The sequence below is a fragment of the Pithys albifrons genome, chromosome 2, assembly GCF_047495875.1.
Source record: "Pithys albifrons albifrons isolate INPA30051 chromosome 2, PitAlb_v1, whole genome shotgun sequence".
Lineage (NCBI taxonomy): Eukaryota > Metazoa > Chordata > Aves > Passeriformes > Thamnophilidae > Pithys > Pithys albifrons.
Genome location: NC_092459.1, coordinates 94,715,629 through 95,003,986, shown reverse-complemented (window position 1 = coordinate 95,003,986; position 288,358 = coordinate 94,715,629). Strand labels below are relative to the sequence as shown.

Here is a 288,358-nt window from a genome sequence, read left to right as displayed (position 1 = left end):
CTGCACTCAATATATTTGACACCAAAGTAATGCATGTGATGAAAGTTTTATTTAGAAGATAAATGTTTGGGTTCTATGCAGCATCTATTAAAAAAGTGTAACTTATAGGCATAAACCATTCTGGGTCACACAAACTGTTTATAAAGGAGTCTCCCTTACTTTGTATAAAAGATGATGGCAGGCTATGATAGTGCAGGTTTGAAATGTCAGGGAAGACAGACTCCAGGTAAGTAATGAATTGCTGTATATATTGCCTTAGGAGCAGGTTAGAAATTTCCCTTGTTCATTGGCATTTATGACCTCCCCAGAGGACAACCCTTCCAAAAGCACAAAGTTTAACACAGTAATTAAAAAACATCTTAAAAACGCAAACTCCTGTGTTCCAGTGCTTAAAAAGGTGGCAGCTTGACAGACCTGGAGACTGACAGCAGCAGTGTCAGTTTTCCTCACACTTCTCTGCCAAAGCACCTCAACCTTGACCTGAGGAGAAAACCACGAAGGGTTTGAGTGGGATTTCATGCCCATTCGCTCTGGCATCTCTGCTGAGATTGCCAACAAGGGGGCCAATTAGTGCCTACTTAGGAGAATCGGGTTTTTTCACTGAGTGGAAATGACACCTGTCCACTGAAACTGGGCAGAAACCCACCAATTCCCCAGAGCCAGCAATTGTGCAGCCACTGCAAGGGTTACTGCTCCTGGTTACTCCCCTCACACCAGGCATGCAGAAACTCCACATTTTTGTCCAAGTGAGACCAAATGCATTTTCCTTTCCCAACAAGTAGTCCTTTCTCATTTAAAATAGCAGTCTTGTGTTATAGATTTCATTTTTTAAAAGTAATTCTTACTATTGAGGATTCTGAGGCCTGACTGAGGATCAAAAGGCCAGTTTTGCCGTGCAACAAAATCAAATCCTATCAAGAACTTGTACCAGGGCAGAAGGAGATAAAAAAAGAAAGCTTCAGCCCTTTTTATTTAACAGAGGGAAAATGAAACTTCCCTGCTGGGCTCTTGGCCTCCTTAAAACACCTGCCAAATTTCTTGTGTCCTTCCTCGGTTTTCACTACCACAGCAGCTGCCTTACTCGTTAGTAAAAGAACAAGTCCCAGGAGATAGTCAGGCTTGAGGCTTGATCAAGCTGGTACAAAACATGGGATCGTATCATAAAATGATCAGTTGATTTAGTGGCCAAGAATAGAGTAGCTGCCACTGAAGTATGGGTAGACATATGTCTCTTTAACTTAGACACCATAGAAGTCATCACATTTTAATTAATGACTTAGCAGTGCAGTTTGAATAGCAGCCCATTTGCAGTGTAAACTTTGAAATATTACTTAATGGAATGGGAAGCTGTATTACAGATTAAAATTACTTTATAAGTATTATCTTTCATAAATTCCAGACCATCCAGTTTCATGTTGTGAGATAAAAAATGTAAAAGTCACCCTCTTTGAAATCAGACGTCACCCTCCAGTTCATCTGTCACCAAGTCAAGCTTACTAACCTCTCTAAGGATGTCATCTGACTAGAGTTTTCTGTCATTCTTTGTCATTCCAGGTGCACTACTTGACAATTTTTTTAGATCCCTGTCCAGAGTCTCCTCCAGAAATCTAGAAGGACCATGAAGATTGCGTCAAGGACTTGAATAAACAACAGATAACATGCATATCCAACACACTAACCTCATTTGCAAGCTCTCACAATAAGTGATTGACAGCTGATGCCCTAAGCAAAAACTGCTGTTTATAAAGTCCTTTTCAGTCCAGCTGCATTAGTCTCTCCACATAGCAGAAGTCAGTACCCTGCTATCAAAACCAAGTCTGTGACTGATAATATTGAACTCTTCATTACCCCAAGTGTTGCTGCTAGTAATGCCACGAGTTTGGACACCACCGTTCAATAAAGGCTTATTATTATAAATATTCAGCTTATGTTCTGACGAGAACAAACAGCTTTGCAGCCAAGGTGAAAGGGGAGAATAGCAAATAGTTCTAGGTTATGATAGAGACAGTGCCCTATTTTAATGAATTGACCTTGTATGCTGGCACTGAACACAAAGTCAGTGGAATAAACTGGATCCTGCGTATTCAAACAAAACTGGACGGTTATTAGAAAATTTAGTATTTAGAAAACTAAAACATAGACGGAAGAAGTTCTGTCAAATGATGCAGAGAAGGCTTCTTCTGTTGTTTTAGTCTGATGTTTCCAATACTTTTATTAAGGTTCAAATCTTAGCAAAGGTTTATTGTTTAGTTTTTTTTTTTAATATAGTTTCTTGAATTAGATAGGGCACCACAGAAAGATAGTGTCTGGTGCTACAGCTCATGTGACTTACAAGAACAGAAATTTGTACTTGCCACCTCTCCTAAATTACTTTCTCTCCACTCCAGAGGTGCCTGCATGCACTACTGGCTGTTGAGAGCAGGTTGTGCACCAGAATCTCTCAGGAAGGGAGCTTCTAATCTTTCCCTGGGAACAACACCCACATTGCTCTGCCTAAAGCCACAACACACCTTTCTTCCTTTGTCCACTCTGTATTTCACCCTAATTAACCAGCAGTTTCTAATGATAAAATTAATTTTAAAATGACATTTCTTCCCAGAACTATGAATACTCTGATTCACATGTGCTGGGCAGTTGCTCTGTCAGCCTTGTTGCAAGAGGAAAAAGGATTAATGAAAAAGACTTTCATTTGACTGAGTTCCTTATTGCACTTGTGTGCTGTGTGAGTTGAATTAATCAAAAACATCACTGAATCTGTTGATGGGTTGTTCCCTGAAAATTTGGAGCCAATAAGAGTACTTGATCATGTAAGATGAACTACACAATGGTCCATATTTACAAAACATGCTCAAATCCTGCAGAACCACACAGAATGAAGCAAAGAGCTCCAAGAACACACACATCATGACAGAAGCCCTTTCAGATTATGTACTGTACATTCATTACCTATGAAGGCACCCATTTTAACCTTTCCCAGGCACAGCCAAGATCCCTCTTACCTCAGCACCTAAAAATTATCACTACTGAATGAAACATGTACCATCCCAAGAAAATACTGTCTTAGTTTGAGGGAAAAACCAAAATGTTTACCAAAAAGCAGAGGAGAGGATTCCTCCACAATAATCACGTCACTCTTTATTAAATTTAAGAAGAGAAATTTTAATTAGAAAATGGATGTAAGAAGGATACTGTTAACTACTATATATCCACATATATATGTAGATATAGATACAACTGTAAACAGACCAGAGCAAACTACTTCCCCAGCACCAGAGGTAAAAAACAAAAGAGAACAACCCCCAAAACGGTAGATTCCTCCTGGAGCAGTTCTATTTATTGACAGTGTCAGTGTCCCACCTCAGCTGGCTGCAAGATGAATTCTCAGTCTTTTCCCAGCGAGGCAGTGATGAGTGGGGAGCACTCATATGAACTCTCTCTCTCTTTGTCCTTTGTCCCAAACGAAGAAGGAAAAGCTGGGAGTGGAGGGATGATGATAGTTCCCAGGAAAGCAGATGTGACTCCTCTCTCCCTCTCTTCTCTCGGGTTGCTGCCATGGTGGGGCAGGCGGCTGCGACACTGCAGGCGACAGTGAAGGCGGGGTGGCGACTGGGCTCACAATGCCGAACCAGAGATGGAGGGGGAAAAGCAAAGAGCAGAGCCAGAAAAACAGTTCTCACCAGCAAGCAGTGGCTCCTTTTCTGCAGCTGCCCAAACAAAACCCCCAAAAAGTCAAACCAGCACACATGGAACAAAAAAAAGAAAAACCTCGCCCCACCCCCAGGTGCTGGGGTTCTGTTTTCTCACGACCTCCCAAACATTAAGCTTGAATCTGAAAGTCATCAACTATCTTTTGTCCTCACTCCTGGGAGTCCAAGCCTAAACCTTTTGTGTTGGTATGGTGAGAAAAATTCTCTGATGGGGCTTCTCCCAACACCACCTTCCTGTGTTTGAACCTTTAACAAGTACAAACACACTAAGAGTTCAGTGGGGACGCCAAGGCAACACCAAAACATTATGGTCAAACAGGGAACTGAACCATGACACCAATGGTACAACTTTGCAGAGATTTAAGGAATAGGTCATACATAGCTGAAATACTGATGACCAGCAGAGAGCAAAACTAATAGAGAAGTCAGAGCCAGAAACAATTGTAAAGGCCAGACCATCTCTCATTCATTCATAAAAGGAGAGAAAAATTTCCTAGAGGCAAGAAAGCAGGAGAAGAAATCACTTTTTTTCAGGGAACAATAAACTCTTGCATAAGAATGCAACAAATACCTAGACAGAGTGTAAGGAATTCAGTACTCCAGCAAGAAAGTTCCTCTGATAGCATACATATGTCCAAGAAAAACATTTAAACATGAAACTTAAAACTTAACTTTTAGAGATCTTTTTCTAAGAAGCTTAAGCATCTTCCTGCTTAAGAAAAAAATGTGTGCCTGGGGTCTTTCAATAATCTTTTTTAAGATTAAGTTCCTAGAATATTTTCCTTTCTACCACATCAATAATTCTCCTCTTACAGAACTGCAAAAAATGTCCTTCTTCCTGACTGACTTCCCCTACCAAAGTTACTGATGTCACAGGAGACATTCAGAACAAGATGAGTACCACCCCTTAGCTGCTGGAATTTGGTGTGCTACATGTAGTGGAAACAGGTGCTAATCCACTCAGTATAGCAGATGAAGGATGGAGATACGTTTCGGTGAGTTATGAGACACTCCTGAAACGTCCACTACTCATTCATGTACAAAGCTCACTTTCTTGTCAGCACAGGAATATAAAGTAAGGTATCTGCTCAGTCACAGCACAGGCCATTCATGCAATTCAAGACAGATCTCCTCAACAGCTTTCCTACTGAATTAGTGCCAGTTAATGTGTCTGAAAGGGAAATCATATTCAGCAGCAACATCCAGAGAGTGACTCAGAAGAAACTATTGTTGGTCCAGCAGGATGGTTTTGTTACCTATGATGTTACTCTCAACTCAGTATTTAATATTTCCAAACAGGCCCATGCATGCCCAGCATAAATAACTGCTGCTACTGGGAGGGACTTAACACATCCATTCAGCAACAAGCAGAGCAAGTCTTGAATTGCATTTGCTGGCACTGTCTGCTGGGACAGTCCACTGATTCCTGCCCTAGAACACTTGCCTGACACCTTTATCCCAGAATTACCCAGTCTATGTCTGAGAATAAGAATCTCAGAGCAGAGAAGAACCAGCTCTTGAATTGCTGCAATTTACAGGTCAATATATGAAAGAAAACAGGAGCCAATGTCAGTTTACTGTAGTATAATGGGTGATAAATCGTAACAGTTCAAGAGCTGCCGGGCCATCCCTGTTCAGGAGCCACCAGTCGCAGAAGAAGAAGGGAAGATAACAACAGGTGGTTGGGCAGCAACACTTCAGCCATACCAGTTTCATCTGAAGCCACAAGTGAGTCAATACCTTCTCTAAAGTGATGTGTCTCACCAAAGATTGCAGAAAGCCTTATCCCCAAAGAGGTCACTAGAGAAAAAATGAAGATAAACCCCATAGACCACAGGCATTTGAAATACCAGTCTCACAGTCCTTATTCACACAAGCCATACCCTGAGAAACAGAATACCACCTGAGCGAGGACATGCATAAGAGAGTTGAAGTTATTTTAAGGCTCTGTATTCATTTTGATGAACACATAAACACTCAGGCAGTTCACAGAACTACATAACGCAACATCGCCCAAGGCCTCACATCAGTTTTGCAGTCAGTAGAACAGGGACACTATTACACTGAGATGCAGTTTGGAATCCCTTGACGGCATTTGGTGAAGATTTTGAGAAGCTAAAATGCCAGGTGCCTTTCAGCTGCAAAATATTATTTAATATGACACAACTATCAAGCAGCAAAAAAACAGAGGATCTCATGAAGTTGCCAGAGAGGTTTCTGTTCAAAGACAGTGCAAGTAATTGCCTGTGGCAAAAAACTTCTTGGGTCAGAGAAACAGGCAAACAAGAACTTAGCTACATCAATTGTCCAGAAAGCCAGACCAGCTTTTTGTGTCTCCAAGATCAGTACCTCCATGCCACTTTCCACTGCTGAGCAGAGGAGAGTTCTCTCCTCAGGAAGAGCCACCACTTCTCCCAAATCCTCTGTGGAGGGTCCTATCACTGCAATCAACCCTGGATGGCCATTTCTCCTGCCTCTTTCCATGTGGGGGCAGAGGTGGCCTCTCCTGATTGTCACACTATAGGCATTCAAATTTAGTGGTGCCTACTCTGCTGAGAAATCTTGAACCAAACTTGCATGTAATAATTTCCTGGGTGAACAAAGTTATTCACATGAGCCCAACCATGACAATAAATACTGTGACTCATGTAACAAAGATCTACTACCTGGACTAAGCCTTTATGGATCATCTATGACAGCCTAAACAGTGTTTACACTGTACTAGAAACAGGCATGTGAAGAGTTTGCAGTTTAGGGCCTCTATCCAGCAATCCATGCTGGCAGACCTGTGAAGGGGTTTGGACGTAGTACAAGGAACGATAACAGTAAACAATGGGAGAGAAGAGAGTGAGGGTCATAACTGCAAGACCATCTGGTTGTTTCCATTTGCTGTGTACACATCTTGCTAGTCCTGCCGCTAGAAAGACAGAGAGGGTTGTTGGAGTACAGAGTTACTAACGAATAGTTGCATTTATGTCTTATACACCATTATTGATATCAATAGTTGTGGCAGCATTTTGAATACTGTTTCTGAGGAAGGCCAAAACATGAACATTTCTGACTGGAAATATGTCAATGCAAAGTAATTTGGTACATGTGACAGTATTGTTACAAGAAATTTTAAGCATTGTTTAATGGGTGGGTGTTTTTCTTTTTCCTCTGAAATTGCCTTTAAGAGTTCTTAATTCCCTTGCTGGGATCATCAGCACTTGTATGATCAAGCCCATAACCGGCATTCTAGGTACTAAGACAAAAGAATAAATAACAATAAAATGAGGAATTCTGTCTGTTCTTTGGTAGGATACATGAAGGAAACTCAATTATTTGCAATTAGTCAATATTGGATCAATATTTGATTTATCCGTAATGAATCTCTACTAAGCTTCCAAATCAATGAAAAGAACACAGATCAGGCAGATGTATCTTGCTCTGTGCTCTACCTGCAACCAGATGTGGGCTTTACTAAACCACATGTGGGAGTGAAAACAGAGCCAAGGGCCCTTCTCAGAGAATCACCTGCAACTTGACCATATGGTTTCAACCTTGGAGTCAGGTAGCAAGGGCATTCCAGCCTTTTGCAATCTGCAAGTTGACCGAGTGGGAGACATGCTCATAGACACTCTGAACTGGAGGGGCAGAACCAGGGCTGAAAGAAGAGAATGGCACCTCTCTCTACTGAAGAGGAAATCTGAGATTTGAGTATCTCCGCACTTAAATTAGTGTATTTTGACAATAACTCCATAAAGGTTAAGATTGTAAAACTACAGAAAATAAAAGATTCAAGGCTGAAGTTTGTTTTAGCATCCTTCACCTGAATTCTGACAAAGCTCCCCAGATTAGGTACCCATAAAACTTTTTCTAATCCATAAAAAGAAGTGAGGGGAAACTGAGTTGCCTAGAAGATATATCCCACTAACCATACCACTATTTTAGCAGGCAAGAGGATGTAAACCAGACTGCCAGAGAGCTCAAGAGGCTTTATTTCCTGACGTTCATTTTTCATCACCAATCCTGAACAGACCCCAAAACTCAGACTAATTAAAGACAAATAATTAAGCACATTCATATTGTGAAGGTTGGCAGACTCCCACTGTATTGTGAGACCACCTTGGCATTTAAATGGTTAGGGACTATATCCCACAACATCATGCTCATCTCATTGTGGTAGAGAGCTCTTGAGAATGTTATTAGCTGGGTGTTCGCCTTGCCGTTTTTCCACATGAGGCAGATGGGTAATTACGAAGCTAATAGTCTGATTGAGAGAAATCAGATGCAGTGGTTTGCCCAATTAGATGATACATTAGCTTCCTTCTTTGTAAGCAGCTAATGTGTGAAGCAAAGTGGTATTTTTGAGGGTCAGAATCCTTAAACAAGTGCCGAGTTGCAGATTATTGTGTCTCTCTTTTTTTTTCTAATGGAGGAAAAGTGCTAAGTCTTCATTACTAAAAGCATAGAAAATGCAAATCAGACTCTGAAACAAAAGAGTGAAGGGACAGGCGAGAATATTTGGTGTCCAATGTGTCAACCTACAACATCAATTACATTGAAATGCAATGCATGGGAGCCTAATCAAGGATAGTATAATTGTAATAATTGCATGCTTTTGTTGGAGAGCTGCTGCCATTGTTATTGTCAACCATTTGTTTTTCTCCATTGTTTAAGGGGAGAGTATTTAAAATATATATATGTGTGTGCATATATAGCCTTGCATAAATGTCTGAAGAACAGTACATAGGTAGAAGGCTGTGTTACTACACACAAAATGCATTGGGTCCTTCTTATTCCTGTTCTTTGGATGGTGGAAACCCAAGAGTCTGAACTCAGGGAAGGCAGGTAATGCTGAAAACTGAGAAATGGACATTGACCTACAATCTGTGCAAAACAAGGAGAATTACTTTTCCTTTTGCTGACACATCTCCTGGTCCAGGGAGGTGAGTTACTCACAGTGACTGGCAAGCCATGAAGTGAGCCAGTAGTAAATAATATAAACCACCTCCGAGACTCTCTGGTCTGCCTCTTTTCTTCAGAATAAAAAAGGAAGAGGTCAAAATAAACAGTTTGTCTTGTTCTATTTCCTCCAGAGCTGCAATCAGTTTCTGACATTTAGAAGGATTTTTAAAAATCTACAATCTTGACAGTGGCATTCAAGATAAATGAACATAAGGGAGAGGATTGCATGAGAAAAGAATGACAGCATGAGTTTAATCAAGATATTGTTAAGAGAGAAAAACAGAGTAATAGCACCCTGTAAATAAACCAAGGATATTTTCGGCATCCTGAAGTTAGGCTAGAAATTCTTCTTGTAGCAGAGTGCTCAACATTCAGATCAAATGAGAGGTTTATTTTCTCGAATCACTTGGGCTTGCCAATAGGTTGAAACAGAGGCACAATAGAAACAGGCTAAAACATTTAACATAGCTGTTAAATCTCATTCTCCACAGCTAAAAAAGAACAATGCCATACCGTCTTTACTGAGAATACACTCTCCTGCCATAGGAGGCTTTTCATGTATCTCTAACAATCCTGTACATACTCCAAAACTCACACTAATTAAAAGCAAATAATCAAATACATTCAATTTGAAAAGTTGGCAAACTCGCTTGTATTATTGTGTTAGCACCTTGGCACCAAAATGATCACATCGTGCTAATCTCATTGTGCAGGAGAGCTCTTGAGCATGTTATTCAGTAGGCTCCCTGCTCCCCACCTCCCAGACCCATCCCATCCTTCTCCACCACCAACTCTCTCTTTCTTTAACTAGATAAAGAAATGAAAACATAAGCAAAGATAAGCAAAAGCAGGACAGTATTTGCATCATATTTCACTCAGAGGCAACCATAACTTGTGTTACCTTTTACAGTGATTTTGTTTCATCCTGGTTTTGTTTCATGGCCACAGATACAGCAGGTAAACCTGAGAGATGCTTTAAAATAAACTAAGCAGACTGCAGGTGTTCCTCACCAGCTCTCATATAACATTATTATATTATTGCACAGAGTAGTTGGTTACCACAGAAATGTGAAAAGTATAAATGCGATAAAAAAAAGACTACAAAAGTTAGCAGCTTGTGTCTGACTTGGTAATGTAACCCAGAAAGAAGCATTTTAGGATTTCTTCTCTTTGAAATTTCCATTTTACAGGTACAACTGCTTTTCATTGGCAGCAACATAATTTTTTAAAAAATTTCTCATATGCTGTGTAGAAGAAGGCTTTGTTTTCTTGACAGTCTTAATTTATACAGAGATAAACCTCTCTGTAGTGACACTTGTAAAACATGCCTGCCCTCTTGGTAACAGGCCATCACATTCTCAAGGACACGATATATTGTAAACTTAGAATGGGTGATATTATAGAAAGGCCACTAATTTAATGGCTAAAAAAATGTCGCACAGGACAACTTACACATATGGTAATATTGAAGCATTTGGTCTCTCTGGGGACTATTTTTAAGGTGATGAAGTCTTTTCTGTACAGGCCTGTGAGCTAACTGAAGTTAATACCTATAGATGCCCATTTGTGCCCTATGAAGTATCAGTTTAGTTTTCTAAAACTTACAGTAGCATAATGCACTTTTGCAACCAAAACTGAGGAATGATTCAGAGAAATTGGTTATTTGACTAAGTAAGTTTTACTTTGAGTTGCTTTCAGATATCTGTCTATCATCAAGAAAAGTTGATAAACCAACACAAGAAGTACCAAGTGTACTTCCCAAGTTTGGAAAACCCTGAGTCTCCAAAGGGAGAGCATCCATTGATACTACCAGGAGAAAATGCCTGTAGACATCAGGATACCATATGGCCTCTGAAATCAATATTGGTTTGCAGCTTGACATATGGATGGATAGATACCACAGAGAGATTGAAATAAATATGACAAGATAAGTCATACAAAGAAAAACATGTATTCACAATCACACTTGAGCAGATGCTGTGGCTGAAATAGGTGATTCAGAGGAACACATTGTAGATCTGAGATATGAAAAAATTAATCTAAAACTTAGAGTAGCATAATGCACTTCTGCAAGCAAAGCTGAGGGACGATTCAGAGAAACTCCTCAGGGACAATACTAAGAGAAGATACTGGCAGCAAAGTTGTTGATGAGCCTGCTGTAGATTTAACAGCAATTCTATCAGAGTATTTCCTTCCCCAGCTCCCATATCAATTGAAACAGAGAGGTTTCAGCAAAATAGCCCCATAGCATAATAGAGAAGGAGAAGGTGAATTACTCCTAGGCGTTAAAACAGGCTGGTGCAAACACTTCAGTCTTGTTTGTAGTTAAATGCGTTACCCCAGAGATCTGAATGTGAAATCTGGATTTAAGGAAGAAGATATTCATCTAGAAAAGAAAGCACTGCAATAGTTATGTGTGAAAGTTCTTCCAACACTTTTTTCTGCTTGCCAGATGGCCAGTTTCACCCACATTAGTACCAACTACTGAGCAAAGCATTTTGAAAGAGAGAGAGAGAGAGAGAGATAAATGCAGAAGTGTCATCAGCAAGCATGGCCTAAGAAACACTTCATTGTCTACTTACACTGTTACTTTATCTTTGCCTGATGCCAATGAAATAAAAACATCAGGAAGTATCAATCCCAGAAAATTTGGAATCATTTACATATTCGAGTGGTTTTGTAGACATGTTTTTAGTTTCAAAGCATTTAAACTATTCCACTGTCTAGTGTTGCAGATCTAGGCACTGACAGGAGGTGTCCTAAGGACTTCTATAGACGCTTGGAAGCTAGCAGAAATGCCCTGTTTCTGTTACATCCATACAAAGACATACCCCTATAGGGAAGAAAATTCCTCCCAGCCTTCCATCCCACAAAACCCATTCCTCACCCGTGTTTAGCCCTGATATGTGTTTCTGGTTTTCAGGGGAAATAAGCAGGCACCATTCACTCAGACTCAGAATGCCATGGTTTTACTACAATGGGAAAGAATTTTTTTGCCTCCCTTTTGACTGAAGTACCCAAACCTGCTGGCATCATCTGCTAAGCAGCATCTGAGAATAGCCAGCCTCCTATGTCCTGTTTATCGTACACACCATCTTTTAGCTGGAAGACTCCTGGGCCAGGAGACTCAACGTTCACATTGCAACAAGTCCTGAAACAGAGAGAGCTCTGAAACAAAAGACCTCACATATGGTATGAAACATTGTTTTATATTGCTTTCTCTTTACTGTTTGCTAATTGTTGATGTAGCTAACACCTGAGTATGTTCTCTCTTCCCTTCAGCCTCCCACTCCCTCATTTACATCTCTCAGTGAAAGCCAGAGTTCTGCCCGTGTCACAGCACAGTCTGTTGTCAAAGAGACATCTGAAACATCACAGCCAGGTAGCACAGCAAGTTCACTGACACATCAATAAGGAGAGGGAGCCGGCATCAGTTAATAAACAGCTTTATACTGTTTATAGATTAATGCTGTGATGAATTTCTAGATGAATTCATATAGACGAATACTTAAATGCTCTCAGACAAAAGAAAATTAAAATCTGATTTATCCAGAGGGTAGATAACCCAGAAACAAAACAGTGATGTCTGAAATTTCCCTGCAGAAACACACCTTGGTCCTGAGCTACAGGAACCAACTTTAATGCCTCCATATCACTAAGATTTTCCTAAAAATTTCCCGTTATTGTCACTGCTGATGGAAACTCTAGTGTAGACAAGACATTCATCGCTGCCAACAGTTTTAAGTCTTCTGGTGTTATGGGTTTAGGCAGATGGGCCTAAACTTAGGTTTTAAAGTTCAGCTAGGCCTAGGATTGTCAGCTGATTTAAGCTGGACAGAGCTAGCTAACAGCTGACTTCTCCCAGCCAATAATATTGTATTCCATACCATACTGCATCATCTCAAAGGGTGTAAAATCCAGTGTGTTGGAGTGGCTTAGTCAGTTCTGCTATGGCCGAGGTACAAGCCAGACGTGATCCAGCTTTTGTCTTGGAGCAGGCCGTGCTCCTGCCCCTGCTGCCTCTGCTTGCATTTTGTTTGCATTTGGGGAAGTAGAAACATTTTTGTTGTTACTCTTTCTGTTTCTTGCTATGTGTCTCTTAGAGTACTTACAGATCTAGTGTAATAGACTTTGCTTTGTATTAATTGGGGAGTGGGAAGTTATTCCTTGTTATATATATGTAACTTGTGTAAGTGTGTGCTATATTGTGGTTTTCTCTTATTTTTCTCTTTTCTGTATAAATACATGTAGTTAGTTTCAGCATAAACCTGGTTTGAGGGTTTTTTTCCCTCTCCCTCTTCTTTTTCCCTTAGCTGGTTGGGGGGAGGAGGAACCCTTTTCACTCTGTCCTGTACAGTTGGCGTTTTGCCAGCTCAACCCAGGACATCTGGTCTTTCTGTTTTACAGGTTGGATGACATTGCTTTGCTAATTCATCACTTTTATTTCTGGGAGGTGTACTTGGACCTATTTAGTAACAGTAGAAAATTTTAATGTAGAAAAGTTCTACTCTGCTGTAATACCTGCTTAGCCCTGGCCTCTCTGCTCAGAACATCATCAGAGACAGCAGCTAAAGTAATGTGCAGATTAAAAATTGAATGGAGACTGCCTATTCATTCATCTGCTTCAACTACTAGCCTTCATACAGCATAACAAATTTCAGGCTCACAAGAAGGCTAAATCAGCTATGATTCCATAATCCATCCCTAACTATCCAGGTCCTGAGAAAATTCTTTGCATAGGTGTGAATATTCCCCTTTAGAATTAAGCCAAAATGATAATTTTTTGCATGAAAATCAACAAAAACTAACATTGGTGCCATTCAGTAGTTATATTTTATGCAGTATTCAGAGAATTTTTCAGTTTTAAGCTCTGTAAATGAAAAAATTACCAAGGTAAAGAACAGATATGTTCAGAGCACTGAAGCCTGGTAAATATTCAGTTTTTAATGGCATCCACTTCTATTTTGCTCACTGAATTATTGGGCTGACCTTAAATTAGAGATCTGGATGGATTTGAATTGAGTGTTGTGAAGATGAGTGTAATTACCTTGCTTCTCTTTATTCGAATTCATTTTATTTTTTTAATTCTTTATCTGCATGACAAACAATGTCAGAGTGTTTGTGGATTTATACTCATAGTAACAGAGATAAGAACTGATAGAGCAGATAGTGGCAGAAGAAAGATATATCTGCATTGTGGTCAGAGGTGTGACTGCAGAACCTTCCTGCCTTCCTCTTTGTGAAAGAGCTGTAGTTGTATATACTGTCCAGGTGTCAGCATAGGCCAAATAAAACTCCGAGTTCTGGCACCTGCAAATGAGGCCCCTGCCATCCCACTACTTTCATCCAAACCACCTACACCTAGAGGCCACTATACCAATGCAAGTGTACCTGCCCACCTCAATACACAGCACAGGCATGGCCTTAGGATGGTTTTGGTCCAAGGTCCTGTGGAGGTAACCCTTGAAAGCAGACAAGTGTACTGTGTCATCCACTGCTCCATAGAGCCAACCTGGCCAACACCAACACCAGGTGTGAGATGAAACCACCTGGGCCAGCATCGCAGGCATCATACCACAGGCCACCTTTACCACCAGTGTGGTAGGCATGTCTCATGGCTGACTCATGGATCTGGAGATCTGGACAAATAGATATGTGTCAGACCTAAGTGTTTCTATCCCCCCTCTCCTTAAGTCCCAGTTTTACCACTTAACAGTCAATATCCCTTTATACCTTCTAATTTACTTCAAAAACTTTCTAATACCTTTTTTTCAGGCGTATATTTAAACCTTCAAATATCTTCTGAGCTCCCCTTACAATTAGTGTTATCTGGCCTCTACATATTTGATTGCTGACATCTTCTCTCACATTTACTTCTCTTGATCTGCTTCATTTTGTGGAAATAGGACTCAATATTCTTTGATAAGACATCAAGTAACAACAGCCTTCTCTAGTCAGTCATGGAAACTCGGAGTCACCAGTACATATGCAGACACTTAGCAGAAGCAGATGTAGAAATAGAAAGACTCCAACTGGTTAATGAAAATCTAACAGCAGGCAAAAAAAGAAGAAGGCCAAAGGAGCTCTTGATAGCCCTAAGAAAATGCACAATGGCCCTAACTGTGTTTGATGGAAAATGTCACATCTCATGTCAAAGCCTGCCTGGAAATTACCCCTAAAGACCATACTGCCTCAGAAGTTAAGTATTAGCAGCTGCATGCATGTCATTAACCCCTCACCTGCCATGCAACTTTTTACTTGCCCATGGCCAAATACCTCAAAGGAGGGTTGACTGACTTTCTTGCTGGGGGTAAGAAAGCTGCAGGAAATACAATGTACAGTAAAGAGCACCCACGTACATGTGCCCCTTTGTAGGACATTTATGATGAGAGCACTGAGTATTTCAGCAGTTTCAGCTGATTTGAAGGATAATACTCCTGTACAGCTGAACAGCTGAATAACAGACAATATTCTTTGTTCTTCCAAATATTTTATAGTTATATTTAAATATATTGCTTTATCATAATACGAAAGGTATGTGAAGACGTTTATACATTGACTTCATTGCTTCTTGGCTATGTACATTTTTTTAATTAAGTTAACTTTAGAAGCATATCCTGACCCATAGTGACTGATAAGTATAGAGACAGTGCCAGTAAGAAGACTCAATTACAATACAAAGGGTAAATCTGCAAAACAGTTGTACTGTCCACAAAGAGCCATTTTGAAAACAAAGGACTTCATCATCCTCACCCTCAACCTGAACCCAGATTTAGTCCCCAGACAGCAAATTCAATAGTGAGAGCAGCCTAGAGAAGAGCATTGGGCTCATAATATCCGATATAAAAATGTACAACTATCCCTATGAACTCCAACCTGAGAAAATGGTCTCATAATTTGATGGCAGCCTAATAAACTGTATCCAGGATTTTCTATTTTACCCTTCCCATGACTGTATTTCTAAAAGTACAATATCCTCTCTTTTGCCTGCAATTCTACAGAAACTTTTTTTAAGGTTGTCTAACTAAGGACCATGGTCATAAACTTTAATTCATAAATGAATTCATCATAAAGGTGAAAGAGCATATGAGGAATTTACATTGTCTAACTGAAAAGTCTAACCTCAGGTGCTCACTTATATAAGACCCTATATAATCAATAGAGGTGAAACAGGCTCTTCCACAAGGCCATTCAAAGAAGTGAACTCCAGTGTTCCACAATTGCCTCGATTTTTTTCTAAGATTTTGATTCTGCTTTTCTTTCACCCCATTTTAAACTGTATTTTAAAATTAAAAAAAAAGAAAAAAGAAGCAAAGAGAAATAAAGAAAATCACAAATTATGAAAAATGTACCTTTTAAATTGAAATTAAAATTTCAATTCCAATGAAGGCAAAGGAAAATAATTATTAAAACTGACTAGTAATTAATTACTGGTGTTTTCCTATGACAAATATTGGTCTTCATTAAATATATAAATACATATATATACATCTCTCTCTTTCTCTCTCTCTATATATAGGGCTGGAACTTTGTATTATAGCTTCAAGAAACACAGAAGACTATCAAGAAATTAACTGAAATATAATTATGTCCCATCACATGAAACAATTAGAACAACTGATCTTACACCCAAAATTCTGGAATTGTCAATAAAAACCAGTGAAATAAGGCTGAATTTTCATCTGCATTAAACAGAAAAAGTATAATGGAAAATCACAAATGCTGTAGTCATGGAACATTAAAAAGGAAGAAAAAAATCTTTGTTATAATTCTGCAACAAATCAAGTCAGATAACAGTAATGACGTTGGTACCTGGTTTCTGAAAACTTACAAAAGCCACTCCTTCCACAAATCTTATAAGTTGTCTATACTTGAAAGAATGGCCTCAGTACATGCTCTGCAATATGTAACATTTAATAACTGTCAGCCCAGGTAAGACTGATACTTGAGAGTTCATGTTTTCAGAATAGTATTTTGGGTTTACTGATTCACACCTGTATTTTCCTCTCCTATTATCTTATAAAAAGTCCTTGTGATGTCTCTCATGCTAAATGACCTAGCATGGAACTATTTGGTGTAGTGTAATGCATCATTAGATAAGGATGACTTCAATGCCTTAACTTGTTTTATATCTTCATAGTACTATATTTAAATAAAACCACAGCCAGACCTGAACAGGGGAATATAAGTCACTAGAGGCAGAATAAATTCTATTGTCAGAGAAGAAAGAGGAAATAAGTAGACCTTCATTGACCTCAGAATACTCAAGACAACAAGTGAGCTTGAGGACATTGCTGCAGACAGAAGGTGGATGAACTGTCTGCTAAGCTCTAAGTACACTGTTAGGCCCCACTGCTACAGTGAAACACGAATCACCAAAACACACTCTGCCATTGCCCAAGATAGAAATAAACCTGTTAGCATAATGTCTAGAGAACATAATGTGTAAAACAATGCAGACAGTACACACAGAGCTGTGGAGAGAGAGCAAAGAAATGAAGAAAGAACTGGCAAATTTGTATTTTATCTAAGCCAAACTTTTTTGAAAAGCCATTCTATGCACAGCCCACAAAAACTTTATTAACCAAACCAGAGAGCTGTATTCAGCCTGCAGATTTTACCTCTCTCTGGTGATGCCAAAGGGGTTTTTGATTTTTGATTTTCACATTTTGTAGATTTTAGGAGCACAGTAACTGTAGCAAATGTAGATGTAATGTGCTAATATTCTGGCAGCCTAAGTTCATTGTTTATACATCCTAACCCTTAGCATTTATCAGTAGCTCAAATTCTCTTAGTTGCTTAGACTCTTTCTCAAGGTACAAGATTGGAGGATATCAGAAAGGCCTACAGAACAAGACATAAACACAGGTCAGAGTGACCCAGAACTCAGAACATTGGAAGAACTCCAAGAAACCTTTATGTGCTGAAGAAGAGAAGGTGGATGAAGACAGAGGATCTTGACAACCCCAGCCCCAGTTCCAGGGGGTGGAACAGGGGTGGGACTGGGGCTGAACTGAGAAATGTGTAAAGCAATGATTGGAGGGATCTTATTATAAAATCCATGGGAACTAGAACTGGAGAACACATGCATGTCATCATGTATTCCTGTGGGCCGTAGGCCTGTGATATTACAGAACCTTTACTTTTTATCTTGCCCTACACTAACGTGGCTCAGAGTCCTGCTTGGAGGGGGCTCTCATGGCATCACTGGGGATGCAATAACATGGACCTGCTGAAGCACAGGCAGACGTTGGTCCCAGTGAGCCTGCTGGGAGGGTTAGTGGTGTACACCCACACAGGCTACACACACTGCTTCTCTATGCATGGAAACCAGGGCAGGGAGGGAGATGAGATGTCCCAAAGTCTGGCCCTAATGTGGAGCCTGGAGGTAGTCAAAACTTCACATCATGAGGAAAGTAGACCCTGGCCCAGTAAGAGAAAGCTTGGCTACCATACTATTTCCTACAATACAGTATCACAGGTCATTCCTCAATTAACTCTCTCCTTTACTTCAGTGTGGTCAACTTTGGAAGAATACATCAGTGACAAGACACTTTGTTGTAGCTGTAACTTGCCCAGGTATGACATGCCAGCAGAGTCTGACTGAAGATTGTGACTCCCATTCTCAGTATTCTTCCACTTCATAGGTCAGCACAGAAAGAGGCACAAAGATTCCATTTCAGAGTAATGGCCAGGACCTGCAAAGCCTTCTTGCTCTGCTGCTTGGATCTTGCAGAGGGTTCATGGAAGAGAAGAATCAAAGTGGATCTAAGTGATGCAGTAGTAAGTGCTCAAAACTGGTGTGAAAGTGCCAGAAGCAAGTGAAACTCAAAGAACATGCATGGAAATTATCCATGTTATTTTGCACCATTAATTTCCACAAAATACACTACAAGCTTTCAAAACACAAGATTACTCCATTTAATATAATAAAACTGCTCCATACTCAAAGTTACTATTATTATTATTAATGGATCTGAACATGTTCAGCTATGTCAGATCACTAAGCACTCAGTGCAGAAATACCCATTTCCAGCAAGCCCCACAAACAAGAAAAGAGTGTCAGATTTAATTCCTTCAACTCAAAGAAGCAATTGCATGGTTTACCATGTTTTCTAATTCCCATTCAGAAATCAATGGAGTGGCTTTTAATAGATCCTTTTGGCTTCTTCTAGAGCAAAACAGGAAATGACTAATAAACTGGTATATATTAAAAAAAACATACAGGATAATGTTTGAAAAGCTGTATTTCATGTTCTTCATTCTGCTTAATGGCTGACTCAAGCATGAATAGCAGAACATCTTCTCTCCAGATTAACAGTATTCACCAAAACAAAAAGAAAGTTATTATCTACTGCTTGCCCACAAAATGAGCTGCAAGTTTGCAGACATGGTGTTCAGACACTCAAACTCAGGGATCTACCGTAAGCATTTGAACCAAAATGTATACCCCATACTGCCAGATCCTATTTGAAGAGAGGACCTAGGTTTTACAGCAAAACATCATTGGCTGACTTATGTACAGGGCTGCAGATACAATCCAGGCTAAAAAGTCTTTCTTTTGAATCCAAGACATAGCAGTTCAATCCAAGACACTGTGCCCTCCCTGCTTAGTCAGTACGTCTGGCCCATCAGCGTGTTTAACTAAAGCTTTGTGGGAGCAGCTTTCTGTGGCCTTGAGATTAAATTGAAAAATCTGGATTCTCAATCAACAGATCAGATTTGTAAGCAAATGTTAAGCACCAAATTGTAATGCAGTTTGCTCTGTAAGTCCCTGTGAAAAAGCAGTCACAAATTCATATTGTTACTCCCACAGTTCTCTTCTGTGTTGCTAGTAAAGTCAGAAAAAGAGAAGATGATTTTTGAAACGATTTCTGGCTTATTTCTACACAGCTAAGTCATTAGTTTGTCCTACTAGTTTCAGAATTCCCCTCTGAGTATCAGTAAGGTTTTATTACCAAGCAGTAACCTTTAAAAAATAGGTGTTAGTAACTATTTTGCTAATTGCAATGGCTAAAAGACAGTGGGCTGCTAAGCAAACTGGCCAACTCAGAATGTATTTCTAATATTCCAGTACATGTAGCCATTCAGACCTCCATGAAGAAGGCTGAAGCTTGGGTTGGAGCCATCCAAGATAGGTACTCTGTGGCCCCAGGAACATCCCAAGAGTACACATAGTTCCATAACAAGACCACACTGACAGTCGTACTATCAAATTCGGGCATTTTCAAAGCTGGCTACAACCTTTGTTTCCTCATCTGCTATTCCAAGACACACTGACCATGCAGGAAGTCAAATATTTGTAGGGGAAACTCCAGTTTTTCACTAAGACAGCTTTGTGTCACAGCTAAAGAATAAGGGACATTTTTTGACTTCTTAAAATACAAGCATGATAGACTGAAATGCCTGTGAAGAACCTGCTGTGATCTAGTAGATTCATGCAGTGACCTGAATTTTCTGCATTAACATGTGTTATCACAGTGGAATTATTGGGGTGACAGTGGGTTCACACTTCTTTTTGCCTTTGTTTCCAATGGTCATTGATATCAAAACCCATCCTGCATCTGCTGTGAAAGTAGATAGTGACATCATTATATTAGGCATCATTAAGGTGGATCTAAATAGGTATTTTCCCTAATAAGTGGAATCAAACCTGAGTTCTAGACAACCCATTTCACTGATTTGGTAAAATGGCAAGTTTGATGTGTCTAAAACCCTTATTATTTTCTATTATATCAGATTTCTATTACAACTGATTATGATATTATTTTATATATAATTATTTATGTAACTGTTATAATACTATTTTATATTTATATAATATTGTCTATTATAACTTATTTTCAATTTTTTCAGCTCACCTCATAAAGGTAGGTCCTGTGTCTTTAAATCTGGTGCTTCTCTCTGTTATCCTCAGACTATCACAGCTATAATTCTATACTTCATGTCTTTTTAACTAATATACTCCTCCCATTTCAAATAAAACCTGAATAAGTAATAGCAAATAAGCTACTATTGTTGTGCTAATAGACCACATTCTGAGCTTGTTAACAATTTGGTACAAATTGAATTGCAGAAAAGTTATGACAGAGTAAAAGAGAGCAATCTAGTGTCCACAATCAAGCGTGAGCCAGCAAAGCCAGTAAATGCTGAAAATCTTATAAATAGAAAGGGTGGGTGAAAGGGTCAGCTTTAACTTTCTGATGTTAATTGGGAGATGTCTTTAATATTAGCAATGGTGACTCACACCATTAAAATGGTGGGTAGAGATACAATGTATTAGATACCTTCCAGAGTCCATCCCTTTAGAGGATAAAAAGAGTGAGAGAGACAAGGAAAATGTGCTTTGTAAAAGCCATATATTTCCGTTAATGAGTTTGCACTACCATAGATTTTCGATTTTGGGAATCTTTGTTCTTGTAAATATTCATCTGGCTTTAAATGTAACCAGGCATATTCTGCTTCTCTGATTTCCCAATCTGCATGCAGTCATAGGAACTGCAGCAAAACCTGGATGTAACTAGAGATATTGAAGAAATCGTTGCATCTCTACCTCTGCTTAAAAGACTTACTGTATCTTAAGGTACTGGTTTCAGCAATGAGGGGACAGGGTTACACAAGGCAGAACTCCAAGGTTCTCTGAATCACGTCCATCTCCTTGTACATCACATTATTTCTGCCAAGCTGGTTATATTTTTTTCCAGGCAAACTGTAACTATCAGGGAGGTCTAACACACTGTTCCCTTACCATCAGTTTTGTTTTCAAACACACAATGGTTTGGCATGACTCCAGTCACCACCAGGTGATTTTTGGCCCTTGCCCTTTTTATTATCTAGTATCTCTTAGGGAACCACAGATTAAACCAATAGAAAAGGAGAGAAAAAGAAAAAGCAGGAAAAAAGAAAGACCTTCTCCTTTGCTTTCCTGGTAATGTGACATCTTGCCCTCTTCCACTGTATATTTTTGTCCAGCTGATGCTTTGTCCTAGTGGAATCGTGGTTCTAGTATTAGCTCCAAATGGTAGGCAGGCATTTTCATTAAAAACAATTACTATTTCCAAACAGGAGCTGGTTCCTCAGTTCCAGCCATTCTTGCTGTAAAACGTTCAGCTGAGAGGAGCAGATTGTTCCTGCTGAAAATGAATGGAATCTGGCAGGAAAACCTCATGTTTTTCCAATCCTGGTTTTTTACAAAGAAAACACTGGGATCTTGTTGAAAAATTACAATTGTTTTGGTGGGCACATTCTTTTTCTCAGTTGAACTCTTTCCAGTTCAGGAGACAAGTTTTGTCCATATATATTCCTGTGTGTATGTGAACATATATATTTATCTATCTGAACATACACACAAGTTTTGTATCTAATTGCTATGCAAAAAAAGATTAATAAGTCAAGGAAGAGTAAACACTTTTTTTGTTATTAAAAAGCATTTATGCAAATTGATTTTTTTAAACAGCTTCCACATTATGAACCTTCAAAAGAAAGTCAATGAGTAAAATACTATATCATAATAACAGCTAGCCTCACTATTAATACTAGGAGAAAAAAAGAGGCCAAGGTGACTGAACTGTTTATCCCTTGGTTGTTCTCACTACCCCAAAAACATTGTCAGACTGAATTATTCTGATGAAAATATCAAAGGAAGAAAACAGAAGAGACTATTACATTCACAAAATGAACAAGCGGCAGAGGTCCTTATATTGATCACCTGTATGGATGCTGCCTTTTGGTAATAATTGTTTATGTTCACCTCAGAGACAGATAATAGGTCAGGCTGACCTTGTGCCCACATAAGCATGGAAACACCTTCTTCTAATAGTAGGTTTTTTCCCTTCTGCATGATCCATTTGTCCTAGACAGGTGGGGTGCTGGTGTGTCTTGTGCCTTGAGAGCACCTTGAGAGCTAAAGGGCACTCCCTAGACAAAGTTCAGCCCATCATATTATCAACAAGGTGTTGCAGCCTTCTCCATCAGGTTTTGACCTGACCCTCTTCCTTCTCCATCCATCTCTCCATCAGGTTTTGACCCTCTGCACCAACAGGCAGGATGCTGACATTTCAGCTGTAGCATCACCACCCACAACCTTTAATACAATTCAACTACCTTGACCTGTACCCGACAATCAAACCCAGAACTGAGCAGGAAAGGGATAACAACAAAACTTTCCCTATTAAAACTGTGCAACAACTTAGTACAATAAACTAGAACAGCCCAAACCATCACTTCAAGGATGTGCAGCCAAGCCCTCTGATGCAGTTTGATCACAAGTCATAAGGCCCTTTGAATTTTCTAAGGCTGGGAAGTTGAGTTCCCAGTGAAACCAACCATAAATCATTGATTTTCACTAGCCTTTTGGGTCACCTTTCGACTCAACACCTATAAGTCACAAAGGAAATTATGATGGACAGGATATTAGTATTAGATTAACCACTCATTCTCAGAGTGACCACCTGACAGAAAATGGAAAAATGTGACTGTTTCCCGTTTCTGTTATTGCCCAGCTGGTAGAATTTCTTGTCTTCCTTTCAGTCATTCTTGCCCCACATTTCATCAATACAACAATAAAATCAGATAAGTTTACTGGCAAAAAGAACCTCAAGAGATCTGCTGGCCCAGCTTCTTGCAGTCAGGCAAGATAAGCTACACCTAGACCTTGTCTGATGGATAGCTGTTGAATTTGGACTTAAAAACCTTCACTGAAGAGTCCAAAACCTCCCTTGTGAGTTTGCTGTTTCAATCATTTGTCCTGAAAATAAGCCTGCATGATCTACCCATTCAACACAAAAGCTACAACGAAATCAAGCATAGCATTGCTTCTGCATTCTCTGCCATCTCATGGTCTCAGTACACTGCTCCATCAAAGTCCGAAGACCTCCCTGGGTGAACAGGGGTCAGCAGCTTCACACTGAAAGTTGGGGGCACACTTGCTACAATCCCAGCCTTAAGATCCCAGCTGCTTTGCAATGCACAAGGTCCACAGTTTCATTGCTCTGAGAGGATATGGCATTTCAGAGTCAGAATTTGAATGGCACAAAGTACATTGTACAAGTTCACTCTTCTCATAATTTAAAATCACACACTAAATAAGGTGTCAGCAGGCTTCCCACAAGGATTCAGCTGTTAAGTCTTTACTATTGTGTTTGCTTTGAAGTCAAGAGGAAAAAATTCTTGTTTGCCAACTTATAATTCAAAATATGCCAGAAGAATCTTCGTTCAAATAAACAAGATGCAAAAGAAATGCTGGCACCAAAGTGGTGCAGTCCTGTGAATTATGGAGTTATGGAATCATTTTGAAAGTAAATTGCATGATACATAAATGTTCATGTAAATAAGATTAGATTTCTTTCACAGAGGAGGAGATGCAAGTCAGAGGTACCAAATGCTGTTTATGGTCAGGCATTAGGACTGTTTACTTTGTACAGAGGTATGCAGGACCTTCTAGTGTTGAAGAATTAAATAATAAAAATTAGGGAAACCCTTCTCTTTTTATATAATACAGCTAAGCCCAAAGTCCTGCAACACATACTGCATAACAAAACTATTTCCATCACTTGCAAATTTAGACACTTGCCTTTGTCAGCCATTTGCACATGTAAGAGATCAGAGAAGGTATTGCTCAAATTAGTCAGTCACTTTCTTGTGAAATGAATTAAAGCTCTGATCCCTGCTGAAGGAGTCCTTTTGTATTGTTCCAGCAATTTCTTTGTATTTTCTATTTGTTTTGGCTTGGTCTGATTTATGCCATTCTCCTCTGATTTAGCCCAGCATCATCCATTTCAGAGATAAACAAAACACTGCAGCAGCATTAAAATGTCAGACAGCACATACCAACCTATCAGTTTGGTTCCATGCACCAGAGCATCACCAGTACCTGAACAGAGGTGCGCCCACCAAGGCCTTGCACTTACATATGGAAAACACCTCATTGTAAGCAGTGATTTTGTTTTCATTGTGTGTGCTTAACCACACACTTTTCTGTGAGCACTTACTGGGCCTAAGGGTGGCTCTTAAATTTTAAGTGCAGAAATGCTGTATCAAAATTTGGGAAGTTTGCTGTTTGAAATGTCATTCTGCAGCACTACCAAAACCAAGAAGATGAAAAAAGCTACACTAAGATAGAAAAAAGACACATGTGGCTGTTGCAACAAAGCTGTTGTGAGGTACCTCCCACCCTCTAAGGGTCCACTGAGCAAAGAAACCCTGTGCCCTGTCCTGCCTGACAACCCATCCCACCAGCAGACTCAGCCTGTGGCAGCAACTCTATGGGAATGCCAGGACCAACAGAGAAGGAGCACAAGGAAAGGCTTTTCCAATATGAGTGTAAGATCCCAAGGTCAAAGTTCTCACTTACACTTCATAAAAAGATTTGGTTCAGGCTTTGCCAAGGTTCTTCCTGAGAGTAATTCGACCATAGTGCCTCCCTCTGCACCACGGCTCTGCCAAGCAGTGACCTTCAGCACACCAAGGAGCCACAAGGTAGTGGCACCATTCCAATGACCTGAACTATAGGCACATGTCCGTTTCCTGACCCAGAGTTTAACACTCACAACCAACTCTGTACATCCTGGTTTTTCACTTTGTCTTGATCTGTGGGCTATGCAGCAGGTGTGAGCACTCCCCAGTTCACTCCAGGTCAAATATCCCAGCTGAAATCACAATTTTCAGTTGTGTAAACTAACCTGGCTAATTTTCCCTTAAACAATTTAAAGAGTGAGGAAGCAGTAACCTCTGAAAAGGAGGGTGGTAATATCTTTTATGGGCACATCTAGATTGAGAACGATAAACTCTCTTTGGATGTAAAGGTGAAAAATCTGCAAATCCTTGGAGCCATTTCATCCCCTGAGCAGAAGACTGAGTTGTTTTCCTGCAAGATATCTCCAACCCTAAACTCAAATGGAAATCAGACATCCTCAGTCCTGACCCCATTGAAGTCAAAGGCAGTTTTGTCATTGACTTTAACAAAACTAGGATTCACCCTAGGGTAAGGGGCATTGTGTTTTTCAGCAGCCACTCATGTGGAAATTTTGCTTAGATGACTGACTGCCTGGAAGGTAGCAGTGCTAGGCCACAAAATACCAGAAATGTTTCTGTTAACCCACATACTCCAGCACTTGAAACTGCAGATATTGTAGTACACTCTCGTCCTCTAGAAAGAGTATGTTTCTATACCCTTGGCTTCTTTACTCTACCTGAAGCTGATTATGCACCTCATGTACCTAACCTGTTGCTCATCGGTGCTACTGGGTCTGACTGTTTATCAGGAAACATCAGTGAGTTTTTATGTTCTCACATTGTAAATAATGTGACAGACCTTGAAAATATAATGTGTCCTTTTATAGCTACCGTACGCATTGTGAATTATAATAACTCCTGAAAATAGAGTTGAAAATAGGCTATTACATTCCAGCTTCATGTTCACTCAAATTCTGATAAAGAAATCCACTTAGAATGTGAACTTAGGGAAATGGATAAAAATATAGGAAGCTGGAATCTAAAAATTAATCCAAAAGCATGCCTAGAAAATTCCTAAACTAATTTCAGGAATTCATCGGGTATTTAGGCTCTAGGCTGAATAATTGTCTGAGCTCAAAAGAGCTAACATATATATGCAAGAGTATTTCAAAAATTTCTCTGAGCTGTGAGTCTGAACAAAAATTCTTGTTATTTGTGATGATTTAACCCCACTCAGCAACAGAAATGTGACAAAAATCCTTGACAAAATTGCTTGCTTGTGCATTGACTTTTCAGTATAAAAAGTCCCACACTTGGTAATATGAATATAAATTTGTACCTGTGCAAATGTGGTTTGGTATTAAAAATCCCATGAAAATCCATACTGTGTAAAGGTAAAAACCATATTGCAGTACAATAAATCTTATGCTTAGCTGAGCTGATTTTACCTGCTCCAAGAGAGAGACACACCAAAATCAAAAATAAAAGTCAGAGATGAAAGATAAGTATCAAAATTCAGCAGATTTATAAAAAACAGAAGACCAAGAGAGATCCAAATTTCAGGCTTTGCATCCAGCACTTCTTTCTAGTTCAGAAGTATCCACAAAAGGTTCCACAAACTTCTATTTTTTCAGTTGAAAAATTAGAGCAGGTTTCTATCCACAGGAGAAAGGGTGCCTCACAAAATTTGCACCATTTCTTGCTTCTCCCTTCTGCAATGGGCTCCTTCAAAGCACTTCTGTGCTGTCACTTTTGGGCCAAACCACAATAAGGTGGTTCAGCCATCCAAAAATATAAGTTCTAATCTAGTAGATAGAGGTGAGCAGCCTGCTCCATGCAAGATGTAGTGGATGTTACATTTTATGGTTCTGAAGTGAACCGAAAAGGAGTTTGTGGACAGAAAATGAGTTGACCTCCTTTGCTGCAGCTGCCTACAGGCACTGCCCTGAAGAACAGAATTTATGGACATGACTGTCCCTGTGGAATGGGAAACTTTCCATAGTTAAGCACTGACCAGTCAGAGTCTTTCCCCGCGGAGCTACCATTGGCATCAACTATACCAGCATCTTGCACTCCTTCAGCATCATCCATCAGTGGGTCTCAGAGAGCATTAAAATCCCCAGAGAATGAAGGGATGGAGAATGAGTCAATGCCTTTTCAAATGACAAAGTATTATTTTAATTTTACCAATGTGAGTCTGAGGCTAAAGCAACCTGAGTGATTTTGGTCCACACAACAGGGCCAGAAAGAACCTCAAATTTCCTGAATACTATTCCTAAAGCACAGGAAGGGACACTTGTCTCCTTCATATTCCTGCCCCATCAAAGAATTTTTCTATCACTATGAAAATCAGGGAAGATACTCTCATACATTCCTATCCCCACTTGCAAACCGCCTCTCTTTGAGGTATGTTTTATTTCACCCTCCCTCTTTAGCAGCCAGAGAGCTTTCTACCTCAGTAGTTGTGCCTTACAGAGCAACCACAAAATCCTGCAGCACATCAGAGCAGAGGTTATATGGCCAAGACAACTGCTATTTTCATCAATACTTCAGCAAACCAGCTGATCATAAAAGCTATTCTTGACTAGCCCGCCTTTGTAACACCAGTCACCAGGAGAACACAGCACATGCTATTGGCTGTGGCCCTCACTAAAAATACACTGCATTCTCACACAACAACAAAAACTCCCACCAGGGCCAATGGACAGCAGAGTAAAAACAGTAACCAAAGGCTTTAAATTGCACAAATTACAAAGGTAGAAGAACTGAAAGCAGCATGCCACTAAAAGCCATCTGCCATCTTGGCCCGCCCATGTGTCCCTTCTCCCCAGCAGTGTTTTATATTAGTAATGATGTCTCTGTATTATGTATGACATTGTCTCTGCTGCTTTGAGCAAGCAGTAATATAGATGGTCCTTCAGTCTGGTGCTTTGCATATACACATTAGCTGTGGGAGCAGAAGATCAGCCTTCCAGTCTCTCTCTCTGGATATAGTTCAATTGGAAGGTAATATTTACATGCATATATTCTCCAAATCACATGTACATGCTGTATTATCAGGACTCCAATGTACATTAATAATACACAAAAATACAGAGAAATAAGCACGAATTCAGCCGTGATGTAGATTAGATGAGACAAGAATGGACAACATAGAAATACAGCAAGAAAATCAGCAAATGGCTAGTCAGATTATGGGCCTGTTTCCAGAATACAAAACATGTTTTGTTTTTTTATGAATTACTTTTATTAGTAGGTTAATTACTTTACCTGTCATTGAAGCTGTCATTTATAAGGGTTTTTGAAGTGAATTCTCAGAAGAGCTTTGAAGGAAGAGAAATAGGAAGCCAGCTATCAGAAGAGTCTGAAAGAAGTTTCAGAGATGGATGTGGAGACAAGGATAGGGCACAGAAGTTCTGTAAAGAGAAATACCCAAGATAACTCTCAGTGAACAAGTACAGGGACAAGCAATAGTATTCCAGGTTAATGTACCCCATGAAGGAAAAAAAAGGAGAGAGAGAGAGAGAATTTGTTATCCCAGGAAAGGTAACATAGTGATCTGAAAAAGCTGCTTTCACCACCTGGGCTAACAGGTTAACTCAGGTGTTTTCATGCAGCCCTGCAAAAAACATGTGAGCCAACAGCCTGTACTGAGAAAAGACAATGACCAGGGACCAGAGAAAACACAGAGGAAAGGTGAGAACAACACAAGTGAGGAGACAGACCATATTATTAATCAGAGAAAAGAGCTCATCAGAAGCTGGTTCAAGTGAAATGACTACGTTTGCAGCTGACCTCAGAAACCACTGTAAGGAAATGAAGTGGGTTATTGGAAAGTGGGTGGATAAGTTTGTTTGTTAATGATACAAGTTCATTTATTCAGAGCATTTTGCAAAATATTCTGTGCAACCCACTTTTTCAGCTACTGCACATTGGAAGTATGTAAATATAGAACAGTTCAGCTGGGGTTCAGTGAGGGTTCCCACAAGATATAATGATGTCTTATCACATGAATACAGATGTTAGTTAGTTGACTTCCAGCTATGCTCATAGAGATCTCCCCTTCTCCAGTAACTTCCTCAGCTTTCCCAGGGGCACTTGCAGAGACTTTGACAGACATTTGAGTAACTATGAGGTGCTGTAAGGGATACCCCATCACCACAATTCAGCACTCCTTGGGAGACAGGTTGAAGGCACAGGATGTCCAGGACATATCCAGGGTGAAGGCAGGGAGAACTGAAGAGGTGCACAGCACACAGTAGAGGTAGAAAGACACAAAAACAAAGGGAGGAAGAGGCAAAGCAACTGTTTAGAGAGAAAGAGGGAGGGAGAAGAATTATCAGAGAAGAAGGAAAACAGAAAACCAAAGCCTGATAGGTAAATCAGGTGTAACTGTGGGTAAGCAGCTGAGGAAAGCACAAAGTCTACAAATAACAGGTGGCCCCAAGGAATAGTTGAGCCCATGAGGAACTGAAGACTAGAATAAGCTGCCAAGGTTCAGAAGTTCAATAGCAAAGAATATGTAATAAGTGTATTTTTCTTTCTCCTTGTTAGAGAATTTATCACTGGTGGAGCAGACAGGTGATAGCACACAAGAATTGTTCCATATGTGAGTAGGGGATCCCAAGCCAGTGTAGTCTGTATTTGAGTTCAGGATGTTATGTATTAGCAGAAGTTCTGATTTTCAGGGATCCTGAGCTCCTAATCATAAGTCTCACACCTATCAAAGACAGCTGCTTTCCCCTGAAAAGCTGTCCTGCAACAATGAATGTTATTTTACTGAACTTTACTCATGATTTGGATGCATCAGGCCCCAGCTCAGTGTACTGCTGGACAAGAACAGCTATTTGGCTAGCACACAGTATGGGAATAAGGAGAGGTAAATCTCTTCACAGAGGTAACATTTTTAGGTATTCTCCTAGGTAAGCTGCTCAACTGCATGTTGCTTCATACATTTGAGATGAGAACATCTAATTCTATAATTCCCAGGAGTATTGACCTAGGTGTATAAAGTGAAATGCGATCCTCAGAAGAAAGGACTAATTTTAAGTCCAAAGAGTTGACATTTACTTGTTTTTTCCAATCTGCTGTTTCTTAGAACTCCAAATCTGAAGGGATGGGATGGTGCAGGCAACTGGCGATATCATTGTCACAATAGCGACATCATGGCACAGACAGCCCCAGCTCATAAGGCAGTAGGAAGCACACGAGCTGCTATATAAAAAAGGACTGGCAGCATAACGCAGTGTGTGGATGCCAGATTCATTGCTGCATTTTCAAATCCAGCATTCGCCTCATGTCTGAGTTTAAGCTGACTGTAACAGGGGGGAAAAAATTATTAAAAATATTCTAAGCCTGAGACTTTGTGTTGCTCTTGATTCTTGCAGCACAAGGAAGAAAGCAGGATTTCTGCACTGAAATACCTCTGAAGAGTTGGTCTGAACTGAGCTTTCTCTTGGCATTCTGGATGCTCCTGCTATTGTAAAACCTATCAGGCAAGGGTTTGTTTCTTTGAGAGAGATTAGCAAAGCTGCAGACATCCATTTTAGCCAAAGTGACTTCATCTGTTTTTCCTCCAAGGCTGCCCAGCTGAAGAGTTATCATTAGAATTTTTCTCATCACAATTCCCAGTCACTGGTTGGTAACAACCTACTATTCACTTCTTCCAGTCCCTCTCCAGACTTGCAAACATCAAACAGTTCAGACGTTGATCAGAAAAAAATAGTATAAATAAAAACTAATAGAGAAAGTAAAAAGTCAAGCTACTCCTCAAAGATCTGTACACTGAAGGTACACACCTATTTTTCTTTGCAATGAAGGTATTTAAGATAGAACCTACAGGCTACTTCCTGACTCCTAGGGATGCTGAATTCAGACTCATGGTTTGACCTCATTTCTAGCCATGATAGCACAACTACAGGACAGAAGAAGAATTGCTTAAGGATCCAATTACAGGACTGAAAGCCAGGAAACTATGAATATCAACATTATCACCAGAATTTTCCCTTGTAAATCACTTAATTTCAGTGGCTCCTCATTCCTATGTCTGTATGAAGACAGACAGACTCGCCTACTCTCAAATGAGTCTCACTTACCAGCAGAGAATCCCTTAGGCCACAGTGAAAATTTGATTCTTGACCACTTGTCAGGAGTTCAATATGTAAAGTACTGAGATTAAAAAGATGATTTTCAGGCAAAAGGGGACCTCTTCTTGGGCTCTGAAGAAGCTTCATGGAAGCCTGACCAAGTTCAAACATTATCTTGTAGGCCGAGAATTCCTTCTTTTAACAGCTTGAGATTTGTATTCTTCATATATCAATTGATCAAATCTGGAAGCATTTCCTCTCTGCCATTTGAGAAGGTAAAAAAAAAAGTTTGGTGGAAAATGTTCCGTCAAAACATTTTTTTTGGCACTGAGAAACATAAGAAACATTTAGTAAAGGCGTCCTAAGAAACATAACTATTTCACTTATTTACATAGAGCTTTATTACTGACCAGAGAAACTAAATGAGACTCAATATTGGACAACACATTCTTAGTCTTTAACTCTCATGAGATATTACAAAGTGCTAATGCGTGGGCTGTGATATTACAAGCTGTGCAAGCTTAATTTGAGATCAAAAATTTGCAGAATTAAAAAAGGCAAAAAAAAGCAAATAATAATTTAAAAAATACACAAGTTTTTCAACCACCTTCTGTTTTAATCAAGTGAAAGACTGGCCCAAAAGATGTGATGACACACCTGATGTGCTCAGTACAGAATGTCACAACTGGTAGTAAAAAGTAATGAAAATCTTTAGAAATTCTTAATAACATAAAATTACTTGACAAGATTCATCATTTTTAAGGGTATATTAAAAAGTGACTTTGTGTGATGTAAAGTGCAGATATTTGAACATGTAAAAACCAGCATCAGAGACACTCTGATTTATGTAGATCAGTTGCACTGCCAAAAGATCTGTCTTCAGGATGATTAGGTCCTGTCCACGTGCAAGAGGAGCAGCCAACTGCCTTTCCATTAACATCCCTAAATGAAGCGGGAAGATCAGGATGATGATGCTGGAAATTGTATACAGCTGATTTAAGTCCTAGCAGCATTTGCTTAGGAGTGAAAATAACTGCAGAAGCCAATTTGAAGCTAACTGAGAGTTTGTTTCACAAGTTTACTTTTCATCACATAATGTTATATTTGCAAAGGTGCAGTTCAAGTGTGGCATCCCAGTGGGGTGTAAAAATCCCCTTGCACGTTTGGAAAGAGATCTATCTTACATCAGTACAATATAAACAAATGTAAAACACATAGCAGTGCAGATCTCTTCCTTATTTAAATGAGCTGTATTCCAAACCACAGAGAGATAGTTAATTCTATAAAGACATCCCAAAGATGCAACAGGTACACTCATCACTTATTGGAGAAGTGTTTGCTGAAAACAAAAGACTGGTTCTTCCAAGAGTGTTGCAAAAACTTATAGGCATTAAAATAAAAACCAACATTCAACATGATGAAAAGCATAAGCAAAAAGCAAGAGATTATGTTCTAGCCTGAGATGAAATGTTTAGACAACAGACAAAATAATGCTTTGTGATACATGTAATTGCTCCAGAAAAGCATAAGTAGAATATGAGGTCATGAAATTCCTCCAGAAATACAGAGAGGCTAACAGAAGGCACTAATAACCATGTTAAAGTATTTGCAGTAATCACTACTCTTAAAAGCATAGAGGTCCAGAAAGAGTCCAAATAATTCACTCTTTTTGGGGGACAACACCTCTTCTTTTCTGGACTACCTCAACCAAACTCATATAAAATTATTAAGGAAACTGAAAAAAAGACTAAACTGAAAATGAAAGATGAGTTGAAGAGTTCTTACAGTAAATCATTAAATCAATAGTAACCAGTCACTTGGATTAAAAAGTAAATATTCAAAAGCTCTTAATCAAAGATGTTACTAAGTTAGTGATGGAGACCTCAATTCTGCCTCAGTATCTAGAGAAAGAAAAGGTGAAAAATGTAAAAACATTGCCGTGTTTCCTAAGGGCTCTATAAAAGATTGAGGGAAAAACAGATGAGCAAATATGAACTGCAGTGGATATATTGATAGAAACCAAAATAAAGAATAAAATCAGTTTACACATATAAATATGATTTTCTGAGTAAGGATCCAACAGTTTCTGCAAAAAGGACAGACACCTCACGAATTTATTAAACTATTCAATGAACATATGGCCCAGACACTACTGGGTCAATACAGAGTGAACATCTCCAATAAACCTAAGAATTCCTAGAATAAGCAAATAATCGCAGGAATAAAATCAGACAATTAGTTTTGCAGATGCAAAAATGTTTCAAATATGTTGTTCATTATATTAATAAGCAACCTGGGAAAGCAGTACAAGTGAGGTGACAAAGTTTGCTGATGATGCAGCATAGCTCAGAACAGTCAAAGCTGAAGCTAATTCTGGAGAGCTTCAGAAGAATGTCATGAACTAAGATAAAACTCAGTAGTGGTGAGTGCCAACTAATGCATGTGGGGGGAAATAATACTAGTTATAGGTCCAAAATGATCAGTACTGCTCAGAAGAGAAATCTTGGAGTCACTTTGAATAATTAGAAAAGGTCACCTCAGTGTTCAACTGCTGTCACAAATGCCCAGAGGGGCTTTCTTGGAATTGCTAGGAAAGAAGCTGAGACAAAAACAGAAGGAGAAAAAAAAATACTGTCTTACTGGATAAATCCACAGAGCACCTGCATCTTGAATGTGCTCTATCTCAGAGCACAAAATGTATAGCAATGTTATAAAGAGGCATAGAATAGCTGACCATAGGCACAGGAGAGCTTTTTTGCAGTGAGGAACAAGACTACAGCTCATTAGTCTGGAAAAAAGACAGCAAAATTGGGATGTGATAGAGTTTACAAAAGCATGAATGGTATTAAGAAGGTGAAGAGGGAAAGATTATGTTAATTCACAGCGTTAGAGGCACTCTATGAAATTATCAAGTAGAAAAAGTGAAAAAAAATTTCTTCATATAACACAAATTGTGATATTTACTGTCACGAGATGTTGTGAAATCCAGAAGTATAAATAGGTTTGAAAAAAGACTAGAAAAATTAATGGAGAAATAAATCTGTCAGATACTATTAAATACAATGCAGAAAGTTTTCTAAAGTCCTGATTGCTGAAAGCTTAGAGGGCAAATCTTAAGGGTGCCTCTGAGTTTTCAGAAGGTGATGCTGTTATTGCTTTATATTATGGCTGCTTCTCAAAGGTCACAAGTAAATGTGGGGTATCTCTTATGCTAAGCATGTACTCACATAACAAAGAGATGTTCTCTGTCTTCAAAAATATGTGCTGTGCTGTGACAAAAGCTCTAAAAGTCAGGATACTCAGCTCCAATTTGCTGCTGAATCAGAGAAAACACAACTCTGAATTTACACTTTGCACCCTGATTTTTTTCATTTACACTGTGAGAGTTACAGCAACTGAACACAAACTCCAAATTAGCTGAAAGGTTTAAGTGAGCACAGACTAAAAAGGGAAGGGGCTTTTATTTTGGCAGCATTTTGTAAGGTCTGCCTTTAAAATATAAGAAGGCACCACTCATTGGAAACTTCCCTTGCTTACTGAGACAGTTTATCTTCATTAGCCCTGACTCCAAACTGCAACTTTCATTACAGAATTGCTATATTATATAGGCTAATAATTTTCATTGTGGTTCCTTGTACCAGGTAATCAGAAATTGTGGGGCTGGATAAAGCATGTCAAGATCTTGCAAAGGGGATGACTCCCAAGTCTCAATAAGAAGCATTTAGCTTGGACATATTTTAAGACATAAGAGAAAAGATCAACCAATAAGAATACTTCACACCACAATAAATTCTGAAGCAGCAAATTTGTAGTTCAGCTGTGTGAGTGAAAAAAGCAGCTCAGGTCAGGACTGCTTGATGCTGAGTGACCTGTGGTTTAGTAAACAGTGCACAAAGTGGACTCAGCTGTGGCTAATACACCAGTAAGGACACTATGAAGTGACTTAAATGCTACTTCTGTTATGCACAGGAAAACCATATAAAGCCATAGGCTCCCAGTTCAGAGAGCAGGATATGAGCACAGCAGCTTCCAACAGGGACACTTTCACCCACCATCAGCTGACACTCAGCAGGCTTCACTGAGCATAGGGATTTTCTGTCAGTGATCACACACTCGAGTGAAAGCAGTGTTGCTAAGAACAGGAGCAGGCACTCTTTTCCCAGGCAGATGTTGGAGCCAAGGTTGAGTGTATCCCCAGGCTGTAGGACCACAGGTACCTGATGACACAGGGCTGCAGGCATGGCTCGACACCATGTGAATGGGAAGCAGCTTGGCATTAGGACCTCTCTCATGGGCAGCTTGCTATAGCAGATAGGACAGCCACAGAAGTTAAAGTGAACATGAGTGACTGTTTCACTCATCATTCACAGACACAGCTGCTGTCCATCCAGAGGAATGCTCTGTTTCCTGATTCCAGGAAGGATTTTCTGGTTTTGTAGCCAGGAGTAAGACCATCAGCAAGTTTCAAGCAGACCACAGGTGATGCATGGAGATATAAGCAACTTAGGAACTGATCTGAAAGGAATAAAAACGTGTAAGCTGTCTAGTGACAAATGTGAAAGTTAAAGGAGGAGTCTTTTGCTTTATGTCACATCTTGTGTCACCTCTTGCCCTCCTCAATTAATAATTTCCCATACACATCATTCTCTTCTTCCTTGTTCAATGTCTGATATTCTTACTAACAGGTAAATACCCACCACCTTAGATTCCTCAGGGTGGATTCCAACTAATGACCTGAAGAAAAAGGTTTCCAAGACTGTTAAAAATGCTCTAAGGTGTTTTGCCCTTCCTCTGTTTACTTTGTCTGCATTGCAAGGCAATACTTATTCTATTTCCAAAGATGGAAATCATTAAATGCAGCAAACAAATAAATTGTGATAGAAGATAACGGCAAAATCAAAATCTTTCTTCGGTCTCAGGACCATTTACATTTTCAAGAGGAACTTGAGTTCACATGGATAAAAGCAATATATTGAGAGAAATTCCATCTGAAACAGAGCATGAGCAATGAGTAGAACTTGTAGTGTCATGCTGCTTTTCATCTCCTGTCAGCACAGAGTGTCTCATAAGGGAAAAAAATCATTTTCCCTTTCACTGCTTCTGGGGTGGAGCACATGGTGGCCTCACAGTTCTCTTCAACAGCATTAGAGAAGGGGTTTGGTACAAAATGTGAGGAACATCCATTCAGCTCAAATCTCAATTATCCTTCATTGACTTGAACAAAAACACACCTGTCATCTGTCAAAAATGCCACACGGTCTGAAATAACTAGCAACAGCACTTTGAGTCTTCCTGAATGAAAAGTCTAAGGTGTGCTGTGAGAAGGGAAAACAAAAAGTTTCCTCCATGGGAAGAAGCTGTGTCCTGCAGTCCTGCAGTAACTCCCACTCTACGATTCAGCCAGCATCCTGGACATCCTCTCTAGCTGCAGCTCCCTCTTTCACTCTGCTTCCTCATTTACTCTAATACCATTTCCATATGAAGTTTAACAAAGGCAAGTGCTGGATTCTGCACTTTGGACAGGAAAATCGTGAATGTACATACAGACTGGGAAATTAGACACTGGAAAGCAGTGGTGTGGAAAAGGACTTGGGGATCCTGGTTGGTGGCAAGTCAGGACTGTGCTCTGACAGCCAGGAGGGCCAACCATGTCCTGGCATGCACCAGGCACAGCATCACCAGCTAGTCGAGGGACAGGATTGTCCTGCTCTGCAGTGGTGTGGCCTCACCTCGAGTTCTTATATGCAGTTTTGGGCATCACACTGTAAGAAGAATATAAATAGGGTCATGAAGATGGTGAAGGATCTTGAGGGAACGCTATATGAGGAGTGGCTGAGGGCACTTGGTGTGATCAGCCTGGAGAAGAGGACACTGAGGGAAGACCTCATTTCAGTTACAACTTCCTTGTGAGGGAAAGTGAAGGGGCATGCACTGATCACTTCATTCTTGTGACCAGTGACGGGATCTAAAGGATTGGCCTTAAGCTGTGTCAGGGGATGTTTAGGTTGAATATTAGAAAAGGTTCTTCACCCAGAGAGTGGTTGGGCACTACAACAGGCTCCCCAGGGAAGTGGTCACAGCACCAAGCCTGTCCAAGAAGCCTTTGAACAGTACTCTTAGGTACATGGTGGGATTCTTGGGGCTGTCCTGTGTAGGGCCAAGAGTTGGAATTTGATAATTCTTGTGGGTCCCTTCCAACTCAGAACATTCCAGGATTCTGTGATCCCAGAGACCCTTTTTCTAACTCTCTCAAATATGGGTGAATGGGAAGAATGTGTACATCTGTCTTGGGCAAAAACACATCATTTAAAAGTATTCATGCAGGACCAATCTGGGAATATTCACAATATAGATTTGAAGTATGGATATAGGTATTGTCATGCATTTTTCAAGTTTCATCTGGACAATCACTGCAAGCACTTGAAGGTTTTGATCAGCAATGTCAGAGTTGTATATTAGTATTTTGGAAGCATACACCCAAATCACAGGCACAGCAGAGCTCAGAGCAGGTTGGAGAGTCCCAGATGCAGCAGGAGAGCAGATAGAGATGGATTAGAGAATACTTCTTCCTGTACACAAGAAAGGAGCTCCCAAGGGAGTTTCCATAAATATTTTCACCTTAAAATTTTGACCCTTGTATTTTTACACCTTCAGCATCCCCACAAAACACACTGAAAAAAAATTGCATTTTGGCAAAAAAAAACAAAAAAACCAAAACCACAGGAAAGTCAGATTTAGAGTGACCGCATTTCATATTGGGAGAAGTCTATCCTCATTAGGGAAATGGAACCCATTTTACAGAAGAAAGATCACAAGCCGTGCCAATGTGTGTGGTAGAGAAAAAGAAAGAGGCCCATTTTCAAGTTCAAAATGTCATACAAAAGCAAGGTCATGTTTGCAGCAGTTTTGTTGGGGTTAGGTTACATCCAGTTCCAACAGTGCTATACATATCAAACATTAAAATAATACCTCACTTGATCTTACTCAATAGAAAAGACAAACCACATAAAACAGGTGCTAGACAGCAATGCAGCCTCCCAGTAGTTATCTGGTTTACAAACAGCAAACTCTTTAGCCCTATTATTGTTCTCTCATTTGCCACATTCTAGCTCCAAAAGGCACTCTAGTTCTCTAAATTGTTAGCAGCTTTTATAGCCAAAGATAAGTATCCATCACTTTTAATTTTCATCATTGCATCTGTTTTGTCATTTAGCTGCAGCAGGTTGTATTACAATGATTAATGAGGAAATGGATACAAACATTTTTATTTCAAATAGCAGCTCTCGGACAAGATCTGGAAAACAGAACCAAGCCATATGATTGTAAAAAAATAAATAAACACACACACACACACACACACACACACACACACACACACACAAACCTAAACAAGTGGGCATTGTGCCATCATCTGTGAACATCGTAGAAAAACAAGTATCTCTAACAAGAAAGTAAAAGGTATATGTTCACATTTGCCTGTGTGATGGCTTGTTTGCCTGTTTGGGGTGGGGAGGAATTTGTTTTGCAATTAATTTGGCCCTTTTTATTTCACATAAATGTCCAGCTCAAGTGTGGCACATCAACAAATAGGTTCATTTATCTTTCAGGGAAAAGCTAAACACTGCATTTCTATTCAGGAAGGGCAGCATATATGAAATGTACTGCTAATAGCTGAGGCCTTTAGCATGAAAAATAATAATTTTTATTGCTCTCTCTAGTACATTTGCTGTAAACATAGTTCATCTGTAATTATATTCAAAAAGAAATATTATGAATTTTATAGTTACCTACAAACCTAGAAGTCCCCAAAATATTTTACGGTTCCTGTTAGATGGGGAAAAGAATGTGAGTGCTTTTTCAGAAAGCTGAAAAGTCTTTCAGACTAAACCCCCTTTAGAAAAATCCTTCAATTCAGAAGAATTAATTTCATTTCCTTAATACTGGTATTACATTCATTTATTTGTAAGATTTTTCTAGGAAAACAAGAAAATTTATAAAAATATAGTCACATGAAACAACTGTTCATCTAACAAACAAAATGTGAAAAACACAGATGAAGACTATAATATTAGACTGAGATAAATAATCTAGTTGGAGACCTATTAGATTCTACACTTTCATGTCAATGAAACATTTGGCCAACCAATGTATTTTTGCCTGCTCTGCCAGGCAGAGCTCAGGCTCTGCAGGAGAATACAGCCATGGATCTCTGCAGGAAGAGAAGACCTTTTTTTCCAAGTAAAATGTTCCCTAACTCTGCAAGGGAGGTTGGCAGTAGATCTCAAACTCTGGCCTGTCTTTTTAATACCCCTACAATAGCTCAGTTGGATTGAGACCAGCTGTTGGTGCATTACCATTTGTAAATGCTTAAAGCAACTACTCCTTGTTTTCTTGGCAACATGTACTGTGAAGGGGGAGGAAAAAAAAGCACTTTCATTCAGACATTAAGAATTGCTAGATGCTAGCTTTGGCTTACACAAGCTATTGTTTGTACAGCTCCCTTCAACAAGTTTTCAAAAAAAAAATCAAAAATCCTGTAGAGATAAATTGAGCCCCTAAAATTCTGATTTACACCATCCACTCAGTCTTCATTGGAAACAAGATTCCTTTTTTAATCCAACCATTTAAGGTCACAGGTCTTTCTGGGTTTCAATTTCCACAATAACCCCACAAAATCACCCAGAGTGTCTTAGTAATGAAAATTATAACTTTCTTACTCACTGTTTAACAGTGGTTTTTTTTTTAACTTTGCCTGCTAATATAAGCATAAGAAAGAGATCTAAAATTAGAGTTTCACCACAGAAACCTTGGTGGGGCAGGGGGGCACAGAGGGGAGAAAACAAACATTACGTTGGGGTTATACTTCAGCATATGAGAAATACTGAGAGTCTCAAAATACCAGAAAGATTCTTGACTAGGTTGCCATAGTAAAATGAGCCCAGTCACAGTAGAGAATGTACACAAACATTATTATTATTATTATTATTATTATTATTATTATTATTATTAATTATTTTTTATTTTTATTATTATTATTACTACTCAGATGAAAACAGCTCCAGTGACCTTTCATTGCCTCATCCTTTCCAACCACCCCTACTAGAGCTTGGTGTACTAGAAGTATCTAAGCATGAATGCTAGCATCTTGGTGGTTGCAGCTGCTAGTACAATAGGATTAATTTGCCATCTACCAACTCTAATGCCCTTCTGTTTCATCTTCTTTCCCCACCAGGGGCAGTGGTGACAGCATCTGTTCCACTGTTATTTTAGTGGCGCCTTTCATGCTGTTATAGTTAAGGGTCTGTCAGCATTTCCATTACACACACACACACACACACACACACACACACACACACACACACACATTTCTTAAGGAAAGGGACAGCTCAAATCAACCTTGAAAATGGTTGAAAATGGTATCAGTGACTTAGAAGAAAGCATTTATGTGTCTGATTCTATGGTATTTTTGAGAAAAATAAATGGAGATACAAGAGGTTCCAAGCAGCCTATTTTGCTTTTATTAGTGGGAAATACTGGTAAAAGTTGATTTGGACTGTTTCATGGTCTCAGAGAAAGCAACCATGCCAAAAAGAACGCAAAGGGAAAAAACCTAAACCAAATAATGGTTCCTTGCTGAACACCTTCTTTTAGGTAACTAATTTAGATGATAGGACCTTAATAGCAGCCCAGACAAGATTTAATGAGCAGATCATTGATTATGGGTGTTCACCTACAAAAAGATAATGGAAGCCTCAAATCTCTAAGTTGAGAGTGGTAATCATAGAATTGATGCAGTTGGAAGGGACTGTAAAGATCATCCAGTTCCAACTCCACTGCCATGGACAGAGACATCTCTCACTAGACCAGGTTGCTCAGAGCTCCATTCAGCCTGGCCTTGAACACTTCCAGTGCTGGGGCACCCAAAATTTCTCTGGGCAACCTGTTCCAGTGCCTCACCACACTCCCAGTAAAGAACTTCTTCCTAAAATCTAATCTAACCCTACTCTCTTTTTGAATCCATTCCCACTTGTCCTGTCACCATCTGCCTTTGTAAGGAGCCTCTCTATCTTTCTTGTTTCCCTTCAGGTATCAAAAGGCCACAGTGAGGTCACCCCTAAGCTATCTCTTTTCTATCCAATTCTCTCATCCTTTCTTTGTAGGAGAGGTGCTCCATGCTTCCAATAATCTTGGTGACCTTCTCTGGACTCTCTTCATAGGTCCATGTCTTTCTTGTGCTGAGGATCCCAGAGCTGGACTCCAAGTGGGGTCTCACCAGAGCAGAGTAGACAGGGAGAATGAGGTGAGAAACATGCATTTCTGCAGGCAGTCAGGAACACCAGCAGGTAAAGAACATCTTATGCTACCAGAAGTGGTTTGAGAACCATGGGTGTTCCCAGCCCCTCTGATATGTGTGGGATATAAAGGGTAATGCTTCCTGTAGTCTTCAGGACCCAGGCTCATCCCACTGTTGCTTTGTGGGAGCTGTTGCTCACGTGCACATCTAACTCATGAGCAATGCTTTCAATCCTCAAAAGTCAATTAAAAAAAACAACCAAGTGTTGGGGCAATTAGAGAGCAGGTCAGCTTATTTCAGCAAACTAAAACCTCTGGAAAATTATAGATACCAGTTTAAGCAACTCAGGGCTGCTTCACAGACCCCATAGGTGTTTTCTCTTCTCAAGCTATGCCAGAATTTTCTCATGAGATTATTGTGTCTGTGCAGGTTTCCACCTAGTCCAAGAGAACTTTGAACTAGCATATCTCATCTTAATTCCCAAAATAAACACCCTCCTCATTGGCATGCTTCACTATTGCAGATAGGTACAACTCCTGCAACAGAAGGCAGGAATTACATTTTTCCAGATATCTCTTCTTAGAGAGAGAAATTCACAGAAAATTCAAAGGGTCAGCACAAGTCTTTACTAACACTAGAGTACTCGCCATAGGATTGATAAAATCTATAGTGCCAGATGTGAGTTTTCTATGGGTGAACTAAAATTTGCCCCCAGTCCCACCAACATGCTACCAATTACAGCACTTTCTGTAAATCTCTTCATCATTTTGATGTAATAGTTATGATTTGTCTGCTTGCAAAATACACAAACAAGGGAGATTCGGATCTAATCATGAATTTTCAAACTCGTAACACACTAGGGGAAAAATAAAAACACTTAAGCAATAAATTTGGAGGCAAGGCTCTGAAGTCATGCAAATTTCTTTAGTTACATGGTAAGCACAGTCCAGTCACTGTGATGCAAAATGGATTAATAACATGCTGTTCCTTTTTCAAGTTACATTATCAAATACCTAGGTGTCCTTTGTCACATCACTTAACTGCTCTGCATTTCAGCATCCTCATCTGTGAAATGGAATAGGTAATTAAACACTCATGAATGCTTTGGGACTCTTTGGTGGAAAGAATTATTATGGTGTCTTATTACTGTGAGACAACACACAATTGTCTCAGGTCTCTGTAACAGCTGAGCCTAAACGGAAAAGGAAAAAAATCTAAAAGCTCAACTGAGGTCTTCTGCTTTATCCTCTGGAAGATGCAACTACTACTTTAGTCCATTTTCCATGTTGGAGAAATTGTTCTGAGGTTGATCACACTACATAAATATTATCATGTTGCAGTACTTTCAAAACCAGTCTGAGAAAGGATAAAAGAATAGCTTATCTATGAGAAACATCACATTGATGAATGATCAGAATTATTTAAGAGATGACTGAAAAGAGAAAACTCAGAAGAAGACCACAAAATATAAAGCCTTCCCCTGAGAAGAAAAACCACCCTAAAAAGAGCAGAAACCCACCCCCCATAGTATAGACAATTTCCCAAAAGCTCACAGCAATGAAAAACATTTTATATTGCCCCAAAACTTGCCAGCAGAGAGATCTAGGTTGCTACTGCCCACCTCACAGCACTGAAAAAGCAAGTGCCCAGCAGGTATCATTCTCCATTATCTCTCAAACCTTTGCCACCAGCATACAGATAGAAGCAACAGAAAAATGAAAAGTGTGTATATTGTAAGCGTTGGTTAAACAACCCCACAGTAATTCTTGTTTGCTGGAGGTTTTAGAGAGCAGATGTAGGATTGGCAGGGGCTGGAAGCTGGCTATATTGTTCTAGCACATTTAGAGCCAACATGGAAAGAACACGGAAAGCTGCATTTTTGTGTGTGTGTGTGCATGTGAATGTGTGTGTGTACGTGCATGTGTGTATGTTTGCCTTTTGCCATCAGCTCCTCTAAGGCTTCTTGGATACACGCTGACATAATAAAAAAAAAAAAATAAAAAAAAAAAAGCTTAGTTGGTTCTCTTCCAAAAGAAATATGACTTATATCAGCTGCTGCATGAGAGTCTCTCAATTGCCACTACTAAGCTGCCTATTTTGCAGTAGCAAGTGGCCATGTGCTGTAACACACTGATTGCCTGCTTTGGTGGTATCGGTTGCTAGAATAAGGGCAAACAAATGGGGAACCAAATATAAAAAGCAGCCAGCAGCACTGAAGAAGCATTACAGCTGCCAGGCAATAACTTAGATAGTTACAGCTGCCATCACCTAGTTCACGCAAGCTTTTTAATATCTTTTGGCAGCGCTTGGTGTCACAGCACAAAAGGAAAGTTGGCACTTCCTAGCATACTTTGTTTGACATAACTGTAGGCAGAACCCAGCTGATACCTTCATCAATGTGTATGTGTTTGCTCTTAAGGTACGTTTTAGCAGATCAAACATTGTTTTTCTCTTTCTGTTTCACACACCGCTGTTAAATCATAGGTTGGGAACCGCACCAGATAAATGGGAAAGAGCTCACTAAGCTGGAGCACACGGCCAGTCCCAGCAGCACCTCAGATAAGGAACACAAAAAAAAAAAAACTGAAAAAAAAGAAAAATATAGTACAGCAGGAGGGGCTGTGGAGGGAGGCTTAAAAAAATAAATATACTGCTTTGCCAAAATGTTCTCCTGCCTCGCCAGTAGCAGCAGCAGCCTCAGAGCCAGGCCAGATTCTCTTCTCCATTTACCGTACTTATAAAAAACCCACAAGCACAAACACATAGACCATCACATACACATAATTAAAGCATCAACATCCCTTACTGTGATTTACAATCCACACCACCAGAAGTACACAGACGCTCCCAGGATTTCATCAATGTCTCATCTGGTGCTCTTGGCAAACCCAACCTCTTCCTTAGACACAGCGCATGCTGCACCTCGTTCTCTCAGAAATGGGGATGCAGAGCTCTTCCCCTTATGTGAACTAGGGAAGACGAGCACTAAATGTGTCAGCACTGGGTGATTTGCTGCTGTGGGACCTCATTTTGGAGGAGATTAATAAAAGACTAGCCTGCAGCACCGACTCTTGAGACCACTTTCTATCATGACGAGCTTTCTATGTGGCCCACAAATTTGGGTTACAATATTGTACAAGGAACTGGACAGACTCTGCATAATGATATTATTTTACAGCTCTTAAAAGCAATTATACAGAGAGAGAAGACTCTGGCCCCAGGTGCTTCCATTGTCCATGAACAAAACAAGCACAGAAGTCTCTACCTGAAGTCAGCCCAGGGTTCTAATAATGTATTGTGTTAGTTTATTTGTAATTCACCCTGTAAAACTGGGTGAATTACAAATACTTATCTTTTAGGCCTCTGGCACTTTAATGGCATCAAAAAGCTACAGTATTGAAACAAACAGCTTTACAAGATTTTTCAGGTGTGACACCACCAGGAAGAGTAGCAATTAATCTGACAGGAGGGAAAAAGGAGAGAGTAAATATCAAATACCAATATCTTCATTTGAAAAATAGGAAACTCGGGCACATGGATGTGAGATGATTGCTTCAAAACTGACAGAGACAACAAGGACAGGGACAGGAAGTGAGTGTCAGTCATCCTGGGCTCACACTCAGCACCTCACCACACAGGCCAGTTGCACCACTGAACCGCAGGGTGAAGAAGGATTCCCTTCTGGGAGAAGAAATGGCTTTCTGTCCCAACCTGCATGCAGCTCCACGGAAGCTGAGGGCTTGAGCTGAATGTGGTTGGCTGAATCCAATTCCAGAAGTACCAAAAGGGTATTAGGGGGCATATTTTCCTAAAACACAGTATCTATAGTTTACATTCTTTAGGTAAGTCTGATATTGACAACTAAATATAAAGGCATGTTAAGAACTGCACCAATCTGAATTATTTATTGAAGCTGATCTAGGAATAAACAGTTTTAATAGCAACATGTGAACTGAATGTGTCTAGGAATTGGTAAAATGCATATACTGGGCCTAGATAAAAGATGCCCTGTGGGAAGGACAAGAACTTTTTCTTTGGGACCCCAGGTGATCCTTTTGCAGTAGCAGAAAAAGAAAGCTGATCCATAAAACATGCATGTGTACCCCCAGAATGGTCCAAGCTATGAATACATTTTGGAAGCTCCTAATACACTGCATAAAGAAACAATCATTCATGTACATGCACAGGAAAGGACAGTCCCAGATTTACAGCCACCCACCAAGGTAGAACAGGTGGCTGTAATGTAGTAAAAATGCATTGCAAGGAACTTGTCATGAATTTTAAAAACAAAGATGCCTACAGACATAATAAAATTGATGTGACACTCAGTTAAAACTAAAGCTTTCACCTATCTTAATAAAATGACAATGCAGGGAAACTCAAGGAAAGGGACCATTCCCATCAGCCCTCACAGAACAAAGTGTTGCACTCAGTTTTTTGTGAGTAATGTCATTTATCTCATCGGTGGCATGGCTTGCACCTGCCACACGGGTAGGAAATCAGGACCAAAGATGCCAAATAAAATCACCCCAGACAATTGCTGTAGAAAAGATATGCTTCAAGGTCCTGGCAAAGAAAGACAAGTCCTTTCCTTCCTCTATCACAGGATATGACATCCTCTTTTCCTTGATTATTTTAAACATTTCAGGGGAGCTAATTTCAACTGTTAGCCAAGATTTGCTTCCTGTTTCCTTCATTATGTTTTTAGTGACACAAATTTGGAAATACTAGAAAATCCAACTTACTTGTCAATAGCATGGGCACAATAAACTGATAGATTACCCTGACAGCCCCAAAAACTAAAGTGGGAAAAGAAAGAAAACCTAGATTTAAATTTTGCAGGCAAGGTATATCTATCTCTATTAAGATGTGGATCAACAAGTTAGCCACTCTGTCAGCCATTTATCATATCTTTGAACTGGAAAAAAAAAAGCTCAGGTGCAGTGGGACAGAGAACAGAAAGAAACCGGGATAAAGAATGAAACAAGGATAGTCAATTATGATAAACTGGTTTCCTTGGTAACTATATTTATAACTCTAATGACGTTGCTATTCTTTTAATAATGAACAAAAATGTTTGATACAAAGTTATATAATTCAGGCATACAAACCAGCATCTGTTCCATTGTTAAAGCTGAATCCATGTCTTAATGGAAAATGACAAACATCAAAAGATGTTTAAATGCTTTTAAACAGTTTCTAAATGTTTATAAACTTCCTCCTAAGGACAGGTGAGCTCATAGTGATGAATTTCTATCCCCGCATTGAGGCTTGGCTGTATCTAATTACCTCATAATCTCTGTGCCTGGAACAACACTCAGGCTCAAGAGACAGTGGGCACAGGGGTAAAGAAGAGGGGGAAGGAAAAAAAATGACAAATAAGAAGACCTTGGGAATGATATTTGGGCACATAAGTGCATGTGACCTTTGTCAAATGCATGGGCACATTTGCGGCAATTGTGGCATACAGACTGCTTCCAAACATTATGTTGAATTTCTGCTACTGACACCTGACAATGAGGTCTACTGATACCTCTTGCTGCCATTTTAACCATTTTTGGGAGTCCATTGAAATTCCTGTCTAAGTCACACTCCACCCTATAAAGGGTGCCCACAAGGAGTAACTTTGAAGAAGTAAGGGAGGGCAGCACCCAAATGAAGGGTGTGGCACCCTGTCATTACAAATCTGATCCTGAGAGCAGGTTGCATACAGAAACTGGCTTCCTCCCTCCACATATTCCCAGATTTTCTCCCAGTGAATACCAGGACTTGAGGATGAGCATAAATGATGCTTAGTTTGCATTTGGAAGGAAATAATCCTGATGAACCACACTCTGAGATGGGAGCTGCCTGTTTGCCTGAGTATGTGAAATGCAAGCCTTCCTTGCCCGACTGAGGCAGGCTTTTCAGTTGGTGCTCAGTGCTCACTAATGGAAGCACTACAGTTATAGCACTATAATGCTCACAAATTTTACCCTCTGCTGTCTCTTTAGGCCATTGCCCCAAAGGCTTTCATGTTCCTAAAGCTGTCATTTAAAACATTTGTGAATCAGGATGTGTGGACAATAGAAGAAGCTGGTAGAGCCAGGGAGTGCAGATGTGAAATAATTTAATCAACAGCAATTTTTCCATTTACTTCAATGGGCTTTGGATCACCCGCCTCATGAGTGGAACATGTATTGAGGAGGAAGCAACCCGAGCCAGATAAAGAGCCAAGATACCAAAGTAACAGAGTTCCACCAAACAAGAGAGTCCACTGCAGCTGCAGCTTGAGATGCATGATGTAAAAACAGATCTAGACTCAGCTAGCAGACTGGAAAAAGGATGCAAGAGAAAATGGAAAATAAGCAAGGATTTAGCCATCAAAGGACAGAGCCATATGAGTTACTACTAAGAAATTTTTTGTGGGAGGAAACCTGTTATATAAAGTGCTATTAATATTCAAAGAGCTTTGCAAAATCTATCTGAGAAGGAAATGAAGGCACAAAGAAACAAAGTGAAAATCTCAGAACACAGATTTTTTTGACAAATCAGACAAAAAGGCTTGAAGCTTTTTATTCCCTATAGGATATAAGTATCAGGCTATGATACTCATTGTAATAGTTATATCGCACTGTGGTGCTGAGATCATTGTATGCTAGTTGACAATGCTTGCCCTAATTGGTGCCATTAAGTAATAAAATAATAATTGTACCTCAGATCATTGGCACTTCAGAAATGGCCATTTCCAAGCACAAATAGTGGTGTATCCCTATGCACAATTCAGTGTTGAAATGGTTAACACCATGTATTATGTGTCAGTAATGAAAACTAGCACTCAAGCAAGGAAATTCAAAGCTAAGGCTGACACATCATCGTTAACGCAGCCCTTTGTGCTTAGATACCACAGGAGTCTTGGAGCAGCACATGGTGTTGTACCCCACACAATATGTGCTACTACAATACCGCATTCACAACACAATGAATAGAGGTCAAGTGAGTGACCTTAAAAAGAGCTTTCTTTTAATTCTTTAAAGAAACACCCCATGATATGTAGGAGCCCATTAAACAAAGCTGCAAGAAGATACAGTAAACTTTAATTAGCAGTGAAGGCAATAACCTCACTTTATACTTCATAATTTCTCCCACCATGTTTTATTACATGGAACAGTCATTTTAGTACCTTTGTACCTAAGGCAGCATCCATGTGGTGTGGAAAGGGATGTGTTGTTGGATATTTATTGTAATGGGGCTTCATGTGGTTGGAGGTCAAAGTGTAGGACTTTCATTTGTACATTACTGCTCTACTATCTGCTCATGTCTCTGGGTAACCTGATGTTCAAATCTTTTGTAAGGCAATTGCTGAGGAGGTTGTTCTTATTGTTATGAGAACTTGGAGAAAGGATGCTGGGCCCTGGCTTTGGCACAAGCCTACTGTGTGACATAGGGTATTCCGCCAAAATTTTTTCTCACACTGATCTCAGATGCTTCCATTTTTAGGGGGCTCAGGTGCAGCTCCTAAGGTCTGGTCTCAGAAAGCCCGGGAATTAGTAGTTTCTATTGACTTCGCAGGACCACTCAGAACTAGGTCTGGAAAAATCACAAATTTTTCTCCCCAAAAATTACCTGCAAATTTGAAATATTGCATTTTAACTCTATTCAAAACATCCTACATCAAACTGGAATTATATTTTCCTCGCAGCTTGCAGACTAAGATGGACACTGTGAACTTTTCTTTGTCCTTTTTCTGTTAGCTATTTATCTGCTAATAGGGCATAATACCCAAACTCCTTGGGGACTTCATTTTACTGGTGGAAAACTCCAATATACACATAGCTTCTGGACCAGACCCATAGTAGGGATTGGGAAGCTGTATGCAGCCTGCATGGCAAAGATACAAGCCTCAGAACACCCAGGAGTCTTTTGGCACATCAATCGATTGCATTACATTTACCCCAGTTTCTAAAATTTTGTTTCTGTGCATGCCTAAAAAATGCAGTGTTGAAAAGACTGTTACTCAGCAGTGATCAAGTACTTTTGCACCAACAGGCATCAACACATCTCCACCTACCTCAGAAGATCAGCTTGCTCCTATAAATACCTTTGGACCATCTACTGGAAGGGGCTTCCATACATTCATTGCTCTGTTTCCTAAACACCAAGGTGCAGGTCAAAGGTGTGCCTAGCAGTGATGGCAGCACTGCATTTCTATTGCCTGTTTCACAGTCTTTGCCACACAACCTTCCTTTCCTAAATGTGTGTGCTAACTACTGTATTAGAGTTAGGCTACTTTTCATCCTTTTTCCATCTCCATTAATCCTGAGTTTTAGAACAAGAATTGTTTTAGAAGAAGCATGAATAGTGACAAGGAATCACAGAATCACAGAAGGAACCCACAAGGATCATTGAGTCTAGCCCTTAGTCTTGCACAGGACCATCCCCAAGAGTCACACCATGTCACCCAGAGTACCATTCAAACATTTCTTAAACTCTGTCAGGCCTGGTGCTGTGATCACTTTCCATGGGGAGCCTGTTCCAGTGTCCAATCACTCTCTGGGTGAAGAACCTTTTTCTAATATCCAACCTAAACCTCCCCTGACACAACTGCAGGCCCTCAGATCCTGTCACTGGTCACCATGAAGAAGAGATCAGTGCCTATCCCTCCTCTTCCCCTCATAAGGAAGTTGTAGAATGAAATGAGATCTCCCCTCAGTCTCCTCTTCTCCAGGCTGAATAGACCACGTGACCTCGGATGTTCCTCATATGGCTTCTCCTTAACGCCCTTCACCATCTTTGTTGCCCTCCTTTGCACACTCTCTAACAGCTTAATATCTTTCCTACATTGCGGATCCCAAAATGGCACACAATATTCAAGGTGAGGCCACCCCGGTGCAGAGCAGAGCAGGACAATCACCTCCCTTGACTGGCTGGCAATGTTGTGCCTGATGTCCCCCCAGACACAGTTGGCCCTCCTGTCTGCCAAAGCACTGCTGACTCATATTCAATTTGCTGTCTCATCCTGCCTAAGACTAGCTGATAGCCTGACATGTAGAATATCTTGGAATTCAGATATCTTGGATGAATGTATGAACCAGTGAAGTATCAGATAAAGTATTGCTGTCTTCTTTTTGGTTCTTAAGAGAAAAGTCAGACACCGAGCTAAGCCCAGGTACAGAGAGGTGACAAACAGTGTCAGTTGAAGAGTCTATGCCTAGAGAGAAGCACCTCGCACTGGCCAGCTTCCAAGGTCCATATAGATTTTATAACAAATCTGTATACTTACCTTCAGACTGCTAATTCCACTGTGAGCACTACACCACTGAAGACAGATGTTGCGACACTTGGTATTGTGGCACTCATTGTCATATCTGTGCAGTGGGGTCAACAGATTTTGACAAAACTAGTACAGAAAATGTGCCAAAGGGATAAATATGTGAACCCAAATGCCCCAGACCCATGGCTGAGACTTATATACTGGATCACTCATCCCTTCTTCGAGCTTATTAATTTTTCTTGTACACACAGCTGCAAATAAAATTCTTCTCAAGAGTGGTAAGTGACTAATTCACTCTTCCTTAAACCTGTCTGCTTTTGATGGACTAGTTTCTGGTCCACTTAATTCTTTCTCATTATTTAACTACTTTTCCTAGGTGCTTTTCACACAACAAAGAAAATAAAACTATTTAAGGACAAGAGTTGGCAACTGTAATACCCAAAAGTTACTGGGAGGCCTAAGAACCAAATCTAGGAAATTAATCTGGTTTAATTCATCTGTTTATACACATTTCAAGATGATGGTGCCATTTGGCATTCATTTCTGGTTTTAAGAAAATTATGATTCCACCTAAGCACAGAATGTCAATATTACTTCTTCAAAACATACATGTTTGATGTATTCTGAAGTAAAACATCTTCCCATTTCCTTAAATCTGTGTGAAAATGCTTGAAAACAGAGACATATGCAGTAAAAAAGTCAAATAACATACCATAAGGCCTGATTCCCTTCCCCACCTCTACCCTTGCTGTTTAGTACCTTATCCTAGGAGAATGTCATCACAGTCTACAACTTCCTCGTGAGGGAAAGAGGAGGGACAGGCACTGATCTCTGTGGTGATCAGTGACAAGACCCAAGGGAATGGCCTGAAACTGTGTGAGGGGAGGTTTAGTTGGATGTTACAAAAAGACTTTTCACCCAGAAGGTGGTTGGGTGGTGGAAAAGACTCCCCAGGGAAGTAGTCACAGCATCAAGCCCAACAGAGTTCAAGAAGTGCTTGGACAATACTCTCGGGGACACGATATGACTCTTGGGGATGGTTCTGTGCAGGGCTAAGGGTTGGACTCTGTGATCCTTGTGGGTCCCTTCCAACTTGGCACATTCTGTGATTCTGTGATATCACGTACTCATTTGCTGAGAGGAACTAAACTTGAAGACAGATAGGTATTTACCACACTCATTTGAGTTTGCTGTTGTTTTGCCCCATGTGGAAGAGAAGAACTTGTCCTGTCCAGCCCATAGCAATCAGGGTCTGACTACATTCACAGTCCCTTAGGAGGAGTTTAAAAAACCAGAGCCCTCATGAAATAACAGGAGATGGATATACTTGTGCACTCCATCCTATCCAAAATCATACATTAGTTGAAGGCCAGACTTACCATAGCTCAAGCATGGACACATGTGGTTGTACACAGGAATATGTCAGGAACTTCAGCCAGCCATTAGCGATGCATACACAAGTGACACGCTCACACAGAGCCTAAAAATATCCAGACATATGATGCAGGTGGCTCCAAATGGGACAGAGAGAGTATTCTGGATTCAGAGCCCCTCTAAAGACTGCTGTAAGAAGGGATGACTTCACTGAATCCACTTGCAGGTCTGCCCTGACACAGAAGTTTGAGAGATATTTTCCAATCTCAGGTGTCTGCATGCATTCAAAATAACATGTTCAGGACAATATTATGATGTGTAAGGAAAGCAGAAAGGCACTTTTAATAATGTGTTCTCCATCACTCCAGTTGGTGTTACTTAGCATAAATGCAGCAACATATCACAAACTGTGATACACCCCCACCAGTCTTACACTAAAATGAAAATTGTCTTCCAGACTACTATGATGAATTACAGAAAAGGCACAGACAGCATTATAAGAGAAGGGTCTTGAGGTTAGAGAGAAAAAAAGAAATATAACCTATAGACGCTGTTTATATATCTTACTCCGTTTTTACAATTCCACATATCCTTCTGCTGTGTAAGTTGTTCAAGGATTAATAGAAGTAAGGGAGGAGAAAATGTGGTGCCCCTTTGCCTTTTTTATTCATTTCTTCTGACAAAATATAGTTGAAACCCCCTGTAATAATAATGGGCAAAATATTAATAGTCTTTTTTTTTTTTTCAGTTGAAGCAATTTTAAGGCTATGGTGCTGCTTGGCTCCACCTGACAGAAACACTGGAAAGCAGCATCTAGAATAAAACCAGAAGGCTTATATAATTTCTCTCAACAAAAAAGTCCTTTAAGGGGTGAGGCATCCTCACCTCACTGACTTAGAAAAGCAGTGAGCGTCTGGAAGGCTACACACCACAACTAGCACACCAATAGCATGTACATCTGCCTTAACTGCAGATAGAAGAGGTGCAGCGTGCTCTCAGTTAATGCCGAGCAGGATGCTGCTCCGGCACAAGCTACTGAATTGTCTTTGAAAGTAGCTCTTATTTGAGCACGTTACAGCAGCCTAGCTACATGGTGACAAACACACAGGGAATTGTCACAACTTTATGAGAGAGGAAAGGGCAAAAATCTAGGCAACTCAACACGGACTGAAAAGGTGTGTTGATATGTAAGTAAATGAGAAAATTCAGTAGAATTACCACAAGATGTGTTAGAATTTCTTCTTTCATAGGTTAGACAAAATGGGGAGTAATGATTAATAGTAGTTTTATTCATCTATTTTTCCCACTTTATAAAAGACGCCACAATGATTCCCTAGGTACCAAGTAGAGAGTCCTATTGGGATAAACTTTTAAAAATCTGTGTTGTGTAATTAAATCTTTGTTGCAATCTCAGCAGACCAAGTACCCAGACAGTACTGTTACCTCACTGTACAAAACAAAATTTGTTAAACTTTGCGAAAGTTCAAAAAAAAACCCCAAAAAATTCCACTATAAGACTGGCATTTACTAGTATCCACTATAAAACTAGTATCATCAATAACTCTCTTTCATACAACACCTATATTCCTAGAAATCATGCAAATATACCCATTTAGATTCATCCTTGATGCAACACTACCAAATCTAGCAGCAGTAAATTTGCATCAGGTATGATTTTGGCCCTAGGGCAGCATTCAAGAGAATTTCAATGCATTGAGGCTTAAATATATCAAGAGAAGAAACAACCAATCAGCTCCAGAAATTCCAGGGTTGCCTTCATCTCTGTGTTTTCCCTGTGTTTTTAGAGTATATTGTTGCGTATGAGTTACAAATGGGAAAACACTAAAGTTGAGCCAACTACAAAATAAGCTAATATCTTGTGTTTTCTAAAAAATGCAAGCCTAATTAGAGTTTAGGTAATTAAAGCTTTCACAGTTATAAAAAATACAATACATTCATTTATGCAAATCTGCCACTGAGTGCGATTTCAGTAAAATACCATGTAATGCGCATAACGTCAGAATTTTGCTTACAATTGAAACGTCTGCAAAGCAAGTTCTCTTCCTAAATTTCAGACACATGCACTGTAATTCCCTTGCATTATGGATTTAAAACTCAGATTGCTTTGTCTTCATTTAAAAATGATTAGCAGTTTACATTGGATTTATGTGCTGGCATAGCCTTTGTATCATTGAACAACTACAAGCTGATTTACAAAAGCCCAGATACACTATGTGTATATCTATGTAACTACAAAGTAATATGTGATGGCAGGCATAACCAGCAGACATAATTTATAATTAAGTGATTAGCAATATAAGCCACTATTATTAATTAATGTGTAATGCTGACATTGTGCTTGGGGCTGTATAAACTACAAGTGTAAGGCAATCTCTCCCTTGGAGTAGCAAGAGGCTAAAATGACAGGTGCTGTCTCCCAGTCCCACAGCTTCTGGGGAGCTGGGAGAAGAAAGCACCCAGCAGGAGTCCTGAAGCCAGTTCAGCACAGCCAGAGTGGCCCAGCCAGGTACAGGACACTGCAGGCTGCCACAGCCACCGACACCTCTGAAACAACAGCAGTGGCAAATGCTAAGACTCCTTTTCTCTAGTTCAAAAGCAACAAAGAGCAATACCAAATACATAAAGGCCCTCCAGCCTCTATAACCCTCAGGTAAAGACCCAGTAAAACATAATACAGAGGCAGGTAGCCTTTGTGCCGTGCTTCCCTGGGAGCAAGTAGGGACAAGTCTCTTTGGGGGCTGCAGAGATTACTTTTTTGCTCCACTCTGTCACTCTAAAGATTCCCAAAATATCAAGAAGGATACACAGCATACAAGGTCCCCCAGCACCATGACAGCCAGTTCTTATAAAACAGCACCTAATGCATATTTGGACAGAACAACAGGAGTGAGTAAGGTGGCTCAGAAAGTGAGATGCCACAACCAGAGCAGTTAAATAGAATCATAGGATTAGTTGAACTGGAAGAGACCTCCAAGATCATCAAGTCCAACCCTTAATCCAACCCCACATTGATTACTAGATCATGGCACTCAGTGCCACGTCCAGTCTCACCTTAAGAACCTCCAGGGTCGGAGAATCCACTACCTCCCTGGGCAGGCCATTCCCATGCCTGACCACTCTCTCTGTAAAGAACTTCTGCTTGATATCCAACCTAAACTTCGCCTGGCAGAGCTTAAGCCCATGCCCTCTTGTCCTACTGTTGGTTGCCTGAGAGAAGAGATCAGTCCCCACCTGGCTACAACCTCCTTTCAGGTAACTGTAGAGAGTGATAAGGTCTCCCCTGAGCCTCCTCTTCTCCAGGCTAAACAACCCCAATCAGGATATGTAGGAGTGCAGGAACTGCCACTAAATGTTTTAGACTACAACTTTCCACATAGAGCGCACATTTGGGTTTAATTCTTTCTTTCCAATGTAGATTGAAATTTTAACAGAAGAAGCACATAAAGAACTACTTCCCATACACAGCACTGTTGTTCTGTCAGTAGTCATAATTCCTTGAATGTGCAGAAGGACAAAAGGTATGAAACTTAGTGCCATGAAACCAGTACAGCTCCATCAATGGCTAACACTCAAGAAATAATAAATATCCATTTCCATATAAAGAAGGGGGAGAGAATTTTTAATACTTATTCTATGAATTAGCCAGGTGAAGTTTGCAGTAAATAAAATTGGGTTTAAATTTTTTGGGAGGTAATTGGGCTTTGATAAACAAGTCTCAGGAACTGTCATTAGTTTTGAAAATCCTCTGCTTCTTTCATGCTCAGCAGTTTAAATGGGAAAAAATCCAACCTGGAGGTGTCCTTCATCATTATTTACATAGAGCCTTACCTGCTCTTTTGTTGATAAATTGAAAAGCTGTATTTGCAACAAAATAATGATAGTATACAGCTGCATGGACAGATTACGAAAAGCAAAGCAACCAGACAATTATTTACTGTGCCACTATAAGACAGGCACTAACTTTCTTTACGTCAACAAGTCTTAAAACTGTCACGCAGCTTTTAATTGCCATTAATAAGGTAGAGATAAAGCCCTCTGGGTCTTAATCCCATCATCATGGTGTCGCAAGTTAATGATATGTTAGCCAGTGCTTTGTATCACTGGCTTACAGAAGGGTCAGAAGGAACATTTCATCCTAGGCCATCAAGACTGTATTCCATGGGTAACCTCTAACCTTTTGGGGCTGTCAATCAATGAATAGTATGCACAAACACCATGCTTCTGCTAAATCTCCTTTCACACCTATAAGTTTTGTCAGTCATCATCCATTATTAACAGCTCTTTCAGTTGTTACGACTAGACTGAGTTGCCAGACCTTTTTAGGTTAGCAAAAGGTGACTGGCTATTGATCTTATCTCGGAGAATTAGTGATCTACTCATGGGTTTGGCTAGATGATGGCTCTGTGAAAGGTAGAAGATTGTTTGGCTTGCTTTGAAGGACCTCAAAAGATTGCAAGAATACAAGAAATGTAAGAAACCTGTAAAATATTAAAGGGGCCATCAAGGAAACAGCTTCAGATGGATTTAACTAAGAGATGAACTGGGATCATAAAAGTCAAGTCATGGAAAGTAGATGGGCCCCAGTAATGAGCAGAACCTCTGAAAGGTATTGTCACACAGATAATAGAGATCTGCATCCAACCTACCACAAGATTCATTGGCACTTTGATCGGATCTATGTCTCCTATATAGATAAGGGCAAACAAAGAATCCAAAGGAAAGGCCATTTTCCTGCTTGCTATTGAAGTCTTTTTACAGAAAAAAATACTCTGGAGACCAGGGGCTCTGTTGAATAGTTTTACATAGGAAATAGGGCTGGAAGAGTCCTCCCAGGTCATCCCCTGCTATGTCTGACACATCATATCTCATTGATATCACAACATCACAATCTCATTGATAAATTTCTCAAGTTTTTTCTTGAAACCAGGTAGTTTTCTTGCCCCTGTGACTCCTAGTGGAAAGCTGCTCCAAAACTTTACATTATTAAAACCTTAATCTCTTTTCCAAAGAACATTTTTTCAGTTGACTACTGTCAATTGTTCCTGTGGCATTCAATACACCCCTAATTTAACCAGTTCTCTCTCACCACTTATTCTGATGATATATTAATAGGGAGCAGTGTACCCCTTCTCAATTTTAGTTTTCCTAAACTAAAGACAGTTTTTTATTCACCATTTCCTATCTCAATTTATTATCCCTTTTTCTATACTCTTTCTTTTTCTGGATGTCCCCAGTGTCTTGTACAAAAGTAGTCAGGAATCCCACATGTTTCCTGGATATGCTTCCCCTGATGCAACATCCAGGGGAACATCTCAGAGAATACTTCCCTTCCCTGCTGTTGTAGAGTTCCAGCATTTGTCAATCACTGTGAGATTCAGCAAAACACTTCTCTGTTACTTCCAGCTGATGAGCCTCCTGCTCAGAGCAAAAAAACATCTGCATGACCTTGTGGTTTATTAGTACTTAATTTTATCCATTTTCCATTTCTCCTGTTGTGAGGGTCAGGCCTTCTCTGAACTGTCAAGGCCTCAGCCTTTTGTATTTTTACAGACTTTTTACTTGCATAGATTTTTCTGCTGTGGCTACAAATAAAAATGCTCAGATAGGTCAAAAGACTGATCATTAATAAACTTTGCTAGTTACTGTTTATGTGCCTTGGCAGTTCTTTCAGCTCAGTTCTCAGCAATCTTTCCCTAGCTATTTATGTACATTTATCGTGCCGTATCTTCTCCAGCCCAAATTATTTTCTTTCACATACAACTGTAACAAATATTTTACAGAAATCTTCATGAATTAGAGCTACTATGTTTCTCTTAGTCACGAACTCAGACAAAGGCATCAGAGTAATCTGACACAATTTATCTTTGGTAGGCTATCTACTGCTTCTTTCAACATTTCTACACAAAGTTCAGTGTCCATGTATTATAATACCAACAAAGGTCAGCTCCCCCTAATCGCACTCTGCTAGAAATAAAGAGCTTAAAAAGTTAGTGACATTATTTCAGTACAAAAACAAAACAAAACAAAACAAAACAAAACAAAACAAAACAAAAAAAAGAACTTATCTTCCTTGGAACCTGAGCCATAATGTAAACCCATAACAGTACGATCATTTATAGAGATTCAAAGTATTTCCCATCTCAAAATTATGACACTATTTATCTAGAATCAAAATAATTTGAAAGGTCCACCAGCCTTTGACATGTTCTGAAGTTTAAGGCAGGAAGAATCATTGGTCACTGTTGTTGAGCTAAGAAAATACAGTTCAGTTGCATACAGTTACTTGCCCTGAAGTCTGCAATGAGAGTATAGCAACATTTACTGTGTTGTTCTAAATCATCTTTAACTTTGCCTCAGTATTTATACCTTAGTGCAAATATCATAATTAAAGGAGATTTAACGAGGAAAGTATTGCCTTCACAGTTTCTTCAGCATGGTAGGATGTGCACATCATCAGAAATCCCAGGCACCAGCCTTGGTCTAGTTATGTCCTTGTTCTACAGGACAGTCAGTGACTTCCAAATTACAAACATGCACAGAGCCCATGCTGCTGTGGGCCCTGTTAGAGAGCTAGTCATGATGTCAACAGAAGCATAATAATATGGACAACTGGCTAAAAATTACATTCCTTTGTGAACTCCACTGTCTCACCAGGTCAATTTAATTATTCAGGCAAGATTAACGAAGAGAGAAAAGAGTACAGTCATGAGACTTCAAACTATGCACCACATCCCTCTGACAAGAGGGGGGATGACTCCCACTAAAATGCAGTAGGACTGGATGTTCTTCATGACATTGAACAAGTCATTTGAACTCTTTGTGCCTCAGTTTCCTCACAAAATCACAGATTCATTCTGAGACCCTTTCAGATCCTTAAAGGAGAGTTCCTAGAAATTATCAATTCAGTAAGTGTGTTTGGAAGCAACAATTCTGTATTTCAGCAGAATTAATAAGGCTGCACCTCATATAAAGTTCTCAGCATAGCAGTTCAAGGTTTAGAGACCCTGAGTTACAGTCTTGTTGAGGTAGCTTGGAAAAAGGATAGCAATGTGCATAGCACATTAAGTGTTGCCACACATTGGAAGCTAGGAGAATTAGGTGAACATGAAGCTGACCACAGACAGACACCCCAAACCCTGACAGAACTAAATGGTAAGAAATGTTTTAGCAAGATCTAGCATTTGCTCACAGGCCCAACACTGTGAAATGCAGGGCCCAGTTTCTATGGCAGCCATTCATCTAACCCTCAGTACTGATTGAGTCAAAGCTGCCTAAAACATTATCTTTACAGTAATACAATTTCTTTATTAAATTTCTCAGACCTGAGCTGTGAAATCCAAGGGCAGCCTCTGAAAATTCAGCATGTAACTTGCAGACATGTGCAATACGTTTGACTGTCTTCCTGCTAGGTGTGCATAACTCCTGTTATCCAGTCTTCTCTAGAGAAAGAGAACAAGAGGAAAGTTCATTGTTTCCTCAACAATTTGCAAGAATATCTGAATTAAAAATTGAAGTTTTGCCATTTGCATGGCAAAGAGAGCAGGGAAAGAGAGGAAGTATTGTTAGGTATTGGTAATGTAAAAACATAAGTATGCTGTTATTTATGTAATTAGTTATTGCTTTCATTATGGGTGCAGTCTTAATGGTTATAGTATTTATGTATAATTACCTTAATATTCACTGAAATTTCCAAGTAGCTCCCTAATTAACTGTCTCAAATATATAATTACATTGCATCTTTACGCAAGACTTGCCTAATTAATGTAGTTACACCACTTCTTTGTGAATGTGCATTATTAAATGCTCTTCGCATCATTCTTCTGACTTCTTGTAATTCACTCTTTACAAAAATTAAGACCCTGAATTAGAAACCTCCATGAGCAACCAGCTCCAAAAGCAAGCACCAGATGATCTTTTCTTAACAAAAAACAAATCTTACTAAGCCTCATTACCACTCCCTTTAACAAAAGCTTTCCATCTGGATTTGAAAGAAATCCCAGGTACCATTGTCTTTTAAGAGGGCATACAAAACATGTTATACATGCATTTAAAGAGAAGAAGACTTTGCTGCCATCAAGGGTCCAAACTTCTGGACTTCCTAACTCACTCAAAAAGCCCATCTGGTAAAGGAATCAGGTGACTGAATGATAGTACCCCAATCACCTGACATTGTCAGGTGGCATTTTCAAAATACAAAAAAATAACAAGGGATTTCGAGAGTGCCATTATTCTCCAAAACCATGTGTGACATAGTTTTAAATAAGAGCTTTGAAACTCTTTTTGCCAAGTGTTCCGCCTCTGTGCTTGGCACACTGTCTGCCACTCTGAAGTGCCTTGTCCGTCATGAGTAACCAGTGCATCACACCTTGGCGGCTCTTGCTGTAGCCCACAGACCCTGGCTCCATGGGCAAAGGACTGAGTGCCACCGTTGATCAACAACACTTCTGAAAGGAAAGTTTCTGATCTGAATAATTTAATTGCATTTATAGATTGAATTCCTCTGATCCTCAGCATCCTTGGCAGCTCAGGTAGTGACCTGAGAAGAAAAGTAAGAAGAAATTCTGGGACCTTGTCTTGTGTAAAGTTTATCTGAGGGGTCCTTTATGGCCATCTTCAGTTGAGGACATTACCAAGCTACTGAAGTGGCAGAGAGGGGAGGCCAGAGGCAGTTTCTCTTCGGAGGAGTAGACACACTGAAAGTAGCAGACGTAAGGAAAGAAAACTCTTATGTAACAGAACTAAATCTGAATTCACCAAAAGCCAAGGACAAGATTTATCAGTTTGCAGCCAGGCCAGGTGCCAATTCTTTGGCAGGATTTGATTCTGCTGGGTTTAAAGGTCAAAATTCTGATACGTTGGACTCATGCAGCAAACCCAGAGTGCTGTATGGTTATGACAAGCCTAATAGTGCATTCCAGAAGAAGTGGACTCAACATTTACATGTAGTCCACTTGTTCAAAGGCAGCATATTTTTCACACCCTGGGTCTTCTGAAGAAGAACAGTTGGGTATGCATCACAGACATTTTCCAAGGGGGTATGTACTGGTTAACAAGTTACCCTAATAGTTGGGAGTTGGTGAAAACCTTCCCAAGTGTCCTTGTAGACTCTACAACTGCTTCAGCTAGTGGCGTCCACCCATTGAGTGAGTGAGGTGGGGGAAGAAACATTTCAAGGGCATTAACATAGAAAATGTTCACTTGCAGAATGAGGTGAAGGCTGACTGAACTATGGCAAAGATAGTTGCTGTCCGTTTTTACATTAGTTATCCCTTTCCAATGTGGAATTTGACTTGACACATATTTAAGGCTACTGAACCTCAGAAATAAAATGGTATGGACCTGGAGCTTTGGACCCAGGTTTATCTGCATTTACTGTTGTAGAGTTTTCAGCAACCAGTCATTGAAGACAGGCAATACAGGTATGTAAAACTAAGGAGGTCATCCCACTTCAGCTTCCACAGCAATTACACATACAAGGATATACTAGCAAGGATATGCTACCTATAAACTACGCCATAGAGGAAAATAACCTGACCCTGCTAACTCTTCTTGGATATAAACATAATTATTTTGAAAAGCCAAGAGTAGGCATGTCTGAGCTTTACAAGGCAGGCTGACATTTTCAAGTGCACACATATACATTTAGGCACCTAAATAGATAACCCGACTTTCAGAAGTGCCAAACATTAGGAAGCTAGAACAAAAGCTACTCTGTGCATCTCCAAGTGTCCTGCCTCACATCTGTGTATTTTGGCCATTTAATAAGCATATCATGCTTTTCCAAGAAGTCCATAGTCCTAAACTACCTATATCAAACAAATATGTGCCTAAATAGGTTCAAGCACTGAACAAATATCAAATCAATCACTGCTAGCAAATCACTGCTATTTTGAAAAAGGCTCTTGTTTTTTGAAATAGCATATGCCAACTCATATGGTGAATGGATACAATAATTAAGCACTTTGTATTGCAGTATTTTAGGTAGATGTTTAACATATCAGTTGAATATGTTTCAGCTAACCTGTGACGTGTGACATGTCATGGAAAATATGCTATCATTCAAATGTGGGGTTTTTCCACTTGCCTTTTTTTTTCACTTCTGCAGTACGCAAAGAGTTACTGAAATAGCCAGCCATACAACATCTGGGAGACAAAAAACACACAGGAAAATGCAACAGAAGGGGGAGATTCATGAAAACAGGAAACATTAAGGAGAGAGTGAAAATATGTCAAAACAAAGGAGGTAATAGACTGTCAGAACGAATGAGTTCACCAATCGGCAGAAGTTCCTCAAGAGCCTTCAGAGACCAGCAGGGTGACGTATGGCCACTCCTGGCACAAAAGAACAGCAACCTTTTTAACCTCCACTTTGCACATGTACGAAGGGTGGTTGTCAGCCCACAGACATGCCTGTTACACAGAGAAATGTCCATTTTCTAACACTGTGCCTTGCTCTGATGGAAAACACCAGCATTTAAAGAATACTGCTAATAGCAAATTGAGATGCTTATGGCCACAGGTGCATAGGTATTTAGACCTATTTAAAGCATCATTCACAAACAGACACACTGCTGAGGCCTTTTTGCTTTGACTGTATCCATAGCCTTCTCACCAATGCTCGTACAAATAGCTTTCTATTTGCCTAAAGCTTTGCCAGTGCTTCCGTACTTCCAGGCAGAGAAGAGTATTCATTTGCATCCTTCACCTTCCCTTGTGTTTCCATTCAGAAATGTTTAGTCACTCACTCAGATGCTATCAATAATATTTTGTGCATTGGGATACTTTCACAACAGAATAAAAAGAGGCAAACAACCAAAGTGAGCAGCCCTCACTCAGACTGAACACTGTTCCCCCAAGCTCAGGCAATGTTTCAGTGACAAATACAAGCGTAGAAATCAGGACATGGTGCAATTTGAGGAGCTGTGAAAGCAAAGGCTATTCTGTAAGAGATTACACAGACTTTAAAGCCTGTCAAAGCAAAGTTCCCTCCCCCTTTCTGAGGGGACCCTCAGATAGAGTGAGCCTTTGTAAGACATCATCAGCTCTCGAATCTCTATAACTTCAGACAGAAAAGCAGACAGGTATCATCTGTACAAAGACAAGTTCCTCATGTGAATTTTCTTAGTCTTCTTATCACAAAACTATCTAGGAGGATTTTGACTGAGGAGACAAAGTATCGCAATGCTTTGTAACAAACCAAATCCCAGCCTGTGAGAAATGAAGGATGTGAGGGCAATTTAAAAACCAAAAAAGCCAGCAAAAACATCACAAAAAACTGTCCAGTGTAGCCTCACCCATTGGTTTTCTTTATCACTTGCAACAGATATGTGGGCTCTCCCCATTTCACAGTGAATATTTCCCTCACACACAAAGGCCATTTAGATGTGTAACTCCTGATGACTTTTTTCAAAAGACAGTGAACACTTAAATGCATTTGTGCCTTCAAAAATCTCCCCCTAGTGACTCAGAAGTAAAATTAAGACTCCAAAACTTGCAATAAAATGCATTCACTGGTGCTCTGTGAAATGCTCCAAATAAAAATGGCACTTGCTCGTGGGAATGAAAGCTGTGCATGGAGCAGGGTGTTACTTTTGTTTTCCGTCATATCTAGCCCTCTTCTGTCTTCACTTATAGGAAGGGGAAATGATTCTGGTACAGGATTTGCCTTGCCCAGGACAAGGGGAACTATCAGATGGACCTCACTGCTCCCCAGGGATGCTCCTTCCCCTCTCACCCAGGGAGAGGAGTGGGGAAAACCTTGGAACCAAAGCTACAGTAGGCTATGGGCACTGTGGAGGGGTTAAGGGGAGGACAAGGAAGGCAAGATGGACACTGGTGGCTGTGAAACAGTAGTTCTGGCCCAAAAATTGTCATATGAAGGGCACACCATCTTCATGAACCTATATCAACACACAGCCTCTAAAAAAGACGATGAGAGATACCTCAGTTGGTTTTTTTAATTATTACCCTCAAAGGGCGATGCAAATAGTTGTTAGCTACAGCCTTGTCAAGAGGTAGGTCTTCAGCTTGTCTCCTTGGAAATTTGAGCTCGAGCTGTCTCTCCAGCATTGCATCTGCACTACCATTCCTGTGGGTGTTTCATTTAACTTCAGAAAACTGTAAATGTCTTTTACAAATTTCAATTTTGGCTTCAAGGTACCCAAAAAGCCTGCATTGTGCACTCAAGACCTAAACATGACTGCAGAGTAAAGCAGCATTCCTGGGCATCTGTCAGGCTGCAACAGATGTTGGGCCAAAAGATAAACGAATACAGACCTTAAAAGTTCATTGTGATCCAGGACCACATCACATTACATAAAGACCTGCCCTTCTCTGACCATAGATCCCCACAATAATGGGGTAAACAAGAAATACCCCACCTCCCCCAGATTAAAGACCTATAGCAGCTGCCAAGGCTCTCCCATAAATACACACACAGCAGCACACACTTCAGACCCAGCGATCAGAAAGTACGTGTGACCCCACTCCAGCCCCTGCGAGTGAGCAGTACTGCAGCACAGTAATGTGCTCAGCGGGACACCTGGAAAGTGAATCCCTAACCAAACATCTCATTTTTATAAAGTTAATGTTAAGCATTACCTGAAAGGCAACTCTTCCACAAAGTGTTGATCATTCGTAAAAACAATGAAATTAGGAAACACAGAAGGGTTTTGAAAACAGAAGGAAAAAAAAAGCATCTTAATTACAGACAGTGCTGCATGACTTCACAGAGCAAAGCTTTTCTTTAAGATCTTAAGACCACCCACAAGCATAACACATGGCCTGGAACCTGAAGAGAATATCTGAACAGGGGTCTCACCATAAGGATAGGAGGGGGCCAGTTTTGCTTGAGCATATGCAAATGCTTGCTTCTATCAGATCAAATAAAAATTAACTATTTGTTGTGTCTGGTTATCATTTGTCAGAACGGGGGACTGTTTAGTAAAATGAGGAGAAATAAACCTTTAAAACCTGTGACACAAGAGGATTATTTGTCTGTTCAAGGCTTTAGTCACGGGTTTTGGTGTTTTATGTATGGATGTTGTGTGGGAACAGGACAACAACGGCTTTGTTCAACTTGATCATCTCATCAAACAAGGCTAAAAGAATAAAAGTTGGGATGCAAGACTAAATGGATATGATCTGAATGCATATTTGTGTTACATCTAATACAACTAGCATCATAGATGAACAAGATCAAATAAATGGTAAAACCTGACAAAGAGAAGAATAGATGGTGTGTGGAGCCATCTGTTTTGGAGGACACCCAAATCTGTCTGAATCAGGAAGGCCAAACTACCAGCTATTCTAAGATCCTCCATTCCAAGAGTGGCCTAATACGCAACTACACAATCAGCTTCTCTCACCATCACTTTGGCTGCAACTTTTTTGTGCAATTAAGTAATTTATTCCTTTCTTCATCCTCCTGATTCTAATGAATCCAAGCCACAAACAAGCCCCAGTTGCTCCTATTCAAGGAGTCTGATTGCATCTGGCAGTAATTGCTGAAAATCCTGAAGAGGAAACAGGGAAGGAAAGCATATTGTTTGTGGGGGTAATAGGTGAAGACCTGCCTCTCTTGACCTATAATACATTAGTGTCAGTGAACATTTGGCAGCCTTCAGATGATTAGCAATGAAGATGAATCAAGCAAAAAAAGAGGTAGAAATCTGCCTCATCTGAATCGCCAGAACTGCATAAATTTGCATGTTGATTAGCTGTTCTTTTGTCTGTGTTCCTAATTATTATGACACATTATGTCTTCATCATGCAAGATTCTGATCTGTCTTGTTCAAAATGCATGTAGAAAAAAGTGCTGTTTATTGATTCAACATGTAACTTTAATTTTTATGTTTGCTTTAATTAAATACATATTTGATTGCCTTTGACTGGTGTCTCAGATTTTTTTAACTCTTATTTACTTCATCCTGTTGACAAACAAACAGGTAACCTTTCTTTATTCTCAGATCACTTGCTGATTAAAAACCTCCCCACCCCCATCCTTGTCTTCGCTCGCAACAACCTTGTTGTTAAAACAAAGATTACCAAAAAAACTCTTTAGGTGGTGAAGTGTGATATCTACAGCACTGAGCAGGATTGCAAGGACCTTAAAAGAGTTAACAGTAGCAAAGAAGTGAATGTGCTACAGAGTCAAGATAATTTTCTTATACCATAGATTCATTAGTAATAAAGCACCTCAGTGTGCAGACCTGATTCACAGGATTAGTTAGAAAGGGTCAGATCCTGCACACACATTTTTCCACTGACTTTCATGGTAGCAAGACTAAACTCCAAAGTTTCTGACCCCGAAGGAAGTGATGTCCCCACCATCCTTTTGACTGTCCTACCCAATTCCAACAATCAGGACATTCTATCTGTTTCTGGGAACTGGGAAACTTGTAACCAACATTTATTACTTCAAGATTTGTTTGAGTGGATATAAGTAGCCAAATCAAATCAATCAAGCCAAAGCCAAAGATAATATGTAATCATTAGCTGCTTTGACTCAAAGTAAGTTTTTAGTAGTTTTTCTTTGTTTAAAAAAATGGCAAATTATGATACTATTTCAGCAAAACATTTTGTTCACTCAAAAAACCCCATAGTTTAATTTATATTTCATCTTTTTAATTTTCATTTTTTTAAATAAACCAGGAACAGTTTTGAAAGCCAAACAATATTTTTAGTTGTAAAATCAAAGTATTTTGTTGTAGAACATTCTGTAATTTTTAGAAATTCTGAAATAAGACATTTTTTCTTTTTTTTTACCTTTTTCACCAAATTGAAACAATTCACTAAAAGCAGCACGAATTCATTACTCTCTTTGTTTGACATAATATTGCATGTTTCAACCAATAACTCAGTTTCAGATTAAACATTTGACCATCTCCTTTGCTGAGTAATGCTAGTTAACCTTCATTACACGTATGCTTATTGTGAACTCTGACCTGTTTGTAATGGGGCAAACAGACTTTGCAGGAATTTTTGTTTGTTAAATAAAAATAAACACAGTCAGTACCATAATTTGGAAATAGGTTACAGATCTTTTCAAATAATTCTTCAGATTGTGGGTCAAATATGAGGATTGTCAACATTGACTGACTTCTCTAAGCATAAACATTAGGTAATTTTGTTTTAATTTTCTAAATTTCACATTTTGGAGAGAAATAGTGAACAACCTATTAAATTTTCTCTAATGGTAATAAAAACATGCCAGTCAGTGTACAGCTATTAATCAAAAGTGTGCTGATAAAGATGCCTGAAGGTGAAAAAACCTGTATATTCAAGCAATTCATTTAGCTGTTATTTTTTACCATCATACCCTTGCCAAACCAAACGAGGTTGAAACAACAATGCCTCCCGTTTTTCACTGTTAATGGCACAGGATTCGCTGCAAGTGCAATCAGTTTCTTGGTACACACTAATCATTTTGAAACACAGGTGACTGTAACTCCATATTTGTAAGAATATAAACACGTAATTAACACGAAGCTGCAGAAAAACTACTTAAACATAAAGACTTAAAGGCTTTGACATTAATCCACAAGGCACGAGGAAGAAGTTGTTGCATATTCAGGCTATTCATGCTTGTTTTCTTTCAGTGCCAAGTGCATTTGGTCCCAACCTGACAGTACACAGTAACTACCCCCATGAACCTCAATTACAGTACTGATATCCAGAAGTAACCAAAGTGCCAAAAGAAATCTCACACACAGACATAAATAATGATAGGGAGCTAACGTGAGGCAGCTAATAGACTTTCTCTTTTCCGTAATTCTCTTCTCAAGGCACTTTAGCACACACTGATCTGCACAGAAGCATGACAACTCTGGGCTCACTCAGCCTCCACAGCAACTGAGCACAGCTGGAACAGCTGAGTGTGCTGCAAGCTGGGGCAAAGCACAATGGACAAGTGGGTCCCACTTGGCGAGGGTTATGAGGTGCAAGGCAGCACTCCTCACCTCTGCCTTGCAGCTCTGGTATGGGGATGGGACACCCACAGAGTTATCCAGGAACACCCTTGCATGCTGCCATTACCCATATCAGTACATACATCTACTGCGAGTATCATGGTGGACATCTGGCTTTCATTCACCAGAGGAGAAATCCTACTGATGAATGCATGAAATGCTGTCCCCTCCCATAGTCCTTTCCTACAACTTAATTAACAGGAAGGACCTGTCAGTGCCTTATTAGTGTAACTCAATTCAGCTTCATTACAGGATTCAAAGACCAAATAGTTTTATCTCTGTAAATACTTTCCCTTTCCTTTTCCCCATCCTGTGAAAAAGCAAGGGCATTCTTCTACACATGGCCAAAGTTATCTTAATTTTAAAATCCTTGAAAGTGGTCTCACCCATCTGACCATAGGAACAGCTGTTTACCAGTGTGTTTACAGGACAGAGCTTCTGGCAGCAGTGGCTGCACCTCAGAACTCACCCTGTTCCAGTGTCCAGTTGTCCTACATTTAACCTGGCAGTGGTGTCTGTCTTCTTCATGCTGTCATCTGCCCAGGATTGTTTCAGAGCCCAAGCTAGAAGGCTGAAGTCTTGAAAGAGGGAAGATGGGGAACACAGGCTGGGGAATTACCAACATGATGGGAATTGACTGTGACCCAGCATTGAGGAAATCTACCCCACAGACTTGAGTTCTTTCTAATCAATATCCAGGAGGGTTCCCAATTACCAAGGATGTTCCTATGGTTTCTAGCCAAAGGACAGCTTGAACTAAACCTGCTAGAAGTGAATCTTTTAGATCTGTCACGGTTTGGATTCAAGCCAGGATGTGGAACTGGAGCTATTTGAATGACATTGATAGATGACGCCCTCCTGTCAGCGGAGAGAGGGCAGACATCCATCCTCATCCTCCTTGACTTCAGCATTAACTGTGAGATATTGCTGTCTTGCCTGGTGGGTGGCAGGAGTCCAGGGTAATGTACTAAAATTATTTTGATTCATTCCTGTTGGTACACACCTCATGACTTCTGTAGAAGTTTTATCTCAGCACTATACTCCTCTCTCCTGTGGAATCCTGATCTGTATTGTTTGTGGTGCCTCCCTGTGTGTACACGAAGCTGCTGGATGATATGGCATGGACTGAAATGCCAGAAACAGGCAGGTGAAACACAACCATATGTAAATTTCTGTGTATATACACACACACCTACCACCAACATGGCAAAGAAAGAAAACCAACTGGTTAAATCCAAGCAAAACAGAAGACAGATGAGAGACAGGAAAACATCTTTAAGAACTTGTCACTCCAGTGTGCTATGCCTGGCCTGATGGTGCCTTTCAACAATTGGTGTGTTGGTTCCACAGCTTAGGAGTGCTCTTGGATTTGCCACTGATGCAAAGTTTTCCCATAGCATCCTCTGCAAGAAACATTTCCATTTATTAGAAAGCTCTGCGCCACCCTGGCAGAAGATGACCTTGTCTCTGTTATTCATGGCTGTGTCACTTCTCAGCTGGACTACAGTCATTTGAAATATGCAAACAGACAGTATTCATGCTTAGAAAATTTTATTTAACTACTGCAATGCATCTCTTCAGTGACAAAGGCATATCAAAACTGGCATTGGGCCTAGCATCAGCTTCCCATGGAATTCCTAACTGCGTTCATTTTCTTCATTCTTATATCCCTCATCACATCTTACACTGTATAAAGCTACAGCAAAGAAAATGTTTGACAGATTTGATCCACCAGCCCTATGAACTCTCTGTAGAAAGAATCACGCACATCTGCTCAGAGCCCTCAGCCTGTGGATTGAACACCTTCAGGGAATGCAAACCTTGACAAAACTTCCCTTCCATCCTATGGCATATTTGACTTGCATACATAATAACTATAGAAACACAGAAACAAGATGCTCTGTTACATCTGCTTCTCCAGTGGCAGGAAGGTGGGAGGGGGAATCAGTGCATGAGTGATGAATGGGTACCAGGCTCACTGTATGGTGCAGGGAGCTGGCTATTCTGGGGATGACCCACATGAGCTCCTTACCCACTAACTCACTACTGACCTCAGCTATCAGCAACCCTTCCCTAGGCCTTTCTCCCTTTAAAAATGTCTTTGTTGTGCTACATGATCCCACCAGAAGGCTCTGATAAAATTTTTTGTATAATGGTTGTTCCCCATGACAGACCCCTGCTCTGCAGATGGCATCAGTCCCACCACCAAAGCCAAAGCCTGGTCAGCAAGGGACAGCTGGCTTGGCATGTCCCTGGCCCTGGCTGCACTGCCTCTCCCAGGGCAAGATGGCTACCCAGGGGCAATTAACCTGCAGGGCACACACCTGGGTCAGCAGTTAGTGTCAGTCCTATCAGGCCTGGAAGTTAACCTGGATCTGACTGGAAAGAAACCAAATTTGTCTCATTCAGACGCTAAAATGCATTCACCATTTCCGTTTTTATTGTATATAATGTTCCTGTTCAAATAAAGAATTTGTATTAATTCTATACCTTGTCAGCTCCTTAGGATTGATATTAGAATTGTTTAAACTGAGAGTTTGTACATTCTTCTCAGCATAGTAAATGTGGTTTTAAAGGATGTTGGCAGGTCACTTGGCCTTTAAAATCACATGTTCTTCTCTGAAATGTGAACTTTAATCCAAATAAGATTTTTTTAAATGGATATTTTTAAGTGCCGCAATACTTTTAAAGCATTATTGTAAATCCCATCTTCAAATACTGAGCTATCTCTGAGTCCTGCAATCTTAAAAAATCACAGCAGATGATGGTAAGATGCCAGGGCATGCTAGAAGGAAGGATATGGAAATTATTTATGGCATAAAAACTTGGAAATATAATGAAGATCTGCATAAAGGATGAAAGCACTTTGCTTAAGAGCAGTGTTCACTGAAATTCACACTGATTAAATTATTGTGGCAACAGTCACTTCTTAGAGGCTTCTTCCCCACAGCTGACTTACCAGTCGCTCATAATGTGGCTCTTCCTAAATATGTCTGTTTCAGGGGAACTGAGTGTTGTATTGCACCTAATTTTTCTGCTGTAAATTTCTTTATCCTCAGGAAAGACTGGCATTCATTCCACACTCAGATTTCTACCAACAGAATGGTCAGCTAGATGTATTTATTTTGACAGAGTATTCAAACTAGCACAACTCTTAATGTATACCAGAATATTTGCACAGAGTGGCTCTACTTGTGTTGCAAGTAAGAAATCACTAACATAAAGCATCTTTCTATCTATTGAACTGCAGTCACACAATGGAGGTTGTGTTAATTTAACCAGGCTCAAACAATCTAAGACCAATTATGCAAAGCTTGCTTGAAGTGACTGCAGCTATCTGTTTGTGATCTTCCTTGGGGAGAGGGATCACCAAAGTTCATGTCAGCTGGAGCATTTTCAATTATTTTTGTTAGTGTCACTTGCTGAAATTTTGAAATCAAATGAGAGTGGAAAAAAGGACTGAAGGACCTTCCCTCACAAAGGTGACAAGACTTGTGTCGAAATTTTGGAAAACAGGAGTTGGCCAGAAAGTTTGTCAGATATGATCTACCCACTAAACAGAAGAAAGTGCAGGGCCTGGGGGAAAAGGTGCTTCCTGACCTTGCCTTATCCCTGCAGAAGGGCCTTTCCAAGCTTTATCGACCATCAGTCTGTCAGAATCACACCACCTCCTGCTTCTCTCTTTTCCCAAAGACCAGAACAGATCAGAGAGTATGTGGCTGTTGCATCTCCCTATAATCTTATTATTTTGTTCCTGAGGAGAGGAGAGACATCCAAAGATCCCTGGCATAGGCTGTGCCCATCCCCATCCCCGAGGCAGCTGGGGGACCCTCACCTCTGCCAGAGGACCTGGCCCCTGTGGAGTAGAGGGGACAAGCCAACAGGTTCAACCTGGCTCTACTTTCCTTTTCTGAAGTTTTGGGAAGAAAGGAGAAAGACAAAAACCTGAATCACTTCAAGAGCTAATGAACCCAATTGCCACTCAGGGCTGTGTGGATGTTGGCCAGGCAGGCAGTTAAGTGTTCTGAGGGACAGAGCTACAGATGGAATTATACACCTGTAAGTGCTTAGCAAATTCCTTGAAAGTGGAGGATTTGAGGGGCACTTCAGCATTTTTCCTCTTGTGGGTCATGGGACCCACAGCCATGCCCTGAGGGAGGAGGGAGATTCACAGTGGAGGCAGCGACATGGCTCCTGCCATCAGCAGCAGTGAGAGAAACACTGCTTTGGGGTACGGATTATTGTTCCTCATATTCCTTTGTTTGCCATTGTAATCTCTGCAGTCATTCTCCTTGATAAACAAACAAGTGAAAAGATGCAATGAGGTGTAAGAATAGATTTGCACAGGGCAGACAACTGAACATTTAATTTATTTACCTCTCCTAACAGATACCTGGGGTGACATTTATTAATAAACGGCATTATCAGGTGTCTGATATGTAGCTCACAGAAATTAATTACCCAGCCCATGGTAAAACCATAACAAGCCTGCAGTGCTGTAACATTTGTGCTAATTGAAAATGAGATAAGTGCTGTGGGTGCAATTTGCATTCAATGCAGTGTATTAATTATCTTCAGTTCTCTTCATGATAAATATACCTGACTGAACCACTCTGCTAATTTACTGGGTAATAGAGTCATAAGTGGATTCCCTTAGGTGACCAACTACAGGCATCAGGCTCTTTGCAACATCAAGGCCTTCCCCTTCCCAAGCACTTAAATGGGTTAGCAAACAGAGATCACATTTCTTGCAGGCTGGGCTGGAAATACGCAGCAGCAAACACTTCTTGCAACCGCACGGTTGCTCAGCAGGAAATTGGGAAACAACACCTCACCCCAAGACTTCTGCACTTTGGGAAGCTGAAGAGGAGCCAGTTTGCCTCTGTCAATAGCACACCACAATGTTTGATGGCAACTCCATAAGGAAAGGTTTTTCATACTCTGCTCTTCACTCCCCCCTCTTCATTTCACAGTCAGGTTATCATGGGATTTAATTACATTTTGTGTGAAATATAAATTAATTGACTCTTGTAATACCCATAATGATCAGGAAAATTCAGATTTAAAGATACTGTGTAGTTCCAGTAGATTAAGACACTAATTGTTCCACTCTCACCGACTATGATTTATGTGGGGATCAGGTTACAAAACCAATATGTGCTCGAGTTAAAGCTCTGTGGTACCATACAATTAGGGCTAAAGCTTTTTTTAAATGGGCCCAATAATGCAAAAAAGCTCTTTGCTAATCCTGGTCTTTTAATTCAGAGGTCACACATTGTCTAAGGCAACCGCTTATACTGTACGCAACCACTGTCCTTTATTCACCCTCCTCCTGTGTAGCTTGGGTATCTGAATTTGCCACTAACCTTGGACGTGCTGTTACTAATTTCAGGGTAGGTGATGGCAATGCAAGAAGATCAGGGCCAGCATTTTGCTGTGCTGCCCCCAGAGCAGCCTGGGCACGCTGTGACTGAGAGGTGATATCTGCCTCCCCCAGCTCCCCTTCAGTGTGCAGGCTGCAGCTGGGGTCAGCTTTTGGGCTCTGCTGTCAAGCAAGCAGACATCCAGGGCAGCAGACGGATGGAGGTGACAGTCACTCTCGCAGTTGAAGGGGCCAGGAGGTGCTGCAGGCAAGGAGAAGGGGCAGTAACAGAGGAGGAGGCACATGCTCTGCTCCCCTTCAATCCGCCTACCCCACAGCCAGCAGCACTTTGTTATCTTCATGCAGGCGGGTGCTTTTCCATCATTTTGTCCTTGTCCATAGGGTGCTAAAATTCAGCATAGTTTTCCCTACTGAGCACTGCCAGGACAGCTCTTCACCACTTTCCATCAAGTATTGGATACCTGTGTTGTGAATGTGTGCTCACAGGGCAGGAGTTGGCATGGGATGGGCATATGCTCAGTTTGCCAGAGCAACTACAAGGTGAGAAAGATCAGTTCAATGCCAGAAGAATTAGTTTGTTTTTTCAAAAGATCATCTAAGACATCTGTGTGTGCCTGCCAAAGACATGGTTACATTTTCCCTTCTAAGACAGAGAAGGCTCTCCAAGCTCCTACTCCATCTATTTCTAAACACAAGAACAACAAATATAAGTTAGTTTCACAAAATATTTTGTGTGGCTGCCCAAATATTCTTTTCTCTTTGAGTTGGGTTAATTTAATACAAAAGGAGTGCTGTAATGTTTCAGAACTATTTTTAAGGTGCTGATATGATCTGTGCCGGAGACCTTAGCAGTGACATCTACAAAGGCATTAATTATATCTCCTCAACCCTTTCTTATTCCCTAGTAAGGAATACTTTGGAAAGATACAAGAAAGGAAATCTTGTTAGAAAACTCCGTATGTGTGTCTGTGTAATAGCTTAGCAGTGTCATTTGGTTCAGATGATAGCTAAGAGTCAGAATATTTTTCCCATTTGATGGGCAGCAGGAAGATAAAAATGGTGGAGTACTGGTTCTCCCAACCCAAAGCTTTCATAGTTATACTGCTACAAGGATGGCAGGGGCTGATGAAGAGGGATCTTGTAAGGGTGGAGGCTCCTCAATCCAGAGTGAGAGCACGGTTATCCCACAGGAGCTGCCTGACATCACTGACTCCTGGAAACAAGCAGGCATGGGATAACATGCACTACAACCACCTTTGCCTTACCTTCCACCCCTTCATATTGCCCAGGCTCTGCTGTAACTCCCCATATCGACTATAAATTATTTTTCTGGAGAGGGGAAAAACAGCTCAGTGGGAAGGACAGCCACACCACATCTGCAGAGCCCAAGGACCCCCAGGGCAGACAACTGAGGCAGTACCCCTAGGGAAATGTGCTGCAACACCTGCGTCTCTCACCACTATACAGCCCACCTGCATCTCTTACCACCAGGGAGTCCACCAGCAGCTTCAGCAGTGTCACAGCCCATCCTGGGGTGAGCAGGACAACTGCTGTGGTGCACTGCAAGGGTGTCAGCATCCTCATCCCCTGGGCAACCAGGACACAGCAGAGTGCAGGCACACAGCTTGCCCAGGGGTGCCCGAAAGGCTGCAGCAGGGCTAAAGCAAAGCCATGCTCCCCTGCATCCTTGTTTTGTTCTCAATGTGCCAGGCCTCATTGCCTTTGCAAAAGTGCAGTGGATAAAACACTTTCCTGCTCTCTCAGGAAAGCCTGCACTGCACAGAATAGGATGTGAGATGCAATGTGGCATGGAAAACATGAACAAAAAGTCTTAACTTTTGTGTGAAGCACACATTTGCTAAATAGAATCCTAATGGCATTATTGTAGCTAAAAACAGAGACTTGAAAATGCTGTATACATTATTATGTTCATTATCTACCCACTACAAGAATGCTGTGCTAAAACTAACTCAAAACACCTCAGGTAAGGTAATTGCTACTAATGGATTTGAAGTGTGCAAAATTGAGTGTTATTACACAGACATCACATTCTCAACTTGGTGAAGCCGTTGGATATTGTAGTTACCAGCTCACTCATCTCTCGATCGGGGATAGATTTGAGGAAAAGGGCAAGCTCTCTTTCATTCAGCACTGGAAGGAAAATTCAACAACATATTGCAGCAGCCTGTTTGCACCTCTGTGGTTAAGATGGAGTCAGTGTTTGCTTTCTGAACCACTGCTTCAGAAAAACATCTACAAAAATTTGCTCCAAAATTAAATATCTTGGGAAAGATCTGAAAGCAGGCTTTGCATTTGTAAACTTTTGAAAGTTGTAGGTCAAAAGAAAAGAATGGGACAGGAGTCTGCAAAATTATGAGGGGACTCGTGAGTCCAATGACATATTCTGATGTAAATTAAGCCCTGGCTCTTCAAGATATCCTAAGCCACTATAAAGCGCCACACCCCCCCCACACCCCCCCGCCCAAGACAGAAAACAATTTTAATAGACTCCCTTCTATGTAAGGATATGTCTGCAGGACAGTAAGTGCAAATCTGAACTTTGCCAAAGCCCAGGTGTGTTTGAAACAAGATACTTGATTCACCTGCTAGAAAAATGCCATACAACAATAGAACTAATACATTTAGTTTGTTTGATAACTTGGCTTTTGGGTAAGGTAAGATTAATTTTTTAAATGAGTGACTCTGCATAAAAATCCATTATTCCAATTTAACTGTTTGTAGCTACATGAGCAGCCCCTAGATTATCCTCAAAAGAGGGTCTCCCAGGAGTTTTGCTCTCTCATAAAAATGAAAATTAAACTCTACCAACGTCAATGCTTTCCTAATCTTAGAGAAGTTAAGTTACTATCTTATAAATGATTTTGTTTTAACGCCAAAACTACAAATTGGCTTTCCAATAAAATTACGTAAACCACTGTCATTTCAGTTAATATGTAGAAAAAACATGTGGCCAGGACCTAGTAAGTTACAATTCCTTCTGATTATCTTGGGGGAAAGAAATTAAAAAGGCCATGGATGAACAAGATTAGAGCAGTCTCTATCCGACTAGAGAAACACAAAGAAATTTGAACTCACAGCTGCAACTGAAGGCAAGAGGAGCTTTGCTTTGAACAGATAACAAACTAAGTCCTCTGAAAAATCAGACTGTGCATCTCAGATCAGGAACTTAAAATTAGTGAATACTTTTGTACCTAATCTCTTTCTGCCTCAGTTCTTCATCATGAAATGGGGATAATACTACCACCCAATGCCTCATTGCAGTGCAGTGGAAATAAGTTCATTAATGTTTATGAAACATCCTGTTACCATAGTGATGAGTTCTATAGAAAAGCCCATGTGGAAATTAATATTTCTGTCTTCAGAGCAGGGTATGAATAGAACACATTTAGTAAGGCCTGGGGCCACACAATGAGGAGAAAAGTAAACAGTAAATAACTTGCCATTGAAAGATAAAAACAATAATCAAATCAAAATGGCCTGTTAAACAAAATAATTTTTATAGACATTTTTAATTTCTATAAAATGAAATTTTATTTTAAAATTTTTACCATTTTCTTTGTAAAAAAATTCAAGTTTTTTGTTTTTAACTTTCACTCTAGTTTTCTGCTTTTTTCTTCCTAGCCTGGAGGAAAGACTTTTTTTAAAAAAAAAATTTAGTTAAAGAATATGGAAACTACTATCTTTCAGTTTTCAAAAATAACAAGTTTTACTTGTTTGATTTGGCAAAAAATCTGAAAAATTAGTGACATTAGTGATTTCCAAAATGGGCTCCTGAACAATCCTGACCGATTCAGCAGCAATTCTTCTCACCAAGTGAGTTTGCAAAGAGAGGGACACAAGCTTCACCATAAAATGAAGTACCTGGTTTGGGTTGATTTCTGGCATTTCAGGTTCCAGTTGGGGTTGTGACACTATCATGACAATCAACACAACTAATCTCTCAATTTAAGTCATTAACCTCTTGCTAAGAAGTAAATCACAGGCAAGCACAAACTTACTCTGGATACGTGTAGAGATGAAGATGACAAATCCATTTTGAGAAGAGATGACTCTGGCAGGAGAAGAGTCTTACCAACAAACTGCTCCTATGGCAGGTGCTGGGTGACCCACAGGAAGCACAGGTCAAGGATAAACTTGCCCAGGACTACACTTTCCACCATTTCAGGAGTCATTGTTGAAACTAGAATCCCATCTTTTCCCTTCAAGTTGTTTTGCAGTTAAAGACATGGTATTTCCTTTAGGAGATAACTTTTGCTGAAAAGCAAAGAAGAAACATCTGAATATACCTGTCTTTAACTGAAATTGATTATTCAATTTTTTCTCCCTATTTTCTGCTTTAGTCAGTGTCTTCTCATACATTTCTGCCATTGTATCCATTAGAAATATCATAGAGTTGTAGAATGGTTGGGTTGGAGGGGACTTTTGAATTTCATCTAATCCAACCCCGCTGCAATAAACAGGAACATCTTCAGCTAGACCAGGTTACTTAGAGCCCCATCCAATCTGACTTCAAATGTTTCTAGAGAAGGGACATTCACCATCTCTTCAGGCAACCTGTTCTAAATTTTCACCACTCTCATAAAAATCTTCTTTCTTATATCTAATCCAAATCTCTTTCAGTTTTAAACCATTACCCCTTGACCTATCACTACCTGTCTTTCTAAAAGGTTCATCCTCAGCTCTCTTGTAGCCCCTTTAGGTACTGAAAAGTGCTTCAAGGTCTCCCCAGATCCTTCTCTTCTCCAGGCGAAACCCAAACTTTCTCAGCCTGTCTGCATAAGAGAGGTGCTGCAGCATTTTGAACATTTTCATGACCCTCTTTTGGACTTCCTCCAACAGTTCCATGTCTTTCCTATGTTGAATATAGTGGGAGAGTCTTCTTATTTTAATTTACAAACAATGCTCTTTTCTGAAAAATTAAGTTTTGAAGTGTAAAATTACAAGATTGAAGTAGAGAGATTAAACTCCTGGAATGATTTATTGTGTTCATTTATTGAATTTGATACCTGAGTTGAATTTGAAACTGGGTTGCTTATCTGCTTTTTCTTTCTGATTAGTAATACTGTTGTCCTATTAATTACTAGTTATTTTAAAACTGTGATCAAAACTTTTGTCCTGGTTTAAATGTAAACCAGCAGGAGAAAATAAACCCCACAAAAAAGAGATCACAAGTCAGAGCCACAATTTAATAACAATATCACAACAAATGCAATGGCACAAAGAAATTGGTCTCAACCAACAAAACCCAGAAGTACAAACCAGCACCCTGGGGCACGAACACAATGGTGCTTGTTAACCCCTGTGCTGAGACCCATGTGGTTCCCCCAAGTCCAAAGCAAAAGGAAGTGAAAAAACCTGCTGGTGCAGATTATGGTCACAGTTTGGTGAAGAGTCATAGTCACAGTCAGGTCGAGAGTGGTGACCTCTTCCTGTTGAGGTTCAGATCCTCTTCTGGATCCAGCGAGTGGTTCCCCAAGGTCTTCAAACCCTCAGGTCCAGGTGGGGAGCACCCAGTCCCTCCCCCAGGGTGGGGAGTTACACAATAGGTGATCTGACTCTGTGAGTCAGGGGGTATTTTGGAATCGTAATGACCCATTAGCAAACACACCCCCTCAGGCTGGGTGTGAAGGTGCTAATGACAACCTGGAGGGGAGTTATCACAGCTCTTATCTCACAGGTGTCTTTCACACCCAGCTCACATCCTAAGGAGTCAGGTGTGCCCTGGGCAGCTGCTGCAAATGGTAGATTGTTAACAGTTCATGAGAAATGAATAGAGGGGGTAGAATACATAGCTTTGGTCACCCCCACACAGTGATAAACTGGTCCCACCTGCTGAACCAGGACAACTTTTAAAGTATATAATAATAGAATTAATAGAATATATTTTTAATGTTCTTATATGTGAAGCAAAGTAACCTGTTCACTCATACTGAACTTCCACTAAGCCAAAACTCCAAGGAGTGTGGCTACAGCTGCTGTGAAACCCTGGTTGTCCTTACTTAGCTATTCTGAGAGGTGCCTCTGCCCCTTAATTAGCACAGAGCGACTCTTCTACCACACACGAACTGCTGCAGAGCTCATCCTGGGAGCAAGCACTCCAGGCAAAAGACAGCATTTCTAGCTAAGCACAGCATCAAATGGGCTTGTGCAATTCACAGTCAGAAAATCCCCTTAAAACCAAGACATTAATGGGATTTTGAAAACAATAAATAAATATTTAAACTCAATAAATTTTAACAACAGTTCAAGCAGATCTAGTTAATGCTGCTCAACTAAACAAAGGTAAGATGGGTATAATCTTTTACATTTCAAAGCAAAGTCTGAAACTAATTGGACTTTTCATGGAACTCCACATACAAGAAAATTATTTCACTGTTCTTTATTATACATATGCAATGTATATGCAGGCCTGGTGCTGAAAAAAAGCAGATGCTCAAGTCAGTGAATACTGATTTTATTTCAGAATGCCTGTGTTTCTATATGGCACCTAAAGCTTCTATATGACACCTGAAGCCAGGAAGGCAGCAGCATTGCTTGTGCTGTGTGTTTGCCAAGACATGCTCAGAGAGAAAGAGCAGCTGCGCCTGGAACATTGAGTATCCTATTACAGGAGTGGCCCTGCCTCAGAGGCAAGGACCAAACCAGCCCACAGCGATAAACTTGCTCCTTTGCAACAGAGAATAATGCTGTCCTTTATCACAAACTTCAGGGAACTTCACCAGGATTACAGAAGCTTTAATGTTTTCCTTTAAGAAAAGTTCTTCTAAACTGAGGAAGCCTAATTATGGGACCTGAGTCCGCTACACAGAGCTCTTGTAGCCAGAAATTATGTGAGGGCCAATTGCCAGGACTAAACATTTAATGCATCAACAGGTGTTACACGTTATGCATCAATGAGGTGTACATCACCAAAACATAAAGACCCAGCTAGCAGACAGCACAGCTATCAACCAGAACAACACAGCCATAAAATCCTAATTAGCCTCATACAAGTGTTATGGACATTTTTATTTATTGACACGGTCAAATTAACAGGCAGCAGCATTTATTTTTAATGATAGCCTTGAAATCAGCCCAGGAAGAAAGTTAGCACTAATGCTCAGATACTGCATGCCATCCACATTTAGCCACATGAATGTATATTTTAAAATAATAATTAAATATTGACACCCTAACTAAGTTATCTTGAGCAGGTAGGAGAAATCCAGTTCTCAATCAGTGCATATCTTGTGTGCCCTATTCCCAAGCTGCACAGGATAACAAACCCGCAGGACAAACCCAGCAAGCTTCATGGTTTCAAGTGTGCACAGCCACAGGCCTGATTCCTTCCTGCTAGAAGGAGCAAATTCTGGCAAGTGGAAGTGAGAGTGCCAGGAATAAACAGCCTTTAACTGAACATCACCAGCTAGGGGGGTATCTAAAAAGTGCACGCAAGTTGGTGAACAAGACTGGATGCCTTCAGAGGAACAATAATTTATATATTTCCAAAAAGCTGGTGCTTTAATGAATGATAAGCTGTGGCTATAAAGATTTGTGTTGGTCATCACAGAGTGGCAGATTCCTGTGAAGCAGACAAGAGGCAATGGCCATTAAATATTACTGCAGGCTTGGCCACACAACAGTTTACTAAGCAGGAGGAAATACCTTGGTGTATTTAATATTACAATGGGGAATTTAGACAGTCGCTTTAATGGCTCCTTGAGACAGGTAAGGAGAAAGAAACTGGGCAGCAGTACAAATATCAACTGGGTTAGAGAAAGTGCACAGAGTAAAGGATAATGAAGAGCATTTTGCAATGTATTTTAAGCAGGTTTACATTTTGCTGAAGATAGTAGGAGTTTAAGGAAATTAAGCGCTTGTGGAAATCATTGCTTCATGCATTCAAACTGTACTCAGAAGAGATGCCTTCACAAACCAGATTTCCCATTTTAAAACTTCTGGTTTACCCACCTTAAACACAAATATTTCAGAAATTGCAAAGAAATACTGTGTGTAATAGCTGAACAAAGCAAATTGCATATTTTACATGAATTACTATAATGTGCTCTGCTTGTTGGTAATTTCTGTAGTATACAAAGGATCACAGTTGCAAAAACGTCCAACATCCCACATTCAAAAGAGGTTCAGGAGTCTAATTGCATAGTCTAAAATGCTGAGACACTTAAAAAGGAAAACTTGAAATCATTGTTCACTTCCTCACACTAGCAAGCTTTGCATTAAGTCCTGCTTGGTGGCTTAGATGTGGGCTGAAAACTGGACAAAAGAGAAAGAACTTTTAGAGGTTCCTTGGTTCTTTTGACTTGGCACTCACATATATGCATGCAGATAAACTCATTTGAATATATTAAAAAAAATTGTTTTTTTCAGGGAAAAGCAGGCTGTAAGCTTACCTGAGAAGAAGTTTCCATGGCATTTTTATTAAAAAAAAAAGTAATTAACAACACACAGTGAAGGTGGGAGAAGGATCCAATTTCTGCCTATCAGGGAGAAGGGTGAGGGCAGGGTAGGCATCTTGGGCTGCAAGAGCAGCTACAGGACAGGGCATGGACAGGCAGGGCAGCTGTCCTGGCCACTGTCTCTGTGGGGGCTCTGAGAGGGGCTGAATTACTGTCCCCAGGGAGCCTCCCCACCCTGGACAAGTCAGGATACACTTTTATAACCTTTCTTCAAGTGATAGCAATATTGAGGGGAGGGCCAAAAATGGGAGGGGGTGGGGAGGAAGCAGTTTTCAGTATTTGTCATTATTATAGGTTATATATACAGGAAGAAAGTTAATTAAGCTTTAAAAAATCCATCACACATCAATGAGTGCATTTTAATGAGTACAAAAAGTTAAGGTGTTTACTGCCAATTAAAGTGGTTTTTAAATAAGCATTAATTAACACAGAAATTCAGAAGAAAGTTATACCTTGTCAAAGAAAGGCCAGTGCAGTCTATGCCCACTTCTGCTCCCATTCATACTCAGATAGTAATTACCACCAACCCTATATTTTCCATAATAATGAGGAGAAGCTGTCATGGCTGTCAAACAAAACATAACAAAAAAAAAAAAGATACTGCACAAAATACCCTTAAAACGAAGTAAACTTTTTTTAGAGACAAAGCCGCAGGAAACAGCAGTTTGGAGCAAGACAGCAAGTGGGGCAGTCAGACAGCCATGCCATGAGCAGCTGCCTCCATGTAGCTCCTTCCCAGGGAGCAGAGACTTCCACATGGGATGAAGCCTCCTCATATGGTCCATTAAAGAAAGACCAAAGACCAAGGAGCTCTTGCATCACTAACACTCACGGAGGAGCTGGCTCCCTTATGAAAGCCAGAAAAGTTATTTTTTTCCCCACACACAAGTGCTGACAGACCCGCTTTCTGTTTCCCAAAGTCAGGCCAAAGCAACCACTGCAGTAAGTTCAGTTTGCATGTGTCCTTCCAGTTGGTGCAACTGGTAGTATGGAAACCAGCAATATTGTCACTTTTGTCACTTCTCCATTGTTTAAGGATTTCTTTATAATAGCTGGGAATTTCAGCTTTGCTTCAGTTACTGTCCATCCCTGAGCAGAGAGGAAAGGAAGCGAATACTCCCATTGCTAGTCAGGTATGTGTTTAAATATCTTAGGAAAACCTTCCCTCCCCTAAAATGCATATTAAGCACCAAATAGGTGTTTCAAACTGCCTTATTGAGGATGGTTTCTCTCCTCAGATCCCCAGCTGTGAAGAGACAAGAGCTGTTCTGTCTTTTCAGCTGATAGCAAAAGCAGGTCCCATTCCCAGTCCCTAACAAATTTGAGACAAATCTTTGGTGTAGTGTTTCTACAGTTAATTAAAAACAAACAAACAAACAAACAAAAAACCCATAGAAAATAATATGATATGCACAGATGCTGCTCACCATGTCCCTGACCCTTGGCATGTCGCCTGTGTGAGTTGTGTCACTCAGACAGTGTGCAGCCTCTCTACAGAGTACACAGCTTGTGTCTGTCAGGAGTATCTGGGTGCCGTTTTCCTATTCCATGTCCTCAGGCAATAGCTGCAGTGAACTAAGAAAGGAGAACATTAAAGGCCATGGAAGTGTTGTTGAACTTAGCTGGACAGGGCCTTCAGATCTCACACTAATCTTTCTACCATATCTGATGGGGCTACAGAGGAATATTTTATTGCTAGAAATAGTTGAGCGATTACTTCAGAGAAAGGACGGACGTAACACAAAAGAGTTTCCAAGTACCGACAGGAAGGAGTGTTGCTCATACAAAATTCCACATTAGGCGCTACAAAAATAAGAGAAAAAAACACCGGCCCCTGTGATGTCTGAACTCCCCGACACTGATATATGGACAGGGGAACAGAGGAGGAAAAAGACAGAGAGAGCAAAGCAAATACACTGGGATGCTTACGAGCAGAATGGGAGCCAAGTGTCATAAGTTGACCCCTTGTGTTTACACTGAAATTTGACCATTCCACACAAAATTCCTTTAACAGTTTTTACATGGTTTCAATTTTGTTGATAAAGGCTATTTCTCACAGCATTGTGACATTTAATGAAGTTTAATTAAAACTCCAGAGAAGGAGTTACAATTTTAATTACTAAAAACCCCATTGCAATACATTTATGTTTTCCTTAGATGGATTTGCCCCAGCTTTGATTAAGGGCTGTAATAAATAAGCTTTGTGCATACAGAGGCACATCAAGAATACTGCTTGCTTCATAACAAATGACCTGCATACGTCCAAGGAAAACACTCTCTCTATGATGATGCAAAAGAGCCCCGTCACATCCCATGTTAGAAAACCTCTCAGACTTCCTGGCAGCAGAGGTGCCCAGTGCTCAGGATAGGTCTGCTGTATGTCATCCTCTGGGGCTCCCACTGCAGCAACACCTGGACACCAGCACATGGGGTTTTCATCATTCAGGAGTAAGGAAAACAAGGAAGAAAATTGTGATGGATATAAATCTTCTCCACCTTTCTTATCAGGGGGAGCATGGCACCGAGTTGGGAAGCATCTGGTAAATATGAAGCATGTAAAGAGAGACTGAAGAGTTCAATTCCAGCATAATCAATAGTACCAAATGGTGTGGCTTCAGCCCTATTTTTTCAGCCCTACTGATGTGAGGCTGTTTGAACTGTCAGCTCTCTAAGGATGTTCCTCCCTTCAGGCTTGCACATGGGTTTTACAAGACCCCAACATAAAGACAAAATAGTGATACCTCCTTGAAGACAGAACAGGATTTTTTCTCTTATCCATAACTCGTTTTGGTGTCCTTCTCCAGCCATTCCAACTCGGACTTGGTTGGAATGGGGACCATACTGACTCCACTACTGGCAGTTTAGGTTTTATACTATGAAAAAAAAAGTTAATCCCCAGCCAAATGTCTTGTTTAAAAAAACCATGGTAACAATAGTCATATTACTGACAGCAGAGTTGAATGGTAGAAACCTGAGGAAACCTGACTTCTTTCAGTCATCTTCTGGAAGGTCCACTGACCCTGCTCTGAAGGAGGACTCCAAAAGCAACCAAATATGTCAGATCACTGCAATTTGTCTTTTGCAATGATAAACTATGAAGGACAGAATGAAATCTTTTGTTTAAAAGGCCTAAAGCTGAAGGTTGGCTTATGCCCTAAGCCAAAAGTGTTTCTATTTCTTCCAAAGTTTCTAATTATGTTCAGGGTGTTGGGATTTTTTTTTTTAAATCATATTCCTCTAGAAATATTTTAATAGCCACGTAAACTTGTAGAGCTCTTAGTCCTCAACATATAAGCTATAGAAATGTGCTAAAAAGAAGGGAACATGCTTTTAAAATGCTTGTATGGAATGCAAGCCAACATTTATGCAGCAAAGCACCCTTCAAGTCCCCTTAAAAAAACACTGAAAAATAAATAAGAGTCAAAACTTCTGTCACATGAATAACAAAAACAACAATCAATCAATTAGCTGGTTATAAATGGAAACCCACCAGGAAACATACATATGGAGAGAGGAGGAGGAGGAGATACTCCTTTGGAATTAATGCAGGAGCTGTCCAGTCTCCTAATGCTTCAAGTGAGGTTGCCTGGTCTGGCCAACAGGCAAAGCTGTGCCATAACCATAAGACTGTATGTTTGTGCTGGTTTTTTAGTTAAACAGATGCAAAAAGAACTACCTTTATTCTCTGAAAACAATGGAAATCTTATTTCTCTTGCATGCTGATCTCTGCACTCTCATCAGAGATAGCTGGCCAGATTAAGTGTCCTTCCATATGATACAAGTGTCATCACACAAGTGTAAATCTCATTATAACTAATGTCTTGAACCACCACTGGTACCTAAAAAATGAAAACATCAGACAACACTGGCTTTCCCTGCACTTACTAGGAAACTGATAAAAAGTCTCAAAAACCAGTGGCACCATCAGATTCAGCTCCATCAGTAGTTATGGTCATAGGACAGACAGGTTGCCTGTTGCCAACCACTTCAAGCATCCACAGATGTGACCGTGAAAGAAGTGTATATCTGCTTCACAGCCACATAAACATAAAGTGACCAATCTCTCTAAAAACCAACTTGACAGCTTAATTTTTTTGCCTGATTGAACAACAGGTTCCCCTTTCAGTGAGACCTTCTCCTTTGGTCACCCCTCAATAATACAACCTTTGATTAGAAAATTACTCTCAGATCAGAAACATTTTGAAAGGACCACAAAGATGCCACACTCTAAAGAGGGTCTGAAAACAATCTCAAAAGACATCTCTCTTTTTTCCCATTGACTGTGTGGCAGAAGCCCTGACTTACACCACTCTGCCTATTTAAGTGACAAAGGTCAACTCAAAATTTCCAAAACAGAAACAAATCTTTAATTTTGGATACTACATTTCCAGAGATGAGGCCAACAATGTGACAAGATACTATGCTGCTATGAAGGTGGATATTACTGTGAAATGGGAGGGAGGTCAAAGAGCCACCCTCTGAGCTATGGGCAGGAGGCAACCAGTAGCACAGGTTCCATAACCCTGTGCCAGAAAAGTCAAACCAAAACACACATCCTCACGTGCCTTCACACACGTGCTGCAAAGCAAGGTGTGGGACTTCTAAAGGGGCCGTGTCAGTTCTGGTGTCACATCGCAGACAGGACCAAAGGTCTGCCAAGAGAGCTGCTACCTCTGTTGTAAAACTAGCTTGCCAGAGTTTTTATTTGAAAGCCAAAAATTACACACCTTGTAGAGAAAAAAAAAAGCTACAACAAAAATCTAATTGACCATAATAATGAAAAAAAAATAGAGCCCTCTATTTCCAAGAGGATCTGAATAAAAAGACGTCCTGAAAACTTCCCATGAAACAGCTCTGAGCCTTTACAGGTTTCTCATACACAGTATTGTAAAACAGCAGCTTGCTCTTTTCAGAGCAGCAGAGGTAAGAGCACACAAATGATTAAACAAGCAGGTTTAACTATCTTGCACTGATGAGGAATTTGTCAACATGGGCTTGGTATTTATGCAGCTCTGCAGCAAATACTGTACGGCTGCAGGAGTCAAACAGCTGTCTGTCAATAAAGCTATTCTCCTCACTGGAACATAATAGCACAGACTCAACATGACCCTCAGAGGCCTCTTTAAGCTGCCTGGCTTGTCTCCTCCTTCCCCATCCCTCCAGAGTCCTTCACCAGCAAGCTCTGAATTAAAAGGGAGAAAAAAAACAACCACGTATTAGAGACTTTTCTATCCATCTTTATATTAAAAGTGACTTAACCCTGGGCAAGTCAGTCTACAAGCCTGAGCTAAAGCAAAGTTACGGAAAGACAGCTTTGATTCACGGCACGTGAAGGGCTACTGGCAATCGCTTTTAATAGAGCTTGCAACATTAATGTAGCCAGAGCCACATGTGACACCCATTAGGGCCACGGAGAGCTCCCACACATATATTTCAAGGAAGCAGTAGATTCCCCAGTCCCAGAAGCTGTCTTCATTACAAAAGTCTAATGCATTTTTTATTATTCAGCCTTCAGTGGAAATGTCACCTTTCTAAAGCAAGCTGTTATCATGTGTTTCCCATGCCAAACACATGGCCTCTAAGGAAAGGGTTTTATCTCTACATTTTTAGTGATTTGTATTTCTCTTTCAAGGAACTCCATGCCTTAAGGCACCTGAAATGCTCACAGCACAAGAAGGTGAGGTTACACAAGATGCTGCCAAAGACGACAAAAAAAATCCCAGGGCCAGAAGTCGGAGCAGCTTCCAACAGGAGCCACTCTACCCAATAATTCAACTCCTTTAGCAGATTTAATTATTATCCATTTTCTTGGTTGGGACCATATTCTCAAAGAAGCAGGGCGCCCACCAAGCGCCGCCGCCACCGCATGACAGGCAGTGGCACAGCCAGCACCACTGCCCCGGCGCCTGCCAACCAGCCAGATGCTGCCACATATTGGCATCTGGGGCCTGGAAAAGCAACTGCAGTCTCCATTTGGCGGCGAATCCTGACCCCGACGACTGAAGGAGACAAAAGGAAGATAGACGGGAGAGGGGGGCGGAAATTTCTCCTGACAATTTCACTGGTAAAGATTTAGACAAAAACCTATTGTTTCATCCCTCTCCAAATGAATAAGTTTCGGAGAGGAGAAGAAAAAAACCCACCCAGCATATTCTAAATGCTGTCAGAGTCCAGAGTGCAAGGACAAGGGATTATTTATGAAAAGAAATAATGAGGAAACCAGATGCCTGCCTTTCTCAGCCCTCTGCGCTCCAGTCACTCTAACGGGGCATGTGCAATGCTGCTCATCAAAGACTTCTCAGCCTTAAAACGCAAAGCAGGCACTAACTAACTCTTCCAATCTCTGCCACTTTGCAAAATGCACTCCCTGTTTTCCAGGGAGGCTCACAGAGTCCGCTGGTAGCATAGCAAAAGCTGAGGGAGAAGAGCTGCAGACCTCACCCCAGGCAGGGACAGTAACTGGAGAACCATATTAATTGCACCCACCAGAACAGCAAATAAAACAGAAATAACACAAAACCCCAACCCAAAGAGACAAAACCAAAACCAAAACCAAACCAAACCAAACCAAAACGAAACAAAGAACAACAAAAGAAAGAAAATCCCACACCCAAAACCCCCAATATTACAACACAACAAAACAAAACAAAAAAAACCACCCCCAGCTTATTTCACTAACACAAAGGCTGAAACTACATGGGGATGCTCAGACTGGGAAAGCAAACAAGCTCTCTATACCTGTTCCCATGAAATTGGCATCCTTCTGTAATTGAAGGATAAGCTCCTGACCCTAGCAAAGTCAATGGGAAAACTCACAGTGATGTTAATGGGGCCAGAACTTCACACTGTGCAGTTATTTTACCCTAGAAAGGTGATTAACTTAGGACTCTGCAGCATTACAGAGCACCTGAGGAGGGGCCTGTAAGGAGCCAGAGCAGCCAAAATCCTTCTCACGGGAACTTACTTCACCCTACTGTGTTTGCTGTTTCTGGCAGAACACCATGGGAGGCATGGGGCTGGTCTCAGGGGAGTTCTCTGACGCCAAGGCAGACACGAGGCTGGAAAGGAAGGAGACCGAGGCAGCAGAGTAGCAAATTTTAAAATCTGGAGAAAGCATATATGCCACTTGGCTCATGATCCATGCTGTTCAAGTAGCTCTTCTCCATGCCTGGTTCGTAAAGCAAGATTATGAGCTGGCAAATGTCAGACCACAGAGCACAAGCAAGACCCCAAGTGGAGCATAGCTGGCCAGCACCGTGCTCTAAATCTTGGCACAGCACCAGTCCCTCTCACGGGGGCTCCTTCCTCGTTATCCCACCACTGCGCAAGGTGCCGTAAAACTCTCGTTACTCACACGCTGCTGAGGTAACCAATTTCCTAACACTTTTACAATACCTGCATTTTCATTTTGTGGGATTAATCCTCTCTCTTTGCTTCCACCAACATGTGGGGAAAACAGCTGTATCTAATAATCCACTCCTGTGTCCCAGTATTTTGGGGCAACATTTCAGAATCAAAGGCACAGAAAGGGCAAGAAAATCTGTGACCAAGGCTGAAGGGTGTAATATAGGACATGGATGAAGACAGCTGGGCAAGCCTAGAAAAAACCCTGGAAATAAGTAGCTCAGTTCATGGTAGGGGATGGGAGAAACTGGTAGAAGTGATGTTGTACCAAAGCAAAATGTCTCTTGCCTCCAAGGCACAGCAAAAAAGAGGTTAGCAAGGCTGATACCACTGACCCCAGCATCTGCTCTTTCCTTAGCTAGTCCATCTTCATCTGGCTCCACCACTTGCCAACTGGCTGGTTTAGCTTATTACCCCCAGAAGAACTTCTCCTAATCATAGAATCTCTACAGCAAAGTATCAAGATGACCACCCACAGCCTTCACAAGGGGCCATCAATTCCCCACAGCCCAGCAGTGCACACTTCCCCAGCCCTCCTGTGCATCACAGTGCCACTGCAGTCCTCTGGCAGCAGCTCTAATCCCTCCTGATGGGTCCCTGGGCCAAGAAGACAGAGACAGAGCTGCCTTTGGAGAAGGAGAGCCTCTGATCTGCCAATCGACAGTGAGGTCCTGTTGGGGCAGCACATCAAGCTGTCACATGCTGCCAGGAGTCTGGAGCATCCTCTCTGTTGCACCCTGATTAGCCTCTTCTGCCCAGCAGCAGAGGTGCAGGAGATTTCACCACATGGCACTAGCAGGCAGTGGGATCACTTCCACCACTTTGCCACTCAGAAGTTGGGATTTTCTTTAGAACACTGCAACCTTTGGGCCAGGGCTCCACAGCTCTGCTCATGCAGATGGCTCAGGCAGGAACCAGCCCCCCACCAGCCCCGCGGCGCAGCAGACAGCCATGTGCTGCCAGTCTAAACCACTGCTGCCAGCAGCAGCTGCTCGGCACCTTTTAACCAAGTCCCATTCCCCCTCTGGGAGTTGGCTCTGTCACCCCTTCCCAAACAGCAGCTGGAGCCACACAAGGCACCCTGTCCTGGGGGCTGCCTGAGCCCCTCATGCCCACCCCATGCCCTCACTGTGGCTGTCAGGTCCCCATGGCTGCTTGGCCCAGTCTCTCACTCCCCCATCTCACCCTCTCACCCCCACACCTCTTCACCTATGTGGAAGATGCACCCCAGCCTGGTGACCTTGCCAAGGCACTTGTCCTCCTGCAGCACCCCAGTGTGCCACCTGCATGGGGTCCAGCCCTGAAGGCACAACCACATGGGAGGTCCTCAAGCACTCAGGGAGGCCAAAGCCCCAGGTATGGTCTGGTCCTCACTAAGCTTCAGCCCACCATTTGGTGGGCATATGCTAAACATGATTATTAACATACGTGCTGCCATGTGCCACTGAGGAGGATGAGCCCACAGGAGGCCTGGCCCACCAGAGCACGCAGGAGGCTTCTGAGCAGGAGCATGGCTGAAGGAAACAACAGGCACTGGCCACACAAAATGCCTCTCCAGCAGCATCTCTGACAGTACTCCAAGGACACCAAGCAGTGAAAGCTGGCACTCCTGAGGTAACAAGCTGCTGAGGTGAAGGAATGGGCAACACTTAACTTCTTTGCTGCAGGCAAAGAAATCTTGTCCACCAAACATCTTGGAGCCTGCAAAAAGCTGTGGGGTTCTGATTTGAAAGCTACCTATGGTTCAAAGATGCACAGAGCTGAGGGCAAGAGGTGCTCTGCAGCCACAGATTCTGCTGACTGGAGCAGGATGTTGGGGTGCTCAGCCCCAGACAGACCAGCCATGGGCTCACACAGAGCACATGGCCAGGCAGCAGCCAGGAGCCAGAGATCAGCTCACAGCAAAGCCCACACAGAAAGCACAAACCCAAAGAAATCAACAAATGTACTTTTTCATTTTATTGCTAAAATCCCTACCATAAATCTCACCAGAAAGGAAGTTTCTGTTTCGCCAAGTTCCTACTCAGTGTCCTTGAGAAAATAAGTAACAACACACTCAAAAAAAAAAAAATCCCATAGTGGTTTACCTCGCACATCCCTGTACCTTGTTATGCTGAGTGCTTCATTTAGAGAGGACTGACCTCCCCAGCCTTCTTCATCCCAGTGCCCTTCGCTGCAGGGACACACCAAGGAACAGGTTTAGCACTGGAGAGAGGAGCCGGGTGATGTTCCAGCGAGGGTAACCCTGCCGACTCAGCATCCCAAAGGTGTGTGGAGAGTCAGCGTGACAGTGACTGCTCTCTGAGAGGTGATTTTCAACAGGAGATATAGGAGCTGTGCTACAAGTACAGAAGCTGTGAATACAGCCATTCAGTTATGCCCCTTGTATTTCATGAAATGCAATTTCTTCTGTAAGTCTGGGCAGGGACCTGGGCTCACCTCACAGCAATTCTACCCAGTGCAAGCCTTGAAATATTTTGTCTCCCAGCTTTTCTTAGTAGGACGCAAAGAGCATTACAAGTCATTCAATCAGGTGCAATGAATTACCACATCAAGATCCCCAAGTGCGTAATCTGCCTTACCTGAACACTCACAGGAAAATAGGAAAAATCTATAGGTTTATTTTACTGTGTTTTACATAGACTGCCACTAAGTCCTGTGAACAAAAAGGCACTGATTTGTTTTGCTATTAGTCATTAGGTGTAACAGAAGGAAGTGGGAATGGACAATCAGCAAAATGGAAACATGCACCACAGGACTTTGTAAGAGGCACCAAAAAGAAGGTATCTAGAACATTTCAAGTCATTAAAGCCAAGGACAAATAGCACTGATCAGGTAAGAAGGTCAGTCTTCAAGAACTAAACGAAGTTCAGAAATACAAGATCTGAATGAGGCTTGAAAAGTTTAGTTTATTAAAGGAATACATGTCAACACCAATACAACATAATGCATGTTCAAGAAAAAAAAACCAACAAAGATAAGAAACAGGATTGTTTTTGTGCAACAAACTCAAGACTGTGCTTCCCTTGACAAAACCATTATCTGAGTCAGAGGTAATATAAAAACCTGTAGCATCTCAAACATTCGTTTCTGGCAAGTCATCTTGCCAAGCGCCCCAATCCTTCCACTCTCGGATCTCGATTTCCTCACTACTAATGTACTTGAAAAAGAAATATTTTGGTGTCATTAACTGAACTAAATGCTTTGCAATGAGAGTGTCTGGTCGTCTGGTTTCAGCTAGAACATGGTTTTCCTTCTGCTGCTCACAGAAACCAGCTCATGCTCCTGTGCTATCTTATCCTGTCTTTGCTTGCAACTGGCACACAGGCACAACCTGAACATGAGAGCATTTCAAAGTAAAATGGAAAATTCCTTTTTTTTTTACAGTTATCACCAGGCAAATGCAATGGGACAGATCAACACTGTCAATGCCATTATCTAGTGACTAGGCTAGAGAGCCCTAGGGATGGAGTCAGGTGGCCAAAGGGAGGGAGGCTTCCCTTGAGCAAAGAGCCCTCTCCAAAGTCACAGTCAGGGCAGTGCTGGAAGGAAGCTCCAGACCAGCTTGGTCTCTGCATTAGAGATTTCCGACCTGATCGACGCAGGAAGTTGTTCCTGTGGCTCACCTGAGGGAGTTCCTGTTTTGAAGCCAGAGGGTGGTAGGTTGAAACACAGTTTCTGAAAGTGAGGTAATCTTGGACAGCACTCCGTAGGCAGTGATACTAGTGACCTGGTTACAACCTGCAGTGTTGTGACAGCCCCTCTGCTGGCCCAGTGATCACAAGAAAGGAAAAATAAAAAAAGAGGGGAGTGGAATAATTTAAAAAGGAAAAAAGAAGTTTCCAGATTTCCTTTGTTTAAGTGAAGCATTTTCCTTTTCCCACTTTATTTGAATACACCGACCTGGTGTCTAACAGATGGAGACTGTGCAGATGCACTTTTGGGAGTGCCCATAAAACACACTGCTAAAATACAACTGGAGGGATACTTCTTTTTTTTTCTGTTGTAAATTCAATAATCATTGCTGTCACCTCACTATCCCAAAGGAATTTGCCCTTTGTTCTCCGGATAAAGCTGGGGAGAAGAAGAAAAAAGGAAAAAAAAAAAGAGTGTGAGCAAAGGGAACATTTAGGAAAAAACCCACAGATCCATAATTGGTACAGGCATGTCAGTACATCAGGAACTGATACAAGCATGGCTGCTTAGCAGTAACAGCAGTGCTCAGCAAAATATTCTGCGTGTCTTATATTCTTCTCTCATTCTCCAGACCTTTCTAACAAACAAACAGGTCAGCTAATTGGCTCATGCCCAAGTCTTACCCACTAGGGTTTGCTCAGAGATGTCACTTAGTCATTTGGCATGAGCAAATCCCAGGCTTCTTCCTGTTCAAGCAGCAGAGTGGGTGAAGGCTTTCTTTGATTAATTAAGACTATTAACAAACAAACAGGGAGTTCAGAAGCTTCCTCAAGCACAAGAACACGAGCAGAAAGTTTTTTCTTAAAGTAGCAGCTAAAAATAGAACACTCAGAGGAAGGAAAGTTCATTATGTGACAAAGCAGTGGCTGCAGCAATGAGAGAAGTGTTTTCCTTTTTTATCTATATATTTATTTAGTGCTACACTTTCTTGCTCCTTATTAGAGTGCTAAAGCAGTGTTTATCCGGCTGAGGAAAAGATTTCCCTTTCTGTAGTGACCTTAACATATAGCTTACCAAATACAACAGAGTCAAGAGTTTTAAACAGACATTTCCAGCCAACAAAGTACAACATTTGACAGCATTATTTGCCTTTTATATGCTCTTTCCAGAGTGAGAAATGATATTCTATTTTCAAGACACATTCCACAGTATTATGCAACAGCTGTCTTAATTTTTAATGGATATATTATTTTTAATGTCAGGTTTTGCATAAAGCATATTAGTATTTTATTTAGCATACACCATTAATAAATTATTTGTTTCTTCATTCCCCAACCCCCAAAGAGCTGCACTTCGCATAGGGAAATTGTCTATTGACACTATAAAAAAAATTTTCAACTGGCACAGTCTGTAGACACTTCCATCATCAGACAAAGCAGCAGGAGGACATTCCTGTTTCTATTCAGCTGACAAACTGGCAGTGCTAAACATGCTGTCCAGGAGTTGCCTTACAAACCTTCCTCTGATGAAAGGACTTACACACACGTAGCAACCAGTTGTCATAAAAACAAGTCAGCACCCTGGATAACCAGTGACTCCTGTTAAACAAGTTCACTTTTGGCCCAATTGCTCCAGCGTCCTTTAGCCACCATGTCCAAATGGTTTGAGACATCCAAAGGAAGCAAGTAAGGGTGCTCCTGTGCCAGAGAAACTTGTCCAGTTGACCTGAGTTTCTTCAGAGGGCACGTGTCTCTCATCTCTGCAGATCTGCCCATTCTATAAGGGCAAAAAATGGATGAGATTTGATGTCTTCAACACCAGCAACGCCAGCACCAAGACGCTCCGCAGGATTAAACTGCAAAAGCTTGATATAAAAGAAACACATATATGATTCAGTGAGTAAGAACAAAAACAACTGCTTAAAAGTTCCAGAAAGGTCTAAGGTAAGGGACATCCTACTGTTTTCCTGCTCTATGAATTACTTTCAAGAGTGCAAAAGCATACTTGAAATTGCTAAAATCCAGTAAAAGGAAGAAGACTCTCCTTTCCTTGAGTCTCAGTGTTACAGTCTTCAGAGACTACTGATCACAGCATGCAATTCCCCCAAGCACTGCACACTGGGACTTCATTTTAAGTGTAACCTCATTTGAAAAAGAGACAGCAGCAGCCCGAGCCTGCATCAGTAGAACTCTGGACACTACATTTGCTTCATGTTAACCTTTGCTCACACCACTGTATTCTGGCTACATCGGGGATAGTGGTCTGTAACTTTTCGTTTCATAAGTTGTGATTTGGTCCTAAAACATCAGGGTTACACAGCCAGTTCTCTACTTCCTAAAAAAAAGTTTCAGAGAGTCCTACAAATGGTCTAAAACTGAAAAATCAAAAGCCCAGTGGAAGAAACAAAACAGTGTAATGGCTACATGGAAATTTCCTGAAATTCAGCAACTCATTTGCTTTTCAGTTGTACATCACATGCTGAATTCATGTGAAAAGGAAATCACAATATTTACATCTGTTTAAAGATACCAATCCATATAAAAGGGAATGCAAAGGTAAACTCCAAAGAGACTAATAAAGACACACAAAAATATTTTGAGGTTTTAGAGAACTGTTTATACTCTATTCAATTACAGCCAGTACAAAGGCATGACTTCTTGCTTGCAACAGCTAATAGGATAACTTCTCTCAGTTGTCACTTGGAAAACTCTGTATTCATATCTTGATGCAGTCAACATCTAAGTGAGTTTACATCCATAAACATAGGAGTTTACACATTTTAAGATGGCTCTGCTATTTGCAGTCATAATGTCACATAGTAAAGGTAGCTTGCTGACAGTGAATGGTGCTGCTCCAGTATCTCCCACAAGCCAGCACACACAGAGATGCAGCCAGGGTGTCTCTGCCTTCTGCTGAAATACAAGCAGCACCAGCATGGGGAAAGTAAGTATGGTCACTTATTTTCTGGAGTTTGTCCTTCCAGCAGAACTTTAATCTTAGAAAATAAATGCAAAACAAACTGCAATAGATACCTACTGAAAAGTCATGCTGCATATTTTGTTGCTAGAAAAAACTGAGGGTCCCTGAAAAATACTGGGTGCAAAATATCAAATCAAAATAAAAAAAAAATTAAAAAAAACGACCAACAACAACAAAAAAACCCCCCAAACAAATAAAAAACAAAAACAAACCCACAAAATTCACCAGAAAGAAATTCTGTTTTCTTAGACACTGACTAAATGAAGAAGGTGTTTACAACGAAGTCACCTGGACTGGAAACCACAGCAGGAGACAACACCTGATGCAGTTTTCTGTATAACTGAACACTGATGGCAGAGAGTTATTCCGTGATGTTTTGACCTGTTTACCCTTGGCAGTGGGGGGAAGGAAAGTCACAATGACAAATTGCTATCCATGCCAAGAGAGCTCTCTTCCTTTTCCTGACAAGGTTTCCTCAACAATGAATGGCAGCTTCCTTGGATAGTCACACAACAAAAAAGTGATTTACCTCTTCATATAGCTGAACCTCCACCAGATAAGTCACCACCCTACACTAGACAGCTTGACCTAACAGCCACTGGAAAGACTGGTCTCTGAACAGTTTGGCCTTCTAACATAGCTGCCAGTGGCAGAAATACGTTTGCTACTTAAACCACAAGTGGCAAAAGAGACATAGGCAACACATTAAAAGAAAAATAGGCAACACATTAGTCTACAGTGAAAAACAATCCTACACAGGCAGGGAAATGAGGACTGGGTGACTTCATTTGTCTTTTAGTCTTAATGGGAGAAATTCCCTTCATTAAATGATTTTTTGCTTTCCCTCAGTCATTTTGCTCTATAGCACCTGTAGGTGAGGGTAATAATTTGCTACCCCTTAACAACATAAATACAGATTATATAAAAACGGAATTTTTCTTCAGTCATTTCCGTTTCTACCCTTGCCAGAAACACATAGACACATGCTTTCACCTTCAGTGACTTCATGTCACATAGTCAAAACAGGTGGTGTCCAAACATCTAGTTCCATTTCCACTAATCATTTTGCAATAATGGCACAGAAATCAATCTGTCACTGGGTCTTCCGACTCACTGAATTTTCAAAATCTTTTTGTTTTCTTCAAGAACTACTTTTTCCACTCTGTTCTGTTAAAAACTACATCTAAGTGATGTCCTTATTCATGTATCCACTAGCAATGTACTCTTCAAAGCCAAACAGCACAGTTCACATATATCACTTATTCTTCTCAAGAACAGGTCAGATCTAGGCACCACTTCCTCAATTATGTCAAAATTAACTAGAAGGAAGATCCCATTACTAAAAGTTCAGTCATGACCACCTAAAGCTAAGAGTAAACTAAAACCATCTGACTGTATTATTTCCATTAGGTTGAAAATGGTGTATCACTCTGCAAGCTTGCCTATATTTTACAGATTCCTACTCTGCCTTTTGTTGAACCTATCAGTTATCTTCTGAATACAAAAGCCATTGTGTTCACAATATAAAGCACTTTTCCTAACAAATGTCATCCATAAGGTTTCCTGGAGGACAGCTACAGATTTTCAACCACACCAAGGTCACAATGTCGAATCACTGCTACAGATTTCCTGATACTTTAAGCTATCTTGCTGAATTGGCATCAACATTTTTTAGTTTAATTCATTACAAATTTTTCCACAAACATTTAGGGCAGAATTGCTAAAATGCTCATGCATCACCAGCAGGTGTTTCCAAAGCAATCAGCGTTTGCCAAGCTTGTTCTCTGAAGAAATGGCAAAGTACTCCAATGTTTCTACAGACACACTTGGCAGGAGAAGTCAAAGTCTCCAGATGTGACAAGACAACTGGGCAAAATTCATCAGTGCTGACAAAAGTGCTATCCATGTTCCTATCAGCAGCTTTCTGTTTTTACATTTACTTCACCAGAACAACTTAGGTAGGTAAGTACTTGCCCCATCTATATGTCTACATACAGAAAACAAATTTTCCCCTCACTTACCTGCTCAATCAGTGATCTGGCTTCCTTTGATACATGGTCTGGTATACTCAAAGAAGTGTGAGTGTTTATTCCTGATGGATGGCACTCAACCAGAGACTGGAGAAGAAAAGGAAAAAAATAAAAAACAAGTCAAAGCAGGGAGACACAATTATTAATTTAAAAATTGCAGTGTTGGATTATCTCCTTGTATACATGCAAACTATCACACACAGCCAAAATTTCAGGGCTTGCTAGTATGATGTACTGACTCTGGGAGGAATGTCTAGAGGCACTGAAGTCATCCTGGAAATACAGCTTTAGAACATTTGCATCTTAGAGCTTCTCTGCTCTATTGCTCAAGCTTGAAGACTGAGAATTTGGTGGACTTTGCTTTCTTCATGCAGAACTATAAATCAATCACCAGTTTGATTTGTCTGAACAACCTTTCTGTCAAAATACCGAATTAATGTCTAACAGCAACATACAGCTTCTATACAGTCCCAGGAAATAACACTGAAATAAGAAAAGCAAAAAGTTTGCAGTAGTACAGGTGGAATGTTAGAGAACTTGGATTTCACTGTGGTTAAGAGGACGACATGGTTTTGGTTATTTTTTTTCAGTCCTGAGTTTGATAAGGCTTTACCAAGTTGTTCTACAGAAGCTTGAGCATGTCTTGTTTCTCTGGTCCCAAAGCAGACTAAGCAAATTGAGAGTGCTCAGGTTGCCAAAGCACATCTGAGAAAGACAAGCAAGGGAAGCACAACTGGGCACACCACATATGAGAAACTACTGGCCAAGAAGTCAGTTCTATCGAGTAACCTGCCCCCAGCCCTACCTTCCCAGTGAGGAGTTCAAAAAGAATGGCACCCAGGCTCCACCAGTCACAGGCTTCTGTCTCTTCTAGGATAGCACCAACCTCTAAACACAAGACATTTCAATTAATATTAAAAAGGTCAGTTACTCCTTCAAAATTAACATATATTTACAAGGTGACTGTTTAATGCTGACAGAACATATACTAAATACCACAGAGCTTTCATTATGCCTGCAATTTAGTTAGCCCTTTAGCCACCTACAGATCGCATTGTTCAAACACAGCAGCACTATACATTTCATGCATAATTTGCCTTTTCCATGCATACATAGGCACTTTCAAGACTTGTAGGCATTACAGTTATGAGTCTTCTACACTGGACAAAACTGGACAGTGACAGACAGTAAAGCAAACTATATGTAGAGACTATACTGTGGTCAGAAGAGCTGGAGTGACCAGAGCGGTCTGAAGTATCCCTACAAGCAGCACAAAGGAGATTGCAATAGACTCCTGCATGCCATAATTTTGTTTTACAGGGCAGGATTTCTCCCATGGCTAATCCACACCCTTTTTCTGGGATCACCATGGGAGGCTTTTCACAACAGCCTCTCTGGTCTCAGGTAGACACGTTAAATCTACTTCCCATAGCATAACCACAGCCAGTGTATTACGACAGCTCAGCCCAAACTGTCCCTCAGTTTGAAATGTTGTTTTCCTTTGCACCCAGAAAGCACCCAAAGCTGCTATTGTTGTACATGCACAAGTAGAAAGGGGAGAGGGGAGTGAAGAGACCCTTGTCATACACATACATGCATTCAGTAGCATGATGCATGCAGAAAAATTGGCCTTCACTGACTCAGGCTTTAAACTACAAAAATTATTAAATACAAACACTCCCCGCTGTCTGCTCTAAAACATACAGAAAAACAGATTGCAAAGAAGATGAAATCTTCATTTTGACTGTCAGAAAAATGCAGAAGCTGCACTAAAATAGCTTTGGTGGCAAAAGCCACACCAGCTTCCCAGCAGAGGACAACAATTAGCATACAGTCATGAGCTGTTGCTGTGAAAAGCGTTGCAGCATGTGTGGAAAAATCTTGCTCATCATTTTATGGAGCTTGGCATGAGCATGGCCAAGGAGAGCTACAGATGAGTCACACTGCAGGGTCAGGGAGAGGAAGGCATTAGCCTCAATCCTCCCAGATGCAGAGAAGAACACACATGCTGAGCACAGGGATGCACAGAGGGCTGCCCCCTCGGGCAGCTGTCACACAGGCTGAAAGATGCTCAGCACCTTATAGAACTGGCTTGAGGTTGCTGTTGCAAGAGCAACAAGGAGGAATGGCTCAGGCATTGTTTCTTTAGGTAGCTCAACCCTCACACTGAAAATTTTACTACAGTTAATGGCCTCTGAACGACCAGTACATCACTATAAGGCTGCCACATCTCAGGATTTATTCCACTCCTTACCGATTAATACTCCTATCAGCATCAAGAAACTTTCACAAAGATACAACAGCAACCACACAAGGAACTCTTATTAGCATAATTACATGCATTTTCAAAATGTTTTAAGATCTCAGGCAAGTATCCAGATGAAGCTGAAACTACAGTAAATTGAGAGAATTTGTGTAAAAATCAAAATTTGTTCCTGGAATTTAATTTTAAAGCCCTTCAAAAAGTCAGACCTTCCAGCTAACTGTCCTTTAAAAAAAAAAAGGGGGGGGGGAAGAAATAAATATATTTTAAAAAAAAAACAACTAAAGTTGGGCCTTTCTGCACAAACCAGCTGGTGAAAGGTTTTCATAGCATTTCTCAGTGAAAGCTACTAAATGGAAATGCCTTTCCAGTCTGATTGCGACTTCCTAGAGCTGTATGTTCCAATAATGTACATTCAAAAACTAGATGACATGAATGGAGATTAAAATATAAAACTAAATACTTTAGACTTCCTCAGAGGAGAGTTTTCTTTTCCATGTGTATATCCTAGTCTAAGGGAACTTTCTTCCCAGCAAGTGTTTTGGGTTTTTTTTAAATTGAATTACACACTTATTTTAGAATAAGGACAGCAAAGCCAAAAATGAATTAACTACTACATTCTCAGTGTTCCTACACTACCATTAACTTCCCCATATTGACACATCTTAAATTCCACAAAAGGAATCCATTCTTCCCCAAAGACATTCAGTGGGGATGGGCCTTATGAATTACAGCCCAGTAGAAAAAAAATATTGTGAAAAAAACATCATTCAGAGGACAGGGAAAAGAAATTCTACAGAAAAAAAAAGTTTATATTATTTCCTTTTATGTTGTCAATCACAGATGCTGATCGAGTTCTTTTAAGCATCAAAGTTACGCAACCCTCTTTCACTGGATCACACACTGTTCATTACAGGAAGCAATTTTCTTCACTGATGAAGAAAATGGACAGGGTAAGAGTCAAAAAGTAAACTACAGTCCACTTCTTCAAAATCCAAGCTCATATTTTCAACTGTAAGAATACTTTCAATATATGCTCAGCCAGAACAAATGTCACTGCAGTTCTCTTAGGAGAGAAGCACTGAACTCTTCCATCCACTTTTGACTATGACCAAAATCACACAGCTGGGATAACACAAGCAACACAGATTTCTCCCTTGGCTGAAGAGCTCTGCCTGGGTTCTCATGCTCACAGCAGCAACTGCACAAGTCATCTGACCCAACACAGAACAGAAAATGGAAAACTCAGTTGAGGGGAACACCCGAATATCCTTTTTTTATAAAACCTTTTTCCTATTATGCTATGCCTGCTTTCCTAATGCTTTCTCTAGGTTCCAAAGGTTCCTTATTTCAGGTTAAAATAAATGTTTTCCTTAAAAAAAAATGTATACTACAAATAATACCACATCGCCATTACTGCATTTTATCCTGACTTCACATCACAAGAAAATTTAGAAACTATAGATTATGAAGTGCCTTTGAGGGACACAGAGTAGCTCGTTAATGTAATATAACACACAGAGCATATGCTTTTCTTAAAGCTTTAATATTGCAATAAATCTGAACTATAATATCTGCCTTTACTAAGAAAATATTTTCATCTCAATCCATCAGCAAATAATTAGACAATAAATGGTAGTGACACACACGCTTAAGTAAATAACATAGGAGTATTTGTGCTAAATCTTTCCTTCATGAACCTTGAAATCAAGGACCTTATCCAGATACAAGCACACACATGTGCACAGTGTTGGTGCTTCTAGAACTAGCAGTACAAAATTTGCAGGAAAAAAATTTATATCATCCTCAAATACAAAATCCTTTTGAATCAGAGAAATAATAAAGTAGGGTGAAAAAAGAGTCAGTAGATCTTCCAACTTTACTGCAATTTTATTGAAGGGAAAGTTTTCCTCTTTCCTTCTTCTCACTGCCATGACATCAAGCACCAAGCAGCACAAGTCAATAGCAATGCTGAATTCCTGCACAAAGCAATTCCAACAGCAGTTGCTGGAGTAACTGAAGGGAAGGAGATTTGTAAAAGGCTATCAGGTTTGGATAAAGACAGATGGTACAGGTAAACACCTTCAGTACCCTGCACTATCCTCCTTCCAGAGCAGCTGGTCTCACCTGAAAGGACATTTCTTTATGGTTTCCATACTTATCTCAATATTTGCATTTTACACAGGAATACCTTACTTCCTGATAAGGGATACATAGATGGCAACACCTCATTTTAAACCAAAGTGCCAGTTCTCAAGTAAAAAGCAGGACTTCGCCTCCCCTGAACACACATCCTCAATGAAGTCATTGACAGTAAACCAAGGCTCATGTTCTCATTCTTTCTACAGCACCTTAACTTGAAATACACCCTTCACGCTGAAGGATTTCAAAGGCTTCTATTACCACACCTACAACATTTTCTTCTAAAACCAGCTTCCTACAGGGCTGACAATAAGGCCTCACAACCAGCACACACAAACATTAGTTAACATGAAAGAAGCCAGGCTTAAAAGAGGACTTGGATATTCACTGTACAACTCAGGCCAGGTAGCTTGTGAATCACCAAGAACAGAAACTTAATCAAAACCTTTGTAGGACAAACTGTAACATCCAAAAAAATGCATCTGATGCCAGCTCACAGAAAAACAGGCTCTAGGTGGATGCACTGCTTCACCAGACACCCAGGAGTCAGGAAGGGCTTTGCACTGAGGTGGTTCTCTTGGAATTAAGATGAGAATTTGATAAGAATTTGAAAACCTGAGAATGCCCTTTCCCTCACCCCACATTTCAAGGAGAAACATTGTACTTTCAAGTAGCATTTCTGCACTGATAAGAAACCAAGGAGACCTGTATGAACTATCATCAGGTGTCTGAAACTGTTTAGGAGAAATTAACTTGTTCAACATCCTGAAAACAAACATAATGTTTTCTCTTTCTGTGGCCATTAAGATAAACAGTATTGCACGAAAAACCAATAGAGACACTTTGGAAATTCTATTTACCTTACACTCATTTAATTTTAAAAGATAACTATTTTATCATATTTTGATGTCTACATATGTAAAGAAGCATTTGCAGAGAATCAAGTAAAATGAGTCCAAGCTAATTTACCCTCAGCAGACTCACTCAGCCAAGACACCGTAAGCTACAGTCACTAAATAACACATCACACAAGCAATCTGACCATAATGCTTTGCCTAAAATGCTTTAGCAATTTATAGAACACACTACTGAACCATCTATAGATAAGTAAAAGAAGTTTATCATGGTCTTTAAACAATAAAGTAGTGATGCAAGTCCAATGAACATTCACTAAGATCAAATGGAGTATGAAAATAGGAAGCTTCATCTTAAAATTGTTTCAAAAACATATGAGCATCTATGTTCCTTTTGGGAAGAAATTTCCTCATGCCAGCAAAAAAAAAAAAAATAATAGAGGCAACTCTGTGTTCTTCCTTTCTTTTAGCAGTCCATGATGGAATCAAAACTTCCTCTAAATCATGTGACAAAAGAGACAAAGAAACTTATTACTGCTCTGTTACCAAAACAAAGCAAACACTAATAAATCTTTCAACTAGTTCCATTTATTTTCACAAGGTATATTCAGTACTATCTTAGAGTTTTAGATCCATCTCTAAATAATAATAATAATAATAATAATAATAATAATAATTAATAATAATAATAATAATAATAATAATAATAATAATAATAATAATACACAGGTAAAGTACAGTTTCTTCTAGAGTTAACAAGTCTTCTTATTCACACCAGCCATATACTTTCCATGTTAATTTTTAATACTGTTTGTCATTGCTTTTCAAATCAAGCTAGGCCATCTTCAGATTTTGATGCCCAAAGCTCCCTCGTCTGTCCAGTGTTTTTCTTTTCTTTTTAGGACTATCCTGAGACATTAATGTCACACAAATGCTAGGACAGAGTTGGAGACAAAAAGTAGAAAGTCCAGTTTTACACTACGATCATGAGACCAACCCACCCCTCGACACCTCTCAGGGTCAATGGCACTTTAATCCCCCACAGTTATTTTGCTTCTTAAACAATCTACTCAAATTAAATTACTATAATGCAGACCAGCAGATTTAATGAGTGCTTGCAAACTCCTACTGAAAAACACATACACAAATAACATGCAGGTTTTCCAGCATCAAACATCTATTTGGTAAACAGAGGCAAATAATTTTTTTTTCCTTATTCATTAAATAAAAATTACAGCTAATAATAGCAACCTAGCAATTTTTATTTTCATGCCTTATATTTTAGGTTATCAGCTGCACTTTGCATCTGTATTTTCAGTTGTTTAAGAGCAGAAGCGACATCTTCATTTGGGAGTACAAAAATCAGGTTGCATATTGAAACATTTTGCCCCTTTTTTGGAACAAAATCCTTTACACACAAAGCCTTTTTTTTTTTTGCTTAGATTTTGCATTACAGAGAAGTAACAGCAGGTTAGAGAAAACCAAATTTACCATATATTTATGTGTGGGTTTCTGTGAAGGGTAGTTTGTGCAAATAAGGCTTGATTATAGCACACAGCTTATGAAAGCATCAAAATAATAGAATGCATTATTGATGGCCAGTTTCCTACTTACATTTTCTATGAAGCTAAGCTCCCTTTGGCTTTAGGATCTCAAGCAGCAAATCTCCCGTTTTTAGTAAAAAAAGTCTGGTGAAAATTCGTTGTTTAAACACTAAAGAAAAAAGACACTAAAGGCAGCCTAGTTCTGAAATCTCATTCTCCAAAAACACTACAGGGATGCAACAGAAGCATCCCCGCTGCTAAAACAAGAACTTGGAGAGTGTAAATAAAACATCTCGTTCACACGTCATATTTACACAAGATGTTAGACCAGCAAGCCACTTCCACAACATGACACTTCATAGATTAGTAGCAAAAGTATTTTAGAGATTTCTTTTTCTGAGTAAATTCTCAATCTGTTTTAGCTGAAGACAGCCTTGATTAGGCTATGGCTGTACACAAATTTTGTCTTTCTGACAATATTAAGCATATTATTAAGGGTTTGGGTTTTTTTAAAGTTACCAATTTTATTTTAAAAATCAAGAGTGGAATATAATTATTACTGCATTTAAAAGTTCACAACTCTTTATGTTTAAGATCACAATGTTGGCAAAACTGATACTTAAATGACAGAAGGTGATCATTTGCATTTCAAAATTCATCTGTCTTGCTTTTTCCTCAATTAGACCAAAACATGTTGATTCACAGGTTTGTGTGTGTGTGTGTGTTTCTTTTTTAAACTTATTTATAGAGCAGAATAATGGCCCCCCTGCTAGGCTGGCATTTGCTCAAGTTTCTGTCCATGTAAATTGAATCTGTTACCGGAATTTTCCCCCCTTCAGAATACCAAGGCACATTAACCAAAAGATAAAGAGATATATTGCTGATACTATCAGCCACCAGGCAGGTGGGTAATGCAAGGGCTTTTTTGTTAGTTTTTGTGGGGATTTTTTGGACAAATATGTGATAAGAGTTCTCAGGGGGCACGGAGAGCAAAGGGCTGTTTAAACAGAAGTGAATCATTCTCATCTGATCTCCTAATAACTTTGTATTCAGACATCAGCTGCTTAGCACACTTTAAAACATTCAGAAAACAAAATTTAATAAAGGGGTTTAGTTAAATGAAAAGTTAAACAAACAAACCATAAACCTCACAGTAGTCATTTTAGCCTTATTAACACAGCAGAAATTCTCTGTTACAAGTGCTTAATTTCTTCTTTAAAAGCAAAAAGGTTATTCTTGGCCAAAACCCCCACAGTTTTACTTCAAGTGGTGTTGAGTTTATAGGGGATGATTTATAACGCTCTATTTCCCTTGTGGCTTAGAGAAACAACATTTGACTTATCATAGGTGAACAGCAAAGATTTGGTTTGGCCATTAATCAAAGTATAGCATAGGCACTACTTTTAAGCATCTGCAGACAGCTTTGTTGTTGCTGTAGTTGGTTCAGCATGAACTCTTTTTTTTAAAACTGAGTAGAACTTTACAGCAGTAAAGAGTTTTCCAGTTTTACCAAGATTCAACATAACTATAACACACCATGACTCTGAGCTTCCGAGTACAATTCTTGATATGCAAATCATTACAAATGAACCGCATCTTCCCTCTCCAGTTCTTAGGAGAAGTCAGGCAAATTAGCGCCAGCAAGTGCAACAGCGAAATCCATTAATAGTACAATGCCACCTCCCGTCAACAGTGAGGAAGTGCTGCCTCTTGCAAAAGATGCAGCCCTGCTTTTAATTTATGATGATCGCTATTTCATACAAAAGTAATTATATTGCTCACAGGGAACAGTATGCAGCTTTTTTTAACTACCTCTTTCCCCTCTTTCCTCATTTTTTGACGCTTGTGAGTTTATAATGTGTGCAGTTGTTCTATTATTTTATATATACACTGCATAATGTCATTTTGACATATGCAGTCACATTGCCTCTCCACTTTTCCTATGATAACAAGAGCTGAACAAGTCCCTGCTATTTACGATGGCAGGGATCTGATCACTGTTTCCATATCAATATTACCTTGCTTTGCTTTAAAGCAAGGTTATACTCTGGTGTACTAAAAGCCTTAAACACACAATCCTAGATCCTTCAAGAAAGCTCCACATAGGTGGACCTCTAGCCTCCCCTGGGAAAAACTTCCACACTAATATATTATTATCCCTACTCCCTCCAGGAATTAGTTTCTGATACATGAATTGTAGAATTAACACTCCATGTTTTCTTTTAACCAATGAAACAACTTTGGATTTAAATGTATCCTCACGCACTTCACTGCAAAGCACTTTATAACTTACACAGTGAAAATGCAGCATCTGACACCTCATCAACTTAAAAGATACAACAATTACAAATATATTTTTTACAATTTTCATGTATCTCTGCAATACAATTTCATACCTATTTTAAATTGAAATAAATCTGTTTAAATTTCACATTCATCCTCTCCTTTTTCTGTCTCCAAAATTTGCTCCTCAAAAATCAATGCAGAAGAACTGCAACCCCAGACTCATCATCTCTTCTCAGTCTCCAACACCACACCCTAAAAGATAGTGTTTATTCATAAGGACATCTTCCCTTTCTTGCATACTTTTAAAAGAGTGCACTTATTTAAGTCACAAAATGTTGAAATAAGGTAGCATACAAGTCACCATATCCAAACCCTATTCTGTATCAAACTCTTCAAAATACACACCAAGCCAAACACATGGAAAAAAATTTCACAAGCCAAGTTTTACTCTATCCTTCAGCCAGGAAAGAAAAAGAGAGGGCAGGCTGACAACCCAGAGGTAGGGCAACATAACACATAATACTGAAAATCCTTGGAAAATTCAAAACAAGATAAAGACTCAATTTGAGACACTTTATTTAGTTACCATGTTTTATTATGGCAAATCATAAGAACTGATGAAATTTTGTGGAGATCACTGACTCACCTCTACAAAACTACAGCCCGTCCTTCAGCAGAAAAAAACCCCCAAATTGTTAGAAACATTTATAACCAGTTTTAAAAAGCAGCTTAAAAATAATATAAAAATCCCTAAAATTGCCAATTTATCTTAGTGTCCTGAACTGAAGTACAAGTGTAATTTCAAAATCCCTATTCCAAGAAGCAGTTTGAGGAGCAATGCTGTCATGATAAAGAGTTCCAGGGACACAGACCACTCCTTAAAATAAAAAAAAACTTAACATCCAAATGAGGAGATTTTTCCCTGTGAAAGTAACTTAAAGAAAGTCAATTAACATGACTATTTTTTTAAATACTGATAAAAAGTTCTAAAGCAACATTTACCAGCAGCAGTAGCTTTAAGAAAGCTGCTTTGGGCTAAGCTATACACTATTATTGAATCATTGCTCATAATGGAATGGCACTAAACTCCAAAATATATTTTTTGGTGCTAAGTTATACCAAGTACTACTCTCCTACATAAAAATTAACATGTAATAACTACTTGTAATAAGTACAAGTATGCTTTTCAGAGATAACATTAGGATCCAGAAATATGAAAGGTAAGAATCATAGGTTGGTATCAATTCATCCACCTTGGATATATCTAGTATTTGCATTTGCAAATCTTCATCTTGTAGTTCCCCAGTTACAGACACACAAAGCAAACTGCAGCTTGGGGTAGGGCAGAGAGGGCGGAGAGGAGAGGGCAACTTAACCAAGAAAAGCCTGGATGGATACCACACCTGTGCTGTGAGGTGGAAATAACGACACCGTGGAAAACTTTATTCTTGCATTTGGGGACTTCTAAATATTATTTCAACTGCTCCCTAAACACTTAATTACTGCAGGAGTTGGCTGGTTGGGGCTTAGGGGGCAAAAAAAGCCTCTCTTTGGATCCTCATTAAAGTACAGAAAAATTAAGCTTTGACTTTCACAGCTCATTAATGATGACAGGGTGGGAAAAGGCTGCACTTCCATCTTTGCTGCTACTCAGCTAGGGAGCGCTTTGTTCAAGGCTGGGTTAGGAAGGCAGGAAAACACCTCTTTCTAACAGGTTGTCATGCATGTTGGCAACCAGCACACATTTCTACTTAACAATCACAAGAATTGCTGGGATTCCCCAGTTACCTTGTTCTTGCATTACAGTTGCGTGAGGGTATAATAAAGGTGTTGGATTTGCTTTGATAGGTAAAAAGAATTATTCTCTGTAATACTTGCCCTTTTGACTTGCACCTGAATATAAAATATATTATTTATTATTTATCTCAAGAAGCTGGCATTCAAATTTTTGTTGAGATCCTACCACCTGTATTCACAGAGACAGTTCCTTACTGCATTTCAATTGTGAGACAAAAACAGAATAAACACCTGATGCCAAACTAAGTTCAGAACTTCCATTGCTGGTAACTCTAATTTTTTCTGAGCACATTTGCAAACTCTGAACTTGAGGACTACCTGCATGTCAAACTGCAATGCTTGCCTAGACCAGGGGCTCAGCAGAAAGTTATGCTGGCATTTCAAAATCAAAATACAAAAGTAGTTTTTTCAACTCTAAAAGTCATTTTTATAAGCTAGCTATGAAATTTTTAAAATATGAAGCTATAAGTGAATCATCTGATTTTTGGCTGTCACTACCATTTGACCACTATATTAGCAGAAAATGAATTGGAAAAATGAAAAGAGGGAGGGCTCAGTTTTAAGTGCCATCCTTGCGATGAGAGATATTGATTTTATCACCCTTATGACAGATGAAAGCGGCTCTAAGAAAAGAGCTCTCTATTTCAAACCCCACTGTAACTCATCAAAAATGTCAGAGGCATCTCTGTGCCTAATAAGGTTGCATTTTTCAAATTCTCCCCTTGCCCCCCATATTCTTTGCAAGTATAAATTTTCGTATTTTTAAGGCTCTTAGTACCATCATTTTAGTTACCAATATGTACTCACACACAGCAAATAACTGCAGGAAAACAGAACATTCTTTAAATTTGCTTAAACAGCACATTCAATTCAATTGCACTTTATGGACATGACATAACAAACACCACCACAGTTAAACAATAAAGCAGTTATAAGCCCTGTAGCTTTTTAAGACATTCAGGGGAAAAGCAAAGAAAATTCAGATACTGCATGATCTTGAGCTCTGTGCAACAGAGACTCCATGAGAAAACGAAAGCTGCTAATCTACTTTGCAAGTGAAACATCGTAGGTGATTGCTCTAACCTGGGGCACAGTACATTCTCTCTATGGCATCGTTGTCACAGGAATCTTCAACCTCCCTCCACCTGCTAAAATACGTTAGCTGAATGTGTCCTAAAAACAAAACGACAGGAGAAATCAAAACATTTTTCCCTTCCATTTTCTGCAGAAGTGAACTGTAATTACTCCTTTTGTAGCTAAAAACAGTATCATTAAGAATAATGGCATCATTAAGTACTAGAAGCTATTACTGGGGGTGAATTTGCTGCACTGATAATGAAGCTCTAGACAGGAAATGAAGATACTAATTACAAGATAAAACGCCTACTCAGTTAATTGGAAGCAACAGCGAATAAAAAGAAATGCATTTGCAAAAGTTCCTGACCTCTATCATTCAATAAGATGTTGTTTGGGTTCAAATCGCGGCACACAATTCCTTCTCTATGCAAAGCATCAAGGGCTACAACCATTTCAGCTGCCCATCTTTGAATGCAATCCTCGGGGATATAAAACCTGGAGGTTATTGCTAATCTTTCGTCGAGGTCCTGAAAAATTTGATGTATTTCCTTCTCCCCTGCTCCTGCTATTTTGTCTTCCCTTTTCGGTGCCGTTGTTTTACTTTCAGCTGCTGGTGACAAAGCTGAGTCTGTTTCCTCTTTCCCAGTGTCTTCAGTTTGATTGGAAAACAGCAACACTGCTTCATTTCTTAACATATCTCTGTCCAAGCTAACATCTTGAGCACCTGAGAGTGGGTTGGAAAGAAATAAACTTTCTTCTTTGCTTGTCGTGTTTAAGGAGCAGGCTCCAAGTCCTTGAAACAGAGCTCCATCTTCTGAACTACCTACCTCTTGATCTGATGTAAAGAGGGTCCCAAGAGTTTCCTGAGTGACACCGCTTTGTCCGTTTGCTTCCTTGTAGGACGGATCACTCACTTCTAGTGCCACATGATTTGGCTCTTGATCAAATGCTTTGCATGGCTCTGCAGAATTATTTAATTGCAACACATCAGGTGTTTCTAATAACTTCACTTCCAACACATCCCTATCAGTTTTTGTAAACTTTGTTGGCCTTGAGACTGCTGCCTCTTCTGTTTCATCAGACATACCAGGTAAGTTTATTAGGAGATCAGGCCTTCCTTCATCAATGCTATTTACATCATCAAAAGCAGCATCCTTAAAGGAGATAACTGGCACAGAGTCATTTGAACCCCTGCTTACTGTGTCATGAGGTCTCACACCCATTTTGCTTTCTAGGGCATCCAAGCTTCTGTCATCATCTGAGACAGAAAACAACGGCTTCAAAGGCTCCGATTTCAGGTTATATAATTTTTCTCCAAAATCAAGCCCCAGGAGCTCACTAGTGCTATCTTTGCTGTCTATCCTGAAGAGTTCCATGGGGCTGTTCTTTGATTTAGTTAATGAGTCCAATATCCTAGTAGGGCTAGCTGTTTCTGGCTCAGCATCATCCATGAAAAGCTTTCGTTCCTGAGGTGCAATCTGAGAGGTGAAGCTGTCGCTGCCAACAACACTGCATTTCTGTAAGCAGCTTCTCTCTTTGGTATGCAGACCTTCACTCTCTGGTTTAACCACTGGTTCCTCATTTAGAGAGCCTGAATCAATTTTTTCTTGCCCATATTCATTGCATAATGTTAAATAACTTGTAGTGCACTCTTCTTCTGAGCTGGATCCTGAGTCCATCCACTTCGAACTGTCTTGGCCATCTTCCTGGTTGCTGCTGTCATCCTGAGAGCTTGGTGTTAGGCTGCTCCTCAGCGGGACCACCTTCAGCATGCTCTCCCCGTAGCTTTCTCTGGAATCAGTGCTGCTACCAATTTCTTTAGGACTAGGTGTTGGTTGCTCCAGGTAAATTTTAGTTGAACTGGATGTCCTGGGTTCAGGAATTTCAAAGCTTTCTTCAGGACTTCTGTTTAAGAACTTACTGACATAAGACCACAGTTTTCCTCCTGAAAAAAGAAAACAATGGGGGAAAAGGGGAGTGATCTGTTAATTTCACTCAAGTTAGAATCAGTTTCATTATGAAACAGGAAAATATCCCCACTGTCACTATACTCCATATATCCTTATGTCCACAGAGTAAGTTGGATCCGCTGTCTTGGGAGAAAGGAATTACAGGCACCACAACTTGCCTTTCAAGTATACTTTTATTATTTTATAAAGATTTAAAGAAACTAATCTGAGATTAAGCTCCTGCTTTTTTGTTTTTAAACTTCAGTAAAGTTTTTATTTTGAGTCTGTCTCAAATTGCATGTTGGTCACTACCCTCCATCTGCTGTCTCAAAAGAAGCAAAAACTAGTTAAGATCAAATGGTTTAGTGCCCATCAACAGTTCTGCCTATACTGAATAATTCTGAATCACAGCTCTAAGTTCATGAGCAACATTAGTGGAAATGGACTAAAAACTACCTAGCAAGTTCAGTAAAGGAAAGGGAATTACCTCATATTAGCAGGGTATATTAAGGATCTGTTTCTCTCTTTGAAGAAGCTGTGAATTTTAGTTAAATATTGATAAATTTCTCCCATTAACTTCAGACCTCAAAAAAGTTTGTTATGCTTTGCTGCACAACACAAAGATTTATCAGTACTCTAAGTTACATTGGCAAATAGGTTCCTTCACAGTCTCTAAGAAAGTTACAGCTCTAAAAGTAATAGTTACATTTAAAAAAATACAAAATAGGACCCTTTATGTTTCCAAGTACTGTACATACTAAAAAAGCTTACAAATTCCTAAACATAATTTGTGCAAAATAAATAAGGAAGTTACTGTATCTCTTGTATGTGCCAAAGGATTTGGCGTAAAGCTGGAAAGCCTCCTTTAATAACTTAGGGAAAAATGCAATGCCAAGACATTTCAACTTAAAAGATTGTGCAGAAATTCTCAAAAATGCTGAAGAAATAACAAAATCTTTGTAGAATTAAAAATTATGTATCCAGCCCACTGGGCATCTGCAAAGTTTGAGGTTTGGGGGTTTTTATTTATTTGGATAAAACACAGTTTTATATTTCTCCAAAGTACAGCCTTTAATAGCTTGGGACTTTTTTAACACCCTGTGTATCAGGCAAAATTCCTTTAAAAAGTACAATAAAAGAAGAAAGTATTTATCATTGCCTAGGAACAGGTCTTCTATATTCCCAGGTATTTCAAATATAACATATCAAAGGCAGAAAAACCTTGACACTAAAAATTAATTTGCATAATATAGTGTGGAGTTTTCCTGCCCTCCATCCCCCTGGCTAAGACAAGACTTGTTTTTAAAGGGGAAAAAATCTCACTGGCTGTGGTGAATTTAAGTATATTAAAAATACTAAGAGGGAATTCTAACAGCTTGAGTTCAATGGTAAAAATGACAGTTTAGATCTGTTAATCCACATGATTTCTGCCATAAGTTACAAATGGATTTAGCACCAGGTCAGAATGACCCTTGCCACCTTCTAGAAGATGATGATAAAGGATGCCAGGTAAATGAACAGGAGCAAATGGAAGAAATGTTCACAGAGAAGAGAGCAAGAACTGCTATAGCGACCACTGTACTGCATAAGCACTTAAAATACTCACCCAGGGATACATTCAAAACAGGCACAAGCATGCCCTACTATAGCAGCAAGACACAGCTCATCAGTTGCTCCCAGCAGAGCAGCAGCAAAGCAGGGCAGCGACAGACTGTGAGCTTGCCCGGACAGAAACGACCCATGTCCTGTACCAGTGAGAACAAGGGCCCTGGTCCTGCCACAGGTGCCTGATGAGCAGCACCTCAGCTCTGTGAGAAGCACTGAGTTTGTGCAGACTCTTAAGATGAGGTCACTTGTTTTAAATACAACACGTTGCACAGGAGTTCAGCTGGGCAAGGGTGCTCTGCCCTGCCTTCTGAGCCCTGCAGCTTGCACAGGACTTCAGAATTACTGGTCTTAAACTGATTTGGTAAAAATAGAAGTTGTTCAACCCATAATCACAAATAATTCTTTTCTAATATTATACTTTTTCATTTATTCATGCTTTTGCTATGAAATGGCAGGGAGAGAAAACAATAGAAACGAGAATGAGAGAGCAAGAGCATACATAGTTTTATATACTGTGAAAGAGATTCTCCTCTTTTCCACACTTTCATCCATAACAATTATTTTCCTTTAAAATGTCAATTAAATTACTTTAAGTAATATAATAACTTTTTCCAGTTTAATAACTACGTGTAGAATTACTCAGGTTCACTTAATACTAAACAATGAGATCTCATTTGACAACCACAGCCCTGCTGCCATTAATAAAACACATTATTTAATAAAAAATAATATAGTCTCCCCATCCCACCTGCATTAGATTAATTAACACAAGCTAAATATTTTCATCTATGTATTACCAGTGTTTATTACTTGTGCTTCACAAATTCCTTATGAAAACACGAATCTCAGGTTTCCAAGTATGTTCACAGACCATGACTCACAAAGACTCACATAAAATTTTTGGAGCTTTGGAAAATACCTGGCACAACAACAATTCAGCCAGCAAGCAATGGCTTTAATGCAAACATTAGCACCATCAGTGTTACCTCAGATGCAAGTAGTAAGAAAAAGTCTTTGTAATGGGGGCCTGCCTTGAGCTTTGACCTAGGGATGTTGAAAGCTCAAAACCTCACTCCCAGAAGTATGAAAAATGCAAGAATTATCCTTGCACAGCTTATTTTTTCAGCTATTGATACATCAAGCTGCTCTCAGGACGACAACTGTCTTCTGCTCCCTCCATCTCACTTCATCAAGGATTTCATGCAGCCTCCACTAGAGTTTGGCCTCTGCTCAACATCTTGCTGCAGCTTAAGAAAGGAGATCCAAGAAGGATTAAAGAAATAAAAAGAGACACACTGGGATCAATCCTTCAAAAATCCACAGAAAATCACCGGAAGATTCAACATAAAAGTTGCAAAACCAAAAAAAACACATACCTTTATTCTTGCAGTGTTTAGAAATTCACTGTCAACTTGTGAAAACAGAAATGCAACAATAACTCAATTTTCTATTCGCAAATCTATTACCTTACCTTTTTAAAAAGAAATTGCTCATTAATAGTTACTTGTATTTAGAAATCACAGTGGAAATTACTACTTACTTCAACTCCAATGTAAGAGTTAAACGTGAGTAAATAAAAAAATTATGTCCAAATATGTTTACATACAAATAGTTCAAGACTGGCCTCCTGGTCAAGTGGAAATACATAAATAAATGCTATTCAATGATGGTGTTCTATAGTGAAAAACAACAATTTTATTCCTTTTTGAAAATGTCCAATCCAGGGTCAAACAAAAGTGATATTTGTATCTGCGTATGTAATTATGCCTTTATGAATGACATACTAATAATCTTTCCCCCTCTCCCCATGTGTTGTGTAAGATCAAGAAAACCCATTAGCAAGCCATGCTAATATAGTATCAGGAATCTATAAAAACTAAAATTACAGAAATCAATCCAAACAAGTAAGCTTCAGTCATTGTCAAATAGTCCAACAGACTAAATAACTATAAAAGCTACAGAATAAAGCTAAAGTTTATTAGTGTTTAATAAAATTTCAGAGGTTCAATATTAACTAATTATTATGTTTGTTTTCTTCTGCCATGAATTGATTCTACAACCAGTACAGTTTACTCTTTTTCTGATTTTATCAGCACATGAAAATCATTAAGCTCTACATTCTTCTGCAGTCATTCAACAAAAAAAATTCTTATTAGCAGTGCCATACTTAACCAGCATTCCATAGTCTAGCATTCTGGAGGTTATACCTCTGCTTTTAGAGGCAGAATCTAAAGTGTTAGCATCCAAAATATTCAACAGGAAATTCAGCATAAAGAAACCAAGTGATGAAGGTGACTAAGAATCCTGTTAGTTCCATATTATTTTATATTCTTTCAAACATTTCTGAAGCTTTTTTGTTTATTAAGACCACTTGATGCAGGGACATCAAAACCAAATACAGAGACTATACACTGCATAACATAGGATAAAACAAAACCTAACAAATCAGCAAATTTAGCCTCCTAAATCTGGTTTTGTTCTAGCTGACAAGAGAAATTAATGACCGTTGGATTCTTCCTCACCTGGTGCTCAGACAGTTACCATTTCAGCTTCACATCCTGAAAGACTGGCTAACTAAGGAGACATATGACAAAATAAAACAATGGGTTTTGCTAGTTTGGCCCATGAGTTCACTCTGAAGAATGATATACTCCAATTCTTGCAGAACTGGAATGCAGCTAAGAATGCAGTACTCACTGTATTTAGGAAATCCCAATCAAAGTCAAAATGAACAACCCAGGCTTCTAAATAAACTGTAATCTGATAGGGAAGAAAAACTGAGTACTGAAAGACATCTGCTCCAATTATTGTCCAACACTGGGCCCAACTCTCTACATCATCACATAAGAATTTGCTTACGGCTGGAAGTACCAATCCTAAATCATGCACCTCATGCAAATTAATAGCCTTCCTTGCTGGAAAAGGAACATTTTTATGATTTTCAAAGAATCACTGTCCTCCTTTTCAATAAAGTCATGCCTACTGGTAATGCAATGACTACATAAAATTAGGCTTGTACAGTTTCTAAGCCAAAAGGGAACCAGATACACAGGCACTACCATGGTGAAACAATAATGTTTCTCAGCATCCCCGTGGCAGCCCAGGCAGCTGTGCCATACACATGAATGGGAAGCTCATCTCCTGCCTAATCTCTACCATGACAGCAGTTACAAGCACCAGGGTCACATATATATGGCTGCTTCCACTGCTGCTGGTGAATCTCTGCTACAAAGTTTGCTAGTTTAGGCACAGCTCCCACTTCAATGCACTTGGATCAAAAGCTATTATTTCAAAACAGCCTTCTGAAAAAGTCACTTGCCAAGGACCATATCACCTTTCCTACATTTTCCGATTGCTATCAAATATTTACAGCTAGTATTATCTCCTTTCCTAATAACAAATCCCCAGCTTTGCAAGCCAGAACACTACCATGTTGCTGTCTATCAATTGCTGCGTGCAGCAACCCTCTTCAGCAGGAAGTTTCTTGAGTGCTCTCCAGATTGATAGGAACTCCGGGTTGCTTATGCTTAAAGAGATTTGACAGCTTTTAACAGCCACTTAAACTTTGATGTCCCATGGAAGCCCCCCAGCCTATTTTTGAAGCATCTGTTTCTAAAATTTCTGGAGTTAGTAGTGCCAAGAAGAAGCGAGGCCTTATTAACATCAGATTGGCTCCCTACCACACAAGGACTTGCCAAGTGCCTTCCAACAAAGCTACAAGAGAACTTTCCGGACTTTTGTGCTTCTGAGGCATCCTTGAAACCTCCAACTGTGGCTGTGAGAAAAGGCTGTAAGAGAACCCAAGACCTCACTGATCAATTCTGAGCAAGGAACACCATCATGATTTACCAAAACAAAAAAAAAAAGTAAAAAAGTCTTAATCTTGAGTCTGCAGTCAAGCTAACATACCTAACATCGTAAATTAGCATCACTTACAAATTTGAGTGGCAGAATCTTCTTTCCTATTGGAATAGAATTACTTGCAGTATGAATGTTAAGACCATTCATAAAGTCACGACAAAATTTCAAGAGACTCTCGCTTAAGAAGTACAACCCTAGAAATTTTTATCCTTTTCCAACACTAACTACAAGCACATTCTCTATTTATTTTTGGTCTGAGATGGACGAAATTTTAAGACTGCTTTATCTGTAAGGATTCCTGATATAATTATCCCTGTCATTTAAAGGATGAGTGCTACTAATATAGAGTGATATGATCAAGACCATCATCAGTGGCGTAAGTAAGACAAGTCCCTCCACACAGTACAGCATAATTTTAGCCCTATTTTTATTCATGCTTTATTCACATATTGCTAGATGCCTTTCTCTTGAATCGTGTTCCAGCACCAGTCTCCTGGGACAGGGTGAAGTGCACTGGCCATTGCCCCAGTTAGGAATTCAGGATCAGGCCCTATACCTGCAATACACTTTTTGTATGAATTCTCAGGCAATTTACTCATCACTTTGTACCCCAGCTATACATCTTTACAATACAATATATAACTCTCCCTGTTCCCTTTTTGCTGTTCTGAGTCCAGACAGCAAAATCATGAAAGCAGGAGACTATCCTTAATGGAACTAACCTTGTTAATTCCCTGATAATCAGGAAAAAGTCCTTATAACACACCATAATTTATGAATGATTTGCAAAACAAGGACAGAGGTGAATCTGCTTCCAAGCTACTTTCTGCTTTACCAAAAAGTAAGGGAAAACCTTATACAGTTCACAATTTACACCCAGAAGTGTCCAAGTCAAGCGAATCCTTGTATCATGTATTACCAACAACAGCCCTCAGCCAAGTCAAAATCCTTTCTGGTCCCTTGCTTGCCCATTTCTCCCATGCTCCCTACCCACTGTTCTCCTTCAGAGCTCTTCCTGTAGGAAGCACTCAAATCTCATCAGTACCTCCTCTCCCAACTCCACCTCAAAATAAGCCAGCTCCCTCCCATGTCTCCTACTTCCATGGCTTTGACATACAGTTGAGAGAGGCAACACAGCTGTGGCTGCCTCCAAGCATGCGTGTCCTGCCCGTCGAGCCAAAATAAGGATGCTTTACAGACACCACCTTCACTGCTGGCAAATTAAACAAATGGTGTGGGGTGCTGCAAGGCTGTGTTGCACAAATCTGATTTAGAAGGCACTTAGTAAATTAAAAATCCTTCCCCCATAGAAGTCAAAACATGTTACAGCCAGTGCTGGTAAAAGCAAAACATTCAGGCAAAATGCATTTCACTGGATTTGTGACCATGTTGAAGACGACCAGAAGAAAGGCATTCTTTTTTTCTAAGGATAACACCCCATCCATTCCAAATGTTAAGATGAGGTTTCCATTTTTAAATGAAAGAGCTCTGATTGTGCACTGTTGTAATTTCTGTCCCTGTTGTCACAATTAAATTATCACTTCCAGGAGATCATCTTTGTCAACTGGTCATATTAGACCTTCCTTAAAATGTTTGTTCTTACATCTGACCACTTCTCCCCCCAAATTCCACTACTACTTCACCCGCTTTTCCATTTGTCTTGAGGAAAAAATGTTCTTCCTGAAGAAAAGATTAAACCTCTAGGTCCTCAGAAACTGCAAAAATATTAGGAACAGTTTTTTAAATTACTATCTTATTCTGTCTCCAATCCTTTGATGATGCTAGCCTTAAGAGCAGTTGGTATCTGACAAAGGTCGTGGGTGGGATTTTGTCTCATTTGGCGTTTCTTTGGGGGTGCATTTTTAAAAATATTTTTTCTGCAAACAAAATGCAGCAGTTTATGCAGAGATTACAGTTCAGGTGAGAGTCTCCAACATATTCTGCTGAAATACACACACCTTGAGAAAAGTAGCATTGTATAGAGCAGCACTGTAAACTCTCAAGATCATCATCAGACAGGTCTGTAATGTGAGGCTTTTCTTCATGCATCACTGCTCATGGCAAAATCAAGTCACACATTGCAGAAACAGTCATTCATGTTGCAAAGTTAACTTTAATTGGTCTCACATCACAAACTGTTCGTGAAAAAGCCAAAATCCGAGTTATTAGGAGAAAAAAGAAACAATATTCAGTGTAATAAAATTATCTTCTCAATACGTCAGCTTAGCTCCTTCACATCATCCATTCTGACTGAATTATTAACATTTCCTAAAAAAAAAGATCTATTAGCAATCCCAAAATTTATATTCTGCACTCATTCTACCAAATATGGGTAATTACATTTAGGGAATATTTAAATCCAGGTGTTAGACGAAGAAATCAAAATGTAATTATTTTGTGCCACCTGTTCCCTGTACATTTAACAGGAATTTTATAAATAGTTTGAAGGCACAACTCTGTGGTTCTGCTTTGAACTCCTATGTGATGCCACTAGCTATTTTCTTAAAAATCCAGATCAGAACCACTATGCCATATTATCCAACAGGCAAATATTCATGGTTTTTAGCAGAGCTATTAAATTCTTGTGCAAATACTTGTCATTTTAACTGTAAGATACTAAAAAGATTTACTAGCCAAAGTTTACAAAACTAGCCAAAGACTTCACCTCTGTGAGATGACTGTACATAGTGCAGATAGTTGTTGCATTCAAAGCATTCCTTCTCTTGCAGAAAATAAACAGTTGGAAGCTTTCAATATTGTTACAATTCAAGTAACCCATTAGGATTTGAGGCCATTTGAAACAGGAATCAGATCCACTACAAAATGAGAGGGAAATAAAGGGGAGGGACAGAGGAAGGGAGTGTGGTGTCTTACATGACAACTCTTAGGCACACGAAAAATATTTTAACTACATGTGTGAGAGATTAATTTGACAATGAAAAGTACCATTGATTAAAACTTAAACCTTTGACTCTTTTCAACAATATGCTTAAATGAGAGACAAACCTTCTGCATGCTGTAACACGAGAAAGACAGACTCCTCGGAGATGATGTACTTGTGCAGACACACCATGTTGGGCACACAGCGGGGGATGATGGTCGTTCTGCTCCTGCTGTACTCACTACTTTTCCTTAGACCCTGACAGAGAACAAAAAGGTCAGTTGTACCCTCAGTTGCCTTTGGAGCCTGCTGTGCTCTGTGTTTATCAACCAAACTAATCTATCCGAGTTACTCTGGGCTTCAGAGAAACCACTCATCTGCTGCTCTATGCCCCTCGGTCCCCCGAGGCTGTGCTGATGGCATCTGGCGCATTTCCAGAGAACAGAAGATGGCACAAAGCTGCCATTAAAATCAATTACATGGGTCAATGTTTTTATTAGAATCTCTCTCAAACTAAGTCATCAGGATGACACTCAGTTATTTCCCTGTGACCTTTTTTTAAAATTTTACTTTTGTGTGTGACCAAAAGACACTGTTAAAAAATTCAATTCAAATTCTAAAGACAAAAAAATGCCTTAACCTTACAGGTAATCCTCACATTTTCATTTTACTTTACTAAAGACAACAACCACCACCAAAAAAAGGAAAGGATTAGTCTCCTTGAGAGGCAACGATTTTTGGGAGGTAACACAGAGATGAAGTTGCCAGAAGTGAAAAGATTGATGTGGGAGGGTGAAAGGGAGGGGAGAGAAAAGGAGAAAAAAATTATGTCAATAGTGTGACCTATTACAATATTGATAAACATAGGCAGCTAAATGGGAAATTCAATGTTACTCTATCTGCCAGTAGATGAGAGGTTCTAATAAAAAATATTCACAAATAAACCTTTCTGAGGAACAAACAGGTTTGCTGTATCCTGCACATACTTAAGAAAAACAATTTCAAAGGCCAGGCGCACAAAGTTAAGGCAGACTTGTAAGCTAAATCCAAAGCAAAGTTACAAAATGTTAACAACTAATTAGAGCTACATGTTTGGGACACAGCTTTTTGAAACACAAAAGTGTAATGTGAAAAATTTTATTCTGATCAATTAACTACTCATTAATTCAATTGGTTAGTAAGATTAAACTCAGTTTTCACAGTCTATGGATGTAAAACGTAAGGAAACAATTTTGAATAAGATCAGTCATACATGTCATCCAGAATGCACTTTGGCCAATATCATATTCTTCAGCTAAAGAAGACCAAACACAAAGTGCAATGGATGTACTCAGGTTAAGAGGAATTTTCACCTTCAGCAGCAGCCTACACATGTCCTGAGCCACCAGGGCTTTACAGATGTTTTAAGCAGCACATTAAACTTGTGATTCTTTCCCAAAGCCAGGTAAGGTGCTGGCCTCAATAGCCAGTGGCAACTCAAGTGTCTAAATGAGCACATCTGAGCACTAGGGATGTTACAGGGAAAGCAAGAGAATGCAACTGAATGCCAACAAAATAATTCCAATGCACTTAATAGGGTTATGTGCATTACCATAACAATATATTGCAGGGAAAACTAATATATAATTACATACAAATTGATCTTTGTGTGGTGGTGTAATTTGGGAGGCCATATAAGAAAAGATTATTAATAAATAATAAAATATTGTACTCACCTTCAATATAAAAGTCTGCTGTGTTCTAGTGTCCATTACGAGCAAAACCTAGGCAAAAAGTATTCAGAGAAACATTTAAGATTCACATGAGTAAGCTAAAAAAACATAGTTCTTAAATCTAATGTTGAATATTCTTTCAAAGAAAGGGTTATAAGCAATCATTTTTTAAAAAAAATTAAACCCCTGAAGCATGCAACTTTTTTTTTCAGGAAAAAATATGACTGAGGATATAGATTTCTAGTATAAAAGTTACTAGAACGAAAAAGGCAGATTTATTTTCGGAGAAAATTGTGAATGGGTTTGCTGCAGAGAGGAGAATATCTACAGCTACAAATAGCATCTGTGTTAGCAGTGCATCACCTCTACTGAGAGCACTTTAAACACAGCAATAAGAGAAGCACTAAATAGCAACTACACTCTCAGCAAGCTCCATTTATTTATATGTTGAAAACAAAACAAACAAAAAGATGTATGTGTATATACATCTAGGAAACTGCATCTTTAGAAAGCTGAAGCCATCCATATCTCTGTCTTCAAATCATCCTGCCCAGGAATTGTTTTCAAACTCTGAGAACACAGATGTGCTTGAAAAGCATCAGCTGCAAGACAGCTACACGAGCAGCACAAGCATGAACTCAACCCTCCTCCAGGAACAAGAGTGTGCACTCACTGTTTATTTACAACAGACATTGTAAACTTCCAGTATAAATATTCACATACAGTTATACCAAAATATTTAGGCTGAAAAATCAAACTCCTAAAGGGCTTCCAGTGCCAGCACTGGGATTGTAACTCTGAGTTTAATAGATAAAATGCAGCAACTCCAAGCCAACAGACAAGGTGCAGTGAAGACCAAGTTACCTCGCATCGAAAAACCTTCTGGCAGAGGAATGACATGTCAGGAGTAACAGGGCGTTGGATTCATCAGGTGACAGAAGGGCAACACAATGCACTCTTCCTTATCTCCCTGCTGCATGGGGCAGGGATGCAGCCATGCCCTGCTATCTCTGAAAGTGTGATGTCTTACAGCTTGAAATGCTGACTTTCCTCATGCCAAGGGAACTGTGGAAACATCTGTCCTGTGCAGTGCCCACAGTGAGGTGAGGTGGAGACGTGCCAAAGGCCTGGGCTGCTGGGCCAGGAGGGGAGCTCTCCGGGCAGGGCTGTGCTGGCTTTCCCCAGGCAGTCGCTGCAGCAAAGCAACCTTTGCTCTCTGGGATGGTCACATTCAAAACACTGCCCTCTGTCTCTCTCTTGAATCTCAAGTAAGAAACGGAGAATTGAGTCTTCTCTAAGCATGTCTCTCTCACCAAATTTCACCAAAAGAAATAGTCACAGACACCTCCATCTCAAAGATGACTTCTTTTACTAGAGCTGTATCCAATTTTAAAATCTGCTTTATATTTTCTTGCAAAAACACCCGCAAAAAAAAAAAACACAGAAAAACCCCAATCAAACAAAAAAATTACCACCACCACAATCAAAAAAAACCACCATCCCAAAAAAATTAAACAAACCAAAGAAACCAAACAGAAGTTCATGTTACTGAGAGTTTTGACAAAGAAATAACACACAGCTTCCATGTCAAGGGCATGGTAAGGAAAGAGATATCTGCAGACCACTGTGTTTGTCTAACAACTTTTCAGGCCTTGTACTTGGGGCTTCCAGAAAGAATGAAAACCAGCTGAATAAATAACTGTAAAACCGGTTCTGTTATTCTTGCTTAACCGAAAGGTGTAAATTAAAATTTAAAAAAATCCCACACTAACCAACCAACGAAAACGAACAGGACAAGAAAAATCCACTTTACAAGAGATGTCAAAAGAAGATTAAAAGGGTTTGGAAACATCATGTGTTTATAGTCACTTTCCTTCCTCTTCTCCCAAGTTTGTTTGTACCTAGACACTGTTCACATTGAGGCAATAAATACGAGAACATATGTGATTTTTTTTTTTTATGTGCCCTTTGACTGTCAATATCTCCCAAACAGGTGTTGGCTAAATGATTATAAATTGGCCTCTGGATACACCTCTTCAACTGAGCTGTACAGGACTGGCGATAATATAATTAGACCTAAAAACATCAGGCTGGTGAATGCTTTCCATCTGTTTGGCAATAATGTTTAGTTAACAATAGTCTTTAAAAAGAAGCACCTTCAACTTCAGTTCTTAAAGTTATTTATAGGGCCATTCTTAACACACCAGCACTCTTGCTAACAAGAGCTTTAGCCACTTGGAAATTATTAGCCATACGGCTGTATATGAAAAGGAATAGCAGCATTTAACATCTGTATCTCTCCAGATTTACAAGCATCAACCTCATTTAAAGTCATTTCTTAATGAACAGTTCCATGGTCTGTATTAATATTATAGTTGCATGCACAAAGATCATAAGAAGCCAAACATTTTTTTAATACCAACAGTAGGCCAATCAGTAATGAAGCTGTCAGCATAAAGGACAGAATAATAGCTTCTTTAACCCTCAAACAGGATTTGTTCATTTGTAGAGTAGAAGACACCAATTTAAAAACTGCTCATGGGTTTGCTCACCTTTATAAAGACAAAAATCTAATTTGGTACTAATTTGATACAATTGTCTTTCCAATAAAAGGCTCCTAAAGCCATCTTTTATTCCATGATAAAACAACTGCTATAACTAAAACTGTCATGAAATAATTACCTTTGATAGCATACCTTATTGCACAAATACAATTAATGTATTCCTCCCTTTCATTTTTCATACTTGCTTATCAGCACTGTATTAGCATATGGTGCAACAGAACAGATTACTGAGCCCTCGCCCTATAAGATGACATATAGAATGAGGGCCACTAACACGAACAAAGCAGACAGCGGGTCCCTTTAGGGCCGGCTTCATCTGCTGTTATATTACAACATCCAAATGGAAGTAGCAGCTAGAGTTTTGTCACTGTAATAACAACAACTGGTATCAGTGTGCTTTTGAGGTTAACTACTTAGATGGACTACCCAGTCTAACTATCCAGCTTCTTTTCTTCTGCTTCCCATCAAACATCACACCTAACAGATTAACATCTCATCTACAGCTCCACTTCATTTTAGGGCCAATTATTTCTTTTTTGATTCAGTGTCAACCTTTCTGCAAAACTGTTTACCCCAAAAGGGAAGCCAAGAGGCCCAGGAAGAGCCAGAAGAGTAACTAGAAATTCATCCAGTGGTGCTCCACTTGGCCCTGTCAGACTGTGGACTTTACATGGACCCACCAAAGCAAAAACCTACTTTAAGGGAAAGCAGACTGCATGCGTATTACAAAGGTGTTGTTTAACTAGATTCTTCCAGATAATTAAAGGACTACATGAATGAACAAATTGCTATCACAAAACTGACATTCCAGAAAGGGATAAGTCCAGAAAAGAGAGAGCCACGAGCATATTTGCTTGACTTTTTACCACACATCCAGGGCAGAGAAAGGTCAGCAGCTTTTGGATGCATTTCCAGGCCGCTGCAGAAGGGCATAACTGTAAGCCTGCCACTGACCCAGATGTCAACTTCTTCTCCTTACCACATGCTTTGCAGCCAAATTCTAGATAGTGGGGCAACACATCCTTCCTGTTTGCTTTCCTTCATACTACTATCCCATTGCAAAAGGGAATGTTTCAGAAATTCTTTTTCTAAAATTTCTTTTTAAAATGCAAGGTGGCAAGGCACTACCCTACTGGCACAATGGGACAAAATGAGATTCCACAGAGCATTCCCTACAACAGCCTCCCCAAGGCTTAACGAAGGCCTTCTCCAGAGCAGATCACACAGAGGTGCTGGCATTAGAATAGACTGCTTCTAGTTCACATAAGTTCTTTTACCAATGACGATGACTCTGTAACTTGTAATATTTAATATCTCCTAACAATGAGCTGTCAGCTGTAACATCCAGCATGCTATCTCATAGAAGAGAGAGAATGCACAGCAGAGCATTCCTGGGCACTGAGCAGCTAGCCTGTGACACAGAAGAAGACAAGACAAAATCCTATTTGTAATACTAATGTATGAACAGAGTCAAGGACTACACATCACACTTTTATGACACTATTGCTTACTCATTCTTTTCCTATTTCTTTGCATTGATGACAACCTCAACATGGCCAAAAACACTGATGCAAAAAGGAATTACCACAAATAAATATCTAATGCAAACAAGAGTCTTCAGCAGCACAGACATCCCTAATTTTGCACTTGAGCTCTGAGGCACATCCCTAAAAAAGTGAACACAGCAGTGCTGCATGACAGCATCTCAGTAAAGTGACAGATAGCAACAACTCTCCATGATGCCAAATAGGATTTTCTACTTGTAAATTCTTCTTTTTTTTTCCCTAAGTCAAGGGTTAATTCTGATGCTGACAGCAGCTACTTAAAAATATTAGCTTCTTAGATTTGATTTACAGTGTATCCAACAGCTTAGTGGAAAATAAATTAAATTCAATTCAATATAGTAGGTACAATTAATTGGAGAAAAATAAAATAAAACCTGTCTGGTAAATAACAATAGTCTGGCTTTAAGAAAACAGTTAACTTTAGGATCCTTTAAATGCACAGAAATTAGCAAATGTTTCAGTATGCTAATTTTTTTTAATTAAAAGATATTTCTGCAGTAAAAGCTCTTTCATATGCACTACTGATTCTTCATCAAACGTTAAGTTTCCAACTTAACACCAGTATAGCCGGTGGCAGCCTGAAGGTTTACCATCTGCTGCCACCCAAAGTCACGGTGGCCACCTTCAGAACATATGCATCAAAGCCCTGAGATAAGAGACTGAAGGAATACTGCAGAAGTCAGCATAAGGGGAAGCACAGACCCAGAGGCAGGCAACAGGCAAGTCAACAGGAAAAAAGAACATGATGAACCATTAGTCACCCCACCGAGCACCCCACCAAGGTCGCGGGGGACAGCACTGAAGAACTAAGGGCTGCTCTAACTGTACTGCTCTCCTACGAGCGGCTTTCATATAAATGCATAAATCCTGTCACACTGCAGACATTTGCTACCCCAGTTCCCCTTTCTTTTCTGGTTTTTTTTCCCCTCCCTTCTCCCCTGCCCAACATCCCATACCAATTTTTTTTCTAGTCTCCAGTCTTTCAGGATATAGTTTAGAACATCCCTGTGCTTTTTAGTTACTTCAGCAGCTTTAAATAGTCATCGAAACAAACATATCAACACATTTGCTTACAAAAATGCAACTTTAAGTTCACTGACACCATTGAAAAATAGCTCGTGCCTGATCAAAGGAAATTGAATAGATCTCTTACTGCAATACCAGACAACAGAAAGGTTTTGAAGACAAACCAGAGCTAAGGGATTACTTTAAAGTCATCTCCATTTTGTTATTAAACTACTGCACTACGCTGAAAACACTTCACGTAATAATGTCACCACCAGTGGGCCATCTATTAATTCTGGTCATTATCTACTAAACAAATGCACTTTTACCATAGGATAGATACTCTAACTAAAGTCCTACAAACTGGAATCTGTACCAGATGAACAACTAGGATTTTTTTTTCGCATTTACCCCACCAATTGGAAAATTCCATTACAGGTAGTGACAGACAACAAGGAACGAGACAAGCTGTCCACCTGATCCTAGGGATGAGTATTTGGGACTGCAAGAAAACCTCAGCAGAGGCTGGCACACAGCTGGTGCTGCAGTCAGGACACAGTTGCAGTGATAAGGCAGAAGCGGGGGTGCAATTCCTCCCACTCTCCTCAGCTATGCTGGCCATCACAAGGCTACCAGGATTAAAAGATCTATTTAACACAGATTTATTCTTGTCACTTTTCAGATTACACCACATGAACTCTCACTCGTCTCCCTCTGTCGTTACAAAAAGAGATTACATTTGGCTAATATGTATGAAAAATGTGATTATTGCTTATCCTGGTACCTGTGCAATATGAATTATCTTCAGTTTGCAATTATTCCTCCTTTCAAACCGTTATTCTGAGGAACTTACAGCTCATATATTCTAGGACTTGTAATAATAGCATACTTATAAGACAAACGGTGCAGCTTTAAATAATGAAAATGCTAAGAAAGCAGCATATATTCAAATTTGAATTTTTAAATACTTGAAGTTGGTTGGTAGCAAAGTCCATTTTCTTAGAGCAAACTAAAAACAGACCAATAAATTACAAATGGTGAAATATTAACCTAGAAAATATATCTGGCAGGTTTTGCTAGAGAATGCATTTTACAATATGAAATGCCACTGGCATTGTAGAATAATTGCCTGGCACCAATTATGTACTTAGTCACAGTTCGGAAGATAAACATAAATAATTTTGGTTTAAAAGAAAATATCTCTATGAATTCTTTCTTTCTGGAGGCCAGAAAATCTATATAGTTCAGTCTGCACAGGAACATCCAAAAATGTAATTTCTATTTTCTAAAGGCAAGGGCAAAATTTGCATTACTCTCTCAAACCTTAGGACTGCTTTATGTCGGATGAAATAAAACATTCACTAAAGTCAAAAGAAATTTTAGTAAGACAAACAAGAAAGAAGCTAGAGAGAGACTAAAGGTTGTAACAACAAGTACTCAGAAATGTTCAGGGTAGCATTAATGGAAAGATTTCAAGAAAACAAGCGGCAGGTGTTTGAGGGCAGGGAAGGAGGGACAAGACTCTAAATAGCTGGCAGAAAGATTGCGTTTTAAAGTTGAGTAAGCTTTGTTACGTGGGGCTTGAAACCTAACTGCAGTGAGGAATAATCCCACAGCAGTGGGGAAGGGAAGGTAGTCAGCCAAGTTTTGACAATAACTCTGTAGTTGATTTGATTTTGTAGGACTTGGCAAATCACTTAAAAAACCAAAAGGTTATCAAAACATAAAACCAACTCTTAAAAATTTATTTGTATGAATAGTTACTATCATTACTCTGTTTCAGATTTTCAACCATTTTTGCCACTGCTATTTTCCATTATGCCATGTTTGTATGTTTATTACAGTTCACTTCCCCCCACACCACTTATGCACACACAGTCACTCAGTCAAACCCGTAAGATGATCTAAAGATGCTTGGCAGAGTGCACCTGAGAGCCAGGTGAGAGAAAACATCTGCTACAGTCAACTCAGTTTCACAGCTGCAATAGTCTTTAATCTCACCTCAAAAGGCCAAATATTTAAGTTTCTAACAAATGCGAAGAGAACATAGTTATGTGTCCTGTTATTCACACACAGCACACACAGTGCTGTAAGAAGGGCCTATTGCTTCTACCCTCTGATTATATTTCATTAAAGCTAGCCACAACCTGTTTGAATTCAACTCTGGGTCTGCAGGTTATGCATGAGAAGTTGACATATATTCTAAATACTTCTGCTTTTTGGCACTGTCACTCACTGAGCAGATAATTAATAATCACACTTTAAAAATAATTAGTAATACTGATTTGTTTTTCTGCATACCTTTAAAGTCAATTCATCAAAATGTACTACCACCTGAATTATGACTTCCTAAGAGAGTACAAGCCACAAAAAATCCTGTACTCAAGATCAACAGAATTGCTTTCAGTTCTTAAAAAAGTTATCTACCTCCAGAATCCTTTTCAGAAACTCCCAAAATAATTTTAGCAAGGCCCTGATGAAAGTATTTTATTTTTTAAAGTTTCATAATAAAGTTTGACAAACAGTGTATTTAACAACAAGCTCAAATGTACAGGCAGCTGTGGAAGAACTGATCACAGTCACACCAGTGCCAGTACAGACAGTGTGGCTTGATGGGGGACCAGAGGAGGGGATAGAACAGACATAAAAGACAGTCATTGGTTACAGAGGCACAGTTATTACTTAATGCACTCTGCTTTCAAGATGAATCTTTAAATTGAATGAATCTAAATAACAGAGGGTTCTAAAGAATAAGAAATTGGGTTTGAAACAGCATTGTGAAGGTATCCAGCAGCACCATAACAAAGTAATTTCTTTAGGGGCCGGTTGTAGCTTCAAAGGAAAGATTTGCCTAGGGCAGAAACTCAGCACAGAATCTGCAACCTTGATTTTTAATTAGGTAAATTTTGAAAGCAAAACTCTTTCCTATTCCAAAAGGAAGTTTTCTGCTTTAAGGTACATGAACTGATAAAATAATTGATCATTCTTGGTTGGCGATAACAGCAGCAAAAATATTTAGGTATGAATTTGTTTTCAATGCAGTACCTCTGGTAACACTAATGAGAGCTTTGCTCCCCAATCAGCAGCACCTCAGATTCCACAATGTTTGCAGGACTAAAGCCACCTTTATAATTAGATTAAACCTCTATTTTCAGAACCCTACTCGCAGGCACACTTTTCACCTAATAAACATATAAAATACTTGCAAACACCACCTCGTCAACTTTTGACACCACGAAGTGAGCAAATGCAGTAGCAGTAGAATTCAAGAAAACTGTTTTTCTCAAGCAAAGTGTAGGTCCTCTTTAGTCTAATAGAATAGTCAGATTTATACCACAGCCTTTGCATGGGAGCTGAAGCAGAAGGATGGGAGGCAAGCCTCAGAGTTGAATAATCCTAAAATCTCTAACTCCCTCAGATTCAACAGTAAAGGGTCCACATGATGAAAATTATTAAGGTGACAAGAGAGGTGAAAGGGCAGACAGGAAAACAAAGATTGCACATTGGGAATAAACTAGGCTAAAATTTAAATATCTAACCATTCTGCCTAATCAAAAATAGTTTGAAAAAAACCCAGAGTTTCAGGTAGCAACAAACATTTTGTCTATGAAAATGAAGCCAACTCAAAACACTTCGAGAGGCTTCAAAAGAAGAACAAAGAGCAACATTACTCTAAGGGAAGGCACTAAACCTTTCAGCATTTGATGCAGGGAAGGTTAACAGCTGGTTTTCTCAAGGCAGCACCGTAGCAGGCAGACACCACTCTGGGCTTCAGCAGTGGAAGAAAAGTCTGCAAACCAACCAACACCATTTTTAAGACAGTGTGTTTAAACCAGTCTTGCTAGGGATTAGGCAAGCCAGCAGTTACAATGCCAGTGGCTCATTACTATCCACACAACTGTTTTCTGCTGAAACCAAAGAAGCTACCTAAGGGTTAGAACAGAGAAGTATTTACAGGTAAAACTCTGCAAGATGCTGAATCAGATACAGCCTCGTGCCCAAAAGCAAGGCATCTTCAATGCTGGCCTTGAAAAATCAAAATCCATTTTCAAGAACAAGCATGCTATGTCATCTACTTGGCTCCAGCAAGGATTCTTGCACATTGATTTGGACTTCTCCCTAGAAATATAGGGAAAAAAGGAAGCATACTCAGAATAAGACTAAGTTTGTGACAAGCATAACGTGAAAGGAGGAATGCAGAGTACAAAGAGATCTGAAAGGATATGGCTCCCTTTTCCACAGAGTAGTTAAACACGAACTCTGAGCCCTATGATACTGTTTACACATAAGCATACCAGCTGTATCCACAGGCCTGTTACTTCTCACACACATCTTTGACACTACACAGCTTGTATTTTTGTCATCATTAGAACCTTGATTCTTCCCAACTCTGCTTCAGAAATCTGAAAACGCTTAGCTCACACCTGGAACATTTACTGAAACTCTGCTCCAAGAGAATAAGGAGATCTGGCACCACCAGGGACTTCATTGTGATTATTCTTATACAAGAACTGTAATACTTAAAAGGTCTTTCTTGATCAATTTCCAACACTTCTTCAGGTTCACATTGTCAGACTAATCCACAAAATCCATGCCTACTACATCCATTTAGTGGTTAGTAATTTAGTTAGCACCTACTAATGCAACAGATAGGTGGCCTTTCCAACCTGTCTCTCATATATACAGAGTGAAATACGGGCTAAATTCTGTACTTACAATTGAGGAAAGAAGATGCAATGAATATGAAGTCAGAGCTGAGAAAACCTTGTGTGCTATAAAAACAACCATAATACCTGAAGTATACAGCCCTCTGAGGGGAAGTTATCAACTTATGCACACAATTACAACAAAACAGGCAAAGAAAACCAAAAATCAGTCCCAATAGCTAGGTTCAGTCCAACAAGTAAAAGAAGCCAAGAAATGCAGACCTTAAGAGATAAGGTACAGGTTTTCTGATGCATGTTACAAATTGACAGCGCATCAGTACCTCACCACAAACCAGGGACCACATAAGGAACTATCAAAAGGCACAAGGGATTTGGCACACCAAAAAGGAAATGAGCATTACACTCTGCATTAGCCACTGTCACATTGCTGAATAATAATACTACACCATCTTAAAAGTATTTGGTAAGGTAATGCTAATCAGCATTATCAAAACAATGCAACAATTCTTCTGGTCCCTTAATTAGGCTTGCAAAAACTCAGTATGGTCCTTTACTGTTTACAGAGGGGTATTACCCTGGGATTTTGGAAGACATCATTTGCATGACTCAAAAATAAGCTTGGCTTCATTGCTAAATCTCTGTCTTGACAACAGATTTCAATTCCAAATTCTCAGGGAAGGAGAACAGTTGTGTATGTTCCCAGTCCCCATTTCAAGTAAGAGTTCAAAGGTAGGAATTTCTACCCTTCTGTATTTCAAGTATTCACCAGATTGTTCAACAGAAAATACATCAACTTGTCCTTACCGCAGTATTGTAACCATGACTTCATATTTGAAAAACAGGTCTCATCTTACTGAATGCCACCAAACATGTACCTTATCCTTTAGCTCAAATACATTTTGCATGACCTTACATGAATTGCCTAGATAAAAGCCTTTTTTTCTTCCACTTTTGTTATTTTAAAGTGCAGATGCATTTGAGTCATTTTCCCCTTTTGTTTCATATCCTTAAGATCCACAGCTTCAAAGACAAAATGTCAGCATGCAGTCGATTTATGACTGAATTCTTGAAGAGACACTGAAGAATTACCTTGTCAATCACCCCAAGGACTCTGAAGGTCTTCAGTTCCTCGGCAGGGCTCCTTAGGTTCCAAGAGGGCCTTGAACTTAGTGATCCTGGAGGCTAATGGAAGATATCAAAGATTACACATCAATCAGGGTGGTACTTGAAGGAAGACTGCCTGCTGAAGCAAATGCCAAGCCGAAGGAAACTAAATTTATCATAAATCAGAGAGAGTGAAGATGAAAGGAGAAGTTTTCTGTTTGTCCTTAGTGGAGGGAAAAAAAACAACAACTTGTAAGCAAATAAAAGTCAAGATAACACTGAAAACAAAAATTTTAAAAAGAAAAAAATAATGAATTTTTATATTGGCTATGCTTAATGGAACCTGGCAATTGATTACTCCGTTTTTATCACATCATAATAATCAATCAAAGCCTTTTGTACCCAGGTATTCTGGGTACAAAATAATTCAGAGATCACTGAGGAGGAGAAAGCAAATTAGAGCCCTTTTAAGTCTGAAGAACATAAAATACAGAATTATAAACAGAGTTCTCTTGCTCTCTGGTGAGCTTTATGAAATCTGTTTAATAATAAGATGCACAACAGAAACTATTCCTAAAACTGCCTTAGAAAAAGGTAGCTAGCTATGTATCATTAATCTAGAAATTAATACCACAGCAAGAAAATTGGCAGATGCTAACTACTAAAGTAGGTAATATGCTAATAGGCATAGATTTTTGTCCATGCTATGCTTTGCAGTTTCTCAGGGCAAACTCAAAGCTGGCATGTCCAAGGAGGGGGCAGCATTTCAAGTGGAAGTCTTCTGGGACAAAGACAAACCTCTTCAGCATCCCATATACCTCTGGCATGTTAACAAACATTTTCAGAAGTTTCTGGTTGCCAGCTGAGAAAATTTATTAGATCTTCCTCCAAAAATTCAACATGCAGCTTCTATTAGAACCATAGACCCGTAGCTCTTCCTCACAAATGAGGTAACTTCATTTGCAGAGCTGTTGAATGCCAAACTCCTTTTAAGCATAACCTGGCCTCCCCAAGTACATTTCTATCACACAAAGGTGCAAAGGAAGACAAAGGTGAAAATCCTTCATTTTTAGGCTTCTAGGAGGCAAAAGCTGTTTATCTAACTTGTCGGCATCCTGAGACAATATTTAACAACTAAGACACATAAGAAAATGGCTGCCAAGCAATTATGCTGTGCATGAAATGTTTAACCATCAGGGAAGATCAAAAATTTTTTGCTTGTGATCATAAACTTCAAGATGATGAACAAGGTGGTGCCATTTTCTCCCCACCTGGTTCTTCCCTTCTGACACCCTTACTGTAGTATCCTCAAAGGTAAAAGCAACTCCTCAAAGCCCTCCCCCAAACTGGCCCCTTTGTATTGTCAGTCAACAACCCTCCCTCCTTCATAATTCTTTCCTAAAAATCAGTACTTATTTAGGCATTGCCCAAAAAATCCAAAAGAAAGGCTTATAAATACATGTTCAAAAAGCATGGAGAAAAGTGTGCTTTTATGGGCTTGATGTTTACAAGAGTTCATTATTTATTTTCATTTATTTGTCTGGATCTTATAATTGTTTTGTAAGGCAAACAGTGTCAAGTGGGAGTAGCAACAACAGTTAGGAGAAAACAGCCCAGATTCTACAATATAAAACTAAAGGCTTCAGCAGAAAGAAGGAAAAAAAGACAAAAACTCTGCATGAACTTTTTTCTCCAAACCTAATTTAGGTTCTACCTTCTAGTGAGCTGTTGAAAGTATTTCAAGAGAGTGAAATTTTTCTGAAATAATCAAATATTTCCTTTGAAACAATGAGTTGTGCTAACACTTATTCATGACAAGATTTCAAAAGCATTCTAAGGAATACATTTAATGGAAGATAACATTTCCAAATCCTCTAGACTGCTATAAAAGATTTCCACTTCTATCTGCTTGCTATTACATTTTATAACCATTCCTCAACAATCAAGCTTTTAAAATTTTCTCTTATGAATTACATTTCAACCATGAATTAAGTTCACACATCTCTACAAAAGTTAATAGTTGTCTAATAATGCTATACAAACAGATTTCTGCACTCATTATGTTTTAAGAGCCTAAAAAACCCAGTATATGTATTTTAGGGTCTTCTCTAAAATATGACCAATGGTGGCACAGTCAGTAATACTGTGCACACACCCCGTTTTTTCATATATGCACTCCATAGTCACTTCTTACCTTAAAAGGATTTACAATCACATCCACATGTCCACAGCTCTCAGTAGCTTCTCCACTTTTATCAGTTTCAGGTTATTTTTTGCTCTTTACAGTACTTTGGTTTCACTGTTGCAAAGAATAATAGCACAGCCCAGTGATGGGGAGGCATCACATTCTGTTGTGAAGCAAAGCCGGAAGCAAACCCTAAATATCCAATTCCCAGGATTACAGCAATTAAGCATTCTATGAAACTGCCTGGCCCTCTGAATAGAGTAAAAATCCAAACTCAGCATCTAGGCAGCAGCAAGCAAAATTACTAAAAAACACCTCTCTCATCAAAAACAGAGGAACCAAAAAAATACAGGAAGGAGGGTAATAAAAATTCAAAGCTTCATTTGCCTGTAGAAATAAGGCATTTATACTCTAAAGAAAGTGGCAAGCTACTTCTGCCTGAAGAATATCTCCAGGAGCCTGTCCAAATGCTTGGCATGCTGAACAGGTATCCCAGGATCTTCTCTCCTGTGGTCAGGCCCTATATTTCCAGACCACACTCTGAGCTGCACTGCTGTATATGTGAGTTAGTATTGGGATCACTAGATGCCACTGGATTCTCTTCCACCATCACCCTTTGGTCAGCATGTGCTAATTCCAAGTAGAAAAGGATGATGCTGATTGTGATGCCTCTGCAAAGAGTCAGCAGCTTGTGGCCTTTGGAAAGCTCTAGTTTTGCAAGATACACAAGGAAATATGTCAATAGCTCTTGCCTCAGCTTTGGCATCACAACCAGCAGTTGTAAGAGCAGAGGGAGAAAGAGAAGTACATGACCAGCCAGGCAAGAGGAACGGCTCTCAATGTTAACCTCATTTAAGGCAAGAGCACTATCCTAACCCAATGACACAAACACCATTTAATGGGAAATTACAGAATATCCTGAGTTGGAAGGAACCCACAAGGATCAACGTATCCAGCTCCTGGCTTTGTATAAGACAAAACCAAGAACCACATCATGTGTACATCTCAGCCTGGGGCATCCCAGCACCTGTTGTGGAAGTTCCTTGCACTCCTCTACTTCCCATGATTCAGGGAAACATGAGGAGTGGTGGATCCTGGTCCTACTCTGGTTGCTCAAAGAATCCCATGTGCTCAAGCAGTGATGCACCTCACACTGCCCTTTCAGAGCCTTCCCAGCACAACTGCTGTTTTCCCTAGATTTCCCTCTAATTAATTACTTGGTCTTTATTTCCACCTCTTCATTCTTTCACCCAGAAAGCTCTGCCAATTTAACTGCTAATGCTGCCACCTTTGACAGTATTCACCACAGATCCTCAGGATAAGAAAAAGAGAACTTTCATGAGCAGTAGGGCAGAGCCACGATCTCCCTTTGGTCCAAGTCTGATGACTTTAATAGTTATCTACCTGTGGCATAGCCAGACCTTCAACTGCGGGAAGGAGTTCCCTTGTTTTGAGGCAGATACACTGGTACCTGTCTCATGGGCGTGAAAGTGCTTCCAGTATCCTGGTCTGGCAGAACATGCTGGTCTCTCTGTCTCTCTGCACCAAGAGAAAGCCAGGTTGCATTTTTGACTGCATTTGAACCATACAGAACTACAGTGTGCTTCAGAAGGCCCTCAGTGAGAACCAGTCGGGGAAGGCATCTCCCCTGAAGCTGGGACATGCCTTGGATGTGATCTTGAAATCCTTGAGAATAAATTTCTTATTTAATGTTAAATTTATATCTCACAGAGCTACAACAGTGCATTTTCTTTATACTTCATGTAATTTTCATGCACATTTAATGAGAATTTTAGGAAGGTATCTTATGAAAACCACAAAGAATGAAGGTTGCTTCTTCTCTTTGGGCATCAGGCATGTATCTACCTCTTGTTAGTAAATTGCTTTGAAAGTCAAAAATAATTGACATTTTAAAAGACAACAGCCTTCATAATGATGCAAAAAGAAACAACTCTGAATATAAGAAGTTAGGCATAAGTAGAACCAGAATTAATTTCAAAGAGGAAAAAAATATGCTTTATAAAACTACTGAAGTTAAAATGGACCCACAGCCTGTACAGGCAGCTGTGCTGGTCTTTGCCACTGACAGGTATGTAGGACTTGAGCATTCTGGTGGTCAATCCAGCGTGATTCAGAGGCTGTTTCTGCAGCTCTCTCTCAGGCTTGGAAGTGGCTCCCCAGAGCTGCTACTTGTAAAGGGGAAGAGGAGAAAATGCAGCTTGAGAATCTGCAAAATAACCCATTGCTGCCATTACACAGCACTCTGGACTGTTTGTCGAAGAGAAGGTTCTTGGAGCTGCCATGCTGTGCCAAAAGAGGAAGACAAGAACAGTATTTGCTGCAGCCTATTTTTCCAGAAGGTCTACATGCCTATTTACAAGCTCCAGAAGCTGTTCCCACATCTCCTACTCTTATGGGTCACAGCAAGTCTTTTCTCAATGTTTACAAGACTGTCAAGTGAGTTCTCAGTTCATGGTCACAGCTGCATCAGCTCCCTGTGTTTCTTTTCAGCCTTAAGAAATCTTCTATCCATCATTAAGCCCTCTACCCCCAACCTTTTTTTAACAGTGCCAAAGGTTCTCCAAATAGCCTCTTCTTATGTTCCTTTTTTCACCACTTGGACTTGCCAGCAGCAGTGTGGTTGCTAAGGGTGCTATCCTTGAGGGTTACACTGCTGAATTTTTGATGAGGCAAGAAAAGTAACAAAGTACTGTTGATCTTTGTTTGGTTTCCATGGTAATAAAGATAATTTTTGCTTCTCAGCTCTGAAATGCTAGAATTTTGCCTCTAGGGAAATTTGGTCTTCGAAGAGGCAAGTGTCCGGCATTTCCAGCTGCAAAAGAATGGCTCCCTTTCTCCTGCCCTAGCCACCCAGAGAAAAGCAAGCCACTGTGCTTTGCCTTTCAGTGGTTCAGATGGCAAACAGGTAGCCTGGGTTACCTTAGTGGGCACAGGCTTTTGAGACTGCTGAACGTGGCTCAGCACATGACTGGCAGCCCAAGGTGTTGGGAGATCCGAGAGGCCGAGAAGTGCACAATTGAACCTGTGCTTTGGAGCTTAACCTCTTCCCTTACTGGACAGTTCTCTGGCCTGGTGGATGAGAAAGAAGTAAAATTCCATGTCTAGGAAAGGTGAGCTAGTTCTGACACTGATCATCACGATTGTTCCTTGTAAGGGCACAGTAGGAAACACAAAGCTAACTCCAGCAGACTTGGGTGACAAAGCAGTTCTGCCTTTTAACATCACATCACAAACAAGAGCGCTTTGCCTTAAATGCCCATGCATGTCATACATCTTCCTCCAAGGAATGGTCTCAGGAAGCCCACTGCCCTGAACACCCCCTGCACTGAACCATGCTCCTATAACAAAACTGCACTCTGCCAGTTGTAACAGGGCCCCAGGTCCTGCACTAACCTTGTACACTATGGACTTAATCTCTTTAGGAGAAGGACACATAATATCCGCATGTTTCCACTGGCGTCTCCCAAGAATCACACTGTATATAGACGTGCACTGTGTATTTCAGTGCACTTTTCACTGTCTGCATGGGGTGGAAAAATTCATACAAATTCATAATCATAACTATACTGGGCAGTACAAAAGATGAGCAGTAACTAAGGTGCAAGAATTCAGGTCTGCTCAGCAACCAGCATGAAGGAAGAGTCACATTCCTCATTTTCCTTAAGACACTAAGCCAAAGCATAGCACGTGCCAACTCTGTGTGGTTCCTACCAGTACTCTTGGAATAACTTAGGGAGGTAAGTCCTTCTCCTGATTAACTTTGAGCTATCAACTCAGAGAAAAGCTGTTTCCTCACCACCAACCATCATGACCCATCAGTATCATCTGCCCTGGATGTCAGAAAATTCCAAAGCTCTAAGACAGAAGCAAAATGTATGCATTGTGAGAAGCAGAAAATAAAGAATATTAAAATAAATGTACAAACTTCAGAAAAAATCAAAGCTAAACCATGGAAACATGACGTTTTTAGTTAACATGAGAATCAGCCAGGTGCAACATATTGCTTGTGCAAAGTCAGGTTTGCCATAACTTGTGAATTTTGACTTTCAACGCAGGAGAATGGTTTCCTGTTCTCATCACTTCTTTTTTCTTGTCTTGTGCCAATTAAATCTGCTTTTCTTTGGATCAGTAAAGAAGCCATGTGTCTTATTCAGTACAGCATAAAAAAGGAAATACTTTACCTCTCAAGTTCACATACAAAAAATGCAACCTATTTCTTCCTCCTTCCCAACCACATTAATTTTTAAACTTATAAAAAGGCAAAAATAGGTTGTTCGTGAGTTTTTTCTCTTGTTCTGCACTTTCCAAACACACCGAGGTTTCCATTCAATACAGATTTTCCCTGTTTTCAGGGGTGTTTGACCCAAAGAAAGAGTACCTAGTAGGAGTTCATATCAGTCCAAAATACTAAATTGTTCAAAGTACAATTCATAGCAACAGCAAGACTCCAAACCTCACAAAATGTATCCCATTTGGAACATCCTCAAAATTGTACTTGTGGGCTCTCAACATGAAAAAAGCTACCCTTAAAGAACAGTGTCTTTGCTTTTTTAATTTACTTATTAGACAGGCAGATTTTAGAAGGCTTCCCATTTTTTGCAGCAGTGGTCTCCTTAAAGCATTTTCAGATCTGTGCAAAGTAAGATGCAATAATCTTCTGCACCTTTTGTCCTCACTTGATATTAAAGTAGAGTCAGGAAGTTGGTAGCTTTTATACTTACTACAATAGGGCAGCCACTGACAATCACACAGCTTAGCAAGTCTGCAGGAAAAGTCTAAAGTAAGAACAGATAAGTCTCAAAGGAACTGTTTAGGGAAGGGCAAAGTAGAAATTTATTGAGGGCATCTTGGAACAAGCTTTGTTTGTCTTTTGTACAAGTACAGATAAGGGTGTTTCTGCTCAAGAAAATGACAATTAGTTCAGAAACTTCCTAAAAATCAAGAAGGAGCTGATTATACAAGCAAATCCAAGAGGGACATTTGAAAGGATCAAGAAGAACCTTGGCTCAATTAAATACTTATTCTGGGGAAAATTAATCTGATCTCTACTATGTGCTTGACTCACTTCTGATACACCACTATGTGCTAAGCTGAAGAAACCAACAGCTTTCTCACTCCCTAAAGGACCAAGCAATAATCTCATGAAAAGGTCAAATGAAAGTTCTAGTGTGGTTTTCTGCTTTACCTTTAGATTCTTTAGCATGATGAAAAATGTCTACATCATCAACCATAAGTACTAGGAAAGCATGTGAAAACCAGCCCTGTATTAAACCAAGAACTCTTTGTAATGTTATGAAACATCAACAAGAATCAGAAAAGAATGGCAACTTAACAGAAGGGTAACATCAAACCACTCCTCAGGCCTCCCCAAAGAGGGGAACGAGTTAGTTTTTGAACATTATGTTTGAATATGCTTTGGTAAAAGACAAGACAACTTAATTACACCAAATTCTGGTTCCTAAAAAAATAAATTAAAACCCACCATAGAAACAGATGTATCTTCAGAGGACTTATGGTAGAGACTGGAAATTTTTTCAGCACGCATAAGATATTCTGCAGTCTTCCTTTTCACTGCTTCTCGACGAGTTGGACTTGATTCACCTCAATGGAAAAAAAAAGTTATGTTTTTTATTAAGAGAGAGGTACTAAGTAATTAAAGCACATGACTGCTTTGATTTTACCTTTTTGATTTCCTTTGGGTTATTCATAATCAAACCTACAGATACACATCTTCTGAAAAGAAGGACAATGCTGGCCTGTATCAAAAATAGCATGGCCAGCAGGCCCAGGGCAGTGATCCTTCCCCTGTACTCTGCATTGGTGAGGCCACACCTTGAGTATTGTGTTCAGTTCTGGGCCCCTAAGTTCAGAAAGGATATTGAGGTGCTGGAGCGGGTCCAGAGAAGAGCAACAAGGCTGGTGAAGGGACTGGAGCACAAGTCCTATGGGGAGAGGCTGAGGGAGCTGGGGTTGTTTAGCCTGGAGAAGAGGCTCAGAGGTGACCTCATCACTGTCTAGAACTACCTGAAGGGAAGTTCTAGCCAGGTGGGGGTTGGTCTCTTCTCCCAGGCACTCAGCAATAGGACAAGGGGGCACGGGCTCAAGCTCTGCCAGGGGAAATTTAACTGAAAGAACTGAAACAAACCACTGATCCAAATGTTGTATTAGGAAAACCAAAATCAATTAGGAAAGACAGAATAAGACGTTTACAACAAAACAATAAAATTATTTTTTCCTCAGGTTTCCAGTAGGACTTTCCTAAGTACAAGTGATGTCTAGAAATGTTATTACAAGTCAGAAAGCACCAGCAGGGACACCAAGAACTCTTGCTTACAGCTTTCCAATGCTATTCACTTCTTGCCTCTTGACTTAGGGCAACACATGAAGAAAGGAGTAAGCACTTGCACCAACTACTTCACTTCCCAGATGGCTGAACCACCACTGTGTTATTTCTGATCTACCCAAACTCTTGCAAGACGTGAGAATCCCATGATACTACACAAACTCTGCATTTATTCTAAAACTTACACTTTATGTTTCGGCATTCACATCATGAGCAGTATATTGTTATAACAGACTCAGTTTGTGCTGACAACACCCAACCAGTCAACTGGCAAGCAAAAATCAAAAGACAGTGAGACACAATTGTTGTAACAGAGAACTGAGATTACTATGCTGAAAATAAGCTAGAAACAGCTGTCCCAGAAGCAGACTGAATGACAGCAGAGACTTTGTATGGCCCTGACAATTTCTTCCAGCACTAACCAAGGGCATCCAAGACTTGCAAACCCACAGCCTTGACTGCAACGGGCTCTGCACTGCCAGGTGCAAGCCAGCACCTCTCAAACCGATGCTCCAACAGGGCAAGGAACTGCAAGGTTATCTGCCTAACAGCTACTCAACATGAAAGACAAGGCAAGCAACAGGAGAGGTAATAAATTAAACACACAAACTCTAAGCAACAGCAGATAACAGTCAATAATGAAGACTGAAACTCCTAAGACACTGATCAACAGACCATGAAAGAAACCTGAGTGTAACCTTGAAGAAGTTCAACCAGAAACTTGGTAACTGATAAGGAAAAAAACAGGACTATTGTGGGTTATCAAGAATGAGTCTCATAAAAAAGAGCAAACTTACTATGGAATTTCTGAGGAAGAACTTACTGTGTAAATGCTTGCACTCAAAACTTACTGTGGGAGGTTTTCAGGGAGCAATTGTGGCTATATGTAAGATATTGTGCAATTTTTAAGGGCATGATTAAAGGGAGGGTCAAGGTGAATATGGAGCACAAGCATGAGAAAAGAGGTGGAAATTTCATGGGTAATTGTGAATAAACAGGCTGCTGGTCAATATGCTTGTCTGACTGAACCCTGTATCTGAGCAGCATCTGTCTTAACTTCTCAGAAAACTCTGTTTCTCATTGTTTTTTGCATTAGTGTGCTGATTATTCTCTGTCCAAAAGATACACCAACAAACTTCAAGACAGATAAGCAGGCAAGTCAGACACAATGTCTGAGACCTGGACCACGGACCTTGGGGCCAGCTACCAGAGAGCTGAACAGCAAGTCTTTCCCTGACCAACAACAGTTTAAAAGACATTGGGCTGTTCATGCTGCTGGTGGTCATGCAGGTGCCCTTCTGCAATACCCTTCTGCCTGTGCCAATCCATTTGTGGTGAACCATGTCGATATAGAATACATGTGCACATGTGCAAACCCCTCAGACATTTGCACTCAGCTTCATGACAGGTAGGACCCAAAGAAGGCATTAGCTCCAGCAGCTCAGGGCAGGAGAGCTCACTGATCCTTCAGGCAACCATAGCTGGCCAGCTTTAACCCTGGATCCTTAAGTAAGGAGAATGGGCAGATTGTCCGTCCAATTTTCCCAAAACACTTTTTGGCAGCAGAGAACAATTAAAAATTAAATACAATATCTCTTCAGAGAGTTCATGGAGAGTTCCTCTGTAGGCTCTCAGAGTTGCTGTTTTCCCCCTGTCCCGCACAAAAGAAAATTGATCGTTGTTCTTGCTTTTAACAAATCTTATGAGCGTGAAGAAGGCACAGGCACTTTTTCCCTTTACATTGCCATGATCTGCTACTAATCATTTTGATCTCATTATAAAACAGACTTTCCCTTTCCTTTCATATCTTGACTAAGGACTACCTAAACACACAGGCTCCATCAAGAGTAAGCAGAAGAGACTTCGAATCTACCCCAAGTTCTGTGGTAAGTCATCTATTGTTAATCTTAACTATCCACCTCACAGCAGGAGGGAAAAGTGATTGTCAGCTCCGTGGATAGAGACACAGAAGCTTGCTCTGCAAAAACCTTTGTTTACACTTGGTTTGGGAAGAAGCTGAACAGTCAAAAATTCAGTTCATTTTCAGCATATGATATATATATATGATGGATATATATCAATTTTGCCAGCCTTGCTCCCATCTAGGATTAAAAAAAGGTAACATCACTCAATCGTTTGAACTTGAATTTGGCTTTATCAGAAGAGAATAGATACACAATATTTTTTTATGTGTGTTGCAATGTCTTAAAACATGACTAACGATTTTGCTTTCATCTCTTGCACGTAATGTTAACGCACCATAAAACCTTCTTGAGCCAGTGCACTGGTGAGCACCCACGTTTTCTCAGACACACCAAGCGGCAGTCGCCCAGGGAAAACGAGACATCTGCACAGCAATAATAAACCCTTCAGCCGGTGTTTCCTTCAAGCAGACTGGTAGAAAACTGCTAGGTTAGTGTCTAAGGCTATCATAAAAGTCAAACTTGCCGCTTAATTGTTAGTTATGTGTATTTAGTTTAGATGTTTATTGCCTTTTTCCAGCGCTTCGGTAATTTTACAGTAATTAACACAAACAGGTTAGGATGTCCCCTTAGAGCTGTCTTTGTTCTCCCTACTTTCACAAGACATTAATTTCAGTTTTTTCTGTACTTTTCCTTCCTGAGTAATAAATAACATTTGCAAACGGTTGCTTCATTAAAATCTTTAGCCATAAGAAGGGTGTGAATTCACAAAACAACATTTATTCAACAAGTTCTTGTACCTTATTTGTGAATAAGATCACTAACAGTTCAATCTGAATACTTTAACAGGTGGATGTTTAAGAATTGGATTTATGGAAATAGGAGTTTGGTTTTTTATTCTTTGCATTAGTTTAACCAAGAAAATATAAAAAAACTACAATCCAACACAGATTTCCATTTAAACAGCTAATATCTCATAAATATCTGTCAATAAATACAATATATTAATTTAATAAACAAATAAATGCTACTTTAAAAGCCCCAAGCACAGGGAGTAATAATAAAGACACCATTAAACTAAAACTAATCTTTAGCATTTATGTCAAATTTGAGGTCATAGAACTCTCCACTTAAAACAAAATAAATCACTAAAAGACAGTACTAGAACAAATCCTTATATTTGACAGATGTTAAAGCCATGATTCAGACATTATGCATTATTTTTTAAAATGCAATGTTACATTTTTCCATGGATAGTGCTTTTAGTTATGCAAAATGTGCATTCTCAAAAGAATCTATTTTATAATAAATTAGGAATAATAATTTATTCTTAGTTAAGAACTTCTGATTTAAACATTGCATGAGCATACTGGGCTCCTATTTCCATTCTGTGGTTAGCCCACAATAATCTAAAGAGGTGTCTCTCTAATTACAATTTAAATTTGAAAGCCATTTTTCTTTAAATGGCAGCAAACAGGAAATGTGTCAAAGCCTTTGATGAATCTTTACAACTGCTCATAAAAGATCATCCTGCTTAAAATAATATTGATTTTTCATTTATTTTTCTAGATACTAGAAGATTTATGTTTCATCTGATCAGGATCAAAGCTTCTCCCCCCTCCTGATCACTGGGATTAAATCAGCAATGTCATTTTACACATTTAAAAACTACACTGCTAAAGCAAGATATAAAAGTGCAGCAAGGCTGATCATAGAGACCTTAGAATAAAAACCCCCTCAAGATTCCCAGTCTCTCTCTCTCCCTCTGCATTTGCTATGGAGCAGCTGTGCCTCACACAGATTCACATGAATGAAAATATTAAGGCGAGAAACCACCCACTTAGTTTATTTTCCATATGACTTTCCTGTAATTATTTTGTAAACTGTTCACACAACAATATATAAAAACATCTGCAAAAACAGGTAATTAATGTGTCAAGCCAAACTAATGCATTTTTTATGGTGTCCATGCTTCGTCAACTGTAATTATAACTCTTTTTAACCAAATGATGATGTGTTTGTTGCAATGTGCAAGTGGTTATTTTAGATGCTCTGTTTACTATTACTGCAAACAGAATATAAAAACTCTACAACTACTTTGTTGCATATATAAGCCTTCATCCACACAAGCACAAGGAGGCAGCTCCCTCATTTTTCAAAGGCTTTGCCTATTTCCAAGAAATAAAAACATCTTAAAATTAAAATTGGTTTTGGAAAGGCTGACCAGGCCACCCGCTGACCAAAGTAGGCAGGAAATTAGGACAGCAGCCGATACTTTAAAATTTGTTCCTCAATTTTTATTTCTAAGGATGGCTCAGCTACAATATATTTACAAAGACACACATTCTTAACAACACTCCAATGATTTTGAGGGTTTGATAGAGGAAAACCACAAATATCAGAATAATTGTGCCACTGAGTTCATCCGTGACTTGCCTGTTTGTTTGCCCACAGTCCACTGATTTGAATGAAAAAGGCAAAGAAGCAGCATTTCCACAATGTACAGAGCAGTAGCATCTGGAAAATTAGCAATACGTTTATTTGTCTTCTGCTCAAAGTCTTTACTCACATCTTCAGAAGAGGACACACCTTTGAGAGATAAATTAACATCAAACCATTCAGCTCCATTAACTGTTTATTCATGCATCAAATCTTCTATAATTCTGTTAGGAACAAAAATTACTTACGTTCAGATATTAATAGCAAAAAGCTATTGAAAAGGGACCATATCCAATAAACTTAAACAAACAAACAAAAAAATTTGGTCAGTAAAGACCATGGAAAAAATCTGCCCTTTTCCCCCAAATAATCTGGGCTACTACTAATAGAACACATCTCAGATGCATAGAAGTGCTGTCAAACTTCCTCTAGCCCACAACTGTTCTCCTCCACAGATACAGAATGAAGTCCTGGGGAATATATGCATCTTACAGGATGGTAGCCAAGACAGGTCTAGTTGCCACTTGCCACTACCATATACAAAAATATCAGTAAATCACAGACACAGTAAATCACAATACGTAGCACCCACCCAGGAATTCTATATATTCCTTTCTTTCTTTGCCTGACCACTTCCAAATCAACGCCCTTGAGGCATTAAGAGATTTTCTCAGGAAGAGTCAATCTGTCAGGACAACACAGGTGCTCTCCTTACCTAACTAGTTGCTTGGTCAGGATGGGGGTATTTTCACAGAAAAGGTAAGGCTAAAAAGTTAGCATTACCTGTCCCAATCCTCTGTAACCTCATCTTCCTGCTTTTTTCTCAGACTTACTAAAAATATATGTGAGCTGCCTTTATTTAAAGAAGATATCAGAAGAGATTTGCTTCAGGAAGGAATGTCCTCTTGCAGAACAAGCTACAAGGAACTTGTGGGAGACTGCCTGTTGTGCTAACCCCAAACTCCACGTTCTTAACAATTTAAACAGTAAAACTTTCTCTAAATACTGAAATCTTCAATGAAACATTTATAATTGCCAAATCTAACAGCTATAATACCATTTTTTATTTTTAAAAGTTTCTTTATCTTCTTCACAGTCTTCCTGCACATATCACCCAGCTGGATTGCTGAATTTTTCAAAGAATTGCTCTCTATAAAAATGCAAGGGAGTAAGCCTTAAAAGATTTATTTCTTCTCACAATGAAAAGAGGTTTAGCAGCACCTTTCTTATTAGTGGGTAGCCCAGCTGTTATTTTTGCCTAATTGGTTGAAGAGGACCTCTGTTCTTCTTAGGGCAAACACTTCTTACATCATGTGAAGCAGACTCCTTTGTCCATAATAGCCAAACAAAAGCTCAGGCACACCGTAAGTGACAATGCGACTCATAATCCAGCACAGGTTTGTGATGACTTTGGACAGTTTTATAACCCCAAAATTTATTTCAGGAAGGGGAAGAGCTGCTGATTTTGGAACAAGTCTCCACCAATTCGCACAGGAGAGTGGGTAACCTTTAATTTTCAAACAATCACTTAAGTGAAATGCGGCAGGTGTTGGGGTAGACGGACACTGCAGCATCAAGGGAAGAGCTATAGATTTTAGCAGTAGGTGGGAGTTTGGAATTGTGAAATAAGCCCACTAGCTCATCATCTCTAGTATGCTATATATTATGTTAACAATGAGTTCCTTTGAGGTGATGGTCAATTTCTGCAGCTGAAAAAAACTGTAAATATTTAAAAATAAGACAAAGATTAAACCCATTATGATAAAACAGCTTGAAGTGATCTTTTTTCCTTTTTTTTAACATTTTGAGAGAGTCAAAATTTATTAAAATGCAACACATTTATCAGAGCCATTCTTCCTTGTTTTTTGAAGATTCAGAACAGTACTGTACTCTATCAACCAACAAGAAAAGCTACTTAAAAGTTAAACCTTTCATGCTGAAGCACAAATTTGTGATAGTGAATGAACACCTAGAAAGTCTTCTTTCAGTTTTCCAGTGTGCTTATAACCACTTTGCTATTGTATATGCTATATACATCAACTTCATTGCAGGTTGCTTGAGACACTTAGAGATCTACATTTCCTATGAAGTCACCAGTTCTGCATCTTGTAGAAAACCTATGGTTACACACCTGTCATGTAAATGTCTAGGTAAACATTTCTTTGGGGGGAAAAAAAAAGCTGGCATATACGCCAAAGTTAAGATTACACAGAAGAATGGCGTGAGCAAAATATGTTTGAGTGACCAGTAAAGCAGGAGTCAGTAACATTCCAGATAGTAAGAACTGTAACTTTCCAGAAATGCTAACCAACAAAACATCTGCTTATAGAGAAGCTCTCATGTTAAATCCACAAGGTGGTGGTATCTTTTCATGTGCTTGTGTGACTATTTGGAAAAAAATAAAATGAATGGTCACACACCGCACATTATTTTGGGGAGGAAAAGCTTAACTTTTCAGCTATCTGCTAAAACTTCTAGTTCTCAATGGCAAGACATTTCATCAAAGTAAGACTCAACATGAGAAATATTCTTGAACATTTTTCTGTTGAACTATTTAAGAAGGGAAAAATCCCTGTGAACATTGCAAGACAGAAGGACAAGCAGTGGCATTCTAGCACAGATGAGGAAACACTGTGGTGGCAGCAGCAGCAGGTCCTCCAAAACAAGAACCACAGGAACAGGATGAGAGCCCTGACAGTCAGAGCAAGGAAGAAATTGCACAGGCCACCACCACAGAAGAGAGGACATTTCCAAGCTCTCTGACACTCTTCCTTCTTAACTGAAAGGACAAGTTCAAATTTGAATTAGCAGCCACAAACATTCCTTGCTTCAGAGCAGAGGGAACCGAGGGACAGAGACACTTACAAGTATGAACAGTTTGAAGCATGAAGTATTTCAGGGGGAAAAAAAGAAAAAGACAGATGAAAAACCATTATGAAATTCATAAATCCTGGCTATCTAATAGTTCTCATATCTATATATTAAATACCATTCAGATGTATTTTTATATAATGCTATGGGAAATGGTATCTTTTTCTGAGCAATCACAGAAATCTCTAAAACAGAAGAGCCAGAGGCAGGCCTTGTAGAGATCAAACCTATACTAGTCCTTCTATGCAGCTCTGAAGCTAGAGGAACTATTTTAAGATACTGGCAGAGTAAAGAGAGAAATAGGACAAAAAAAGAGAAAAGGAGGATGTGAAAAGAGAGAAGCTATATATCCAAGAACTGTTTGGGGGGAGGAATCAGAGCACTGATTATCATGCAGCATCATGCCCTTAAACATATCTATGCAATTTTTCTATTCCAGCTAGTAATTTGCCTCAATTCACCTACACTGCCTGAGGCATTTCAATCTGCAGCCAGAGACTTCCATCTCCTCACCTGGGGACAGAAGCCGCACTGTAACCTAGATCAGTCTGTTCTGTTCACACTGTGCACTGGAACAAGTGTGTCAACCCTACTAGGTCTTCTGATGGGAGGCAAAAACCCCACACAGCAACAGTCAAAAAAAGATTAATGCACTTTGCAGCTAAGTGCTGGCTAACAACAGCTGAGATAAAAGGCTGTGCAGGCAGGAAGAGATGTCTGTCAAAGAGGTCAGAACAAGCAGCAGTCTGGCAAGGGACTGCTATGAGGACAGACTCAGAAATCTTGGAAAGGTCACATCAACACCAAGCCAATGCAGCTAGCTTGTTCTCCAGAAGAGGGAAGAAAACAGGTTTCTAAGGCTCACCTGGTCACATATTTATTCATTCTTTAACAGCCACATGCTAAATTGCCACATTCAGAGTCATCTCTGCATCAGACTCTACATGTTGGCTTACAGGTATTGCTACAGTTCACCTATATGTTTATTACAAGGCTCTCAGCTGTGCAGCAGGTACTAAACCTCAGATCTTTGTCAGCCTCTTGCTGCAGAAAGGACTTGCAATTTAAGTGGAACTTTGCCTTGAGTATTCCTTTACATAGCTGAATCTGGCTGTATTTATACAGTAACCAATTTCAGGCATTAACTGATCTACATTAACCATACTTTACTGGCACATGCAATATTCTACTGCTTTGCCACAAAAAAGTGTCTAAACCCAGTACTTTTGCATATGAAATGATACCACTCTCAGACTTCACAGAACAGTCTGAGTTGGGACCCACAAGGATCATTGAGTGCAACTCTCAAATGAATGGCCCATATGGGGATTAAACCCACAACCCTGATGTTATTAGGACCATGCTCTAACCAACTGAGCTAATCTCAGGATGGATTCTATAACACTAATCTGCTCTAAAGCTCTGTATGGTCTGCAATAGGCTTGGAACATTCCAGCTATGGACAGCTCATGGCCCATATTAATGTGTGTTTCAGCATCACTGGCAGCACACTGGGATAAGATGGCTCTTCTTTCCACCAACCACAGTATTTCCAACATCCATGCCTAATTTAGCTGCTTATTGACAGACAATTTATCTCACAAACTTTTCTTCTGAAGCAGCAGCTGTGATTTCAAGGAACATGGAGAGAGGGAACACTTTGCACCACTGCTTAAAAGGCTCAACCCAAACAGTCCTACAGTACCCTCACAGCCCAACAGAAGGAAATAGAGACAGTTTTCAGCTCCTTTGGTAAGCACAAGAACAGGAAATTATAGCCTTGACTGATTCCAGCCTCAGTGGAAGTATAAAACTACAACAGCAAATAAGGCAAGTGATGATACACCACAGAAGCACAGAGGTCTGAGATCAGGTGGGGGAGAATTACAGTTCCATCAGTTACCCTGTCATCAAGTTCTTCCTGTGGGATCCAGCACAACAACGCTCATGGTTTCTGTACAGACATCAGCTCACACCCCAGTGCATCTTCTCAAAAAACAGGTCTGCTTTTTCCTTAAAGACGTTGCTTGAGTCAGACACATCTCATGGACAGCTCAGCAACTGCCTAAGAGATTGTTACTACCAGTGAGAATCACTACTCAGAGGATTTAACAAGTGAAAGGAATTTAAAATAGCTACTGTGTGGTAACAGAAGTTGTCTTCGTAAGTGCCATTCAACAAACAAGTAAAGGAAGCCAGAAACACGCTGGTGGAATGCCATGGCTGTTTCCCTTTTCATAAAGTACTGTCTTCTTGGCATTCTGTCAAGCATGCTCCTGTTTGCATCCCTGGCTCTATCACAAGTTCAAATCATAGCCCATCATAATCCCAGTAATTAGACACAAGTTGGTTTGTTTTCAGTATATCCAAAAAAATCATCTAGTTGTCCAAAGTATTCCCAGCATTTCATTGTATATGCATTTCTGGGTTAAAAGTCAAAGTCATTTTAGCAAGGTTCCAGTAATTTGTGTAATTTTGGTTCCAGCTCTGTTTACTGGATAAACATTAAAATAGCACAGAGCAGTGCAAAACTGATGCTCACAGCCTGCTTACAAAGGCACCAGCAGCTTATTTAGAAGTTGTAGGTGACTAAAACAAAACAGATACCTGGAAAACAGCTTGTGGCTGCTGTGACTCAAGAGGCATCACATACTTCATGCAACAAGGTTCATGGTGCCTAAACCAAATAAATATCCATTCTGCCCAGCCACAGCTGCTACACATGTGAAAACAAACATTCCAAAACTCTGAAAGAGTAAACAGATCATCTCCCTTCGGATGTTAATGTGCAACATGGTTAAACCAACAATGAACACATTTGCTTTCTAAACCACATGGAAGAGATCCTGTCCTTTTCTAGATGACTTAAACTGACCATTGTGCATCATTCTTGCTTCATCATGTGTCTGAAGTTATTGAAACCCAGCAATAAGCAACAGTGTTAATTCTCTGTTTATCTCACACCTCGGGCTGCCCAGATCCAAAATGGATAAAGCTGAAGAATGGTTGAAGTTGGAAAAAGAGGAGATATTTATACAAATAAGAGTCCCTCCTTTGTTACAAAAAACTCTTTCCAAAATTTCAGCCTCATGAGCTGTTTTTTTCCTAATACAAACTATGCCCTATCCCAAAGTCAGTGAAAGCACTACTTTGCATAAAACACAGTTAAATTCCAGCCTAGAAGTTTGTGGTTTGCTATTGATTAGTGCATTTTTTCCATCACTAGGCCTGAAGCAATGGATTGACCTCAAAGTACTCTGACATGATAACAAAACAAAGGAACAGCTATAATTGTGAGCCAAAGTTTCTATCAGCTAGTATACTTGGTATGTTCAAAAAGACAGAAAATCTGAATTCTAGGAAGTTTCATCTTCTGGAGAATTGTTTAACCATCCTACACAACCCTTACAGACCTGTCTTTCAAAGACTCCAAAACCCTGCATGCAGCAATGCCCAGAAAACATGAGAGGAGCAGCAGAATCAGAGGAACAAGGAAATTATGGCAGCTCTTTCCTGCCACTGCACACAAAGCAGCTCTGGTAAAAATGAAACAGGGAGGTACAAGAGGTACAGGCAGTTCAGTGGCAGTCCAAGGGCTGTATTGCCAGACCAAGAATTCATTCTTCTTGCCACTGACAAATGCTTATTAAATGCATGTACAGGGAAGAAACAGGCCCAAGGTGTATAAGGAGCAGATGTCCAGAGTCCAAGGTATACACCAGTCTGTGAGCACACAGACAGCGTGCATTCCCTAAGTGACTGGGTCTTTTGGCAGGACTATGAATAGGATGTGAAAGGATTCAGTACTAAAACTCTGCAAGAGACTAGCAAAATAAAATACATATGCACCTTGCACAGAATAATTAAGACCACTATACTTCTGAGAGCATGTGCACATGGCTGAAAATAAAGCCAAGATGGTGATTTCTTCGGTGTAAGCATATGTGACACCTGTCTCATCTAGCATTAGGGCCATCAGCTCAGAGAGCTGGAAAGTCACCAGGAACATAACAGGCTCAAGTGTCCTCTAGCTGCCTTTATGGAAGCCACGGACTTCAAACTAAACAACTTAGGGCTATAAACCTGCAGTGATAAACTAACTCGCACACGATTTTGATGAGGCATAAGAGAAATAAGCAGATCTTGTGCCGAGCCTACAGGAACGACTGGGAACAGAGACACTTTCATTTTTCATATACTTCTCACCAGCTTATGGAGGCATTACATTTCTGAGGTAAAGCAATGTTTCAGATTCAAAGTTTCAAACATAGAAGATGCGTGACGTTTCTTCACCCCCAGCACTCCCCAGGCTGATTACATTTCCCGACTCCAATTCTTAGGTGTCAATTTCTATTTCCTTGGTGCCACCACGTGGCAAAAATCTGTATTACCGTTTTCCATGCAAAAGGCGACCTGCAGCCCATTCCACAGGCCACACATCCTGCAATACGTGTACACCAACAGGCAATGGCATCTTACACGTGTCTAAGTATGTGTGAACACTTTGTTTCAATTTCAGATGTTACCAATACTTATTTAGACAAAACAGCTTGAAAATAATCAATGGCAGAAGACCAGAAGCATTGTGTAATTACACCATCCTTATCTTTGAAAGGACCATGTTATTATCCATATGAAATACACAAGCAAGGATGTTTAAATAACTGAAATGATTAGGATAAGGGTTTGTGGGGTATTTTTATTATAATACACAGTGAATACACACATAATCAATGCTAGACATACTGCCTTCACAAAGTAGCTAGATTTAAAAGTTTCGTTGGTCTTTTGGGGCCTTTTTCCCCTTTTTTACTGTCCCCATAGATCCTGAGAAGGCATATATTCTTAGGAAGGCCCTGTCAGCATAAAGAGGGCATCATCATCTCCTGGCCAGCTTGCAGAAGCTCCAAGGAGAATGGGACACAAAATGAGCCGGATCTACTCAAACCTAGTGTAAGTGCTCAGAAGAGAATGGACATTGTGCTTTCCACCTTCACAGGCATGCAGGATAACACAAAGAAATGAAAAAGAAGAGCTGACTGTTAGGAACTAGCCTGTGTATAATTATATTCCCAAGGGATAAGATGCCAGTTAAAAAGCAACTCATTCCCATTATTTCCTCTTCCGTGCTTTACAGATGAATGCCAGGGACTGCAAAGGAAAAGTTGCAGGTGCTGGTTACCTGTCTCTTCATCCATCAGGAACATCTACAAGCATATACAAGTACCACTACTATAAATAATGCCCACTGTACTAAGTGGCATCATGAAAACAGGGCAGAATATCGTACTTTCCAAAGACACCTTGAATTTCTTCCTAGCCTGAAACACACAGATACCAATGGGTGAGAGAAAAGGATTAACAATCTTCTGACGTAGCTGTACGAGGGGCTAGCTAGCAGCACAAAAGCAAAAGGCCCTGGAGTAAATTCTGGCAAATGTAAATAAGAAGCTCAATGCACTCTGGTTTAACAAGTTAGTATGCATCAGCTGGGCAAGTCACAACACATGCAAGAAAAGCCTTTCACAACTACAAGGAAAACACAGTATCATAAGGATTGCCAGATTCAACGCCACTTCATTTAACCACTGCCACAACTCAAGTATAATAGTTACCACAGCAAAGCAGATACACAACAGGCTGACTTGGATTGATGTCCTAACAGTTTGAAACTGTTTAATAAAGAAATCTTTTGAAGTTGAAATTTGAGCTGTCAGTGGAAAACTGCATCATGGCAGCCTTGCATCATGGCAGGAAAACAGATTATGACAAAATGGGATATCCTTCAGAAGACTGCAATAGGTCTATGAAAAAGTGTACTGGCAAAGAAAGAATAGCTGGGCTCTCCAACAGAAGGATTGCCAGCACATTCAACATCAAGAATGAAAAGCATTTTGACAACACGGGCAAGAAAAGATAGGATGCTATCGAAAAGCCACAACACCCAGCAAAGCAGCAACCCTACTGACATCAGGGAGACTTGAAAAGAAATAGGTGGATTTACATTTGCCAAAAAGTGTAAGACACTTTAAGCAAAGACTATGCACATATCTTGGCCCACACCTCTAGTTCTCATCAGTAACCTATCAATTTTGCCAGGCCCCATTAAATCAGCTCAGCAGGTAACTTCCATTCCTAGAACTGTTCAGAAGGTCTGGACCACTGCTGCGCATCACACTGAGATGCCGCAAAGGCTTCTGCTTGTGTGTGCTTTGGTGCATTAACATTTAAGTTCAGATCTGGAGCAGCATAATGCATCTGTGCTGTATGCTGTCAAATAAAGCCACAATTCTAATCTTACTCATTTGATCTGTGTGGGACAGAAACACAATACACAGACCCTGAATTCACTCCAAGAAAGAACAACTATTTTCCTGTGCTTTATGGTCTTAAGCTATTGTTGGGCAAAATGCAAATATATGAGGTTATCACTCTAGATTCTCAACAACTAGAGAAGGAAGGGAAAAAAATTGCTGCCTTACTGACAAAGTACAAGGAGACTGCAGAAATTTGAATGTAGTTGCATCTGTCTGTTAACAATATCTTTTGCACACATACATTAACATACCAGTCTTCTGATAAAGAAAAAATCCTGTTCTCCTCTAGCAGTGCAGGCATGTAAGCTTGTATGCATTCTTTAGCTAGAAAAGGAGAACAGTTTAGTGGAAGGAACAAAAGGCTGAGAGCCAAGAGTAGTTCTAATCCTGTTGTGATTGGGAAGCTAACCTGAGTCTGCCTCTCCCCATGCGTAAAATGGGGATAATTAATCCTCACTTAACCATGTAAATTAAATAATGTTTCAACAGTGCTGCAAGTGCCACATATTAATTAATGCCTAGGTAATAAAAAGGAAAGAGGCAAAAGTGGAGCACTTTGCTACTTACCTGCAGGTCGAAGGTTGTGCTGCAATTTTAAAAGAGGAGATACTTGGCACTTGGAAGATGAGACCCTGAATTACCATTCAGTCTTAGAGAGAAAGATTTCCTTCTCTCTCATATGCACACAGCTATCAAGTACATGAAAGCTAAGCACACATCATTCTACATTTCATATCGCCTCTTTGCAATGCAGTAAGCTGATGTTAACTAAGGAAATGCCATAAACAAATACACACAGCCCAAGATAAGACAAACCTAATGGAAGATCCATACCTTGAACACCTTCCAGAAGCAGATCAACCCCCTTCCTATAAAAGCTTAAGGCAGCTTCATAATCTTCTTCCTCCTCCTTCTTCAAGGCCAGTTTTATTAACTCGCCTGCTTTCTCCAAGTAATCTTGTTTGCCCGGCTTGGGTTTTAAGCTTCCAGTAAACAAACTATGGCTTTCCCTCTCTCCTTCGGGTTTGCTCCACTCCCGCTCAGGTGCCAGTGTGCTTTGTGCTGGGAGTTCAGAAGAAACGCGAAGGCCAATGGCTCTACTGGGAGAACTTTGGTTGGATGCCATTCCATCATCTAACTCAGCAAGAGAATCTACATCGACTGTCAGAGAGATCAGGTCACTGTCACTGGAGAAGCCTGGAAGTCAGAAAGATATCTGTTACTTTAGATTTCTCATATACCTTAGGAAACTTCAAAATTCTTTATTCTATCCAAAGATTTAGCTTCTTTTCATTTATGCAGCTTCCTGAGACTGTGGAAAGAAATCCCCTGCACATAAAGCTCTTTAGTACGTATAGAAACATGCCTTTTAAAATTAACTACAAACTCTGCAGAGCAAGTGGTCTTCAATTTAGTACTGGGAATGAAGAGACCAACATCTAACACCCAACTTAAACTTTCAAAGCCAGCTCACCGCTGGGCTTTAGGGAACTACAAAACTAACCCTTTCTGTGTGAGTGCTATTAGAAAAGTCAATCAGCAGGAGGCAAATTACTGTTGCAAGAAATCCCAAAGTACTGTTTAAATCAGTAAGATGAAGTATTCCCAAACCAGTAAATTAGAAGTTTGAATTAATGCAGTTACTGTTAGATTATATGTCATGCAGTACTCTTTAACTCCCATCTAACACGCACAGCCTTCTTTCATTGCTAACATGTGTAAAATGAATTAACTAACACCTCTTTCACTCAAATTTGACACTTTATTTTACATTTGCTATAAGCCATTATATGCAAGCTGACCTTTAGTAACTAAACCACAGGAATTTTGCAAGGTTATTTGGGAATAAATGGCAAAACATACACCATTTCATTCTGTAAGGATTATCATCCACAAAAAGCATTCACTCCATTAAGACTTTCAATTATGCCTATTTAAATTCCAAAAATGTAGTGAAAACAACTTCTAGATCTCACCTCCACATTCCGATTGGCTCGTAAGTGTCACATCATCAAGCCCACTTAAATCCTTTCGAACTGAAAAGGACAAGAACGACAAAAATGTTTCTGACATCCTTTTGTACAGCAGATTACACATTCACTTGCCATCAAAATAAAAGAGCATGACCCTCCTACAGGTAAAAGTACGTAATACGAAACTGTTCTTTGACTGACTATCAGAGATACCCATTTAGTAACACACCATTAAAATTGTGACAGTGGTATTAGATTTGCCATTTCTCACTGCTTCCAAGATGTAAAAACAAAACATGGGTGCTTGCTTGGTGGGGTCTCTAATTCAAACCTACCACCTAATTTCAGTAGCGGCAGGACTATAATCCCCATTTCTCATTGCCCTGATGATTTACAGCTAAGGAGACCTTAAACAGAAGAGCCTTCAAGGCTGGGATCTACACACCATGGGAAGAAAAAAAAAAGGTGAGCTTTCAGTCTCAAGTATGTTGTTCCAGAATAGTGCCCTGCATGAGACATACAGAGCGAGCCACAAATTTGGCAGTGCCACCTGGATATCAAGTAGCAGTTTGTTTTATCACCTTGGCACATGTACCCACTGAGCCAATAAAACAGGCAACGAGGTCAAGACATTTAGCTGTTTTTACACACAGAGAAAGTAAATTCTGAGCTAAAATCTAGTATCTGTTTTCTCCTGTATTATTGAGAGCGAAGAGTTTATCCACAGAAGCTGACTCAAAGGCAACTAACTCAAACTTCTATTTTGCAACTGTAGAGTTATAGGAAGTTTAAAATTTACGGAAGAGGAGTAAGAAGGCACTGTAGAAATATGTTTTTCTAAAAGCCAGAAGTTCCTTTAATAGGAGTGAAAGGAGTAAGACACGAAGGAGAACAAATTACCAGCTACTCTGTCTGAAAAGCAAGGGACAGTGATACTTAGTGACATAAAACTACTTGAGGGAACTGGGTGCACAGAAGAGAATGCTCTTGATCTTCTCATGGAAGAGACATAAAGTGAATGTCCATGCAGAGAAGAAAACTGCCTGTGTAACCCCAAATCCTGCAAGAAAGAAAGAAAACTTACAACAGAAAGTTGGAGGAACACAGAGGATTCATTAACTAGCATAATAATAATGGGCCATTCACCTGCTCAGATTAGGGACAGCAATAAAACTCGGGTGTGGAGGACTGAGAATGTATTCAATTACATTTAGAGGAATCAAGTGGTGGAAGCAGAGCAGATTGGTGGACAAAGAGTGCAGATAGAGAGCATGAATGGAAAAGCTGGGGTTTGTGGGAAGGGTGTTCTGGACACCCAGATGAGATGAATTAGTGCCCATCCACATAGCAGATTTCACAGACTCAAGCTCCCCTCTCTAGAGGCCAAACAAATCCACATTTGCTCTTCTCTTGTAGCCAAAGGGACCAGAAGCTGTACGAACACAGCAAGCACGGCACAGAGCCTGAGCTAATAAATCTTTCTTAAGGTCAAGTTAAGAGTCCAGATCCTGCACCACACACAGCCACAGTCATGGAGCTTCCATTCAGCTCATGGAGTAGGAAGAGTCTGAACTGCGGGTGTTTCTGGGAAGATAATTTGTACATGGTAAAAATGAAGGATTGAAGGTGAAAATGGAAAAAATAGGAAAAAAATAAAACCAAAACAAAACGAAACAAAAACATGAGTTACCTGAAGAAGTGTTCTAAACAATCTTGTAATTGGTATGAAAGACTTAGGGGAGAGAAAGTTGGACATTTCAACATCATCCCATGTACTCAGAGAGGAAGACAAAGTGACTATCAGGAATAATAGATGAGTATAATAATGCTGAAATTGAACATAAGTTTCTGTTCTTGTCTCTGCCTTATGAAATTTCACCAGGAATCTGAGGAGTAAACACAGTTTCCAGCAATTGTTGGAAAGCCTATATAACCTGGCCTCTGGAAAAGCAGATTCCTGCAAAAGCATGAACAGCCAAAACACTTTTACGAGCAAGATAATGGTTGCTTATTTTGGTACAAAAACATTTCTACTACTGTCAGTTTGCACCACACCTTCTACAAAATGAACTTTGAAAAGAACAAATAAAAGTGAGAAAACACAACCCAGCCTTATTAGCAAACAGCAGCACCTGCTAGGAAATGGGTTTGATACTTCTTAGTATAACAGCCTGAAAGAGCAATGCCCACGTGGAGGTCTGTGAATGCTCAGCAAAAGAAAAAACCAGTCACAGTTAACTATCATAATCAGACTGGGAAAAATCAGATGCAGGCAGGAGGCCCTGAGGAGAGGCAGGGAGAGGACTCAAGGCAGAGTATTGCCACTGCCATCTAGAGGCCCTAAAGACAGCTGTTTCCTTCTGTTCCTAGTCTCCCACCACCACCACCAAAATCTGGTTTCAAACATAAGAAGAAATGAGCTGGAAGACACATATGTTTTTAGAAAATGTAACTCCACAAAATTCTCGTAAAGCATCTTGAAATGCTGTGCTCATGGTTGTTGCAGGTATCCTGTAAAAGCACTCCAGCAGATTCAGAACAGTATACAAGAATTTTACTACTTTACAGCATTTTTTCTTTTTGGTATTTAATCTCATATAAAGGAAGTGGGTTTCTTCTACTAAAAGGGAGGCCCTTTTGAATAGAGAATATAAATTTTCACATTAAGCACTTACAGAAGCACTTTTTCTTTTATAAGGCACAGTGTAAAGGGAGTGCATTGTCAGAATCTGGAATGTTAAATCATGCTCCTTTAAAACTAGTTAGTGGTTATTTATCATAACTACCCTATGTAATTAAACAGCTCCATGCTTTTCCCTCCACAGAACAAAACATTGTGGCAGCATTAATTTATAAAAATCATAGAAGATACTACAAAAAAACCTCAAAGCTCACTTCCCATATAGAATATATTGTACAACTAATCACTAAGTTATTGACACAGAGAGATCCCAGTGGCAAGTCATACAACCTTAAGGAAGAAAAAAATAAAACAACCACTATTAGAAAACACAAGCAGTTTTCATTATTCAAGTATTGTTTTACCAAAGCAAGTTCTATGCCAGAAAGACGAAAAGAAATTGAGCAGTTAAGAAAAAATCTCCTCTCAAATAAGCTTAATAAGCAGTTCTATAATTATGTGTATTTATATATGAGTGCAAAACAGTTCCAAAGGAACACTCAGGGGTTGGAGAATTTCTTAGAAATCCCAAGAACGAAGTGTAACTCAGAAATACATAAATATCTAAAAAATTGCATGGTACACAGAGATGTTTAAGATAGCTCAGCCTCCAGAGGCCAGCAAGAAGGCCTAGTAGTATTTATTTGGGCTGACTGACCCTTCCTTACAGCTATACTATTAGTCCAAGTGAAGTGCCTCTAAAATTACTCTACACATGGGATCCAAGCCAGCATGCACATCATTAGGAACAAACTTACAGAAGTGTAGACAGATCTCTGCTGATCCAAGCAAACAGAAACTGGATGGCAACATTCCATAAATAAATATGGCACCTGTCATTTACAAGCTGCTTTAAAACAGGTCACACTGTAAGGTTACATGAGAGAAGAAAGCAAACCTTCAGAGCTGCAGTCAGACAGGTTGTCAGTCACAGAGTCAGACAGAGGCTCGACAGGACCAATCAGTTCAGAGCCATCATGCACCTCTCCACCCTGAAAAGAAAGAGGGAAAGGAACTATTTAGCTGCTGTGTTCTATGGAAATTCTCATTATATAGAAGTGATAGTAAAAATTATATTTCCTAGCCAGTGAATGTTCCATTACTTTAGAGTTATTGCATTTAAATAAAATATATAAGCCTGCAAAATTAAACAAGGACTTTTAGTTAGGCCATGTTTGGTTCCCACAGGCTGTCTACATATCTAAACTGTTAGCCCACTGTAACTTCAGAGTTCTGCAGCAGGTCTGCCTGCACACTCAAGTCTAACAGGGAAAGAACAATGATGCTCCTGCTCCCTTCTGCCCCATACAGTCTGTGACATTCAGTGGTACTCCCAAGCTCAGCAGGTCCCTCACACAGGACTGTTTTTCCATCAGACTGATGTCCCACCCATGACCCACTATCCTGAGTTCAGTCATAGTCAAGACTGGACAAAGATACCACAAGATACAGTATTCCTTCTCAAGCCTGAAAGGAATCAAAGGTAAGTGAAGTAACAACAGGAACAACCACTTGCACCTGAAACCACATAAATTTTTTTAAATTTCTGCTTCAACTCTCAGGTGCACACTTTCCATGCAACTTTAACAGAAACTGCACCATTTTCAACACTGTGTTACATACAGACATTGCTAGTCTGTCTTGAACTAGCCCAGCACTTTTTCAACCTAGTCAGCTCATTCTTCCGGAGTTTACAATACATTGACACACACAGGACTCCCTTCAGTTGTCTCTAAAAATTCATTGTCCAAGTCTCTCTATCCATGGCTACTTGCACAAAAATCTGAAAAGGAACAAATCACCCATGAAGAAAGCTAAAGGACAGGCTGAGCTGGTGACTGACCAAAACCCAAGGCTCCCCTACAGGAAAACATGACACTCCCTCAGTTACCAAATAAGCCCCAATTATTACATTTGCATAATTCCCTTTGTAGATGTAGTTGCTTCAAAAAAATTAGCATTTCTTTAGTTTTATTCATTTCCTTGCAAAGCCAGGAAAGGTCCATTGAAAGGTTAAAACTAATACTTTTATTAGGCAAAGGAAGGGTCGAGAGCTCTGAAAAAGTACTCAAAAACACAGAAATACTTCCAAAGAACTGAAAAAATGGAAATGCAAATAAACTGAAAATTAAAATATTCTAACTCAGTCTCCCACTTATTGTTGACACCAATGCTAAAGAAAAGTATTTAAAATATTTTAAAGAACTCTGCAATAACTTCATCATTAAAACAAGAATTTTAAGGTTCAATGTAATTTTGCTTTTGCATATGTATCATTTAAATATACTTAGCACATTAATATGTATAAATCCAACCTCAGGCAGATGAGCATTTCCCTAATTTCAGTGAGTTACTATCATTGTAACATGTAATTTCATGCACATAAATTTGCAGAATGTTAAGACTAAGCTACTGAAAATAAAAAGATTTGAAGGAACTATTGAAAACAAATCACTTCAGCTGTAATAAAGAGGAAGTCCTATCCAATGTGTTGTCCTAATATAGATTATGGAGAGTGGCTCTCCTGGCACTGTAAATGCAGCACGTTGGACAAGTTATATGCCAAATTTGTTGTCGTGGACCTGAGTTCATAAGAGACTATAAGGTAATAGTCTAAACAGTCTTCATTCCTTTGGTTTGAAACTATAAACACCTATCTAAAATATAGAAACAGTGACAATAATTTTATTACTCCTCCACCGAACACCTAGATTTATCATCTCAGGTTTTTCTCATAATTCAATAAAAAAAAAAAATTCAAATCCCTTCTCCTGAAGTTCCTGTAAAACTTTCTACCTTGTAGAGGTGTGGCATGTTTGGGTTTTTTTAAAGCCACATTTCTAGAGTGAATGGAAAACCCTCAGTCACTTCACAAAGCATGTCAGATCAGCTCACTCTATAAAGTAAAGCAGAATCAGTACTATACTATATTTACATCAGTAAGAAGAAAACACTTCTGCAAATACTAACCAACCTTAAAAAACTCTTCCAGCTGTTTGCTGTTATAGAGAGCAGGGATATTGGCAGAAAACTGCAACAGATCTTCAGCACATTGCCTTCTTTCTTCAATCACAGTTTCATCAAATCGCCCTGGAAGAGACACATATATTGGCAGTTTTAGAAATAACTACACATTTATTTTGCAATAATAACTACAACAACAACAACAAAACAAACAAATCAGACAAAAGCAACCTTCTGGAAACAATGCCCTGAGTCTATGAAAGTGACTCCAATGCTTCAGGAGAATATAGCAAATCTTCAAATTTCCTATTCTCAATTGTCCCTAGAGTCCCGTCTTCTGCAATCCACTGGGATGATGAAAGCTGGCAGCTACGACAAGAATCCTTTGCCCTCTCCTCGTAAGAATATGTGCGGCAACACTCTTGATTAGCCAAGAGACGCTAACGGATGTCCAGTGTTATCTAACAATAAATGATACATGCACAATTTGACAATATGCCAGTCAGTGTCAGCCTTGATTACGGCCCAAATCCTGTAAGGAGCTGAGCAATCTTCACATATTCTCAAGAATAACGCACAATATGAGCCGATAGTAAACAAAGTATTGCCAAAAGCCCCCAAACAGATCATCAATTCCAAGATGCCATTTATGGAGGAGACAAAGTGTAGGGGATATGGTGAAGCCCTGCCACCAGGCACTGAAGCTTTCCTCTGAAGTAGCTCCATGCAGACAGGGTCTCATCTCCTTCTGGATTCAAGAGGTAAACAGAGCTGGAAAGCAGCTCATTTGCTAAAATGTATGAGCCTTTCTTTTTCCCTATCCAGCACCCAAAACATTCCAATTAGAAAAAAAACATACTTAAAAAACAATCCCATGGTTCACCTGAAGAGATTTTCTTCTCAGGAGAAAACCCTTGGATTGCTACGTTACATTCACATCCTTCACAATCGCACACAACTTATTTTAGCTTTTTATATCAATATCACTTTGTTGTTGAAATAGTTACAAGTTTACAAAAGAAAAAGGGCAGAGGTTAACAGTAATAATTGGAGGAGAACAGAACAGATATTGCAACAGCTATACAGAGGGGAAAAAAGGACTGGGAAGACAAGTTCAAGAAACAGTATTGCTATAACAGCATGACCAGAAAAATAAGAACCACCTGTGACAGCTCTGTGGCATTAATCTTTGAAGAGGACAAAAGAAACACTGAATACAAAAGCAAAATTCATTTATACTTATAGCAAGCAAAAAATAATCCCAGAAGAAAGTATCAAAGCAGGATTCTTTCTAGAAATTCTTCAAGTAAATAGCTCCTGCCCATGCGGTTGAGGAAAAAAGAAAATAAAACTAAAAAGACACACATACTCACGAGATCACAAACAAAGCTTTTGGGGCTTATTTTTTCCATGAAAGAAAAGAAAAGACATCATTGGGCTAATTTTCAGCTGGATTGGTTCGGTACCTTGCTCACCCTGCCGTTTCAGCTGTACAAACATGATCAGCCACACAAAAGAGTGAACAACAAGCAGGTAGAAAGAAGGCAAAAGCAATGCCACCACACTGAGTGGCAACACTGAAATCAGGCTCTATTAAACTGATCAGCAAACTTCCTATGTCTTCAGAGCAACACTGAGAGTGCATTGGGGCTCTTGGTTCATTTCATGCAAAATTGGACATCAAAAAAAAACCCACTTCTCTCAGCAAAGCACAGCAGCATGGGCCAGTTAAATGAATCTACCAAATAACACAAACTGTTACAATGCAATAGAAAATCAATCGTGAAGAAGTAAACACCTAACAATATCAGAAACAGACAACTTTTTTAAGAAAGTAATTCTGTAAGGTATTTTTCCTCATTTCCCCAGATTCTCTCCCTGTTCCACTTTGTCATCAAACCAAATAAAAACTAATTCTCCTTATCCACATCTTCTCAGTACTTCCACTGGGCCCCAGATAGGACACACTAGGACCAGCACTGCCCAGACTGGTGCGTATTCCCCAGTTGCCAGGCAGCTACAAACCTACAGGAATGAGCTGAGTCTGCCTGGCCTTTACCAGCATCAAAGCACATCCTCTCTTCTTATTCAACTGCGTTTCATAGCCTTTGCAGAAATATAATTACATTTGCAACCACCTTCACTCAAATTGAGCTGGTATTAGCCAGATGAGTGGCCTTCTGAGAGCACAATTACACAAGTCTTAGTTTCTTAGGAAGCTGAGCTAAAAAAACAATAAAAATACATGTTTGAAAATGCTGTGGACACATTCCTCACTGTCACATTTTCCATCCCTTTAGCATCATGATACACTATCAGGACAACTGCTTATAGAACTAGAGGACTTTGGGAGAAGGAAGTGCATAATTCAGTACTGGTTCAGTTCCCAGACTAGCCAGCTTCTTACTGGCAGTTTAATTCCCAAGGCAACCCTGCCTAACTCCTTCCCCCTCTTCCTTTTTTCATACTTTCAAGCAACCTTGTATTGCTCAACACTTTCATTATCACCCTTCTCAATGAGATGTTCAAAAGTGCTTACATAGCTGATGACTCTTCAAACATTTCCATCAGGAAGTCATCCTGCATCTAAATCAACATTATTTCTGCTATATCTCTCCAACACATGTAATCTTCATTGTAGGGACTACATCTTTCTAGGGGGTTTAAGAAGTGTAAACTACAGTTGTAGCACACAACACATGTATTAGCGTAGTTCTGCTATTCCTCCAGTGATGAGCCACTCAAAATTTCTTATCTACATGAAAGCCAAATGTAAATTCCTGTAAAGAGAATCCACAATTAATTCTGTGAAGCAGATCGGAACAGTAAAACACCCAGCAAGGTTTGTGTTCATGTTTCAATCAGTTTCTCACAAGACTTCCTACTGTACATGACACCAAATTCTTAAAAATGCTATTTCAATGTAAATCAACTTTCTAACTCACACAAGCAGTATCTGAGGGTCTTGGGATTTTTTTTGGCAGGGCTTGGAGGGAGGGGTAGTATTTTTTTATACTCGAGTACATTTCTGCAGTCGCTAGACACAAGACAGGTTGAGTACAGATTTACCTGTGTTTTGGTAAAATGCCATATATAGTTAACAAATGGGAATACTTAAAAGTGCCCAAAGAGAACAAAAAAAGGAGTTTGAAAGTACTGAAGAAATCATGTTGATGAGTATCAGGGTAGGACAATAATCATGCCGCAGAAATAGGTTTCATAAGTTTAACAGCTGCATCTGTTAGGACATTTCAGATTTCTGTGATTGAGTTCATTGGGTTTTGTCCCGTAAGATGTGTGGAAAAGGTTCAAGTGAAATACAGAAGAATTCAGGTGACTTCTTTTTCCCATCCATAACAAGTTTCCTGCTTTGATGCAAGTAGCTCTACTATGACAGCATAAAAATACATGCACTTGTATAAAAAGCAGTGGTGTAAAACATGTAACACAGCTCAGTTCTGCAGATGTGGCAACTCTTCAGCTCCATGAAATATGAAAGCAGAGCACAGCACATTTGTTTTTAAATACATCTCCATTCTCCACACCATCTCGTTAATCTCTGGAGATGCTGGTCAGGTTTAACACTTCTACTACAAGAAAGCAGTATGTATGTATGTACGCACAGACTTCACGAACAAAGATTTGGGAAGGGCTCTCCCCACATGGGTGTGCCCTTCCAGCCTGCACAGTGGATTTTTTAGGTGAGGCACAGCGTGCACAGAACTGGCCCCACCGTTTAACTCCTGAGGTCCATCTGCCACGGCCAAGCGAGCTTGGACAGTGACAGGGAAGTCCTCGGGACTGTCACAGCACCCAGTACTGACCAGGGCTGACCCTGCTGAGCATCCGAGATGTGACGGGATGGGATGGCAGGGAGGCATTGAACTGCCAGGGGACAGTCCCCACTGAGACTCAAACTCAGGACCTCGGGATTCAAAGTCCAGAGTGCTCTCCTTTACACCACGGGACCGCCCTACAAGACAGCAGTACAACTGTCAGAATCACCAATGCTCAATTTGTAAAGCACACTCTTTGCAAAGCAATATGTACATACATTATTTGAAGTACACACATCCTAAAAAATAAAAAAAAAGAGTTGCCAGCTACTACGGCAATTCTAATAAGTAACTAGTTCAAAAGGTGCAACAAGTGTAACATCACCACAGGGAAGAAACACTGCAGAAATGCTCTCTCAAAGCTGCTTGGAAACACAAGATCTTCATAGAGATGGACCTTGTAGCTCACCAGCAACTGAACAGAAAACAAGTTTGTCAAAACCTCAAAAATCTACTAAGATTATAGTTTTTCTCTAGTAAAAAATACTAGGATTTTTCTGAAGACAAATGCTTTAAATTAAAATAAGTCATATGGCAGTTACTATGTGTAGAAGTGAGATGGAAGGAAAAATTTTATACAGTAAAGATAAAATTTTATGCTGTCAATGGAAAAATAGTTCTTAAATTGAAGAGACAGACAGTTCTGTTCCTTTCAGCTACATACCAATCTTGTAAAATTCATTTTTACATTACCTCCACTTTCCTGTGTTCTTCTGTGGCTCAATTTCACTTAAGTGTACTGGGGTTTGTTTTGTTTTAGTTTTAATTTCAAAGAGCTTTTTTATAAAAATTACATTGAATATTTCTGTGGATTTCCTTCTCTCATAGTGTACATTGCAGTCACTTTTGTTCACTGAATACAATAGAAGGATGTTTTTTAGAAAGAATTTAACTCAATTCTTCCCTTACTTACAGAGCTAGTGGAAAAACAGCTAATTGCCATTTATGGCAATTTAAAATTATTTAAGATATTAGAAGCCCATACCTTCTTCCACACTGATTTTCTTCCTACCCCTCACTCTCCCTTAAAAATTACAAGTCTGTGGCAGTATTTGGTCCTGAAACATCACAAAGAAAATTTGTGCTTTCCGGGCTGAGGTTTTGGCTGCAGGGCAGTTTCACACAGTTTCTCCATCATTCAGGGTAAAGAAGGGCCAGTAAATGCTGCTACAGGACCACAACGTGGGCACTATTGCAGAGCTGCACATAAAAGTGGTGGAAAAAAGGCTGACCAAACAACCTCAGTTTTGGCACTGTCCAAACAGACAGGATTGACTATGCCAAAGTAATATTAAATGCTAGAAAAACGCCAATCAAACAACAGCAACAAAAAAACCACACCAAGGAGCACAATATACATAAGGAGAAGAATATTAAAAAAAAAAACATGCACACAACCACCACACAAAAAAACCCCCAAAAAAACTGAAAACCCATGAAAAAAAGGTAGGGTGCCCAAAAGTTTATGCTAAAAGCATGCCAAAAACTGCCAAAAGCATGCCAGGCACTAAAACTCACTAAAATCACAACAAAGGAAAAAACATGCAATAGATGCATGCCAAAAAATGTGAAACAGACACTGGATAATAAAATACACCAATGTGAGACACACAAAAATGTCAGGAAATATGCTCTAGATGTTACACAGAAAAAACCTGCAAAAATCAGCACTAGGTAAGTGCCAAAACACACCAAACACTGTCTGGTTGCTAAAATGTGCAACACACATCAAAACATAAAGACATGTACAACAATAGCAACAAAAACAGGCACAACACATGAAAAGTGTGCAAAGACAAACAAAAGTATGCACTAGATCTTTGCTCAAAAATGTCTAAAGGTGCTGGACATTAAAAATGCTAAAACAATATGCAAAGTAACCACAAAAGCATGTGGTAGCAGGATGGGAAAAAAAAAGCCAATCCCACTAAAACACATTAGAAACAACATGGCAACAGAAAACAACACTGCAGCAATGCCTGAGAAACAAAAACCGTTCAGAAAATAAGGTGCAAAAACCTGGGGGGTGGGGGCAGAAAAGCACATGGGAAATTGAAATTCATGCCAAAAGATGCCAAACACACTGGACACTCAAAATACCACCACAGTAATGCCAAATATGCCAGAACAAGGCTGGAGGAACCCAAACTCACACAAAAAAAATATGCAAAAGCCAGACCAGAAACCTTGCTGAGAAAAGAGTACATGTTAGATTTATCCAAAATAAGGCCAAACAGGCTGAACACTAAACAGCACATAAGATGCACAGAAAAAAAACCATAAACACAGGCTGAATGTTAATTAATAAAAAGAAAAAAAGAAAGAAAAAAAAAAAAAGAAAAAACATCCAACCACCCACCACATCAAACCAACTTGTAAACACCAGCAAAAGGCCTTAACCCAAAAGTCTGCCCAAAACCACCTTTGGAACTGAAAACCTAGCCAAAATACACTTTGGGAAAAAAAAAAAAACCATGTGGTAGACTCATGCAAAAAAAATGCCAAACACACGTCCAAAGATAAAAAATCCATTAAAATGCCCAATAATTGCACACAGCAAATTTATGTATGTATGTATGTATGTATAGCCAAACTTCGCCAATGCAGATTTGGGAAGGGCTCTCCCCACATGGGTGTGCCCTTCCAGCCTGCGCAGTGGATGTTTTAGGTGAGGCACAGTGTGAGCAGAACTGGCCCCACCGTTTAACTCCTGAGGTCCATCTGCCACGGCTGAGTGAGCTTGGACAGTGACAGTGAAGTCCTCGGGACTGTCACAGCACCCGGTACTAACCGGGGCTGACCCTGCTGAGCATCCGAGATGTGACGGGATGGGATGGCAGGGAGGCATTGAACTGTCAGGGGATAGTCCCCACTGAGACTCGAACTCACGACCTTGTGGTCCAGAGTCCGGAGTGCTCACCATTACACCACGGGACCGCCCCCACACAGCAAATACATGTTAGAAAAACATTAAATACATCGGACACACAAAAAAATTCCACTGCATAATTTAAAACACACTGAAAAATTATACAGAATATGTACAGTGAAAAAAACCACCAAAGAAATCCTGAACAGAAATAACATAATAGCCATGCTTCAGGAACTAAAAACACTCTAAATCCACACCGGAAACGTTGCCAAAAAGTCCAACAAAAACACCTTAGAAACCAAAAAGCCTCACAAAGCCACACCAAAAAGATCACGTGGTAGATTCATGCCAACAAAACACAACACATATTGGATACTTAAAATCTGTTAAGAATCCAAATAATTCTATGTGATAGATGCACACAAAGGAAATGCAAACAAAAGTTGGACACCAAAAAAAACCCAAACCAAACAAACAAAAAACCCAAACCAAACAAACACCCCACAACAACAAACTGAAAAGCACCACTAAACCCATTCTGCAGAGTTAAAACTACCTCAGAAATGCTCACAAAGCACACAGTAGATGTATGCCAAAAAAAAGTCAAACAAGCTGGACTTGTTAAAAAATGCTGAAAATAGCTTAAAAACCTGCAGTACATGCACAGATAAAAAACTACACCTAAGAAATGCTGGATAAAAATAAGCAAAAAAACCCAAAACCACCCATAAAAACACTGCAGCAATGCATTAAGAACCAAAAACCATGGCAAAAAAAGTACAAAATTTGCACCCAAAACCTTGAAAAAGAAGAGAATTCATGGTAAATGTTTGCCAAAAACCCCACAGAACATGCCAGATGCACAAAACTATGCAAAAAGGAAAAAAAAAGCCAAAAGCAAAGCCCACGCCCCACAACCACCACAGGCTAGGTGCTCAAAAAAAACCAAAATAGACTAAAACAACTTAGAAGTGCCATGGAAATACCACAGTAACCTCAAAAGCATTTTAGAAAACAAAAAGCTCATCCAAAACCAAACCAAATGCACATGATAGATGCATGTAAAAAATGACAGTTACCAGACACCTTAAATAAAAAACATACAAACAAACAAAGAAAACAACAGAAAAACCAAACAACTTTACAAGGATTGGGAAAAAGGCTGGAAAGCAGGTGGTAGCTGCACACCAGTAAGCATGAAACCCATTCCAGACAGTTACCAACACCTTAGAAAGACCCACAGAGCATGTAGTCGAAAAAGAGCAAAAGAGATGCCAAACATGCTGAATACATTAAAAAGAATGTTGAAAAACATTTAAAAATCCAATGGGTGTCTTGTGACATATGTACACAAAAAAACCCCAGCACCAGTTTCTGCTGAATACACACTAAAAGAAGTTTATTTTATAAACACAACACCACTACAAAGTGTGGCAAGGTGGAATTCTATATGAAGTCACACCATCTCACTGAAAGTCCACCTATAGCTCATTCACGAGGACATATACACGAGGATTAAGTTAAGACTTGTAAGATCTAATTCCTTTATGTCACCTGTTTCTCCTGTAGAGTCACAATCCACAGGTTGTTTTGGTGAAATATTTAACTGGTACATGTATGCATGTATGGCCAAACTTCATGAACGCAGATTTGGGAAGGGCTCTCCCCACATGGGTGTGCCCTTCCAGCCTGCACAGTGGATTTTTTAGGTGAGGCACAGCGTGCACAGAACTGGCCCCACTGTTTAAGTCCTGAGGTCCATCTGCCACAGCCGAGCGAGCTTGGACAGTGACAGTGAAGTCCTCGGGACTGTCACAGCACCCGGTACTGACCGGGGCTGACCCTGCTGAGCATCCGAGATGTGACGGGATGGGATGGCAGGGAGGCATTGAATTGCCAGGGGACGGTCCCACTGAGACTCAAACTCAGGACCTTGGGATTCAGGGTCCGGAGCGCTCTCCTTTACACCACGGGATCGCCCAACTGGTATATGTAGAACAGATCTTAAAAGCCAATCCAGATAAAACTGACAATCGCCATCCAATTCCTAAAATAAATATTCTTTTCTGTAAGAACCACTTGATACTTCGCTATAACTCATCACTACAAGTCAGACAGCTCATACATGAAAAACACTCAGTTCTTCCTGTGCTGCTCACAAAGCTAATACAGGCTTTATGCTCCTAAAAACAGGGATGTAGCTCACAAAGATACAGAATATATACATCAACAAGTACCTCAGCTACTATGTCTAACATGGAGGCAAGGACATAAGTATCCCTGTTAAAAAAAAAAAAAGTATCAAGTTATGATACCAGCACACCTGCAAGTAAGTTGGGTAGCAAAAGCAAATGGAAAACTTTCCATTCAGCTGCAAAACGAGATGTATTTACAGATACTGAGTTATCAAAGAATTTCAGCAGGTCAGGAAGAAATAATGCTTACCAAATACTATTGCTTTGGCAAAAGGTGGAAAGAGCTCTGTATGTCTGCATAGGTTTTTATGGATTTGCCACAGATCTTTGTGCAGTTTCTTAAAGTCACTGTATCTCTTCCAAACGACTATCTGAAGCAGAGAAAGGGGAGAGAAGCATTAGTGAGGTTCATTGTTCACATTGCATCACACCACAAATACATCTGTTCAATCACATCAGAGCACTAACTTCAGCAAATTTGTTTAACAAAAATATACAATCTGAACCTCCAACTGTAACAAGCATAAAAAAATGCTCATTATCTGTCTCCAACACCCATTTTAGCAAAAACACTACAGTGTTCAGAAAACATATTAAGTAAAAGCTGAAAGAAACGAGAGAGCAAAGGCAGCACTGCTTCAGTCACACTGAGACCCAGAGCTACACAGGGAACTAGTAAGAAAGGAAAATTGCTGACTAGCAGTGTTGTACTATCCTACATTCAACAGCCTGCTGTGCTTGGCGCAGCTGCAGATGTGGGGGAAAGACACAACAAAAGAGGAAATGAGCGAAAAGAAATCAACACTAGTAAGGGATTCTTAAGGACAGTACCTTAAGCACCCAGGACTACAAACAGTTCATAAGCTGTGCATGTTAAATGTTAATCATATGCAAATGCAAGCCCCCATTTTAAACTGCTTGTTAGTAATAATGCTGATCAAAAAAGAGTATGTTCCTTTTGTAATCTGGACAAAATCTCCAGCTTTAGGAATGTAAAGATGGCATTGGTTCATTATAGCAGCTTTTCCTGATCTATCCTTTCCAGAAAGAAGTAGCTATCTCCCAGTCAAGTATCTACCTTATATTTTTTCCATCCCATTTTTCCTATTCTTTCCATTCAAAGAAGGAGGAGAAGCCAACAGAAAAACCAAGCCATGGAAAGCACTAAACAATAAAACTTATGCTTGACTGCTAACAGGTTTGCTATCGGGACGAGAAGAAAACTAAAAAAAATATTTTATATCCTGACCTCATTTTTGGTCAGACTCACTAAGCCATCATAATAAACCTCAACACTAATGTAAAGTGATTAAAGTAGAACAGAAGGGAGGAAAAAAAGAGTGAGATCACAATGTATTCAGCAGTTGACTTCACTGTTACATCAGTCAAATATCTCAATTAACTTCATACAACTAACCACAATTTAAAATATTCCAAATACTTCTGAATGATTTAACAAGTTGCCTTCTCAGGAGCAATCATAACTGAAAAAGTACTTCTTTCAAACAAACCAGATTTACAGCCAAGTAAAAGGTTTAGATTTAGAGCATTTTTGTTCTTTTGTTGGAGTTTTTGGAGGGGGTTTGTTTGAGGTTTATTTTTAAACGCTAAGATCAGAGGCCTTCTAAGTTTCAGCAGATGCAAGTCCCACCTACAGAACAATGCAGATTTGAGGCAAAAGGACTATTAACAGAGGCTGTGTAAAGCATTAGTATGGCAACACTCTACCCACCTTATCAGTTCAGCAATACTGAAACCAGCAGTCATGATTCAGACCCACTTACTGACACACATTTTCAGGACTTAATTACAACTGGTATTTGGTGAAATTCAACAAACAATGGAGGAATCTCAAGAAGGCCAGCTAGCCATTTTGCTGTCAGAAAGAATAATTTTCCAGTGCCGTACTATTTAAACCAGTATCTCGCAAGTAAATGATAAGCACTCCTTGAGTAGTGTTCATAGAGAAAATAAAATTGCTTAAGATGCTGAATTCTTTAAACATTAAAAAACTGCACTGTCAATACTTGGGAGACAATGTAAAAAGTTGGCAGAAAATAAAAGCATGAGAATCCACTCCACTAAAAAAGCATCATTTTTCATTGCCGCAAGCAATTACTTAAGAGCCAGGAGGAAAAAAAATATCCAGAAGTAACTTGCATAGCAAAAGCTGTCAAGGTCATTCTAAAACCTTTCACAAGCACATGGAAAACATGCCTGTGCACACATGTGATTCAGTAAAGTTAGCAGTTCTCACTCTAACATACTCAGCAGCAATTAGATTTTGTGGAAGGACACACTGTACTTTGAGGGCCAACGAAGCACAGCAAGTATATGATAAAACATATGTTAGACTTGTAACGCAATAAGGTGCTTGTCATGGCTCGAGCCAGTAGATCTCTATTAACTCATGCAACTCATCTGTTCCACAATGAACAAGCCTTTCTCCTCCCTGAATAAAAAGGGGAAAAAACCACAAGACTACCCCAGCTGCAATTGCCTTTCACGCCACGTTGCCACCATCAGTCCCCAGAAACAAAGAAATTAAAGTTAAGTCCACTAGCCTTTCTGTATCTAATAATTCCTCCACAGAAACCCCCACATTCATTTCTTTCATCCTTTTGAGAAAGAAGCCCTTACAAGGCTATCTTCCTTCCTGTCCCAACAACAAAAGCAGGGATTATATTGAATTGCAATTGGCTGCAGTGGGAGAGATGCTGCAGGAAAGGCTTGTATCCCAAAGGACAGTTAACAGAGGTGATGGAAAACTGGCAAATAGAAATGAGGTCACAGCACACAGACTTATGTGCAGTTGTACATACGGAATGTATGTATTATCATCATAGCAGTGACATTAAGAGATTTCTGAATGAGGAGGCAGACACAGCTAAGTGTTCCTACACGGGTGTGGGAAGGGGGTTGCATGGCACAGAGCCTAAAGCAATGCAGTGGTTGTCTATTAAATTTATAATTCTGGAAAACTGACATAAATTTATTTTCAGTGGAAGCAGGTTAGAAGCATATACTTTTTCTTTTGAATGCTGTCCACTATTCTATTTTCATCATAAGATTTTTATCAAAAGCTCCCAACATATGGGCATTTCTGACTAAAATCACCCTTACAGCAACTACCATCTAGGATATTCCATTTAATAACTAAGTATTTTCACATGCTTGCTTATAACAAAATCATCCCACACCTACCATGCTGTCATAAGAAAAATCATTAAATTGGTATAATAAAGGATAGGAAAGGGCAATCATCAACAAGTTGATGGCATATTTATGTCCTGTTACTGTCTAGTGTGCAACTCTGCATGGCTCACCTACAGCCACAGATCAAAACAACTGAAAGATATGGTTTTGCTACTGTGTCAAAACTACTTAACATACATTCATGCAACACTCTAGCTGAAAGACACTTACAATACATTTTTCTGATGAATGGGCTCATCAACAGCTGCTATAAAGTGTTTTTCCTCACAAATGAAGGTTTAAGTAAAGGCAGAATGTGCTCATGGATAGGTTCAATTCAGGAGTGTTCCTGGAAAAGGTGATCAAGCTACAAACTACAGTAATGCAGTTCTAAAACTAGATCCATGATTAACTCTGATTCTGATAGGTTATTTTATTCTCCTAGAGAATAAAAAAATGCAAAAAGCAGAAATGCTCATGCTTGTCTGATTCTCAAGATTTCAAAGATGGATGCAATAAAGGGCTGTTAGATGTATTAGCCAATTCTCACCTCTGCTAAGCCACTAATCAGTAACTCATGTCTGACCACACAGAGATGCAATGAATTCATTTATGAGCTCTTCTTTCATCAACTGTGCAGGTTCTCCTCAACTGTAGTAAGAGACTGCACCAGAAATTGAACATATGCATAAGTTATACAACGTCTGAAAAGCCCTAAGGTTGTGGTTTTGAAGGAAGATTATGTATATAGTGTATTAGTATCCATGTCAAGTCATTTATCCAGATTAAAATAAAGAGGGGAAAAAAGGATTCTTATCTTTTAAAAAATCTACAATGCACACACATGTGACATATTTTTTGTATCAATAAATGGCTTTTGTGACCAACTTTTCAGGTATTTAAGAGGCACAAGAAACAGCAGATTCTTATTCATCGACTTTTCACAAGAGGCAAAGAGTAAGCAATATTAAAGTTTTATCAAAGCATATCACGAGAAAATACTAAAGGAGCCTCAGAGAGACAGTCATAATATATATGACTTGCAGTCTAATCTCTCTCAACTACTCCTATGCTCCTTCATTTTCCTTCTTCACTAATAGACAGTAATGGCGTAGGCTTTTCAGTGAAGTATTGGTTAAAGAGGAAAAGAGAACCTACAGCTGAGACCTAAGACTTGAATTGTGGACTCATCTCTAATTTTACCAGTAGGAGTTAAGTAACCATCAATTTGCCAATTCCAGCCCTGAAAAAAGAGCTTGCAAAGTTATCAAAGCAGTTTTGTCATCAAAAGACACTTTAGTCCCTAAGACTTTGTTTCAAGTCACGATTCATCACTGAGGGATGAAATGCAACATGTTACACCGGCTACTGTTTTCAACTATGAAAGCTAAAGACAAACGGAAACATACGCAAACTGTTTGCTCAATTACAATGACAAAACACACAGAAACTGCTAAATTACATCAAAGATGCCTCAAGAGGCATAGTGTAATACATAAAGACATTTGCACAAGTTTAAACTGTTACCTCCTGGACATCCTCTGGATTTTTTCTTGAAACAATCTGAAAAACAAAGCAAAACAAAACATATAAGCACATGGATTTTTCAGTTTAGTATTTGTTGCTGGAGAGAAAAATCTGGGAAAAGGCAAACAGTTGCATGTTCCTGTGCACTCAGAAAAGTTTTCATTTAGTTTTAGAGAAGTATAATACCCAAATACAACACGGTGATATATTTTAGCAGCAGAGTCAGTCATGATCACAAATAAAGACGTACAGTCTAAGCAAAATGGCACAGAAGGCATCTCTCAAAACAAAGCTAGGTAGAGCACATCCCCCATCATCTTTCCGGTCTCCTCCTATTAATTCATAGTTGGGCCACATTACTCACAATAAGCAGAGCTCATTAAGGTTATTTGGTTTAATATAAGCTGCACACAACCTCACTGTGAATGTGAGGATTTGCATTTACTAAGACAGTATTTCCACTTTACTTACAACTATTAATGAGCACACACAGACGTCTGACTTTACCCCTGCGTATTTGTTTCTCCTTAAACACTCTTTGCCTAATTAATTATAAACGACTTTGTCCAGGGGAAAATTGCAGCAAAAGTGAGGCTTGGCTGCACACCATAAAGATGCCTGTATTTTGCCAGGATTTTTCTTTCTTTAAATAAATGTAGATGGCAAAAGCCTTTGTAATGCAAGTTTTATACTGGTCTTATAAACAGCAGTAAGAGCATATCCACACAAACACACAAGCCAAATAGAGACATCTTTAATTCATAACTGCAATTACGTTATGCAAGTCAGTATCCTTCATTATAAGAGCCAAAGCTGTTTAACAAAATAATTAGTCTATTGTTAGCTAAAGCAAAGTAAGACATTCTCAATCCAACTGGGACTATCCTCACAGTGGCACACCCCAGAATAATTGATGTTGTGAACAGGTGATGCATGTAGGCAGAGACTCCCCCCAGAGACTCCCACTCCATCCCGCTGTACCGCGAGCACCGTCCAGCTGTTGCTTTGAGATGGAAGCCACCAAATCTACATTTTCCTCTTGATAAGTGACAATAACATACCCTTATTTCCCATAAACTAGTTTTCTTCCTCCCTTCCCTTTTTCAAGAATCTTTGCCAAAGCCTCCCAGACTTCATACCAACAGTTTACTACACAGCCCAGCCACTGTCATCTTTCACACATTTTGGAGGACAAGACAGAAAAGAGAAGTGTTACCTTCTCTAGCCATCTTCCAAAAGACCTGAAACATTTTCCTTCACAAGTCTAAGTTCTTTCTCTCACCTTCCCCATCACAGTCCTCTTCTTCCAGTGTAGTCTATCATTTGATAAAACTTTCCTCAACTTTTCCTCACTCTTGAGTAATCTAACATTTGTCAACTTTACCAAATTTTAACCTTGGTGGCGGTTGCTCTTTCATTGACTACCAGGCAGTTTATAAGTATAATTGGTGAAATATTTCTAACCTTCTTTTCTAATCGCTGGTGTACTTGATGTAAGGAGCCAGTAGAGCTGGGGGATGAAAAAGCACAGGCATGGCTGCACATCACAGAAGAACACCAAAGGGCAGACACCAACTGCTTTGCAGTTCACCTTTAGTTAAAGCCTTGCAACAGTTTTGGCAGCAAGGTAAGTTACCAGATGGGCAGAAGGAGGCCCAGAGAGATGAGTAATTACCCAGTCAGTTAGTAAGAATCTGGAAAAAAACCCAGAGGCGCCTGTTTCACACTTGTTCTAATGTTACATTGCATTCTATATCTACCAGCCATGCCAAATTTAAGTCAGTATGTAATAATTTATGTGTTGTCCTACTTTGTTCTTCATATCCTTTCCTGAAGGTCAGTCTTAGAAGAGGTCTGCCCCTTTCATCCAACCTATAATCAACCTAGAGACTTGGCAAAGATGACCCAAGCCCCCAAATTTTCTGTGTACTTTTTTAATCCTTCCACAAGGATCAATGCAGTCAGTTCCTCCCATAAATCCTTAATGCAAGCAACTTTAACCTATTTTTAAAAATATCATTAGGATACACACAAATGAGCTAAGCAATGCATAATTACTGCATTAGGCTCAGAAAACAGAGATCCTACAAGGATCCTCACCATCAAGCAAAGTATTTCAGATTATCCCATTCCTCATCTGACCTGCACATATCCAACACAACTCATCAGAATTTTAATTATCATTAAAAATGCACTCTTCCAAATTAGCTGAATTTTTATTAGTGGCCTATATTTTCAGGTATCATTAAAGAACACTCTTCATATTGTAATTTGCTAATATCTCTTTCTGTTCCTTAGCCTTAGAAAATGGATATTAAAAAGTCAATACTCACATAACCTTGTCAGCATTTACAATTATTCCATAGTTTACAAGTAAATAAAGTATATGTTCTCTGCTATACAAACAAAACCTTCAAGAAAAAACTGCAGTAAACATAGACCCCCTTAGCACTCAGAAGAGATTGCATGGGTAGTTATTCCTTGGGTCAGACATTTAGGACACGCTAAACAAACATTTTCTCATCCATGATTATTTACCTATCATTACATTGAAATAGAAACTTCCTTTGCCTTATGTACCACATTAAGTAACCACAAAACTCCACTAACACATCCTGACTACGCTAGAGCTCAACCAGAATGATATTCAACACAATGGGAAGATCCACCTCACTTTTTTCCTGGGAGTCTCCCAAGTTGCTGAGAATCAGATCAGCAAATACAGCTGGAGTGCTGTGATACCAGCCACGGAACCAGATCACTGTGGGAACAGTAGGGAGAAACAGGAGGAAAGAAAAAGAGTGGGTACCTGATATATACATTGAATTACTTTTAAATCATTTTACTCTGCATCTGACTCCCCAAATCCTCACTTGAAGTACTATGTAACAGATTACCAGATAAAGCACTACCAAAACAGAAGTTATTTATACTTCTGCATTTGTGAATTTAAACCATCTTTTGCTGCATAAAAGCAAAATATTTTTTCACTTCGAGCATTTTAACAATAGTGAAGAACTAATGATCTCTGGTTAGCTCAGTTTCATTTGGACAGCTCACAGACTGATCAGTTCCTTGCTCTTTACTAAATCATGTGCAGTCAGTGCACCTCCAGATTCCACACTGCCTCACTTGGAAAAGTACAAGAGCATCCACAACTTCTGGGATGAGAAGAGAGAATGACATCCCTGACTAGTTAGCCACAACTTGGTTTTGAACAATTCTACAGACACCTAAATACCACTGAGAATTTTAACTGGCTTTAGCCAATAAGAACAAAGCCACCAGAGCAAAATAAGCAGAAATATTGGCTTGTCACTATCAGTCCCTGTTGCACTGACACGTTTTAACACACACACAGACTTAGCCTATCATGAGCTACTATATAAAGATGTGATGGCACTGTTTTCCTTCTTGCCTCTATGTCAGAAAAGGCTTTCTAAATTAAAACATTGCAGAGGAAAATGTGAGGTTTTTTTCTCTCTAACAAATACTGAGTTTTATTGGACCAAAAAGAACTGTTTAAAGATGTCCCATATTCTTGTCTGGTGAACATGGATATATATATTTGACTAAAAAAAATTTTTAAGTATTTTTAATTTCACAAATCATACACACCAATCACAGTCAAACAACCTGAGCACTAGAACACATATACACATACAGAATGCTGTATACTTTGAATTAAGGGAAGGATGCATAAAAACATATGTTGCTTTTACAAGCAGGTTGTCTGTGGGTGCAGTAACTACAGGATCACATGTCATTTAAATAAACTCTATGATGCTCTCTGATACTCTCAATATATCCCACCACAGAACAGAAGCACAGAAATGACTGGGTTGGAAAAGACCTTCGAGATCATCAAGTCCAACCCTTGGGCCAACTCCAGTCCATTTACTAGATCATGGCACTCAGCGCCACATCCAATCTCAGTTTAAAAACCTCCAGGGATGGTGAATCCACCACCTCTCTGGGCAGGCCATTCCAATGCCTGATTACTCTCTCTGCAAAGAATTTTTTTCTGATCTCCAACTTAAATTTCCCCTGGCAGAGCTTGAGCCTGTGCCCCCTTGTCCTATTGCTGAGTGCCTGGGAGAAGAGACCAACCCCCAGCTGGCTAGAACTTCCCTTCAGGTAGTTCCAGACAGTGATGAGGTCATCTCTGAGCCTCCTCTTCTCCAGGCTAAACAACCTCAGCTCCCTCAGCCTCTCCCCACAGGACTTGTGCTCCAGTCCCTTCACCAGCCTTGTTGCTCTTCTCTGGACCCACTCCAGCACCTCAAGATCTTTCCTGAACTGAGGGGCCCCAAACTGAACACAATACTCAACTGTGAGCTGAATTCCCACTCCTCTTCTGCTTATCTCCACATATTTACTTCATCTCCTCCCTGTTCTTTGGCTTAAATAGGAAAGTGAAGGAGGACAGAAAGCAAGGCATTTCCCTAGGGGAAGAGACAGAGCTTTCAACAAAGCTAGCACCACACCAACTCTCTCAATACCCAGCTATCTGCAGCAGCTTTCCCTCTCCTCTCCTAGACCCTTCTGGTTCACCCAGACCTTCCTGCTCAGAGGGGTGGGCGCTCCCAGGCAGGCAGAGCCTGGATGTGCATCCCGGGCAGCGCCGCCGCCGTGGGCGTGCTGAGCGCACGGACCGCTCCCTGCTCCCGGCAGGAAGGCTGGGCAATCCCACTGCGACCGAGCCAAGGGATTTGGGGCACAAGAAGAGGGGCGGAAAAAGAAGGAGCTGGTTGTTTTTAAGCTAGTCTCGCACACCGTGCAACAGGGAGCAAGAAAATCAAGAGTTAATTGCAGGGCGCGTCTGAAGCCATTACAACGTTATGAGAAGCCACAACTTTGCAGGAGGCGACAGAGGCTCGGGAGGGGCCGCCACGTCCCACCTTCCCTCCCTGCCACCCGCGTCCCTGACAGCAGCTCCCACGTCGCGACCAGGCGTGTCAGGATCCCGCACCGGCACCGCAGCCACGGGGCTATCCCGACACGGGCAGGCCGGGCCCGGGCAGCTGCGGCGGCGGGCGAGGGGCCGGCGGCGGCGGCGGCTCTGACTCACCCGCGCCGTGACCTTGTAGACGGTGTGCCCGCGGGGGTGGCGCCGCGGCTCCGTCACCGTGTAGAAGCGGGCCAGGTCCCCGCCGCGCTCCCGCGAGCTCAGCATCCTCCCGCCGCTGCCCCGCAGGGCCCGGCCCAGGCGGAAGCGGCGCCGGGAACGCCCCGCCCCGCCCGGGCGGTGCCGCTGCCGGGCCCGGGGAGCCCCGCCCGACCGCCCAGGCACGGCGTGGGAGCGGGGCTGGGTGCCCGCGGTGCCCGGCAGGCAGCGTGGATGTGGCCGCCTGTCCCCGGGCCGTGTCACGGTGCGGCCATGGCAGCGCGGCCCTGCCCCAGGTGCTCTGCATGGGCACGGCCTTTGGGCTGCACTGGGCAGGCACTGACCGCAGAGCCCCTTCTAACACAGCCCCTCGTGGCCTCCACAGTCCGGGATGGGACCTTCCACCAACACAGCTGGTGCGCCGCTCCCAGCGCTGGCCGTGGGCTATTTTAAGGTATGCTGCCCTAAATCCATAGGCCTGTAACGCAGAAATGTCTTACGGATTTTAAGGAGGAATGCTACCAGAAAGGCAAGTTTGATGGTTACTGAATCACCATAATTTGTGTCTTATCTTCTCCAGGTTCTTTAAGCTGTGCCTGGGCTTCTCCCCGTGGATGGGATCTCGTGTGTGCACACGTCTGCAAAACACTTTGGCGTGAGGAAACCCTTCAGGATTTGAGGTGCATTGCTTCAGTTCTAAGGAGCACAGCTTTGTGCTGTAAGATGTTCTCCTTTCATTAGATTACCTTCAATTTCCTGTTTGTAGTGGGATCTGTGTCAATGTAGATCCCACACATCAGATTATATAAACTGTTAAGGTTGTTTTTTTTATCACTTGTGTTTTCATTCATTTAATTTAAGATGTTAAAAAAACAGCTTTTCATTACCAGCTTATTAATATCTCTGATCTCATGCTGGTCTCTGACATAAAGAAAAACACTTAATTGCATGTCTTTGTAAAAGATGAGTCTTGTACTGAAGCTCATAGTGTGCAAATGTCTCTCCTTTGAGGATGACAGAACTGCATAATGAATCTTTTCAACATTCTGAATTATTGCTAAGTAAATGAAAGATTATCTTCTTTTATAATCACATTCATTCTCTGACTTCCAGACCAGACTCACTTCTAACATCTGTAAACACAAGCTCACATTGAGTCTTTCTAAGCAGTTTCAGTGTGACACTGCTTGGAAGCACTGCCACAGTTTCATCTCGATCCTTATTCCTACTGAGTACAAGATTACTGTTACTTTTAATTTCAACTCTGCCCTCACTCAGTTCATATCTCAGTACAATGGAAATTCCAACCTGCATACCAGATGCAAGTAGTATTGTAGTATAGTATGGCCATACTTCGCAAACGCATATTTGGGCAGGGCTCTCCCCACGTGGGTGTGCCCTTCCAGCCTGCACAGTGGATTTTTTAGGTGAGGCACAGCGTGCACAGAACTGGCCCCACCGTTTAACTCCTGAGGTCCATTTGCCACAGCTGAGCGAGCTTGGACAGTGACAGGGAAGTCCTCAGGACTGTCACAGCACCCGGTACTAACCGGGGCTGACCCTGCTGAGCATCCGAGATGTGACGGGATGGGATGGCAGGGAGGCATTGAATTGCCAGGGGACGGTCCCACTGAGACTCGAACGCAGGTCCTTGGGATTCAGAGTCCAGAGTGCTCTCCTTTACACCACAGGACCACTCTACCAGATGCAAGTAGGTTCTGCAAATACACTGAATCAGGGAGACAGGCATGAGTGGACCAGCTGTTCCCCTCCCAGGGCTCATCTGACAGAAAACAGTTGATTTGACAACCCAGCAAAGTCAGATCAGAGTAGCTCCACAGAGACATGTCCTAGCATACAGACACAGCTGCTTCTTTGAATGGTCATTCTTTGAAAGGTCATTTTCTGTGGGAGAACACAATGACTCTTCCTAACATGTCGTAGGACGGAAACAGTCCAAATGGGAGTCATAGCATCCTGCCTCTCCATTTTTTAAGTTACTTTGAAATTGCAAGCTACCAAGTTACTAGAAAGATTCTTCATCCTTTTTATCTCTAAAAATTGCTTGATAGGCTATTTTGCATGAGGAATGTTTTCTTAAAGAAGAGGGTAGAAAGAACATTGATTGTTAGCAGCTTACTTGCCACTCTCAATCTTCTGAGAGAGGAAGAGCATCTTTTACATCTTTTGTTAAGGTGTCAGTAGATAGAACTTCATGGAAGTTATATGAGTTATCAAAAGGAGTACCTCAGAGATAATATAGTCATGACCATCATTCTTCCAAATCAAGTTTCTAACTCGAAAAGCTAAAAGATACACATCAAACTCCATTCAATAGTGATTGTTTTCTTATACTAATAATAATGAAATTTCACTGAAAGAGACTTCCCAGGAAGAGATCTTCTGTTTGAAGTAATTTTAATGTACAAATGAGCTGACCTAATCTGAGGATATGAAATGAAGGGGTTGAACAGAATGGCCTCAAAAATACATTTTAATTTTCATCTGCTCTAACTTTATCTATAAAAAATTGCAGCTACAGATGTAGTGGTATCATATCCAAAAGCAAACAGCTGGTTGAAAATGCACTTGCTCAAATAAGCATGGAAATTTTCTAGCACAATATACTAATTGATACATCATGCAGGTTGTAGAACCTTCTACTGCAAAAACGTGACTAGACAACCAGTTCTGATAAAAAATTGCTTATGAAAAGCGCCTGCTTGTAATGCCTCATAAGATATGGCAATTGTGAGGTTTTAGTCAATGGGGCTGAAGCCATCATTGACAAATCCTTGGTGAATTATATAATAGACCTCATTTAAATTTCAGTAGCCAGCTGATGCATCATCTGAGCAAAAAAAATCCATCCTGAAATGCTAACTCAAAAGTTGGCAATTTGGTGGTAGTAGGAAGGGAGAAGAAGTGGGAGTTGTGAACAAGACAGACAACAGTATATTGCAACTGTGCAAGTTCATGGCTGAATCACAAAGGGCAATAAAAATTAACAGATGTATGAAATAGTTTCTTCATGCAGAACAATGGAGTAGTCTGAGATTTTTCAGCATGGCAGAAGGAATAATGTGAGGGGGACATAGTAGTGCTTTGTGAAGTCATGTGTGGCATGGAGAAGGTGGACAGGTATGGACTGTTCAGTCTCTCTTAACACAAGAAGCAGAGGCAAATGAAGCTGGTATGAAAGAGGTCATAAAATTAATAATAAAGCAATTCTTCATGTAGTGACTGTTGGACCTGCAGGACTCTTGTCAAAGGATGTTACTGATGCAGAAAGTTTGCAAGTTCAAGTACTTGAGGGAGAGAGGCACCTAGTAACTAAAGAGACAAATACATAAACTTAGGAAATGTACTAAGCTGAAAACAGCTGGAGGCAGGGAGAGTGTTTGTTTGAAGTTTGCCCAGCCCCTGCACATCTCTAGGCATCTGCTTCTAACTGCTTTTAGAAAAGAGGCAACTGAGCTCAGTGGACCATGGATCTGAACCACCATGGCTGTTCTTATATGCAGTGTAATCAATCAAAGCATCTCTCAGTGAGTCAGCTCAAATGACTCATAAAATAATTTGGCTTCTACTTACAAATCAGAATTTGAAGATACCTTATTTTGAAGAATATCTTTTCACATGGTATAGCCAACCTGCATACACAAAATAATAATTATAGGAGAGTCAATAATCCATAACTAAGCATTCCTGGCTTATTAATACTTTCTTAGGTCAAGGCAAGAAAATAAAACCTTTCATGAAAATCATCAAAATTAAAAAAGCATAAAAAGATAATTTTCATTACATGAATAAGTTAATTTTTTTTATCTAATGTTTTGTCTGTTACACAATTAACTTTCATGCTTATCAGCATATCTTCCTTTTCCTTCAGGTTTTCCTTAAAAAATCCCAAAGCCTCAGTCCTTCCCTTTTTCAGCATCTTTACTGAGATTGCTACTATGTAAAAACTTTCTAAGTGAGAGAAGCTTGGGTGAGTTGTGCAGGTCAAAAGAGAGAAAACTCCATTCTATGTGAGGATTCTGTTCCTAAAAATAACAGCGGTTATTGTTTCTCTAGCTGTATTTTACTGTCTTTTTTCTTAGAAATATATCTAATACATAATAATTCAAAATTGCAGGAAAGAATAAACAGCAAAAATAAGTAGGTCTTAAAATACAGTGGGAAGACCTTTTACTACCCATGTATTATGTGACTACAAGCTTTGCTCTCTTATTACATTGTAAAGAAAGTAACAGAAAATAGATGGGTCTATTTACCTTTGCCAATAAGTAACTTGTGTCCAAGAAATGGAAAACACAACGTGGATTTGACACATTGTCTAAGTAGCATGCTCTTAACATCACTACATTACTCCTGTTCCAGTCTTCCCTGCTGCTCCTGGAAAAACCTCATTTAAAGTTACTTTTATGAGACAAATAATGCAGAATGCAGAGAAACAGTATTTTATTTGATTATAGTTCCTGCACAGCATCTGTACTGTTCAGCACTATAATTTGTACTACATTTCCTTACAGTAAACAGAGCCAGCATTTACTCTGTCCTCAGAAGACCTCAGGAAAGCATTTTAGCTGCTAATTCAAGCAGCACCAGCAGAAACAGAGGATTGTTGATGCAGCTGGTAAGCAGCCCTGTGTGTGTCTGTCTGCAGGACAGACAAGTCTCCCACCTTTCCCTCCACCAGGCCTCCTCAGCAGAGCACTTTCAGGTGCCTTTTAACACCTGAGAATGCTAAAATACTCTCTCAGGTGAGTGGGGTTTGGGGTTTTTTCTGCGAACAGTAAGCAGGGTGCTGCTGCTGCCCTGACATGGCACCTCCAAACATACGGTTGCTCTTCCCTAAGTCCCTTTGCCTGTATGGGATGTTTGGTGATCCCAGGGAGAAGAATGCACATGGAAACTATCAGAGAATCACAGAATATGCTGAGCTGGAAGGGACCCACAAGTATCACAGAATATGTTGACTTGAAAAGGATTCGCAAGGATCATCAAGTTCAACTCCTGGCCCTGCACAGGACCATCCTGAAGAATCACCCCCTGTGCCTCCCAGTATCATCCAAACGCTGTTTGACCTCCAGCAGGCTCCGTGCTGTGACCCCTTCCCTGGGGAGCTCCAGCGCCCAACCACCCTCTTCTGCGGGAAGACACTGCTGCGTGATCGGTCTGCTCCATCCATTTACATGCTTAAAGGTCTGCAGTGGAGATGCCTCCGTGGCAGTTTTGCTGTGCTCTGGGGCCGGGGTGGCGACTGGGCCCGGGCCGGCCCCGCGGCCTGAGCTGAGCGCGGCGGCGGGCGCGGCCCCCGCACTACAAGTCCCAGGAGCGAGCGGGAGGGCGCGGCCCGAGCGGGGCTGAGGCGGCCGGAGCGCGGCGGGCGGAGCTGGCGCTGCCCCTGCCCTGCGGTGACCCCCTCGGGGGGCGCCGGGGCTGCGCGGGGCCCGCAGCGCGGTGTCCCTGGGCCGGGCCTGCGGCCGGGCCCGCCGAGAGGTAACGGGGGCGCTGCTCGGACACGGCCGCCATTAGGCCGCTCTGGGCCGGCAAACAAAGCACAGCGCGGGCTGGGGCGCGCCGGGCCGGGTGCGGGCTGTGGGGCCGGGGGTCTAGCGGGGGGCAGTTTCTCTGCGCTTTGCCGTAAAACAGGTGTTTCTGAAGGTTTTTGTAAAGGCGCGGCGCTGCTTTCTGCTCTATCCCAATGCTGTGTCCCAGGCTGTGTTTTGCTTATGTGTCTGTCGGGCTACGTGTGGCGCTCTGTGGCGGAAAAGGGCTGTTCCAGAACAAGCTGTTTCTGCTGAAAGTTGTATTAGTTATTAGAGAGTGTCCAAAGGAGGGCGGCGAAGATGGTGAAGGTCCTGAAGGGGATGCCGTGCGAGGAGCAGCCGAGGCCATTTAGTGTGTTGAACCTGGAGAAGGAGTGTTGAGAGGAGACCTCGTTGTAGTTACAACTTCTTTGTGAGGGGAGGAGCAGGGACAGGCACTGATCTCTTCACCCCTGTGACCAGTGACAGGATCTGAGGGAATGGCCTGACGTTGTGGCAGGGTAGGTTTAGGTTGGATATTAAAAAAAGGTTCTTCACCCAGAGGGTGGTTGGGCACTGAACAGGCTCCCCAGGAAGTGGTCACAGTGCCAAGCCTGCCAGAGCTCCGGAAGCCTTTGGACAATACTCTCAGGTGCATGGGGGGTTCTTGTGGTGTCCTGTGCAGTGTCAGGAGTTGGAATGTGATGATCCCTGTGGGTCCCTTCCGACTCAGAATATTCAGTGATTCAGTATTTCGGCTTATTCACTAGGCCGAATGGCAGCTGGGAGGTTCTTGTTTCAGTTCAACTTCAGGCACACCAACCTGTGTTATCTTTTGCTTGTAAGCTCGAAATACACCTTCTTATTTTAAACAGTGAGGAAGCTAAGACAGAATATTGTCGTTCAGCCTGCCTTCCTGCAATTTTGTTGAGACACAGATTTTTTTTTATTTCTGAAAAAAAAAAGAAAAAACCCACCTTATTTTCATGGCTTTAATAGCTAAGCTGTGGTTTGTACTCCTGGAAAAGAAATAAGAATACAAATTTAGTTTTAAGCTGGTGCCAGAGATGCCATGAGAGTTGGTACCTTTACATCCCTGTCGTGTAGACATTGTGGTTTGAGCCAAGTCAAGGGCTTTCTAAACAAATTTCTGACAGCTTGAAGGAAAGTGGTTTTCTCATTTCTTTCAAATAGCCTTATGATAAAGTTAATGCAGCATGCAAAAATGACCTTTTCTAAAGGTCATTCCTCTGAGCGCTTGAAAGACCTGAGAGTTGGATTCAATAAGGCAAAAAATAAACTGTAAATAGTTATTCATATGGTAGGGCTTGGACACTAAATAGCCTTTGTAAATCTGAAGTGGGGGGAAAGGGTTCAAAATCACTTCATAAAGTCCCACTTTGCATATTATTTAGATAAATATTTAAATATCTTGTATATATCTAAAAGGGTTTGAATATCTTCTATGTGTTAACTTGTAGAGAAAGAATATCTTTTGTAAGCCATGACCGGGATGACTTGCATCTACAGCCTTCTCCAGGCAGATGTAGCTGTGTGCAAGTAATGGAACCTCTGCTTTTTTGGTAGACCCTCCATGCTACCCCGCCATGTGCAGAGGCTGGGCAGAGACTGCATCACCCACTGGAATGGCTCTCAGATACTCACCTTGAACAGCCCAGTTTCCACCTGTATGAGATGGGCTGGGCACTATCCTCCCTGGGCCTCCTTTCCGCTTCCTATCCCAGTTGATTTCTCAACAACCTGGAGACTCCCTCCATTTTTTGGACCTTGGAGACAGTTTCAGAACTCTAATTGGCATCTTGATAACTACACACAAAGTTGTTGCTTTCACCTACCTAACCCCAGTATGAAATCTGAGGGAGAGGAACCATTGACAAAGAAGAGAAGACTCAGTGGCCAGCATGGTACTTCAACTCCTGATGAAGAAACAAACCTCTCTAACCAGAAGGAAGCATCGTGTCTTTCTGTAGCACAAAATGAAGAAAAACATAGAAGCAAGAAAGGTAAAAGATGCTTTCTGCTCCTTTTCCTTGTTTATTTGTAATGCTAAATACACCTAAGGAGTTTTTAGCAATATTGCCCATTCCTTTTGAGTTACTGGTTTTCTTGGCAACCCCTCTCAGGAAAACATCTGTCTTAAAAATGTTCCAGTTTTGTAATGCTGTTTAGTCTGCAAATTTGTATTTTATGCTGTCAAACAGTCTACTAGAACAAGATTCACTGCATTTGGCAGTAGAACACAGTTGGGTTAGGAATTGCCCAACTTGGGGAGTTCTGAGCTTGGTTCAAAGAACACTCGGGTGTCTGTTCCCAGATCATGTCTTTTAATTTGAGAACTCTATAAAAGGAGAAAGATTTGCCTGACTTGCTGTGGGCCTGAGCTGGGCTGCAGGTTGTGTAGCTTCACTCCTTGTACTGTACCTGAGCTGAAGAGCCCTGCTGGACCTGAATTGGTTTCTTTCCATACTGGTTAAGTTATCTGTGACCTGGACAACTGAGAATTAATGGACTGAGGTTTAATGGTGTTTGCTTCCAGTGTGATTGTGTGGGTTTATTTTTACAACTGTATTCTGCCACTGGCACATTAACAAGTTTTGTGTCAGACCACGATTGGCAGAGCAAACAGGAAGTGCATTTATGCAGATAAATGCAGTAGGAAGTGCAGAGTTGTCTACCCAGCTCAGTAACAGACTTCCATGAAATTTCAGTGTCACCTTATTATAGGAACAACCTTCTATGTAGCATCCAAATATTCTACCAAGTTTTGTGAATATTAACAGTTTTGTCTACTGTAGAACAAATAGAGGGGCACAGAAAAAATTATGGCCCTCTTGGGTAAATCAATTCCTTAGCAAAATAGGACTGAAGAGGATAACAGATGCTATCAGCATCCCAAAGGGAATTCTGGACAAAAGGCTTATATCCATAAGACTCAGAAATATGACATCCATCTTCAGCAGCTGAAGGAAATGAGTTTGCTGTGTGCCTAATTTGCTGAGTCCTCTCTTAACCCTCCTTGACATACCTTTATCTGAGAGCGTGGAGAGCAGTGTGGTCCTTCCTAGTTACCTTTTGTTCATATATTACAATAGCAATTACAATTAAAGATGACTGCTGAGGAGCAATGGATCTTCTCTCACACTGTAGAAACAGTACCTAAAGCCTTGGTGTATTCATTGTAAACCCCAGATAAAACCCTGAATAATGTAAGCACAGTGATGAAATTTACACCCAAATAGGGCCGATAGTAAGAACTATAGCTGCAATCTGCCACTGGTTGGTACCACAGGTAACTGGACCTTAGCTTGCTCTCAGATGAGTTCAGGTATAAAGGCTGAAAGGCATCTCTGTTCATGAGGTTTTTAAGTGGAGAAATACATATCTTAAAAAGTAATTGGATTCTTAATGATGGGCAGATATCTTACTATAAATTTTCGTATAATGGTACTACTAATAATTACCAAAATAGAAATGGCAGAAAGGCAAAGTAAACCTTTTCAGAAGTTCTTGGTAATTCTGAGGCTTGTTAATTTTTTAATTTCCCAACCTCACTGAGGAAGATTTGGTTCATTATTTGTTTTGGGACCCCTGTCATGGACCCTGTTTCAACTTAAGGCTGAAGCTTACAGACTGTACACAGGCTAGAGGTGATTGATTCTTAACCCTTTGTTGCTCATGGATAGAGGGATCACCAAGATACCTGTATGCTGCTCTAGTGTGTGCTCTAGACTGACATACACCATCTCTGCTGAAAGGGTGGTGACAGAAGGCAGCAAAAGTCTCTCAATAGACTGTGTTTGGCTTATCAGTTTGACAGTCCTTCTACAGGGAGCAGGGGGCTATAGCCTGACTGCAACAATCTCCTTAGAACATGCCAGTTTCCCAGTTTTAAAGCAGTTGAAGTCCAGGGCCTATAATGGTTTTGTGCTGTGTTTTGGGGTTGTGGTTTTTTGTTTTGTTTGATTTTTTTTTTAACTGATGCTTATATAGAGTTCATCTTAAACAGAAGGTCTAAATCACTGCTCATTGCATAAGCTTTTAGAATTGCTTAAGCAGCTTGAAAGATGAATAGTTGTCAGTAGAATGATTTCTAAGAGCAGTGAGAAGTCATATGGTCTATTACATAACTGCTTCATGTGCTTTTAACAGGAACCATCAAAAGACACTGGGAATATTTCTGTCAGCAGAGTAGAACAATGAAAATCTCTGAAAATAAAGAATCTGACCAAAGCAATACAGAAAGTGAGGCAACATTTGATTTTACGGTCATGTCCTACAATATACTCTCACAGAATTTGTTGGAAGACAACTCTCATCTGTACAAACACTGCAGGCAACGATTGTTATTCTGGACATACAGATTTCCCAACATTCTACAAGAAATCAAACAGCTGGATGCAGATGTGAGTAAAAAATGAGCATGTGGATATTTCTTAACTGATAAACTGGAGTAGCAAAGTCTTCTTATATTGAGTTCTGTAAAACCACTTTGGGTTTGGTTGATTTGGTTTTTGTTTGTTGGTTGGAGTTTTTTGTTTGTTTTTGAGGACACATCACTTAATCAGGAAGTCAAGCCAGTAAACTTTTTGCTCCAATTGTTACTCAGACCACCAAAAGTTCATTGATAGAATCCAATCTGTTTGTGCCAGAGACAGTACTGAAAAAAGTAGCTGTATTAGCAAAGCTGCAGAAAAACAGTCTCACACCATTTGAAAAATGCAGTTCTGTTGGTACATAGCCAGGAATCTGGAATTTAAAGTCCCCTTCAAGCTCTTCCTTTCTTCCTAATAAATTTTTACATACGTATCTTTACAATGAGATACTTAGAGGACTTGCCGGGAGGATCGTTGGGCAGAGGGACTTTGGTGAGGATCTGCCTGATGCCATTACTGGCAATAAGGCAGTTCTGCAGGAGGGAAGGATTGGAGCTGAAACCAGTCCCTCCAGCAAAGAGCGTTTCAGTTCAGAGTACGTGCTAAAGTTTGCAGAGCTATACAGCACAGCACTGGGCTAAAGAGGTGATGCCTTGTATTGCACTGAGTCATGGTGAGCAGCTGCTCTCATACCCTAATGGATGTAGGTGCTCTTTCCTGGGAAATTTCTTGCTAAAGGACATAGATTTTTTTTAACTGTTTCATTGGTTTGAACTGTAACCTGAAACTGAAACAGAGACTTCAAAATTTTGCTTGAGATTTGACTCTCCCTGGAGTGTCAAATGAACTGGTGCCAGCTGGGCAAGTGAGGTCTGTTGCCGGAGTTCAGCAAGAAGGGGTTACTTGTTACCATCTGGGAACTCAGTCCTTCATCACAGTCCCAAGGTAGTTGTAAATCTGTGTCTTATTGCACCATGCAGGGAGAAGGCTCAAAGATGCTCAGAACTGTTTTAATGGAATATTTTGAGGTTGATCTTTTGTTCAGGTTTTTGTAATATGGAAATTTATTGTCCAGTCTGTAGTGTGCTATTGGCTCTTCATCCCACCATTCTATCACTTAGCCCTCCCCTAAACTGCTGAGAATGTATTAGCAGGTCATTATTTTGATTAAATTTAATCTCGCATCTGAAAATGTATGTCTGAGAAAGTGTGGGGGGGAATTGAGGCCTTCTTAATAATTTTAAGGAGCATTTTCTATAGGAGAGTGAATCCTGTTGTAGGATTATGGAGTCAAAAAGCTGTGGTAATATTTTTATATACTTGATAATATATTTTTAATTGTAAATTTTTGCCTTAGGTGCTCTGTTTACAAGAAGTCCAAGAAGACCACTATAGAAAAGAGATCAAGTCAAATTTGGAATCCTTGGGTATGATGAAACTCCTAGGACCAACACATTGTCTTCTCTCCTGCCCCAGTACTAAAAAAAACCTCAACCCCCCCCTCTCTTGGATTATAGAATCAAGTCTACTGCTATCACGACCAACAGTGTTTTGTACTCCCTTTTATAAATTCATCAAGTGCTCTCTTGAAACTACCTTAGTGTTTTTTACCAGCATTCCTGTTGGATAGCTCTTCAAGGGCATTTTTTCTGGCTTGAAACCTTCCAAATACCAGCACATTTTATCCATGGTCAGTATATATCCATTAGTTTTTATAGTGCTGTCAGTCAGTCTAAATAGAACTGTCTTGACACTCTCCCTCATGTGAATTCATGGAAGGGGTTTGTTTCAATGGTGGTTTAAACTCATCTAAATCTTTTGTGCCCTGCACCACCTTCCTACTTGCTGCTAACTGGATAATTGCATAATTTGTAAATAACGTTCAAGACTTTTGTTCCAGGATTCATTTTAGACATTGATTTATGACTTAGAGTGATTAAGGCTTTTGATCAGAATACTTCACTGCTATTATTCCTGCAGCATTCTGGTAACACCCAGAAAAATCTTTAATGCACAAGTCCACTTTTATGTGACTTGTGGGTTTTTTCTTGTTTTGGTTTTGTTTTTTTCCCCATGAGGAGAGAACATGGCTGGTATCATAAAGTATGTAGATGGTTATACATCACAAAAGGTATTAGACCAGGTTTCTTGTCCTGTCTCACTGCAGTTTAGATAGGACAGAAAGACTCTTGTTTTCACTTTTCTATGTGAACTTCACACAGGCTTTGGTACTTCAGACTGGGTATTGACCATCATGTGAGAAAAGCAGTGTGAAGTTTTTCTAATTTTTTTGTTTTAAATTCTCTGTTTATACAATGATATTTTACATTTTTAATTGCCTTTCTTGCAGGGTATCACTGTGAGTATAAAATGAGGACAGGGAGAAAACCTGATGGCTGTGCTATTTGCTTCAAAACTTCCAAATTTAGCCTGATTTCATCAAACCCTGTGGAATTCTTTCGCCGTGATATTCCACTGTTGGACAGGGACAATGTTGGACTGGTGTTGCTTTTGCAGCCGAGATTTCACTGCAAAACTGGTGCTGCAATTTGTGTTGCCAATACACACCTGCTGTATAACCCAAGGCGAGGGGACATCAAACTGACCCAGCTGGCAATGCTCCTGGCAGAGATCGCCAGCGTTGCTCCTCAGAAGGATGGTTCCTTCTGTCCCATTATCATCTGTGGTGACTTCAATTCTGTTCCTGGTTCTCCATTGTACAGATTTATAAAGGAAGGAAAGTTAAATTATGAAGGACTTGCTATAGGGAAGGTAGGCTATGCTTCTCACTTCTCACAAAAACAGAAGGGTTAAGAAAGAAATACTTGAGTGGTGCTACCGTGCAGTATCTGTGATTATTGCCATTGCAGTGCCTGTCTTAGTGCCCTCTACACAGCCTGCAAAGCAAAGGTTACTGTGGAGTTACCTAAACAAGCTTGGGTGTATTAGCTGTGCCTTAAACATTGTATCCACCACCAGTATTCTGAAAGGGAAAACTCAGCAACAGTTGTTCCTGAACTGTAGTTATCCACAGGATGATTGTATCACTATGTTCGGGTGTCCCAGTATTTAAAAGTATAATAAAATATCAGTCAAATACTTACTGTGGACTCCATGGAAAGATGACTCTTACTTTAGATAAACTTGGTGTCTAGAATAATTGTAAAAGCAGAAATGCAATTAAATGCTGAACCTTGACTGTTTGTTAAATTATGTCCTTCTGTGAGCTCTTGTATTGTAGCTTTTGGATGTGTCACATGTTATTTATCCTCAAGTAACTGGAATATATAAAATGAGAAAACACATCAAAAAAATACCCCCACTGGTGTTCTTTGCTAGTGGGGAGTTGTTTCAGGCCCCACTTTGACTTGACTTGCTCCCAGAAGAATAATCATCCTGAAGCTAAAGTGTCAGCTGGGGAGCTCTGTGTACTCAGCCAGTCTTGGCACGTTGGTAAAAGTGTTCTTGGTTGTCTCCGTATCACAAGAACTATCTGGGAAAATTGGGTAACTGCAGAGAACTTGCAAAGTATAAACAAAGGGGCTGTACATTAAAGGGGGATGTTTTGACAAGCTATTATAAAAGATTTATTTTAAGGGACTGGATCTTTTTTTTGCTTAAAACTTTAAACTTCACACAAAAATGTTTGCTTATTTCAGGTTTGCATGGGGTTAGTTTTTTAAATCAGATTTCTGACTAAATAAAAGTTCATGTTGTCTTTCTCAGGTCTCTGGACAAGAACAATTTCCAAGGGGACAAAGAATCTTGTCTATTCCAATTTGGCCAAAAAATTTAGGTATTTCACAAAACTGTGTATATGAAATAAAACAGCAGCAAAAAGAAGAAAATGCAGGTCAGTTTCTGGGTTGATAAATTTTGTGATCCTTTGAAAGTATTATTCAGGTAGCACGAAAACCAGATGTTCTGTTCCAGTGGGGAAAAAACAGTGAGTCTTGAGCTTGCACAACTTCCTTGTTGGGCTCATTAGAATGTAAAGTGATTTATTCACATGAACATTTGCAAATTTGAATCTTTAGAAGATAGTTAGAATTTGCCATTCAGGAGTTAGTGCATAATACTTGAACTCCTGTGTTTGCGTCATGAAATGCAGTTGTGTGGGGAATGGGAAGAGAGAAATGAAGGAATGCAGCACATAATGTGAACCTGCATTCTGCTTCAGTGTTTATGTATTCGAGTGTTGACTCTTTCTGGAGCAATTGGGAAAAGCAAGGGATTCCTTGCTGGGTATTGCTACGTCTTTCATCCATCATTTTTTCCTTCGACAGAAAAAACATTTTGAATTAATGGGACATAATCTGAAGGAGTCTTTAGAGGGGATCTTACTAATGGAACAGAAGAATTTAATCCAGCTTTCTGAATTGTATCTTGCCTGCTCCAAAAAACAAGTGTACCTTAAAGATACTTTTTTTGCTGTAGCTCTTCTTTTTGTAGCTCTTCATATTTGCTCTCACATTCAATTTTTAAATGTAAATTGAATGTATTTTTATTTTGCAGGAGAAAAATTGGAAGGAGCAAAACTAGACAACACTAAGGAGATTGTAATAGCATCTGAAAAGTAAGTGCTAGGGAAAAATATGGAAGCCCTTGGCTGGTTACCTGGGGGTTGGTTTTGGTTTTAGACCAAAGTTGTATTTCATTCTAGATGAGGATACAGGATGGTCACCCAAACCAGTCTCCCCTTCTGAAAACAAAATCATTGTCCCTTTAAACATGAAAAGGCTGATCAGACAGCAAAAGACTAGAACTGGAAATAATGGAGCATGTGTTCTTTTGGGAATTTGCAGATATTATTTCAGAATGCAGGGGCAAGGAGTCAGTGCTGCTGAAAGGGCACTCTCTGTCTGCTTATTAAAGGAGTGCTTTTAACATTTTTTTGTCACCTCTTGACATAAACTAGTGTCCAGCTGCTTAAGTGTTGGCACTTCCCTCTTTCATTGTTTTTGAGACACTGATTTAGGGATGCCAGTAAAATCCTATATTACAATGTGAAATTGGGATGAAGGACGAAAAGGAACTGGGAAGTTCGTAAAATCTTTCTTGTCGGGGAGAATTTAAGTTCTTTGAGAAATGTGGAGTAGTACAACTGTCAGTCAGATCAAAACATTTCCTTGTTAAGCCGAAGGAGAAAGCCATGACTGGAATGCTGAGAATTGTAACTGTTTTTGAAAGGAAGAATATATTTGTGTGTACCTAACTAGTAAAGGCATATAACAGCTGAGATTTGCTCAGTTGGTTGGAGCATGGTGCTAATAATGCCACGGTCGTGGGTTTGATCCCTGTACAGGCCATTCCCCTTAGAGTTGGACTCAGTGATCCATATGGGTCCCTTCCAAGTCAAAATAATCTATGACTATAAAGTAAGGCGTAGAAGAAGGAAATTGCCCTAACTGTATGTGTGTGATGTCAGGATACAAGTTAGCTGTTTCTTACCAGATGTGAGATCCTGGTATCACTACAGATACTTTTATTAGAACTCTTGGTGATTCTTGGATATGAAAAAGGTAAGTAATGGTATTTCTGAGTAAAGAGTAGATAACAAGAAGCCTGATGCTATGGTGTGAATCCATAGGATGCTGTGTGTTGAATGCTGCTTGCAGGGGCTTTTCCCCCCATGTTAAAAGGAATGTGATGCAACAAAAGCCTGTGTTACTCCTGTTACCAACTGGCTTGTTTGTCTGTTGTCTGAATCAGGCAGGTAACATGCTGATTTTTTTTTATTGCTTGGTTTTTAGTCAGATCACACAGAGCTCAGGTTTAAAATGCGAGATGAGGTGGGTGCAGCTGAGGGGTGGATGATTTGCAGAGATGAAGGAAGCAAATGGCTGGGAGAGGCGAGTTCTTTTGCTGAATAGTGCAGTTTTCTTTGAAGATTGAAAAGACAGGTGAGACAGGATGGGCTGAACTGAAGAGGAACAGGCAAGCAAATGATGGGGAGACACAAAATGGGAGCCTGAGTGGAGGAAAGATGAATAAGCACAGCCTAACTTGGAAGCACTTGTGGCTTCAGGGGAGAAAAAAATGCTAAAAATCATCATTTCTTGATATGCTGAAGGGCCTGCTTAGATGAGTTCATACACTGTTGCTATCATATAAGCTGCTTTCATGGACATTTCTTCCTGTGTGTCAGGGAGAGATTACTGAATGAGAGCACATGAGTGGGTACAAAGTGTTTATGGAGGTGAAAGCTACCTATAATTAAAGTGTCAGTTAAGCCAGTTTGGATAAGCCCTTAGGTATCTGCCTTCTACTTGAAACTGCTGCCTGCATTTTGCCTTCAGAGGTTTAGGCCACTCACACACAAAAGGCTGTGGGATTGCTTGCATGGGAGAAACACTAGTTTGCACATCCAGATAATTCATTTTGTTTGTAACCAGGACCTATTTGGTATTTCTTTATTGCTTATTCCTTGTAGGAGACACAAGAAATTAAAACTATTTTCTTTGATTTCTCTTTAGGTTGTCTTCAAAATTGCAGCACCATTTTAAATTGTCTTCAGTCTATTCCCACTACTTTCCTGAAACTGGGATACCAGAAGTAACAACTTGTCATTCCCGAAGTGCTGTCACTGTGGATTATATTTTCTATTCTGCAGTAAACGATGATACTGCTGCCCAGGCAGGTAAAGAAACCAACTTCTCATTATTTTTCACAAATGTTAAATGAGATTAAGAGAAATGTAGTGATAATTTAATCCATATGAAGTACTTCAGAGGTTTGTGGTAGTGCTTTCAATGTCAGAAATGTGGCTGGTCTTGTCAACTCACCACAGATGAACTTGTAGTGCCAGACAGGGCAAACTTTTTCACCTGACTGAACATCTCTGTAGTTGCCATCTCAGCAGGGAGACAAGAGCTGAGGGTACAGAAAAGCAGCATTGTAAGGAGCACCTGAGAAACATTGCTGTCAGTAGCTCAGGCCAGACCTGCAACAAAGCAGTATGGCCGATCATCTAACCAAAAAAATGATGAACGGCAATTTATGGTGTGCATTAAAACTGATAAACGACGTGTTTATTGGCAACTGACTTTTCAGCTTGTCTTGATGTAATTTCTGTAAAGGAACAGGCTCTGTGCCCTTGGCTCTGAGCACAGTCACAGACACATGCCCAGCTGTCCCTCTCTGGTCTGCAGTTGCAGCAAGAACTCACCAGATGGTGCAAGAAAGTCACGGTACCTCTGCGGGAAACAGTGTTTATCTGTCCTTTGCTGTGTTTGTACTCGCACAGTGGGTACTTCTGAGCAGTGTGCTTGCCATGTCCTCATTAGTTCTGTGTTTTATGCCATCGACAGAGGTCATGCCACAGGGCAGTGCTGTCAGATAAATGGCTCTACAGAACTCAGAGCAAAGAAACCTGGATTCCATTCCTGATCCCACTGTAGATTGCAATTGATTTTTATAATTAACATTATTTTCAATATGGAAAATGAAAATACCACCTTCATCTCGCATACATAATTGTTAAAATTCATTGAGTCAGTCCACAAAAGTCTCATTTGTCATAACGTGCACAGTAAGTGCTGTATTAATGTCAATTAGCAAATACAAAAACTTAACTGAAAAACTAGGATATGAGAAGTATTTACATGACTTCTGAATGCCATGTGATCTAACAGAGTGCTGTATGATTTCAGAGTGCATCCCTGCACAAAATTTAATCCTAATTCACCTGCTTATGTATTTTGTTGCACCATCATTGCCCCAGCAGACATAGCACTTTTTTCTTTCTGCACTTGTTTTTCACATAGATTCTTCACCCCACATCAGAATACAGAATGGGACCAAACTTGAATTTTCCAAGTACTTTAAACTGGTATAGTTTTTAGTCATTAGTTCTTAGAAACTAAGTACTGATCTGGATTTTCAGTTTTCTAATGGGCCTCTGTGTTAAAAATTGCCAAAGTCTGAACAAGTGAATATTAATTGTGGTCTGGGACTGACTGTGTTTTTTTCCATTTAAAGGGGTTTTTTGAAAATTTTTATGCTTTAGTCTGTCATGCTTAGCCAAGTATTTGGTTTGGTATTGAGGATTTGCATGTAATCAGGGTTCAGTATCTACCAGAGTCCTGCAGGGTATAATTTTGCTGGATTCAGAGTGTTCTGAGCTGACATTCATCACTGCATGCAGACCAAGCTCTGTGGCAACAAACTGCTCCTTTGTAGATGTGCAGGTGCTGCCTCAAATGATAAATTTGTCTCAAGACCTGGGCAGATGTGTGCTCTAGCTCTGCCAAGACATCTTTGCAGTAAAGAAGCTTTTCTCCAGAGCAGCAGTCAGCAGCTGCTGGGTTGTTGGGGGGTTGGAAAGCTGGCAGATGGCAAAGGATGAAGCTGTTGGACTATCTGAGGAGTTTAGCAGTTCCCAGATAGTCCTTTAAAGTGTGTCTTATGGTAAGTCAGTACCAGGCTCAGCCAGAAAGTTCTGAAATTGCTGATCACTTTCATACAGAAAGTATTTCTGTCAAAAGTTACAGCTGCTGTTTGTGCTGGTCCTGAAAGCACTCAACTTGGCTCAGTATCATCTCTGCACTCTGAAAGCAACAGTGAGAGTTGCCAAATAGTTGTCTCACTTGACTACATTGCTCAAGAAGTCTAAAAGTTTGACACAGCATGGAAGGATCTCAATGGAATTTTATTATTAGAGTTGAAAAAGCTGGTTTCTCTTTGCTGGTGGGCAAATCATGCCTGACAAATTTAGTGGCCTTCTGTGGCAGGATTACAGCAGCTGTGGATAAGGGAAGAGGAGCTGCTGTCATATACCTGGACTTGTGCAAAGCAGTTTACACAGCCCTGTGTGATAGCTGGAGATGGATTTGATGAGTGAACCACACTGTGAATTGGCAGAAACAAATAGCTGGGATCAATGGCTCAATGTCCAGGTGGAGACTAGTGATGAGTGGCATTCCTCAGGGATCCCTGTTGGGACTGTTGCTGTCTTTATCAGCAACATGGATTGTGGGGTCAAGTGCACCCTCAGCAAGTTTGCTGATGACACCAAGCTGTGTGGTGTGATCAACATACAGGGGAAAGAGATGTCATCCAGAGGGCCCTTGACAGGCTTGAGATAGGTCCATGCAAACCTCAGGGAGTTCAGCAAGGCCCAAGGCCTGCCCCTGGATCAGGACAACTCCAGTATCAGGGCAGCAATGAACAAGTGGATTGAGGGCAACTTGGAGAAGGACTTGGGGGTGCTGGTTGTTGAGAAGCTCAGCACCATCCAGCAATTTGCACTGGCAGCCCAGAATGCCAGCCCTGTCCTGGGCTGCATCAAAAGCAGCATGGCCAGCAGGTCAGGAGAAGGGATGGTCCCCCTGTGCTCCACTCAGGAGACGCCACCTGGAGTGCCATATCCAGCTCTGTGACCCCCAGCCTAAGCAGGAGGTGGACCTGTGGGAGTGAGTCCAGAGGAGGCCATAAAGACAATGAGTGAGCTGGAGCACCTCTCCTATGCAGACAAGCTGTGAGAGGCAGGGTTGTTCAGCAGGATGAAGAGAAGGCTCCAGGGAAACCCAGTAGTACGTTCCAGTACCTAAAGAGGGTTTACAAGAAAGCTGGAGAGGGATATTGTACAAGGGCAGAGAGTGATAGAACACAATGGAATGGCTTGAAACTGAAGGAGGGAGAGTAGGTTCACATTAGACAGTAGGAAGAAATTCTTTACTGTGAGGGTGGTGAGGCACTGGAACAGTTTGCCCACAGAAGTTGTGGATGCCCCATCCCTGCAAGTGTTCAAAGCCAGGCTGGATGGAGCTCTGAGCAAGCTGGTCTAGCAGAAAATGTCCCTGCCCATGGCAGGGGGTTGGAACTAGATGATCTCTGAGGTCCCTTCCAATCCAAACCATTCTGTATAATTCAGTAATCCCCTCTTGCATGAGCAATGGTGTTTCATCTGGGAGGGAACAGGAGGGGCAGGTTCCTTAGGTAATTATAGAAAAAGGTAGCAGAAAATACTGGAGGAAGATCCCTTTCTTATGATGAACAGTTAGAAAGGGAAATGCAGTAAGACTTTCATCCTTATGAGTAACAGTTTCTGTATGACCTGCCTGCTGAAGAACTGTGTGCTTGAAGGTGCAGAAATAAAATGTCATGTGAACCAGGAACTCTAAAATGATAATAAATTTTGCAAGTGTCAGCTCTGTTTAGCAATACTGTTGTTCTAAAGTATAGGACTGGATTATGTGAGGCGCTTTCAGGAGAGTTACAATGAACAAATAAATCCCTTTTCCTTTTTGTCTCAATTTATCCCTCCACAAAATCATGTCCTTCTGAATACTTTGAGATCTTCTGCTTATAAGCTCTACTGTGAGAGTCACAATAAACAGGAAGAATTTCTGAACTGTCTTATTGGTGGTACTGCATGGAACAATAACAACTTCAGATTATTGCTGCCATACTGTTTCCATCTTTTTGCATGTGTATGAATGTGTGATGGTTAGCCCACTGATGAACATTTCCTTTTGTTGTGTTTTCTTTTGGTTTTTTTTAACCAGGAGCAGAGGATTCTTTTCGTGGAGGTCTGAAACTTCTTGGCAGGCTGGCACTTCTAACAGAGAAGGATCTCTGGACTGTTAATGGTCTTCCCAATGAAAATAACTCTTCTGACCACCTGCCACTGCTAGCAGAGTTCAGGCTTGTTGAACGGTAATACCCAAAGGACTTTTTCTGTAGGTAAAGTTGCTTGCACCTTCTCTCTTCATGGGATGATTATTATTTTTTTAAAGGTTAATTCAAGCACTGCTGGTCCGGTTTAAATAAGTTTGCCTGCACGCAGATTTGTTAGAGTTGTGTAAAGTAGACTTTGTAAAGAGACTTTTTTTTTAAAGGTTTAAAATACTTTATGAAATCTTTAAGGCAAAAAAGAAAAGATTTTACATGAACTTTCTCTTTGATAAAGGAAAACATCTGTGCCAGACTCAAAATGGCATTTTTTTTCATGGAGATGTTGTAAATGTTTTTTATTGTAAATCACAGTAAAAAGGACTATTCTGAGAACTGTGTGTTTCTTCAAGCAAAGGGAAATGTGTTTGTGTGCCTGTGACATTCTAGAATGAGTTGAAAATGATGTCTTACTATAAAGGTGCTCAGTGGGCACTCCTATCTAAACACATCTGCAAAGGATTTACTTAGAGTGTAATCAGGGCAGAGACTGCAAGACTGAATTTTCAAAGGAAGAAGCTCTGCAGTAAGGCATATATTTATTTTTTAAGAATTTGATTCTTAAAATTCTAAAAGCTTAAATATGGGTAGTGTTCACTGGAGTCTTTTAAAAAATACTTGAAATAAAACCAAGCTTAATGAGCACACCACCTTAGAGGAAACTTAACTGATGTATTATAGGAACAAAAAAACCAATCTTTGATATCTTGAGGCTTCATATATATTACACAACTGGGGGACAGGGGTTCTTTTCCATTTAGTTATTAAAATGTCAGGTTGTATCTTGAAATGACAGATCCTGAGGTATTAAATGGTCAAGACTTTATTCTGTGTAAAATACAGTTTACAAAGTAATTAAAAATCCACCAGAGACCTCCTGCACAGGAAACTCAGAGGGGCTGGAAACAAGTCTTGTAACTTCATCAAACTGCATATGGATATGTAAGTAGAACCACGTCAAAAGTAACAGAATTATCTTTCAGTGTAGTCCTGGAAAACCTGTGTCCCTGCAATCACATTCAGATGCAGTTGTCTCCCAGAAGCACTTATAGAATTTTCATTTGTGTCCCCTTTTCCTACTGCAGACAACAACTGCAATGACTTTGTGCTTTGAGAATAATGCAGGAAGAGCAGTGGTACTAATCACAGACCCAGGTGAATTAAAAAAGTTCAAGTGTTCCATTACAAAATATGATGACCTACCAAAACATTCAGGTTAAATTGCTGAGAATTTGGAGGGGGCTGTTTTTCTCCTAGGTAGTATCAATTAAAGACCTGTTAACAGTCAGGTTAATGCTGAGGATGACTCCCTGTTTGATACCACATGCTGTCTGAGTAATCTCAAAGCTCAATCTCACAGATGCCAACATGCGTAAATAGATGCAACAAATTTCTGGATACATCCAGGTTGCAGCTAAAAAACATTGTTTAGTTGTAGCAACTCTTATAGTCTGTGTTAAGAGCAAAACAAAAAACCCCATAAGTCATAAAAAAACTACGATGATATTTTTATTGAAGTTTCATGCTGTGCATTTACAAGTGATGAAAAAAAGCCCAAAAAGTCATGCATGTTTTCTATGCTATTTGACCACTTTGCTGTCACTTGAACCACACTTAAGACAAATGCCATCATAAGCAAGTTTCAAGAGAATATTTCAGCTGAACATCAAAACAAGTACCAAAAGCAATTTGTCACACACTTCTACAGCATTAAAGGCTTCAGTATAAGTTAAGAGAAAATAACTCAAATTGTGCTGAACAGTAGTAAAAACTGTATACAGACAATACTTGGGCTGAAGTAAACCATGGTTTCATAGAAAAAACTTGCAACATATCAGATAACCTTGTGCTATAGGAAACAGCTGATCAAAAGTTTTTCCACATCATTTTATCCATGAGAAATCTAAGGAATACATGAAAAAAATTGTTTAGGTCACAAGACACAGCAGCACAAAGTCTGAAACTCTGCAGCTGATGTCAAATTACACAATAATTTCTACAAAAGCAGTATTTCCCTCTCTTCAGCTTCACTCCTTAACCAAACAAATCCCTATTGTGAACACAGGAGTGGAAGAGTTTACAGAAGGAGGGATGGGAAAGGCCTCCCTGTAACTGATATGGTAAACTTGGACAAAGAAGTGTCATAGATTTGAAAAGTTTTCTTTCTAGACTTTTCTGAAGTCTAATTAGTAGAAAGCCTTTCAGTGGTTGTGGAAGGTTGCAGGGTCTTGGTGTTTTCTTCCTGTCCTGGGCAGGTGAAAATTCATTGACTTTTTTGAGCAATGAGGTCTGTGTGCAAGCAGTTGCCTCCTTCTGTACTCATTCATCTGCTGGCTGATAGAAGCGTTCTGGGAGCTTAAATCATTCCGTTTGATTAAGCATTATTGTCAGCCTGTTACAACGTCCTGTCTTCATTGAGATCCCAAAAAGTAAGTGCCCAGAAGGGGAGGTACACAAGGCCCATGGCAGTATCATCTATAAGCACAGCACAAAGGGTAGAGGCTGGACTTGCACAAGAATCCAGTTTATATTTAGGCACCTAATGAAATATTTCCAAGAATGCAGCACGTGAATACTTCCAGAGAACTTCACTAATGTGAATGGTGAACCCCAGTAAGTCTTGCCATGTCAGTTGAGAATGCTGCTGTCCATCATAGGTCCTCAGCCACGTCTTAGAGCAAAAGGACTGAGTTTGAAGGAAGCAGAAAAGCTTAATTTTAAGCTATTGCAGGCATACTTCCTTATTCAGGTCTCCCTAAGCAGTGAGACCTACAACACATGTAGGAAAAACCCCCTAGAGCAGCACAGCAGAAGGCTGACTTCAACTTGCCATTTCTGATTTAATATAAGATGTCAAAGCATCACCATTGGAGACTGCTCAGCCCTTTAAAGACAAGATTCAAATTTACACACAAATGTGAAAAGGACAGAGACTCAGGTTAGCTATTCTGACAGTTTTTCCATTATTCCAGGTACATATATGAGATAAAAACTGACTATCAGGTGAACACTTGTCTCTCCAAAACAGCAATCTCTACGTTTTGTGCTTTAGCAGTGTAGTCCGGAAAGACTAAAAGCTTGTGACAAAAGTATAAAAAAAATATGAAAGTTTAAAAATTCATTATTCATCAATTATCATCATTTAAAAAATCCAAAACCTCATATCTTGCCTAATAAGATGTCAGTATTAAGAGTACACTTGCATATTACTATTAGTTAACATCTTCCAGCAACATGCAGAAAACCATAATACAGGTGGCAGTAAAACATCCAGTGCTGTTTTAATACTACCAGAAATGCTGGGAAACAGTACAAATTAGTGAAAAAACAATAATACTGACAGTTTTGCATATCTGTTAAGTCTAGTGAGGTAATGTTGATACTTTAAAAACTTACGCCACTTCTGCACTGCTTGCTTTTATTGCTGAATTAAAGATTAATACTGTATATGATTTTTCTTCAAACTGCACTGCACCCCAGCACATCTTAACATTAACAATATGATTCCTCAGTTCTACTACCCAGCACAATGCCAAGTTCAATTAACACTTGTACAGGGAAATGGTATTTGAAGAAACTCACACCACCGGAGTCACCTGCTACATGACTGGAGGGGAAAAAAATCTCATATCCTGGCAAACCTAATTTTAGGTTCTCTTTGCTGATACCTTTTCTATAAATTGAAATAAATACTGCCACCAAATAAAAAAATTCCCCTTCTATTTTCTAGGTAAAACTTCTATTGTGGGAGTACATAAGTTAATAAATAGTCCTGTTCCCTTTTCCTTCCAACGGAGTGCAGGTAAAGTGCAGTGGGAAGCAGCAGGAAGCTCTGTCTGGTATGGCTTTGTTAGATGCGGAGCTGGTAGCCCACCTCGTTGAGCGTTGCCAGGTCTCCTTTCTTGTCCACCACTGCAGGCCTGTGAGCAAAGGAGGGAAGAGCTGACCAGCAGTGCCACACTCGCTGCTGCAGGTGTGGACAGCACATTGGTAACACAGAGAAAGGGTTACCTCAAATAGGCCTCACTACATCTAATTTTCTCATTGTAAGCACGATCCTGCTGAACCTACCACAGGAACTGGTGTGATTGAGCTACTTGTGTGCTGCCTCTGAAGCACATACCAGTGAAGAACAGGATGACCTGACCCATGCTGGGCTCCCTGATCTGAGCCCAGAAGCACCCACTGCTTCTGACTTGAGAGAGGGCCTAAATGCATAGCTAAGACTAGACATACCACACCTGTCATGTACCCCAGGGCAGGACTTCAGCTTTTAGGATAAAGCTGAAACAGCTGACAGCAAACAGGCAGGGCCTCTCACATAGCCACTGTCTTCCCTCTCTGAGCCTGCCCTTTCCTCTTGGCTAGGTCTGTGTGAAGGGCTAGAGCCCACCAAACAGAAAACACAAAGTGAACTCCCTTCAGTCTCCCTCTCCTCTCATTTCACAGAATATTCAGAGTTGGAAGGGACCCACAAGGATCATCGAGTCCTTTTAAGTGAATGGCCCATACAGGGATCAAACCCACAACCCTGGTGTTAGCAGCACTGTGCTCTAACCAACTGAGCTCATCTCAGGGGTCTCCTGGCACCTGACATTCTGATACAGTTCAGCCATTCACTTGAGTAATCACACATAAACATATGCTGTTAAGTCATTTAAATGTATCAACAGCCTGACCAAACGAAACCTTGAGCAGTCAGTCTCTCCCTATTTAGCAAGCAGTGGAAAAGCTCCTCCAACAAAGTTGTCAAACCAAAACAATTCAGCTGATTTATAGTCTATGGGTGTCTAATTTGAGAGTTTATTCCAGGCTCTTTGCTGCTTTCACACTAAGCCGTATGTTTGCTTTTCTAAAGACAGACATTGTTTAGAACACACATTTCTCCTAGTACTCTAGAGTGTGTCTGCTTCCTCCAGAAACACAGCTAAAGCCTATGGTAGTACTCTGTGAGGCTGCTAATGGCTCCAGTGCTTTCCTACACCTCCTCAGACCCAGCTTGCAGCTCTATGCACTTACTCTTTGCTCATTATGCAGCAGATGTGACCCTTGGGTTTGCACAGCCAGGCTGGTGCTTATCTCCCCGTTGCAGGCTGCCAGCCCATTTACACTGGAGCAGCTCTGGGCAGCCAGCGCTGCCCTGGGAGAGGCAGCGTGGCATAGGCAGGCCAGGGAAAGCCCGGCCCTGCCTGTGGAATGTGCTGGGTGCATGCACCAATAGAAGGACTGTACTACTGCAGCCCTAAGAGGTGAGGGTGTGTAGCTTACACATACACACATACACGTGTGGCAGAGCCTCCAAAATCTTTTTTAATTACTTAATTCAGTAAGGATTTTTTAAATATTTATTTTAAGAGCAGAACTGCTAGCACCGTATCTCTGCTGAGAATCTGCACAGCATTTGAGAGCTGGGGACATTGCTATGGGCAGCTAATGCTCTTCTGCCTAGTTGCACACTGAATGAAACCTGTTGTTTTGCCACTTACCCAAGCACCTCTAAGGGATCAAACTTGAAGAAATCACTGCAAGATAGTTTGGATTTTTCCACCTAATTCCTTAAGAGCAGATGGGATTTGACTAGCCAGTAAACAACCTACAAGCTGCATTCCTCAGAACTTGCATAGGAATCAGAGACCAGCAAGAGATGCACTGTATGAAATTTCCAGTGTCCTTCCTCCCTCCCTCCCTCCAATTTAGGGATCCTCTTCACATCCTTTTATCCCCTTCTCCCTTTAATTAAAGGCAGAATATGGTTTTAATTAAAGTACATCTTGATGGTTCTACCTTTTCTAATTACCCAACAGAGATGGGGAGTCCCTGCACACCCATGATGACATGCCTGTTTCCACCCATCCACCACAAATCTCTGTAGCTTCTAGCTACAAACAGACAGTCCTCCATAAGGTTTTAGGAAAGACAAGATTTGCTGGAACAGAGGCACCACAGATCCCTTTCTTCTGGGCCAGCAAATGACCTTACAACAAACCTGCCCTCTGAATCTCCCCTGTACTGGCTCATCAGATCACACCTCCTGTCCAAAGTGCCTTGACCATGAGCAGGTGAGCAAGCTGTGCCTAGTTGCTGAGTACACAATACTCATGAGTTGTCTGCACTGGATCTGCCTGACTTTACACATCCTAACATGATCCTAATATAATCCTGCCCTCTTGCACATCCTAGTGAAACGGAATTTTCCTTTCAACAGCGACACTGGGCCGGAAGCACACAAGGCCAGTGTTGCCATGACACACACAGAGCACAGGTGTTAAGCCTCAATATGAAATTGAAAGGAAATAGATCTGGTGCATTGACAATTAGGAGCAGAGATTCTCCAGGCTGCTGCATGACCCTGCCTTCCAAACTTACAGCAATTCTCCCAAACCCCTTCAGCTCCAAGCACTCCCACTGAGGATGAAACATTGCATTGCCCATTGCAGCACAGGCTTGCAATTTACTGCACCCTCCCACTTTGGGACTTCAGAGATGGACAAGTGGACACAGTAAAGCTTCAGACTTACCAGATTCACACCACCCTATGTCCTCTGTATTCATGCTGGCCACCCTTAGCAGGATCACACTAGCTGTGGGCTAAGAGCACATGAGCTGTTACATAGCTCAGTTAATGAGCTGAAATTTGACTACACACCAGCCTCCTAGACAGGCATGTACTGCCTATTGCATTGCCACCTGCTTCCTGCAATGTGCCCTATCTGCCTTCTGGCTGCATTTCCAGGCTAAAAGGCTATTGTGGGCTTGCTAGCAGCCACCATTAACATTTACCTAATAAACTTGTAAGGAATCAGGATGAGAAGTTAAAGGTTTGAGGATGAAAAATCCTCTTCCATCCTTACGCACCACTCTAGTCTTTGTCCTTCAGAAACAATCTGACAAAGACATTCCAGTTCACCATTCCAGTTCCCATATTCTTCAGTGGGAGATTTCTCCCAGCAGGCCCATATAATTTTACTGTTGACAAAACCTAAGATGTAATAACAGCTTGTCATCAGCAGGTGAAGCCTTTCAAATGCCAGATCACATTAGAGCAAAACACTTCTCTCCCCTCCCCTTCAAGCTTGGAAAAGCTGCAATTACAGCGTGTGACTAAAAGATCCACAAAAAAGGTGTTGATAATCACAGCCATCCTTTAGCTAGGATTTCACCCTAAAGTCTAGCAAACCTGAAAGCCTTTCATCTTTGGTGTGTAACACAAAGGGCCTCCCACTCCACTGGGTTCTCAGAGATCCATCAATATGCTGAATAAAATACCCAATTTCCCCTCTTGTATCTCCCACCCCATGTCAACCTCTGTACATGCCCGTGTGTATCATTCAGCTCACCCCTGATAAGGGGTTACCATTCCCCCTTCAGAGCTCAGAGCTCTTCATGTTCTGGCTGGGTCCTGGATCTTATGGTGACCCAGGGTTTATTTTAGAATGACATATAATTCGCTCTAGATACAAAGCAACAGAACCACTGAGCAGGTAACAGGTGCTGGAGTCACTGCAAGGCCACCCATATGTCACTTGTCTTTCTGTCCTGGAAAAGCAAAGCTGCCAAGGAGGAATCAGTCACTGCAGAGCAGCCACATACCCAGCAGCTTTATCAGGAAACCAGCCCAACTGGAGAGTCTCCAAGCTCAGTGAGACTCACTCCTCTCCACATACATAATCCACTCCAGCAACTGCAGAAACTATCAGAAACCCAAAAATGAAACTGTCCCTCAAAGAGAATCCAGGAGGTAAAGAAGCCTGGAGCAGCTGAGCCCATTACAACTATAATTATCTGTGCACTAAACAAGGAGTTCTCAGTGATGAAGTCCAAAGTACAGCATCGTGGACTGAGTGTGAATTCACATGTAAAAATAAAAGCCTGCTGTGAAATCATCTGCTGCTAAAGTATCTTGAAGTTATCTTTAGAAAGTTAGTCTAATGTCTTTGTTAGCTGCTTTAAAATAAATAAATAAGTGCTGAGACAGTCTGGGAGCCTATTTAAAAAATGATGATCATAAATATGTGACTAATCTGGGTTACATATAGGCTTTCACAGTTGTCAGCTCCTGGCATGAGGCAGTACAGCTACAACTCAACTCTTCCACATCTAAGGGAAGGGAGTCTGCATTGACAGTGGCTGTAAAAGGCCTGTGATCTGGAAGCCCAGTGTTACCCATGTAGAGGTATTGCATGCAGTCAGTCCATGCTTGCCCACGCAGCTGAAGAACAACTATTAGCTACAACACACAAGGGAACTGGTCTGAGATTCTTTTAAGAATACAATGCAAGTGATGTTTACACTTCTGAAAGAAGGGAAAAGGTTTACTTTTCTAGCATCCCTGTAAGTTGGACAGTCCAAGGACGCTGCACGGAGGGGTCATCAGGCACCAGGAAGGACTGCAATGCCAGGACATCGGCAGTACCACTGGCTGCTGGAGCCTCTCTGACAACTAAGGTACCTGACACAGTCTTCCTATATATGCCAGTGAGCATGTAAGTTTTGTACAGCAAAACAATACACCATCACCCTCTGTTTCTGCCCCAGCAGTGATGGTGGCAGGAATATACTCACGATTTATCTCTTCTGCACACCCGTCTCTGAGGGCTTGCTTGCCGTCGACGTGGGGACAGTGACTTACCCCGTGATCGATCTTTCATCGGAGAATGGGCACTTGAGGGTTTCAGAATCTGTGAGAGATGGGGGAGGGAAGCAAGTGGCCTTCAATAAAGGCAATGATTCACTGAAAATAAAAAAATTAAAGGGCCTCATAGACTAGCAGGGATGCCACACAAAGAGCCTTCAGTCCCTTGGGGAATATTCAAACCCTACCCAGGTTAGGAGGAACCCAAAGCTGTTACCACGTGATAGCTGTTCAGGGACCCCCTGCAAAAATTAGCTGAAGTCAGTAATTAATTCAGTTCCCAGCTGAATACTGTCTCATCCACGGCTTTCTTCAGTGCTGGCAACAGCAAGGAATAAGAAAAATGGCTTTGAGCCTCAGCTGAAAGAAACTCAGGCAGTCAAATCACCCTCTCCAGCTTTTCAATCCACAGACAGAGGTGACCATCTCTGAGGCTGGCAGTTGAACTCTCTGACAGTCAGACTTTTCAGCAGGTCTCCAACTTGCCTGCCTCCTCCAGGCCCTCCAACCTCAGAAGGCCATCAGCATGACACTCGCGGTCCAGGCTATATTAAAGACCTGATCCTCCAAAGTCAATCCCTCACAACAGGAGCCCTCTGAATCAAGCAGCTCAAATTTTGAAGTAACCCAAAGGAACAGTCAGATGCACAGCCTTATGCCTTCAGTTCAGGACTGTGGTCCTGGCCCTGAGGTACTCACAAGGGCCGGACTCAACATCACAGCTCAGCACACACACAGAGCTGGTCCCTCAATCAAAAGCAAGTACAAAATTCAGTAAGTCATCCATCCTATGGACTCCTTCAACCATGGCATGTGTCAGCTGCTTGCTCTCTAGATAGTATTAAAAGTATGAACAGAGAAGAAGGGAAAAGAAAAAAAGTAATTACATCAGTAATCAAGCCCATATTCTTAAGGTCATAGTTTGTTACAAGATGGTCCTTGGCAGGGCAGGGGAGATGGCAGCAGAACACAGGCACTACAATGCCATTGGCAATGCTCGCCCCAAGGTCAGGGCAAGGGGGCAGGTGCCTCAACCAAAAAGGCACGTGGCTGCGGGTAGGAGCCGTTCTTTAGCAGGGAAGGGGACAGGAACCCAGAATAACTTGGATGTGATTCCACATACCTCTCCACAAGAGCCAGACCCATACTTAGCAACACACCTGCTCTGCTCTCACTGCCAGCAGCAGGCTGGAAAGGCATCAAATCCCTTCCATGACCACAAACAGGTCATTGCCTATGCCAGGCTCGGAGGCTCAGTCAGGGATACCCCTCATCCCCAAAGGCAGCCAAACCCTCCAGTGCCTTGGCAGCCTGCCCTGTACCTCTCCGTTGTTTCCCTTTGAGCTCTTCAGTCCAACCAACTGGCAGGGAAGCACCAGTCTGCCAAGGATTCCCTTGACTCGCCTTTCCCATGGAATCCACTTTGCGATTTAGCTGCGGGTGGTGAATCTCAGGTGGCACAGGGCAAGCCCACTGGCATGCCCTGCAAGAAGAGGCATCCACTGACACAGATGTCCCATGGCACCCCTTGCAGCTCAGATGCAGAGTAGAGATCTCTACCTGTGACAGAGCCCTTCCCACCAGTTCCAGCCCCAGCCATGCTGATTCTTCCCAACCAGCTTCTTTCTGGAGTCACTGAGAAAAGCAAAGTGAGCAATAGGTCTTTGAATGCCAGGGACAAGTATGGATTCAAGTGTTTTCCAGGCTGAAGGTAAGGTCCTTAAACTAAATAGCTACAAGGTCTTGAAAACACACCAAACCTAGGGAGAGCAACACCAAGACAGATGTAAGCACACCCTAACCCACCTGATACCTGCTTCATCTCAGGCCGGGATCGGTCTGCTGACAAAGAGCATGACCCATCTCTGGGGGATAGGACAAACCACAGCTGCTTCTGAGCCCACCACCCGGGTGCACGGACCTACCTTCATCCTCATATCCCTGGCAAACTTCTCCAGCTCCTTTCTGACTTCAGTGCGCATCATTTTGGATACGTTAAGGACCAGCTGTTTCCACTCGATGGGCTGAAAGCTGTGCGGCTCATGTGGGACATACAATCCGATTTTTACTTTTTTGACTGAATGTAAGTACTTTTTATAGGAATCTTCAAATTCAAAGATGAGGTCGCTCAGAGTTCGGTAAGTTAGAGGTTTGTCCATCAGATCTGATCGTCTGCTCATGCCCAGCGAGCCGTACCGGCCGTTGCAGTAAATCCCAAGCACCACATGATGAAAATAGTTCCCTGAGAAGTGGGTTTTAAAGCTGATGGGGAATCGTTCCACGGAGGGCTGCCCGTTCGTTAAGTATCTGGTGTGCACTGCATCAAGGCAACAACAGTGCTGGGAAAGGAGTCCACACAATTACACCTGTAAAACATCTTCAGCAGTTCAGTTTGTTTTCTTAACTGCCAGGGAAACGGCTTTCTTGCAAACCAAAATTTATTTTCGTTCTGTCCCAGAAACAGTCAATGCTGCCAAAGCCTATTTCATTGCTTGGACAATAAGATGCAATGATTCAGACAGGAAAGGGCCTGACTATTAATGACACTTAGGGGAAGGGAAAAAACCACAACACTGTTTGAGTCAGCATGCCCAAAGAGAGACCACCTCTCCTTGATCTGGGGAAACTTCATTTGATAACAACATCAATCTCCCACGCTCCCAAAAGGGAAAAGCGTTTACCTCCCTTTCATGGGAGGCTTGGCACGATTCAGGTTACTGAGCCTCATTTTCTCACATCTTCAAAAACTATCAAAAAATCCAAATTTATTCCTCTCCAAGGTGACAGTCTGCCTTTCCTTCTGTAAATTGGCCCTCAACGTTGCCACTCCTCATGCAATAATGTTTTTGAATGTTACCCTTGTAACCCATTGCTGAGACAAACAAAATAAAGCTCCCAGCCAGGTAATTAGATAAGCAGAGAAATGGTCAGGAACAAATGTTTTTAAAAAGCAAAGCCTGTCCCTCGAATCACTGGCTGCCCAAATCAAATGCAGCACATGCAGAGTCCAGGACCAAGCTCTGCAACAATGTAGTAGTATGTGATCTCAGAGGGGAGCTATGCCCAAGTCCAGGGTCATCTCCCTGGGAGGCTGCTGGCCCGTGCCAGAGAAAGGACAGACTGAGAATCCCTCATGCAAGCCGGTTTGCGTCAGCACTTACATCACACGCAGCTCCTGCAGCTCATCCTCGGACAGATGAAACTCACGCTGGCTCCACGTGCTGGCACCTGCCCCTGGGACAGCAGGTGCCCTTCCCCTCTCCAGCTGAGGCCCTCACCCACGCCTGGGGAAGGGAGGAGGGATGACCAGAAAAGGCTGCAGCAACACTCTCCAGCCTGGGCTAACTCAGCCAGAGGCACCTGCTGTAACCCTGGAGCCATCCCTGGAAGCAAATGCAGTCAAGGCAGTTGGTCAGGGTGCTGCCACTACAAAAGACACCGGCTCAAAGGGCAGCATTGACAGGATAACGTCAGGGCATCCTGACAGATGGAGGAGTGACATTAGTTGCCACTGGAGCTGCAGGAACCAGCTCAGACCAGGATTCTGCTTTGGGGATCTCCAGCATCTCCTCCTATTCCTACCTCATGCACAAAAAGGGCAGCAAAACAAGAGCCGCTGCACAGCTGAGATTTCCTGGGATGTTACTGTGGCCAGCCTTCCTCCCTCGCCTCCACAGCATGGCTGTCTGGCAGCTGCTGGGAAGCTGAGAACAGAAAAAGCCTTTGTACCAACACCATAAAACAATCTGGGCTCAGTTCTGGTTCTGCCCAGCCTGGCATGCCACCACGTCACCACCAGTGAAACTCCCTGGGATGCTGATTCCTGCCCACACTATATGTTTCACCTCTTTTCTCTACAAGGATGCAGGAAAAGCATTCAGTGACTCTCATCTGTCTCTAAAGCATTTTCTCAGGGGGATGTTTCCCCCACTACATACTTGTTGAATTTCACATTTTCAAACATTTTCCCTCAAAGTGAATGCAGAAACCAGGTAATATGAGATTCATTAACTGCCCAGAATCTGAGGTTGAGAGCAAGGAGTTAAACAAACCAACCAAAAAAACAACAGGCAAGAAAAACACATTGGCACAAATCTTTGAGAACAGCCACAGGGAAGCTCTTCCGTTCCCTGTCAAACATGTTTAACTGCATTCAGTGATTGATGTCATCAGCTTTAGCAGCCTGGAGAAAATTATGAGAGGGTATAGGAACGGACAAGACTACCCAGCTCATGGGGCACTTTGCTGTTTGTAGACCCTATGTCTGGATGAGCATGCAGAGCACAGACCTCCCTAACACACACATACCCCTCATCCAGCCAAGCCTACATGCACACACCTCCTGCCCCACCTACATCAAACACAAGCACCCTGTAACAGCTGACAAAGCCCACCCTGATACCAACCACACTGACACAACAGAAGCAGCCCTATTTGCCTTTGGTGGTCTCACCAGATCACTGTTGCCTTAGGACTAGGTTCTCCAAGAAAAAAAACATGCCATTGGTAGAATTAAATGAATTAAATTAATTCAGTGCCAGGTCAGAATGGGGCCCAGCACCATTATGTCAACTGGAAAAATCAGCCCACAGTCACCTGATGTAAAAGGTCACCTTGCTTTGGTCCTTAAAAGGAGCATCCTGTGTACATCAAAGTCATGTTACAATAATTTGTGTCCTACAGACAGATTCTTGCAAAAGCCCATTGTATTTATCATTCTGTGTAACTGAAAAAGCAGTATCTTTTATTAACACCTATGTAGCTTTCAAACATCGCCACTACTTTTCCCCCTCATTATGAAAGAGTTTTCTCTCTGCTCCCCAAGTGCCTTTCTATTAAGTCCACACAAAGCTTTGGTGGCCACCTGCCACGCATACACACTTCTGCCATGAGGTCTCCGAGAAGTTGCAATTTAATCTCATTAAATACCAAGTAGGAGTAAAAGAATCTTTTGAGGGCAGAAATTACCCACCATCAAATAACCCAGCAACAACCGCTGTGGAAATTAACCTTTAGGTACAGGTTGCTTCTGCTGAGTGACTAGTTAACGAGAGTCCCCACCCGAGATGAAATACACAGCAAATGGGCTGGAAAGGCATGTCAGATCTTCCCCTCCATCCATGCATCATTATTATATCTCTTCCTTTCTGCTCTGCCCAAGGAGAGCTGTATTGTGGCAAACAAAAGGCAACGACACAGCAACGCTGCAGCTGTAATCACACTTTTGAGCTGGGACTGTAACTGCAGGATGGAGAGGCGGGGAGTAAATTACGTGCCACAATAGAAAAGCTGGGCAGAGCAGGAGAGGGCAAAAGCAGCTGCAGCAAAAGCTCAGTGGCCTCCCGATCCTTGGTCTTCATGTAAATCAAAGCAGCAGAAAAACAGTACTGAGGGATACTGATCTCCTTGGAGACCACACAAGAGGGATACTGTGAGAAATGCCCACACCTACCAATAAAATTTAGAGGGAACAAAGTTGTTGAAGCAAAACTGTTTTATTTAACAGATTCGGCTGAACCAGATGTGTCTCTCTCTGGCCCGAGAGACAGATCCAGAGCACAAAGAAACAGAACTTTTTATACCCTATCCCAGCTGCAAAAGTCCCTGCCTCCATTCCTATTGGCTAGTACTAGGAGACTCACAATCTTGCCCAAGACTCCCACCCCCTTCCAAAGGCACGAAAAAAGTCGAAACTGCCTTTTTAAGCACCTAATGGTTGGAAACTTAACTAGCCCCTCCCCCTACTCTCTTCCTTAACAATACAGTTCCTTTAGCTCCAGCAAAACTCTAATTCTAACAATACTAATCTTCTGGTAAGCCACCTATTGCCTTTCTGGGCTTCCAACATTGCTGGAACTCTGTCTTAGAAGCTGACGGTGCCCATCAGATGGTAGCTGGCTCCCCATGGCTAGGTGAGCTCAGGTAACTTGCCACCAGCAATTTTCCCAGCACTGCTAGAAGCACAGCCAGCTGTACAGCAGGTGAGGGGACACACTGGGAGCCCTGCAGTGCACCTGCGTCCAAACATGCTTGATCAGGAGTTCAGCTGGGGGCAAAAAATTCTGGTGCCTTTGCCAAGCTGACAGGCAACAACTGTCAAAGGGACATGCAAGGGACATGCTAGTGGCAGGTGAGGTGACCAATGCTGTCCCTTCACTGTGTCCCCTGCCTGCAGCACCAACAGAGTCCCCTGGGGCAGGGCACTCTCCTCTGAGCCTCAAAGGGAAAAAGCCCAAACGTCAATACAGCACACCAAGGCCCTGCAGAGGCCTCAAACAAACCAGCACATGCTCAGGCTTCAGATGTGAGTGCCAGCATCAATTATTTTAGCAGCACAGCAATGCCTGAGTGAATCTAAGCACCCAGTTCGTCCCAGTGCCCAGAATTGTAAAGGCTTCTCCAGCAGCAGGAAGACCCAACATCACATCCAACATCCCTGCAAACCAAAGACAAAAAAGGGAAAGCCAGATGAACCTGCTACTGAGCAAATGAGTGCCCATTGCACTGCCTGTGCTAATCAATTTCTCATTTATTAGTTTGAAATTCTCCCTCATTTATATCAGACAAGATGGCGTGGCAATGCTTCATGTCTTAAGAGTCCAGTAAGGGTGTTTTTTGCTGTAGTCTGGTCAAGATGAGCCCAGAAAACCACAGGGTGCCTGGTTCTCTTCTCTCCTGCCACTCACACTGGCTGGGGAGGCATGAGTAGGTACCCCAAGTCATCATGGCAGGCTGTGTCAGGGTTGGGCACCAGCAAGCTGGAGGGGTGAGAGCAGGCTGAGGAGGGAGGAGGAAGCTTTATTTACACCAGCAATGCTGAAGCTGCTAGCTCAGAGCAAGGAGGTATAACAGGAGGAAAATAAAACCTCAGCTTCAAAACCATCAGATAAAGCTTCATTAGAAACAGAAGAGCTGTTTTTCCAAGCAACCAAGCAACGACTCAGAGGGCCTCCAGCCACCAGCAGCAAACACTCAGAGACATTTCCAACCACAGTCTAAAGTCAGATGGATTTTCCACAGGCTTGGGATTGCTTACTGTAAGGCAGAGTACTACCAAGCCCACATCTGGATGTTGTCTATGCAGAGGGCCTAGAGTTCCCCCTGGCAGCTCCAGTGTCCATGAAGAAAGGCCTCAGCAGCTGGTTCAGCCTCCCAAAGGGGGACTGCTGGGCTGGCATCCCTCATTTTGAGAAACTTACTGTCCAGTGCCCAGCTGCAGTCAGAGGCGACTATCATAAGATTACACCATGACAATGTAAGCAATTAAAAGCTCTCTCCCAGCTCTTCCCAGCTACCAGAGAGGCTGGAGATATTCCCTTTCTCTCTTTCAAATAGCAAGTGGGTCAAGCTGTAGACAAGCATGCAGGAAGCAAAGAGGGACTCTACAAGGACATCAGTATCCTGCAATAACTGCAAGAAACTCTCCCCTTACTGAAAATACTTGCTCTCAGCCGAGGGGGGTATCTGCTAGGCTGGAGGAGCTGGATGCACCCCAGTCTCCACTGGTGATAACCATTATTCACTAATTAAATGCACAGAAGGTATAGGTGTATATAGATATATCAAATAATTTCTCCCTCCTGAGACACTTTTGCTATCCTCTTCCTTGTTTAATGGTATTATTGGACAGGGGGTCTAATACCCTGCATGGGCCCAACCATTACCTCACATGAACTGGGAGAAGCATGCTGAAGGCAACGGGAGTGAATTATGTTCAGCCAACAGAGACATGCTCACAAGACACCCTGAGGATGGATGGACTGTGCTGCTTCGCTCTCCCCCTCTGATATTTTGCTCTCCACATTTCAGTAAAGTGAATACAGCACAGATAAAATTCCCTTGGCACTTTCTGGTTTACTACTCCCTTTCTTGAGCTCACGTCAATTGGATCTATGCTCAGAACTATGCTCAGAACGAGTGGGCTGAATGCACCATTACTCGGCTGATTTACAACTGAACTGAGAAATGCCCTGGGGAAGACAGCAGGAGGAATGTTTCTGGTTAGGCACTGACAAGCAGATCATGTAAGCGGAGAGATATGAAGCCAGTTCAGACAGCTACACAGAGAAAAAGAGCTATGCAGACTGATACAAAATAATATTGGAAGATCTGTACAAGCTTTCAGTCATCTCTCAGCAGCTGCTTCCTTGGTGTGTGCAGACAGGGTAGCTCAATATTTTAACTCACTGCCCTATAAAAATGCTTCAAGATCTAGTGCACAGGCAATTATGCCAAACTTAATTCTGCACCAAGAGGGATTAGAAAAGCATTTTATAAGTCGCATCGTAACAGGCAGTTGCACAAGCCAGTGAGCCACTCAATTAAAATGACATCTTGCTAAGCTGCTCTGTGCAAGCTGCCCTTGAATGGAGGCTCACGACAAGGGTCCACTGGAGTGGGCTGTGCTTTCTCCAGTATCCAAGCAACATGGCAAAGCCTGCCAGCACACAAATTACAAGCAGTACCTTATTTCCAGAGACATGGAATGGAACCAGAGGTTAATACGCACACACAGGGCTGCTCAGCTCAGGTCTATGTGAAGACACTGGCTGGACACTCGGGAGAGGGTAAGCACACCTCTTCTCTGGAAGCCACCTGACCTTGGAAAGTTGCTGGCCTCACCATGGCTGCATACAGAGGGCAAAGCTGCAGATCAAAATCTCACAGCTGAGAAAAATCAGCAAACTTCCCCACGTGCCATGACAAAGATGCCTCCCAAAAACCCTCATGGTGCACCTGCATCATGGCTCCATGAGGTTTTGCACAGGCTTCGAACGAGCCACTTTCCAGATACACATATTCAGATAGTCCATCTACTCACCACTGCTATTCCATGTACCCACACCTCAAGTGAAATTCATAGGTTTTCTATTGCATATGTTATATTTTAAACTTTAATGCAATTATTACTGGACCACCACCCAGCAGATAGTCCCTGTTCTCACACAGAGACTTCCAAGACAGGAAATACAAGTCCTAGAAAGACAAGCCTGTCCCATACTCTCACATGACTAAACCTTCTCAACTTAAAAAAAAAGTTTAACATAAGGCTGGGGTTTTTTAAGGAGCATCTAGAGACAGAAAGATTCATAGAAATCTTAACTCTGAAGAAACTTTAAATGACACCAACATAGTTTTCCACTTTTTTATTCACTCACTGCTCAAAAAAAACAAAAAAAAGCCACACCCACCAAACTGAACACAAGTCAGCTTTGAGGCAAGCAGAAAAAACAGCAACACTTTCAGGTTATCACGATGTCCTAGTTTCAACTACAATAGAGTTAATTTCTTCTCAGAAGCTGTTACAGTGCTGTGTTTTGGATCCAGAATGATTTTGGTGTTGATAACACACTGCTGTTTTGGTTTTTTTGCTAAGTCACATTTCTCCTAAGTCAAGGGCTCTTTTTTCTTGTCTGATGTTCTGACAGTGAGGAGGTACACAAAAGAAAATGGGAAGGAGCATAGCTGGAACAGGTGACCCAAACTCAACAAAGGGATATTCCACACTGTAGAACGCCATGCCCAGAATATAAACTGGGGGCAGTTACCTGGAAGAGGGGGATGTGGTTCAGGAAAAGGGGTCTGGCATTGGTCAGCAGGTGGTGAGCAATTGTATTGTGTATCACTTGTTTTTCCCTTTTTATTATCATTTACCCTTATTAGTATATATTAGTTTATTTTAAACTATTAAACTGTTCTTATCTCAACATACAAGTTTTACTTTGATTCTCCTCCCAGTTCCACCAGGGTGAGGAGCAGAGAGGGAGGGCTGAGCAAGTGGTTGAGTGGTGCTTAATTTCCAGCCGGGCCTAAAACCACAACACATGGGTATCTGTAGGCCACTAATCACCCTTTGCTCCTGTGGTATGGGGAATAACCAGTTCACTACTAGAAATATAGCACTGCAAGCCACACTGACACTGCAGAGCAGCATCAACTCCACCTGGGGATTATTTCTCCCATCCCTTTCAATCCCAAATATTTTGGGACACAACGCTGACACAAGGGCAAACACAATAGACACAGTGACATCATTTCAAGGGAAATCTGTCCCTTCCAGCTCAGGATATTCTATGATTCTATGACTTCTGCTTCTGGAAGGGCACTGGTTTGAGTCTATTGCTGACACCAAGCCCCCAGAACTCCTCTAGCTGCATGCAGACCCTGACAGCATTCTCAGGGGAAGCCCTGTCAGTCAGAGCCACTTTTCAGACTCAGACCCAAGGTCTATCCCTGGCACACAGGGAGCCAAGAGGAGCCACAACAGGACACCACAAACCTCCTAGGGCAGTGGGGACTGCATCCAGAAACCAGTGTGGCACACCACACCACTGCACTTGCTCAGCCCACAACCCTTTCCCACCCCTCCACCAAGCAGTCATCTCTTCTTACCAGTCAACAGTGGGCACTACCTGTCAGGCTCTGCCAGCTCCTTCTCCCACGGGAGGGGGCAGCAGAAGCAAGCAAAATACTGCAGAGAAATCTCAGAACCTGGTTTGCTTCGGGGCTTATTTTGGGTTGTGTTTTAAATCAAACGTGATCAGTTGTGATGAGATTTATCAGGCAACTTGTTCCTGTAGCCCTGCCTTGTCCTTCCCTCCCGTGTTTTAGGATGGCGCAGGTTGATTTACCAGTGACAGCACAAGAAGGTTGAAGTGAGTCAGCCTCTAAATGAAAATACTCCCGACTTTTTTTTCTGAACTTGAGCAGGAAGCAAGCATTATGTTAAGATAAAGCTTAAATATTTAACTATAATACACATATATTTCTGTACAAAGCACAGCTGTGAGCTCAGAGACAAATGCTAACACAACGTGGCCATGTACACATCAGACAAACAGAGAACTGAACCCATGCTCCTCAAGTGTTACCAAGCTCCAACAATAACCAACAGAGAAAGACTAAAAAGAAAACAAGGATTGTGTAGCCAGATATCTATCTGGACAGTTTGGGTCAGATTCTGACATTATGCAGATTACCAGGGCAGGAGGCAGTGTGCACAGCCAAACCATAACATTTGTGAAATGGGCACACAGCATCCAAACTCCTACCAACAAGCCCAGGCAATTCAGCAACTGGCTGATCAACACCATAGCAGCTCCCCAAGCTGCTGGCACTCACCTTTGGCTGTGACCCTCTCAAACACCACCCAGGAAGGGCAATACATTAAACAGCACTGCAGTGGAAAGAGTCACAAGCATGGGAAAGGATACATCCCCAGGATAACTGCTTCAAGGCATTTGATAGGTAAGGACTCCCTGGTCATTTCTTTTGCTGTCTCCATTAACCTAGAACAGAAACAAAACAGTTTTCAGTCCTTTCATCTAGAGCAGTTGACTGGAATCAAATAGTCCTCTCGCAGACCAAGGGCCAGGCATCTCCAGTTCTGATCTCCACAAGAGCTGGAACTTGGTTATCCTCTTCAGTGACTTGCCAGAGCCCTGTTGACTTCTAGAGCATGACTGGAAGAAGGAAAAAATAAAAAAAGAAAGAAAAAAAAAGATGTTTGGCATCCTAGTGCCTTCAGTCTCTGAAGATGGGTTAGAGGAATGCAGTCCTCTCTGCCATGAGCATCACTTCATACTGTAATACAAATCCCCACTGAACTGCAAAAGCTGGCCAACATGCAAGCTCCCACAACAGCACTGAGAGTAGCTTATTTTCAAAATAACCCTGTCTATTCTCTGATAAAAAAAACCCAAACCATGTGAGACAGGATGGTTACCTGATGGCCCCTTGAAAGCTACAAATGCCTCTGTGAGTCTATAGCTATAGCTGTAGACAAGAATATAATGCCTTTTTATCACAGCCTTCTTTGCAGAAAGCTCTACCAACACAGACACAGCACACCCCTGCAAGCTGATTTATTGTCTTGCAGCTGCTCCCCATCTTCTGTGGATGAGAAAAGTGGCAAAACTCACACCATTTCCTGCAGGAGTGCAGGAAACTATGTATGCCAGGATTCTGTAAGTTCACAAACCTTAGTTACAATGTACACATCTTTGAAATACGGTTATCTGATAGGGACAGCATTCTGAGAAGAAACAATCAATCTCAGCTGAGAAAGCTGTTGTGCCAGACTGATACTATACCATTAACCAACTAGGTAACCCACCCTCTTCCACAAGCAGATTCTGAAATCCTGGACAGTTTAAAACAAAAAACGGAAAGGAGACTTTAAAAGGCCAAAAGAGTCACATTCAATGACACACTCCCCACCCCCTCACAAAAAAAAAAAAAAAAAAAAAAAAAAAGGCAGCTTCACAACTAAGCCAAAGGATGACATCTATTTTGAAGTCTTCTCTATCCATATCCTTTCCCTGGGAGGAGCTTTGTAAACAGATTCCTACTTTAAGGAAACACAACATTAAATGACAAAAATATTTGTACTAGAGCAGATTATGAAAATATGCATCTGAAACCACCAGTTGTTTTCTCCCACTTTCTAATTCACCCATCTCATGCATTTTAAACCTTGTATTGAGTGCAAATGGCAGTACAGCTCCCACTGCTATTACAGCCTGTCACAGCCTTTCCGTGTCCCATTTATCCAAGTCAGAAATTATCTTTTCATTTGTAAACAACCACCCTTTACACTCGGCCTGCAGTACAGAAGACTAATTAGAGTTCGCCTGCCTCCCACACACTCACAATCAGCCACAGAAACCCCACTGCTGGAAGCCCAGAGCAGCCCCAGGGAGAGCACACAATGGGACTCCTTCATCCCCCACAGTGGCTCCTCAGTGCTGGTCACAGCAGGAGCCACTGCAAAGCCCTGTCTCCATCTGGAGAAGTTTTGCATGTAGATGATGCATAGGGGGTATCCATAAACAAAATAATCCACAGAATTTCCTATCTTCTAAAGTTACTTAAAAAAAAAAAAAAAACAAAACCACAGCCAATAATGAATGTGCAGCATCAGGGAAAAGCTCGAGTTGTAAAGCTATTTAGCTTGAAGCCATTTAGTGTGCCATATGCCTGGTCTGCACCTACGCTGGCCCTGTTGCCTCCAGGCACACACAGTAACCCACACCCGGGTCCAGGAGCCACAGCAGGTGCTCCAGTCCAGAGCAGGAATGAGGATCTGTGCAAGGGGAGCATCAGTCAGGAGGCATCACTACTGGCCAGAGAATGGGCGTCCACCTGCACCCACGGGGCAGGCCGTGCCCTCACACACATCCATCCCACAGTCCAGGGGAATACTCCACAAACAGTTTGCTTTTTATCTGTGTGTACAGCACCAACCACAGGGTTTATGTGGATGACCAGTCCTACAGGCACTTGAGAGTTTTTCCTCTTCCACTTTAAATAAGCTTGAGACAAAGCATGGCCTTAAACCCTGTGTTTGCACTGGAAGTAAAGCCTTTGGAGAACCCTCAAGCCACTGCTCTGCCCAAGGTAGCATAAGCCAAATCTAAATCATTCCTCACAGATAATTTTTCAACCTATTTTCAACTGACTTCTCCAAGGGCTGGGAAGCCACCAGCTAATCTATCCTATACTTAACCTTGTATCTAAGGAGGTCCCCTAATATTTAAATTAAATCTCTCTCTCTTTGCAAATTAAATCAGGAGCTATTTCTTCTCTCCACAGTGGAAATGGAGTCCATTTATTATCTCTCCTCTTGCTACAGGCATTTGGATATGCAGCACACCACAATCTACCCCCTGCTCTGTAAATATGAGAAAACAGACACCAATTTTTTTTTTTAATTTCCTCTGTCAGTCCTCCTGAAACTTCCCCATTAGATTATGTTTTTTATAACTTTCAAACAAAAAGTTTGCTGCTTTCAATTTTGGAGTCCCTTCAATGAACTTACTTCTCACAGTCCTTCAACTTAATCTATCACAGTACAAACAGACCAATTTCCTTCTAAATCCAACTTTCAGTGCATTTTTGCAACAAACCCAATTTGCTGTTGGGCTTTATTGTTGGCCCACATTGAAGAGGGGTTTCTGTGGTTTTTTTGTAGTTTGTTTTCTTATTGTAGAAGGATTTCTGTGGGCTAGTTGAGCCTTTTTTTTTTTTTTTGCTAGGTGTGGGGGTTTTTGGTTTGGCTTTGGTTTTTTGGTGAGTTTTCTTTGGTTTCTTTTTTGGGGGTTTTGTTTGTTTGGGGTTTTTGTTGTTTGTTTGGTTTTTTATTTAAGATCAGCTTCTTCTTTGCAAAATTAGCCTTTTGTTCTCCCCAGCTGGCTATTCCCTAAACCTTTCTCTGCATTTGCCCTCACTAAATTATCTGTTCCTGCCCAGGTCTCTCCTACCCTTTGAGATCACTTTGAATTCCAATTTCACCTTGCAAAGCCTTGTCACCTTGTCCAGCCTGGACTGCAAACCATCCATTAGCAAACAATTAATGTTATCCATACCTTTAATTAAAAAAAACACTTGAGCTGGGACAGACATTGCATACCACAATTGACAATCTCTGCTAGGCAAGAGCAACCTCTTGGTAAGTACCACTTTCCATGTGCTGCTTTTCACCAAGCTGGGTCCTTATGTTGAACAGTTTTATTTGGAGTCAAGGCCTCTGCCTTAATCTCAGGCTGCCGAATGCAACACTAAAGCAAGGAGTTATTACATCCACAGCTTCTCCCTGATTGCAAAAGCTCTTACATCCTCATAGAAGGAAATTATCAGAAATAAACTGTGCCCAATGAAATTAATGTCACCTTTTGTTTCCCCTGAAACTGCAGATAAACTCCGAAAGTTTCTGAACTTATCTTTTCCCTTATTTTTTAAAGGCTGATATCTTTGCCTTCCCCAGTGTTCAAGAATATCCATCCTCTCTATGCTCTGTAATCCAAGTATTAATTGCTGGAGGCTGCTTGTCAGTTCTCTAAAGGATCTCTGGCAAATGATAGAGCATTCAGCTCCTTTGAAAGTAAGTCATTACAGATGCTCTTTGGTTTGTCCTTTCCTCATTTTCTTCCACTCCTAAATTCTTACCACGCTGTCTCAGATGTTAATAGTGACCAGGAAGTACACACAGTAAAACTCGTGAAAGATTTAAGGAAAGCAGAAATTAATTAAAAAATAGCATCAAGCACTTCAATTCCCTGCTAAGAAGGATTTGATTCAGGGATTTTCTTTAAATCTTCACAGTTACCTGAAGAGATTCCACATGCACAGCTAATCTTTACAATCTTGTATCACAGACAGCCACAGTCACCCTCTCCACAGACCCCAGAGAGCATGGGGGCAGCCCATCTCCTCCAGTAACCCAAGAGACACTTCTACAGTCAAAAACAAGCATCATGCACCTTCCCTCTTTGTGACATTTGCAGCACTGTCTGAGGTCTGCCAGGCAGATCTCTATTTCAGACCAGAGCAAACGCTTCTGCCTCTAACAAATGGAGCCAACAGGAACAGGCTGCTTGTTCCTCCCTTGAGATCTAGTCTTTGGCAGATGATATTTCCTTGTTAATTGATTCAAATTTGTTTCAGTGTTTTCAGGAGCCCACCAGGACTCCTTTGCTTTCTACAGTAAGAGAGGGCCTGTAAAGGAGTTGGGTTTGCCTCTTTAGGATGTTTTCTGTTTAAAGTGGCAGTGTCTGCAGACAACTCATTGGAACTATGAATTCCTTTTGCTCACTCAGGCACCAAATTTCATACACAGGTTAGAAAAATCTTCAAACTTTTAGTATGTCCAAAACTGGAGGATCTCACCAGCTGGCACCAAACCCACTGGACTCCCTTCAGAGGTGACTATGCCTAGGAGAGGCTGCCCATGACCTTCACCAGTAAGACTCCCATAGACTTCAACATATGTTTTTATTAGTGAGATCCTTCAGCACATTTTCCACAAATTCTCCTTCCCCAGACCCCTGTACTTGTATGGGGTACATAAAATCTCCCTTTCCCAAGTTCCTCTAAGGCTCCTGGCAGTTTTATTCACGACAATGAAGCCAAGAGAGAAGTGAAAGGCACTAATAGGAGTAAAAGGAAAAAAAGTAGCAGAGCAGATACTGATCTCATGAATCTTCTCAAAACCAGTCTGCTTCAACAGCAAAAGCATTTCTACCACATGCTGAACACAGCACCATATCTGTAACATTCTCCCTTTGTGTAAGAGAGAAGCAGATGTTCAAATGCCTTCTGCAACCTATTGTGTGGAAATGGTATGAGCCCATTTTTCTCGGCAGTCCCATAAGGTTTCCTTAATAACATGGTGTGTTGAAACAGTGTAATTTCCTGTCCCCCCTTTCCCTGTTACTTGGTTGCACCGTTCCCACGTGACTGCTCCTCTCACAGTCTTTTATTGCAATTGATTACCCATTATATCTGCAGTCACTGAATGTCTCTTCATCCTCACAGAGCAGCTTCTGGGCTGCAATTCTCAAAGACGCCAGAACCTACTCAAACATCAGTTTTTGCTTTGGTTGCATGCCCCACTGATCAGCTTGCACTTAACTGGAGGGAACAGCACAAGCCTGCACCTCCCCAGATACTCTGTGGAGGACAAAGATACTTGTTTCTCATTGTGGTTCATGCCTGTATCCTAGAACAGAAGCTTCCAGAGGGCTTATTGCTCCTTGTAAAGCCCGTAATAACAGCTTGTTGGCATTGAATATACAGTTACAGATGTTACTAGATATCCAGAAATACATTTTTTTCCTGAAGTTCTTATACTATCTAAGCTTGGAAGTTTTAAAAAGAATGGCTCTTTCAGTCAAAAGTAACATTTTTTATCAGACCAGTAATACCAACAAAAGCTGTCATATAGGTTTAGCTGTATTTTGGTTTGTAATATAGGTATGGGAAAAGGAAAACCAGCCTGAAATGCTGGTATCATAGGCATACATACAATCCATGTGTCAGTGGGGCTGAACTCCACAGAGTGCCCTTTACCTACATAGTACAAAAGGACACATCAGGAAGCCTATGAAGGTCACTGTCCCAGGTAAGGATACTGTATACTCAACTAGCAAAACACTCCTACGATGGATGAAGCTACACCTGTAAGTCTGGACTTTGTGCAAATCCAGCAAACTCAGGGAAGGTTAGATATATTTTCAGACAGTCTGCCAGTACAAGAACACCACACCAAGTTTACAGGTTCACAGCTTTACCACCCTGACTCACACAGCTATGGCAATAGAAATCTGACATTTCCAAAAGTGTTATCTGTAGTCAAGACAAATCCATGGAGTGCCTGGCAGTCTAGAAGTTAAGCTGACAATAACAGTGACTATTTCTTAAAGAGACTGTAAATACTGAATTACAGCAAGACTGTATCCATTAACCAGTTCATGTAGGTAATTTATGCTCTCCTTTCTACATACAGCCATACATTTTTATTTTCTCATACATCACACTGATGCTGGCACTAAATCTCTGTAATATCTAGTTCTCCTTCCATAATAGAAAAAGTCATTAATATGCCCCAGCTACTTTAGGACACCTTCACATAAATTTATGAATACTCAATTTCCATCTAGTACTCAGCTTCTTTGTGTCCAGCCACTGCTCTCTTGAAGAGTGGCTGCCAAAGATCTTGTAATACTTTCATTAGCTTTGAGACCTCACATTACAAAATGAGCAATATGTTTAGTATCAATAAAGCTCTGGGAACAGTCTCATTTTTCAAGAGCCAGTGGCAATTCAAAGCTTTCAGCATCTTACCCAATCGACTTGCAAATGCAAACTTTGTCTTGCAGCAAAGTGAGGCCTTTCACACCACAGAAACTTGCTCAGAGCAGCACTTTTTGCCTCAGTGCAAGACGCCTGTTGTTGCCACGCTGGAAGCAGATTTCTTGCTAAGTGGCACACACCTCCCAGAAAAAAATACTTGCAGGTGTAGGCAATTTTTCAGCTTTGATGAAAGCTGACCTGCACACCAGATGAAGGAAAGGAAAGCTTTCAGGCACAACTCAGCATTACAGGGCAATCAGTGTATTATTCACACAGAATCTCAGAATGGCTGGAGTTGGAAGGGACCTCTGGAAATCATCCGTCCAACGTTCCTGCTAGAGTCGGTTCATCTAGAGTGGGTTGCACAGGATCATGTCCAGGTAGCTTGTGAATATCTTCAGAGAAGGAGACTCCACAACCTCTCTGGGCAGCCTGTGCCAGTGCTCTGTCACCCTCAAAGAAAAGAAGTTTTTCCTCATATTGAGGTGGAACTTCTTGTGTTCCCAGTTTGTGCCCACTGCCCCTTGTCTGTCTATGGGCACTGCTGAAAACACTCTGGCCCCATCCTCCTTGATACCTGCCAAAGCAAATTTAAAAAGCTCTGCTAGTTCTCTTTCTCATTTCAGTATATTTGTGTTCAGTATGCTATGTTTATTTTTTCTCATGAAAGCTGACTAATTGTATCTTCATGATAGCTATTTAGGAAAAAATTCTAGCTAATCAAAGTTTGGGTCTTCAGACAGATGTATTTAGGACACATGACCCTTTAAGCTCACTTTCTTTCATGTTTGTTTGATCACAGTAAACACTGGCATATAAGTACACAATTATCTCTCCACTTGAAATCTAAACCAGAATCTGTGAGTTTTATAAAAACAACAGGAATTTTGGTTTCACAAAAATGGCAGAAACTTGAGATAGCCTTGTACATGTGTCCCTTCTCAAAGCTGGAGACACCAAGACAGGGCAAGCATTTGAGCCTACTGCAGTACAACAGGATCTGGGTAGCACTCCTATGTACGTGATCAAAAAGCAGAGCAGCACAGCTCTTAGGACTCTACTGTGCAAGTCCAGCATACACCAGGTTCAGGCAACTGTGCCTGGAAATCTGGCAGCAGCTGCCCTGAGGAGTTGGACCATTTCCAGAGGCACTCTCCTTAACTCCACAGAAGTCCTGCTACCCCATTTCAAGTCACTCACAGAAGTCCTAACAGCAACAAGACAATGAGAGAAGTCAGACACTAGTCCCCAAGAAAACACTAAGATAAACAGAGAAAATGGAGAGGATCCAAAGCCAGGGGTGCATCTCCAGCTGTAAGCGCTGCACTGGTTCCCTTGCAGGAGAGAGTATAGTCCTCATAAGCCAGGCTTTCATCCAGCTCAGCAGTATGACAACCTTTAAAGGGGCAAGTGTTGAGCACAATTCATTTTCATCCTCCACTTCCTTGGAAAAAAGTAATGGGACAAATTTAAAAATGAGTGAGCAGCTTGAAAATTGGTTTAAGCTTCTATAAACCCATCTATCATTCAAGGCACAAGATTTGTTTTAAACTAGTTCCACCAGTGCAGTGACCATTAGAAAAAGGAAGTGGGAAAGATCGCTGTCAGTAAGATGAAAACCTGAAACACAAAGCTAGGGTGGGAAATGGAATTTATAGTAATGGACCAGTAGATTAATGACAGAGACCTGAGGAGAGCTAGAAACAGGCTAGTCTGCACAAGTAATTATATTTTACTTATCTAAATTTCACCCTAAAATAAAAGCATAATGTTGTCAACATCACTTCCTGCCCTAACCTGCTAATTTGTTGGGTTCCATTAAAGAACCGTCCTAATTATGATGCAGTTCGTACATTCAAGGGACTCCAGTTCTCTGTTGACATGTTTTCTGGGTACATGTTCATACTTGCATTGCACAACCCATCACCAACCAGGACAGGAGTCTACCACAGGGAAGGAACAGCAAGATGAGTGGCAACCAGAGAGGCACAGACACAACTTGAACAGTTGATTGGGAGCCTCTGGGGAAAAGGTCTGTGCCCAAGATGTCAAAATTCCTGCAGTATTTTGCAAACCTGGTATCTTCCAACCATCAGCAAAGGTCATTACAGCACAACCAGAATGTTAGGATGTACATAGTTTTCATAAAAACAGCCCAGCCTTCCCAACCCAACACCAACAAGCACAAAGTGAGAGTTTTCCCACCCTGTGCACAGAGGTTTGGCCTGCAGCTCCCACACGGCTACCAGGCAAGGCCAGCCTTTCCACTCACTGGCTCTCATGGGTCCCTTTGCCACCTGGCAGCAAGCTGGGACACTCCTAGCAAAGGCAGCAACATACACAGTTTGGCCCTGCCAGAGGAGCTGTGGCACAGAGGAGGCAGCCCTCCCATGGCATGGGGCTACATTGCTCAAATGCCAGGTGATCAGCTGGCATGATGGGGGACAGGGCACTAGACCGACTCCAGAGACACTTACCCACTTAGAGGTCTGGTTTTTCTGATCTCAAAGAACTGTGTTCCTGTGTGATTGTATCTGAATTTTGCCTATTAAAGGAAAGTAACTTGAACAGTCGAACAATTTATAACAATGCTCAAAAGGTGCATTTCAGTTCTGATTTCCTGTTGAAACATAGAGCAAGCAGCAAAAGTCATTGACTCTCAGAGACTAAACCTGGCATGTGAAATAAAACAAATTTTAAATTGTCTTTTTATATCATCTATGAACCAGCACTAGGTGCAGAGTCAAGCATAAAGGTTGTCCATCTAAAATGACACTCAAATTCGGCATTTGAGGGTTATTAAATCTCTTATCCTCTAAGTCCCACTCACTATTGGGTTGTATGTTTGAAGAAAGTCTTCCATCTGTGCAAGAGAAAGCTTTCACAGCCTACCCAAACCAATCAACATAAGTTCCTTCAACCATGAATTATTTCCTTTATAAGTCTAACTCGGTCAGTCACATATGACCTGTAAACCAAAACCACAGTAGGTGCATCCATTTAGACTTAGGAAATATAAATCATTCTCTAAAAAACACAATGCACTTGACATTAAAATAACCACCTATATGCAACTCAAGTTCGCTAGTTAACACTATGAGGATAGGAGAAAAGTTCATGACAAATGATGCCGCAGACAGTCAACCAAATCCCTGCACCACTTGCCTAGAAGCACAAGATATCATGGAGCAGCATCACCAAAAGCAGCCTCTTCCTTGCTCCTCAAGCATAGCTGTTTAAGCAGAAATGCAGTGTATCAGATCAGGATACCAATATGTTCAGTAAAAACAAAACCAAAACAAAAAAACCCAAACAAAAATAAAAACAAACAAACAAAATAACTCCACAAACACTATCCACCTAATTTTGCTAGGTTATTTTTCCAATTGAATCACCTTCCAAACCTAGTTTCCAACAAGGCCATTAGAACATTCACTCCAGTAAAATTGTAGTGGCAATACTAGGGCAGAAACAGGTGACCCCACGGAGGCAAAGGGTGCCTTGCAAGGCATAAATAGCACAGCTGCTGGCTGTATAACCACAGTCTAAATAAAAACTCTAGCTCCCACCAGGGTGCTCTGAACTGACTTCAATTAGAGTTCAGAGTTCTCCACAAACAAGGCTTTTCTTCCCTCCCACCTTCAAAACCTAATTCATGAGGCCCTTTCAGGGTGCTCTGAACAAAGCATACATCCTCTTTCAGCCTTCAAAGGGAGCCCAGATGCTGGTCCCCAGCCCACTTTAAAGCTTTTCTGAACACAGATCCAAACCTTGTCCCCTAAGACCTCCTCCTGCTACAGAGCAGGATTTCAAAACCACTGCAGGGTGAGGTAGGGAATAATAAAATTTTTGGAGCTCTGTGTGACATGGTATCCTCTCTGGCACAGACCCAGCGAGCAACAAGCCGCTCACCCTGTCCAAGTGGCAGCACACAGAAGAGAAATGCACCATCCCCCTGCAGAGCAGGAAGGCCCCGGCCTCCCCCCCACCGTGGCAGCTGCTGCGGCTCCAAGCCCTGCTGCCGCCTTGATCCCAACCACTGTTCCCCAGCAGGACAACCATGCCTGCTATTTTTGGATGCTCTTCCAGCTGCCATCCATATCCTTTCTTAATCTTTACCAGGACTTTACATTCATTCCTCATCCCCACAGCTCCCTCGCACATGGAAAAAGGGAGAGTTTAGAAAAAAAGGAAAACAGAAGAGCAGCAACTGAGCCAGCAACCTTCTCTGATATTATCTGGCAGCAATGGGAATGGCCAGGAATTAGGCATGAGGCAGTGACAGGAAGGCTAGATAGATGTGTCTATTCCTGATGAATCTTCCAAGAAAGGTGGGACATCTGGAAGGGCAATTCCTTCAGTCAGTTTCTGTGTCACAGGCAAGCCTGCCCACCATGGGGTCAGGACAGCTGCTTGTGCCTTTCACCCCAAAGACAAGCAACTTCCTTCAAGCTGAGCACACAGGCAGCGCTCAGGGAGGCTGTAGGGGCTGCCAGGGCAGAGGAAGAAGGGGTTTGCCACAACACTGACTCTCTCCTAGTTGCTTTACGACAAGATGCCATATTATTTCTCCAAGTATCATGATCCAGTCATAATACCCTCATAAATCAATTTCAAAATAACACTCCTCCTCCCACCAATGCCACTTCAGTTAAATTTTCCAGTATCTTTTAAAGTTAATTACATCTCCCAGAGGAATGCTATGACAAGCTCAGTGCTGCTGGTGCTATCAGAAATCCTTGGAGGCATCTTTCTACCCTCAAATGATCCCAAGCCCTCATAACCAGCTAATGCTTCAATAAAGCTCCTGTTAACTCATGCCAGGCGCAAGTCTGCCTTCTCTCTGGAAACCTCATGCTCGAGAAGGATACTGCAGCATCTTCATGTACGTCTGTATTGCCTGGAGCCATTCTGGGATTGACATGGAGAGCTTGTAGTTTGGCACCGGCGGCACTGAGGGCTGGACACAAAAACAAAAGATAAAGAGGTTAGACAGTTACGGCTCCCTGCAGAGCGGATAAGTGATTTACTCGAGCAGCGGCATGTGCTTAGTGCAACGCAACGCAGACGCACAGATGGCTTAAACCCCACGTGAACTCAACCACCAGGCAAGTCACCCTGCTGACAATGGGGGCTGCCCGTGCACCAGAGTCAGCCCCATCCCTGCCGGCATTCCCCTATAGCACAGCAGTTCGGATTAGCGGAGTCCCAGTGATGGCTCTGCTGCCCTCCCTCCACCCAAGGAGCCATTTCAAGTTTCCTTTGCCACAAGAGAAAAGGAGACAAGGCCCCTGGGCTGCATAAATTCCCATCTGCCATGTATCTGCAGCACACTTGCTGGGCAGGGAGTGCATGGTACCTAGAAGACCACCTGGGACCCAGATATTTAATGATATTAAGACACTTAGAGATATAGACTGGCAACGTAATGGGATTTTTCCAAAATCTTATAAGACATCTGCTTGTGCCTAAGCATTTTAAGAAGCCTGGCCCTCAATCCACGTTTAATCCCCACAGCTATGTGGCTCCTGAGCCTGCTTTCAGGCAGGAAAGGGGCACAGCGTTGTCCCAAGTCCCCTTATTTTAGGAGTGAGACTGCAAAATATGGGATCAGCAGATATTAAAGTGGGCAGCATGGCTAAAAGGAGGTTAGTACAGTCCTCAAAAACATAGTGGAGGAAACAGTTTGAGTATTAATGCAATCCCAAATTCAGGAACCAGCAATTTGGGCAGGTGTGACACAAGGTACAAAGAGAAGCTTACAGTATCTGCAGGCCCACGTCGTTGTTAAAATAGTATGAAGCTCATAAAGTGCCATATCTTTACCCTAAATACAGTTCAAGACAAAGATTACAGGTAAGAAGAGCAAGTGCAGGCATTATGGGGCCATTTCCACTACACAAATTTTCCTCTGCAGTTCTCATCTCCACTAAGAGGGAGGGATTGTGCATTTGCTTTCAGAGTGAGCACTGGTAATACCAAAGCAACCAAAACCCAGCATTTACTGCATGTAGCTAGTTACTACAGTCAAATAGTAAACACACTTCAGAGAAGGGGAAAAGAAAACAAACCGTCAAACAAAACAACCAAACTCCTACACTACTGGCACACAGAAATGCACTGTAAGCAGTGAGCAGATGGCGAGGTCTCCAGCTTGCTCCTGCCATCCCAGCACCACACAGGCCTGTGCACACACATTGGCTTTCTCTCCTCACCAGAGAGAGTTACAAGCAAGACTCAACAGCACTTATAATCACAATTTCCATGCCCAAGCTCTTCATTAGAGGCTTTTTGTTTGTTACAGAAGTTCCTTTCTCTCCCAGCCCCTTTGGCCTGGACAAATTATTTACCTGTCCCTTCCAGCATGAAGCCAGACCTGGACTCAACACAACACACCAGATGAGGCTTGAGTTTCAGGAGCAGCAAGGAGATAACTAAAGGAATTATGGCAGGGGTGTGACACTTCCCAAGCGTGGCCATTTCTGTTCTGATTCACTCAATCCTTTTCTTCAAAGATACCAAAGCTCTTAGGGGCATATTTTGCACTTACATCAAGCAAATGGGAGCCCCAGTCAGTAAGAAGCCCAGCTGCTGAGAGGCATGGACAGGACCCTTTTCCCAGCCTCATCCTGCTGTGGGACCCAGGACAGCATCTCATAGGGATTGCACCAGCATGAACAGACACGGCCCTTCCTGTAACCCAGAGTGGCCACCCTTACCACAGGGATCAGGTTTGGACCTCCAGGTAAAGTGCTCCCCATCTCCAAGGTGGGTGATCATGTCATCCAAGGAGGATCATATCAGACACCAGCGTATGGTGAGGTAAAGAGAACCACAGTTTTCCCAGTGGCTGACACGTATTCCAACATCTGTCTGTTCAAGTTCCCTCAACAGGTCTGCCCCTCCAGATCTCAGGCAACAAGGGAGGAGTGGCCATCAGTTTTCCCCCCCACAGCACATCGCACTGCTCTCATCTCTCCAAACGCAGCCAGGTGGTACACAAACCATGACACCAGCCAGGCCAGGCAGAGGACAGCCACCCACCACCCCCACTCCTTCCAAACATAACACATTTCCCACCCTCCAATTCCTGCCCCAGCTACAAGAGCACTGATACTGGGCACCTACCCAGCATGGAGCAGAAGCCAGGGCTGCAGAATATCACCACAAGCAAAGGAAGTGCAGCATTGTTGACACTGAGGCTGCAGAATCCCAGCTGAGCAGCAAGGAGCTGGTGAAGGTTTGTAGTGGGAGGTCAGGGACACCAAGAGGAAATGCAGACACAGCACTACAGACCATGAATTTGTAAAGTGAGTGAAATTCAGAGACCAGGCAGATGAAAAGCCTTGACCTTATATCAGTATTTCCAAGCAATAGCAGCTCCAGGGACAGTAGAGCCACTGCAGTGCAAGACCCTGTCGCTGAGCCAGAGACTGTCATCCTGTGGCTGGAAATGCTGTAGTCTCAGTTCACCACAGATATCCTGTGTGAAACTTGTCTTGCCCAATTTCACTGTCTCATTTAATGACCAGAAAGTCATTTTCTACTAGCTCACCCTGCAAGTGCACTATTAGCTTGCACAAATGAAGCTGACAGGCAAGAGCCCTCAAAGCTGGTCAGAGGTTCAGTTCATGAAGATCTACAAGTACCTTCATGATCACAGGACATGTAAAGAATTCCACAGTCCTTCCAAACCATAAGCCTGCACTCTTCCCAGAGCTCAAGCCAACAGTCAGAGGTGGTGCACCTCTCAGGTTCCAGAAATATCCTCCTTGCAGACGAGCCAGCTTTTAGCAAGGACTGTGCCTCGTGAGAGAGATGCAGCCCTGCATCTGTGTAGTTTGCATTTGTTTCAGTAAGGACAACCTTGCCAATACAGTAAGAAGCTACTTAGCGCTCTGAGTGTATGATTGCTGAGACTAATACCATGATGATTAGAGCAATCAAATGGAGCTTCTTGATGAAAACTCTCTCCCCTCACTAGGGATTAAGAGCAGATCAGATGCAGAAATGGAGCATCTGCACACACCACTGGCTCAGCCTGAACCAACTATCAAAGCAAGCGGATTACAAATCATATCACAGGCACAAGTTTCCCTCGTCACTCACCACCAGCAGTACCTGGTCTTTTGCAGGGTGGCACATATCCAGCAGCACAAGTCAATTAAAAAATTCTGTACCACCGTTTAAGGAACAAGTCTCCCCTCACATTCTTATTCTGAACCACAAATTACCATCACAACTTTAAGCAACCCTCTACTGCTTTGTGGCAAAAAAACCCTACTCCTAACCTTCATTTGCTTACTTGAGCTATGTTGGCTCTAGTAAGGGCCACATGATCCTCAAACCACCCTCTGACCCCAGAGCTCCCAGGCTTAGCCAGCAAGAGCTACTTAGTCACAGGGGTCACCAGGTCCTCCTATCCTTGAAGAAATTAATCACTGCAACAGGGAGTTTGCTTCCAGACAGAGCTGGAGGAGCACAACTCTTTAAGCACCCTCCACTGACCACTAACATCAAATGATTCAGCCAAGCAGATTTCAAAACATTTTTTGTCCTAACCATGTCCTGCTCTTTAGAGATCCTGCTCTCATCTACTGGATGAGAGATGAAGTAGTGCTGGGGGAAGGCAGCTCTGACTCCATGCTCAGCTCACATCCAGGCACACAAGACTCTGCATCACCATGCCCCAGACCCTGCAGCGGGACAATCTTCATCTTGGTGAAGGCACCTGCCACAGAGTAAGAGCAGTGCTTTGGCACTGAGGAAGAAGCCACGGGCAAAGTTCTCTGGGGCACTCCTACAAGGCAGCACACTGGACCTACTGGCAGGTCTCACCAGATGCTTTGTCAGTCACCATGGCTATCACCAGTAAAAGTTAAATGCTTTGGAGGTAGAAAGTAAAGGACAAAAGTCATCTAGCACTTGCTTTGCCATCTCTTAACACCAAACAGATCTGTAAGCTGTCTAGACTAGTGTAATATGGTCATGCTGCTGAAACAAGTTCTACCCTCTCCATGCCCCTTCAGTTCTACCTCAAGCACTTGTGCAAGTACAAGATTTACCACACCAAAGCACTGCAAACAAACTCAGCATAACCAACTATTCTTTAGCTGAATCTACTCCTGGATCCAAACAAAGGCTGGTTCCACAAGGAAAGCAAAACAGGGAGAAAGAAACTGCCCCTTTTGCACTTACACTGAACTAAACACTGCAGAATAGATGAAAGGCCTCTACAGCCTGCACCTTACTTGACAAGCACATTCTCAAGGCAGCTCTACCCAATACACTTTCAACTTATCTGTGCACAGAATTTCCTTTCTATCCCATGTAAAGAAAAGGCATAAAGTATCACTGACAACCTGGACTGTGACAACAGCAGCCCAACCATCTCACCCCAGCATCCAGAAGGGTGTAAATCAACCCCGACTTCAGTGGTCAGTTCAGACCAACGCTGTTTGATGGGAGGACTGAATCAACCTCAAATTCTGACAAAGCAGGGAGTGTTAAAGATACTGTGATCAGGAATGCAGCACAGTGGTGAGAAGTCTTTGAACAACAGCAGACAACAATGTTTTATTCGCTGGCTAGAGGAAAAAGACTTGGGTTAGGCAGAGCTGTTTGGAGCTTGTACTGAGGAACGTACAAGACAAAAGTGTTTGGAATCTTTCCATGTACTGGAAATGAAACGTTTGAGTTTTAAATCCCTTGTTATATCTCAGGACCAAGGCTGCGTTTTAAGAAACGCGTTTCAAAGAGCTGAGAAAAACGAGATTTAAATTGCACAAAGCCCTTCGTTCAGTCCCTGAAGATTTCTTTTACTCTTGTTTTCCACTTTTTCCTCTCGAGGATAAAAAAAAAAAGAGCAATTTTCTTTATACTTGTTTTCCAAGACACCAACTCCACCTCTAAGGATCCCGCAGCCCCCGTTCGCCGTTCTGGGTGCTTTTGGAGCGCAGATGCCCCAGCTTTGCCCCCACCGCCCCTCGCAGCCCCAAAGCATCCTCTGCGCTGGGCGCCACACCCTGTCCTGGAGGCTCCGCGGCCCCTCGAAGCCCCAGCACCGGCACCCGCGGGACCCCAAGGCTCGGGCTCTGTGCCACCCCTCGTCTGGCACGAGTGGGACGGGGACTCCGCCTTACCCGAGCCAGGCGGGTGGCGCTCCGGATGGCCGCGGCCACGGCGCCGCCGTCGGGGTGCACCCGCTCCACGTGCCCCCACATCCGCTCCCAGGTCTGCCCGTCCATGGGGAAGCCGCTCTTGTTCACCAGGAACAGCGACCCGCCGTCCCGCTGCTGCTCCTGCTCCTCCTCCTCCGAGCCGCCGCCGCTGCCACCGCCGCCGCCTCCGCCCGCCGCCCGCGGCTGAGCGCTCCGCGACCGGCCCCCGTCCTTGCCGCCTGCCGCTCGGCGGCTGCTCCCGCGGCCGCCGCCGCCGCCGCCCGCCGCGCCCGTCATGGCCCCGCGGCCATGCCCGAGCCCGGGACCGCTACCGGGAGGTGCCCCACGGTCTCGCCGCCGCCCCGCCCCTCCTTATATATATTTATATATAAATATATATATGTATGTGTGTATATCACGGGCGCGCGGGGCCGGCCCCCCTCAGCGCCGGCAGCGCTCGCTCCCCGTCCGGCCCCGCTCGCCCCGGTAGCGGCCGCGGCCGCGCGCCATGCCGCGCGCTACCGCGGGACCGCCGCCCGCCCGCCCGCCGCGCGCGCCCATTGGCCGCCGCAACAAAGAGGGGCGGGGCCAGCGGGGCCGCCGGCGGGAGGCGCCCCCTGCCGGGCGGACCGGAACGCCGGGACAACGGCGGCGCTGCCCGGGGAGTGGCAACTGAACAGAGCTCGGCCCGGCCGAGCCCGGACCAACAAAGACTGGCTCGGCTGAGCCCGGCCCAGCTGAGCCCGGCCCAACACGGCCCGGCCCAACACAGCCCGGCCCGACCGAGCCCGGACCAACACAGCCCGGCCGAACAAAGCCCGGCCGAGCTGAGCCCAGCCGAACCGAGCCTGGACGAACAGAGCTTGGCCCAGCTGAGCTCGGCCAAACCCGATCGTGCTTCCCGGGCCACGCCGCGTGACAAGCACATGAGGATCAAACTTTCCCTCAAGAGGGAGCTGGGCTCTTCCCTTCTTCCTAGCAGAGCTGGAAAATCCATTGTTAAGCGCTGAGTGTCACGGTGCTGCCAGCGAGATCCCACCACGCTTTGCTGAAGGCAAAGCACTGCTGAGAAGTGGCACCAGCGCTCCTGTGCTCGGGCAGACAGCTCCCTGGCTGCTGCTGCCTTCTCCAGCGCTTGGCTTCTCCCTGATGACTATTTCCCTGCTCAGAAGGTATTTTTCAGCTCTTTATATCAAGCACAACAGTGTTGGTGTAATAGAACTTCTGGAGCTAGAGGTGACTCCCCATCAGAAACAGTCTGAAAAGTGTTGCTCCCATCCCCTGCCCATGTACTCAAATGCTGCTGCCGCTCTGATCTTCCCTGTTCCCAGACAGAAATAAATCTCTGCAGTGCCCTAATCAGCTTCCCGAAGGCTCTGGAGAGCCAGGAGTGTATGCTGAGTTGCTAATCACTCTCCACGGGAGCTGATGTCTCTGTGAGTCCTACCAGTAATCCTCTCTGCTGTACCCTGGCCTTGTCATTTGCCAGAATCTCATCAGGAGGTTTAATGGAAGGGAGGCCCAAGAAAAGCTGTTCCATCAGCTAAAGCAAACCAAGGGCTTCAGCTTTCATGGCTTGCCAAGTGTCAGCTTTCAGCCCAGGAGACTTTGGTCTCGGGAGCCCCCTGAGCTGAGTGTGGGGGCTCTGTGAGTAAATGGCATCACAATCTGGGGACAGCAGGAAAGGTCAGAGTGGATTTAGAGCTGCTGTGAAATGTTCATCCTCTCCCCTATGTCCTACATTTCCTTTATCATCAGGCAAACACTACAACTGGAGGGTAAATGTGCCCTCATGCTCGCCAGGGGCAATACACACACACACACACACACACCCCACTGGGTTTTGAAGTAAGATCCCGGAGAAGCACAGGCTCTCCTGGAGCACAGATGAAGCTGTATATCAGCAAGCTGTGAGAGCACCAAGATGAGTTCCAGATGGGAGCTGATGAAGCACAGAGACACAGAGAGGCTGCAGACATGGAGGAGAGGGCTCTTGAGGAGCCAGGGGAGGCTCAGGCAAGAGAGTGCAAGGAAAGGAAGGCTAAGAAAGTCTGTAAGTTCACTGGAACAGAGCCAGGGTAAAGCTTGAAAACCGTTCAGACCTGGATCTTAGGACTAATGAGACTGTGCAGGTGGTGGCACCCATGTGTGAGCCATCCAGGGGCACACTGTGTGTGACAGAGCCTGGACTGCTGGGATTACACAGCAGAATGTCATCTCCAAGGATGCTGATACACAAGCTGGCAGTCACGTATGTCCCAGAACCTTGTTCGCTGTTGAAACAGGCAACGATGGTGAGGCTGTCACAGCCTTGCTCAGTGCTGCTTCACTGCCCAGAGAAGTCAGGAACCCTCAGATTATGCTTTCCTGCACCCACCCACTCCTTAGCCACCCTGAAAGAATGAAGATTAGAGTGTTGTGCTTTGCAGTTCAAAGCCTCCTGCATCCACTATGTCAGGGCATGCTCTGTGCCAAAGGGAAGGATTCTCCCTGGCCAGACAATTAAGGGGCATGGCAAAGTTGAGATGCCAGCAAGTCTGCCCATAGCAGACCTTTGCAGCACTCAGACCCCTTCTAATCAGGACTGAAAGAAAAAAATTATTACCAACTCCTTCTTAATGTTCAGGATGAAGAGAGACAATCTGAACTCCCAGAGGGCAGTCAGTGTGTCCAAGGCCAGCCACGGGCTGGACAGGCAGGGCAGATATTAACTGAGGTCCTGAAGCTAAAGGCAACTTTGAAACAACAGGCTAAGCAAATAAAAGTATTAATCCGAAGTCCCTACAGCTAAAGGAACATCTTAATAACCCTCTTGCCAGCTACAAATTAAGAGTCAAAATAGAAGAATGCTGCTTTGGATTAGCCAAAGTCCTCCGTAGTATTATTTATGAACAGACAGATATTCAAGATGAGTAAGAGCAGGGTGGGATATGCAGCCCCCAGCATCTAATGGCTTTCACCTCATGGGATCACCTAATTTTGATCCCATAACTCTCAGCAGTGACACCTTGCTCCCTACTCTGTAGCTCTTATTCTCATATGAGGTTCCTGCTCAATCTCTGTCCTGGAGTGCAAGACCTTTTTGACTTTGAAGTAATTTTTTATGGATTTACCCTTCTAAAGCTAGCTCTGAACAACACCTCAAACCTACAGTCTTTCTCCTAATGTGGTGCTTGTTGCTACAACAGCTGCTTTCTGGGTCAAAGGAACTAATTTGATCATAAAATCATGTAAGAGGGTTTTAACCTTCATTATTTCCAATTGCAGGCTCATTTAAATGCAATATTCAAAAGGCCCTGCAGTGAAATTACACCACCAACTGTGGTAAAATTAATAGGTCCTAATTGTACCATGGCAGCAAGGTGATATTAGCACTGGCTTTTTTTTCAAGCAGACTTTTCCAAAGTGTCACTCCCACATCCCCCTCAAGGAGTCCCTCTAACCCCTTCTCCAGCAAGCATCTTCTCACACACAGCAACAGATTCAGCCCTGCCATGTAGCAAAAACTCACTGCCCAGTGATATTCCCTACAGACAGAAGCAGGACACTGGTTTGGGCTTATTTGAGAAAACACTTCCTCTATTACCCATTGTTTCCAAACAGCCTTTCATGTGCTAGGAGCCAGCAGGAGAAGGCTTTTCTGGCTAGTGGCTCCAGCCTGACCTGGCCTCAGAATAGGGAGGTGCAGCCAGGCTGGGAGTGGTTCACTGGTGTGATAAGTGCCTGTGAGGTCTCTTGCACTACCCATGCTACCACTTCGCTGCTCTGAAATTCAGTGGGTTCCTGCTCTGCAGGTCTTCTGCCAGCATGGCTCTAGCCTTTTGTAAGATCTTTGTAAGGCCTTGTCCCAACTCCACTATCAACAGACCAGTGTTAAAATACTTGCACTGTGAATGGGGACACTACTCTATGCTGCCAGAGCACACAAGGGAAGCACCAAACCCAGAAGCTGAACAAGACCAGCAGCAGCACTGCAGCAAAAGATGCACTGGTTGGCAGATTGCACTTGTCCCTGCCCTGCCTGGCCACCCCTGGCTCTGCAACCTGGCCTCTGGACCCCTTCAGGCCAGACTGTGTGGCAATTCTCCTGGTCCCAATCCACACCAGTGTCCTTCTCAGTGCCACAGCTATGCCACAAAGCTGCTCCTGGTGCATTTGCTCTGATGCCTCTGCAGGCAGGCAGTGAGGAGCTGATCCAGCAGTCCATCCAACAGAGGGGCAGGAGACACAGCTCATGTTGTTCCAGCCCCATTAGGAACAGCTGAAGTTTTCTTTTATCTGCTGCTGACCGAGGCAGAGCTGGGAAGCACATTGTCAAGGAATGGTCTTACAGCACCCAAGCAAAAGCTTTTTGATCTTTTCCTCTTTCCTTCCATCAGACAGAGGGCAACATGACAGATCTGGACCTGGGTTATTTCCCAGGTCAGCAAAAGTGGACACAAAATGCTCTGCACTCACTGAAGGCCCCTGTACCAGTACCTGAGAGCAGGTCAGTTATTGGTGGAACAGGAAATACGCCCACTATCTCCAGCTAGCAGCGGTCAAAAGCCTGAAGCCTGGATACCTCACAGTGTTCCCATCTTGGGCACACTGTTCTCCTAAAGCTGGGCCAAGTGATCTTAATGGCCTTTTCTGAATTTAGGAAACAGAAAAGCAGCTGCAGTCTGAAATGGTTAATCCTACAAAGGTGCTTCAGCTTTGCAGGAGGAAGCAGAAAAACACAGGTCAAGAAAGTTTACCTGCTGCCAGTGAACTATATTATTCCTATGCAAATATGAGCCATTTCCTGAAAAGACCATAGCGACCCCATGTGATCCTTGAAAAGGAAAATAAAACTTGTTTGTTTGGGGCTTTTTCCTAAATTGGACATTTTGCTGGAATGGGATGGTTTTTAGTAATGAAATGCAAGGTCAGACTGTGATAAGGATGTAACCATGGTAATATGGGAAGGGCTGTTGATGCAAGTTTGCAGGAGTGGTTTGCGTAACCACTAAGAACAACTTTATGTATTCATAAAAATTCCATGTGATCATTGGGAAAATAAAAATATAAAGCAGACTTTAAAAAGAAAAACAAAAACTAAGCTATAAAAGGAATGCTTGGGGGTGTGCTTTCTTAGAACTTTCCCCAAATTAGCCCTTTCTGGGAACTCTTAACACTATTTATTTTACTATGGTTTAGCAGAAAAAACAGCCATCAGCTGCTTTGGCTGTACCAATGAAGAACTTCAACAGCATCTTTCGATTTCTGCCTGAGCAAGTCCAGGACCTCCTGCTGTAATTCTGCTGCAATTAATCATTACAGTGTTATTTTAGATGGGTCTAATGGGGCTCCAGTTCAGTTTTTCCCAGACTAAGCCAACAGGCAAGTTTTTCTTGCTTAAAAAAAATAAAAAAATAAAAAAATAAAAGCATCAGGAAAAGCCTATAAATCAGGCTTCCCCCAAACCTGGTTTGCTGGTTTTCACTTCCCCCTCCCCACTGTCAGGTCAGCATGTCCTACTTGGCCTGACAGAGCTTTTGCTGACAGTGAAATAGCATCTTCCGTACTTACTGTAATTACCTCACTCTGCTCTACAACTGATAGCATCAGATACAGGTGAGACTTGTTTCTGAGGGGTACAACATCAGTGTCCCCATACAAGTCTGCCTTACTCCTCCTGTCTCATTCCAAAGTTTCAGTCTCAAATATTGCAGCAGCTTGAGGAAATAATTACATCAATACAGATTGCTCTGAAGGTCTTACTTGATGGCATATCACATGATTTGGTTTCTGCAGCAAGCTCTGCTTTTAAAAGCAAGGAAACACTAATGCCATTTTTTGCTAGTTACTTCTTTAACCTTTAGTCGGAGGATAAACAACCCAGCACAATCACTTCTTTTTCAGGGGAACTACATAATACAAATGCAGGTAGCAAAGAAAGGTGGTGGCTGAAAAAGTCTGCTACTAGAAATGAGATTTCTTTTCAGCAATCTTCTGCACCTGCAGCCATTGTCACAAGGGATTTGCCAGTCATGGCACTAAAAGACTTACCTTTACTGCCAAAAGAGTGCCTGAGTCGCCCCTGGCTGCATGGAGAGAATTTACTGCAGTAAACCCCTACCTGCTTGTCCTAGTTACAGCACCTGGGACCAGTTTATCACTATGTGGGTATAACCAACCTCTGTGTAATTAGCCATGAACTGTTAATACTGGATCATTTGCAGGAGCTGCCCAGGGCACACCTGACACCTCAGACTATAGGCTGGGTGTTAAAGAACCCTGCAAGACAGGGGAGTATTTCTGTCTTCACACCAATGACTCAGCTGCAATAACTCCCCTCCAGGGAGGCATCAGCACCTCACACCCAGCCTGAGGGGTCGTGTCTGCTAATGGCCCATTAGGGACTGGCACAATAGGCAGCTGCAACAACCCAGACTATCAAAGATTCCAAAAATATCCCATGACTCACAGAGTAAATCATCCATTGTGAAACTCCTCACCCTGGGGGAGGTACTGGGCATATATAATCTTTGGGTTTGGGGACTTTGGGTACCACTTGTTGGATCCAGAGGAGGGACCAGAACTTCAGTAGGTTCTGCCACTCTCAGTGCGACTGCCACTTTCAACAAGACTGTGACCATCATCCTCACCAACAAGTTTTCCTTTCCTTTTACTTTGCACTCAGAGGGACCACATGACACTCAGCACAGGGGCTAACGAACACCATTCTGTTCATGCTCCAGGTTGCTGGGTTATTCATCTGCATTTTGTGGATTAAAACTAATTTTTCTCTGTATCATTGTATTTATTGTAATCTTTTATTAAATTGTAACTCTGACCTGTAATCTCCCTTGAGCTGGATTCATTCCTCCTTCCAGTTTACCTTTAAACCAGCACACTGCTTAAGGTTAGAAGCAGAATTGTTGGTGCTGTTCAGAAATAAATTGAACAATCTAATTTCTGTGCCCTCCAGGAATAGTGTGATACTGGTTAGGAAACACTGACCAAATGTCAACCGTATGTATTAATGTTCTTCAAGTGCATTTTCTTTCTAGGAAGAAAGAAAGGTGGACTGCAAAAGTTATTAAGTCTAGCAATAGAACATATCACAAGCCCACAAACCAAAAGCCTTTGAATTTAGATGCTGTGTGAAGCCTGCAAAGAGAAGTGTGTGACACACTGTTCTCAATACCATGGTGCAACGCAGTGTAATCAACTGATTTCATCAAACAGTTTTTGATCTGAAGCGTCACTTCAAGCATCCCTGGGAGACAGTGCTCTGCAGAATAAGAGTCCCCACTTCTAGAGTAATCAAAACACTGCAGAAGCACTTGAAGGTGACAGTAAAATTCAAATATTTTGGGGTCATTTTAAAAACAAAGCCCTTAAAGGAAGTATAGTAATCTGTGGCAAAATTACTTTTTCTCAGTCATCTTCATTATTTGCCATCACAGGAATGATACTCATTGTCAGAGTTAACTTGCAAAGTCAAGCCTTCGAGCGTGTTCTGACTTTGGAATCAAACCCAGGAATGTTGTGTGATCCCACAAGCTGCAGACTTGGAGGAGGCTCCATAATGGTCTCTGTACTCTTCCTGCACAGACATTTCAACCCTCGTGAGACTCTCACAGTTTGAGCATGAGCAGATGGAGTAGGTCAGAAGAAAATCACACCGACCATGGGGCATTCTGTTCCCCAAAAGCTGAGGGACCTCCATATCTCCCCTGTTGTCTTGGGTTGAGCTGGCAAAACGCCAACTGTCCAAGACAGGGTGAAAAGGGTTCCTCCTCCCCTCCACCAGCTATGGAAAAAAGAAGAGGGAGAGGAAAAAAAACCCTCCAAACTAGATTTATGCTGAAACTAACTATATGTATTTATATAGAAAAGAGGAAATTAAGAGAGAACTATAATATAACATACACTTACACAAGTTATATATATATAACAAGAAATAACTTCCCACTCCCCAATTAATACAAAGTCTAGATCTATAAGATTCTAAAAAACACCTAGCAAGAAACATAAAGAGTAACAACAAAATGTTTCTACTTCCCTGAATTCAAACAAAATGCAAGCACCAGCAGAAGCAGGAGCAAGGCTCAACAGAGCAGAACAACTGCAGCAGTCTTCTCTGCACTCCAGCCATAATAGAACTGACCTAACACCTCCCACTGCTGCACACATATCTTAAGTTTGCATCGTCTGGTATGAAATACTTCCTTGGTTACCCAGTCAGGTGAGAGCTGTCTCTCAATCCACACAGATTCTCTGAGCCTGCCAATTTGAGGCCTAGCTAAAACCACTACACCTGTCAACAGTCTGGTTTGGAAAAATTTGTTAAGTTTCTGAGCCTTTGAAGACTCCTCTACCTTTTTGAAGTTTCTGTGAAGCAGTGACAAGATGCAAAATCATGGGTTTTCTATGTAGGCTGTAGGCAATGGCCTCTAAGTGAATTTCAGGCTTTTACATTAGGGGCCTAAGTAAATTTCAGTCATTTATTGGGAGCAGAAGATAACACAAACTCAAGCCCTGTGGCGACAGTTAATCATTCATGGGTGAGTCATTCTCACCCCAGTGGGACAGTGCCTCTTCATTCTGCACAGAATGTATGTCCTGTCTACTGCCTGTAGGGTTGTTCAGAATCAGCCGATGAATTATTCTGAAGAAATCAAGTTGCCCTCCAATATTTAATAGAGAAAGCAGTATGCATAGCCTTAGAAACTGCACTGTTATATTTTAAGTTCTTTTTCTCTTGGCAGCAAGCTGGATGATTTGACTTCTAAAAAATAACTAACTTTGCACTCATCTGCAGTCCCTCTTTTACCTTATTCAAACTAGTGATCAGCATCTGAGAAATATTAGGACTGCCCCATTCTGAGAAAAAAAAATTCAGAACTTTCTGATTCAGCCCAATGCAGTCCAGGAAAACTGAAGCCTTCAATACTTCCCTGGGATTTTTCCATCTATGTGGAGTCTATAGTTTTTGTAAGGTCTTATGTCTGTTTCTGGAAACTTGTAACACAGAGCCACAATAGTGACAATGCCCTTTAGATATTATTTACATTTTTAATGGTTTAAGAATTGTTACAAGCAGAAGCAATTTACTGAAAAAAACACTGGAAATTAGTATCCTGGAGGCTGAATTTTGGTCACTGGTATTAAGCAGATATTAGCCAGTTATTCATAAATACATATATAATTACTCCTAAATCAGTAATTATGCCTAACCATTGCCAGTAATTAGGCTTTTTTTTTTTTTTTACTGTGACATACCTACTGAAGTTCTTTCTATAAAGTTCAGGATGTTATTGTTTTGTTTTCTGAAAGTTGTTGTTTAATAAACCTATAAATATTGATTTAGAACACAGTCAGATAAGGTTAGCTCATTGTGAAGCACAGACAGAAGGAAATCCAGCAGGCTTCTAAGAAACCTTTCCAGCCCAGGAAGCAGCTGGAGTGTTAGGCACCTGCTTGTTTTATCCATACACAAACCATATCCCTTTCTGTTCTAATTACCTGCAGCTTCCACAGAGACACCATAAGAGGAATATGACCCTGTAGTCCTGGTTGTAAAACCCACCTGAAAGTTCAACCCAGTGTTAGACTAGACGTTGGCATTGTTATATGACAAAAGGCTTGTGTTTGCTGTGCTCTGCAGCACCTGCAACCTCCTTCTGTGAAGAATTTCCTATGCAAAAATAGCTGTGAAAGAATGCCAGTTTTGTGGAGAAATGAGATTTAAAAAAACCTAAAATATTTTCTTACAGTGGCTCTACTTTCTTTGAAGCAGGTTGATCAAACTTACCTAGTTCACAAGAGACATGCTGGGCTAAATGCCTGAGGGTAAGTGACAGAACCCTTGCAGAGTGTTCACAAGGATTCTGCCATGCTCCCACTGAAGACAGCTCTAGGTTTAGAAACAAAAGTTGTGCCATAACTGAAGATAATATCTCACTCTATCCTCTCTAAGAAGTTATTCTATCCTCTTTCCCCAAATAATTTCTCTGCAACCAAGTGCTTTATTAAAATAATATTTGCACTACCCTCAAGAAGCTCCCTTTGAGTCACTCTGCTTTAGGGGTTCCCTTATACTTCCTTTTCCTCACAGACCTTTTTCAAAGCAAAGGAGAAATCACTAGGCTAGAGCAGCGTGACTCAACTCTTGCTAATATTTAATTTCTTCCATGCCCTGAGAAATGCTTTAAATTTTCCTACATTAAAAGGCAGCTTCTAAGGAAAAAAAAAAGAATAATTTTTAGATCATCAGCTGTATCAGCAGCTGTCAAAAATGTTAATCTTGGCTCCAATAAAGTTATGCAATATACACTTTATTAGCTACACATAATGGTAAGTAATGGTGCTGTCCACATATACACATACATACAATATTGCAATCAGAAAATATTCCTAAAGAATTTTTAATTTGCTCTTGATACAAAGAATGGGACACTAACAAACCCGAAATATTACAGCAAAAATATTTGTTATCATCATGGTAGAATAAAGACACGAGCAATAAATACCATGGATCTTACACAGAAATACATTTCACTTAGAAAAATGTTTTGGTTAATTCATTCTGGTTCATGTATTAACATCGCTTCTGCCTCTTCACAGACTTCACACCCAGTGGTGGTGCAGGGCAATCACATGGGATACAGTAACAGCTTGTGGTCCATGAAACATCAGTAGCCTGTAACACTCAAGAGGGTGGTACGTTCATGTATTGAAAGACAGCAACTGAAAAGGTCACACATTCCCATTCACACAGGAGAACGCCTGAGTTGACGGCATGGAAAATGAAAACAATAAACATTTACAGCTTCACCCAATTTCACTTGGTTGTAGATGCACAAGATAATCCAATTATTTCTCAAAACACATTTTTTCATCAGGAAACATGGGCTGGCAGCTCCAATTATGCACTACAGTGATTGTCTCTGAAACGAGACTGCCTTGAACAAAAGAGATGACCAAGAGGATGAAATTAGGAAAGCCCTATTAACCTAAAATAATTAATATGTATTCTTTCTACTTCTACCCTTGTTCTTTCTTCCTTGTAAAACATGGGCATTCGGCAAGAGAAAAAGATGTTACTAAAGACCCATCTACAAAATACTTGCTCTGAAGGACTTACCTAGCAAGCAGAAGAAAGTTCCCAATTGCAGTAATTCCTGACTATGCCTTACAGGTCTGATGTTTCCACACACAGCCAACAGAAATGAAGGGTTTGAGGCCATGTTAGGAATCCTAAATAAAAATGGGTCGATGTTTGCTGGGTTCCTCCCCCTTAAGTTACAAAAAGTTTGACATGGTCTGGAAGAAACACAAAGAGTTATTTTTAAGGCTAACCTCTGAATCTTGTAGCTGAAAATTATCAGTTGCACACCCTGGTGGGCCCCCGAGAACTTACAGGCAGCCCCCTTGTTATGCTCCCATTACATGAGTTGCATCCCCTAGAACTCTCTTGAAACACTTAAAAGAAAAGCAAAGTGAAAAGCAAAACCTGGTGTATGGGACTGGGATGCCTCTCCTTACTTAGTTTCTCATGCCATCATCTCATAACTGACATGTAATTCCATTCATTATACAATTACCTCTTTAGACAGTTATGGTTTTAGCATCCACCTCTACTCTTACTGGATAGCTGAGCCAGGATCTCAAGGCTAAGAGTAAGAAACCCTATCTCCAGTTCCAGATGGACGTGGAATTTCCAGGCTGAGAAAGTTGGAACTATTCAGCCTGGAGAAAAGAAGGCTTCATGGAGACCTCATAGCCACCTTCCAGTATCTGAGAGAGGCCTATGGGGAAGCAGGAAAGGGACCTTCCATGAGAACTGTAGTGATAGGACAAGGAGTAATGTGTAAACTGAAAGAGGAAAAACTTAGGTTAGATATTAAGAAGAAATTTGTTACTGTAATGATGGTTACACACTGAAAGAGATTGCTCAGGAAGGTTATAAATGTCCCAACCCTGGCAGTGTTCAAAGCCAGGCTGGATTAAGCCTTGAGCAATCTAATATACTTGCCCCTGGCAAGCAGATTTGGAACTAGATGATCTTTAAGATCCATTCCAACCCCTTGACATGCTATGATTCTCTGTTTGAGTGGAAGGCAAAAAGCACAAAGCCTCAACTACTCCAAATTTATTTCTGCCATGAGCCAGAACAGATGATAATATTATTGCCTAAAATATTGGTTTGCTCTTTATTTGGTCTTTATTTTGCTGCTGAGCCTTTGTATTTAAATACTTTATCATTGCCTGGAAATAGCTCACAGGTTTCTAACTTTCAAGGTCTTTACAAGGGAGTGTATTAAATCCAGGATCTTATTAAGCCTTCATTATTAGGAATATTTTCTTTTCAGGGACCCAACAGGCTTTCCAGCATGACAAAATCTTGTTTGGACTTTTTCAGAGGGTAGCCAAGTCATTTGGCAGAAGAAAAAAAACACAAGGAACCAGAACTAGAATATTTTTTCAACAATCAGTTGAACATAACTAAAGAAACTGGAAACTAGTAATGAAGAAAGGAATAAAAAAATAAATTTTAAGGGAAAAAAAAATGACTCAATCTTTGAATTTGAACAGTGTTTACTGGAGAGGTCAGCAAACATTCTGGACTTTCTACTGGACATTTGAAAACAATTCCCCAAAACTGCAAAAATATTATCTTGTTAAGATTTTTCAGCACCAAAAGTCAAAGTAACCAGGGGCCATGAACATAAATATTTTTTGAATCTGTATCTTGCTCAAGAACACATATACATTTTGGCACACATTATTATAATTTTTTTCCAGAGGGAAAAGCCACCCACATATACCACAAGGCAGAAACTTCCACTTTTCTCACTATGGTTGAAAATGTGATCCCTCAATGGGGCAGCTTGTATCACAGCAAGTCACTAAATGTAAAGAACTGACATACTAAAAGCATCTCTACTTCCACTCCTATACCCTTGTCTGCCATTTGAGTATCCAAGAGTTACTTTTCCTATATTCAGCTATCTCAGCAGTGGACTCTTCTTGTAGAGCTCACTGCTCCAGGACCAGCAAGGCCTGCTAGCACTGCTAGCCCTGGCTGTGTTTCCTCCCCCCCCTCATGCCTCCCCAACTTCCTTGCCAGTGTGGCAGTAGGAGAAACAGAAAAGTCCTTGGCTCTGTGCGAGCCCTGATCATCAATAACAAAAACATCTCTATATTATCAACCCTGTGTTCAACACAAATCCAAAACACAGACCCATAACTAGCCACTGTGAGGAAAATGAACTCGACTCCAGTTGAAACCAGTGCAGAGTTAACTAGTTCCCAACTGTAATAATCAGTGGAAAATGTCAAGTAGGGTTCTACCTTCTGGATGGCACTATGTCCGTGTAAACTTAAAGAGACAGCATCACTGGTGGCACTGAACCTGCAGGCTCAGCTTACAAACTGCTAAAACTGGAAAGTTTGCAAAAAGTCCACTAGAGCTCAGGTCTGACTCTTCCAGTAATAGTAGGACCTCAGTATTATTGTAGCGCTCTTGGTTCTGTAGGTGTGTAGATAAAGCACAAGGTAAAGGAGAAAATTTTCATAAGCACTACAGTGAGGAACCCACATCCCAAATTCAGATAAATGTAAAGGGAACATTAATAGTCTGCTCATTTTGTAGCTAAGATCTATGGTATAAATGCAAATATTTCATCAGTCAAAGTAAAAATATCACTGTTTTCCTTTCAGTCACCCTTACAGCTTTTAACAAACTGTAAAAGACATGATTTAAATTACACTAGCACAAAAATTTCACATGAGACAAGTGATACAGTTCATAACAAATAAATGCAAAAAAAGGATAGAACACATTTTCTGATATTCCACAAATGTTCAGAGAAGCTTTAACACACAAAATGGAATTTCTTCAGCAGCACTGGTTAAACTCAAGATGAGGCAAGGATCTTCTTTACAAAGTAAAGGCACCAGCTCTTTGTAAACACATACTGCCCTCGCTTTAACTAAGAAAGCACTCAAAATATTCCATGGAGGAAACCTGTGTGGTAGTGTTCCTTATTGCCTATACTTCACAACAGAGATATCAAAGGCCTTTCTCCTCCTTTTTACAGTGTTTAATAAGAAATGTTTTTTCTTCAATTTATCTAGTGGGAAATTCTTTAAACCTCCCCAGAAATGTTACAATGAATCTTTGAGACAGAGTTTTGTCTATCTGCCTTCTGATACCTATCAAGAAGTTTCAAGGCAAAAGAAATGTCAGATGCCAGTATGAAACACAGACGTCATCTCTTGTTTTCAGTATTGTGCTATCAGTTTCCCAGAAGGAATCATTGGCTTATATTAAAAAACAGATACATTTAAAGTAAAAAAGGAACTCGTGAACATCCTCCTGCTGTGCAGCTCCCTACTCTTTGACTTTTCAAATGCACCAGCAAAGACTGAATAAGAAAAGAAGATTAGATACTTCCAATTATGACACCTGTATTTCAGGATTCCAGATTTTTTCAAGTATGCATCCTGAACATACATGTCCCCCTAGTTGTGAAGTGTTCACACAGTTCTTTACTAGTGAAATAGCAAAACTTGAAACCGTTAAAATAAGTATTCCATACAAAGGTGAATTGTTTGTGTCTGGAGCAAAATGAACTAAGCATCTTCATTGTTTCCACCACACAACTACCACCAATATCAACAAACACATTTTACTACTTATACACAAAAATCCAGTGATTATACTAGTTCATATTGTTCCATATCCGACCAAACTTGTGCGTTTCTAAGTCACCTTCCTTCAGCTTTATAAAGTTGACTGAATTTTTAATGTAGTGCTTTCAGGTTCTACAGGACTGTCAACTGGTACCTGGAGAGGGAGATAAAAAAACCAAAACCCAAAACAGGAAGTAAGCTGTTATTCAGCAGAACTATTCCCAGTCTCAGTATTCTTAGTTAATTCCTAAGTTAGACTCTAGTAGTGTATCTAGTTAAGTAGCCAAATTAAGCAACTATAGAAAGCCCTATTTTCCCTTCCCTCTCTAATTAACAACAAACAAACAAACAAACAAACAAAAAATCCCTTAGAATTTAGTTTCTTAATATAATCCTGAAGTATGTATTTCCTGCATATAGATTAACTTCCCTTTTTTTTCTCCATTACATTTAAACACTGTAGAATCTTGATGATCAAGGTTCAGTATCAAAGTGCTATTGTACTTTATTAACACAGACAACTCTCAATTATTTATGGTAATATCAGGGCAAAGACTCCAGTTTTTCTTACATCCTGGATGATATAAATCAAGTTGTGTGACAATCTGGGCTAATTAACACGATGATAACAGAAAACTGACAAGTCATGGGCGACTGGCTATAACCAGCATGTACATCCCCAAGACAGCCCTGCTCCAGGCTGGCAAACCCACAGGATGCCACACTGTGCACACACAGCTGCATTGGTTTTGGGTTCAAGTCAGCTCATACAGCACCAGCTTGGAAGTTTCTGAACCTCCTGCAGACACTAATAGTGTGCAGTTGATCACAGATGATCGAAAGCTGCTGTACATTCAAGATATCTACACATAAAAAGAAGTGCGACGGAGGATCTTGCAGTATCTGACTCCTAAAAAAGTTGTCTCATATTTTGATCCAAATGATCAAAAACTCACACTACCAAAAAAGGTTTCCAGTGAGAGCCTTACTTCTACTGTGGTAATTTGGGAAAATTGCTGAAACATGGTCTTGGAACCTCATGAACAGCAGAAAGTGATATGCTCACTCTTCATTTAAATTCAGAGGGTGCTCAGCATAAGAACAAACCCAGCTCTTTAGGCAGCACAATACAGAAACTGCAGCATGGCTTCTGTTCATCAGACACTGACTTTACTTGAGGGGACCGCAGGTATTTTAAATAAAGTATGTAGTCTACAGGATGGCCTCATAACCCAATATACAAAAAGGCTCCAGAATTGACAATGCTACCTGCAAATATGAAAAAGCAAGATTCAAGCAATAAAACCAAATGTTAATATGAGCCACTTAAAATTCAGGAAAATCTGAGAGCAGAAGGTTTTTTTAGTTTTTCTCATGGGAGCTAAGGGGAAAACAGCTATCTGAGGGCAGCATCCGATGTGGCTCTGTTGTTCCAAAACAGCATGGAAACAGTCATAAGATTTTGTATTTACTCTTTTTGCAGTTAATATTGTTATGCCAAGAGAAGCCAAGCGTACAAGTAGGTAATACAATCACAGAAAAAGAGTCACCACTTACAGCTTTAGCATCCAAATTCATAATCCCTGAATTCACACTGTGTCTTCGCAGATTTGATTTTATTAAGGCTGAAACAAAAAAAGTTACAAAGAAAGCTGGTTCACAACTTTGCCATGACACATATGTCAAGGTAAATGCTTGCACAGTACAAGTACATGAAAGCTGCTTTCAGCAAATTTTCCTAATACCTATATTCGCTCTTTTGTGATTTGAACCCATTGCCAATTTGAACTTGCTCCTTGCAAACCACACAAAACAGAAAATGAGAATAAAAGCTTTTAAACTACAAGTACTTAAAGGAAAGCTTGATAGTTTTAGCACTTTCAGCACATCGTAAGTACCAATATGTCTAAGTTACTGTTGCAGTTCCAGAATACATCAGCAGTTTCTTGCATTTCGAAAACTGCAAACTGCCTCTATTTATGCATTTGTTTCCATTTACCATCCTACCCTGGAGACAGATATCTGTCTCAAATTCAAGGCATGACTCAAGAAATGGATGCCAGATGGCTGTCCATATATTAACATCATCCTTAAAACCTCCACATTTTTACATTAAACAATAATCATTACTTGTATTTTTAACTAATTACCTGTTAAGATAATGCCCACAAAAATCCAAGCACAGAGAAAGAGGTTTCCTGCACGAGGACTGTAGTCTGTTGTCAGTTTTCCTTGAACAAGTGTAAAGAGAATTCCAAATATCTGTAAACAAACATGTCAATTCATCAGGATTCCACAGAAGAGTCACCACTTTACCTTTAAAAGTTTCAAGTCACATCATACAGAAATCAAATTACAAAAAACAAGGACTACAGCAACACAACAGAAACTTAGCTGCCAAATCTAAGAAAGCCTTCCTGAATATTACTTTGCTTCAAGAAATAAAATTATATAACCTGTGCTGATGCATTAAGGAGACCCGAGGAAGTGCCTTCAGACTCTGGGTATGTAATTTCCACAGCAAATTCAAATCCAAGTGGAAGATAGCCAGTCATGAAGAACCTGTGGAAGAGAAGAGTAAAAGGATGACAGGCGTGGCCATCTATTACTACAGTTAAGAAAACCTAACATATTAGCTAATATCCTGAACTGTCATATTTTCATGACTTAATTCAGTAATTCCTTTGCCTGCTTCATTCCCTCAACATCATCCAACAATTTTAGCCTCACATCTCTCTCTTTAGGACAAAGATGTTTTAACATATTTATCCTGTTTCCCATAACCCCCTGCATTCCACTCCATACATATGAAACAACCTTTCCTGAGCAGTTCACAAGCCACTCCATAACTGGAGCCAATTACTCTCAAATGAAAGACAGACACAAACATAGTCATTTGATCAGCCCAAATATCCATGCTGGAGGACAAAGAGAGAGACCATCATCAGGGAGAAAGGCTTGTTCACTGGAACATCTGCTAGATGTTGCTATGGAAGCAACTGAGGGGACTGAGGGATGATGGGAAGAGCAGGGTATTAATGCAGTTGAGGTTGGATGGTTGGTTTTTAAACTGAAAATCTCAAGACATTTCTGGCTTTATCTTATCAGCTATGTCTGAATACAGTGCCATTCTCTCAGCACCTTTTGAGGCTTTTATATCAGGTATCTATGATGAGAGCTTATGCTCTTCTGAGTGATCAAAGCAACTAGCATGTTGCTTTGCCTATCAAAGCAGAGATTAATCAAAATGCACAGAAACCAATCTTCCTATATTTGCTCAAATTCTAATCACTTATCCACTGGTCAACAGAAAGCTTCACCTTTACTGCAGACAGCTTTCTGAATTGCAGCTAAATGAATTGACCATATAGAAACTTAGGTCCATAAAAATGTTAATTCATATTTACTGAAAAGTTACTTTAGATTTATTCTGATGTAACTGAAGGGAAAACCCTTGTAAACCCTACCTGTACTGTGAGTTATAGGCATAGGCTGAGACCATGGTGACAGAATACACAGTAGAATCATCTACTTAAAACAGTGAAATACTGTCTCTGAACAGAACTGCAGTAACTCTTCTAGTGCTCTTTAATTGCTCACCCAAGTACTCCTCCAGTCACGAACACTACTATAAGGTATCCGAGGTCCAGGGTGAAGGTAAATACCAACAACCCAATGAAAGAGAGAATGTAAACAATCAAAGTAGTTTGCCTGCAACCCAACAAAAAAAAATAAAGTTAACATTATTATCAGAAGATCACAGCACATTACTGAAGGATGGAAGAGCAACATGAACATTACTTACTCTGCAACATCTGACATTCTAAAGCTATAAAATTTGCTTCATGTAATTCTGACTTAAACATAGCATGCAATGAGAACATATTCCTTCCTGAACTCTTTATTGCCTTGGTTATATGGCTGCTTCACTCAAGGCTAAAGACAGTTAGACTCTCAGAGTGGACAATCACAGCAGATACTACTACCTTAAGACTATTTAAAGTTCTCCACTATGTTGTACCTCTTGGCCATTCTGCAGCGCTGCCCATTACACAATACATCAACACATGAGCAGCCAAATTGGACACTAATAGCAACAAAAGTCAGCCTACTAAGAGGCAAGTCAAACAAGTCTCACTACAATGTTCTATTTATTTTAAATCTGGGAAAAGGGATGTCATCCAAATTCTTAAAGCACATATTCATAAGCTAAAACTCATGCAGAAACAAAGCCAATCTACAACATTAACATTCATTCAGTTTCTAGAGCTCTTGCACATAATGTGGTATGAGTCACAGGGGAGAACTACCCCATCACAAACAGCACTCCAGGTCAGTGCTTGCTCCTGGGGACCACCACACCATGGATTATGGACCCAGGAGCAACAAGTCCAGAACAGAGTTCAGCTCCATGGTCATCCCCTGAGTTAAAGCAAATGTTATGCTTACTGATAGGCCCAGGAGTAGTATAAAAAACCTGAGAATTCATCAGCTTCTCATTTCACAAAACAGTGCAGAGTAGGCTTTGAGCCTTTACACTTTCCTAGAAGAAGAAGCCCCCTGGGCCACCTGGCCATCGTATGCAGGGCATACAGTGCTTTCCTTGTTAGCCTTACACTCCTGAAGAGACAGGAGTAGATGGAAAACCCCTTTGCATCTCTGCATTTTCCTCCCTCATTTCTTTTGGCCAAGAACCAGTAAGAGTCTCAAGCTTTCGCTGTAACCTCAGAAACTTGTCTGCATCAAGGCCACTAAAAGATCAGGGACAAACTGCATTTTATCATCAGTTCATTTCAGCCCTTAGGTTGCAGTATTTTTCTACTGCAAGTGAACCACTCTCCTACCCCTGACCCCAGACATGCCTACCCACACTTACTTGTATGTTTTAGTGTAATCCAGCCACAAACCACAAATAATCGAACCCACCATTCCTGCCACCACCAGTGTCAAGCCAATTCTCCCAGCGTTCACTTCTTCTCCCTTTCAACAAATATTTATATGGTGCTCATTAATAACTTGCTTCCACTCAGAGTCAAGTTCAGACCTCATGGCAGGCATAAGTGCAAACAAACATTTCTATGACTCCCATAGCTGTATGGTACAAGGAACTGTAGATGAGTATAAAGGAAACCAAACAACTGAGCACACATAGCACCTACATAATAATAAACATCATCTCTGCAAATGTTCAGTGAAAAAAAATGAAGACAAAGAAGATCTAAGAAACTTACCGCATAATGAGTTAGTATCATCTGGTTTAATAATGTAGAAACAGAATAAAATGCCCCAGTCATAATACCTGCAGTACCAAAAGAAAAGCTTCAGTCATTCCAGGTGTAGCCATGCAGATCTGCTACCCTAAAGAGTTAATCTTCTGACATTTCAGACTCACATCAGAGGCAAAACCTTTTATCTGCCATGTAAAGTATCTTTGCTGGACCTATAAATGGTATTTTGCATCACGCAAGATATTCCAGCACTGCCAGCTGAGTAAATAAAAGTTTGACACTTCTTCCCCCATAAAACACCACCACCACAATTAAAACTCAATGTGCTTTCAGCACACATTTGACCTGTTCTGCCAGACTACAGCCAGGCAGCACCACTTACCGTAACTGATCAGCAAAAGTACAAATGCGGTGTTTTTGAACAAGTTAGTAATGGACTGCTTGTAGGAGTAATCCTCAGGAGGTATAGTTTGCAGGACTGCTTGAGAGTGACTAGGAGGATATTTGGGCTTTTCTTCAAACACTAGGGAAAAACAAGAAGAAACAATTTGAATTTATCTTTTTTTTTTTAAGTGTTTCAGCTTGATGAATTTCAGAAGATTGACCTGTGACTTTAACACTTCCACAAAAAAATATTCTAGATTTTCTCATGGGAGAACGTAGTCAAAGCCACAAATCATGTGCTAATTATTTGGTGACATCACATTGCTACCAACAGTCTGAATTTTAAGATTAATAGAGGGAATTCACACTATATCATAATATCCTCACAGCAAATAAACTAAGAGAACTAAATATTTTGAAAGAGATCATCCCATGTGAAGCATGGCATGAAGTGAACTCGTTGTTGCTTAACTCTGGCACAACAGGTGAGTGTACACAAATAAACCGGAGAAAATGTAACCTCAACGACTCTGAACAGTCAGATGCCTTAAGTGAGATGTTGTAAACACTCCCTATGGTCAGCATTTAAATTCCAGGAATGAAACACTTACCAACTCCTGTTAAGAAGAACAAAAGTGTGGACACTATCGCTGTTCCATAGAACATGATGCTGATGTTATGTGCCATAAGATCAATATCATTAGGTGTATTTGGAACCAAAACAGGTGGCAACAAAAATCCAATTGCAGTGCCAAGCTGTAAAGCAAGAGAAGAAAACAAAAAATAATTTCGCTATGAACATAAAAATTAAAAGAAGTGAAAAGTCTGACAGGTGGAATTCAGAATTTTTATCGTAAGTATTAATAAAATTATGAAGGGAAATTGTTCCTTTAGTATCATACATCCGAGCCATTTTCTCTTGATGATGTTATACAATCAGTTCTTCTGTAACTCAGGTTTTAACCTTTTCGTTTCTAAAGTAAACTCCAATACTACATCTAGTATATATCTATACTACACCTAGCCCATATCTAAAAATCCTTCACAGAAAAACACTGTGCAGGCACATAAATCTGTGTCAATCATCTTGCAGCCGAAGGACTGAAGATGACAGAAGACTCCAGCTACTTTTGTTGCAACATTCTTCATTTGATGTCACATTTCTGCTGCTAAAGTAACAAAGACTGACATGCAAGGTTTACTGATAAAGCAGAGAAGAGCAAGAGAAAAGGAACATCCTTACCAAGAAATACAAAACCAAACCCAAGAGTTATTGTTAAGGAAATGAAGAAAAATCACAGAATGAACTAGTATCTGGTTTGTATCTGGAGTACATTCCAACATAACAACTGATTTTGTATTAAAGAGACAAAAAAACAAGGACTGAAATTTTGGGGATATGTACAAAGCATTTTAAAACATGAAGAAATTACAGTCTTGCACCACTCTCCAATTTCTCTTTTCTGCTCCTCCAAAATAAATTGCTGTTTAAAGTGCTAGAACATTTATTTTGTAACTAAAAAACCTGCATCTATTTTAGGTAAAATAAAATTTGAAAAGAGGACAAAAGACTGTTGGAGTAGCAAGTCCAACACTCGGAAAGTACTCACATTAAAGGTGTGCCACTGTGCTTACAAAGCATCCTTTGTGCATAATCTGATGAGTATTTTGCTACCTTCTTTTTTTTTTTCTTCCCCTACAGACCATCGGATTTACACAGTATCCAGTGGTCACATAAAAAATTTGGGGTTTTTGTCCTCACCCTGCAGTATACAGTTACATTTTCTCTTAAGGTATGTTTTTTTCCTCCCCTAATAGGACCCACAATACTCCAGCAAAGTAGAGTACTACCATTTTTCATCATGTACATCCAGAGAGGTTAAGGCCAGAAGGCTCAAATGTTCCAGTGACTCTGGTGTTCCTCGCTTAAGATGCTAAACACTTGTAGAAATCTGGCACTCCTAACAACCCCTGACAGGTTCATCACTGCATTGCCAATGATTTGTGCTCCAACTGCAAATCATCAGCATCTAAAGAGGTAGTGGGTACGATCTGATTTTGATAACTACCCTGTCCCTCCCCTGCCTGCAGTCCCTGCCCTGTTTGCTCTAGCTCTGAAGTTATACAAAGTTCCTGATAAGAAATCGACGACCAACAGCCGAGCGGGTTATAGGGACATGTTCTGTTACATAGTACACCTTGTGCAATTAAACAAGTACATTGAGACCCTACCAGAATACATATAAAAAAGTGAATTGCAGTGGGCTATACAGATAACACCACTTCTAATTTCTGATTTGTCACCTCAGTACTCTTTCAATCTAGCTTTTGAGAGTTCGGGGTGTGGAAGGGGTGGCTTGGTTTTGTTTTGGAGGAGCTTTATTTGTTAGGTTGCTTTTTGTTCTGTTTTTGTTGGTTTGCTTTGGGTTTTGGTTTTTTTTTTACGAAAGCAAAAACTGCGAATAGAGTAAATCCATTGTTTGACACTGTATCAGACTTCATGTGTCACAACCAGAACCAGGATCTTCAGACCTCTGTAGCACACAGCTCTGAGTTAGCAGGGTATGGTACATCTGCAGAGTAAGCCGCTGTCCTCTGCAGAGGACTGCCAGAGGGAGATGAAACACACTTTATCAGTGTGTTTCACAGGTGTTTCCCTGGCTGAGGACCAGCAAGAACTTCAGCACATTGCGATCAGTTCTACCTTGTGGATGGGAATACACTCCAGAAATAACTAGGCTTATTTTATACTCATTCTGTTCCTGTTTCCCTCGTCCATCTTTCTCATGGTGCCTATCCACACAATCTCTGCACTCCAGCTCCTGTCCTGGACCACTTCAACTCCTATATCTCAGCATCCAAGCAAAGCATCAGTTTCAGACTCCAAGTTGGATCCTTGGCACTGTATTGCAGAATAAAAAAAAACAGTAACTCCTTGCTGCTGGGAGCACTGGTGCATGCCAGGAAGAGGGGAAATTTAGCTGCCAAAGAAACCTTTAACCTGATTCCAGAATGTAGATCCAAAATTTTTGCTCCATGGCTGAAACAATGCCTGAAATCTTCAGTCTAAAGGGGACAGTTGACTTGTACACTGAAAGTCTTGAATGCAAAAACCCATTGTTTTGGAAAAACTGCAAACAGCCAGGTATAAGCTAATGAACAACCCTAATTGTAAACATGCAACATTAATGTTACCACTGTAATAATCCAAAGTGCACAAACATAAAATCGTTTGACTCACATGAGAAGAAACAAATCCTCCTTTACCTTAATCAAACTCTACTCATGACCTCAGCCTGCACTGGTGATGCAGGTTGGAATCTTAGCAATATTTAAAAATAAAAATAAAAAAAAAAAACGGGGACAGTGGCAGGGGGTGACAACAAGACTATAGGAGGAAAAAAACCAAGTATCATACCTGCACCTGTGCTTTCAGATGCACCTGTTCCAGCTCTCTGAAACTGGTCAGGACCAGGGAGCCTGAGGAAATCCGTGACTCAGTTATCAGCTCCCCACAGTGATGCAAACTATCACAGCATAACAGAAACTTCACGAGTCACCAGGGTATTGACTACAGGCACCTGGCAATTAGAGGCCATATTTTAAAAAGCAGAAACTAATATATGTTGGCACTGGGCCTCTTCATGAAAGTTCGTGTACTTCACACCCCTCCAGCCAGGGGTGGATTCAGTCATATGAGTCCAAATGCCAAAATACAAGAGGAAGAGAAAGATAAGTAAGACCACTTCTGAAAAGGGTCTTGACTGGCGTACTTCCAGTAGCTGATGGAAGCGTGTGAGCTGCCACACTCTGCCCCACGGCCGGGGTCTGGCTTGGCGAGGTTGGCTGGGCAGGTCAGGAGCAGCATCACCACATCCCTATCTCTGCTCCCTCACATTTCCACTCTCCAATGTCGCCACATAACCACATTCTCGAGAATGCCTTTTCCACTTAAGCACCTTATTTTTAGCTCAAAGCCAAACTCCGAGGAAGCCCACTTTCCAAAGCCGCCCTTGCTGCCCTCCGCCCCTACCTGGTTGCCCAGCACAGCCACGGCGCAGGCGGTGGAGACCTCGGTGGGGCCGAACCAGACGGAGGCGATGCGCGACGGCAGCCCCAGGATGAAGACCTGGGCGACGGCGCAGACGGCCTGTGCGGCCAGGGTGAGTGGGTAGCGCTGCGGGGCGAGGCTGCCGCACTTGAGCCAGGCGCCCAGGGCGTTGAGCCCGGAGCCCAGCAGGGCGGTCAGGCGCAGACCGCGGGCATCCAGCAGCCAGGTGGCCGGCAGGATCAGCACCACGTAGGCCACCATGTAGACCATGGAGAGCCAGTCGATCTCCGTGAACGAGACGCCGTAGAAGCCGGCGAAGACGTTGCTGAGGATGCTGTACTGGATCCACTGGAAGGCGTTGACCAGCGAGTAGCAGCTGAAGACGGCCAGAACCGCCAGTCGCCGCCGCGATAGCCGCGTCTCCACCCGCCCGGCGCCCGCCGGCAGCATCGCCTCGGCCTCCGGAGCCGCCGGGGCCGCTGAAGCTGTCGGAGCTGCTGGCGCTGCCCGCTGCTCCTCGCCGTCCGCCGGGGCCTCCCGCCCGCCGCCCGCCGACTCCTTGCCGGGCAGGAAGCCATTGCAGCGCTGCAGCGGGGCCGCGGCCGTGGCCGCCGGCATCTCCCCGCTGTCCTCCTCCGCCTCCTCCTCGCCGCCGTCCTCCACCATCTCGGCCGTCTCCCCACCCAGCTTGCCCGGCAGCGGCGGCGGGCGCAGCCCGGCTCTGCCTGCCAAGGTCACTTGGATCCGGCCCCGCTCCGCCGCCGAGCACACGCCGCGGCCGCCCCGCCCCGGGGCCGGGCCCCGACGGCTCCGCACGGCGGGCGGGACCCGGCACAGAAGGGCTTGGCCGGGCGGGGCAGCACTGCCGCGGCCAGGGCGCGCTCACAGAGCTGATAGTGCAGCCCTGTTTGCTGGGGAGCTGCTGGCAGTGCGGATATGTGTAAATACATACATATATATGTATATATATATATATATATACACACACACACATATATATGTATATCTCATAGAATCATAGAATCGATTGGACTGGAAAAGACCTCCGAGATCATCAAGTCCAACCCTTGGGCCAACTCCAGTCCATTTACCAGATCATGGCACTCAGTGCCACATCCAAGCTCAGTTTAAAAACCTTCAGGGATGGTGAATCTACCACCTCTCTGGGCAGCCCATTGCAATGCCTGATTACTCTCTCTGCAAAGAATTTTTTTCTGATCTCCAACTTAAATTTCCCCTGGCAGAGCTTGAGCCCGTGCCCCCTTGTCCTATTGCTGAGTGCCTGGGAGAACAGACCAACCCCCACCTGGCTAGAACTTCCCTTCAGGTAGTTCTACACAGTGATGAGGTCACCTATTAAGCCTCCTCTTCTATGTGTATATATGTATGCATACACACACACACACACACACATATACATACATAGAAATGTTTCTTTTGTTCACACCTCTGCTCCTGTTTTTTTTGCTCTTCTTTCTCATGGTTCCTATCTGTGTGATCCTCGCACTCCTGCTCCCGTCCTGCATCACTTCAATGGCAACATCTCAACATCCAAATGATGAATGCATGCATACATATATGTATAGATATATGTGTTTGTGCATATATATATATGCATGTGTGTGTATTTTTATATATATTCATATTTATATATATGTGTATATACATTTATATGTGTGTTTGTATTTATATATACACACATGCTTCTTCCAGTCCTTTAAATTGAATTTATAAGGCCTGTCCATCTGGGTTGACTGAGAACCATATGGGCATGGTAGTGGTGTAAATAATCCCCATGACATCCCCAAGGAATAAGCAACATCACTTCCTTCCTGTAACGGTTTTGGTGACTGGTGTGTCAACCCAAGGCAAGGTTGGGTGGTCATAGGCCAGTGCTTTGTGGCTCGTCCTTCACCCCTCTTCCCTGGCACATGGCAGGGCACCTTGGCTGCTGCACCACCTGTGCCAGGAACACACAGGCCACACTACTCCCAGCATGTTCTGGGAAAATCCCTGGCCTTTCCCTGCCATAATAAGATTTGTCTCTTCACAGTGGTAATGCAGAGAAATGTACTGGAGTGATAAAAGGCGGATGGGCAGAGACAGAGACCCAAATTGCAGCAGAAGGTGGTCAGTACAGTACATCACCAGAGTGTGTGCATCCACCCCAGCCCTTCACTGCTTCCAGAGCCGCAGGCAAAACATTCCTTGTTTCCATTCAACCTCTGAAATTTGATTTGACACATACCCCAGAAAACTGACCATCTGGCTTGTGCAGAGGCGGGTAGATAACACTTCAGTAAGCAATCTTCCCTCAAACCCTGCTTGGTAAGTATCTGCACAGAACTGTCTGGCAGCCCCTGTCACAGTTTGTAATTCTGCTGCTGCAGATAGTGTCCCCTAATAAAAACACAGATTGTTCTCCAAAGAGCAATAGGAAAACACAGAAATATTTAAGTGTGTTACCAATGTTAATAGTATTTGACTGGTTTCTGTGGGAAATCATTTGGTGTGTGTTCAGCAAATAACCCACTGCACATTGTTCACTGATATTTCAGAGCCTAATCAGATCTGTCTGTGTGGTAGATACACTTAGCCACTAGTCTTATGTACCCTCACTAATTATGAGTTGGTATTTTACTCAAGATCTGTTGACCTATGTAAGCCACAGTTCCTGATCTTATTTACAGCATGAATAATATTATGAACACATGCTTCAAGCTATTAATTTAGCTGTTTGCTTTCCCTGGGCACTTAGCTGTGTAATGGTAGTGATTATTGCAGGCACCATGGATTTTTGGAGACTACTGGAAGTAAATCCTGAATTTGCAGATCAGAAGTATATGTGCTAGAAATCTGCTCTCTAAAAATAAAGCTACCAATGTCAAATTCAGCTCCTTCTTGCCTTTATCATTTATGCCAAGAAAAAGCCTGATCTATTTTCACTTTTCAGGTGTAAGATCAGATGCTGGGTAAATTTCTCCCAAATCCTTTGCCTGACTTGACAGTTCAAGTTCTGTGTACTGTAGCAATGGAGCCTTTTTTTAACAGGACTTCAAGAGAAAGAAATGTAGTGGGAACAGAACAAACATCAAAACAAAATAGCTGGCTTTCACTTTAGGAACATAGGTCCATATTACACTTTATCTGCAGAAAACACACCTGGGATTATGTCTGTGCCAGTACTTCCATCAGTGGCCATTTATGATCTCTGGCACAGGCTGTGAGTTGGCCTTGGGGTCAGGGAAAGTACTGTGACACTTTGGTTAGGTTGTATAAAGGTAGCATTAACATTCTAAATTACTCTTATTCTTTTGGAAGAAGTTATAAACATTGATCTATAGCTGATTTCCTTTAATATTTTTTCCCACTGAATTCTGGATGACCTCTCTTATTTTTCTGACGGGGTTCCACAGGGCTCCATCTTAGGCCTCGGTGAAATGTTCAAGCTCAGCCTGTGCTAGAATAGCCTTGGGTTTCACAGTGTTCACAGAGTATCATCGGTCTTCTCCATCAACCCAATGACTCAGCACAACACAGTGTCATCTGCTTCTTTCATGGAAGAAATAACCAGACAGTAGGGAAATGCAGATAAAAAGAGGTGAAGTCTGGCAGTGGAAAGAACACCTCAGTGAAAGCTAAGTCCCATAAGGAGACGAGGTTTTGGGGGGGTTTTTGGTTTGTTGTTTTTCTTTTTTTTTTTTTTCAAAAAGAAGCAAGTTTATTTACATCAGGTCAACACTGAGCCAAATCCACCTTTGCTACAACTGCACTGGTCTCGGTGAAATAAAATCAGGTTGATTTTGAGGAGGTATGACCAATACATTTCCATCATGGGGACATTTATCTCCAGAATTACCTTCCTAAACAAGAAAGGAAAAGGCAAACTAAACTGACAGGATCAAGGCAAAGCTTTGACACTTATCTTCAGTATTTCTACACTGCTCCATTTCAGTGGCTTCACAACCATTACTTCTGATTTATAGCCATTTGTGAGTCCCTGAATTTCTGTTTCATGGACAATTTATAAAGCTAAAAATGGAACACTGATGTCAAGGTTTACAGCACAAGTTTAGTTAAAAACTGCTGCTATCTCTTTTAAATCCACCCTTTAACTAAAAATGTAGCTCTCCTGAATATTTCTATCAGTACTAGTGCCAGAAATTGCACATGTATACCCAAATGCTAACAAAGTTGTTTTCCTGAATGCTGTGAAAAGACTAAAATATGTCATGCATCAGTCACTGGGAAGTAGGTGATACTAATTTATTCCACAGAAATTATTTTCTTCTAGCAAAATTACAGATGTCAGACAGTGGCCAAGCAGTCAAATTTTCAGGCTGGAGAAAGCTAAAAAGCAATTAGAGATACAACATTCTTACTTGCAGTGATGTTGTTGTTCCTCTTGTAGGATAGGGTCCATTGAAAGAAAATGTAATTCCATAACTATTTCCAAACTTTAATTTTACCTTGCAAGTATTGCACGTTTGTGTAGAATAAAAAAAAAAAAAGGCTCAGAAAGGGCCTTTTAGTTTCAGTCTAGGAAATTTCATAATATAAAGGAAACTCAGCTACAGAGTGCTGCTTTCAGGGTGCAATTAGCTTTCAGACATCCCTGGCCGGGTTATTTCAGCATTATCAATTCCTAGTTAAGTCCTTCTTCCAAACCTCAAAATATTATCTAAGCCACACCACCAGCACCAAAACCCACAAATCAATCCATCTTTGTAAAACTTGAGCCCAAGGTTAGGAGTCTGAAATGAAGAATGTAGGATGTTGCCAAAATATCAACACTTGTGAAAGAAAACTAGAATTTTTATGTCCAGAAGGCACACAGTTAAGACTTACATATTTTATGGTTTTCATGTTTGAAATAATGTATGTCAGTCTCTAAATTAAACAAATTAAACTTTATTTATTGAACTCTTGGTTATTATTTTTAATGCAAAAATTGACCTCTTCATGCAGAGAAACCTATATGGCAAGAGTGCACCATGAACTTGTTTTCCAGACAAGTTGTTTAAACAAGAAAACCACAGCAGCTTAAGAAAGGGATTTCAGAACAAAGGATCTGAAGTTCCAACTGAGCTAGAAATGAACTATTTTAGCAGGATATTAAACAAACCTCAATAAGCTGGACTTGAAAGAAAGTAGTTGGAGAGTCACATGCTTAAATATCTTGAATGAAAGCTCTGAGAGAATACAGAGGAAAATGTAAACATCCTCTTCCTCCTATGCAGTCCTCATTCCAGGAGCATTTGCCCAGTCTCCCCATAAGATAAAGTCATAACCCTACCTAATGAAAAAGTATGTACAACATGAGGCACTTGCCTGAAATTTGCTTGTATCTCCAAGGATTTGCCTGGCCACCCCAATTTGGTAATATGACTGCCCACAGTAGGCATGTTTGCCAATGACCTGGATTCAGTTTTTGATGAATCGACAGGAACATGGAAGTGTATTCCTGAGTATCAGAGAAAACTTCTGGATTTTAAAATATGGGTAGTGAACTCTTCTACTGTAAGCAACAGAAATTTGTGTTTCTGGGTGTCTCAATCCATACAAAAAATGCAGAAATGTACATCTGGTACTTCAGTCAGGGTGCCATCTGGTTTGCTTTTTGTACTTACCTATGAATTTTATATACATTGATGCTGAAAGGGTTTTTGTTCTGATTTTCACATTTTGTAGATTTTAGGAACACAGTAGTTGTAGATTTTTAGAGGGTTAATATTTCTAACAGTTTAAGTTTAATGCCTTTCTATCACTACCCCTGTCCCAGAACAGGGAGCTCAAATTCCTTTAGTTAATTAATCTTGTTTAGACTCCTTTCCAAGGTAAAGAGCTGAAGGATATCAGAAGGCCTACAGAACGAAACATAAACATAGGTCAGAGTAACCCAAAAGCCAGAATTGGATGAGCTCCAAGAGACCTTTGTGTGCCTGAGGAAGAAGAGCTGATGAAGACAGAGGGTCCTGACGACCCCAGACCCAATTCCAGGGGGTTGGACCAGGGGTGGGACGGCGGCTGAACTGAGAAATGTGTAAAGCAATGATTGGAGGGATCTTATTATAAAAGCCATGGAAACAAGAACTGAGACACATGCATGTCGTCCTGTATTCCTGTGGGCTGTAGGCCCTGTGTTATTAAAGGACCTTTACTTTTTATCTTACCCTACACTAACGTGGCTTGAAGTCCTGTTTTTGGGGGAAAGGGTCATTCACGGCATCACATAATGAAATTTTACCCGTGAGTTTCTTACCAAAGCAAGCAGGGGAAAAAAATACATATGCAAAAAGAATTTTGTGTACAAAAAAATAATCTTGTGAACAAATACAGTAGGTAAAATTTATTTGGCTGATATTCTCCAAAATTAACAGGCTCTTCATGTATTACAAAAAAGGTAACTTCCATCTGAATCCTTTAGACACAGTGAGAAAACTGTATATGCCCCTCCCCCCAAAAAATTAATGAAATTAATAAACTGCAGAAGAGTTTTATTGGATGTACATCCTCATTTTTGACCAGCACTCATTCACTCAGCGGTTATTAAATTTAGGGAAAGGCTTAGAGGCATTTTCATTATTATATCACAAACTCCTTCCACTGATACACCTTTCACCACAGCAAGGTGCTGGCAGGCAACCCTGATTTGTTTGGTTCAGTTCTTTCCTGTAAGATAATCAACACAGCTCTTTTGGGAGAAAGATCAAGTGACATCAACTTGAACCATCAAAGGGCTGAGGGACAGCAGTGATTCGAGAAGCCATGCCGATACTGCCAGCATTTTGAGCAAGCTGGTTCAGCTCACCCATGGCCTGAGGAACTGCTGGGCTGCAGTTCATCCCATCCTAAACAGTACACCTGGGAGATATAGTAGCTTTCCACTAACACTGTCCAGTTAGCAACTCAGCATTTAAGAACTCAGTAAACTCAAAGAAATTGCTCTCTAAGAGTGTTCTCTGCTGGTGTAGTGGGATCACAAGTGACTAACTCAGAGGTGGTGTCCTGTGGATGCAGAATGTCCACTGAGAGCTCAAGCTCCCTGCTCCATCCACATAAGAATATACAGCAATATTGAAGCAATTACCTGCAGAAACCATCCTTCAGAGCAACAGGGATAAAATATTTTTTCTTCACTTCTAGATCTCAGACCAGAGCTACAACCAAAAGCATTATACTCTGAAAAAATACCACAATGTACATCTCTTAGAATTCCCATCTCTCTTTCTCTACCTGATCCATTACAACTTACCTGCCTGGTCCATGCATGCAGATCCTTTGAAAATTAAATGGAAGGGACAAGTTATTTTGGAGCCATTAAGAGCCTAGTACGGAAATGTGCTTGTATTCCAGAGACAGATTACTCACCCTAGCTTGAGAAATGTTGCTACTTTTACAGTTGAGGAAAACCAAACATTTAGTAACAGCTTGAAGTTCCCAATTTCCCTCTGAAGAGGTTATCAGCAGGAAGAGAGCCATGTTCTTTAAAAGGCTACATCTATTCGGTGGGGAAGGTGCTGGCTGACTTCAGCTTAACTAAAAATCAGCAGGGATTTTTTTGTTTAGACTGAATAACAATAAAGCTGCCTGCCCAAGACCCTGGCTGTGAGAGTAAATTACGGAAAATGCATTAACATTCCAGCAGTTTTAATCATTTTAACAGGAAGTCAGACAGACAGACACCAGGAACTCTCTGTGTTGGAGCTTCTGTGTTCTCCAAGTGTTCTCCAAAGATCCTTTTAAATAGATGTCTTTTGCAGCACAGCAACCAGATGTAAACTCTTTCAGATTACCTCTAAACCCAGAATTTCTCACAGAACACTCCCTTGCTTTTATTATCAGGGGAGACAAACTATCAAGCATTGGCCAGTGGACAGCTCCTCTGCCAGGATAACCACGGAGCATCTAGAGCTTTTTGTGTGAGTGACAACATCCACTTCAGCCACATTTTTAGAGAGCAGAGGAGAGCCTGGCCTTCTGCTTCCACCTCCTGCTGCTGACCGATTCAATGATATATCCAGGTCCTGATGACACCACAGGGAATGGAGGGCACTCAGAACCTTCAGCACTCACCCAACACCTAACATCCCTGAGGTATCCACGAACACATTTGTCAGGTGTTTTACTGGAGCAGCAGTCACATGATGTCAGGCCAACAGCTGAAGTGTTGCCTTATGAGTTGTTTCTCTATCTTGTGAGAACTCTGTGGCTATTATATTTAGAGTCATAGAATTTATTTTGGAAAAGACCTCTAAAATCATCAAGTCCAATCGTTAACCTGCCACTGCCAAGTCCACTACTAAACCATGTCCCTAATGCCACAACTACACATCTTTTAAGTACCTTCAAAGATGGTGAATCCACCAATGCCCTGAGCTGCCTGTTCCAATGCTCAACAACCCTTATAGTGAATCATTTTTTTTCTAATATCCAACCCAAACCTCCCCTGGTGCAGCTTGAGGCTATCTACTCTTGTGAGCATCAGTGCAGCCAGGAAAGTAAACATGAGAGAACAGCCCCTATGTATCAGTTCTGCCAGAATGGCATTCAGACAGTTTAAGCCTTTGGAGATAATCCTATATTTCCAATAAACTGCAAACACAGGTTGAACAGAGTACTTTTGTCCCTTAAAACCTCAGACAGTACCCAGCTGAGGCTTAGAGCTCTTAGAAACCTTAGGAGTGGAATGAAGTGGAAATAACTTGCGTTCTGGGAATAACTCTGCTTTGAGTTCTTAGTCCTTTCTGCTGGCTCTACTACAACCTTGGGAGATACATACAGGACAAAGTTGATGCTGAATGTCAGAATGCAGGCTCACAAAGCTGCTGAAAGGACACAGGGCACTTTAACACCGGTGAAAAAACAGCAAAGCCATGACCTGACTGGCAGCTTCAGAGTACTGTGCTCAGAAACACTCCTGCACCACTCCTCCCAGCCTAAGGGAAAGGATAGAGAGAGGTCATTATTGCTTCTTTTCACCTTGGCAGATTTGGCACTCTTAGTGACTCTCCTGTCAGCTCAGCTATTCCTCGGAAAAATGTCTGAGTGATGGAAGAAAAAGGTCTTGCCCTCCTCTGTCAGGACAGAGGGAGATGATGGAGCAGCCTGAGCCTGGGGCAAGGACAGACTGTGTGATGTTGGGATAACTGGTGGAGAAGGTGAAGCTCACATTGCTCCCTGAGAAGAGGTTGGTTTGGGAGAAGCTGCATTTTTTGAGGGACCAAAGTTACATGTTTGGGAAACTTCCTTGTATTTGTAAACATCAAACCACTTCACTGAGAAAGTCATACTGAACTTTCTGTTAAGAAGTGTGGAAATACTTGTTTTCATCTGGGAAATACAGAAAAATAAATATGCCTCTCATTTGAAAGTGGGCAGTTCTGTTTGAAAACAATAGCCTGTGGGAGGCTGAGCAAACTACTATGTAACCTCGTTCTCATGGTTTTTTTCTAGAATCAAAAAAACCCACAGTATCTCATTTTTACTCCAAAGGAAAATATGGGCACTGATAGGTTTCATGGCATGGAAGTTACCCCTGAGACAGCCACAGCCAATCCCTCATCCCTGCTAGTATCACTTTTCCTTCTACATTGATTCAGGTAGTGGAAAACCATAGTTGGAAGAGAAGGCAAAAGGCCAAGGCTCATGCAATCCAATTATAACCCTGCTGAAATGTCTTCCAGGAACTCTGCAAGGGCTATACTGATCAAGCCTTGTAAGGGCAAGGGGAAAATAAAAATAATAAACAGAGTAAAAGGAAATTATTAACCAGCTTTCACTCCTTCCAGAGTGACAGACTGTCTCCCAGCAAAGTTACGGAGCAGTGTGTCCTGAACATCTGTGATGTACGTAAGAAAGCTGGGAGCTGGGATCAGGCTGCAGAGTTGAGCAACCCAAACCCCGAGTATCAGGTTTTCTTACAGTGGGACAAGAAGACTCCAAGATTATAGGCAGTACTACGGCCACTGAAAAATGAAATGTATGAAAAAGACACTGTGAAAGTTTTCTGGCTCATACTGGCAAGTCCAGTTGTTTTGCTGTGCCAGCTGCAGCACCAGGGCTCTGTGCTTCTCCTCACAGTGCTGAGGCATGGACAGAGTCCACAAAGGGAAGTCCAGCCCACTTCACACAAGAAGTCACCTAAGACTTGACAAACTGCGATGAACTTCAAACTGTGGGGATCTAAAGCCTTGGCTAGTTTCATTTTCTCAGGAGAGTGACAGGAGCTTTTAGCAATGAATAAACAAAGCAGAAGACAAAAATCTCCAAAAGGCAAAAAACCTGGAAATACAGTAATGGATGGATATCAAAAATCAAAAAAATGTGTTATTAGCTATGAAATTACTCCTAGTAAAGATCTAAAGTAACTTCTCTAGCATCCCTACAATATCTTCATTGCAAGAAACCAGCATTTCAGACATCTGCCAATATGCTCCCTTTGTAGGATTTTGCAATCTTTATTTTACTCCTGCATGGGTGTTTAGCCAGGAAAATAAAGTTTTGTGTTTTAATCTCAACTCATTTCATATCTATCCATGAAGTGGAATGTAGCAGCCAGAGATTGCAATGAGTTACATGCAGCTGCAGACAGTTTCCATACACTCAAATCCAGTTATGCAGAAATCAGAGCAGATTACCTCATCAATAGCCTCCACTTTATCTTTGTGTTTCTTGAAGAGCAGGACAGATTCCATGACCCCTAATAAAGCAGCCAGTGTGTTTTGTGAAGATTGATGAGTGCTAAGATAAGCAATGGCAAACAAAACCACACACAACTGTATTATTGTGCGTCTTGAAAAGTAAACCATGAAAATGACAGTCCAGTACAGAGGGGATCAGTCTACTGTGTTACAACTTCTGAATAACCTAATTACTCATCCTTTTGAGAATAAAATTCAAAGATAGATTCAAAGAGGGTTGGAGGGATGTTAGTTCAGGTAACTCTGCTAGTGAACAGAGGAAGAAAGACCCCATTCTTCCTCATTTGGCTGCACTGAACCTCATCTATTAAGAGCTGAGAAACCTCTGAAAACAGCATTTTAATAGATTTCTGGCAGCCTGATCCTGGATGCTGTCCTTTCCAGAGGAAATGCAGTTGCCAGTGGCAGGGAACAGGTCTTGTTGAACCAACCTTCCAGACCAGTCCCACAAATCTCTGCCTTTTCAGCTAAGCCATTCATCACTGTAGGCTATGGTGCTGGTTTTGGCTGGGGTAGAGTTAATTTTCTTTACAGTAACCAGTATGGAGCTGTGTTTTGGATTTATGTTGAACACAAGGTTGATAATATAGAGATGTTTTTGTTATTGTTGAGCAGGGCTCACACAGAGCCAAGGTCTTTTCTGCTTTTCATGTTTCCACTCTAACAAGGATGTTGGGGATGTGTGGAAGAGTGGGAGGAGACACAGCCAGGGCAGATGGCCCAAACTGACCAAAAGGATGTCATATGACATCATGCTCAGTGTATAAAGTGGGGGAAAGAAGGAGTAAGAGGGGGAATGTTTGGAGTGGTGGTGTTTGTCTTCCCAGGTCACCGTTATGTGTGACAGGGTCCTGCTTTATTGGAGATGGTTGAGCACCTGCCTGCCCATGGAAGCAGTCTATTAATTCCTTGTCTTTGTTTGAGTGCACAGCTTTTGCTTGCCCTATTAAACTGTCTTTATCTCAATCCATGAGCATTCTAGCTTTTATCCTCCTGATTCTCTTCCCGGTGCTGCTGCTGGGGGAGTGAGTGAGCAGCTGCAAGGGGCTTGGCAGCTGGCTGGGGTTAAACCACAACAGCTAATCCTGAGCACAGGTTCATGTTCAAGAGCTGCACCAGCAAACAGCACACAGACACAACAACTCTGCATGCACCCTGTCCTCAGCAATGGAATGATAAAACTTCACTGTGGGCTTTCAGCAATGAGAACCCCACCCAGTGCCATGTGGGACAGAGACTAGAAGGGAAAGAGACTTCTGATCCCTGGGAGAGAAGGGCAAGACAGCCTCTACCAGTAGGGTTCTGCTGAACCTCAACTCTATCTGCCTCTGTTGGCAACAGGGTCAGCACTTACCTTCCTCAGGTTATGCCCAGCATTCACCCTTCCCTGTCACAACCCGCATCCACTAAGACAGCAGGAATGGAGCAAGTCAACTGTGTGTAGCAGCACCTCTCCAAAAAACAGGGCAAGCTAAGGATGCCTGCAGGCAGCTCTATTCATCTTTATCCCACAGTGTTGCAAAATGTGGAATATGTAAAAATTCGCAAGAAAGGATATTCTTTGATGTTTGATTTTTGTATACCTTCAAGCTTTATCAACAAGAAAAGAGAAACAGAGAGCAGCTAACACGCAAGCTCTAAGCGATGTCCAGGTGTTAGAAAGATAATTTACTTGTTTGTAGAATTGCCTCATTAAGATTTAGGGCTCAACATCCTTTAATTATCTCAGATGTAGGGGAAAAGAAAGAATTTATGGGCCACAAGGATATTTGGCAGAACTCCCAAGATAAGGAAGAAACTAATAAGGAGAACTCAGCCCCTGTTCTGAATCAGATCCAACTCAGTAAAAGGTAATTTCAATAGGGGAAGAGCACGACCACTGACTCATGGCCCACCACCACAGGAAACCCACCAATCCAAAAGAAGAGCAAGACTGAGAATGCAGCCTAATTAGCACGAGAAAGGAGAGAATAACTAACTAATAAAAGAATATTAATTAGGAAGAGAACTAGGTAACTTGTAGCCAATGAACATTAATAACTTTGTTTACCAAAACCTATAAATAGTGAAAAGTTTTGGTAGTCATCATGCTGGCTTTGTGGATTTGCCACCCACCACCCCTTTCTTTGCAGAAATCAAATACCTCAACTCTGTGTGTGGATTGGTCTCTTGCATAACAGATGAAAGAACTCATTTTGGGACAACAGCAGCCTCCACATGCTGGTCAAGAAACATCTTCTTTGGATAAACAGCATCACATAACACACAAATTATCAGTGGATGTGCTGTACTCACTGGGAGTGCAGAAAGGATTATTTCAGACAGTGCTGACATCTGCTTGTGCAGATTATATACCACAATAGCCCACTCCACATGCACTCACCACTGCTTCGACTCAGCACAGAGGTCCTGTGTAGTAGTACAGAGCTGAGTTTCTATCCTGACTTTTCCAGGCAGGAATAATGACACCTAAAGAGAAGGGAAGTTATTTAGAGATGCTTTGATTGGAACTCCCCACATAGTGCTCCATTTAACATCTTCCCACGGCACTCCGTTTGTTCACTTCCTCACCCTTTGTTGTACATCCAGAAACGTTCTGAGCACAATAACACTCTCTCTATATATTTATAGCAATAAGCCAGTGCCAATCAGCACTTCAAAGCTGCCCTCTCCAGGCAGTGCACTTCACAAAGACCAGCCTTCCTGCTAGATAATCCCAGGTCCATTTTATGGGTTCACCAGTGGTCAGATGCTGAGCAGAACTAGGAGGCTCTAAGCAAAAGGTCCAGTTTTAACTGGGAGACGTAAGAGCAGGTGACACGTGCGGAAGAAGCTCCACCATACAATCAATTGCCAAAAGAGGAAATACGCTACGCCCTCTTCACCGATGGCTCCTGTCGCATTGTAGGGACTAATCGCAAATGGAAAGCAGCTGTATGGAGTCCCACACGACAAGTTGCAGAAGCTACTGAAGGAGAAGGTGGGTCGAGTCAGTTTGCAGAGCTTAAAGCCGTGCAGTTGGCCCTGGACATTGCTGAACGAGAGAAATGGCCAAAGCTTTACCTCTACACCGACTCATGGATGGTGGCCAATGCTCTCTGGGGATGGTTAGACCGATGGAAGAAAACCAATTGGAAACGCAGAGGGAAACCCATCTGGGCTGCCGATATATGGCAAGATATTGCCACCCGAGTAGAGAAGCTGATTGTGAGAGTCCGCCACGTAGACGCACACGTGCCCAAAAATCGGGCCAATGAGGAACATCTCAACAACCAACAGGCAGACCGAGCTGCGCAAGTGAAAGTATCACAGACAGATCTGGACTGGCAGCACAAGGGAGAGCTGTTCTTGGCTCGATGGGCCCATGATGCCTCGGGCCATCAGGGCAGAGATGCCACTTATAAATGGGCACGAGACCGAGGGGTGGATTTAACCATGGACATTATCTCTCAGGTTATCCACGACTGCGAGACATGTGCTGCCATTAAACAGGCTAAGAGAGTGAAGCCCCTGTGGTATGGTGGGCGCTGGGATAAGTATAAGTACGGGGAGGCCTGGCAGGTTGACTACATCACACTGCCACAGACCCGCCAAGGCAAGCGCTATGTGCTCACCATGGTGGAAGCAACCACAGGGTGGCTGGAGACACACCCAGTGCCTCACGCCACTGCTCGGAACACCATCCTAGGCCTGGAAAAACAAGTGCTGTGGCGACATGGCACCCCAGAACGAATTGAGTCAGATAATGGAACTCATTTCAAAAACAGCTTAGTTGCTACCTGGGCGAGAGAACATGGCATTGAGTGGGTGTATCATATCCCCTACCATGCACCAGCTGCCGGGAAAGTTGAGCGGTGTAATGGACTGTTGAAAACCACTTTGAAGGCGTTGGGTGGAGGGACTTTCAAACACTGGGATCAACACTTAGCAAAAGCTACATGGCTAGGCAACACTAGAGGCTCTGTCAATCGAGCCGGTCCTGCCCAATCAGAACCCCTTCACACTGTAGATGGAGACAAAGTCCCTGTAATACACCTGAGAGGTATGCTAGGGAAAACAGTCTGGATCAACCCTGCCTCAGGCAAAGGCAAACCCATTCGTGGGGTTGTCTTTGCTCAAGGATCTGGTTCCACCTGGTGGGTGATGCAGGAAGATGGAGAGACACGATGTGTACCTCAAGGGGAACTTATCTCTGGGTAAACGACTCATATTACTGTATTTGTAAACACTTAATTATTTGAAAGAAAATTTAAGTTTAATGTAGAGTATCGGCATGGAAGAGAATTTAGGGGTGGATAATGTTGTAGTTTGGGATTATTATGTAAATTCTCTCCCCTGCCACTTAACTGCCCAGGCCAGCGGTTAACAAAAGAGGCAGTTAACTGTGATCGCTGGGGTGGGGGCAGGTTTGTCTCTTTTGGGTTTTTTTTTGGATATTCTTCTCAGTCTTGGCTCGGCGGAACGGGGCAGTGGGGGCTCCAAGGAGGCAGGCTGCCCTGCTGGTTACTGCTGGGGTTTTCCCTGGCTGTCTTGCCGCTGCCTACTTCGGATTACTTTTTCCTGCCGTGCTGCTACCTGCCTTGGATTTGCTGCTGGTTGCTCGTACCTTTTCTGCTTCTTGGACGGGGAACACAGGGGGAAGAGACTGAGTCCATCTGAAAGCCCACTGCTCGTCTGTTTCGCTGGAGAGGGACTGAAACTCACCCTGCAGCCAGCGGGCTGTGACAAGGACACTTAAGTATAACCTTTCCTCCCGGAGGAAAACCTGCTGGGTTTTGTTGTTGTTGTTTTTTTTTTTTTCTTTCTTCTTTTCTCTTATGGTGTTGGGGAAGTGGGTTGCACTAGTCTGTTTACATATATATATATATATATAGCAGTTATCCTTCTTGTATTAAAATTCCTTTTCTTAAATTTGATAAAGAGTGGGGTGATTATTGTGGAGGAGGCCCCTCCCCTGCTTGTGGGTAAAACATTTTGGTTTTTCCCCTCAAACCGAGACATTTCTTGGCGCCAATGTTGTAGTTTGGGATTATTATGTAAATTCTCTCCCCTGCCACTTAACTGCCCAGGCCAGCGGTTAACAAAAGAAGCAGTTAACTGTGATCGCTGGGGTGGGGGCAGGTTTGTCTCTTTTGGTTTGTTTTTTTTTTGTTTTTTTTTTTTTTTTTTGGATATTCTCAGTCTTGGCTCGGCGGAAGGGGGGAGTGGGGACTCCAAGGAGGCAGGCTGCCCTGCTGGTTACTGCTGGGGTTTTTCCCTGGCTGTCTTGCCGCTGCCTACTTCGGACCACTTTTTCCTGCCGTGCTGCTGCCTGCCTTGGATTTGCTGCTGGTTGCTCGTACCTTTCTGCTTCTTGGACGGGGAACACAGGGGGAAGAGACTGAGTCCATCTGAAAGCCCACTGTTCGTCTGTTTCGCTGGAGAGGGACTGAAACTCACTCTGCAGCCAGCCAGGCTGTGACAAGGACACTTAAGTATAACCTTTTCTCCCGGAGGAAAACCTGCTGGGTTTTGTTGTTGTTTTTTTTTCTCTTATGGTGTTGGGGAAGTGGGTTGCACTAGTCTGTTTACATATATATATATATATATAGCAGTTATCCTTCTTGTATTAAAATTCCTTTTCTTAAATTTGATAAGGAGTGGTGTGATTATTGTGGAGGAGGCCCCTCCCCTGCTTGTGGGTAAAACATTTCGGTTTTTCCCCTCAAACCGAGACATTTCTTGGCGCCCAACGTGTGGGGCTTGTAAACAAAGAAGGATAACTGCTATTTTGTGGCACCATGTGGGTCTTGAGCTTAGGGTTCACCAGGACCATCCTGTATAATATATTGGCTTTTTGTTGGTACAAATTCATGCCAAAAGGAGCGGCAGGTTTAAGTCTTATCAACAAATCAATGAGCAAAACTCAAATAGCCGCAATTATTATTGAGTTCTTACTCTGGATTTATGGTGCCATGAATTCGATGCCTTTGGATGTCATGTGGGTGGTGCTCTCCAGGCTGTTTTCCTGCCGCAACCTAAGCTGCTACCTCTGGGGATTCAGTGATAATAGTACGGACCCTTGGGAAGGAACAAAGGGGAATCTCTTCTCCCAACCCTTTGTCCATTCCCCATTCAAGTCTGCTACAACAGCTTTTGAGATGTTTAAATTCTCCCTGGATGCCAGAGATATCTTGCTCTTTATGGTTTTTCTGCAGGGTTGTATCCCTGCAGCTTACAGAATGTTTGAAGGTAGGGCCAGGGTTTTTCCAGAATGCATTCAGAAACCTAGCCCAGTGAAGGGGGAAAAGCGAGAGAATAAAACCCCTGATGCCACAGTGAAGGGAGAAAAGGATGAGGCTAAACCAGGAGGACAGGCCAAGCCTATGGAAGTTGCCCCTATTCAGAAAAGGAAATATAAGACCAAATTAGACCATCCAGCAGACGATGAGGGGGCTGCTGCACCTCCACAGCAAGCAGACCCAGAGCCTGAGATCATCACTGAGTCATTGTCATTTGATAATCTCCGTAGTTTGCGGAAAGACATTGCTCGACACCCGGGTGAGCCCATCCTGACTTGGTTGATCCGAGTTTGGGACCTTATGGGTGAAACCTTACAACTGGATGGTGCTGAAGCCAGGTTTTTGGGGGCTCTGGCCCAGGACGTGGCTATTGAACAGGTGTTCGTGAGGGAATCAAAGCCCCTTTCACTCTGGGCACGACTTCTAACGAGTGTAAGAGAGAAGTTTGTTTATAGAGAAATCCTGCAGGAACATCATATTAGGAAGACTTGGAAGACGATGGAAGAAGGAATTTTACGTCTGAGGGAGATGGCAATGATGGACGTGCTTTTTGGAAGAGGTGGGCAAGCCAATAATGACCCTGACAAGGTCAGATGCACACCACATATGTGGTGGGACCTTTCACGCTCGGGGCCAGCTGAATACACCGATTTCCTGGCATCCATGTATAGGGAAGAGAACCATGAAACAGTGGGCGCAGTAGCAAATAAGCTCCGGATATATGAAAGCATGACCCACAGCCCAATGCAGGCCCGTGTTTCTGCTGTAGAGACATTGGTTGAGAGTCTCAAGACGCTGCCTGCAGAGGTAAAAGCGATCAGAGAGGAAATTAGGGAAAGTCTCCAAGTGGCACCAGTGCGAATGAGAACCTCTGAAGTCAGAGCCAGACGCCCCCCAGCCAGAGGAAGTGGACAGACCTCACGAACTGAGATGTGGTACTTCCTGGCCAAACATGGAGAAGACATGGGACGGTGGGATGGGAAACCCACCCGTGCCCTTGCAGCCCGAGTACAAGAACTGAAGGAGAATGGAAGAAGGTCAGTGAGAGTAAGTGCAGTCCCAGTTTCCCACGGGCAAGAATCTGACCCACAGGAGGGCACCTCCCAGGTGTACTCATCGAGAAAAGGTTCTGACCGCTATGACCAGGATCAGTGTTAGAGGGGCCCTGCCTCTAGCCAGGTAGAGGCACGGGACAACCGTGTCTATTGGACTGTGTGGATTCGATGGCCTGGTACATCAGACCCACAAAAGTATAAGGCTTTGGTTGATACTGGCGCTCAATGCACATTAATGCCATCAGGACATGTGGGCTCAGAAACTATTTCTATTTCTGGGGTGACAGGGGGATCTCAAGAGTTGACTGTGCTAGAAGCTGAAGTGAGCTTGACAGGGAGAGATTGGCAGAAACACCCCATTGTGACTGGTCCAGCCGCCCCATGTATCCTGGGCATTGACTACCTCAGGAATGGATATTTTAAGGACCCAAAGGGGCATAGATGGGCTTTTGGAATAGCCACTGTACAGACAGAAGGGATTGAACAATTGAACTCATTGCCAGGTCTCTCAGAAAGTCCTTCTGCTGTTGGACTGTTGAAAGTTGAGGAACAGCAAGTGCCAATTGCCACCACGACAGTGCACCGTCGGCAATACCGAACGAACCGTGATGCTGTGATCCCCATCCATAAGATGATCCGTGAACTGGAGAGCCAAGGGGTGGTCAGCAAAACCCACTCACCCTTCAACAGCCCCATCTGGCCTGTGCATAAGTCTGATGGAGAATGGAGATTGACTGTGGACTATCGTGGCTTGAATGAAGTTACCCCACCGCTGAGTGCCGCTGTGCCGGACATGCTGGAGCTCCAGTATGAACTGGAGTCCAAGGCAGCAAAGTGGTATGCCACTATTGACATTGCTAATGCGTTCTTCTCCATTCCTCTGGCACCAGAGTGCAGGCCACAGTTTGCTTTTACCTGGAGGGGCGTGCAGTACACCTGGAACCGACTACCCCAGGGGTGGAAACACAGTCCCACCATCTGTCATGGACTGATCCAGACTGCACTGGAGAAGGGTGAGGCTCCAGAACACCTGCAATACATTGATGACATCATTGTGTGGGGGGACACAGCAGAAGAGGTTTTTCAGAAAGGAGAGAAAATCATCCAGATCCTTTTGGGAGCTGGCTTTGCCATCAAACGGAGTAAGGTTAAGGGACCAGCCCAAGAGATCCAGTTCCTGGGAGTGAAGTGGCAGGATGGACGCCGTCAGATTCCAACAGAAGTCATCAATAAGATCACAGCAATGTCTCCACCTACCAGCAAAAAGGAAACACAAGCCTTCCTGGGTGCCATAGGGTTCTGGAGGATGCATATCCCAGCATACAGTCAGATCGTAAGCCCTCTCTACTTGGTAACCCGTAAGAAGAATGATTTCCACTGGGGCCCTGAGCAGCAACAAGCCTTTGACCAGATTAAGCATGAGATTGCTCAGGCTGTAGCCCTTGGACCAGTCAGGACAGGACCAGACATACAGAACATGCTCTACTCCGCTGCCGGGAATAATGGCCTGTCTTGGAGCCTTTGGCAGAAGGTGCCTGGTGAGACTCGAGGCCGACCACTTGGATTCTGGAGCCGAGGCTACAGAGGATCTGAAGCCAACTATACCCCCACAGAGAAAGAGATCCTAGCCGCCTATGAAGGAGTTCAAGCCGCCTCAGAGGTGATTGGCACAGAAGCACAGCTGTTTCTGGCACCTCGACTACCAGTGCTGAAGTGGATGTTGTCAGGACAGGCTGCCTCTACACATCACGCCACTGATGCTACCTGGAGCAAGTGGATTGCCCTGATTACGCAGCCCGCCCGTATAGGAAAATCAAATCGCCCTGGGATCCTGGAAATCATCACAAACTGGCCTGAAGGTGAAAATTTTGGTCTAGCAGATGAAGAGGAAGAGCAGGTGACACGTGCGGAAGAAGCTCCACCATACAATCAATTGCCAAAAGAGGAAATACGCTACGCCCTCTTCACCGATGGCTCCTGTCGCATTGTAGGGACTAATCGCAAATGGAAAGCAGCTGTATGGAGTCCCACACGACAAGTTGCAGAAGCTACTGAAGGAGAAGGTGGGTCGAGTCAGTTTGCAGAGCTTAAAGCCGTGCAGTTGGCCCTGGACATTGCTGAACGAGAGAAATGGCCAAAGCTTTACCTCTACACCGACTCATGGATGGTGGCCAATGCTCTCTGGGGATGGTTAGACCGATGGAAGAAAACCAATTGGAAACGCAGAGGGAAACCCATCTGGGCTGCCGATATATGGCAAGATATTGCCACCCGAGTAGAGAAGCTGATTGTGAGAGTCCGCCACGTAGACGCACACGTGCCCAAAAATCGGGCCAATGAGGAACATCTCAACAACCAACAGGCAGACCGAGCTGCGCAAGTGAAAGTATCACAGACAGATCTGGACTGGCAGCACAAGGGAGAGCTGTTCTTGGCTCGATGGGCCCATGATGCCTCGGGCCATCAGGGCAGAGATGCCACTTATAAATGGGCACGAGACCGAGGGGTGGATTTAACCATGGACATTATCTCTCAGGTTATCCACGACTGCGAGACATGTGCTGCCATTAAACAGGCTAAGAGAGTGAAGCCCCTGTGGTATGGTGGGCGCTGGGATAAGTATAAGTACGGGGAGGCCTGGCAGGTTGACTACATCACACTGCCACAGACCCGCCAAGGCAAGCGCTATGTGCTCACCATGGTGGAAGCAACCACAGGGTGGCTGGAGACACACCCAGTGCCTCACGCCACTGCTCGGAACACCATCCTAGGCCTGGAAAAACAAGTGCTGTGGCGACATGGCACCCCAGAACGAATTGAGTCAGATAATGGAACTCATTTCAAAAACAGCTTAGTTGCTACCTGGGCGAGAGAACATGGCATTGAGTGGGTGTATCATATCCCCTACCATGCACCAGCTGCCGGGAAAGTTGAGCGGTGTAATGGACTGTTGAAAACCACTTTGAAGGCGTTGGGTGGAGGGACTTTAAACACTGGGATCAACACTTAGCAAAGGCTACATGGCTAGTCAACACTAGAGGCTCTGTCAATCGAGCCGGCCCTGCCCAATCAGAACCCCTTCACACTGTAGATGGAGACAAAGTCCCTGTAATACACCTGAGAGGTATGCTAGGGAAAACAGTCTGGATCAACCCTGCCTCAGGCAAAGGCAAACCCATTCGTGGGGTTGTCTTTGCTCAAGGATCTGGTTCCACCTGGTGGGTGATGCAGGAAGATGGAGAGACACGATGTATACCTCAAGGGGAACTTATCTCTGGGTAAACGACTCATATTACTGTATTTGTAAACACTTAATTATTTGAAAGAAAATTTAAGTTTAATGTAGAGTATCGGCATGGAAGAGAATTTAGGGGTGGATAATGTTGTAGTTTGGGATTATTATGTAAATTCTCTCCCCTGCCACTTAACTGCCCAGGCCAGCGGTTAACAAAAGAAGCAGTTAACTGTGATCGCTGGGGTGGGGGCAGGTTTGTCTCTTTTGTTTGTTTGTTTTGTTTTTTTTTTTTTTTTTTTTTTTGGATATTCTCCTCAGTCTTGGCTCGGCGGAACGGGGGAGTGGGGACTCCAAGGAGGCAGGCTGCCCTGCTGGTTACTGCTGGGGTTTTTCCCTGGCTGTCTTGCCGCTGCCTACTTCGGACCACTTTTTCCTGCCGTGCTGCTGCCTGCCTTGGATTTGCTGCTGGTTGCTCGTACCTTTCTGCTTCTTGGACGGGGAACACAGGGGGAAGAGACTGAGTCCATCTGAAAGCCCACTGTTCGTCTGTTTCGCTGGAGAGGGACTGAAACTCACTCTGCAGCCAGCCAGGCTGTGACAAGGACACTTAAGTATAACCTTTTCTCCCGGAGGAAAACCTGCTGGGTTTTGTTGTTGTTTTTTTTTCTCTTATGGTGTTGGGGAAGTGGGTTGCACTAGTCTGTTTACATATATATATATATATATAGCAGTTATCCTTCTTGTATTAAAATTCCTTTTCTTAAATTTGATAAGGAGTGGTGTGATTATTGTGGAGGAGGCCCCTCCCCTGCTTGTGGGTAAAACATTTTGGTTTTTCCCCTCAAACCGAGACACCAGCCTTCCTGCTAGATAATCCCAGGTCCATTTTATGGGTTCACCAGTGGTCAGATGCTGAGCAGAACTAGGAGGCTCTAAGCAAAAGGTCCAGTTTTAACTGGGAGACGTAGCATCCAACATACACACATTTCCATGGAATTCACTTAACATAGTCATGCTGTCCCCTAGTCCACGTTCACAACTCCCAGTTTTTGACAATGGTAAACAAAATTTGGCAGATGGACAGACCTCTTGGAGATACAAAGTTCGTCCAAGGTTTGTGAGAGTAGGTGGCCATATACATGACGCTGATCCTCATCATTCCTTTCCAAGGCTACCAAGAGCAGTGATACACCCAGCTGCTGGGTCTGATGTCAGCAGCTATCTAAATATGATCTACCAGACTACCTAAACAACAATCCATTGAGATCAGGAAGGCAACATGGAAGAGAGAAGGGGAATTACAGGGAGGTCACAGGGACAAAGAAGAAAGCCAAGGTACTGTGGGGAGTAGAGCCCAGAGTGCATATGGAGGAGCTAGTGATACCATGGCAGGGATTAGAGAGACACGCAGAGATCTGGAAATGCAGCACTGGGAGTGCTGGACTAATCGAAGTTTCACAAGACACGAGTAGGAGACTGGAATTGCTGTTATGAGGAGATCATAAATCCCTGGGGCAAAAAACCATTATTGATTGTGCTGCTTGTGAAAACACTTCTATCTACATGGGACCATGTGCTTTATCTAAGCTGCCACTGGGCACTGCCAAGGTACCAAGCAGATGTTTGCACTGTTTGGTGACAAAGCATATAGCCTTAGCACAGCCAAAACAGAGGATGCAAAATCTGAATGTGCATATTAAAGAAGTTAGACACAGTGTCCCCATTGCCACAGAAATAGAAAATACATATGGGAAGGAGGCAGACACCTCATCTGGACTGTGGCACTGCACTGCCCATCTGCTCTGTCCCTAATCAGATGAACCCACAACATGCAGTGATGGAGTCGGGATGCCTTCGGGGGGCAGGATGCAGCAGGCAGCAGGGACATGCCAGCTTTTATTCCCTAGCAGCAAGCACGGTCCAGATGCAGGAAGTGCCAGCAGCTGCAAGAACCTTGCAACAGATGGGGAGAACAGTGGTCATGGTGCCACAGGGCAGGGCTCTGTTGCAGTTCAGCCCTGTAGGCTCTGTCGACTGGGACTAAGCAGGGTGGAGAGAACAAACAGCTCTCCCTGCTCTGCAGTCAGGCTTTAACAGCCAGCCCCAGGCACAGTCTGTGCTCTGAATCAGCCTGCCTGCCAGGTGATACCTCTGAGACATCAGCGGTTCCATCACACTGCCAATACTGTCACTTTTCCATGTCTCACATCCTGCATTTCCAAAACAGAGGGATGTGGCCCTGCTTCCCTGCATGTCAGTGCTGCTTCATGGCCTTTCAGGCAGCTGCACTCATTCTTGTACCAGGAAGTTGAAGGTTTGCTCAGCCACAACACTATGCTGGTGCTCTGCCACGGCAGGCTGGGCTCATCTGTGTGCAGCCCCCAACCATGGACACGACACAGCTGCCTCACCTGCCCGTGAAGGCAGTGTAACTAGATGTATTGCCTCACCCAGACACTGCAGACAAGATCCATATATTATGATTCTGTCACTTTGGTAGGACACCCGATATGTCCCCAAGCATTGCTGCAGAACTTGCTTCCTCCTAAGACTATGGCCCAGGTCCTCCTGTTCTGCTCATGTGCCAGTGCTCAACACTTATGTTCTTTTTTGCCTTAAGTTCCTTGATGCCACCTGCACACCTGCTCCATGATGACCACTCCATGCACCAGAGGCTTTCTGAAGCAGCCAAGACAAATGCCAGCAGCGCTTGTTATGCTGTTTTCAAGGGCAGAGAGGGGTTAGACCTTGCTCCTGCACATTCCTTGTCCCAGAGTCTCATTGTTTCTGCTTTTTCAGGTGAACCACACCACCGTTTTCATCAGCAGATCCTGGCAGGGTAGTGGCACTGATCTGTGTTTGCATTAAAAAGCCCATGGGTAGCATCTGACTGAGAACAGCAACAAGAATTTGGGGACATGAGTATCAGCTCCTGCCCCAGGCGTGGGTTCATCAGGGCCAATATCCTCACTATGGTCTCTAATTGTTTTGTCATTCACAATAGCTCAAGGGGGCATAAAAATTCACCAGACCCTGGAAGAGGCACTTTGCACTCACTGCACAGTGGGGCCACCACACACTGCAGCGAGGGTTATGCCCATGTCCTGAGAGATTCACACTGATAGAAAAGCCAACCCCAGCAGGGGAAATGAACAAAAGGATAACCACCTGCTGAAAAGGAAAATGTTGAGACAACTAGGTGCTATGGCAATTTGTATATCCTCCCTTTGATCTCAGCTGTATCTTTGTACTGCATATAGAAAGCAAAGAGAAAAACAATGAAGCTTTATGCTAAGCCACTGGTCTTCTCAAATTAATTTTTCTGCTCCATAATGGGAAAGAGGATCGACCCCCAGGCTGCATTAATAAAAAAAACAAACAAAAGCAGAACTTCATAAGTGATGAAAGTTGCATTTCCAGGCAATTATTTATTTGCTTTTGCCTCTACAGAGCCTATCTATGCATTGCATAGGACTCTGTTGGAAGCACCTCCAATTAAAGTCTTTAGTGAATTTGTTTAAACTCTTTTCATAATAAACAGCAACACTAAACAGTATTTCATTCACTTGGCCTGCCCCCATCTCCTCACTTGTTCCCATGTGGAAGACTGGAAAAACTCAGAACAGTTTGTCCCAGAGTTCAGCAGATTCAGCCACTGTTACTCCATGACTAAAAACAAGTTTCAGAAGAAAGGTCCTGGGAGAATGATTCAGCTGCAGCCCTCCAAAGACTATTTAAAGTGAGCACAGATAGTGCCCTTAGACATACTCTTCACTGTCAGGCCTGAATGCAGAGGACGTTCAGGATTGAGTTCAAGTGACTCACGCAATCTTTTAGTTCTATGCCCACTCTTACAAGTCACTTGGCCTTCAGGCAAAATCACTTCAGTCTTGTTCCACAGGAGCCTTGCAAGCAGCTTGGCATGGGTGGCAAAAGGACAGCACCACCAGAAAACCAAAGAGTCACAATTTCAATGTCCTTCCAATTCCTGCTGCTGATCCACAGTGCTCACTGAGCGAAGTACCTCTGTGTGGTGTGTTAGTCACTGGCAATAGACACTGGTCCACTATTTTGTCTCTATCAAGAGATAAAATCCACTTTAGAAGCTCTCTATGCATCTCAGCCTATGGAAAGTATCACATTATTACTGTCACCCAGTCTCCCCCTCATTTCTGTACCTCGTGCTCAGCTACACATTTACTGTAAGCCTTTGCTCATGTGGGAGTCCCAGGGCATAAAGTGCATCTGTGTGCATTATTTAAAACCTGGAAAGAACCAAGAGACATGGGGCTTTTCTTGCTGGCAGAAGCTGCACCAGCCAGGACTGCATCAGTAGCAAGTATTGACTAACACACAAGGTACTCTGAAGCCATTAATTATGCC

General features: G+C 41.5%; 3 protein-coding genes across 14 annotated transcripts; 1 reads left to right on the top strand and 2 right to left on the bottom strand.

Annotated features, from left to right (window-relative positions):
- Positions 1–92,258: 92,258 nt before the first annotated feature.
- On the bottom strand, positions 92,259–181,473 carry RPS6KC1 (ribosomal protein S6 kinase C1). Of its 2 annotated transcripts, XM_071578356.1 has the most exons (16): positions 181,305–181,472; positions 176,234–176,269; positions 171,762–171,882; positions 162,619–162,734; positions 160,543–160,636; positions 156,968–157,027; positions 155,826–156,188; positions 140,582–140,700; positions 132,879–132,971; positions 121,992–122,039; positions 120,402–120,534; positions 110,345–111,922; positions 109,984–110,073; positions 98,820–98,902; positions 98,006–98,101; positions 92,259–94,869 (listed from the first exon to the last, which is right to left on the bottom strand). In XM_071578356.1, the coding sequence occupies exons 1-16, from the start codon at positions 181,407–181,409 to the stop codon at positions 94,759–94,761; spliced, it is 3,246 nt and encodes a 1,081-aa protein (XP_071434457.1). In that variant the 5' UTR covers positions 181,410–181,472; the 3' UTR covers positions 92,259–94,758. The 2 variants fall into 2 exon arrangements, with proteins under 2 accessions (XP_071434457.1, XP_071434468.1); XM_071578367.1 differs by lacking the exon at positions 109,984–110,073 and having other exon boundaries at positions 181,305–181,473.
- Positions 181,474–181,478: 5 nt separating this feature from the next.
- ANGEL2 (angel homolog 2) lies at positions 181,479–202,275 on the top strand. Of its 7 annotated transcripts, none has more exons than XM_071578435.1 (11): positions 181,479–181,794; positions 181,921–182,020; positions 185,876–185,979; positions 188,462–188,898; positions 191,045–191,298; positions 192,626–192,695; positions 193,619–194,040; positions 194,995–195,121; positions 195,784–195,844; positions 197,745–197,908; positions 201,777–202,275. In XM_071578435.1, exons 4-11 carry the CDS (start codon positions 188,469–188,471, stop codon positions 201,929–201,931), a joined length of 1,683 nt encoding a protein of 560 aa, XP_071434536.1. In that variant the 5' UTR covers positions 181,479–181,794; positions 181,921–182,020; positions 185,876–185,979; positions 188,462–188,468; the 3' UTR covers positions 201,932–202,275. The 7 variants fall into 7 exon arrangements, with proteins under 7 accessions (XP_071434536.1, XP_071434530.1, XP_071434546.1 ...); XM_071578429.1 differs by having other exon boundaries at positions 181,921–182,058; XM_071578445.1 differs by lacking the exon at positions 185,876–185,979.
- A 1,153-nt stretch (positions 202,276–203,428) lies between these two features.
- LOC139683331 (tubulinyl-Tyr carboxypeptidase 2-like) lies at positions 203,429–263,481 on the bottom strand. Of its 5 annotated transcripts, XM_071578382.1 has the most exons (15): positions 262,684–263,481; positions 259,262–259,406; positions 258,649–258,789; positions 258,270–258,337; positions 257,915–258,018; positions 256,639–256,749; positions 255,495–255,600; positions 255,189–255,300; positions 254,596–254,663; positions 233,077–233,165; positions 230,683–230,739; positions 221,788–221,862; positions 212,500–212,881; positions 210,505–210,620; positions 203,429–205,862 (listed from the first exon to the last, which is right to left on the bottom strand). In XM_071578382.1, exons 1-15 carry the CDS (start codon positions 263,365–263,367, stop codon positions 205,793–205,795), a joined length of 2,328 nt encoding a protein of 775 aa, XP_071434483.1. In that variant the 5' UTR covers positions 263,368–263,481; the 3' UTR covers positions 203,429–205,792. The 5 variants fall into 5 exon arrangements, with proteins under 5 accessions (XP_071434483.1, XP_071434509.1, XP_071434492.1 ...); XM_071578391.1 differs by lacking the exons at positions 203,429–205,862; positions 210,505–210,620; positions 212,500–212,881; ... (1 more) ...; positions 230,683–230,739; positions 233,077–233,165 and adding an exon at positions 248,660–253,192; XM_071578399.1 differs by lacking the exons at positions 203,429–205,862; positions 210,505–210,620; positions 212,500–212,881; ... (1 more) ...; positions 230,683–230,739; positions 233,077–233,165 and adding an exon at positions 248,660–249,663.
- Positions 263,482–288,358: the final 24,877 nt, after the last annotated feature.

What these genes read in the sequence shown, in the direction of transcription:
- RPS6KC1 (XM_071578356.1), bottom strand. Translation starts at nt 181,409, where the DNA reads ATGCTGAGCTCGCGGGAGCGCGGCGGGGACCTGGCCCGCTTCTACACG. An exon ending in AGCTGGAAGAGTTTTTTAAG is followed by an intron (nt 160,637 to 162,618) that starts GTTGGTTAGTAT and finishes CTTTCTTTTCAG; the next exon opens with GGTGGAGAGGTGCATGATGG. An exon ending in AAGATACATCTGTTTCTATG is followed by an intron (nt 132,972 to 140,581) that starts GTGGGTTTTAAT and finishes ATCTTCCATTAG; the next exon opens with CCTCCAGGATCACTAAGTTC.
- ANGEL2 (XM_071578423.1), top strand. Translation starts at nt 186,087, where the DNA reads ATGCTAAAATACTCTCTCAG. An exon ending in AAAACATAGAAGCAAGAAAG is followed by an intron (nt 188,899 to 191,044) that starts GTAAAAGATGCT and finishes TGCTTTTAACAG; the next exon opens with GAACCATCAAAAGACACTGG. An exon ending in GTCAAATTTGGAATCCTTGG is followed by an intron (nt 192,696 to 193,618) that starts GTATGATGAAAC and finishes CCTTTCTTGCAG; the next exon opens with GGTATCACTGTGAGTATAAA.
- LOC139683331 (XM_071578382.1), bottom strand. Translation starts at nt 263,367, where the DNA reads ATGGTGGAGGACGGCGGCGAGGAGGAGGCGGAGGAGGACAGCGGGGAG. An exon ending in ACTTTTGCTGATCAGTTACG is followed by an intron (nt 258,338 to 258,648) that starts GTAAGTGGTGCT and finishes TTGGTACTGCAG; the next exon opens with GTATTATGACTGGGGCATTT. An exon ending in TCCTTAATGCATCAGCACAG is followed by an intron (nt 255,301 to 255,494) that starts GTTATATAATTT and finishes GTTTGTTTACAG; the next exon opens with ATATTTGGAATTCTCTTTAC.